Source organism: Falco biarmicus, chromosome 4 (genome assembly GCF_023638135.1).
Source record: "Falco biarmicus isolate bFalBia1 chromosome 4, bFalBia1.pri, whole genome shotgun sequence".
Classification (NCBI taxonomy): Eukaryota; Metazoa; Chordata; class Aves; order Falconiformes; family Falconidae; genus Falco; species Falco biarmicus.
Genome location: NC_079291.1, coordinates 66,633,565 through 66,906,483, shown reverse-complemented (window position 1 = coordinate 66,906,483; position 272,919 = coordinate 66,633,565). Strand labels below are relative to the sequence as shown.

At 49.7% G+C, this 272,919-nt stretch overlaps 17 protein-coding genes, 3 long non-coding RNA genes and 2 other non-coding genes across 47 annotated transcripts in view; 10 read left to right on the top strand and 12 right to left on the bottom strand.

Moving 5' to 3' along the window:
* Nucleotides 1-2,272, bottom strand: part of TLE5 (TLE family member 5, transcriptional modulator) — a 9,570-nt gene extending 7,298 nt beyond the window's left edge. The window contains exons 1-3 of one of the 3 annotated variants that reach the window (XM_056337498.1): nucleotides 2,047-2,272; nucleotides 1,549-1,646; nucleotides 111-174 (exon numbers count right to left, since the gene is read on the bottom strand). In XM_056337498.1, coding sequence (XP_056193473.1) covers nucleotides 111-174; nucleotides 1,549-1,646; nucleotides 2,047-2,073 — 189 coding nt within the window. In that variant the 5' untranslated portion in view covers nucleotides 2,074-2,272. The remainder of the gene's footprint in view (nucleotides 1-110; nucleotides 175-1,548; nucleotides 1,647-2,046) is intronic. The other 2 variants (XM_056337499.1, XM_056337497.1) reach the window with 2 other exon arrangements.
* Nucleotides 2,273-20,313: 18,041 nt separating this feature from the next.
* GNA11 (G protein subunit alpha 11) lies at nucleotides 20,314-36,530 on the top strand. The gene is made up of 7 exons (XM_056336538.1): nucleotides 20,314-20,503; nucleotides 24,898-25,082; nucleotides 26,720-26,874; nucleotides 27,889-28,017; nucleotides 29,434-29,563; nucleotides 30,329-30,482; nucleotides 32,189-36,530. The coding sequence occupies exons 1-7, from the start codon at nucleotides 20,368-20,370 to the stop codon at nucleotides 32,377-32,379; spliced, it is 1,080 nt and encodes a 359-aa protein (XP_056192513.1). The 5' UTR covers nucleotides 20,314-20,367; the 3' UTR covers nucleotides 32,380-36,530.
* Nucleotides 36,531-43,278: 6,748 nt separating this feature from the next.
* Nucleotides 43,279-47,775, bottom strand: LOC130149202 (granzyme E-like). Its single transcript, XM_056338561.1, has 5 exons — nucleotides 46,671-47,775; nucleotides 46,409-46,556; nucleotides 44,969-45,110; nucleotides 44,611-44,847; nucleotides 43,279-44,088 (listed from the first exon to the last, which is right to left on the bottom strand). Exons 1-5 carry the CDS (start codon nucleotides 46,855-46,857, stop codon nucleotides 43,951-43,953), a joined length of 852 nt encoding a protein of 283 aa, XP_056194536.1. The 5' UTR covers nucleotides 46,858-47,775; the 3' UTR covers nucleotides 43,279-43,950.
* Nucleotides 47,776-49,741: 1,966 nt separating this feature from the next.
* Nucleotides 49,742-51,793, bottom strand: LOC130149092 (mast cell protease 1A-like). Its single transcript, XM_056338374.1, has 5 exons — nucleotides 51,680-51,793; nucleotides 51,445-51,589; nucleotides 51,139-51,274; nucleotides 50,562-50,813; nucleotides 49,742-50,220 (listed from the first exon to the last, which is right to left on the bottom strand). Exons 1-5 carry the CDS (start codon nucleotides 51,762-51,764, stop codon nucleotides 50,086-50,088), a joined length of 753 nt encoding a protein of 250 aa, XP_056194349.1. The 5' UTR covers nucleotides 51,765-51,793; the 3' UTR covers nucleotides 49,742-50,085.
* A 4,365-nt stretch (nucleotides 51,794-56,158) lies between these two features.
* On the bottom strand, nucleotides 56,159-58,234 carry LOC130147880 (uncharacterized). Its single transcript, XR_008821417.1, has 2 exons — nucleotides 58,140-58,234; nucleotides 56,159-57,354 (listed from the first exon to the last, which is right to left on the bottom strand). It is a non-coding gene; the product is annotated as an uncharacterized LOC130147880 (long non-coding RNA).
* A 419-nt stretch (nucleotides 58,235-58,653) lies between these two features.
* On the top strand, nucleotides 58,654-63,902 carry S1PR4 (sphingosine-1-phosphate receptor 4). Its single transcript, XM_056335685.1, has 3 exons — nucleotides 58,654-58,837; nucleotides 58,947-59,082; nucleotides 60,187-63,902. Exon 3 carries the CDS (start codon nucleotides 60,340-60,342, stop codon nucleotides 61,558-61,560), a length of 1,221 nt encoding a protein of 406 aa, XP_056191660.1. The 5' UTR covers nucleotides 58,654-58,837; nucleotides 58,947-59,082; nucleotides 60,187-60,339; the 3' UTR covers nucleotides 61,561-63,902.
* Nucleotides 63,903-64,368: 466 nt separating this feature from the next.
* On the top strand, nucleotides 64,369-78,619 carry NCLN (nicalin). 4 transcript variants are annotated; one of them, XM_056335683.1, is made up of 16 exons: nucleotides 64,369-64,620; nucleotides 67,504-67,694; nucleotides 67,904-68,048; nucleotides 68,627-68,721; nucleotides 68,982-69,062; nucleotides 69,265-69,368; nucleotides 69,807-69,895; nucleotides 70,070-70,209; nucleotides 70,639-70,817; nucleotides 71,030-71,117; nucleotides 71,218-71,256; nucleotides 71,373-71,536; nucleotides 72,204-72,257; nucleotides 72,348-72,426; nucleotides 73,806-73,905; nucleotides 78,448-78,619. In XM_056335683.1, the coding sequence occupies exons 1-15, from the start codon at nucleotides 64,440-64,442 to the stop codon at nucleotides 73,863-73,865; spliced, it is 1,689 nt and encodes a 562-aa protein (XP_056191658.1). In that variant the 5' UTR covers nucleotides 64,369-64,439; the 3' UTR covers nucleotides 73,866-73,905; nucleotides 78,448-78,619. The 4 variants fall into 4 exon arrangements, with proteins under 4 accessions (XP_056191658.1, XP_056191657.1, XP_056191659.1 ...); XM_056335682.1 differs by lacking the exon at nucleotides 78,448-78,619 and adding an exon at nucleotides 75,905-78,214; XM_056335684.1 differs by lacking the exon at nucleotides 78,448-78,619 and having other exon boundaries at nucleotides 71,376-71,536; nucleotides 73,806-78,214.
* A 908-nt stretch (nucleotides 78,620-79,527) lies between these two features.
* On the top strand, nucleotides 79,528-82,900 carry LOC130148725 (activated RNA polymerase II transcriptional coactivator p15-like). Its single transcript, XM_056337625.1, has 5 exons — nucleotides 79,528-79,576; nucleotides 79,664-79,730; nucleotides 79,906-80,022; nucleotides 80,274-80,382; nucleotides 82,235-82,900. Exons 2-5 carry the CDS (start codon nucleotides 79,665-79,667, stop codon nucleotides 82,312-82,314), a joined length of 372 nt encoding a protein of 123 aa, XP_056193600.1. The 5' UTR covers nucleotides 79,528-79,576; nucleotide 79,664; the 3' UTR covers nucleotides 82,315-82,900.
* A 5,066-nt stretch (nucleotides 82,901-87,966) lies between these two features.
* Nucleotides 87,967-130,625, top strand: CELF5 (CUGBP Elav-like family member 5). Of its 6 annotated transcripts, XR_008821643.1 has the most exons (14): nucleotides 87,967-88,310; nucleotides 96,499-96,581; nucleotides 109,946-109,997; nucleotides 117,502-117,630; nucleotides 118,224-118,303; nucleotides 119,285-119,431; nucleotides 124,621-124,765; nucleotides 125,418-125,564; nucleotides 125,779-125,841; nucleotides 125,931-126,014; nucleotides 127,077-127,220; nucleotides 127,333-127,497; nucleotides 128,524-128,850; nucleotides 128,976-130,625. XR_008821643.1 is itself a non-coding variant. In XM_056337623.1 (13 exons), the coding sequence occupies exons 1-12, from the start codon at nucleotides 88,043-88,045 to the stop codon at nucleotides 127,458-127,460; spliced, it is 1,467 nt and encodes a 488-aa protein (XP_056193598.1). In that variant the 5' UTR covers nucleotides 87,967-88,042; the 3' UTR covers nucleotides 127,461-127,497; nucleotides 128,524-130,625. The 6 variants fall into 6 exon arrangements, 5 of the variants coding, with proteins under 5 accessions (XP_056193598.1, XP_056193597.1, XP_056193596.1 ...); XM_056337623.1 differs by having other exon boundaries at nucleotides 109,946-109,994; nucleotides 128,524-130,625; XM_056337622.1 differs by having other exon boundaries at nucleotides 128,706-130,625.
* A 1,660-nt stretch (nucleotides 130,626-132,285) lies between these two features.
* Nucleotides 132,286-143,907, bottom strand: HSD11B1L (hydroxysteroid 11-beta dehydrogenase 1 like). 2 transcript variants are annotated; one of them, XM_056336667.1, is made up of 9 exons: nucleotides 143,295-143,907; nucleotides 141,888-141,935; nucleotides 141,050-141,226; nucleotides 139,684-139,814; nucleotides 138,195-138,306; nucleotides 135,939-136,030; nucleotides 134,795-134,888; nucleotides 133,779-133,944; nucleotides 132,286-133,478 (listed from the first exon to the last, which is right to left on the bottom strand). In XM_056336667.1, the coding sequence occupies exons 3-9, from the start codon at nucleotides 141,132-141,134 to the stop codon at nucleotides 133,298-133,300; spliced, it is 861 nt and encodes a 286-aa protein (XP_056192642.1). In that variant the 5' UTR covers nucleotides 141,135-141,226; nucleotides 141,888-141,935; nucleotides 143,295-143,907; the 3' UTR covers nucleotides 132,286-133,297. The 2 variants fall into 2 exon arrangements, with proteins under 2 accessions (XP_056192642.1, XP_056192643.1); XM_056336668.1 differs by lacking the exon at nucleotides 143,295-143,907 and adding an exon at nucleotides 142,434-142,622.
* Nucleotides 142,645-165,472, top strand: MICOS13 (mitochondrial contact site and cristae organizing system subunit 13). 4 transcript variants are annotated; one of them, XM_056336669.1, is made up of 5 exons: nucleotides 142,645-142,791; nucleotides 143,914-144,070; nucleotides 152,722-152,785; nucleotides 156,603-156,678; nucleotides 165,136-165,472. In XM_056336669.1, exons 1-5 carry the CDS (start codon nucleotides 142,763-142,765, stop codon nucleotides 165,194-165,196), a joined length of 387 nt encoding a protein of 128 aa, XP_056192644.1. In that variant the 5' UTR covers nucleotides 142,645-142,762; the 3' UTR covers nucleotides 165,197-165,472. The 4 variants fall into 4 exon arrangements, with proteins under 4 accessions (XP_056192644.1, XP_056192646.1, XP_056192647.1 ...); XM_056336671.1 differs by lacking the exons at nucleotides 156,603-156,678; nucleotides 165,136-165,472 and adding an exon at nucleotides 156,053-156,181; XM_056336672.1 differs by lacking the exons at nucleotides 156,603-156,678; nucleotides 165,136-165,472 and adding an exon at nucleotides 144,860-144,911 and having other exon boundaries at nucleotides 152,722-153,105.
* LOC130148244 (scaffold attachment factor B1-like) lies at nucleotides 155,281-175,287 on the bottom strand. The gene is made up of 21 exons (XM_056336665.1): nucleotides 174,948-175,287; nucleotides 173,401-173,488; nucleotides 172,148-172,212; nucleotides 171,852-172,058; nucleotides 170,471-170,533; nucleotides 169,904-169,931; nucleotides 168,504-169,002; nucleotides 168,024-168,073; nucleotides 164,917-165,017; nucleotides 162,997-163,146; nucleotides 162,825-162,901; nucleotides 161,751-161,890; nucleotides 161,345-161,436; nucleotides 160,851-160,957; nucleotides 159,381-159,674; nucleotides 158,963-159,100; nucleotides 158,425-158,467; nucleotides 156,926-157,047; nucleotides 156,086-156,198; nucleotides 155,910-155,961; nucleotides 155,281-155,650 (listed from the first exon to the last, which is right to left on the bottom strand). Exons 1-21 carry the CDS (start codon nucleotides 175,134-175,136, stop codon nucleotides 155,521-155,523), a joined length of 2,748 nt encoding a protein of 915 aa, XP_056192640.1. The 5' UTR covers nucleotides 175,137-175,287; the 3' UTR covers nucleotides 155,281-155,520.
* Nucleotides 175,288-175,363: 76 nt separating this feature from the next.
* On the top strand, nucleotides 175,364-194,006 carry LOC130148243 (scaffold attachment factor B1-like). 6 transcript variants are annotated; one of them, XM_056336662.1, is made up of 22 exons: nucleotides 175,756-175,894; nucleotides 176,172-176,277; nucleotides 176,783-176,870; nucleotides 178,611-178,675; nucleotides 178,764-179,042; nucleotides 180,199-180,261; nucleotides 181,075-181,102; nucleotides 182,117-182,615; nucleotides 183,043-183,092; nucleotides 183,871-183,971; nucleotides 185,424-185,573; nucleotides 185,672-185,772; nucleotides 186,725-186,870; nucleotides 187,665-187,753; nucleotides 188,293-188,429; nucleotides 188,932-189,225; nucleotides 189,758-189,895; nucleotides 190,675-190,714; nucleotides 192,129-192,241; nucleotides 193,018-193,130; nucleotides 193,336-193,402; nucleotides 193,620-194,006. In XM_056336662.1, the coding sequence occupies exons 2-22, from the start codon at nucleotides 176,227-176,229 to the stop codon at nucleotides 193,744-193,746; spliced, it is 2,739 nt and encodes a 912-aa protein (XP_056192637.1). In that variant the 5' UTR covers nucleotides 175,756-175,894; nucleotides 176,172-176,226; the 3' UTR covers nucleotides 193,747-194,006. The 6 variants fall into 6 exon arrangements, 5 of the variants coding, with proteins under 5 accessions (XP_056192636.1, XP_056192635.1, XP_056192639.1 ...); XM_056336661.1 differs by lacking the exon at nucleotides 176,172-176,277 and having other exon boundaries at nucleotides 175,364-175,894; nucleotides 190,678-190,714; XM_056336660.1 differs by lacking the exon at nucleotides 176,172-176,277 and having other exon boundaries at nucleotides 175,364-175,894.
* On the bottom strand, nucleotides 193,989-198,451 carry LOC130148247 (uncharacterized). The gene is made up of 2 exons (XR_008821502.1): nucleotides 198,307-198,451; nucleotides 193,989-197,774 (listed from the first exon to the last, which is right to left on the bottom strand). It is a non-coding gene; the product is annotated as an uncharacterized LOC130148247 (long non-coding RNA).
* Nucleotides 198,452-202,027: 3,576 nt separating this feature from the next.
* On the bottom strand, nucleotides 202,028-228,735 carry DAZAP1 (DAZ associated protein 1). Of its 4 annotated transcripts, none has more exons than XM_056336849.1 (12): nucleotides 228,603-228,735; nucleotides 222,465-222,505; nucleotides 221,833-221,999; nucleotides 221,460-221,525; nucleotides 220,719-220,829; nucleotides 218,572-218,620; nucleotides 213,905-213,987; nucleotides 210,404-210,557; nucleotides 208,915-208,944; nucleotides 208,348-208,488; nucleotides 207,284-207,466; nucleotides 202,028-203,044 (listed from the first exon to the last, which is right to left on the bottom strand). In XM_056336849.1, the coding sequence occupies exons 1-12, from the start codon at nucleotides 228,632-228,634 to the stop codon at nucleotides 202,872-202,874; spliced, it is 1,230 nt and encodes a 409-aa protein (XP_056192824.1). In that variant the 5' UTR covers nucleotides 228,635-228,735; the 3' UTR covers nucleotides 202,028-202,871. The 4 variants fall into 4 exon arrangements, with proteins under 4 accessions (XP_056192824.1, XP_056192825.1, XP_056192827.1 ...); XM_056336850.1 differs by having other exon boundaries at nucleotides 220,719-220,826; XM_056336852.1 differs by lacking the exons at nucleotides 213,905-213,987; nucleotides 221,460-221,525; nucleotides 221,833-221,999; nucleotides 222,465-222,505; nucleotides 228,603-228,735 and having other exon boundaries at nucleotides 220,719-220,832.
* On the top strand, nucleotides 228,591-233,837 carry GAMT (guanidinoacetate N-methyltransferase). The gene is made up of 7 exons (XM_056336855.1): nucleotides 228,591-228,706; nucleotides 230,601-230,797; nucleotides 231,391-231,536; nucleotides 231,617-231,680; nucleotides 232,078-232,145; nucleotides 232,577-232,687; nucleotides 233,032-233,837. Exons 1-7 carry the CDS (start codon nucleotides 228,633-228,635, stop codon nucleotides 233,170-233,172), a joined length of 801 nt encoding a protein of 266 aa, XP_056192830.1. The 5' UTR covers nucleotides 228,591-228,632; the 3' UTR covers nucleotides 233,173-233,837.
* A 462-nt stretch (nucleotides 233,838-234,299) lies between these two features.
* Nucleotides 234,300-238,704, bottom strand: NDUFS7 (NADH:ubiquinone oxidoreductase core subunit S7). Its single transcript, XM_056336856.1, has 8 exons — nucleotides 238,582-238,704; nucleotides 237,965-238,001; nucleotides 237,570-237,638; nucleotides 237,058-237,175; nucleotides 236,154-236,333; nucleotides 236,023-236,069; nucleotides 235,101-235,189; nucleotides 234,300-234,600 (listed from the first exon to the last, which is right to left on the bottom strand). Exons 1-8 carry the CDS (start codon nucleotides 238,595-238,597, stop codon nucleotides 234,503-234,505), a joined length of 654 nt encoding a protein of 217 aa, XP_056192831.1. The 5' UTR covers nucleotides 238,598-238,704; the 3' UTR covers nucleotides 234,300-234,502.
* Nucleotides 238,705-238,830: 126 nt separating this feature from the next.
* TRNAN-GUU (transfer RNA asparagine (anticodon GUU)) lies at nucleotides 238,831-238,904 on the bottom strand. Its single transcript has one exon. It is a non-coding gene; the product is annotated as a tRNA-Asn (tRNA).
* Nucleotides 238,905-239,101: 197 nt separating this feature from the next.
* TRNAF-GAA (transfer RNA phenylalanine (anticodon GAA)) lies at nucleotides 239,102-239,174 on the top strand. The gene has a single exon. It is a non-coding gene; the product is annotated as a tRNA-Phe (tRNA).
* Nucleotides 239,175-239,216: 42 nt separating this feature from the next.
* Nucleotides 239,217-249,527, bottom strand: PWWP3A (PWWP domain containing 3A, DNA repair factor). Of its 4 annotated transcripts, none has more exons than XM_056336845.1 (15): nucleotides 249,460-249,527; nucleotides 248,985-249,033; nucleotides 248,413-248,508; nucleotides 248,060-248,148; nucleotides 247,613-247,683; nucleotides 246,203-247,201; nucleotides 245,528-245,647; nucleotides 245,011-245,081; nucleotides 244,447-244,523; nucleotides 243,886-243,946; nucleotides 243,263-243,338; nucleotides 243,085-243,135; nucleotides 242,251-242,681; nucleotides 241,268-241,356; nucleotides 239,217-241,022 (listed from the first exon to the last, which is right to left on the bottom strand). In XM_056336845.1, exons 3-15 carry the CDS (start codon nucleotides 248,467-248,469, stop codon nucleotides 240,944-240,946), a joined length of 2,271 nt encoding a protein of 756 aa, XP_056192820.1. In that variant the 5' UTR covers nucleotides 248,470-248,508; nucleotides 248,985-249,033; nucleotides 249,460-249,527; the 3' UTR covers nucleotides 239,217-240,943. The 4 variants fall into 4 exon arrangements, with proteins under 4 accessions (XP_056192820.1, XP_056192823.1, XP_056192821.1 ...); XM_056336848.1 differs by having other exon boundaries at nucleotides 246,287-247,201; XM_056336846.1 differs by having other exon boundaries at nucleotides 249,471-249,512.
* A 449-nt stretch (nucleotides 249,528-249,976) lies between these two features.
* On the top strand, nucleotides 249,977-251,364 carry LOC130148374 (uncharacterized). Its single transcript, XR_008821546.1, has 2 exons — nucleotides 249,977-250,085; nucleotides 250,631-251,364. It is a non-coding gene; the product is annotated as an uncharacterized LOC130148374 (long non-coding RNA).
* Nucleotides 251,365-251,512: 148 nt separating this feature from the next.
* On the bottom strand, nucleotides 251,513-263,342 carry LOC130148371 (calcium/calmodulin-dependent protein kinase type IV-like). The gene is made up of 12 exons (XM_056336854.1): nucleotides 262,527-263,342; nucleotides 261,902-262,029; nucleotides 258,188-258,266; nucleotides 257,787-257,849; nucleotides 255,285-255,367; nucleotides 255,029-255,101; nucleotides 254,330-254,420; nucleotides 254,155-254,229; nucleotides 253,868-253,943; nucleotides 253,586-253,712; nucleotides 253,317-253,469; nucleotides 251,513-252,932 (listed from the first exon to the last, which is right to left on the bottom strand). Exons 1-12 carry the CDS (start codon nucleotides 262,527-262,529, stop codon nucleotides 252,708-252,710), a joined length of 1,176 nt encoding a protein of 391 aa, XP_056192829.1. The 5' UTR covers nucleotides 262,530-263,342; the 3' UTR covers nucleotides 251,513-252,707.
* Nucleotides 263,343-272,919: the final 9,577 nt, after the last annotated feature.

Sequence of the window (272,919 nt, the reverse complement as noted above, 5' to 3'; positions counted from 1 at the left end):
CCCGGGCGAAGGCTCCCTGCCAGGCAAAACCCAGGCACAGGCACCTGCTCGCCGCTGCAGTCCCCACCGACGCCACCCACGCACCCTCGGCTGCCGGGGCTGGTCCTTACCATGACGTAGTGACGCTGCATCTCCGATTTCTCACTGGCTAGTTTGTCACATTCCAACTTCAAGCTGAAAAGCCAGAAAACAGTAAGAAAACCACAAACAGGAGGTGAGAGAGTTGATCGCCACAGAGCAGCTGCTTCCTGCACGGGCCCCATCCTGGCCAGGCTGCCGTCTTGGACGCCACCATCCAGGCTCCTGGGCCACGCTGCACTGGCACGGCGGCAACTGTGGCAGAGCCAGCAGCGAAGGTGGGAGTAGGAGTCCCACCAACACACGTTGGGGCACAAGGCTACCCGCCAGCTGGACACCAAACTCCCCCGGGGAAATCCTTTTGGCGGGCAGCAGAAAGCTGGGCAGAAGCAGAGGTGGCTGCCCAGGGAGGCATTTGCTTTTCCTCAACTGATGGCTGGCAGCTGAAGACAGCTTCTGGCACGGGCAAAAAGATGCTCCAAAACAACTTCAAAACCAAAAGCATTTCGGGATGGTGGGGGGGTAGGCCCAAGTGCAGCACATCCCTGCAGAAGAAAGGATTTTTTTTCTCTCCCCTAGGTTCTTCACACCCTTCAGAGAAAGTGCCGCTGCTCCCAGTGTTTTATGAGACTCCAGCTCACCAGCCGAGCAACTGCAGCCAGCATGTGCTGCGGTTTTATGTTTCAAACAAGAAACAGCTTCACCTACACAAAACCTGCTTCTTCTCCAGCAGATGAAGTCCAAGGGGGTGGAGTGGGGTGGGGGGATAGCCTCCCCACCAGCGGGCACAGCTCTGGGGCTCCCCTACTCCCTTGCCAGCAGTGCCCAGAGACATGGGGACACCAGGAAAATGGCCATTTCTCAGCAGCTTTGCCGCCTGCTCCTGCCAGAAGGACCGTGCCACAGGCCTGCAGCCCAGCAGAGCCTGGGCCAGGGGGAAGGCGGCTGGGGAAGCCACGGCACCCGGTGCCAAGGCGCACGCCAGCACCCTGTGGCTCATGGCACCGTGCATCACCCCGTCCATCGAACCCAAGAGCTCACGTTTATTTCTGCCACTGACATACACAAAGCAACAGATCATCAGTGGCCAGCTCTCGGGTCAGCAGCGTTTCCACAACCCCCCCGCAAGAACAGCGGAAGCTTTTGCATTTAAGTGCTCCCTGCAGCATTTGCCGGCCAGGAATGGCAGCCAGCGAGGAGAACCGAGGGAGGACTCCCGGTGGGAGGCCTGGCAAGCCCCGACAGGGCCCTGGCTGAGGGGTGTGCGGGGGAAGGACCTGGGGGCTCCCCTCGACGGCACGGTTGACCCCCGGCCCTGCGCCCACCGAAGGTGACCCAAGCGGGGGACCCATGTCCCCCTCGGTGCTCCTGCCGGTCCGCGCAGCCAAGCAGCGATGCGGGAAGAACCGGGGCGATCCCGGCGCCGCCGTGCAGCGCCCGCGGGGCAGCGCCGGGCCCAGTGGCACGTACCTGTGGTACTGGGCCTGCAGGAGCTGGAACTCGTCCTTGATGCGGTCGCAGGAGTCGGAGGTCGTGAACTTCAGCTGCTGCGGCAGGTGAGAGGAGCCCTTGAACAACAGGAGACAGCGCTGGGCGCCGGGACAGGCGGCCTGCCCGCCCCGTCCCGTCCCGCCGCCCGGCTCAGCCCCGGCAGCGGCGCCGCCGGGGCCCGGCGCGCTCAGGCCCGGGACGCGCCCAAGGTCACCCGCGGGGCCGCCGCCGCCCGGGCCCTTCCCCGGGCGCTGCCTCCGGCCCCGGCTGTGGCGGCCCCGCCGGCGCCGTGCCCGACCGCGGGGGAGCGGCCTCTCCCCTCCCCCCCGCCCCTCTCGCTGCCGGCGGCGGGTGGCGCTCGGTCACCTCGGCCCCGCCACAGGGAGCCCGGGCGGCCCCCGCCGCCCCCCCCTCCGGTGCCCGGCCCCGCCCCGCGGCCCCGCCGCCGCCGCCGCCCCGGCCCCGGCCGCGCCGTACCGAGTGCCGGCTTTGTGGAAACATCATGTCAGGCTGCGGCTCGGCCCCCGCACGCAGCGGCCCGCTGCTGCTGCCGCCGCCCGCCCCCGCGCCCGCCGCGGCTCCCCGCGCCGCCGCCGCCTTTGTCCGCGCCGGGCCCGGCCGCCGCGGCCGCCCCGCCCCGGCCGCGCCGCTCGCCCCGCGCCGCTCCCGCCGCCCCGCCGCCGGCGCCTATTGTCTAATGGCGGCTGCGGCTCCGGCTCCGTCCTGCGGCTGCTCGGCACCACCTGCCGCCGCCGCCTCCCCGGGCCGGGCGGGCCCACGGCCGCCCCCGCCCCCGCCGGTCCCCGCCCCCGCCGCGCGGCCCCGCCGTCCGTGGGCCCCGGCCCGGCCCGGGCTGGCTGCGGGCTGTGGGCTGCGGGTCGCGGCCCGGGCTGGATGCGGGCAGGGGGCTGCGGGCTGGGGGTCCTGGCCCGGGCTGGCTGCGGGCTGTGGGCTGGCTGCGGGCCGGGGGCTGCGGGTGGTGGGCTGGGGGCCGTTGGTCCCGGTACTGGGGGCTGGGGGCTACGGGCTGTGGGTCCTGGCCCTGGCCTGGCATGGGGGCTGTGTCTCCAGGCCCAGCCCGGGCTGGCGGTGGGTGGGGGGCTGGGGGCTGGGGGCTATTGGTCCCTGTCCATGCTGGCTGGGGGCTGTGGGATGGGGGCTGGGGGCCGTGGCTCCCGGTAGTGTGGGCTGGGGGCTATAGGCTGGGGGTCATGGCCCTGGCCTCGTGTCGGGGCTGTGTCCCCGGGCCCGGCCCGGGCTGGCTGCGGGCGGGGGGCTGCGGGCTGTGGGTCCCGGCCTCGGCTGGCTGGGGGCCAGGGCCTGGCTGTGGGCGGGGGGCTGCGGGCTGCAGGCGGTGGGCTGGTTGCGGGCAGTGGGCTGGGGGCTGCGGGTCCCAGCCAGGGCTGGCTGGGGGCTGCAGGACAGGTGCTGGGGGCTGTGGTTCCCAGTAGTGTGGGCTGGGGGCTACGGGCTGGGGGTCCTGGCCCTGGCCTGGCATGGGGGCTGTGTCCCCACGGGCTGGCTGGGGGCTGGGGGGCTGCGGGTGGCATGGGAGCCAAACGGGGGTCCTGGGCTGGGTCTGGTGCAGCCACTCGGCTCCCCCTGGTCCACTGCCAGGCATGGTGGTCCCGAGGCCATCCTGGGCCTTTCCCCACTGGTGCCCCCTCCCCACTGGTGCCCTCTCCCTGCACCCCCTCCCCATGCCCCAGCTCCCCTGGGGCAGCAGCCTGTGGGGCCTTGCTCCCCGTTCCCTTGCACCGATGCTGGGCAGGAGCCCAGGTCATGGCTGACTGTGGCGAGGGTGTGGGGGGCACGGGCAGCCCCATGGGGGCCTGGTGGGGCTTGCCAGGCAGACCCAGGCCCCCACAGCGGGATGGCTGGGCCAGGTCAGGTGTTGTGCCCGTTGCAGCTCTCGCCTGCCCCGGGCTGATAATTCTCGTGGCTCCTGGCATTGTGTCTTTCTGGCATGGTGTTGGAGGGAAGGGGAAGCTTCGCTCTTAATGAAGCCGCTGCTCCAGCTTCTTACAGGTTCTTAAACCCGTTGTGAGACCACAGGATTCAAACCGTGCTGGCGATGCTGGGAACAGGTTCGCGATGCTTTGGTGCTGTCTTTGCTGAGTGTGAGGCAACAGCAAGGAGTTCACCAGCACCGGGCCCCAGCAAGCCTCCCATCTCCAAACAATGGAAAATTCTGCTCTGGATGCAAACTTTGGTCCTAAACCTGCTGCCTGAGGAGCAGATCCCGCGGATCGTGTCCCGGGGGGATCGATGGCATCCCCATGGAGAGCAGGGAGGTGGGGAATTTAGCCACAGACTTTATTGCTGGAAGGACTTTGCTAACCATGGGGCCTCTTGCAAGCCACACACAGACGTGCCCGAACTGAGGCAGGATCAGGCCCTTGGAAGCCAGCCGGAGAATAACAGGCAGGAATATGGTTGGAGTGTGTGAGCACACAGGGAGCTTTCATCAATTTCAGATGCTGCTCTGCGTCTGTCTTTAAAAATCAGTACATTTTCTGATTAAAAATAAAACCCCGCACGTCATAACTCCAGCAATGCGGGCTGGGCTGTTGTGGTATTTATTTTTAAAGAGAACAATATAGCAGCTGAGTTATTGTGACACCTCCTGCATATTGTGCAGTAGCTTTTTCACTTCGACATCTCCGTATTAGTGAAAACTGTGACAGCTTCATGCCAAGGATTATTAATAGTGCAGGCAGGCTTTACGTCCCTGCAGAATAAGGACTGGAAAACAGGGTAGACGGTCTCCTCACATCTGAGCAGCATCCTGGTCCCCTTTTTACATGCAGAGACACTGAGCCACCCTTGGGCTTTGTATGAGGGCAGTGAGATGCAGTTTGTAACGGGTGCACGGGAGACCCGAGCAGGTCACTGCTGTCCCCTTGCAGAGCGGAGCCCTGCCGCTCTGCCTGCGATGGGAGGCATCGGGACAAGTCTGGAGCATCTTGTGTTCCCTGCCAGGCTTGTCACCTTGCTGCCATGGCGGGGGAAGGAAGGGACAATGGGATGCAGAAGGGTTTGTCCCTCAGCTACGTGATGATTCAGGTACGTGATGCCTGGATTGAGAGCTTTACCATCCCTGGCCCCCAGCACAGAACAGACTGGCCTTGCAGGTAATAGTCCCCACTCCATTATGGGAATTAGGTATCTATTAGAGATGATGATGTTAAGTGCAGAAGAAATGTGCAGAATGCAAATGCTGTGCTTTGAATCACATGTTCAAAATTGGGGGCTGTGGCTCTCTCCTGCGCTCTGCAGCGTTGGTGCAGGTGCAGGGGCTGGACCGTGAACCTGTGTGTGTGGCCACTGAGGTGATTCTGGGCTGGGCCAGCTCTCCCCAGGGGGGGCACCCAGAGCTGGGGACCCTCTTGCACGGCTGCTGCCTGCAGGGTTTGCACTGTTCAGGCTGCTCCTGCTTCATTTGCAGACGGGCTCCCGTGTTGTTCCTGAGAAGTTATTTCTTTTATTTGAAAAAACCCTTTGAGCCTATGTGTGAGGCAGGAGGCTGAACATTTGGAAGAACAGCTTACATGTGCTCCGGCGGCAGCGAGAGACCACAATGCCAACCACCCCATGCAACACGTGCAGGCGCCTAAGAAGTGCCCCTGAATGCACGCAGATTGTTCTCCCATTTTACAGGCTTTCATCTGTGGAGCGGTTGCTGTCTGCTAGTGTTTTCCCACCCGGGATATTGCAGGAGTTGGTCCTAATGCAGGGCAGGACAAACTTTGAGATGACATCTCCAGAGGATGTCTTGCCTTATCCAGCCCCTCAGGTAAGACAGGAGGACGGCTGGGGCCAAAGGCGCATTCTTTACCTGGCGGTGGCCGCCTTTTAGCACAGCTATGTCTGTGAGATGCTCAGGAATAGCTGTCTGCCTGCCAAGCCAGGCAGCGTCTCCGCTCTCCTTTTCCAGCTCTCCCCTTCATTGCTGATCTAGATATTACAATTTCTCCTTTAGCTTGAATGAACTTTTTTTTCCAGTTGAGAGAAAGCAGCAAAGTTGCCAAGTAGCAACCTGAAATAACAGGTACTCCTAGTGATGGTACTGCCAAAGCTGTGAAGCCTTTGCCCTTCCTACAAACAGGACCAGGCTCTTCCTGTGGTTGATGGACTTTTTTAAACAACAATAATTACAAGAGCAGACCGAGCTTCCCAGAAGATGATGCAGAGGCACTCTTCCCAGGCCCTGGGCTGCCAGCATGAAGCTCCCCTGGGCTCAGCAGCACACACGCTCCACGGCTCTGCCACGCGGTGCCCCAGCTCAGACCCCCACCTCTGGAAAGGGCTCGTGATGCCTCCCCGAGACCTGGGTTGGGGGAACAGCCAGGCAGCCGCCCTGGCAGCTGGCTGGCATCTTTGGCCCCAGGTGGGCTCCCCAGCCATGGGGGCAACAGGAACGTGCACCTCTAGTCTTTCCTTGTCACAGTGGAAGCACAGGAGCCCTGCTCAGGCTGCCCTGTGCTGCCTTCCCCTCTCTTTGCGGCAGCTTGCAGTTGCTCCCTTCCAAGTGGGAAATGAAATGTTCCTTTATTGGCTTTTATGTTGGCCACAAAATGTTCCATTTTATCTTTTTTTTTTCCCCCCCTCTCCTTACTTTCTTCCAGGAAACGCACTAATTTATGGTCTAATCTTGGCAAATCCTGATCCAGGGGAACACAAATTTGCTTGTGCCTAGTAAATGACTCTTTAATGGGCCTGTCTCCAGCCAGGCGATGTATCTGCATCTGAAGAAAGGAGAATTATAACCTTACCTAAGCAGTGGGTCTGCATGTGTCAGCAGGGGGGAGTGTGGCCTGGGCACGGTAGCAAAACAGTGCATGGAGGAGCCTTAAACACACCCTGGTAAAAGTTGGGGGGGGGGGGGGGGGATTCCCACAGCCCACCTCAGCCCTGGCTCAGGAAACGCGGGTTTTGGGGAGCTCTGAGTGAGGGTGTAGGAGCTGTCCAAGCAAACCGACGTTTGCCTGCTGCGTGGCTGTTTTGTGGCAATGTTGGAAAGCTGCAGGTGAAGCAGATGGACCCCCCGCTCCCCAAACACCTCGGCCCAAGCAAGGGCATGCCAGGCTCTCACTGGGGCTGGGCTGGGAGTTGGGGCTGGGCTGAGCTCGCAGGTGGGTGTCCAGGGAGCATGTCTGCTCCTAGGGCAGCCAGGCTATCCTTGGAAGCGGCCAGAGGGTAGCCGGGGACTTGGCTGCTGACATGGACAGCTTGGTCAAGGGCCTGACACTGCCTGCTGGCTTGGTGTGGGAGGCTGGCTGAGGGGGTCTCTGGGATCGGGCGACCAGGACGTGGAGGTTGGAGGAGCTGCTTCCACCTCTCCCGTGGCACCCTGCTCGCCGTCAGCCCTCTGGGTGCCGCGCCTGCCTTTAGCATCGCAGTCAGGCACAGCAGCACGCATGCTGATCTCGTGACGCAGGCTGATCTCACGGCACCTGCCCCAAGCCATGCGCCCTTGGGTTGGACCACACCGTGTCCCCTGAGCTTTGCCTTTCGCTGTGTCCTGAGCTTGACCAAGCCTGTGGGCTCACCTGGCTGGAGAGCTGGCGCGGGACTGGACTTCTTCCCTGCCTTCATGTTGATCTCCAGCCTGCAAGGCTGGAGGGGGGATTCTGCTGCTGCTGCCACTTCCCACGACGTGCACGCCTGTCTAGGGACATCCTCATCCTCGTGTCTAGGGACATCCTCATCCTCGCTTGCCAGGTCACCTGGCCACTGTCGCTGGAGCCTGGTTACCAGAGGACCCCTGGAGTTTGTATTTAGCTAATGGGGCAATAAGCTGTCCCAGTCCCCTGCCCCAGCAGGAAGGGTTCGTACAGGGATGTCCTAATGAGACCAGCGCAACCTCCTATTCATTCCTAAAAGGAGGAGTCTAACAAAGCTGCCAAAAATAAATCTGTTTAATGAAGAGCCTTTGTAAATTATTCAGATGTTATATCCCACTCCAGCACTGGTTCAAGGAGAGAGGCTGTGCAGAGACTTTCTTCTCTGAAGCTCTGGACACAAGGTGAAAGTCATGCTGTCATTGCAATGGAAATGTAGGCTCTAAGATCCTGCTTTTACCCTGAGAATACTGTCTCTTTTACCTGGAATTAAAAAAGAAGAAATAAAAAAGGCACAGCAGCAATTCAGGCCCTGAGACTAGGAAGGTTTTTTTCTTTCCCCCCCGCCCCCTGCTGCCCGCCTCAGGACCACTCTCGAGTCCCAGCACCGAAGGCTGACCACATACAGGAGTGTTTTCTGGCATCGAGTCTGAGAAACTCGGGCTTCCCTGGGCACTGCACGCCTCAGCACGGCGTGGCCAGGACCTTACTGGCAGTGGCATGGTTAGGCAGCAGCTTCTCCTTCGCTTCTCAGCTGTGGTTTGAATGCTGTGGTCTCTTCCCAGTAGAAACAGAGCTGAGACCCACCAAACTCATTAAACTTCAGCTGCCATCCATAGAGTTGCTGCTAACAAATCCTGGTCCCTCCCCAGGATGTAAAGCGTGGCTTCGCAGAGTGCGATCCCCCCCACCACCACCCTGTATTCAGACATCTGTGAGGCATTTTACAAGGCACAGTGGTTGGCACCTTGTGGGCTGTTAGTCACAGCCTGCCCCGTGCCACGTTGCTGGTGCTCGCAGGCTTCTCCCCTTCCACCCTCCCGGTTCTCCCAGCTCATCCTCACCCAGCCCTGCAGCTTGGCTGGGGCTGGAGCTGGGCAAAGGAGCCGCCTGCTTCTGCTTGCCAGCCGCCCTGCCAGGCACGTGCCCAACCTTAATGGCTTGTGCACGGTGGCAAAACTCTTGTGCAAAGTTTCCCCCCGACTTTCATGGGGGACCACGTGGTTGCCAGTGCTTTAAAGCTGCAGGGGTTAATTCCGTGTTTTGCTTCAGCCTCTCAAGACTGCATTTAGGTTTCTCTTTCTGTGGTTCCTTGAACCCTGCCATCAGCAGGGGCTGTATGTGGGAAGGGGCAGCATCCCTTGGGGCACAAGGAGGGGTGCTTGGGGCAAGGGAGGTGTTCTCACGGGCATGTCTTGGCCAGGATCCCTTGGGTGGGTTGCCTGCATGCCATTCCCACACATCCCCTGATGCAGCCCTGCTGCCCCAGAGCAAAGGTCACTTTCTTCCCTCTCCACACTCTGCTGTGATGGGCTGCACATAGCCTCATTGCCTGCGACACAGGCCAGGCCCCTGCGGGGACATTAGGGGCCTGCAGGACCCCAGCAGCATCCCTGAGGGCCAGAGCAGAGGCTGGAAGGGGGCTGGCATTTGGGTAACAGGTTCCCACATTGCTGAGCTGTCTGACAGGCTCTCACTGCCCCTGCTCCTGCCCTCTCCCAGGAGTCACTGCCATGCAGCAGCTCAGATGTGATGCAGCTGCTCGGACATGATGCAGCAGCTTGGACGTGATGCAGTGGCTTGGACGTGGTGCAGCGGCTTGGACATGATGCAGCCACTCAGGTGTGATGAGCAGCTTGGACATGATGCAGCGACTTGGATGTGATGCAGTGGGTCGGATGTGAATGCAGCGGCTCAGACGTGGTGCAGTGGCTCAGACGTGAATGAGTGGCTCGGACATGGTGCAGCAGCTTGAACATGATGCAGTGGCTTGGATGTGGTGCAGTGGCACAGACGTGATGCAGCGGCTTAGATGTGATGCAGTGCCTTGGACATGGTGCAGTGGCTCGGATGTGATGCAGCAGCTCAGACGTGGTGCAGTGGCTTGGACATGATGCAGTGGCTCGGACGTGGTGCAGCGGCTCAGACGTGATGCAGCAGCTCGGACGTGGTGCAGTGGCTCAGACGTGATGCAGTGGCTCGGATGTGATGCAGTGGCTCGGATGTATTGCAGTGGCTTGGATGTGATGCAGCACCTCGGACATGATGCAGTGGCTCGGACGTGATGCAGTGGCTTAGACATGATGCAGTGGCTTGGACGTGATGCAGCAGCTCGGACATGGTGCAATGGCTTGGACGTGATGCAGTGGCTTGGACATGATGTAGTGGCTCGGATGTGGTGCAGCAGCTCAGATGTGGTGCAGTGGCTCGGATGTGATGCAGTGGCTTGGATGTGGTGCGGTGGCTTGGATGTGATGCAGCGCCTTGGACGTGATGCAGTGGCTTGGACGTGGTGCAGGGGCTTGGACGTGGTGCAGCGTGGTGGCTGCCTGCAGGGACAAGCGCTCACGGCTGCCTGGCTTTGAGCACTCACAGCTCGGGTGGAGGCAAATCTCACAGCTGAGGGCCCCAGGACCGGGCTGTTGTGCGGCACTAACGCAGTCCCCCCTGTACCACCCACCCACCCACCCAGCTCCCTGCCCGGCCAGAGCCAGCGTTGCCCTGGGGGGCAAGAACGGGGTGGTCATGGTGCCAGGCATGGTGGGAGGCTGGGTGCCGGGCCCCTGCTCCCCGCCACATCCAGGCCAGCTCCTGTGGGACCTAAGGCCACGCTGTCCCTTATCACCCCTCTTATCACAGGGATTATTGGCTTTTTATATTAAACTTTCTCCAGATAGCATAATGCAATCTACCAGACGCCTGGCGAGGGCTTGGCAGGCCCAGGAGTGATTTATAAGCAATCTATCTCTGCCTCTGCGGTCTCTTTTGCATACGAGCTGTTTCCTCCTCTCCCTCACCACCCCCCGACCTCCCCCCTGCGCCGCTGTTGGCAGCTCTGCAAACCTCCCTGCTGCAGTGGAGGGCTGGAGCAGGCAGTGGGGCTGCCCCATGGAGAATGGCCCCCCACCCCCCGCCACAGCCATTGGCCACCCTGACACCTCCTGGGCTGCGGGCACAGGGTCTCCGGACCCTGCCACATCCAGGCGGGTGGCCCCGGGGCGGGGGACAGCAGTGCCGTGCCCACAGGGCCAGGTGGCTGAAGCCCACGGGGTGCAGCTGCGTCCCCTGGCACGTGACCCCCTTGTCCATTATCACATTTCTCATGTCTTCCTTTGGAAGGGCTGCTGCTGGCCTCTGTCAGGGAGCCTTGGAGTCACCGTGGCCTCTCCCAGGGAGCTATGGAGCCACAGCCTCCACCGAGGAGCCACAGAGCCACAGCTGTGGCCTTCGTCAGGGAACTATGGAGCCACAGCCATGGCCTCCATCAGGGAGCCATGGAGCCACAGCCACGGCCTCTGTCAGGGAACTATGGAGCCACAGCCACAGCCTCCATCAGGGAGCCATGGAGCCACAGCCACGGCCTCCGTCAGGGAACTATGGAGCCACAGCCACGGCCTCCATCAGGGAGCTATGGAGCCACAGCCACGGCCTCCGTCAGGGAACTATGGAGCCACAGCCACGGCCTCCATCAGGGAGCTATGGAGCCACAGCCACGGCCTCCGTCAGGGAACTATGGAGCCACAGCCACGGCCTCCGTCAGGGAACTATGGAGCCACAGCCACGGCCTCCATCAGGGAGCTATGGAGCCACAGCCATGGCCTGGTCCTGCCCTCTGCAGACACCCACAGCCTGCTCTGCTCTGTCAGGCGGGGGGCCAGCCGCAGCAGCACCCTCCAGCACCCCTCCATTCCTGCTGCTGGCTTAAGCTGCCCTGGGAATTGCCATGAGGGTGCAGTGCTTGGGCAGCAAACACAAGGCAGGCTCCCGATGGAGGTGCGGATGCTGTCTCTGGACTCCGGAGCCGGGCTGGTTCCTGCAGTTGGTAGCACTGCTGAGCTCAGCCTGGAGTGCAGGGCCCCGGTGCAACAGCTGCTCTGGCCGCAGCATCCCTTGTTGGATTTCACTGCTCATTGCCCAGTTCCCCCCAGCAAACCGGAGCCCTGTGCCTGGCAGAGGGGCCAGAGCTGGAGCTCAGCACCCAGGGCCGGTGCTGGCTCCCAAAGGCACTCATCTGGCCCATGTCAATGGCAGTGACCCAGGGCCGGGGTCCTGCACAGGGTGGGCTCACAGGGAGGTGAGGAAGACCCACAGCAGCGTGGCACTGCTCGCCCCATGAACACAGCCTTGGCAGTGCACGCAGCAGATGCTGTCCTGCAGCGCTGTCCCTGGCCCCAGCACCATCCCCTGGGACACCCCAGTGCTCCTGGTGGGATGCAGCAAGGTCCCAGAAGCTCAGCTCCCACACGGGGCACCAGACAAAGCACTTGCTCAGCACCACATACCCGTTTTACTGTGCTCTTTGCCTTGGGAAACAGTCTTGCTGCTTGCCCTTGGAGGAAAAAATTACCCCCAGCCCGAATTCCCCACCTATACCAAGGAGAAAAATGAGAAACCGCCCCATGGATGTGCACAGGTTGGGAAGGACAGGGACAGCCTGTGGGCAGAAAGGGGCTTTCTCCAGGGAAGAGCCTTGGTCCCCACAGGCTTTTTACAGCTGGTGAAACATTTCCACCCTCTTTGATCCCATTTTATCAGTGACTTGGAATAATTGGGTTCCATTCCTCGTGGTGGCTGCCCCTCCCTGCTTCTGCTGTGGCTTGTGTTTTTGCTGCTAGGGGTAATTATCACCCTTTTTACCAGCCAAAGTGCAAGGAACAGTTCACAGTCCTTGCAGGATGCAGGAAAGGGATTTTGCAGCTGAGACGTGATGAGGAAGCACATGGCAAGGATGCCCGAGACCAGGGCTGGGACAGCATCAAGCTCCCGAGGGCTCAGCTCCGGGTGGTGTCTCTGAGACACTTGGTGGGAGATAAACGGGAGGTTTGAAGCTATAACAGGGCCAGGAGGTGCAGGGGGATCCACTGACCCTTTCGACCCTGAGCAGGCTCCTGGGCCCATTAGTTTCATGACGCAGCATTTGAACCCCGCTGCCTATGAAACAGAGACTGATCCTGACGGTGGGAGTGATCAGCGGGGGCTGGAACGGGCCAGAGGGGGGCTTCCAGACCAGGCTGTTGTGTGTCATGGACATGGCAAGGACTCTTACCTCTCTCCTTCTCTGTTTCCCTTGCCGGACAAAGGGAGTAATGAGATACCAATTTTAAGGTCAAAGGGATCATCCAAGCTTTCCTCCTGCCTGATGTGAGGCGGATAATCTCTCCGGAGGACCCCGCATCACATTCCTCTCACCTCTGTGCAGGATTGGTGCTCTCATCTACTGCATGGGAGCTCCATCAAATGAATATTTGCAGCAATTTCTGAGATTTGCACAGGGAAGACAGATTACTACACCCTTAAGTGTCTTCCTGTACGCAGCTAGTTTAGCAGCGCTGCATTCCAGGTGGGAAGAACATTTCTTCCTGACCTCAATTTATGACAAAACACTGAAGCATGAGGCTGGATTGATTGCACAAGGAGATTGTGTCTTAGTAACCCCTGTGAATGCTGCAGCAGCTGTGCTAATTCATCATTCCTTTATTTATGAAATCTATGTGCAGGTTGAGTGCAATTAAATGATGTGCTTTGGGATCCTAGGGGATGAAAGGATCACGGTAAATGTGGGTTTGTTATCCTGATTTACCGTGCACCGAGCCCACCTACAACAGCCATGACAAACCGGATGCAAAACATAAGGTTTAAAAAACTGTAATCCCACAATTGCTGTCACAGGCTGCGCTCAGCAGCGTGTTTGATCTGGGTGCCTTTCCCTCTCTTTTCAGAGGACTCACATCTCTGTGTGGCATCTTCCTGTGACCGGCAATTGAATAGCTTGTAAAAATAATTTTGGGGCGGGCTAAAAACATTTGACACTTGCTCTGCAGTAAGAACCCTTGCCAGGCTCAGGCTTTAGGAAGAGATTTCATGCACCTTGCCGGTACTTAGTAAATACCTCGTGTCCTCCTGGGCAGCACTTACAGACTGGGACCTGCAGCACGGGGAAGGAGCTGATGGGGAGGGAGTCCCAGCTTATGCAAGGTTGGTGCTACTACTGTGATTTTACTGTAGAAAGGTGCTTTCACGTATCAAATGATACATTGCTTTCCTTTTCCTTACTGTAAGAGCTGAACTGGCGTAGGATGGGAACTGCTGACGATGCACTGGCCGGGAGGGGGTTAAAGAGTGGCAGGGGCCCGATCCTGACCTGAAACACCTGGGTCAGGAGGGGTTGAAGGGGTGCAGCTGGCTGGAGGTGGGCTGGTGGCATCCCTGCGGGCCCGTGGCTTGCTGGTGCCCTCCTGTGGGTGGTGAGGCTGGCGTGGGCACCCTGTGCAGTGTGCAGGGCTAGTGGGCCTGCACTGAGGTAGTCACATGCCCAGGGCTGGAAGCGGTGCTGGGGGGAGCAGGGTAAGGCAGTTGCAGGGTGCTGCAGGCAAAGGGCTGTGCTCAGGATGAGGTGCTGTGAGATGAGCCTAGCGGGGACCTGTTGGTGTGGGCTGAGCTCAGCCAGTTTGCCCTGGGCTCTTGGTGGGCAGCACTGGGCCACCCTCTGGCTGCAGGTCCCACTGACTCCTTCCCTGCTGGAAAATGTGCCCTGGTCTCTGTTCATCCCTGGCTTCTACTTCTCTGTGATGCTCTGCCTCTGTCCTCCTTGGATCAGAAAGCCCTCTCAGCGCCAGAGTTGTGCTCTCAGGAGTGACAGTTCTGGCACGACCTCAGAACGTGCCACTGATGCACAAACGGGTCCTCGGCATCACGGCCGTGATGCAAAACCCCTGATGTTCTCGAATGCAGCCTGGCTGCTGTGGCCTGCCCCAGTGAGCACTGGGCACGCCGCTCCATCCCGGAGGAGCCTGCATCTCAGCTCAAGGGAGCGATGGCAGGGAGCCTGGGGAGGGAGGGATGCCCTTGCCTCCCCATGTGCTCCGAATGCCGTTACAGGTTAAGCAGGGAGGGTGTTTGACACAGCAACATCGTGCTGCTTCATCCTGCCCAAAGGGAAGGGCTGAACGCTGGAGCAACTCCTGTCCCGTGACAGTGGGAACGTGCTGTTGCACCTTCAAGGACTGGGGCAGCTCCCGGGGTCCTGGCAAGGGATGGGGGTGAAGGGCAGACAGGCCAACGAGGAATTGGGGTGGATGGCAAAAGCAGGCAGAGGGGAAGCCCAAGGAGCAGTGATGAACCTCTGCAAGGAGGGGGGAACTCAGGGTGGGAGTCATAGGCCCGGTGATTACAGCTGGGGAGGGAACGGGCTTGTTTTTTTTTTAAAAAAAACTTATTCTTGGCCAGGAACTGAAATGGTGTAGGTGACCCTGTTACCTCAAAGCCTGCAGGTTATGGTCAGTGGGGCTCTAGGTTGGATGGAAAGCGTGCTCTGGCCCTTCATTGTGAGCTCACTTTAAAACCATAGAAATCAGAGATAGCTCAAGTCTCTTCCCCAGCACCTGGGCAGGAGTTGTTTCACCTTGTTTTGTTCCTGAAGCACCTGTGTGCACCAGGAATTCAACCCTCCCTGCAGAGTCCTCCCCAGGTGGTTTGGTGGCTGGTCTGCCTGGCCCTGGGGACCAAGCAGGCTGGTGCCCCAGCTTTGCTGCATGCATCAGGGATGCTCCCAGGGCTGCTACAATCCCTTCTCCTTGTTCTGTTTCAGAGACTACTTCGGTGATCCCAGTGGTCCTGGCCACTCGTTAGTGCTGATGAGAACTCAGGGTAGTGTCTAATTGATGCCACCCCTTCTGAAGTCGGTGTGAGGGGAATGCTGCTGCTGCAGGTGTAGGCAGGAAGGCTCGAAAGGGATGAAAACAGAGGGGAGCAGGTGTGAGGCTACAGAAACACTTGGGAAGGGCTTTCAAGTGTGTTCGTGATTATTTTTTTTTTAAATGGAAAATGGTGAGCAGCATGAAGACCAGATCAAAGAGGGGTGTATGGCATCCTGTCCTGTTCCTCCCACCACCCAGCTTTAACCAGAGCCTTACATCCTAGCACAGGGCCCAGTGGGCAGCAGAGCTCTGCTGTGCAATTCAGAAGGTATTTTTGCCTCTCAGACCTGCAGCGTGAGGCTGGAGGCAGCTTGTTGCACTGCTCTGGCTGCCTGGATGCTGGGTCTGTGGCAGGGGTGAGCTGCACTGGCTCTGGAGGGCTGTGGGCAGAGCATGGGGCTGGCTGGGGTACCCCGGTCCCCAGTCCCTGCCAGTACCCACAGAGGGGCAGGTGATGCCTGACCCAGGGGAAACGGTCCTGGGCTGACTGAGATGCAGTTGGTCCAATTTGATTCCCACACATGCCTCTGGCTGCTGCTGGACCCCTTTTCTGGACGGGCTGGGGGTGCACAGGGGTGGGGAGAGAAGGAGCTTTGCTGCTGAGCTGACCCCAAAACCAGGCGCCTGCAGCAAAAATGGGTGCCTGGTGGGCTGCTCCTGGCAAAGACTTTGTGACAGTAACACACCAGTTGTCTTCACTTTCTGTTGCTCATCTCCCTCAGACCATCTCTCTGCTTTCTCCTCCTCCCTGGTGATGTTCCCTGCTTTGTTTCGATCTTGTGGCATACCCTGAGCCATTCACCTTTCCTTCAGGCTACTAGGAGACAGCAACCAGGCCCTGCTTGTCACCCTCCTGCGCTGCCGTCCTGCTCCTCAGAAAGGGTTAGCCATCGCTCACCAGACACCTCCAAACCTGGGAAATTAGATTCTACTTCAGCTCCATGGGATTATCAGTTCCTGAAGAGAGACTGAGAAGTGAAGCTCCACGCTGCGTTCTTCCAACAGCTAAAAGGTATAAAAAGTTGACTGGCAGTGGGGCACTTCCAGTCAGCAAAGTGTCACACCAAAGTTGTTGGGGGGATCTATAACCCTGTGCCACCTCTGCTGCTGCAAGCTCATTCAGGAGGTGAATTGTAGTAACTGGTTCTTTCCAACAGCTGAAGGAAATGCTTGTTCAACTTACAAAATAAATGCAAAGCAGAAGATGTAATCACGGTCCTGATTCAGCAAAGTATGTGGCTGAAAGGGGCATGTGCTTGGCTTCTGGAACATCCCCGTGTGTATGTGTGCAGCTGAACTGGGGATCCTGTGTTCAGAGCACCTGGCTTCTGTATTAAGATGGGATCAGTTCTCACTGTATGGTTGCAAGCGGCTTTTTCCCTCAATTAAATTGTTCCAGCAGCTGCAGCAAAATGCAGCTGGGCTGTCCCTGCTCCCCTCTGCTCTCAAGCACCTGGAACTTGAAAGCATCTAATGGGGCTGGAATGGGACTTTGAAATGTCTGCAATGCTATCTAGCAAGGTGGGCTTGCATCCTGCTGGGCCCAGTGACCGAACACCCTTTACGGGGGCTGGGACCATCCTCTCCATAAATGAATGGGGGTCATCTTTGTGCTTTATTAACTGCTGCAAATGTGTGCCATGAAAGTAGTTGCTCTGAAGTGGCCTGACATGTAGAGGATCATCTTTCTGGGGGACGCTGCTTATTAAGTCCTTCATGCAGAACTTGGGAAGCCATAAAAAACCACAAGGATTCCCCCCCCCCCCCCCCCCCCCCCCGCCCCCTCCCAGCCTCTTGCCAGCCTGCTGGAGAAGAGCGGTGGGGTTAGATTTGGCAGGAACTCCCGTGCTTAGGCAAGCAGCTGCAGATCAGAGCAAGTACTGCTGGAGTGTGCAGCAGTAGGGGACTGGGGAGGATGCCTGGAAGTCAGTGACATCTGCTGACAGCAGCAGTTGCGAGAGGCTGTGAGGGGCGAGGAATGTTAGGACTGCAGATGCAGCAGCCCTGGTGAGGCAGGGACGTGGGGACTGGGGCTTAGGGAGTTGCACAGCACACTGGTGACAAAGCCGAGGGAAACCCTGGGTGTCCCGTTTTCTAGGTGAGCCCTCTTAGCACTGGAACACTTCTGTTAGGACAGAAAGGGAAGGAGTGGGCAGACTATTGTTGCTTGGAGACCAGCAGCTCTGTCATTCTTAAATCAATAGTTTGGTCGGGATTCATCAGCCATGATGTCTGTCAGCAGGAACCAAGCAAGTGGTTCAGAGGGTGGATGCAAATTCTGTTACTCTTTTTCTTTTGACAAGCTATGAAAGTTTCTTCAGGATCTTCTGGCCTTTAGATTTTGATCCTGCCCAGGGGAAGGTAACCAAAACAATAGCCTCTAGCATATAGCACCTTGTGGTTCAAAGCAGCCTAGCAATCCTAACTAGATAATCTTTAGCACTCTCCAGAGACACTGTGTCTATCTTGCACTCACAGCCTGAGGACATGCAAAGAGGTTGTGACTTGCCTAAAGTCAGAGCAGTGTTGCAGGGGTTATAAGAACTTAAGTCTTTCTGCCTCCTTAAGCACCATCCATAGATAAGAATTCCAAAGGGCAGAAGGTTGAACTAAGCAGCCCACTGTGACTTTGATTCTGGACGTGCTGAGCACCTCTGTAGAATAATTTTTGGCTGCCAAAGCAAAATGACTACACCTCTTTCACCAGAGATCAGTAATGAGAATGTAACAGCCCTCTCTCAGCTGTGGAGCATATGGAAGGGAAAGTAAGAGAACAAACACAAGAATGTGAGATGAGTATTGATGCTGCGAAAGGTCAAACTATGGAGACACCACTGGGAACAAAGTTAGAATCTCCTTTTCATTGAGGCCAAGAGCTCACAGGAATAGCACGGGTATAAGAGGAACAGGTGGAATTTAAGGGGAAAACAGAACCTGGTTTTTGTGAGTATCTTGTGCTTCTGTCTCAGCCAGACTGCCATAAGCTAGGGACTGGCAAGCCATGGCACAAGCCAGGCAGGTAACAAGGAAGACAGGTATGTGACAGCTCAATCATGCTTTTTTGGACCTTCTGAAAGACCGGTTACACACAGACCTCCAGGCAGAACAGACTGGGGAAGGTGAGTGAGCCCAGCCCAGGAGCTGTGTGAACACACTACAAGCAGACAGAATGGGCAGTGTTGTAGCTGGGTGTCCGTAAGCTCTAAAACACCTGCAGAAGCACCTGCAACAAGAGTAAAAGACTGAGTAAACCGAGTGGTTAAGGAAGTGGGAAGTGAGGCAAAGAAACAACACCAGATGGAGCAAGAGAAAGCAAGACAAGCAGGGGGAGAGGAAGGTGGGAAGGGACAACTTTGGAAAGTTAAGTGTGCATCTATTTACCTTGCCACGTGGAAAATGCAGAGGTCTTGCTTTGCCTACTCCCCTCCTTCTGGGAGGAGAGATGTGAAATGAGGCATGTACTAAAGCACTTGCAGATCCATAGGGCTGAGGTGGGGGAGGCCCTGCTGAATCAGGATACATGGTCATCCTGGTACGGCTGGTAACAGCTGGAGCCCCAGCATCCATCTGAGAGGAAGGCTGGCGCTGCGGCATGTGGGTTTTGGCAGCATCTGCTGCTGCATGATTTGGCCACGGTAAAAGAGAACCTCTGAATTTCCATAATTCTATCTTTCTTTCTGTATGGAGGGCAATGGGGAGAGCGTGTGGCTGCCTGGGGCACCCTGGCACCGGGTCCCCAGTCTCTGTCAGTGCTTGCTGCTCTGTGGGTAATGCCTGACCCAAGGAAAATGGGCCTGGGGTGACTGGGATGCAGGGATGGGATTTGGTCAGTCTGATTTGATCCCCTTGCCACCTCCAGCTGCTACCACCCCTCTGCTGGAAGGGCTGGGGATGAAGTGAGTCTGGGAAACTAACACCACAGGTGGAGAAGTGGAGCTGGGGGGTCCTGGGCAGCCATGCAGGGCGGTGGGCATGTTGCCACAAGTGCTTGTAAGTGGGGTGTGTGTGTGCATGGGGAGTCCAGGCAGCAGGTCTGCTGGGGGCAGGTTCCTGAGGGGCACGGTGGGGTTGCTTAGGAATATAAAGCTCCACGGATAGCAAAGGAATGAACCCGTGGCTGTGGCTTGGATGCATCAGGCTGCTGGGTACCTGTTCCAGGGCATGGGGAACCTCAGAAGCAATGGGGAAGCTGGCGTTGGAGGCAGCTTTGAGGCTCCTGTCTGGGGAGATGCAGAGCCAGGGAGGGCTCCAAGGTGGCCCAGCAGCTTGGCTGGCAGGCTGGCTCCCCGGCTCGGCTCTGCTGGCTTGTAGCTGGGAGGTGGCAGTAGCCGGAGCCTGGGAGCACTGGGCTGGCACTTCTGTGCCTCGGGTTTTTTGGTGTATTTTTTTTTTCTTGGTTTTTTTTTTTTTTTTTTTTTAGGGTTTTTTTTTTCCCTTTTCTCTCTCCACTGCATCGAGGACTGCCGCAGCCGTGGGCGGCTGAGGGAGGCCGGGCTGGCTGGGTCTGCGGGCCTACAGCTGCGGCGGGCCCTCCCCCAGCAGGGCCAGGCCTGGCCGGCTCCGCCGAGGCGGCGCGGGGCACCCCCGGATGGCGGCTAGGCCACGGCGAGTGCCGCAACACCCAGGCTCGCCCGGCGCCGCCGCCCTACCGGCCCGGTGGCGAGCGGGGGTAGCGAGCAGGGCCTGGCCCAGCAGACCTCCGGCCCAGCCCTGCGCCGGCCGCCCCCTCGGCCCTCCCCGCCATGGGCGCCCCAGTCCGCCACCGTCCCATAATGCCCAGCGGTTCCGCCCCGCTCTGGGAACGCGCGTCCGAGCGCCTCCCCCCCCCACCGGTCAACCAAACTTGCGCTCCGGTTGGCCGCCGCGCCCCGCCCCGCCGGCCTGGGCCCGCCCCACCGCGCGCCGCGCTCTCCCATTGGCGCAGACGCCTGTCAGTCAGCACTTGTTTTCGGCGGCAGCGGGTTGGGTTGCGCCGGCTCGTCGCTGGCTCGGCGGGGCTGTGTGAGGAGGGAGCGGCGGGCGGCGCAGCCGGGCGAGGGCAGCGCGCTGAGGGGGGCGGCGGCGGCGCTAGGCCCGGCCGCAGGAGTCGGGGCCGAGGCCGGGGCCGGGCCGGGCCGGCGCCGCGGAGGGAGGGAGGGAGGGTGGGGTGGGGAGGGAAGGGGGGGCCGGGCCGGGCCGTGCTCCCGGCCGTGCGGAGGCCGGTGGTCGGTGCCGGGGGGGTGGGGGGTGGGCGGGGGCGTCCCGGCCGTGGCGCGACCATGACTTTGGAGTCCATGATGGCCTGTTGCCTGAGCGACGAGGTGAAGGAGTCGAAGCGCATCAACGCCGAGATCGAGAAGCAGCTGCGGAGGGACAAGCGCGACGCCCGCCGCGAGCTGAAGCTGCTGCTGCTGGGTGAGGAGCGCCGGGGCCCGGCCCGGCCCGCGGGGCCGCCGCTCACGCCGCGGGGCCTGGCCCGCCCGCCCTGCCCGGGGCCGGCGGCCGCCGCGGGGCTTGACAGGTCCGGGTGGCCGCGCCCGGGCGTGGTGGGGAAGCGGCGGGAGCCACCAGCGATCCCCGCCTCCGAGCCTGGCGCTCGGGGGGGCCTGCCGGGCCGGGCCGGCCGCCCCAGCGGCCGCCCTTTGTCTGGGTTTTACGGTGCGTTGGCTGTCAGAGCGGATTTTGACATAAGCAGGAACTGTGAAGCTGAAATTGCTGCCGCTTTATAAATGCGGGCACGCACACGCGCGTGAAAATCGTCTGGAGGAGACGCTTCCCCGGACGCGCTGGCCTTTGTCAGCCCGTGGGGATTCACGGGTGGAGTTGATGATTTTCGGTGTCGCCAGTGAACTTCTGGCCCTCGAGTGAACGTCTGTGGAAAACCCGACCTCCGGCTCCTCAGTTCCCCTTGCCCGGTCCTGGGAGGGCCGGCGGGGTCAGGAACTCTGTGTAGGGAATCCGAAGGGAGACGGAGCAGTAAGAACACACACGCCGTGTTTCTGAGGAGGAAATGGTTGTAGTTTTTCGCGTTACCCTCCGAGGTAGAGATCACCTGTGCAGCAATAAGGATGTAGGTGTTCAGATGGAAATGTAGTGGTGTTCTGTGGTTGTGCGGACAGATAATTATTCTGTGTTTAGATAAGGTTTATAGGAATGGGTAATCAGTTACAAGAGCAGCCAGCTAAGATTTTCAGGCATTTATATCCTTCTTCAGCAGGGAGTTTGACGTTCGTGTCCAGGTAGCCCTCAAATTTAAACTTAAGTTACAGTTTTTGTGGGTACTGTGATTTATTATTGCTTGTGTTTGAAACCTGTTTTGTGTCTTAAATACTGTGTCATCTCAAGTGGGAATTTGAAGCAGATCTGATGGACCAAGCTTATCCCTTGGGGTCTCTCATTAGTTGGCAAGCCATTAAGGTACAGGTGAAAAATTAGGATGATCCTTGTGAAAACGAATGTAGAACTTCACACAAGGGAAGTGAGGCCGTGTCTGCCCAGTCCTTTGGAGGCCTCCAGTACTGGCATTGTTGCATAGTGGTAATTTTTAAGTGAGGGCCAGGGCTTTCCTTCTCACTGTGGATCCTTGGTGGTTAACATGTTGCTGTTCTTCAGGTGAAAGGTAGAATCGAGGGCTTGACGTTTGCACTTTTTGAAGGCGCGGTGTCAGTTTCTGTAAGGCTTCCTGTAGATTGGGGAACTTGTCTCTCATGCTTCCCTAAAGCAGTCCCACAGAAGCAGCTGTTTCAAAATAGGTTGGCACTGTAGGATAGATCTGGGTTAAGAAGATCCCCCTGGATCCGAACATTTCACTTCAGAAATAATTCAAATTGCTGAAGAATCTTTTCTGCTTTTCTACAAGATACAGTTAAGTAAAATTCAGCATTAGATCTTTTTTTTTTTTTGTAAAAAAATCTATATAGGGTGGTTAATATTGGATAAGCAGCCTTCCTAGTTTTAGGATGTGTTTGCTGGATGCTGTTCACTGGATACAGCCAACCTTAAGTTGTGGCAGGTAACGTGTGTTCTCTCCTTGACGTTAGCTGCTGCTTGCAGGGATTTTTTCTGTCTTGCCTCTGTTATGTGGAGTTCTTACACTCACAAGCATTAGTGAGAGGGCTTTCCCAAATCTTGAAAAGAGTGCATGTGTGGAGGGAGTTTCTGCCTTGTAGAAGCTCTGCTAATTTTCTTGTCACTACCTCTAGTGACAGTTTGTTGAAGCCTGAAATGGAAAATTGGGGTGAAGAATAACAGTGCTAATCAATGGTGAACCTGATAATAAGAAACTTGATTTCAGGGTGTTGGATATTGCCCACTGGTATAAGGTAGTCACTAATCTTTTTACTGGGTGGGGAGGAGGGCGAATATTTTATACAAAAATTACTTGTGATTAAGCATGGGATACTGTTGACTGAGTAGTGTATTTACAAGTGCCTGTCAGGTACTTGGGGGTCATTAGTAACTTATTGTAAACTCTGATGCTGTCACAGGTTTACAGAGCAAATGGTGAATTCAGATAATCTCCTCCTTTCAATGTTGTCATATTAAAAAGAGGTTATTGTGCTCTTATAGATGCAGGACACCATACCCACCAGAGCTTATGATGTTCTGGAGTACTGCTGTTCTGTATTGTTGATGGCCTAGGTAAAAACAAGAGGTGTCTCTTTTTTTTTTTTTTTTTTTAAAAAAAAACAAACCCAACCAACAAAACCAAACCAAAAAAACCCCAAACCAAAAAAGGGTGGTGATGGAGTGACAGGAGGAATCTGTGTTTGAGCTCTTAAGTTCTGAAATAAGTGAATAGCTGGTGCTGAGGTTTCTCTTATGTTTTCATTATTGGAATGCTTTGAAGCACCACATTTTTTTTTTTTCCTTCTCAGTTTTGGTTACTGTGGTAAAAGACAAGGAAGTATTTCTCACCACAGTGAGAGAAACCACAAAAGATTTCGGTTTCCAGTTTTCCCCCTCATTTATGGTTTAGCTTTCTGTTTGAGATGATTTGCTGCATATTAGTGGTGTTTATAACGTTAATTTCTAACTACACTGACACAATTTCTGTCAGTTCTTGGATATGGGGAGAGTGTTTATTTTAAACATGCTCCTTCTAGTTACATGCTTGCTGCTCTTGCTGCTTTTATTTGAGCGTATTTATTTGTTTGCCTTTTAGCCTGGTGCTATAAACATGAGTAATTGAGAATCTACATGTGAGTAGCAGTTGTGTATTGTGATGAAAGAGATCCTGTCTTAATATATCTATACCCTCCTGTGAGGAGTACCTGGTGGTTCCTATGGTGAAAGCCAGGGCTCTGCCAGCACGCTTATTTGTAACTGCAGATCAAAAGGATTTGTCACTTGGGTGATATATCTTAGTTTTTACTGTCGGTAGTCAAGTGAGCTGGGCCACTGTATTAAAAAGAGCTGTATTTTTTTTATTTTTACATATGTTCTGCTTGTTGATAGCAGATTTTAGAAGATTGAACAAAAGTACTCAACAGAAGCATCAATGGTATAGTATGTGCTTAGGCTGTTGCTTGTGGGGTGAAGTGGGGAGGTATGCTAATCACATGCAAGACTTGACCCATATTTTACCTTCACAAAAGGTACGGTGTACGTATAGAATGGAAGCTGCTGGGTACTTCCCATAATACCAGTTGAACTATGAATTTAACAAGGCAGTGGAACAGCATGGATACTTCGATGATGTTTTTCTCTCATGCTTACTGCGTTAATAAGTTTGAAAGTTCCCATGTCTTCTTATATCATCTGTTGCCCTTCATATGTTTAAATGACGCTTTTCTGGGGCTGTCAGTGTAGGAGTGGGAGGACCTGCCCGACGGACTGTGCAGGAAGCAGGCACTGAGAGGGCTGGACCGCTTCACGTGCTGTGTGAGTGTGAGAGGCATGGGTGTGAGTGTGCCTTGCCCTCCCAGCTGCCCTGAGACCTGCCTTCTCTGGGGCAGAAAACCTGTGTGATAAGGAACTGCTGGCCTTGCTGAGGAGCCTGCAGGGATCAAGGCAGAGCACAGATCCTACTCTGTTCTCCCCGTCAGTCGCTATTTTTAAGTCTATAATATCCAGAGGCTGCAAGTGATGTTAAGGTATCTTGCCACAAGGATGATTATCGTTTCAGTCCTTAAGAGCAATACATTATGTTGACACAGTCGTTTGGGGTACGAGGCAGATGTGCTGACTGGATTGTTCATGTCAGACGGATAAGCAGGTATTTCTTGAGCTCCATTCTCCTTTAAAGTTGATTATTCTGTTGTGCTCCGTTCTTTTTTATGAAAAGACACCTAGTCTGTAAGGTAAAGAGCGTTTTGTGCCAAAGCACACCGAAAGAAAATTCACTTCTTACTGTGCGAATGGGTTTCGCCGGCCCACTCACTGTCATCTCGGTTTGCAGTACCAACCTGAGAGCACGTCCGGGCCCTTCCGACCGGTGCTGCGATTGTAGCATCTTGCGGAGTATCTGGGAATAGGTCAGGTGTGACGGACAAGGGCCTTTTGACGCAGAACATGTGGGAGTGGCTGTAATGTGAGATTTGGAATAAGTACCAGAGCTGCTTTTGAAGGCTGTTGTAAAGGACAAGATGTCTTCCATCTATGCTGTTAAGTTCGTAGTGGGGATGAGGAGGACCATCCAGACTGTCTTAATATTCTGGGAAGCGGCTAAAAAAGTGGTTGGAAGTAGCGTGTACTTGAGTATAGTGATAGAAACCTTGAGTTGTGATGTGACTGGTGTTAGCTTGCTTTCTTCCGTAGCAAGCCTTGCTTGTGATGGCTCCTAACTCTCTCTCTCTCACATTCTGTAGGCACTGGGGAGAGTGGAAAAAGCACGTTCATTAAGCAAATGCGTATAATTCATGGCTCAGGCTACTCTGAAGAGGACAAAAAAGGCTTCACCAAGCTGGTGTACCAAAACATCTTCACTGCCATGCAGTCTATGATCAGGGCCATGGAAACCCTGAAGATTCTGTACAAATATGAACAGAACAAGGTAAGTTTCTTACGGTTTTTGCATGTGTCTTTAGGCAATGGGGATTGTAGGGTTTGACTCCTAAGTTCCTGTTTGTGTCCTTCTGCATTGCAATCTCAACCTCCCTGAACTCTTTCCCATAAATGTGTTGTGCTTAAGGACCTCTTTTTATGACATTTTTATGATATCTGACTCCATTTACTTGATTGTGTTAAGGGATAGAACAACTTTCTTGGGACAGTTTGTGCCCTGGTCTGTGTAGCGGGTGGTGGGAGCAAGGAATTGGGATATGGTGTAGGAGAGATGTTCTTTTCAAGGATTCATTATAATTAAATGTGTTGGGCTTTTCGTTGCTATTCACGTTGGAACTTGAAGCTGACAAAAATACATGCAGGACTCAAAAGACACCTCTACTGGTAGTCATCTCTGTTACTGCAGTCAGCCGCTTTTTCTGATAGGTACTGACTGAAGATACAAACCTTTCTTGAAGGGTTTTGGTCTCAGCCACAGAAATGTGATTTGAGCTGAAGTCTCACTTGCTGATTTTGGGTCCAGGAATATTTTTTTCAGCCAGAGCTGGTCTAAATTACTTTAGCTTTTTGGGGGGAGGAGGGGGAGGGTGTGCCAGGAGATTTTTTTTTTTATATATATATATATATTTTTTTTTTTAGTGTGTTTTGCTTCTTTAGAGCTTAGTACCTACTATTTTTAAACAAAATTGTATTTTATTTGCTCTGTCATGCAGTGACTTGGAGCTGATTTTGAATAACTGTTCATAGGGACTGGATGATGCACCAGGAGTTCTTGAGTCTGAACACCTTTTTTACCTTCAGAGAGGTTCTGCAGTCTCCGTGATGAGTATAGGCAGGGTGTGAGGAAACTTGCCTTGCCTGTGCTTTACCTGGGCATTGGTGGTGGTGTTTTGATGGGTAGAATCTGCCAACTTGTACTTAAGAGAATATGTGCAGAACTTGGCTTTGGTTTTTATTTTTCCTGGTACAGGTGGTATGGGCAAAAGCCCCTTCCTGCAGCAAGTGTACCAAAGATTTCAGAAAGCAGTTTGGTGTGGATAATAACCTCACAGATGCCACAGGCTGTTGTAATGACTGTAGTCCTTCCTTTGCTTGTCAGTTGTAGGGTGGTCACTTTTATTTTCTCTTTCAAAAGGGATCCTGATTGACGTACACTGAAACAATGTATCTATTATTATTCAAAATGTAGTTTTATTTAATTTTTTGGGGGGTAAGAAACCTGAGGTAGCAACTTGGTATCCAGCTGCAGTTTAACCTTCTCAGAACTTGGGCAGGCTGTGGTTCTTCACAGTGAATGCTCTGCCTTGCAAACCACTGTGTTTCAGGACACCTGGTGATCTCATGATGGGTGAAATCTGCAGCTGTTTGACAGCTCATTCTGTGAAGGAGCACATGATGCTTTGGTGGGAGAATTTTGGTGATGTCTGCTATGACTTAGATGTGTAGTCTACCCATTGTCCCTCTGGTCTTAGCAACCTGATCCACAACCAGCATATGGATCCTTGAAGTCATAATGTAAAGATTTAGTTCACCTGAGAATTTTTTGCCTGCTGGTGATTGTGCCCCCTGCTTCTGACCCCTCCCATCTTTTTTTTTTTTCCTCTTCCCCCACCCCCCAATCTCCAGGCCAATGCAGTGCTGATCCGGGAAGTGGATGTAGAAAAGGTCATGACATTTGAGCAGCCATATGTAAGTGCAATTAAAACATTGTGGAACGACCCTGGAATACAAGAGTGTTATGACAGGAGAAGAGAATATCAGCTTTCTGACTCAGCTAAATAGTAAGTATATAATCACTGGCAGGCACCGGTACATGATAGCAATGGTCTAACAAATAATACCTGTCCATTTTTTTTATTGAAGTCTGGAGTTTGTTTCAAAGAGCAGGAACACTGCTGTAGATTTCACTGTGTAGTTTGTTTAAAGTACCTTTTATCTGTTTCATTGAGGCAGATGAGTCTTGCTAGTGTTTTGGACAAGCTGTACAGTCTGCTGGCTACATGTATTGGGATAAAAATTATAGGCATATGAGAAAGGCACTTTGCTTCATCAGCCAGAAGGATCCTTCGGAAAAGTTAAGATGAAAGAGCTGTGGGAGCAGGCAACTGGTAACTTGTTTGAATCTGGCTCCAGAAAGGGAAGGAGCTTTGCTGGAGATGGGGGAAAGCTGTGTTTGTTTGGGGATAGATTTAGATCTGGAAATTCCTTACCATTTGCTACTTTTCATGAGGGTATGAGGTGTTCTGGTGGGACGATAAAGACACTTGTTCACCCATCTGCTTCTGGATATACCTGAGGCTAGAATCTCTGCCTTACGCCGTCTATGTTGATCCTGGCTCTTAGGCAGCAGCAGTGTTGCTCGTTGTCTTCAGGTTTGTCCTTTGGCCTACAGGTGTACATGGATGAGTAACTTAATGGTTTTGTTATTAATAAAATCTAAGACTGGGAACATAGGTTCATCTATAAATAGAATCATGTCTCTCTGATGTTTTCTGAAATATAAGCATCCACTGTACTTGAACTTTCTTTGTAGTAAAGATTGTCTTCCACACTCTTACACAGACTTGATAAAGTTGTCCTTAATGTATCTGTTTATCTTCAAAAGGGGAGGGCTGGTGAATTACTGTTCCCGAAAGGTGTATTCTGTTATTTTTCCATGTCATATTTTAAACAGTTCAGGTGACTTCTGACTTTCTTCTTATGCTAGGGAAAGACTAAATGTAGCAGTGTTTAAATCTGTGTATTTATGTGCTGCAGCCTAAGGTGTTTTTTTTTTTCCATTGTGCTTCTTGTAGCTATCTTAGCGATGTGGATCGTATCGCTACCCCAGGATATCTACCAACTCAGCAAGATGTGCTACGGGTTAGAGTTCCTACAACCGGTATCATAGAGTACCCCTTTGACCTAGAGAATATTATCTTCAGGTACGCAAAGTGTATTCATGTTACAGCTGAACTGAGAGAGTGATGTGGTTTCAGGAAGGATGTGTTCTGCATTGCGTTATAATGTCCAGGTGCTTCCTTGAGAGGCTTGAGTGGGGCTGTATGTCCTGTGACGTTATGAAGTATCTGCTGACAGGCGCTCCTGTCACGTGGATGGTGTAACATGTTACTCTGATTAAGGGAGAACTCCAAGCTGAAGCACTGATTGTCAGAAAACAACGTGCTTTTGAATCAGTGACACTTAAAGCCCAAAAAACCATCTTGCAGGAAGTGGTGACTAGTGTCTTTCCCAGGAAGGATCGTGCTGCTGGCATCTGAGGCTGAAGTGGTGGCTTGTGAGGCAACTGAGTGACCTGTTGGTAGCTTAAGCCACCAAAGGGGAGAGGGGGAAGCTTGGTCTGGGCAGTGCTTGACATGAATGTATTTCCATCTAAGAATTTAACAAAGCTCAAGCCGCTTTGACCATTTATTTCTCCTTCAGGAGACCCACTTTTTGTGCAGGAACATTTCCTTGCGTGTGGTACCTATAATCTCCCTTCAAAGATGGTTTGCTGTGCCTGCCTTGTGCTCTCAGGATGACACCAAAAGTGGCTGCCTATGCTGCTGCAGCAGCAGATGGTATTTGGAGGCTTAAGCCAGCAATGGAGTGTGGCATAAAGGGCACAATGACATGCCTGTCTACTGCAAAGCAATTTTCTCCCTACCTCTCTGGTACTTACGTGCTCCCTCCCCTTCTTTACCACTGTTGGCATTACAAGAGAGGGATAAAGAAGCCTGCATCATCTCTCTTAAACTGTTTAGTAACAGAAAGTTACTCTTTCTGGTTTGCTGACCTGTGAAATAGGTGTGGGGTTTTTTAAAAGATGGACCCACTTGTGTTGTGCTTTAGGCGAGTGACAAAATGATTTTAGCGTTGCTGCACAGGTGGGACTTGAAACTGAGGAGCTGAAGTGTGTAACTGTTAAACAGCACATTCTAAGAGAAGTTTAATAACTAAAGAAAGCCCTCTGTGTGAGGGAAGTTTTGAGGCAAGCAGGTGCTTTAATAAAAAATAAAATCGGCTTGCTCATTTGACAGAGTAGAGTTTTGAAGGACTTGTCTTTTCAGACTCAGAACTGTTACTTAGCAAACCGGAGCAGAATGCAACTAAAAATAGTAATGCTGATATTTGGGATTTGGATCTGGATCACTTGCCTGTGGCCATCCTTCCCAGTATTCTGGAGCGGGATATTGCATAAACTTGATGGTTTTGTTAGCAAGCACGTTTTATTACATCCCTGTGCCAGGTTCACTTGGATGGTAGAGAGCCACGTTCGTTCTTGTCGTGTGCTGATCCTTTGCATTCAGATAGAGAGCTGCAGCTACTTCTGTGATCCTGTATGTATTTCTCTTCCTTAGAATGGTGGATGTTGGAGGTCAAAGATCAGAACGAAGGAAGTGGATCCATTGCTTTGAAAATGTGACTTCCATCATGTTTTTAGTAGCACTTAGTGAATATGACCAAGTTCTGGTGGAGTCTGATAATGAGGTAAGCCAAAGAATGGGAACTCTGCAGGAGGGTGGAAGGAAAGGAGGAATGTCTTTCTAGCTTCTTGGAGGTTGGTACCAAAGTACTTGGTGCCAAGTTGGATTAGCAAGTATTGTTGGTTTTGGCCTTCGGTTCTTCCTATTGCAAAGGGAACATGAGCCTTAATGGGTCATGATGTCCCTGAGAATGGAAAATGCAGAGTGCATCCAAATTATCTGTACTTCTCAAGTAATACTGAAATACTCTGAAATTGCTTAGTTCTGCGTGCCTTGCGAGGTACTGTGCAATGTGAAGGCATGCTCTTCAAAATTGCCCATTCCTCTTTTCTGCACTGAATTAACTTTGTACTGTGACTGCTGTCTTGTTAGATAGCGACTGATCTATTTGAAGGTGCAATACTGAATTTTTGCACTCGCTAATGGGTTAAAAAAATGCCATTTGGTAACAGTAGTTTTTCCTTTTCTACTAGACAAAACATGAAGTATCGTGGCTAGTCTTCTCACTGTGACTGTCAAAGCATAAAATGACTTTAAAGCCTTTTGATATCAATAGCTTCCAATCAAATGAATCTTTTGAGTCCATCAGATTTTGCATTTCCTTTCCATTTACCAGCACAGCTTGAGCCAGAACTTACCTGGGGCCCAAAATATTCTGTGTACGGTATCTGAGATGCTGTATCGATACAGATCCGAGGATGTGTGCGGGTAGCCGAAAGGCATCTTAGTGCTCATTTGTGAAAACAAGGCTTTCTTTTTCTTATTTCAGAACCGGATGGAAGAGAGTAAAGCTCTCTTTCGAACCATTATCACTTATCCATGGTTCCAAAACTCTTCTGTTATCCTCTTTCTCAACAAGAAAGATCTGTTGGAAGACAAGATCCTATATTCCCACCTTGTTGACTATTTCCCAGAGTTTGATGGTGAGTGGTTTTTAAGGAGGAACACTTGTGTATCTAGAAGGAGGGCTAGAGGTGGTTTGGTTTGAATTTTTTTTGCTTTTTGAAGAAGGCTATGATTTAGAGATGGGGAGAACATCTTAATTTGAGAAGAAATACCTACAACAATGAGAAAATGCCACAAAAAATGTGTTAATCATATGTAGGTAACTGGAATCTGATCAGGTGATCTAATAATGAACCTCTCCTAGATGAGGAATTACACACGCACGCACACACACCCACCCCTTAAATATGCACTTCGAAGTATTAAATAACGGATGTCTTAATTTCCCTACCTGTATGCTTGTGTGTAAAACCCGTTTCATAAACATGTGACAATTTGCCGATATACTGGGCATTTTAACCCTCCAGTGAAGAGGTGACTTGAGTCCTTGTTTTGAGAAATCAACTGGTCAAATACCCAAGTGGTTCAAATGATGGCATTGGAAAATTTCAGGTAGCGTGAAATTCTTATTGGCGTGCCATTTGCAGCTGTGGAAAACGAATACGCGTGTGAAACAGAGAAATCCCCGTCTGAAACAAAATTCCTTAGCCAAAATAGCATTTCAGGCTCTTCAGTTGAGTGCATTTAAAGTTGGCTGGTAACACATCTCTACACTGCTGAAAATAAATAAAAGTAGTGACGAATGAGACCAGGCAACGCACTTCTTGCCATACTGTCATGTATAAACTGTCATTATGTGCTTTAAAAATACAAGGTAAGGGAAGAATTGCCATTTTGCAAAAAGCTTTCGTCTTTTTAAACGACTAATGAAATTGCTCCTTATTAGTTGTCCTCCTGCTTCTGGCGTTCCATGCCCCCTGCTGTCTGAAAGCACAGACACTCTGGAATTGTCAGTGCTGGAAAACAACCCGTTTTTACAGCAGGCTGGGAATGGCTGGTGAGCTTATCTGTTAAGTAGTGCCTACTTCTAACATAACTAACAGCTGGAGAGGAGATGGCAACATCAGGAAACGTCATATACTTTCAGTTTGTTGGGATCAGTGTTTACTGTAGCTCCTCCAGGGATGCTGCACTGCTTGGGAGTGGGAGGGAGCCCATCAGACCACCTCTCAAGAGATGGTCCTTGCCGTGGAGAGCGTGGCAATGCCAATACTGTAAAAGAAAATCAGTGGGTAGCTTTTTTCTGAGGAGTTGTCAGCAATATGAAGTAAATACTGGCAAAAATTCCAGTTTTTAGCTCCTGTGAGTTGACCGGCCAGTTAGGACAGGCTGCAGTTTGGACTGAAGATGCCCCTTGTTTGCAGAGTGTATGCTTGTATCCTTCAAGACGTAACATCTATCTATATATTAGGAAGAAATGTATATCCCCTCTCCAGAGGAGAGCGTTGCATTATGTATATCCAGCATCTGTCACTGTTACCGGGTGAACACAGCGCATACATGGTTATTCCAAATGCTGTATTTCAGAGCATGGTCTGAAACAACGCCTTGGTGTCTGCCAAAACCCTCAGCCTTGGAAAACTGCTTTTTGTAGGGTATGGTGAGATAACTGAAAAGCATAAGACAGTTCAGCTCCTGGGACTTCTGTGCAATAAATGATCTTAATTTCTTCTTTATAGCTCTGTAACGCGTAAGAGAAAGTATGCTAGCAATTAGTCTGATGGCTCAAACCAGGGGATGCACTTAGAAACCAGTTAATGTATTTATTCTTTGTTTGCTGCAGGCCCACAGAGGGATGCACAGGCAGCCCGTGAGTTCATTCTCAAGATGTTTGTGGATTTAAATCCTGACAGCGATAAAATCATCTATTCTCACTTCACATGTGCCACAGACACAGAAAACATCCGTTTCGTCTTTGCAGCTGTCAAGGACACCATCCTACAGCTCAACCTGAAGGAGTATAACCTGGTTTGACCTGCTCTGCTCTTGGCCCCTTGAGAGGCTTCATTGTGAAGAAAAGACAAAAAAAGAAATTTTAAATATGACAGGAAAAAAAGTTTTAATTTTTGATGATGTAATGATTGCAAATTGTCTGATCTGTGGAGTGGCAAGTGCTCAGTGTTATCCTGGAGTCTCATGTCTCTGTCCACAGAGTAGTTGATTTCATATTTTTAACAGATTGCTTTTATTTCACAGTTAACGGGGATATGCCTCATTTCTTCAGCACCTTGCTTACTTCTTAATTTTTGCCAAACAGCTAAGGCAGTCTCATCTTGAGCTTTCCTTTGTTGCTTAGCCACTTTTTTTTTTTTCCCCCTTTTTGTTCCCATGGTATATATATAGAAAAAAAATAACTTTCCAGCTGAGATAGTGAATTCACTGGACTGTGGGAGTGCAGAATGCTACTGGTCCCTTTGCCTTGTGCTATAGGGTGCCTCTGGTGTAATTTGCTAATTCTGCTTGTCTTCCCCGCCCCACCCCCCAGCACCCCCTTCTTTCCCTTCCCTTCCCCAGGACACGCTCCATGGTTCACTGTGATGAAATGTTGGGGAGGAGCGATTGCTCTCCAACTCGTGCAAAAAAAAGAAAAAGGCATAACAAAAAAAGAAGCCATCACTTTTCCATTCTTTATATGTTCTAGTTCTGAGTTATTTTTTCTTATCAATTATAAAAGGTATGGAGACTGTGATTATTTTTTTTTTTTAAATTATTGATGTTCTATACATAGTTTGCTACATGTTGCTGTATTTTGTTCATGGACTACAAATGATGGAAGCTCTTGGAGCAATAGCTGCTGAGCCTGGGGAAGTGCCTGACTGTAATTGTTCTTTTTTATTTTATTTTGTTTTTATTTTTTTCACACACATACACACATCCCCGCCCACACCACAAGCGCATGTGTGCGTGCGCACAAGGCTTAATTTGCAGAATGAAACTTAACGTTTTGTTGAGTAGAGGATATGACATCAAGTGAGCAACTTCTCTATGCAGCAGATATCAAAAGCACACTGAGTAATTGTGGCATTTAAACATCAGACTTTGGCTGGATTGAAAAATCTTAGTCTTGTGCCACCCTCTAGTTCTTTTCTTGCTGCTAGTAGCAAACAAGCCTTGTTTATTTCTTTTTGTGCCAGTGTGTTGAATGACTTCGTAAGAATTCCTCGGTCTTGTCCGGCTTGCAGGTTTTTAGAAAGGACCAGAGTTGGTGGGTGACAGACTTTGAGACATAGGTAGGATTCTTACTTGAAAAGATTGAGGATAGCTCTTGGAGGGAGCAGCGGTTCTCTCTCCCTCTCCTGTTCATGCATTCCCCTGAGGCACATGCTGCTGTGTTTCTCTTTAGAGGAGCGTGGATCCTCTTTGGAAGACTTGCACACATACTTGCTCCAGGGTGCACGTGATAATCGAGTTACAGTAGTCATGGCTGGAGCACGCGGCTGCTGTGGAATCCAGAAAGCCCTGCTGTGGTCACACTTCTGTCTAGCGGGAGAGTAGAGGCAGAGGCAGCAGGGTTTGCTGGTGCAGGTGGAAGGTAGAGTGGAAGTAGTTCTGGATTCTAGGTGCCAAATGAAACTCCACAAAGCAGAAGGATATGAAGCCTTTGCACGTTAAGAGAGCTTTTTCCAGGAGCTGAGGCAAGTGAACAAATGTGCCGAAGACCTGTTGCTGGCCTGGAAGATAACTGCCGTGGCGAGGCAAGGAGTGAGTAGGAAACAGGGAAATCTGACCCACCTCTGGACGTGTGTTGTTTGGCCATCACTAATGCTTCTGTTTCAATTCCAACAAGCAGCATTGGGTCCAAATTCTCTGGATCGACCAGATTGCCCCCTTGAAGGCTAGCAGGCTGCCAGTAGATAAAAGACGAAACGAGCTGCACTGTTGAAGGGGGCTGTTGATATTTTGTCTCTTTTGTAGACAGAGCACTACATCAGTGTTTTGCACAACATGTAAGAGTAAATCTTAACTGTCTGAGATGCTTAAGATGCTTTGATCTAGAACACTAAAATATGGAGGGACATAATTTTGAGGAATTCTGTTTATAGGTCCCTCTTGTTTTCCAGAAGAGCTGAGGGAAGCCTCTGTATGTCTCAGAGCACTACAGAAGAAAGCAAGCTCTGCTGAGAGCGATTAGAGAGCTCAAGCTGGAACAGTAGCCATGGGACCAACAGTTGAAGAGCCAGTTACGGCTGAGTGGCGATGCTGAGGGAAACAGCGTCTCTTTAGATTAGCCATGCTCTGGACTGCATTTAACACTTGGGAGGAATGAGAGGGATTCCCATGTGTCAGACAGCTTTGCATCAGTTTTACTGCTTTTTTTTTTTTTTTTTGTCTTTATGCCAAAATGATCCATTTTGTAGAAACTGTCCTATAAAGAGGAATTTATAATCATCTTCGTGTATTCTAAGGGCTGTTCATCTGAAGCAGATGGCAGCACCAGCCTCTTCCGCTTCTGTGATCCTCTTGTAAATGGTTCACACTACAACTATTGCCAGCAATGAACCTGGCGCTGAGATATACAAGTTCTTGGAAATAACTTCCCAGAAGGTTGTTTGGGTTTTTTTTTTTTTATTTCCAAGGTGAATGATGGTGGTACTTCCACTTGAATCAGAAACTTTGTTTTGTTTTGTATCCTCCCCTTCTTTAAGAGCTGCTGCCCTGGCACAGGAGGAGGGATCTTGGCTTCTTTCTCCTGCAGATCGGACCCACGTTGTTGTGCGGGACTGTGGGCACGAGGGTTTAGGCATGTGCTCTACCTTCCTGAGCAACTTTGGTGTAGCTGTTGGGCTAAGAACTGACTTGGTGTGACGGTCGTGGTGAAGGGGAGAACGTTACACAATGGCTGTCTCGTGAGTTCCTGAAACCTCATTCTGAGTTAGGGGAGGAATGGGTCAGACTTGTACACGTAACCTGGAATTGTCTGTGGACTATATTATGTGTGAGAAGATAACCAGTGTTAGCACGTGCTTTTCTTAGCAAGCAGTAGCTTGTGTGCCTCCAGCTTGGCCAGCGAAGCATTCCTGCAGAACTGGTTCATGTCTCTTGTTGGCTGGCCCTTTGGCAGATACCTGCCCTAGCAAAAGTGCCAAACCTTAAACCAAATTTGCCTATATAATCTTTTCTGAAAGTGAGGCTGGTCAGAATTTTCTGCAGGTTGAGACAACAGATTGACCTTCAGAAAAGAGGTGGAATTGGGTTCTTGGAGAGAATCTAGAACCTCAAAGTCTGAGGAAGTGGTCTCTTGGCTAACCTCTGCTCCTTGTGCACTTTTTATCTTTGCTCTGCTGAAGAAACCAACATCCTTTGAACCAGTTTGAAACTTGAAAGTCAGTGAGGAGAGGACCATTCCATTTCTTTGCACCATTCTGTGTGGATTGGCTGCCTGGTGAGCAACAGCCCCTTCCTGCTTCAGCGTGTCAGATAGCTCCTGCCCCTTCTGCCTGTCTCCCCTTCTCCTGGAGTTGGATTCTTTGGTCTCTTGTTGTTGCTTCCTAGCAATGTTGGCCTTGCGTTCAACTATGGGTTTTCTTCATGTGTTTTATTGGTTTAAAAAAAAAAAAAAGTAAAAAAAAAAAAAGTACTTCCGGAGTGTGCTGACCATTGTATTGTACTGTACAGAGCCCAGGTTGTTAGAGTCCAGCAGAGATAAAGTGTGTTATGCAGCACCCAGTTTTTTAAGAGTATGGTTTGTGCCAATGCCCCTTCTTTAGTAGTGCCAGAGACTCTTTACAAGTGCCAATGTGGTGGAAATTATTTGGTTATACTTGTATATTATAGGATCCTGATTTAAGACAATTTAAACATCCTATTTAAAAAGATACTATATAAAATGCTGTTTTTAAACCTTGTCATTTGCAATGCATGTATTGTTGTGCGTGTTGGGGTGGGGGGAGGGAAGAGGGTAGGGTAAAGGAGTTTCTGAATAAGATGCCCAGTGTCAGGATCTATTCAGGCTCCAAACTGTCTCATTCCAGTCCAGGGGTGTGATTGTTTCTTGGAATGATCCCACTCTGACTGCTGGGCAACAACCCTTATTACAGAAATATCTGATGGAAATTGATTTTCATATCTTTCTCCTAAAATAAATTCTCTGTTTGAAATTGGAATAAATTTTGTTCCTAAAAGCCGTGGTGATCATGCATGTGTTTCTTCACTCCTGTCCCTCCTCTCCCCATCCTGGCTGGCTTAACAGTACCTCGTGGGACCTGCGTATGGTGGAAGCACTCTCTGCCCTCCCAGCTGTTGTCCCTGCTCGGAAAATTCAGATTCTGAGGCACAGAAACCAAATGTGGTTTGGTAAATATAAGGTACAATATGCAATAACTATATATAACACACCGCAGTAATAATTCCGAAGCGTTGAATGGTGGCTGGCTGGGGTTTTAGGCTGTGGGGATGCAATGGTGGCATCCTGACTTAAAATTTTACAGGATTTTTGAGGAGAATTGCGAAGTGAAGTTGTCGATACCGCCTGCTGCCTCTGGCTGTAGTGTCAGTCCATTTTCGGGCACGTTTCTTGCCGGGTGTACATTGCCGGTAACAGAAACGGTGAGCACAGACCTGCTTCCAGTCTTGGGTGTTAGCAACACGGGCTGCTTGAATTTATCCCTTTCGGAGTCCAGGGATGGATGATTGTGAAAGGGATTTCCTGAGATGGACTTCCTAGGATTTAACTCTCCTTCCCTAGGATTGTTCGCCAGGAATTTCAGATGAAATCAGCTGGGAGAGGGTAGAGTTGGCTGGTGTCCTCTGTCAGCTTCCCTGCATTTCCAGGGTGTTCTGCTCCCTGGGGCATCATTCCATGCGCAGGTGGAGCTGCAGGGACAGGACAGCCTGAGGTGCTGTTTGGCTTGAACCAGGAAGGTCCTTCCATGATGCTGGCGGTGTTTGTGTCATTGCTGGTTTCTAATCAGGGGGGAACGTGCGTTGCTTTTCTCGGCAGCTCTGTGTTCTCGCCAGCTGCAAAGCATGAAATAATAGCTGAAAGAGGGGTGTGTTGAGGTTGTTTCCTCCGTGTGGGTCATGTGTTGTGCTGTTCTTTGCAAGGAGGGTATAATATGTTTAAATAAAGCAAAAGTGACAGATTCAGACTCCAAGGAAGACAGTGAAGTCTTCAAACCAGTGCCCCACGTTCCCAGCTGACTGCAAGGGCTTTGTGTTCCTTGTGTCCCGGACTCCAGCAGCTTCTGCCGTGGTACGTGTGCAGGTTGCCCGGGTTGCCCAGCTTGCCACGGGCACGCGGTGCCGGTGCTGTCAGAAGCACCGCAGCTTATTCGGGCGCTCGAGTCCCTGCCTGCCTTGGAGCAGCCCAGGGAAAGAGGCAGCTGGGAGCAGCAGCCGATCTAGTGATCCACTCAGCTTGCTCGCAGTTGCCGTCTTTCCCAAGGGCTCCTCAAACACAAACGGAGTCAGAGTCGACTGTTCCCACCAAGGCGGTGTGCTCCGCTTGGCAGCTGGGGCTGAGTCCTCATCCCGTGCCGGAGGCACCCCATCCCCCAGGAGAAGGCTTGGAATGCCGGAGGGACGGTGGCGTGGAGCAGCCTTGTTGCTGCCTGGACAATCCAGTCCCTTCCACCTGCAGCCGGCTCCCGAGGGAGCCGTGGGGAAGGAGGGCAGTCCCAGCTGGGCTGTGGGCTGGGGTTTCCCAGTTGGATGTGCTGGCACAGGGACTGGGATTCTCTTAGTGCCGCAAGTCACTTCCAGCCTGGCCGTTGAGACGTCACTGCCAGCACAGAACAGGTCCTTGGGATTGTGCACGTAGCTGGACCCAGACGTTAAGGAAATACATTTCCATCTTTTTCATATTAAAAAATCCCATGCAGGCTAAGAGGGTAAAGAAGAATTTGGGATTTGCCTTGTCCTTGGACAGCCGTTGTCCTCATAGCAGGAGAAAGCTCTTCTCTTTGAGCATCACGCTTGTTCCCTTGGGAAAGCTAGGGAAGCACCTGCCTAGCGTGAGAAGGATAAAATGTCGTATGAAACTTGTAAAGCAGGAATAGAACGCCTCCCTCCTTTTACTTCAGCGTTTTGTCCCACGTCTAACCTGACCCCAGGTTCCGCAGGACCCTCCAGGTGGGTCGCAGGCACGGCACCAGCTTGGCCATGGGAATGGCAGCCCTCGGTGCAACGTCACTGTCACCAGGAGTGACTGCCTGCACCCCAGGCTTGGCAAGGGGCATCCATCTAGCGCTTGGGGCTTCTAATTTCTATTTTTGTTTCCCTGTGCAGCACATCTGTCCTCTGAAGGCTGCCGGGTCCTGCCTGCTGTCCCATCGCCTCCTCTCACCGCACCGAGCGGTCGCTGCCGTAAGCGCCGGAGAGCTCAAGGGTGGAACATGGGAATTGTGGGTCCCTCCATTGCAGAAACCACTTTCTTCTGGCGTGAAGGCACCTGAAGAAATGCTGCGATTCCCAGTTTTTGAAGGTAGCGCTGTGGAATGCAGGCAGTGAGGAAGATTTATTTATTTATTTTTAATAATACAGCATGTCCGTGTCCCTGCCAAACAAAAGCAATAAGAAGTGATGGGAAATAATCAGGATGGAAATGAAGGTTTCCAGAAACTACCTTGGACAAAATCTTCTTTCATCTTTCTCTCTGGTTTATTTAACCAGATTGATTATTTATTTAATGGTTTATTTATTTATTTGAAAATAAATTGTACGTGTGGACTCCTGTCCGTGATATCTCGGTAGCTTCCCAGTGAGCTGTCGGCTGCGTACTCTTCCCAGGTATAGTTGTCTTTGAGCCGTTTTATCTTCTGGGATGCAGTCCGACCAGGAATTCAAGCCTCTCCAAGCAATTTTTGTAACATCTGGATCACCTTGGGTTGAGAACTCGCGGCTTCTGAAGAGGCTTTGTGGTTCCCATGCTGGACCGTGTGACGAGGCTCAGCGCTGGGGCTGTGCAGACACGCTGGGATGCGGCTCCGCAGGGGCTGCAGCTGCAGCCTTGGGGGGGGCTGTTCTGCGTGTCCCATCGGGTGCTATGACCTGTTGTCACCTGCCGCTCCTCTGCGTGCTCCCAGAATTGCTCCTGGCATCATCTCAGGTGTGGATCCGTAGCTCCTGGCCATGGAAATAGGTGGTGGTTGGTGTGAAGCATCCAAAAAGTCTCCCCCGCTGTGCTGGTTGGCATGCAGGGCTCGGTTTCTAATACTGCAAACAGCTGACAGCTTCGGTGAGGCTCTTTGCAAAGTAGGGGTGAGGTGGGATGAGAACATCCTTGGAATTATTCTGGAAAGTACTCAGCAAGGCTGACACTTTGCAACTTCGGAGCAGATTAAATGTTGCAAAGAATCCTAGGGGAAGGAGGTGCCTTTCTCAGCTTAGCCACGAATTTACTGCCGAATTGCAACCTTTATGCTCTGTCAAAAAAGGGGTTTTTTAGAGGTAAGTTTTCGGGATGAATTTGGAAGTTGTTCAGACAAAACCTTGAAGAACGGGTGCTGTTGCTAACCCAAAGAGGGCACTGTGTGCATGTAAAACCCACAGCACAAATGCACGCTCTGTGCAACATCATTATCCGCAGCAAAAATCACCAATAACTTTGTTCAGTTAGAGCTTTTCTTCGTCACGTGAATGACCTGGGGGGCTTTTGTGGAAAAAAACCCACTTCACTCTTGTTTTCCAGTATAACCAGGCACAAAAATCTCTTGCATCTTTGAGTACGGTTTCTTTCTGGACACACTGATCTTGGGGTTGAGTCTGTGGGGTTTGTGCCTCAATGACACGGTGGTTGGATGTTCTCACAAGCTACGGGGTCCTGTGGGAAGAGATGGCGTGGTTAAAGCATGGGGACAGGGGTAGCATCCCAGTTCTGTTTCCTTTATTGCTACTTTGACTTCACCCTTTTAGGGACCGGCAGAGATCTGAGATAAAACGGCGTGTAGCAGTGGTGCCTTCCAGCCTGGCCACGGTCTGGGCTGTTGTCACCTTTCTTTCTTACAGCGAGGGTCAGTGTTCTGGCTGCCCACATGGTCTGTGGCTTGGACCAGGGCCAAAGCCTTTGCTTCTAAGCCAGTTGGTGCAGCTGACTTGTGTCCGAGCTCCTGGTGGATATCGCCTTCTGGAACGGACTGGTTGCATCCACGTGCACACCAACGGGTCTAGATCTCTTTGGCACCCCATGTCACCCGCGGTCAGAAAACACACAGGGCTTTGACTTCAGCAATATTTTTTTCTTCTTCTGTTGAAATCTGCAAGGAAGAAGGAAACGTGGTGTCGTAGCCCTTAGTTACACTGTGACATCCAGTGTATGCCTGCTTTGGGAGGTGGTGTAAAGATGCACGCGAAGGGGGGCAGCTTAATGCACGAATAATAAATAACATTTATTTTTAAAATAATAAATTTATTTTAAATAATTTTAAAATAATTTATATAATTTACATTATATAAATATAAGAAATATATTCTATAAATACAGTAATAAAAATGAATATAATAATAAAAATAAAATTTAAAAAGTATTTATTTTTAAAAAATAGAAAATAAATAGAAAATAAAAACATGATGCTTGCCAGACAGCTCCAACACTGGCTACAGGCAGAGAAAGTCAAGTTTGGCGCTACCTTCCTCCACGCTGTCCATCTGGGAATGCACTTGCCTCGCTGGAGGAACCTGGCTGGCTGACTCAGCAGAGAACTGAAGATGAGCTAGCATGCGCGCTGCGGAGGATGAGTGGAACGTGGCTTGAGAAGGAGCCAAACACGATGCAGACACGTGGCACAGCCCTGCGGGCAAAGGGACAGGCTGCTGCTTTGCACCGGGGCTCCCCGAGGTTTTCGGTCCGATCCAGAGTTGGCAGCTGAGGGCTCTTACATTGCCAGTGCTCAGGATGTGCTGCAGAGCCCGATGCCTACAGGTGACAAGGAACACCGCTTCTCAGTGCCGAATGGGGCAGTGGGGTGAAGCTCCCATAAAGCTTTGAGCCCTTGGAGCACGGCAAGTGCGTGGGATTCCCCTTCTCCCAAACAAACAACCGTCCCGCACCCCGCACCCTGCCTCTCCCTTCCGCACCGAGCCCTTGGGGGCTCTTGGCTGCCCCTTGGAAATAGGGCAGCACCCACCATAGCATCCTCTGCTTCTGCTTGGGCTGGGAGCTGCTGCGGTTATCAGAAGCAGGCCCTTTGCCCTCTGTGCCTTCTGTGACTCGAGTGCTTGAATTTCAGGTAGCTGAGCTCCAGCTGGCTCTGGTATTCCCTCTTCTTGTGCGCTGCCCCAGGGCCGGCTTCTGCTCCTGTGCTCTTGGCAGGCGGGGTGCATTCGAGATGGCGTTTAGTAGCTCACTTGCTAGCTGGTAACCTGTTGAGATGTGGCAGCACAGCCCTGGGGGGCTCTGCATCCACGATCCCTGCCTGAGCCGTGGTCCCAGGCACTGCCTGCCCAAAGGGACGGACACCACGTCCCTGCCTCTGGCCGACCCTCTGTCCCAGCAGCATCACGGACATGGGTGGGCATCGGTCGGAGCAGAGCAAATAGATCTGCTGCTCCGAGAGCGTGATTGCTCTCATCTCTCTGCCCCCCGCAGTGGCCGTGACCGCTGCCTGGAAGCCAACAGTGAGGAGGTCCCAGCCTGTGCCAGGAGGTGCTGGTGAAGGGGCTCGTCTGCCGGTTGGGGCAGGTGGGTGAGTGCCAGCGAGGAGCGCGGGCCATGCCTGCCATCAGCGCTCTGCCGCAGGGCTGGGAGCCTGGCAGAGCGCTCTCGGAGGATGGAGAGCTGGGTGGCTGCCCGGGGGGGACAGCAGCCTCTGCATGTGCCCTGCTCTGGCTCTGGAGGACTTCAGGGACCCCCTTTCTGAGCAAACCAAACCTCCTGGAGGACACGATCGCTGCCTGAGACACAGCCCAGCGCTTCTCCTGTGGTAACGCTCTCCTCCGGGCAGCAGCGGGGCCGGAGCAGCCAAAGGTCTGAGCCATCAGCACGAGGTGCTGCTCCCCGGGGTGCCTGGCAGCCCGAGCCAGATGGGCACAGCCTGGTGACAACCTTGTGGCACACACAGCCTGGTGGCACAGCCTGGTGAAAGCCTGCTGACAGCCTGGTGGCACAGCCTGGTGGCACAGCCTGGTGACAGCCTGGTGGCACAACCTGGTGAAAGCCTGGTCACAGCCTGGTGACACAGCCTGGTGACAAAACCTGGTGACAGCCTGATGGTACAGCCTAGTGGCACAGCCTGGTGACACACACAGCCTGGTGGCACAGCCTAGTGGCGGTCTGGTGGCACAGCCTGGTGACACAGCCTGGTGAAAGCCTGCTGACAGCCTGGTGGCACAGCCTGGTGACAGCCTGGTGGCAGCCTGGTGATACATACAGCCTGGTGATGCACACAGCCTGGTGGCAGCCTGGTGACACACACAGCCTGGTGGCACAGCCTGGTGACACACACAGCCTGGTGGCACAGCCTGTCTCCTGGAGCACTCGGGCATCACTGGTCTGTGCCACACCAGCGTGTGCCCTGCTTCACCGCGCGCTGTGGCCAGGCTGCCCCTCGGTGGGGTGGCTCGTTCTAGCCCCGTGTAACACCAGCGGGCACACCTAGCCCTGGGGACCTCTGTGCTCAGTGCCCCCTCCCCTCTGTACTTTTATTTTCCTGCCTGATGACACTGCGGCGTGCCGGGGGGAGATGATTTCCTACCAGACAACTGAAGACCACCATCTGCAGTTCCACCTGAGCATTCCACGCTGGGGAGAGGAGGCCAGGAGGCTTCCCCTGCCCTGAGAACCAGGCTTGGCACCTCTTCTGGGGGTTGAGGTGGGACCTACCACTGCTTGGGGTAGAAACTTCCAGGCTGGGATTCGGCTGTTTGAGCAGTGACTTTCTTCTGAGCAGTTCAGGACTGTGACCGAGAGAAATCCAAATCACAGAAGGAAAAAGGCTGTCCAGTGCGGATGCGATTTATTTGGTTTAGGTATTCGTACAACACCGGAGCTACAGCAAGAGGAAAGGAGGCAGCAGGTTTCAGAGGTAGGGGACAGCAGCAACAGTAGTGAAGCAGGAGCTGAAAGGATCCTCCTTGGAGCTGGGGCAACCCTCTAACCCTGGGGCTTGGGCAAAGGACAGCAGGCATCTGACGCCACAAACCCAAGGGGCAAGGAGAAGCTGCTCTTTGGTTGCCCCCACCTGATCGTGTTGCCTTCCCCAGCGGGCAGCACACATCCCAACAGCTACCGTCACCTCCCGCAGGGCTGTCCTGCTGCTCCTCTCTGCAGCTGTAGCCACAAGCAGCTTGACGAAGGGGGTAAAATCAGAGCAACAAAGTCTGGCGGCACGCACAGTGCAAAAGGCACACACGGTGCAAACGGCACACACGGTGCGAACGGCACACACTGTGCAAACGGCACTCCGCGGCTGGCCTAGGGAGCAAACGCAGTCAAGATGCGACCTCTGCGCTGAGCCCCGCGCCGCTGTTTGGCTTTGCCACAGAGAAGTCCTTGCCATGTCCGTGAGCATCAGTGGAAGACGTTTCCCAGGGAGAAAGGAAGAAAAAGCAAGTGGGCAGGGGGCCCTGAAGCATGAGCTTTGCAGGGCAGCAGCTGCGGGGAGGGGCGGGTCACGCTGACTTCATGACGCTGTTGACCCAGGGAAGGAAAGGAGCGATGTGCGTGTAGAAACCCGGCCAATTGTCATGCCTATAGGAGAAGATGCCGTAGGCTTTGTTGTTGCAGACGAGTGGATCCCCAGCATCGCCCTGTAAAATGGAGGAGGAGAATGGGTCAGTGCTGGTTTCTCTGGTGTCCCCAGGAAAAAGGTGTGTTTGCAAAGAGCAGGGAGGCTGCAAAAATCAGCCCGGGGGCTGCCCTGGGAGAAGTTTGGCCTCGCAGTGGATGGGGATGGCTCTGGCTCCAAAATGGGCAGTTTTGCCTGGGATAGCACAAGGTCCAGCACAACTACATCGGGAAAAATGCTGAAGCTGAAGGTACCGCTTCATTTCTGCCCTTCTGCTGGCTGCAGGGCACTGCAAAGTGCACCCAGACCAGCTACCAGATTTAGGGCAACCCCCTCTGGCCAAGCTGTTCAAGCAAGAGGGAGGGATGCTGGTGAGGAAGCGTGGACTGGGGGTGGGGTGGGGGGGAAGAGAGGAGAGTGAGGGGACAACAAGAAGCAATTTTAGTCCCTTTTCAGCAAAGTTTTTTAGCCCAGATCAGGTTTGTGCCCAGCACCTGTCTGCAACCTCCCCCACTGCCTTCTAATCCCAAAGTCGGAGACTGACCTTCTCAGGTGCCCCAGCAGATCCACTGCTGTGGCCACAAATCAAGTTTTCAGCAAGCCCAGGGTAGCGGTTGAGGCAGTCCCTTTGTTTGATGATGGTGACAGTGGCTTCGCGTAACGTGGCAGCGGGTGTTTTGTAGCCCCAGCCGGCTATGCTGCACGCAGTCCCACCGCGGACTCTGGATTTTTCAAAGGGAATGGTCCTGACGTAGCTGTTGCTGGTGGCATTACCTTTCAGCTGGGCAAGGGGACAGAAAACACAAAAAGTGATGCTTGGTCTGTAAATGCTCCGTGACGAAGGGTGTTCCCTCCCGCTCCAGGGCTGCAGCCCAGCAGGACCACGCAGATGCTCTGGTTACCTTCAGGAGGAGGATGTCGTTTCCTTTCTTCGGGCTCATGAAGTCGGGGTGACAGTGATACTCTTGGACTTCAAATGTTTGCCAGCTTTCTTCTCGCTTCTGGATGGTGTGGGCTCCAAGGATGACAGTCAGGGGTTTGTGTCTGGTAAAATGAAGCACAGCGAGTGTCATCAGCTTTCTCCTATCTTCTCTGGGGCACATCTCCCGGAGGCACGGCTGGGATTTAAAGAGGAACGGTGGGAGCAAGGAGCTCCACCGGTGAATCTACCCAGTAGAGCAAATTCCCATCTGGCAGACCAGAGTGCTGCAAGGGTTACGTTACCTCTGGATCCCAAGCCCAGCAGATTCAGGCTGCTGCTGCTGCTGCTGCTGCTGTGTACCATGGTATGTGGACTGGTCTGGGCTTCACAGACACATGGAGATCCATGGCACCAGGGAGGGGGTCCTACAACAAGACCCTGCTCCAGGCCAATGTACGTTTACTGGCCTCTGCATCATCTGCAGAAGGGGCTGCCTTAGGGAAACTGGGAGGGACCCTGGCTGTGGGTGGGAGTCCCTCTCCATCTAGCAGGTGGGACCTGGGCATCCAGGCTCCTGGGTGCTGCTGACCCTCCTTTCTGCTGCTCCGGTGTGGGGCTGGCCCTTAGCCGGGGTTACTGGCACCAGGGCAGAGCCACCAGCCCCAAGGAGTGGAGTAGCTACACCCAGTTGTATGTATCTAAAACGCCCTCTTGCCTGTCCATGCCCCAGTTTCTCCAGCTGCAGGGGTGGAAGAGACCTGGGCAAGAAGAGATCATCAATTCTGATAACAGTCTTAGAGGTCTTTAGTGGTGGCAGAAAGGGCAAAAACTGACACCAACGGTCCCTGCTATGCCAGCAGGTCAGTGACAGCAAGGGAAGAAGCCGGTCTGATTTCTTGCTGTTGACATCCAGGAAGAATAAAAAGAGGCATGGAGGGGGAATAAAAAAATAAAGAGAAGTATCTGAACATGGGCTGGGGCGGAGATGGGGAAGGATGGCTCACGGGAGCCATCAGACGCAGCCTGGCTCCTCCAGTGCTGTCCCCACAGCCCTGCCCTGTCCCAGCCTGCGCTCCCTGCTAGGGAAAGACTTTGGCCACAGCCATGAAGGAGTTGACTCAAACCTGTCAGTCCTCCCATCTAGAAGATGTCACCTGGATCCTCCCATCTAGGAGATGTTACCGGGATCCTCCCATCTAGGAGATGTCACCTGGATCCTCATCCCATCTAGGAGACGTTACCCGGATCCTCACATCTAGGAGATGTTGCCCAGATCCTCCTCCCATCTAGGAGATGTCACATGGATCCTCCCATCTAGGAGATGTTACCCGGATCCTCCCATCTAGGAGATGTCACCTCGATCACAGCAGTGTGACAATCTTGTTGCGCCAGGTGCTGTACAAACATAGCGAAAACTTACTCGAAGCACTGAGCCGCTGTCATCACCCAGTTTGGGGCCACTAGGAAGCCTCCACAGAAACGGTTGTTGGTTCCTTGCAGATAGGCCATGTAGGGGGTGGAGTGAGCCTTGGCTTCACCTCCTCCCTCCATCCGATTCCAGGAATTACCTGCAATGGATGGGATTGAGGATGAGGGGATCAGAGGACACGGGGCACAGGACGTGCTGGCTGGGATTTCTTCCTTCCCCAGCCCTATCTGCGCCTCCCGGCAGCTCGACTTACTGGTTTTAGCTGGGGGACACGCCATCAGCAGGAGGGAGAGCAGGAGTTTCTGCTGGTGCTTCATCATCGTGTTCTCTGCCTCAGTGGATCCCTTAGAGGTGAGGCTGCAGCTGGGGTCTCTTCCTGCTCCCAGCAAGGTTTTATAGCCCGAGACTGAACTCCAGGAAACCGCAGCAGCCAGACTCATCTGATTATCTATTTGCAAATTGCACGCCTCAGCGATCTGAGAGGGGAATTCAGTCAGCCTGAGCCTCCAGCATCAACCCACCTTCAGTTTGGGCCTGATCTGGGGTATCTGATGTCATTCGAGACCCAGAGGCAATTTTAACCCCTCGCCTTCCAGCCGGGAGCTGCAGGGAGCGAAGTGACCCACCTTCACCGCTTTGCCCTCGGAGCTCGGATTTGTTGTGCACTTGCAGGCTCTCTCGCTTTTTATCCCCAGCCCTGCAAGACCCCCCTTTCTCACTCAATATACAAGTTCCCAAGACCATGTGGTGGCAGCTGAGGACCTTCCTCTCCTCCTCAGGAGGGGTGGTGCTGGCTAATAGAGCAAAATCGGTGTGATTTATCACGTCACACCGGTCACGGCTGTGAGAGGGCAAGAAGGCGGCAGGGCACTAAGCCTGCGGCCACAGGGTCTCTGTTCTGCACCAGCTGCTGCCTCGGGGCTCTGCTTTGTACAGCAAACTGTATTTTAAATGTTTCTTTCCAGATGTCATGGCTCGCTGGTAAATTGTGGAGTTCGCTGTTCCCTCGCCAGCCGGTGTGAGGGGGGACAGGAGGATGCTCCCCTGGCCCTGGGCTGGGGGCTCGTGTTCCCTCTGGTGTGTTGAGGGTGGATGGACACGGGGATGCAAGCGTGGGTCTCTGCCCCTCCACTGGCGAGAGCTAACCCGATGAGACGTCTCCCTGCAGCTGGTCTTGTTCCTCCGGGACGGGTCCCATCCCAGCGTGTCCCAGCCAGCCGCCCCCCTGGCCAGCAGGGATTTTTCTGCAGCGGACGGCTGGCGGGGATCTGTCTTCCTTGGACCAAGCCCTGTGGCAGCTGCACCTCCTTCTCCTCCAGCCCACGGTGAGAGGGACTGCGCTGGAGGAAAGGCTGGTGGCAAACCAGTGAACCCGCTCCCCCCACCCCCAGGATGTCCCCTTGGCCCCCCCAGTGGCACCAGTGCACAGGCTCCAGCAAAAGGTGGGAGACGGGCAGGTCCGCGCGCTCGGCCCAGCAGCAGTTCCTTCCTTTGGCTGCGATGAAATGGGGTCGACGTGTCCTCGCTGCCCCCACCGACTGCCTGCCCGTAAACCTGCTTTCCTGCCTGCCCCCAGTTTCGCTGGGCAAACCCCATGATGAAGTGAGAAGCCGCCATTCTCGTGCAAAGCCTGCAGCAGCTGGAGCTTCAAGGAAAACCCTGACGTGACAAAGATTTGTGCGACGCCGATAAGCAGCTGCAGCCTTCCCGCTTGCAGATCTCCTCGCTGATAGCAGCTGTGAGCAGAAGCCCAAACCATGGAGCCTTCTCAGTTTCCCCAGGGTGGCGTGGGGGGTGTAGGCAAAAGTGGCAGAGTTTCCTATTCCTTCTTCATCCCGAGGAAGAACACGGAGTGAGGGCAGACACCCAGGGCCAGACTGGAGGCTGCCTCCTCCCTCTGATGGTGGTGGGAGCCTTGGTAAGACCATGAGAACATGGAGAACATCCCTTTCCCTTAAATTGCACATGGTTTCTGAATGTTTAAAATTCCCCCCTGGGTTTCCCCCATTACAAAGCTTTCTGGTTTCTTGAACTTGCACAGTTGTCTGCCAGCCTGCCCCAGGGAGTTCTGCAGCTCGGTTATTTACTGATGCACCATCTCTTCCCCTTGTCATTGCCTCCAGGAAGGTGCCTAGTGGCTCTCCTGTCTGTATACCATCAGAAACGAGCTGGAACAAGGGAGACCAGGGCTCAGAGTGTTAGGCAAGTCGCTTTACACCCAGTGTAGGTTGTGGAAGGAGGGGCTGGTGCAATTTACTCAGAGTCTAGTGCAGGGGCTGTCTGAAAATGGTGCTAGAGCATCCTTCGTGGGGAGGAGAAGCTCACCTCTGAGCATCACCCGGCTGCGGGAAGCATCGCAAGCTCTTTTGGTTTTGTGCTACTGCCAGAACAGTGTGCTGGTGATGCACCGCTGGGGCTGGGCTTGCCTTCCGGAGAGGGACAGAGACGTGCCACCAAGCTCCAAGGCAGAGAGCCCCCAGCTACAGCTCTCCCTTGCCTTCTCCAGGGGAAGAGTTGGGCTCTCCCGCGACGGCTGGCATGGGAGGAAAGGAGGAGGTGGCATGGGGCCAGGCGCTTTTGGGGCCCCAGGTCCCTTGTCAAGCCTTTCAGTACAGCCCTTTCAGAGACTGCACCAATGTCTCTACCCAGGACACCACGTGGCTGTTTGGGAGATGGAGGATTGTAGCTGCTGGGGGATGGCAGAGGCAAAGACACAGAGCACCGGTGTGGAACAGCTTTGAGTATGTCTCCTCTCTGGGATCCCAAAGCCCTGCCCCTGGCATCTCAGCTGCCACCCAACCTGTGCCCAAGGCGGGACAGAAACAGCACAGTCCACCAAAAGTCCAGCTCCCTTCACCTGCTGGAGACTCTTACAGCTGGAAAGATTAGCCTTGGTTCCCCCCGTGACCCAGCCTGTTGTCTTGGCTGCCAGATGTCCTAGGGTGCAACATCACCCAGGCACGAGGTCCCTGCAGAGGGGACAGTCACTGCTTTACAGGGGATGGCAGCTTTTGACCCTGGTACCTGCTGACACACGCATCCCAGCTGACAGCTGTTCCCAGGCGTATGGTGACATTGCTGAATGCCGTGTGTAAGCATCACTTTTCCCAGCCCGTTTCTACCTGGGCTGTTTCCCTCCCTGCCGCACACTCACCCCCCCTGACCCCCCCAAGGGTGACTGTAGCTCTCGTCTTTCAAGTCTGCCAGCAACGCAGTGGTCGCAGAGCTACGACCGTGTCCCAACAGGCTGGGCACCCACTTCCACCAGCCCGACTCTCCCTCCCTTCTCCCCGGGGGCAAGGCAGGAGGAAGGAGACAAGCTGGGAAATGCAGCTCTGGGTTTACTGTGGGTGGGGGAACGTGCAGCGAGGTTCAAGCAGGGACAGGGCTGTTTCTGAAGGCAGCAGGGTCTGTTGTAGCACAGGCTCTTTCTGGGGCCGGCTGGGATGATCTCTGCTTCTGCCAGAGAGGTTGGACATGGCCCTGACCTGCTGCCTGCAGCAGGCAGGGAATGGGACAGCCGGCAGCCTTGGAACGGAAAGAACGGGACCCCTGTGCCCCCGATCGGGACCCTCGGGTTCCCAAGGAGAGAGAAGGGGGTCAGGCCTTCAGTAGGGGCAGGAAGGAAACCAGCGCAGTCTCCAGTGCTGGAGCGAGTGCTGCTGCTGCTACTTCTTCAGGGTTCTTCTGATCCAGGGCAGGTAGCTGGAGATGTGGGTGTAGACCCCAGGCGGGCTGTTGTACCCGAAGGAAACGATGCCTTGTGCCACGTTCTTGCACACCAGGGGCCCCCCAGAATCTCCCTGAGGACAGGGGAGAGGTTGGGTTTAGAGACCTCTTCCCTGCGGGAACAGGTTTCACCTTGGTCCCCCCCTGCCCAGGCACTGCTAGCAGGGCTGTGGTTCTGCCCCTGCCCCACGGCTCTGCCCCTGCCCCCCGCCCAGCTGGAGGAGCCATCCAGAGCAGGTGAGCTGGGGCTCTGCCCCCAGGACTGTGCATGGACCGTGGTGTCAGGGCATCCAGAAGAGCTAGTCCACATGGGAGCTACAAATCGAACACTTGTCACCTCTCCTGGGGACCAGCCGAGCCTGTGCCAGCAGCAGCCCCTGCCACCAGAGACCCCCAGGCTGCCAGCAGCCCCTACCTGGCTGGAATCGCTGAGCTGGTGGAAGCTGCCGGCACAGACCATGCCTCTGTTGAGATGTGGATAGAAGCGGATGCATTTCCTGCGGCTGTAGATGGAGACTTTGGTTTCAAAGAGCTTGTTGGTCACCTGGTCATCATCGATCAGCCCCCAGCCAGCTATGCTGCACTTGGTGCCCGTGGGGAGGTCGCTGCTGGTCTTGGGCAGTGGAATGGTCTTGACGTAGTCATTGAGAGTGGCCTTCGCTGTCAGCTGGGAGAAGGCAAGGGGTTTGGAGAAGGCTGGGAGTGGAGTAGCCAAAGGACACCGTGCGCAGAGGTAGGGGAGGTCTAGCAGGACATAACAGCACCGCAAGCTCTGGTGAGCTGATGTGAATGGGGCATGTGGCTCCAAGCTCTGCTCACGGTTCCCTCCCGAGTGCTTCCCGTTCCTGCCTGCCTCCGGCACTCCTGGGCAGAACCAGCTGACAGTTCGCAGAAGGAGCCAACAGCAAAAAGCCACCGTGCCCAGGACTTGCTAGACCCACAGCCCCACGCTACCCTCTGCCCCCCCACCCGCAGCTGCAGGACTGCCTTGCCTTGAGCAGCATGATGTCGTTAGACACGGTCTTAGGGTCATATTCTGGGTGCCGGTGGTATCTGAGAACTCCCCGGGTCTGCTGGGTCCTTTCGGGTTCGTGGATGTTGTGAGCCCCCAGGATGACCGTGGCGTTTCTGGCCATGGCAAGAGAGGGGAGAAGAGGGAAAAACAGGTTGGGTCTGACCCATGTCCCTCCCCAGCTGCTCAGCACAGGAGGAAGAACCTACTCCAAAACTGCTCCAGGGATGGACCTCGCAGGTTAGGGGAGGAAGAAGGGGATAAAGCCCCTGGGTGAGGTACTCACCCCTTGCAGTGCGCGGCCGTCATCACCCAGTCGGGGGCCACCAGGAAGCCTCCGCAGGCTGACATCCCTAGCTTCAGGTATGCCATGTAAGGGTGGGAGTGGGGCTGAGCCTCGTGGCCCCCCACGATCTCACCCCGTAGAGCACCTAAAAGACACCCCACCGCAAGATGAGCCGCTGGCTGCTGAGGTCAGAGCCCACACCAGCCGCCTTGCTCACGGCATCCTCCCAGCTTACCGGTGTTGGCCCACGGGCAGGAAAGCAGGAGCAGCAGGGCCAGCAGTGCCAGCAGTGCCAGGGGTTGGGGCTGGAGCTGGCACATCTCTTCCCACAGCTGGACACTCCTTCCAAGACGTGTGGGAGTCTGTCTCCTAGTGCCCAAGGGCTGGTTTTATACCCTGGGACCAGCTGTACCCAGCAGCCAGGAAACCATGTGTGATGGCCTGATTGTGCTAATCTGGGCCAGTGCAGCATCCCTGCAAATCTATCTGCATCTCTGCTGCCCAGGCCTGCTCACACGCCCCACGTGCCCTGAGGCTGTGATTGAGGAATGATAGAGGGGGACAGAAGGGCCAGGGCAGAGGGACTGTGATGTGCCATGGTCCCAAAGCCTCAGGGTTGCTGCCCAGGAGAGGTGTCCTAGGGGATTTTTGAGATGTGATTCAGCATTTCTCCGGCAGTTTGGCTGCAGGAAAAATCACGTTCGCTGCTTCAAAGTGTGGTGTCTTCAAGGTCCAGCAATCAGGCTGCCTCATGCCGTACTTTCAGGAGCTCGTGCCGCTTGCTCCTGGGGGCGGTCGGGTCACTTCACACTTTCTTGGCAAGCACGATGACTGCAGATGCTCCTTTCCCTCGAGGGTTTGCCCTCTGCAGCTGGTCTGGCCACTGATACATCTGTTCAAATGACACCAGGGGAAGTCTTCTGGCTTCCCTGAGCCTACCCATCACCGAGCCTACCCATCACTGAGCCTACCCATCACTGAGGGTACCCATCACCGAGCCTACCCATCACTGAGCCTACCCATCACTGAGCCTACCCATCACCGAGCCTACCCATCACTGAACGTACCCATCACCGAGCCTACCCTGCTCTGGATTCTCTGCTCTCTCTCCCTTCCCTGACCTGAAACTGCCTGCAAACCACCCCGCAATTGCTGTCTTCACCTTGCCCCTAGCAAAGTGGGATTTGCTTAAATGCTAAACTGAGCACCCATCCTGCTGCATTTGTCCCTTCCTGGCCTTGTGGTGACCCTGTTTCAAAGAGATGACCAAATCTTTGTGGCAAGGGCATGCACCTGGGGCTTAGGACCCTATTCCTGGCTCTCACGCTGCCTTAGCTGGTGGCTGTCCCCACTTCCCTTCCAGCTTTGGGTCTCCGATTGCCTCGGTAGGTCCTGCACCGGCAGCCGAGACCGTCCTTGGTGTGAAAAGCCACCCGACTCTCAGGCTGCAAGCTCAGAGGGAGCTGTGCCGTACAGCCCTGTGTTGTTCAAAGTTGTTTTTCCTGCTTGCACTTCCCAGCCCTTACCCACCTTCCTTTTCCCCACTGCCAGGCTGTCCCAGTTTGCTCCCTGGGGCTTGTCTGGGCAGTTGGGCGCCCACAGCAAAGCATCCATCTGTCAGGGTTAATGCTGTGCCAAGTGGCTCTGCTCTGCTCAGAAGGGCTTGCACGCTGCAGACGGAAGGACATCTTTTCCACACTCACGGGCTTTCAACAGCTTTTAACTCTGCTCCAGCGCAAGAGCACCCCAGGGGCTGGGGACAGCAGAGAGGGGACACAGGTGAGGTGGCAGGGTGCCATGCCGGAGCCATGAGCCTCTCTGCTGCCCGAAGGACAAAAGCTGCCACGCCAGCACAGCCGGGTTCTGCGCTCCTCCTGCACCCAGCCTCATCCTTCCTTCTGTGAGCGTTGGTCAGGATGAAACCTTCCCTCAGATGCTTTCCAGAAGTTTCCTCTGAGCCTCAAGTCCAGCCCTTTCCCTTGCTTTGCCACATCAGCACCAAAGTCTGGCCGAGGGGCAAACCAGCAGCACTGCCTGGCCACAGCCACTGCTCATCCCCAGAGGTTGTGCTTGTGTGACAAGAGGGACAGAGCCCAAAAGCCTGGAAGTGCCACTGGCTTGTGCGAGCAGCAGGTCCCTGGCCAGCATGCCAGTTGCTAAAGCTGGGGCAGTCAGCAGAGCTCTCCTCTCCTCTCCTGCCCCATGAAGCTGTGGGCAAAGCAGCTACCCCAAACCATCTTCCTTTACTGTGAACAATTTGCTGGTGAAAGGATGGGGAGAGGTGGGGAGGGAAGGGTTGATGCTGCCTTTTAAGCCCTGCAGTACTTTGAGTCTGGTTCCCCTGGGCAGGAATCCTCCCAGAAGCTCCGGCTGAGGTCACTGCAGCTTCTCTGCAGGCATTTTGTTTAAATAAGCTAACTGGGGCTTGTAACTGTGGCCAGGATGGTGAGAAAAAACCGCAGACAAAAGCAATAGAGCAATTAGTACTCTGAGGCTTCAACGCTGTTCCCTTCCTCACCCGCTCCCCTCAAATCCCCGAATCCTTGGTCCTGCTTTGGGAGATTTTTCGAACCAAAGACCCTGTCTGCGTGCCCGTTCCCTGGGACACTTTTCTGCCAAAACTCTTTGGGGGCCTGCACAGCACTTGAAGAAAATGAAGCTTGCTTTAATCCGAAATCGCCGCCTCTGGAGCAGTCTTTGCTTCCCAGCCCTGGTGCAGCTCTGTGGGAAGTTTACACTCAGTGTAAAAAGGGGATCAGGAGGAAAACCTGTCCTAAACCACCCTTTGGTACCAGTGATGGTCCTGCTTGGTGGCAGATGTGCTCTGCTGCCGCTGCCTCTGCCCGCAGTGTGCCCGGCAAGCTGGTCCTGGGTTGATTTTGCCATCTCGGGGAAGTCACCCACTGGCACCCAGCTCACAGGTCAGGGTGGCACCTTCCTCCCCTGTTTGCTGGGGGCAGCTCTCGTTGTTTCCAGCCAGGGCTTGAAGCTAGGAAAGTCTGGGCAAGCTGGGGGCACATGGGCAAGTAGCCCAGGAGGGCACTGGGGAGACAGCGGGGCTGATCTGCCAGTCAGCTGGGAGGAGGGTGTTTGAGGGCGAGCTGTAGTATGAGAATGGAAAAGCCCCAGAACAGTTCCTGGAAATAAAATCAGAGTATGTGTGTAGGTAAAAACAAACAAACAGATAAATATCATTCTCTCGCTGCCCAGAGCGGTCTCCAGCGCATCAGCAGAGCCACTGGGCTGCACTAAATCAGGCAGGGAGGTCTGGGACCATGGGCTGTCCTGCATCCTAGTCCTTGGGCATCAGGGCTTTTGTTTGATTAAAAACTTACTCAAATACAGGGTTGCCACTGTGCTCTGATCCCTGGTTTCTCTCTGTGAGCAGCAGCTCTCTCCGTGAGTCTGTACCCTGCAGTAACCTGGTGCAAAGGTGTTGCTTTCTCCTTGATCCTGGGTGGTGCTGAGCTGAAGCCCCGAGCTCGGATGCCCAGGGTTTTTGGGTTTTTGGGTTTACCTGCTGCTCCGTGACGTGGCTCAGCAGTACCAGGGGTGGGTCGGGTCGTGCTGCTGACAATAGAAACCAGACAGCAGTTCTCTGCCCCAAACTGCTTCGTATTCTTATGTATAAGGGGAAAACAAACCCAGCAGGTGGAGGAGGTGATGCACAGGATGGTAAGCAGCCCAGTTTGAGATAAATTTATGCTCTCCAGACACGATGGTAGCACTAGTCCTGCTGCCAGTAAACACATCGCCCCTACCCCAGCCAGGCAGCACTAACCACAGGAGGATGCTCGTCGTTCCTCTGCAGGGCTCAGGCTGGGTTTCAAACCAGCCCGATTTCCTCTGTGTGGTGCTGGCACCACCACACCCCTGCCAGCTCCCCCATCTGCCTGCACCCCCTGCCGCCGCGTCTGCTGAGCCCTCCCTGGCCCGTGCCCTGGAGGAGGACTGGTTCCCCCCTGCCATCCCCACCAGAACTTGGGAAGAAAGAGCTCTCAGCTGTGAGGCTGTGGGGACGAGTCTGGCATGGAGCTGGGTCCAGCCCCAGATGGTGCAAAGCCGCATCAATGAGCTCACATAGGGGGTGTTATGGGTCCTGCACAGGGGACCCCAGGCCAGAGGCTCCAGCCAGCTCTCCGGAGCAGCATCACGGCCCTGGTGATGCCACGCTGACCATGGCTGGCCATGCCATGCTGAGTGGGGGTGGCAGGGGTATCGTGCAGCTCCTTCCCTGCTGGGGACAGGTCTGCTCACCAGAGACATGGTCCCAAGGCAGAAGATGCTAGGGGAAAGCTGAGCTTGTCCCAGGCACCAGTGCTGGGCATGGCGTGTGGAGACCAGGGACTGAACTGGTCCAGCTTTACCAGCCCCGCGGAGCTACCCAGGCCAAACTCCAGACAGAGGGAAGGAGGGATCCTTCCTTGGCAATTGCCGGTGGCTCTTAGGAGCCGCACAAAACGCCACGCTCGAAAGACGAAGCAAGACTCAAGAGTTTGCATTTGTGGCGTGCTCACTCCGGAGGGGTGCTGAGGGAGGAACGCCTCCAGAGCTCCTGTCCTAGAGGTGCTGAGCGCGGGCAGTGCCCGGTGTCTTTCGCTGCACATCAGCCTAAAGGTCAAAATCTCAAACTTGTCGCAAAGGAGGGAAAGGTGTGACACCATCGGAGACAGGGTCTGGGCTGGCCCACTGGTGATGTGTTTGATATTATCTGTGGGGCTTTTTTGGGGGGGACACAAGGCATTTTATAAAGCTGTTTGCTTTCTGTTTAATGTTTTTGCATTGAGGAAATGCGAGTTTCCAAAGAAAAGCCACTTGAAGAAAAAAAAAAAACCAAAACATTGCCATTTAAGGTCATTAATGTGGTCTAAAGGAGACGATAATGAGACTCTCTTCTTGTTTTTCTTCAAATCCAGAGATGCACTGCCAACTTCCTAGAGACCCACCACCACCACCACTCCATTTCAATGAACTGACTACCCAGGCACACCAACTGTGCCTGGGACAATCCTCTGAGCACTGCGAAAGGCCAGGTCCCCAGGCTCTGGTGTCAGCCAGCGGGGTTTTGCTGGCTCTTCCCAGCTCCTCTGGGGCCAGAAGCATCCTACCACGCTGGGGATCAGGATGTCCCACTGGACAGATGCCTGCTTGCTGCTCCGCAGTGGGAGAGACCAAAGCTAGCAAATGCAACCAAGGAACGACCAGGAGCGATCAGTCATTTTTAAACCAGCACAACTCCACCCTTCCTGGAGCAGAAAAACACCTGTGGGCGAAAGGATGCTTTGGCTGATGCTGGGGCCACACAGCTGGGGCAGGATGGGTGGGTGCAGGGGTGGGGAAGGAGTCTTGCAGGGCAGAGATGGGGATGCCAGCTGCCCAGGAGCCAGCCTGCGGGTTGCCTGGCCAGGCTCACCAGAGCTCTCCACAGAGCTTCACCCAGGGACTTTTTTTTAATCAGAATGTCTGAAAATACAAGTATTAATCAGGACTGTGCAGCAGCACAGCAGGAAAACCTCAACAGAAAGCATTGATATTTTATCTCGCATTTGTAGCTTGCTGTCTTTCCCCTGCAGCTGCTTGTGGCCCCCCACCGTCTGGAGCTGGGTGCTCCGCCAGGAGCGGGTAGTCCCGAGGCAGGAGTGACTGGCCGTGCCAGCGGCTGCCTCTGCCCTGCTCCTCTCTGGGCACCCCCTGCTGCAGCCGAACCCTTCCCCCTGGGGCCAAGGTGCTTTTGCCTTCCTGGAGGAGGGTTCCAGGGCTTCTGCTGCTAAGGCGCCTCATCCCAGCACCTGAGGACACCTGCGATGGGCACGGCTCTGGCAGAGGGTTCAGGGGGTGCAGCTCCCCTGGTCCACCCAAGCCCAGCAGCCATCAGTGATGATGCAGCTTCAAGCAGATTGTGGTCTTGATCTGAAGGAAAGAGATGAGAAACGTTGCAGGATGGGGTGTCCCTCCCCTACCCCCCTTCATTTCAAAGAAAGTACATCTGAACTGAAACGACAGCAAAGGAGAAGTACCAAGATAAAGCTCAGCCTGAGTTTGAGCAGATAGCAATGGGGAGCTGCTGCAGAACAACAGGAACTTCTCGTGTGGGCTGAGGGGGAGCCCTGCTTGCCCCCCGCCACCGAGCTGGGGACCCCCTGCCTGGGCTCTGGGGTGACACGGGGCTGCCAGCCAGAGTCCCCCTGGCTGCGGGCACAGCCGTGAGATGGGAGCAGGGTTTGAGGTGTACGGTTGCCACGTGGCGGGGAGCTCAGCAGGGTGCTGGGGGCAGAGGGGAGAGGGTGCTGGAAGGGCAGCAGCATAGCTTGGGACACAGACACAGCTCAGGCAGCTTCCCAGAGCCGAGCCCCCCCCCGCAATGTCCTGCAGCGGGCCTCAGAGGTACCCCCCAGTCCTCTCCGCTATGGAAAGGCCAAACACGCAGGGTGCTAGGACAGAGCAAGGAACAAGGTTTTGTCTCACTGGAGCAGCTCTTGGTGAAATAATCAGGCCTGCCTTTCAGGTAGCACCTGATGTGCTTGTGGAACGGGCTTTAGGAAGAGCCTCTGATATTTTACTGGTCCCCCATGGGTGAGCGTGTTGAGCTGGCCCAGTTGCTCATCGGCCTCAAGCCCTCCTGCCGCGCAGCCTCTGCAGATCTCCCTGACAAAGAGCTTGTCCCTCTCACCTCTGTCTTTCCTGACACTACTCACATGCTGCCAGCTATTGGAGAAACCACTTAGGGCCCCTGACAAGGCAAGTTTCTTCAACCTCTGATCTTTTCGGGACACCCCACCAGCTCTGAGTAGACACATCAGCTGGAGGCTCATCCCAAAGCAAGGATAACACAGGGGTGATGTGCAAGAATCGCGTTGACTTTTGATTCCAGTGCTCTGCCAGGAGCATCTGCCCAGCCCACTTGGGTGTGCGCTTTCTGTGCTGAATGTGCAGCCTTGCACTCATCTCCAGGCTGAGCTGCACTCACGGCCCAGCCTTCCTGCTGATTTCTACTCCTTCAGTCTTGGGGTCATCTGCTGACTTTATCAGCATGAGCGTCTTTCCACTCTGCTGATAGAAAAGCTCAAACCGCCACCCGAAAAGGGGTGAATGGGGAGGATGGAGCCCTCAGCTTGTGATGAGAACCACTCTGGCTTGCACGTGGCTTCCTGCAGCTAGAACTTCCTTGGCATTTTTCACTTGCCTGTGCTGCCATCCAGCCTGGGTTCTCTCCACTCATCAAGCAGGGGATGGACTCCCAGCACAGCTCCCTGCTTGCCGCGCTGACAGAAGAAATCACAGCTCTTTGCTCTCAACCTGGTGACTTCTCCATGCCTTTGTGCCAGCCTGGAGCGAGCACACAGGTGAAAGCAGAAAGCAGGGCACAGCTTCTGCTCTGATCCTGAGTTAAAAGGTGCTCTGTCTTTCTTCTCTCTGGGCCTCTTTGCAAGCTGTTTTGGGTGGGGTCCATCCTGCATAGAAATGTGGTTGATGTTGTAACTTCCCTTTTTCCACGTTGGTAGGTAGAAGTCTCACTTGTTTTGCACAAGGAGCCCTCCCCACTACCTACTGTGTGCTTGGCCACAGACGAGCAGTGGGAGAGCACTGGTGGCTGCCAAACGCCCTCCAGCAGCAGGAGCCTCGGACCACTCGTGACAGGTGAGTCAGAAACCAAATTCCACAGTGGTGGGTGGGAATGGCACCTTGCAAGACTTTCTCCCCAGTCGTTTTGCAGACACAGGGTATTCCCCTGTCAATGACAGATGTGAACATTGCAATTGCATTAGGATTCCCAGTGTCTGGCCCCGGTGCAGCCCCTTGCGCTTTCTGCAATGCCAGGCGAGAGGCAGAAGCTTCGTTCCTCTGTTTCCCTGTCTGTGACCTAGACGCTGGGAAGGTCCTGAGCGGTCCCTGGCAGGGGCGGGGAGAGCTGTAGGTGGAGGGGCATGTGCAGGGCTCTGACCAGCTGGTTTCCTTCAAACTGGGTAGAGCTGAGCCCCAGATTCCAGTGCTTGCTGCCTTCACCTGCGCGCTCGCTCCAGGCTGGCACAAAGGCATGGAGAGGTCGCCAGGTTGAGAGCAAAGAGCTGTGATTTCTTCTGTCAGCGCGGCAAGCAGGGAGCTGTGCTGGGAGTCCATCCCCTGCATGATGAGTGGAGAGATCCCAGGCTGGATGGCAGCACAGGCAAGTGAAAAATGCCAAGGAAGATCCAGCCCCCAGGGTGCCTGGACGTGCTGCATGGACAGGGCAGGGCTTGAATGGATGTGTCCTGAAAGCCTGGCAGGAGCTGGGCCCAGAGGGGTGACAGCATGGAATTTCCTCCTGGAGAAGGATGTATTTGGGCACAGGTAGTGCGCAGGGCAGCTGATGAAGAGGCAGTTGCTCTCTGCCAGGCTCAGGGGTGAATTTCACGCCACAAAAGGCCAAGCACTTCAGTGGCTCAGGCTGTCTGGGTGCTCCTGACTAGCGCTTGGCTTTGTCCAGCCCAACAAACCCTACCCATCAAGGTGGGAGATGTTACCCCATTCGACTCAGGCTGCCCTGACTCAAAGGGGGGCCTGACATTATTTCATTCATGTCCCACCTTCACAACCACAAGAAAGTTGAGAATAGCCAAGCCCCTTACTGAGAAATGCTGACAGCTGCTAGAAACGATGTCAATGCTCTAGCTCACAACAGGAAACTTTAGTAAACAACAGGAAGCCCATGCTCATATGTGGACTTACAAAACGCCTCACCCTCCTCTACCCTTGCTCTTTCAGTGCCGTAGGGCTGGCAGACACGGCTCTAACTCTCATCTCCACACTGGGTGGAGCTGCTCCAGTGGAGCACACACACAGCTGCTCCAGCCCTCAGAGGGTCTGCTCTGCTCCAACCCCCACCTCAACCCTTGGCTGCTGACCTAGGCTCAGAAGATGGATGGTCCAGACCTGAGCTGGCTGGTGAATCGCTCCCTTCCACTGGGCTCTGCTCAATACCCTGAGCTCAGACTCGACCTGCTCGACAGGAAACTTTCCTGCCTGCAGCTGGCTGCCATGAGGAATACGAACATCATCCTGCAGCACTACAACTTCACAGGCAAGCTGACCAACCGGCAGTCTGGGGATGAAGGCATGGGTCTTATCCGCACAACCTTTGCCATCATCAGCTGCGTCATCATCCTGGAGAACCTGCTTGTGCTGCTGGCCATCTTGCGGTGTCTGCGAGCCCGCCGCTGGGTCTACTCCTGCATTGCCAGCATCACTGTGAGCGACCTGCTCGCAGGAATTGCCTACCTTTCTAATCTCTGCCTCTCGGGCAAGAAGACCTTCCAGCTTTCACCTCAGCTCTGGTTCCTGCGGGAAGGCATCCTCTTTATTGCACTGGCTGCCTCCACCTTCAGCTTGCTTGTGACTGCCATCGAGCGCTACAGTGCCATGGTAAGGCCGATTGCTGAGAATGAAGCCAGCAAGACGCTGCGCTTGCGCAGCTTGATCGTCTCCTGTTGGCTGCTGGCCTTCGTCATTGGACTGCTTCCACTGCTGGGCTGGAACTGCTTGTGTGACTTCAATGCCTGCTCTGTCCTCCTTCCTCTCTACTCCAAGAACTACATCCTCTTCTCTGTAGTCATGTTCAGCATCATCCTCCTGGGGATCATCGGCCTCTACATCTCCATCTTCCAGCTGGTCCAGGCCAGTTCTAAGCAAACCACATCTCGGCACAGCCGCAAACGGTCCCTGCGCTTGCTCAAGACTGTGTTGATGATCCTGGGTGCCTTCATCATCTGCTGGAGCCCCCTCTTTGTCCTGTTGCTCTTTGATGTCTTCTGTGAGACTCAGACCTGCAAGCACCTCCACAGCTTGGACTGGACCTTGGCTCTGGCCATGGTTAACTCAGGTGTTAACCCCATCATTTACTCCCTCCGGAGCGTGGAGGTGCGCCGTGCCGTGGGAAGCCTGCTGTGCTGCTGCTGTGTCAGGGTCGGGCTTTGCAAGCCTGGGAACTGCTTGGTCATCACAGACATCAACTCCGGATCATCCACCGAGAGCTCACTGCACTACCGGGAGAGCTTCCGCAGCTCTGCAGTGCTGAACAGCCGGCCCAGAGCACCACTCTCCAGCAACTCCAGCATGATGAGCAATCTCCCCAGCTTCTGAGAGGCCATGGGGAGAGCAAGAGATGCCAGACAGACCACCAGGACCTCATGCTGCTGGTCCTGGCCTGGCAAAACTGTAGCCCACATGCAGCTCAAGCTGACCAGGTGCAGTCCCACCCTAGTTGTCAACCGTGGCCAGGCTCTCCAGTCCCTTCAGACTGGGATGTTGCTTCAGCACAGGGACAGACATTGCTCCTAGGGTGGGAGTGAAGGATACGAGCACACGATGGGACTGATGCTCTGCTGAGACAACTGCTGTGCCTGGGTTATATGTGGTCCCTGCTCTGTGTGTGCATGTATATAGATGCTGTACCTGCCTAGATGAGGGTATTGTGTCCCAGGGCACAGTGACAAACAGGGTAGATATCCCCAGCCAGACCGCCCCTCAAACCCTTGGAATCAGGCTGGGCTGGCAGTGCTGCCACTGCATGTCATGCAGGGCTAGAGGCTGTCCTTGAGTCTTCTCCTGCAGCTGCAGCCTTCTGGAACTGCTGCGATGGGCACAGCTGGTGGGAAAAGATGCAGGCTTGATGTCTTGCCAGGGAGTCAAGAACAACTGGGTTTGCAAGTACAAGTGTGTGCAGCTGTGGGGCAACTCAGAGGCCCCTGGCCAGGAACTGAGTGCCCCCCTTAGTGCAGCACAAACCAGCCGCAGGAAGGCAGAAGGCTGCAGCAACAGCCCAACCCCTCACTGGAGCACAGAAGCTGGGCACCGTGCCTGGGCAAATGCTGTGACAGTGCTTACAGCCTGGCAGCAAGAAGTAAGAGCACTGCTGTGCTTCAGGGCATGGGGCTGCACCTGCAGTGACAGCCCTAGCACCACCACGGGCAGAAGGAGGGACCCACAGTGACCGCAGAGGCTGGTGCCACCCTGCACGGCAGAGCTACCTGCTCCCATCTGGCTGAACCCTGCAGGTAACATGCCTGTACAGCAGAGGGTTCACAGCGCTGGGGCCTGTCAGAGAGGTGGGTCACGCTCCAGCAAATCTGCCCTGTTCTAAGGTCCCCACACAGGGGGTGACACCCAATGTGGTGGGCACTGAAAGGCTGAGCAGCAGCCTGTAGATGGCTTTGCATTCTATTGTCTCTGGTGGGGTTTGGCTCACACCTGAACAGATGCAGCAGAAATTTTTTGTTTCCTCTTCCTCTTTGGGACAAAAAGGGTGAATCCTTCCAGAAACCTTCCCCAAAACACTGTTTGCAACAGAACAGATTTGCAAGAATCACTTAAATGGTCTGGAACAGTCAGCACCTGGAGGCAGGAGCAGGGTGGAGCCTGCCCCAAGCCCTTCTGAAGTTCAGCACAGCTGAGGAACAGGAGCAGAATGGAGGTCTGATCCTAAGGTCTGAAAGAAAGGTCTGGTCCTAGCATATGCTCTAAGTGCTACCACATCTGAAGAAGAGGGTTGCCCGTGCTCAGCCAGGGAAATGTTCTGAGGGTCTCCACCTCCCTGTGAGCTGCACAGCATCAACAGCCGAGAAGGTACCCGAGGACCCCCGGAGCCCTGGGCTCACAGCACTCATACAGATTCTCTCTGCTGCCCCAGGGCTGAGCACTGCTGCCCTGACCTCTCCAAATGCCATCATGCCTTCTTTCCCCTGAGCTTGCAGGCCAGTAACTGCCTGGCTGCAGCCTCTGGCCCTGTTAGTTTGCTGTCTGTTTTCTGTGAAGTAGTGGAGAGATCCCAAGTTGCTGCAACTTCACAGGCAGGAAGCTTAAGAGGCTGCCAAGTTGTGCTTGGACGCAGCTGGCAGCAGAAATGGATGTTTCTATGGGCAGGCAGATAGATGTGCTGCCTGAGGTTGGTGGGGGGACCCCCCCCTGGGGCAAGGCTGGCTGGGGACAGTGAGGGCTTTTGCAGGGCTTGGAGACCTTTGCACCAGGGCCGGGGCCATGACAGAGGCCAGGCTGCACCAGCAGCTCCCAAGGACCCAACAGAAAATGCAGGATGCCTGCTGGCACAGGGAAGGGGAGGCGGGGGGCACAGTGACACCCACATGCCAGGCCTGCAGGCTGCAGAAGCTCATCAGGGCCAGGCTTCAGCCCTGCTACCGAGAGGACTGTTCTGTCCTCACCACAGCCCCGTTGCTGCCTGGCTCTGAGACCCAGTGGGGCTCACGGGGCACTGCCAGCTTTGGCCTCAGAGTCCTGCTCTTCCATTGCCCAACCACGGGAAAAATCGCAGCAGCACCCGAGTGCCTCCTCTCACCACCCAAGGAGGCCAAAGCCACCGTGGCAGCGGGGAGAAGCTCCCACTGACAGAACCTGCTGGTGCGGCCGCTCCGCCGGAGGCGCTGAGCTCCTGGCCCATTTGTTTTGCAATAAACCCAGGCGATACGGGAGCCGCCGGCTCATGTGGTACGATTTGATCTTCTTGGCTGGTGGGTCCCACGCTCTGCTGCCACCCAGGGACAGGCCGCCCGGGTCCTGGCCACTGCCTGCCCCCTACCCGGGCGGCCTGCACACACTCCCTGCAAGCCCAGGGCAGCGGGAGCCCCACGCTCCGCCTCGGCCCGGGGAGGTGCTGTGCTCTGCCTTGCACACGCACCGGCACCAGGCATCTCCGCCGCCTAGGCCACATGTGTGAGGTGGCTCCGCCGGGCCCCATCCGCAGTGCCCGGGCACAGGAAGGCCGCCGGCTCGACGGGTGCGGCACAGGCCCGGCCCGGCAGCAGCAGCCGGGCGGCGCAGCGCCCCCAGCAGGCCAGGCCGCGACTACAGCTCCCAGCGCCCCTTGCGGCGGCGTCCGCACTACAGCTCCCAGCGCCCCTTGCGGCGGCGTCCGCACTACAGCTCCCGGCGGCCCGCGGGCGGTGCGCGCCGCGCGTGCCGTGCGTGCCGGTGGAGCAGGCCGCAGCGGCGGGGCCGGGGCCGCGGCGATGCTGGAGGAGGCGGGCGAGGTGTTGGAGTCGGTGCTGAAGGCCTCATGCCTGCCGCTCAGCTTCCTGCTCTTCGTGCCCGCCGTGCTGCTGCTCCTGGGCCCGCCGCCCGCCGCCGAGGCCGCTCACGAGTTCACGGTCTACCGCATGCAGCAGTACGAGCTGGGCGGGCAGCCCTACGGTGAGAGACTGCGCGGCCCGGCCGGGCTCGGCTCGGCCACCGGCCTGCACCAGGCCTCGGCCCTCCGGGAGGGCGAACCCCTTCGGAGGGGTGGTGGGGGCCTGGGGAGAGCCCCGGCTCCGGGCGGGAGCCCCGGGTAGGCCGCAAAGCTGCGGGCTGCCCGGGAAGGGCGAGCCGGCCCAGGGGAGGCTGCGGTAGGGCCCGGGGAGGCTGCAGCCGGGCCCAGACCTAAGGGAGGCCGCGACGGGCCCCCTCCGCTGGGTATTACTGCCCAGCCTCGGCACGAGCAGGAGGGTGCCGAGGGCTCCCCCGTGCTGACTTAGAGGTGGCCAAGGACCCTACTGTGTCCTTGCAAGCTCCTGTCAGTGGGCTGAGCTCCCAGTGGCTCAAGGAGCCTGGCTGCAGCTCTCTTGCGTACAGGGGAACTTGGTCGTGAGCTCAGTTTTGTTCTTCTGCCTTTGACTCCTCTGTTGACAGGTTGATTCTTCTTCGCTCTTCAGCATCGTTGGTTTCAGTTACAGTGGCTGTTGCTCCAGTGTCTCCATTTGGGAGTCCTTTCTGTTATGTTACGACTGACCTCCTGTTCTTCTCTTCTGTTCTTCCAGGCTGCTGATTGTGCAACACCTTTCTTTGAGTCAGAAAAACAACCTGTTCTGCAAATCATTGAAGTGTTGTAAACCTTAGCCTCCACCACCCCCCTGTACTCGCTAACGCAAAATCAAGAGCTGTTTCAGAGCCCTCCATGAATATGTTATTGCAGATCAGGGCATGTGTTCTGTCCGCAAGTGACTCTTGCTGCTGTTTTGTGGCCTGAGTTTCAGGCTTATATGAACAGTCTGGCATTACAGCCCCACACTGATGCAGTACTGTCCATAAGACTCCATCTCTAGATCTTTCAGATCTTCATAAGACCAAGCATCACTAGAAGTTATGAAATGCCAGCTACGCCAGCACGCTTTGTAAATACTACGGGTGCTACTGGTGGCTTCTGAATATCTGAGGTTATTTCTGGGTTCCTTCCATTACAGTTTCTCAAAATGTGTCTGCAGCTTGAGACCTCTGTGTTGAGAACCTGACTAGATCCGAGGTGGGCTATCTTATGGGGGTATTAAGCTCTCTCTTTTCTCATGTAGTGATAAATCTCTGTTGGCAGGCTAAATGGGGGCAGCAGGCATGTATTTCAGCTGGCTTTGACTTTGATTGCCTGAGTGTTCTCTCTAGCCAAGTGCTCGCAACATATTTTGGAGTATTCTGTGAACTCTGGAAAACCACACATTGTTTTTTAAGATGCTTGCAATTAACTTTTCATGCTGTTTCTTTTTCTGGAGCCTTTTAGTATGGTGGATTGTGTGTTTTCTTTGTTCCTTGCCCAGCCCCTTTGGGTAGCTGATGTTCCTGTTCCATATGTGTTCTGAGACCAGATGTCCTTCAAGATAAAAGCTGTTTGTTGTTCCAGTTTCTCATATTCTTTCCCAAAAAGACCAAATAGCAATTGCTGCTGAGCCTTTTCTGGCCATGGGTTGAAGAGTTTTTTTGTCAACCTCAGTCACAGAGCAATTTAAGAATAAATTTGGACTTCCTCCAATATTGTTAGAATAGAGTTCTTTAGATTGTAAATGAATGATTATTAAACAGTTTTCTGTAGAGAAACTACAGAAAATCAACTTGTCTTGCTGTGCTGTCGGAGAAGGGTCTGATCTGCTTAGATGTCAGAGGGCTGTGCTGGGAGCAGAATTTTGAATCCACGCTGTGCTATGTTTACACATAATTGTTTTGGGAATAGTGGAGAGATTATCCTCCTTATGGATTGTTCTCAGATTGGGGGGCGGCCTGCTGTTAATATTATTTTGTTACACAGTGTAGGAGCTTTACGTGGATAATTTAGGTCATGCCTTAACTCCATGGATGAGTGTATGACCATCGCTTACACTATGTAGTGGAAGTTTTCTTTAGGTGATTTGACCTTTGGCGAGACCAGACTGATGTCAGAGTTAAGCCAGGTTTAAATCTGACCTTTAGCAACACTCCTATCTGGCATAGGCTGAGATGCCTTCTGGAGCACCGTGCTCCTTCCCTGGCTGCATGGGGACCCAGTGTGACGAGCTCTTCAATGTAGGTGCCATAGTTACAGAAGAAGAAATTGGATTTGGAGCATTGCAAATTGCAAGGTGGATTTGAATGTCTCTGTTTATAAAAGATGTCCTTGTGGTCCTCTCTTAGAGAATGCTGAAGCTGCTGGCAAGTCTCCAGACTGCTGTTCTCCCAAAGAATTGCATTTTCATGTGGGGGATTTGATATGCAGCAACTGAGAGCAGGAGAGAGCAGCAGTTAGAAGCAGCCTGCTCATTTGTAATTTTCTCAGCCACAGAAATATCCCAGTGGGTGAGCTAGAACAGACCTTTGGATGGACATGGAGTAGCCTTGTGTCCTTTCACAAAGTGGTTCTGCACAGCTTGCATCTTCTGCTTGTGGACATGCTCCTGCAGCTGGAGGCTGCGGTAGGCTGCACAGCAAGGGGCCCCACTTTCTCCAGATGTATTTCTGTCTGCAGGTGCTGGTGCAGGTGAGCAAACAGGTAGCCTGCGTGGTTGTGGTGGGGAGGAAGACGGGAAGATGGTCAAAGCTGTGTAGTGCTGGAGTAAGAGGACTCTGGCAGGACATGACTGCACAGATGTTGCTCTGATGGATGCAAGGAAAAACGACAGACCTCTCTTCCTTGTTGGATGAGGGAGAAGAGATGAACTTAGTTTTCTGCAGGTCCTGGCTGCTCTGAAGTTCCTCAGACTGTCACCAAGACTGTTCTGAGAAGGAGCTAAGCTCAAACAAAGGGGATACGATGAAATCACTTACAAAAAAAACCCTCTTGCTGCTCTCTCCTCACAGGCACCAGGAGCGCAGTGCTTAACACAGAAGCCCGCACTGTAGAAGCAGATGTCCTGAGCCGCCGCTGCGTCATGATGCGGCTGGTGGATTTCTCCTATGAGCAGTACCAGAAGGCTCTCCGCCAGTCAGCTGGTGCTGTGGTCATCATCTTGCCGCGGTCTATCTCTTCTGTCCCACAGGATGTTGTAAGGGTAAAGAAAAAGTTCCCTTTCTCTTCTGATGGGAGATGTAATTGAGAGGGAGAGAGGAGCTGCAGGACTGAAAGCTCCTGTCATAATGCACAATAAATCAGATTCTATTTTTAAAACTTACCTTTTTATCTCTGCTTTGATTGTTAATTTTTGTCTACACGCTTGCATGTTTAACAGAGGCTAAGTTTGTCTCTCACTTAAATCCTCAGCAATTTATGGAGATAGAGCCAGAAATGCTTGCTATGGAAACCATTGTGCCAGTCTACTTTGCAGTGGAAGATGAAGAGCTGCTGTCTATCTATGAACAAACAAGGGCTGCTTCTGCATCACAGGGTTCTGCCTCAGCTGCAGAAGGTGAGTTCTAACAAGTTGAGGAAAGGTTTAGAGGAAGACAGGCCCTGTCCTCCATCTGTGAGCAGTCTGCTGTGTCTCAGGCATCACTTTGTTAAAGTGGTTTGAGATTTAATGGAAGAAAAACATAATATAAAAGAGAGTATTACTTGACTATATTTGGAAATACAGTTGCATGGAGTTGAGTTCTCAGCTTCACACTGTTGCAAGTAAGATAGAAAGCAAAATTCAGGTTAAAAACAACACTGAAGATGTTAAGTGACTACACTGTGTTGGTAGAAGCTGAAGCTTTCTGTCTAACTCCAAGTCTGTCCAGTGCTTCCATGTATTCCCCTGTAAATAACTTTACTATCTGACTGAGCTGGCTGTTGGAGAAAAGCTTCTGGTTTAGCCAGCTCAAAATACTGGGATTTTAGGATAGAAAGAAAATGCATGGTCACCAGGATTCCATGTCAATGCATAAACACAAGTGACAAGTGAGAGGGCTTAATTGGTTTAAAGCTGGTCTCTCCAAGCTCAGTTAGCAAGGGAAATACAGGGATAAAGCTTTCCCAGGTATACTTATTCTTTTCCGATTCTAGTTCTGCTGCACACGGCAACTGCCAACGGCTTCCAGATGGTGACCAGTGGGGCTCAAAGCAAAGCTATCAATGACTGGCTCATACCCAGCGTGGAGGTGAGTTGTATATGGATTCAAACTGGTGAGTTGTATGTGGAATCAAACTGGCAGCACTGATGGGATGCTTTCTTTAATTGGGACCTCATCAGACATTTGGACTGATAGGGTAAGTTGAGGGAGGCCCAGCTAGGTAAGTATCTAAGTCCTCAGAGCTGAGAGCACTGCAGGCTCAGTTGGCATGTAGAAGTCAGGCTGCCTTTGCACAGGCACACAAGAGGCCACGCAGAGTGACACTGATTTTTTTTTTTTCTCTGCAGGGAAGGCTAACAGGGCTGGGTGGAGAAGACCTGCCCACTGTTGTGATAGTTGCCCACTATGATTCTTTTGGAGTGGCTCCAGTGAGTATTCTGGCTTCCTGCAGCTCTCTATTCCTGTCTTTTTCTCCCATGTGGCCTCTGCTCCAATGGGTTTTTTTGGCCTTAAAGACGTGGGACAGTCATAAGCGGAGGAGCATGGTGGTGTGCCGTCTTGAAGGCTGTTCTGGTATGTGAGAGTAAGTGTAGGGCTGTCATCTTGTCTCTGTCCCACTTCATTCCACAGTGGCTGTCGCACGGTGCTGACTCCAATGGCAGTGGTATCTCAGTGCTACTGGAACTAGCTAGGCTGTTCTCCCGCCTCTACACCTACAGACGTACCCATGCCGGGTAAGAAACTGCCCTGTTCTTGGTTGAATATGTGTAGCTGAGATCAGATAAGAAGGGCTTTTGCTCCAGACCTGTAGAATGTTACAAGCAGCCCTTTACATTTTTTGCTCTGTTTGTTTCCCTCCAAGTACAGCTGCTGTTAATGGCCAAGCTCCTTTCTTTGGTTTCTTTGCCAGAGCTCTGCTCAAGCTTGGGGACAAGTGAAGGGAATGATGTGGAAAGTAGATTCCATCCTCAAGCACTGGGAACTCCCCCTTTTACCCCGTCCTCCCATCACCTTAGTTTGTGGCACATAAAAAGTGTTTGTTGATGGACAGTTTGCCTTGAACGTCAGGTGCTAGCTGTTGTGATTCCACCGCACCTCCACCGCTGAGTAACGGAGTTCTGTAGCCATGGGTTGCAGCATGCTAACACTTCTCTGTCTTCTTTGATGGGCAGGTATAACTTGCTGTTCTTTGCATCTGGAGGTGGCAAGTTTAATTATCAAGGAACCAAGCGGTGGCTGGAAGACAATTTGGACCACACTGGTGAGTAAGGGGCTGCCGTTCTAGCATGTTCTGTGGCAAAGCCTCTGTTAAATACAAGAGACACTTAACTGTATCAGCCCTCCTGTGAGAATCTCCTTGTGTGGGCCTTGCTTTTCTGGCATGGAAATACCAGCGCAAAATATAGCAATATAGGTTTGGATTTTTCTCTTTCAGATTCCAGCCTGCTGCAGGACAATGTAGCGTTTGTTCTCTGCCTTGATACCCTGGGCCGAGGCAATAGCCTTCATCTCCATGTCTCAAAGCCTCCCAAGGAGGGGACCTTGCAGCACGCGTTTCTGAGGGAACTGGAAATGGTAATGAAAAGTGGTTTAGGTGGAAGGGAACTTGGGACTTAGTATGGGGGAGCTGCAGCTCTCCAAGAGAGGAAGGAAGGAAGATGTGAAGAAAGGGTGTGTCATTGAAATACTTAATGTGGTGTTTATGGTCACTTGATTTGCAGTGCAGGCAAATCCTCGTGCCGCAGTCCCAAATGAAGCAGACTAGATCTGTTGCATTTTCCACTGCACTTCCTTATGGCTTATTGCTTGCAACAGCTGTCCTGTAGTGATGTTAAAACATCTCTTTTTGACATTAAAACAGCTTTTTAATGGCAGAAACTTCACCTTACAGGTGGAAGTATATTTACTTTCTGGAACACAAAAAAATTGGGTCTAGGTGGACTGGGTAGGTGGGTCTATGCAGTGGGCAGCGTGACACCCTGGATGGCTTGTCCTTTCCCTCAGGTTGTTGCCAGCCAGTTCCCAGAGGTGAAGTTTTCCATGGTGCACAAGAAGATAAACTTGGCTGAGGACATGCTGGCATGGGAGCACGAGCGTTTTGCAATCCGACGCTTGCCAGCCTTCACAATCTCACACCTGGAGAGCCACCGGGACAGCCTACGCAACAGCATCATGGATAGGAGGTTAGAGGCCTTAGGCTGCAGCTGAAATCCAGCCCGTAAACACAAATTGGCCTCATGACTGGTTATGCTGTTCTGATGGTCAGAGGATGAATGAAGAGATGCTGGGAGCTGGGCTCTGGATTCAGGCTTATGCTGGCTGCAATGAAAAAGGGTGGTTTCTGGAGGAAGCTGATATTCCATTGACAAGTCCATAATCCTCTCTTTTGCTTTAGGGCACGAATAGACACTAAGGCACTAACCAGGAATACTAGGATCATTGCTGAGGCTTTGACGAGGGTCATCTACAACCTAACAGACAAGGTAAGAGCTGCCTGTTACGCAGTGCTAGCCAGATTTGTCCTGCCCATCCAAGCTTGCTCTCACTAGTAGCCTGGGTTGTTTTTTTTTTTTTCCCTTGCAGGGAGCACCTGCAGATCTGCAGATCTTCACGGATCAGATGGTGAGCACAGTGCATTTTTGTAACTTGTGGGAAGAAGGAATCAAGAGTCTGGGAGAGAGGTCTGGTCTCAGCATATGTGTGGTTGACTCCTTTGCTTTGGTGATATTTTTCTGCAGCAGATCCAGCAGGAGCAACTAGAATCAGTGATGGATTGGCTGAGCAGTCAGCCCAGGGCTGCCCAGCTGATTGATAAAGACAGCACCTTCCTCAGCACCTTAGAATATTATATGGGTCGCTACCTGAAGGATGTCAAACAGCATCACGTAAAGGCAGACAAACGGTAAGAAGAGAGATGCAGAAACCAGCCAGGGCATGCAAACTGGCGCTCCCCCCTCCGATGGCTTTTGTCTCGTGAGCTGCAGCTTTTCTGGCTTCTTGGCGTGTAGCTGGAAGTGATTGCTCTTTTTTTCTTTCTTTTTTTTTTTTTTTTTTTCCCTCTCCTGTTAGTTTTGGTTCATGCTCTCTGTTCTCCCAGAGAAAGCTCTTTATCATTCCTCACAGCACAGTAACAAGTCTCAACGGCTCCCTCTGTCTGAAGAGCTTCTTTTTTCACTGTTTTGATTCCACCCTTCCCACTCCAAGTGCTGCTTCTCTCTGAAATGCAGGAAAAAACTACAGTCTCCTAGAAAGCTTTCATTAATTGCAAAAAGGCAGTTCCGTCCCATCTAACCTGCTTCTGTTGAGGCAGTTTAATGAACCCAGTGACTTGTCTTTCATCTGCCTCCTCTGAGACCACTGAGCAGCATGTGTTCTGAATTGTATCCTTAAGCTCCTGAATGTAGGAAAAGACAGACTTTGACAGTTAAATCTGTTCAAAACCTGTATGCGAGATGGCCATGCTTACCTGTCTCTGGCTGGATGAACTCTTTGGGAGTAGAGGTCTGGGCTGTCCTTTACTGCAGTGTCAAGAAGTGTAATACAACCTGAAGAATTTCTTTTTTTCACAGGGACCCCGAGTTTGTTTTCTATGACCAGCTGAAACAGGTGATGAATGCGTACAGGTATGGAATTCCCTTGGACGTGTTGGGCTATTGTCTCACCCTGTAGCACTATCTGCTGTAGCAATTTCATGTGCTCTTTCTTTATGGCAGGGTCAAGCCAGCGATCTTTGACCTGCTTCTGGCTGTCTGTATCGCAGCCTACCTTGGTGTTGCCTATGTTGCAGTGCAGGTAAGAGTAGAGAAGCAGGAGTCGTATCGTTTCCCTTAGAAATCACGTTAGCTTGCAGTAACTGGTACTCACACAGTCCCAGCGCCAAAGCTGGAATGATAATGCCACCCCGCTCTAAAAGTAGTAATCCAAAATTTTGGCCGTTTTGATGTGTATGTTTTGGAGTATCTCACTTGGCTGTGCTGAAGGCACTCTCTCGCCATTCTAGTGCAAAACTATTTTACAGAGCTCCTTCTCTTTGTCAAGGACTCGTGCAACTCACTTTTTAAACTATTTTGGCGCTGTAACAGCTTCAGACTGAAATTTCTCAAGGTGACTAAAATCTGCCATAATGTTAAAGCTTTGCAGCTTGTTAGGAGTGTTAGGAGATCCTTCCAGTGTCTGAACCTGGGATGCAGCTTAGAAATGCATCTTCAGGGGGTTGGTTTGATTTTTTTTTTTTTTTTTTTTTTTCTTTTTCCACAAACCATAAATTCCACCCTGTGTCCATGCTCCTGGAAATGGGATACTCCATGCCTTGGCCAGCCAGCTTAAATTTAGTGGGTTTGTTTAAATGCTAACAAAGCCACTGCAAGCTAGGCTTCTAATCCTGGTGGGGTTCTCCGAAGAACATGAATGAAAGGGAAGTGTTTTAGGTAAATCTGGATTTTGATCTTTTAATGTTATTTGTATTTATTATTTGTTTGGTGAAACAAGCATTTAAAAATCCAATGTAACAACGTAAACAGGAGGGAAAACATATTTTTTATTTCTGTCAGATACCTTCATTACGTTTGTTATTACAAATTATCTGAAGCCTGGATGTTGTTAGATCTGTCAAATATCTGAAGTTGCTGTTATCAAATCAAAATACTATTAATCAAAGTAGAATCAAGAGAGGAATTAAGTGAATTTCTAGGTCTCTGGTGAAACAGTAAAATAGAATTCCAGTGAAAGGATAGTGAACTACTGGGAATCTCTGTGTTTACCTGGTTAATTTTTACATTCCTGAAACTGCTAGCAAGAGTGTTTATGTAGTGACCAGTATCATGCAGGTGCTGAAATCTGAAGCTTTCTCTTCCCCTTCAGAAGAAACAGAATTGCATCAGAAAATGTAAAATCTTTAACAAGTGTTTGCATCTTCACAATGGGAGGCCTGCACAAACACTTTTGTAAGCTGTAACCTTCTGTACAACTTCAAGTGACTAGCTTCATTATGATAATTCCTCCTAATTCACCAAGTCCCACTCACTCTGTCTTCAGGATGAGAGTGTTGGTGATTGATCCAAACAAGGTATTGCATTTGCATGTTAGCATTGTTTTGAGCCTTCTAGTAAGTTTTCTCTCTGTGTAGAACACAGTCACGGACTTGTGGTTACTTATTTTCCTTCTGTTTCCAGCACTTTGGTCTGCTTTACAAGATGATACAGAGATTATCCCTTAAAAACAAGCAGCAGTGAAGCAGCGACTCGTCACCCACACAGCAGCACTGAGCCATCGGTGAGCCCATCAGGAACCTTCTGCCTTCCATTGAATCCTGCTGTTTCTCTTCCTCTGTCTCCCCTTTGATACTCTATAGAGGGGAAGAAGGCAGAAAGAAAATGAAATTTTAATTATTGTGCACCTTTTAAGTGCTTTTCTTCACCTTCTTCCCCTGACTTGCACCGTGTCTGCTTTCCTTTGCTTTTTGGTGAGGGAAAGGCTCAGAGACTTCAGTAGTTCCTGCAGGTTGTTTAAACACTGAACGGCTGATTCTGAGCAGCTTCTATGAGTGTAAAACCAAGTCCAGCACCTCCATGGACGTGTGCCATTCAGCCAACTTGGAAACTGAAACTACAAAAGTAGAACGTTGTGCTATCTCTACCCAGCAAACAAGGACTCGGAGCAGTTGTTTAAAAGAAACAAAAAAAAGTGCACATGCAAATTAAAGAGAATACTATTAGCATGTTTTCTTATGGCACCTCTTCCTTAAGTTCACTGCCTAGCTGTAGGAGGCTGTGTTGAGCAAGCAGTGTCTGCAGCAAGCATCTTGTGCATTTTGTTTAGACTGTGCAATAACTCATTCCCTTTTAGGAGGTGCACTGTAAATGGGCTCAACTGTCCTTGACAGAATGAGGAAAGATTGATAAAACGGGTACTTTGCTAATTAGGGTTCTTGCCAGGTCAGGTTCTCTCCTGTCTCTATCAGGGGATTTGTTCTGCTGTGGACTTGATTTCTCTTTACGGTTTATGGTCCTTGGGACAGTTCACGGCTGCCACCACTCTGTGCTAAATTCTTGCTTGGTTTTTAAAGGGTGTTCTACAGCCCCAGCTGCTGCAGAATCGTGTTCTGTGCTGTTCCATGTTATTTAAATGAACTGGTTACATTAATAGCAAGAGCAGCCCAGCTCCTGCTAAGCTCTGGTCTGTAATCCCTTCCATCTTCATTCCTCAGTTTTCACTTCCAGATGGGTTCTGGATTTTGGGGTGTTTTCCCACGTTCACCTGCATCTCAGGGTCTCATTTCACATTTTTCAGCTCTGCTATATCTGAAACACTGTTCCTGGCCTGCACATACGAGAAATTCCCAAAGTGCTTGTTGCTGTCCTTTCATGCACTGCCCCCATTATGTATGAAGGGAGGCAGGTCATGTAGCCATTAAAAAGCAAAACAAAACAAAAAAATGAAGTTTTATGAATGTCATTTTAAACATGGCTGTTTCTAGAACTGTACCTAAGAGAGTGTATCTTGAAACACGTTCTCTTTGTTAGTTTTATCCTTGAGTAAGCCTTATTTTTAGTTTGCTGATGTTTCTGGCTGGAAAGAGCTGTGTATTTGCCCAGAATAGTTGCCAGTGCTGTGCAAACATTGGGAGGGCCAGGTAACCAGTTGCTCAAGCATCGTCCTCATCTTAAATCTTTCCTGAATTGCACCATCCGAGGTAAGCAGGATTACTTGTCACCACTTTCTGGTGAGAGCTGAGTGCCCATTCTGGGCCCGTTTGCCCTCAAGTTCTTCTGGAAAATACATCAAGATACTGACTACAAGTCCTAGGCTAGTTGTAGTTCTAGAAGATGTCCTGATTGAATACTACTGTCCTGCCACTCAACGATGTTAGAGTCCTTTCTGTAATTTGCTCGAAGCGCATGAGGTCTCTTCACAGGCCATGGTGACTACCTTTTTTTTTAAAATGACTACTTGTATTTGAAATAGCATCTTCTACAGAGGCTGAAAAGCTCCTGTGGATTTGAATGAAAGCATCCCCCTTTTTCTGTAGGCAAAGAAAATTCAAGCTCTGCATCCTTGTCCTCGCCCCAGCTGGTGTGTGTGCACATGTTAAAAAAGGGATTGTGGCCAGTCGCGGTCCTTGTCCTTTGGATGGGGACCACAGCGCTGATTTCCATTCATCTTTCTTTGTTTCACTGTAGTCTCCTTCTTGGAGTACCCTTACCCCGTGATGTGTGCTTTCTGCTACTTTAAATGTGTAGCAACTTGTTCTTTGAAGGGTCTTATTTTCCAGGAAAGCATGCTGATGTCAGTGGATTGCTGTAATATCGGCAGGTGGCACAGTACCAAGCACTCCCGAAGTATCAGCCCTATAGGGAAACTTGCTGCCTTCTGATCTTTCCAGCGCTTCTTTAAAATACGTGTCTCTGCATGCATTAAGTGTTTGTGACACTCCTCTGCCAAATGAGTTTAGAATTACTTCAGAAATTGCCGGAGCGGCTGGAAGATGAGCCTTGGTTGTTTTCTACTGGCTTTTTATGCTCTGGCCTTCGAGGCTACGTGTGTTGTGCTGTGGGAAGGTGCACGCTCTGGATTTGTGGGTTCAGAACATGCACAGTACAGTGGCTCTCTGAAGAACTTCTCTGTAGGTTCTGGATACCTGGAGGTAGTTTCAGAGGACTCCAGCTGCATCATACATTTCTAGTGTGTTATACTTGGAGCAGGGGGGGTGTTCCCTCCCATCCAGCCGGTTACTTAACCAGTCTTAATGAAATTCCATTACTGAGCAAAATAGAAGAAACAAAATTATTAGTAATCTGCTGCAGCTTGACTTGATGCATATAAAAATCTACAAGTAGTGGGCAAGGGAGAACAGAACAGGCTCAGAGCGTTCTTCCTTGCAGTAGAGACTGTCAGCCTTTGGTCTTCCTGCTTGGAGTCAAAAACTTCCACCGAGACCACCCAGTGTGGTTGCAGCTATGTCTCTGTCAAGGTTGTAGCATCAAAGCAAACACTTCAGCTCTTTGTGGTCTCAACAATAAGCTGTTAACGCTCCCTGAAGGAAGAAAGGTAGATTAGAGGTAAATGAGGAGAGTGCCTAAACCTGAAGAGCAGTTGGGATAGTACCTCCATCTCTCCCACACCAAGGTAATTTGTCTTATCTGATGAGATGCTTTTTGTGTTCCTTTAGCTGGCTGCCACAGAAAGTAGTTTTTACTACAGATCAGGGTTTATGCATTTGATCAAAGTGTATGTGCACTGAAACATCATCTATTCAAATCTGAGATAGTAAAATTCCAACTTTCTCATAGCTGGAGCAGAGTGCCCGTCCTGGGAGTGAACTTAGTTCCCACATTGCTGTTTTTGGGAAGCTGACAGAGAAGCTTGTAAATAGATCCTGCTATTTTGAAAAAAACCCAAGAAAAATGGTGCTGATCCGTACTGCAGTGTATCTGAGCAATTCTGTCACCAATACAACACGCAAAAGCAGAAACCCAGCAGCTGTTCTGGTAAAATAAGTTCTCCACAACACTGCAGAAGAGTTCTGCAGAGCTCATTCTTGTTGCCCCTGTGGTTTTACCTGTCCTTTTTATCAGGAGTTTGCCTGACCTGGAAGGAAGATGCATGGAAAGCGTATGTCCGCATATACACAAATGGCTAGCAGCTGATGCTTCTGGCCATAAAACAATTTTCTTGGTTATCTGTCTGCCTTTATCTGTTGTCCTGGTTGCTGTTGAAGTCTGCAGCTCCCAAAAACCTGGTTTTCCAACAGGGTTTAAGCACTGAAGCTGTTCATTCCTTCTGTCCACTCCCACCCACACAGGCACTAATGGGGATTGTATGTGAGGAGTGTGGACTGTTGTAGGTGATCTCCCAAAGAAGAGAAAATTACATTATAAAATAGGTTACAAAATCAGTACTACTGTGCAATATGAACTCCACCCTGGTGTACTCAGCGCTAAGAGGAAAGACCCTGAAGCCAAAATGGAACTAGGTACCCCACCGTCTGTGGCTGGAGGAGGCACCACAATCTATTCCGATGCTTAAAACCACAGGTGCCCAGAATTGTGGGGCTTGGTTTTGGGCTGTTTGTTTGAAATCATGTGGCTTTCTTGTTCATAGCACAAGACAAAATGCCGGGCTTCTGCGCCCTGTGGCTAAGCTGGGTTTTGCATTTAAGAATCGTGATTTACTGCTCTGAAATGATGAGGATGCTACTGTATCTCTCAGTAAATTGGGCCTCTGGGTACTCAAGCGTAGGCTCCTGCTCGCTCACTTCGATCTGTTTAGTTTCCATTTGTAGTTATTGGACAGCAACTTCAAAGTTATAATCTGGAATGTTTGCAGCTCAGGAAAAAAAAAAAAGAGTTGATTTATCTAGTGATGTTAACTCAATTATTTATCTCTTGTGTGTCCTAAAGAACAAATGTATATTGAGGTGAATATTTAAAAGCTAATAGAAAATTCAATGCAGTTGATTTACATATTTTTCTGACTATAAATGTAATAATATTTAAGTATTTTAACATTTTTCATTTCGTTATTTGTTTATCCCTTTTTCCCTTGGAAAAAATAAACCGAGTGAGTAGGTTTGATGAACAGATTTGTTGGAAAACTGTTTGCTGCTGGAAGCTCAAAACCCCTTGGAATCCTCTTACATTATTTGAAGGAATAGACACACACACACACACACAAAAAGGGAGAAAATGCAGGTGTTGAAGAGCTTACATCATCCCTTCCATAGAATCAAAAGTAAAATAGTATGACAGAAAACAGTGACAGGCCCTGAGCAAGATTCCAGCACCTCGAGGTGAGCAAATTCCCATTTATTTGCAGGCTTTGTGCCGATTTGAAGCAATTAAAAGTTTCTATGCAAGGCATCTTCAGTCCTGTGAAAAACCAGCTGCCGGAGAAGCCAGCCCGGTGTATGCTGGTGGTAGATCGTTGTGCCTCTGTCGTGACCAAATGACTTTTTGAACACTCATAAACTATTTATTCAAATCGTAAACATTGCGAGAGGTCTGTGCCCCGAGCATGAGGCGAGGCGGGAACTGGGGTGGGTGCGGAGCGGGGATGGACGCGGGGCTTCCCCGCTGCCCGGTGGGGAGCGGTTCGGTGGGGTGGGCAGGGCGAGCCCGGGTCCGGCAGGGCCAAGCAGAGGCCAGGCCTGGTGGGGAGCCCCCCCGGGACCCCGGTGCTCCCCCCCCTCCCCCCTCGGAACCGTAGTGCTGCCGCCCGGCCGGGGGGCGCTGCCGGGCTCGGGGCGGGGCGGCTGGAGCGGGCTCTGGTGCTGCCTCCCGTGCTCCAGCCCGGGTGCCCTCCCCCGGCTCGGTGCGGGCTCCGGCTGCGGGTCCCTCCCCCCCGGCTCGGTGCGGGCTCTGGCTGCGGGTCCCTCCCCCCGGCTCGGTGCGGACTGGGGCAGCGGGTCGTTCCCCCCGGCTCGGGGCGGGTTCCAGCTGCGGGTCTCCCCCCCCGGGCTCAGTGCGGGCTCCGGCAGCGGGTCCCTCTCCCCCGGCTCGGGGCGGGCACCGACTGCGGGTCCCGCCCCCTGGGCTCGGTGCGGGCTCTGGTTGCGGGTCTCCCCGGTTCGGTGCGGGCTCCAGCAACGGGTCCCTCTCCCCCGGCTCGGGGCGGGCACCGACTGCGGATCGCCCCCCCCGGGCTCCGTGCGGGCTCTGGCTGCGGGTCTCCCCGGCTCGGTGCGGACATGGGATGCGGGTCCCCCCGGTTCGGTGCCGGCTCCGGCAGCGGGTCCCTCCCCCCGGGCTCGGTGCGGGCTGGGGCAGCGCGTGCCCCCCCCGGGCCGCACGAGGCGGAGAGCGCCGCAGCCATTGGCCGGCTGGCGGGGGCGCTGCCGCTGCGAGGAGCGCAGAGAGCCGCGTGATTGGCTAGAGCGCGGGGCGGGGGCGGGGCTTGGCTCTTTGAGCGGGACCGCGGGCCGGCGGTGGGCGCTGCGCTCGGTCAGGTACGGGCGGCCCCGGCTCCGGCCCCTCCGCTCCCCGTCCGCTCCCGGGCCGGGCTGAGCGGTGGTGACGCGCGGCTCTTCCCGTAGGATGCCCAAGGCCGGGGAGCTGGCGGAAGCGAGCGGTTCGGAGAGCGGCCTGGAGGAGGATGAGAAGGTACTGCCGCCCTGCGGGGAGGGGGGAGCGGCGGCAGAGCCCCCTGGGCTCAGGGGCAGGGAACAGGCCGGGCCTGCCTGCAGCGCGGGGCGGGGGTGCCACGGGGCCCCGGCCCACCCCAGGAGAAGGGTTGCGGCTCCTCAAACCAGGCTGTTCAACCTGGCGATCTCTCCAGAAAAGAAAGAATGAAGAGTCTTCCAAGTCAGAGAAAAGGCTGAAAACTGAGGCCAAACCTTCAAGGGTGATAGAAAAACCTGTGGGACAAGGCAGTGAAGAGGAGGGCATGTTCCAGGTACGGCGGGCAGGGACCTGCTCCAGGCGCCCACTGTCTTCCTCCCCTTTGTACAGGCCTCCCCTCCGCTCCTCTCCTTGCAGTTGGGTGGCTGAGCCACCTACCTGGGGTGCTAGCTGCTCCCCACCAGCCCTGGGGCACACTGACTGCCCCTCCAGGCCCCACAAGGCACCTCTGGCCCCACAAGGCCCCTCAGGCCCGAGGCGACTTGCCGCAGGGCCGGGTTTAACGCAGGCTCCGTGTTGCCCTAGATCGGGAAGATGCGTTATGTCCGAGTGTCCTGCTTCAGGGGGAAGGCCCTCGTGGACATCAGGGAGTTCTACACTGACAAGGACGGCAGCATGAAACCGGGGAGGAAAGGTACAGCCATGCTCGCAAGCCAGGGCCTGTGGCCTCCCCACCATGGCACCAGGACCCGGGTGCCACACTGAGGGACTGGGCAGTGCGGCAAAGCACATGGCGGGGTTTAGCGCTTTCTCAGCCTGGGTGGCAATGACTAAGAAGAGCACAAAGGGTTGAGGGAGCGTGAGCCTCTAGTGAGGCGTGAGGCTCGGCAGGACCGCTAAGAGCAGTGCAGGAGGCTGCTGTGCAGGGCTCTGGTTCCACCTCTGGTCACCAGCCCTTTCTCTAGCTGTAGGAGGGGAGGCTGAAAACCCTGGCTCCAGTGTTGCTGTCTTGTATCCTGCTGCTAGCTGATAAACTACTGTTTGGGTGCTGGTGATGGCTAGGGCAAAAAAACCCATGTTTTGTGTGTTTGCCCCTAATCTGTAATGGTGGAGTTGTACTTGGCAGGGGGAGCCTCCCAGAAGTAAATCCACCCTTCCCTATCTAGGTGGGGACAGGAAGGTTAAGGCCTTTCTGGATCCCTACCAAGACACTCTAATGCTGCTGTGTTAGGTGTTCCTTATTCTTTTGGCAAGGTGTCTGATGATGTGATACGATGGCACAACTTGGGCAGCCCATTGCGGCAGCACTACCTGAGCAGGTGATGCAAGCAAAGGCAGCTAGAGATAGCAAGACACATTTTTCTCCAGAGTTCCTCGACCAATGCGTCAATGCTCAGCTTAGGCCTTTTTTTTTTTTTTTTGCATTTGGACTTTGACAGTGACTTGCTAGCTTGCCTCGTAGTTCACAGGCCCTGGACTCTTTTCACCATCCCTGTGTGTTGTGCCCAGCAAATATTTGGTTAATGGGGGGTTTCTTGAGGAACCTTTTGGTCCTTGCTATAGATTTTTGCGTCAGGGCATACAAATTTGTTTCAGCTTGGTTTGCTTCATAACCACTAAGCATAGTTTTCCTTCCAGAAATTAATTTTCTTCAGGGAAGTTACAAGTCTAAATTACTCACTTGGAGGGAACTGTGTACCCTGTAATGAACATGGGAAGCAAAGCCCTCAAGCTTTTCTGTGCCATTGGGAGCAGAGAGGGAAAGGAGCATTGTGGACTCCTTCCAGGCTGGAAAAAGCACACCCACAATGTTAAGACAGAAGATCTGTCAGTTAAAGCAGAGATCATGAAGAAATGTTTTTTTCATTTAAATACTGCCTCTGCTGTTTTTCTCAGGAGTTCTTGGCCCCTGATCTTTATCTAGAGAATTTAATAAAGCTTGGGCCCTAGTTCTTTAATGTGATTCTTGTCAACTTGTTCCTTTTGGCTTTGTTAACATCTGGCTGGAATCCACGCAGCAATTCCACTACCATGTTTGTTTTCTAAGGGAGAAGGACAGGACACCAAGACCTTATCTCTGCTGGATCTAAAAAGAAGCCAGTTCTTTTCCAGTGTTTAAGCCACACTAGTGATTTCTTGTTAGCAGCATTTAATAGAGCTACAGTTCGCATTATTTCCTTTGGGCAGTTAAAAGGATGCTGTCCTAACTGCTGTGTGGAGTAAGGTTCTCCTAGAATTTCTTTCCAGCTCATGTGGGTGGGAATTTGTACTAGGGAATGGGCTATAAGGGGCTGTGGGACTCTTGAAAGGCAATTTGAGCTTATATTCTCATATGGTGCTTCTGTGATAGCATTGAGCACTTCTTGATATGGATGCTGAAGTGCTGCCACAACTGTCGTGCTTAGTAGGCTGCTTCTGTTTCTGGTTTGAGCCTCTGCCTCAGATTCAGCTTCCCCTTCTGTAGCTAGTCTGAAGGAGCCAATCTGGTGTGCTACTTGATGCTTACCCCTTGCCTCCTCCGAAACCTCTCCTTCTGCTGTTTCTAGGGATTGCCCTGTCTGCAGAACAGTGGAACCAGCTGAAGGAGATCGTTCCTGAGATTGATGATGCAGTCAAGAAATTATAAGATGAAGAATCTTGGACACCTTCAGTCTGTTTCCTTTCCCTTAAGTGCATTGACAACTATAAGGCCAGTGATTCTTGTCTGGAGCCTTCCCCTCACCTTGCTGGGGTTTCCTCACTGAGGTGGTGGTCACGCTGAAGAAACCAGAGACCCTTCTATTTTCAGGAAGTAGCTTGTAATGAGCAGCTGGAACTAGAGCCAGCACTGTGAAGCGAGACCTCAGCATCTGTGGTCTCAAGCACTTCTGAGGTCTGTGCTGGTGAGGGACATCACCTCAACCTGTCTTTCTAGGGGTGGATGGCTTTGGTCTACCTTGTGGAGTGCTTTAACTGCTCTGCATGGGTTACTGTCATCCACTTAGTTGACAGTTGAGTAAGATGGTTTGCATACCTCATGTTGGCACCCACTGTGTTTCCTCCACATGTCCATTCCGGCTCTTTCAAGTCCTTTCTGTGTTGGTGAGGGTTGTTTGGTGGTTTTGGGGTGGCTGTTTTTCTGAGTGAAGAAAGGGATTATTTTACTTTAGCAACTGGTTTGTCTGTAAAGGGTGAATATGCACAATAAAGGTGTTTGCATTATAAAAAGCAGAGGCATAGTGTTCCACAGGCTGGCACCTCGACTCTTTGTTTCAGGCACCCTTCTTTGTAGGTTGCTGTTGGATTTCCCTTTCAGAAGGAGAGTGCTCTGTAGTGTTTATTCTCGTGATAGGTTCCCAATAATCCTGCTCCACAGAAGCAGTCAGGCAGCACTCTGCTCCAGGTCATGGGAAGGGCAAGCTAGAATGTGAATCATTCAAAGGAACTGGTAATTAGGAGGCCTAATAAATAGAGAGAAAATTAAAGGCCTAAGGAGGATAAAGAATATTCCTTTCCCTGTGGCAGAGAAAAATGACAAGCTCTGGAAAGAGCGGAGAGGGGATGTTTTATGCTTGAGCTCTAAACGGATCCCACTCTGGGATCAGCTGCAGCAAGCACAGCCTTCCCCAGCAAGACTTTTCCAGACTTTCAACAGCTTGTGTCTTCCATCTATTTTTGGTTTTTCTCTTGCCCTGGTTTCCATAGTATCTGAATGCTTCAAGCTCTTAAATGTATCTGACACTTGCAACACCTTGGTGAAGTAGGAGGTACTAAGGCCCTTGCTCTGTAGAGGTGCTGGGGCTGTTGGAGCTCAGGGTTGTGTGGAAGATGTGGGGTGGAGCACTGAATTGAAACTAGGCTCTCCTAAATGCTAAATTTTAAAACTGCTGGATTAGCCTTTCACTAGGGGTAGCAGGAGGGGCGGGAGGAAATATCTATCTTCATAAAACTGTCCCTTAAAATTTTTTGAAGGGTCTAGTGCTGTAGCTGCGTGGAGCAGGGGCAGAGATAGGTAGCCTTGATGACTGAGGTTTTCTTTTCTCATCCTGTGTTCAGCTAATTCTCTAGTCAAGTGCCACATTTCTTTCTCTCAAGTAAGTGAGAGAGAGCATGAGGACACTAGACAGTGTCCCAAAGCCAGGTTGCTCTCCCTGTCAGCTCATTCCCATGGAATATTTATATCATAATGTCTTAATACAGTGTTCCGAGACTAAAGGTGATGGCTAGATAAAGAAGTTACAAAAAAAAGAAAGAAGCTGATGGTGTAGGTATGAGCCCAAGATGTTAGGGATGCTCAGTCCTTTCATTTTGTCCCAGCCCTGGGGTAGGGAGACTAGAGCATGTGACAGAACCAACCATCTCTGTGCATAGTGCCTGCTCCAGGAGTGTTTGGGCGGCAGAGGGAGAAGCCAGATCAAATCAGCAGAGTGTAATATCTTTGCTGATTAAAACCAGGTCCAAGCTGAACTTGATCAGCTCAATTGAATATTGCATGGTTCTAGAGCTGATGAGTGGCCTCCCCCTAACTGGGGAAGGAGGGCCATGTTCCATTGTTTTCTGACTACTTTTCTTTCAAGCTTTGGAACAAACAGTTTGCAAACAACACAAACTATTTGTGTAACAGGCAACAAGGTGCTTTTTTTTTCTTCTTTTTTTTAAAATGCTCAAAGAATAGCTGCTCTTGATCAGAAAGATAATTTGGAATCTTTGATGTTAATTTCCAATCTACCCCCTGTTAGGGACAACTTCCAGTCATAAAATCCACAAGCCTTAAAAATTAGTTAATTTTTTGCTTTGTTGCAAAGTTAAAATATAAAAAACCCCTAATCTTAAAATGGTTGGGATAACAGATATCCCAAAAGTATGAAAGGTAAACAGTAAGGTCTCGGTAAACAAGAGGATGAAAGCTTATGGCAAGTTGTACTCTTTTACACAGGGAGGGTGTTTTTCTCTTGAGCTGTTGATCTGGCTGCCTTGGAGCAGTTTTCTCTGCAGAACCTTTTGCTCCAGACCAGAAACAATCATGTTACAGGAATGAACTCTTATCTTTTTGAGATACCGTATTGTTGCTTGGGTATTTTCTGCCAGCACCCTCTTGACTAGTCCTTCGGCTTTCCTGCCTAGGGAGCAAATAGGTAAGGGAAGGCAGATTGTTTTGAAGGATATCTTTTTTTTTTCTTTTTTTTTTTTCTCTTTCCTCCCCCTCTCTTTTCTGGGCTGTTGTGAGGATTTCCTGCCTCAAGTGCTGTCTCCTAGGTGATGTGGAAATTCAGAGCTGGAGCTTGTATTTTCTCCATTCCTCCATGCCTTGAAAAGCTGGAAGGAAAGGGCAGGCACTCCTAATGCAAAGTATATCTTGCTGTTCCTGCATCTTTTGAGCCCTTCTCAAATTTGGCCCACTGGACTGGACCTCTTTACCTTTTATCTTAAGCTAAAATCCAGACACTCATATGCCACAAGAAGCCAGGAAAGTATAGATGTGTTTAAAGAAAACACATTACGTTTTTTCACTAGCAAATGTCTCTGCAGAAGACAAACTTCCTGGGCACACAATGTAGTTTTCTTGTAATGGTTCTTTTTTGAAGCGGTGTCTCACATTTGGGCAGAATCTGTTCCTTCATCCTCTGGGAATCATGCACCTGAGCTCTGCTGTGCCCCTGCTAGCTCTCCCTTGCAGCCTCCTCAGTGATAAATGCAACATGTTTCTTCCTCATTGGTGAAGGTGACCTGTCATTTCCCTTTTTCACTCTCTCTTGGTGCTATCGCTATCTTTTATCTACCCCTTAATCCTGTTACTGTGATATATAATTCTCTGTGTGGCTCTGTAAACCCTTTCCAGGTGCTGATTGACAGCTGTTCTATTTTTCATTTACCAGCAGTATTTTCATGTCTGTTCTTCTCTTTACTGCAGTTGGGGTGATTATAATATGTCCATTCATGGACTCCAAAAGATACTGGATATCTCTTTCCTTCTAAACAGATATTTTCTACCTGAGGCACTGGGTCCCTCGAGCTGTAACGTAAGTCTACAGCAGCTTGTGCTACAGCAGCTGGCATGGAAAAGCAGGCTAGGCATGGAAAGGTGCTTGAAAACATTACTTGCTTAGGCATGATTCATCCAAGGTGAGGTTTGCTGCTGTTGGGATACAGGTTTCTTGTTTTTAAGATGGCCCTGTTTGCAGCTGTTAACAGGGAGAACAGCTTGACTTGTCATAGGCTTCCCAGCTGATGGATCTGTGGCTTCCAAATAGATGGCAGAACCCTGGCAGTCTCTGCAAGAGATGTAAACAGAATGTTTGACCGCTGTGGGGAGTTCTGGGGTTTTAGGGTGAATTTTAGGAATGGTACCACCCTCAAACACAAGGCAGCTCTACAGGAGACTTGAGACACCTTGCAATGGCCCCTGGGCTCAGGCCACACTACAAAAAGCTGAGGGCCTTTGTGAGGCCGTTTCAGTGAAAAGCCTGGATGCAAATTCCAGGTTCTTGCACCTGCTGGCCCTGCGTAAGTGTTCTGGCAGCTCCCCATGCAGGTGGGGGCAATAGCTGTGGCTGGAGAAAGAAGGGTGCAGAACTGGGGCTTGGGGAAAGGTTGAGATTTTCAGCTGGGCACAAGGGAGGAGAGGAATGAAGCCACAGTGCTTTCCTGCTGAGGGCCAGCACGTGAGAGGCATTGCTGTGACTTTAGCCTGGGAGTCAGGTGGGTGCACACACACGAGCAGTACTCTTAGTTCCTCCCCTAGGATTGGGACCCTTCTTCTTCCCCTGATAAACACCTCCCCCCCCCCCCCCCCCCTTTTTCCTAACCTTTCCCGCACAGATACGAGCACTGAACTTGCTGCAAATATCTCCTGTTGCAGGGCTTGGCGTCAGCCCTCTCCCTTCTCGGGTAAAACCAAGCGCCACGGATCTGGGTGCTGTTTGAGCCGGTGCTCTTGGGGGGGTGAGCTGTGTGTACCGGTACTGGGGCACCGTGGGGAGAGGGCAGCGAGGAGGATGGGGCTGGCGGAGGCAGGCAGGAGGGCAGCCTGCTGGACCGGGCTGCGTGGGAGCGTGGGGCTGTTGTCGCGCTGGGGCTGTGCATGCTGGATAGCAGGGTCCCCTCCTCCGCTCGCTGCCGCTTCCATCTGCAGGATCCAGGGCAGGAGTAGCAGGAGATGGCAGAAAGCTCCTAGCGAAGAGGCTAAGGAAGGGGAAGAGAGGCAGGGTCGTGCCTGCACCACAGTCCTTTGTAAAGGCTCAGGCCTGGTGTGCTCAGCAGAGCTGAGCACCTGGCTCAGCCAAAGCTATCGCTGCAAACAACCCAGCAACCCCCCCTCCCTCCTCCCAGCACGAGGGCGCAGGAGTCCATTCATCTTCAGGGACACTGGGGCAGGATGACAGGCGAAAATGTATGGTGTGACGCCAAGAGCTGTGCATGCTGCAGAGGAGATGCCCGGTGGGATACGCAGGCGGTGTGTGCTGCGGGCGGTGGGGCTGGGCTGCATCCCCGCTCCCCATCCCTGGGCGAAGGGAGATGAGGGGGTCTGGGCCACCCGGGCTGTGCTGCTCGGGGCGCTGACATCCCCGCTCGCCTGCCAGGACTGGGGAGGCTGGGGGGGAGCAACCCACGGCCTCACACCAGGGTCGGGGCTGACCCTGGCAGCAGTGATGGCTGCTCCGGTGGGGATGTGTGACCAGCTTTCCACCATCCAGCACAGCCCGAGCAGGACCTAGCTGGGAACGCCGCAGTTCAGGGGGGAGCTGAGCCTCTCCAAAGACTGGGGGGCTTTGCACACCAGGGCCTGGGACAGGGAGACCCGGCCGGGGCTGGGGCCACCTTTGCTTCCCATTGCAGCTGAGCCGCCCCTCGCTCCTGCTGGCAGCTCCCTGGCCTCGGGGGGAGGCTGTGCTGGAACACTTGCTGCTTTAAATCATTTCTTTTCCTCCACCCCCTGGTGCCGAGACGGCGACAACAAGGGGCTAAACGCCGCTCCCTGCCCCGGGTGGTGGCGGGGGGGGGGGGGGCGGGGGGTGGTGCGGAGAGCGAGTGCTGATTCTGGAAGAAGCGCTAATGCCCGATCCCTGACGGGGGACGGGCTGCTACCAGCTGCGACAAACACCGGGTCCAAGCGTACAGGGTTTGGCTGGGGGGGACCCCTGAGCTGCGACTCCCCCCTCCAAGCACCGGCGTGGCGGGGCTGCTCGGCCCTGGGGGCGCGGGCGCAGCTGCCCCCTGCCCCTGGTGGGGCCCCTCCCGCGGCGCCGCCCGCGGCCGGCAGGGGGCGCTGCGGCGCGGCCCTTTGTGGCGCGGCGGCGGCGGCGCTGGCGGCGGGGCCGATCCAGCCGCGCTGCCGCCCCCGCCCGCCCGCCCGCCCGCACCGCCGGGCGCGGGGCATGGCCAGGCTCAGCGAGGGCCAGGCGAGGCAGCCGCCGCTCCCGCCAGCGCCGCAGCCGCCGCGCCGAGCCTCCCCCATGAGCAGCAGCGGCGGCGCGGAGCCCCCCGCGCAGCCCGACAGCATGAAGGACCTGGACGCCATCAAGCTCTTCGTGGGGCAGATCCCGCGCAACCTGGAGGAGAAGGACCTCAAGCCGCTCTTCGAGCAGTTCGGCAAGATCTACGAGCTCACCGTGCTCAAGGACCGCTACACCGGCATGCACAAGGGTGAGCGCGGCCCCGCACGCACGGCCCGCTCCCCGGGGGCGCGCACAAAGGGCGCCGGGGCCCCCCACCCCCACCGCGCCCCCCCCGGGGCGGTCCACGCGTGACCCACCGCGATGCGCTGCCGCCGCTCCCCCCACCCCGGTGTCGCGACCCCCGTTTCCCCCCACCCGGGAAAGGCTCTGCCCCCCACCCCTGCCCTGCCCACGGGTGGGGTCCGGTGTCCCCGCGGAGCCTTCCCGGGGGCTGGACGGGAGCCCCTCGGGGGGGCAGCCCCCCTCCCCCCCGACCTCGGACCCCCGCCCGGGTGCCCACATGCTGCTACCGTCACCAGATCCGCCTAACAAAGGCGATTGGCCCCAAATCTGCGCTGCCAGCGGCGTTCGGGATAGCAGGGGGGCCTTGGTGGGAGACGGGGGCAACTGGAGGGTCTTCCCTGGCTGAAAGACCTTGAGTGGATGCTAAAAAGTTTGAGGCAGCTTGGGTTTAGCTGCGCTTATTGTTGTATTTTTAAGCGGTGCTTTGAAAAGCCGTGGGGTTCGGGATGTTGGCGGCTCCAGCCCATCCCAGCAGGTGTTTGGGATCTTGTGATCACCACGGCTCCAGCCATGAGTGGGAACTCGGGAGCCCGTTTGCTGGGAGATCGAGAGCGGGATCACAGCACCACTGCCGGGCACGTGTAGAGCAAACCTGCAGGGAACCCACCGTAAGGACCTTGAAAGCTGCCAGTGCTCAGCCCGGGCCCCAGCACCCTAAAGTGCTGGGTGATGCGGTCGGTGTTGGGGCGTACCGGAGGGACCATGAGATGCGTTTGGCCCTGATGCCTCTGTTTTCAGATTTAGGAGGAAAGGTAAGAAAAACTGTGAGTGCTGCGGTGACTCGAACCGTTCTAGACTGCACGAAGGAAAGGGACAACAGAAAAATAAGTTTCTCTTCAAACAAAAGACCAAATCGAACCCAAAGGCAGAAGGAAGATGCTTCCCCGGTGAAGCTTGTGGGAGCTGGGCTGGCTCGAGGTTCGCTGGAGAAGCGTGTCTGGTTGGGACTTCAAAACCAAAATGCCACGTGCTTGTGTGTCTGTGTGTGCGAGGGGCTGAGTCCAAACCTGCCACCATCTGACAGCGTGTGGCCAGGTTTCAAACCCAGTGAGGGAGAGAATGGGAGTGAGGCAAGACACAATTGCACATTGCATTTCCGTTGACATATTAAATATAGACTGCGTGGTCTGAGGTCAGGTTCCAGGCAGGAGACAGATTCTAGGGATCTGCCACTTAGACATGCAAATTAGAGGGGGCAGCACTGGTATTAGCCAGATGTGTGATATTAACTTGCCGCTAAATGCAGGATTCCTGCAGCAAAATAAATATATCCCTTTGGTTTTGACGTTTTTCAGCAGATGCAGGTGTTGGGCAGGGGTTGCCGGTGCTGTGTTCTGTCCAGAAAAGCCCACTGGGATGTGTGTGTTCTGCTGGTGGCAATCATTCCCGCGCGCCTGCAGCTCCCTCTGCCCCCTGCCCTCTTTGCACAAAGCGAAAGGTTGGGATTCCTTTCCCAGTGGCGTGGGTTTACACGTAGACCTGGGTTGGGAATAGGCAATATACCTCTCCAAAGAAGTCATTCCTCTGTAAGGATGTTGGGGGGGGGGGGGGCTTAGCAAAGAAATTAGACCCACAGCCCAGCCAACCCTGACCCTCACCATCCCATCCCACCTTCCCAGGTCTGGCTGCCTTGGCTTAGGCTCCATGCGTGGTGGCCGACCTGGTGAGCAGCCGCTGCTCCCATTGGCATTGGGGACAGGCTTTGGCAAATCTGGCTAACTACGTGCTCATTCCTGCGCCGTGCAGAAGCCATAATCTTTCTGGGGCAGTTGTAACAGCAGATTCCATTTTTTCTCCCCCTGTTCCCTGATCTGCAGCACGATCCAATTGACAGCTCACACGCGGCTTCCATCTGCTTTTTTCCTTTTCTTTCCCTTAAACGGGGAGAAGCGGTCGTGTGAGAAGCCCAGCAGCTCCTCTTGCGATCCCTCGCAGCTTGACGTGGAGCTGAGCAGCTGCCTCTGCCCGCAGGGAGGAAGGAAAAGGGGGAAAGGTCCGCTGGGGCTGCGGATCCAGGAGCCCAGGAGCTGGCTCGAATTGTCCTGTAGAGGTGCTGAGGACTGATGAAGTCACTGGAGGCAGAGGAGGATCTTAAGCCCTGCTAGAAACATGAGCATCGTTACGAAATGGTTTTGTTCGTGCCTGACGCTATTCATGTCTCAGCAACCTGACTCCTGGTAGTCGATAGCGTTCCAGCTTCCTAATATTATTCATGAGGCAGTTTTTCTATTTATGTTAATCACAGATACATTTGCATCTTAATGGCAGTGTTTGTCTTAAAGCTAATATTTTCCTGGGAAGAGCAGGGAGGCATTTGAACAGGCTTTTGGAATGGGCCAGAGGAGGGAGAATCAAGTGGACATTTTTGGATTTGTGTGCCAGAATTGGGCAGAAGGTAGATCCTCTGCGAGGGTCAACCGTGTTCTCCTGGCTGGGTTTCCTAGCGGTGCCTGCAGTGGGGAAAGCGGGGAGGTTCTGGGGTGTGGGGTATGGGGAGGTTCTGGGGTGTGGGGTACCGAATGGAGCTGGAGCAGAGCAGCAGGGATGGGAGCAGCCCTCGCAGGGCACAGTGTGTGGACAGACAAGCGGCTCTTCCAAAGGGCACGGGGGAAAATAACAACCTCAGCCCAACTTGCCTCCCTGAGTTTTGACTCAGCTTCTGCAGGCTTGTAGATAAGCTCCTCGCTGACTCCATGCTTCCCCTGCTGAAGTATTTGGTGTCATTTTGGATGCTAAGCTGAACCTGGAGCCCCCTCTCCTCTGCAAACTGACAGCCTTTTCTTGCTTAAGGCTTTAGGCTGCTGATGTCTGGAGTAATGTTTAGGATCTGAAGGGACTGTAAAGCCCAGAGTCCGTGCGGTTCATAGGGAGGATCAGGCACAGAATATCTGGGGTTTTGCTGCAGTCTCTTGCAAGTGGAACTAGGCTGAGTTCTGCTTACAGGGAGCTGGAAACCCTCCTGGAGCCATTGGGAGCAGGGTGGTGGACGCACGGGTTCTTTCAGGGATCCTTGGCAGAACGATGATGGTGCTACATCATAGTTACGCTTAAAGCTTTATTTTCTTAACAGAATTTTACGGTTAGTATAGCAGAGAATGGATGATGAGAATAGCACAGGATTTCTACAAGCAGAATCACAACAGTATGATCTATAAGTAGCATAATACCGAATTTATAACTTAATTTACCTGGACCCCCTGCAGATCAGGTCAGATTTGAATACATGGGTTGCTGTATCAATATAACAAATACAGTCTAGGCTTAGAAAAGAAGACAAGTGAGTGCTGGGCGGAGCGGATGACGGATGACGATGGTGTCCCTGGCTACCGGGGCTTGTGGCTTTTGCTGTCCAGCAGCAGCTCCAGTCCTGTTTTCCTCATTTAGGACTCGTACCAGCTTGATTATAGACAGTGCTCAGGGCGCTGTTACGCTTCCCTGTTCCGTGATGGGGTGTCAGTACCACCCGGGTGGCCTGGCACCTTCAAGGCTGGCACTTTCTAACACCCTGAGTGCTTTTTAACACAGTGTCCCATGTCTCAGCAGGTGTAACTGACGTGGTGGCAGAGGTGCCCGAAGAGGCATAAGGCTGTTGACCTGAGTTTGCTGTTAACTAAAGCAGGAGATGTGGAAGTGAGAAAACCTAGTGAGAGTGATGGGCCCATTTGCACCTCTGTGGATGTCTCCTCCCTGTTGGGTGGATCTCTGGGTGACTCTGTCAGGCTCAGAGTTCTAGGATCTTGAACCTGTGAAAGATGCAGTAAGCAGGGTCCTGTCACAGCATGGAAACCCTTCCTAGCTGGGAAAATGTGGCTTTCCTTGAGCTTCTGGTGCTTCTGCAAGCTTTAGACACCTGGGTGAAGGCAGGGGGTAAGGGGATGCTGTGGAAAATGCCTGGTGAAGCATCCTAAGAAGCAGCTGAAGCGTTTGTTTGCAAGAGATAGTGTCTCTTCAAGAGGGAAGATTCTTTTCCCCAAATATTTGTTTACACAATTAGGCTTGGACTGTAGTGTTTCTGCAAACCCCCTTTCTGTATTTTTTACCAGGACTTTGCAGCGACACAATTCTAGACTCCTGCATCCTACCTCCAAAACGTTCGGCTGCGCAGGACAGTCGTCATGTTTTCCAGAGGACACAGCTGACCTCTTTAGCTCCCTCCTTTCCATGGCCAGTACAGCTCCCAGATCCTTGCCACTTTGGAAGCAGGAATGAGATTAAACGAATGAACTGAATGTCTGGAAATCTTGGCGACACGGAGCGCTCAGGGATGGAGCGGTAGACAGGGCTGTCCTGTGCCCACAGGCTTGCTTGTCCCAGTGCAGCCCAGGCGCAGCTGGGATTCTCCTGAGACAAGGATGGTGTCTTCATTGCACGTGGACGTGGTACCCCCATCATTAGGGGTTGTTCAAGTGCCGTTTCATGCTTGAGTGAAGGGCAGGAGTACAACCTGGCTCCTGTTGAGCAAAAATATCACGCCTTTGAGAAGCAGAGTAGCAGCAAGGGTTGCCCTAGGAATGAAGTGGGAGGTTCGAGTGAGGCATCTTTGGGCTCCGTAGGTGCAGAATGCTTCTCTCTCCAGAGGCTGCTGCCTCTTGGTTCAGATACCTGAGCACCTAAAAGACGAACGGTATTTTGGGCTGCCTTTGTTGTAGGGAAGAGAAGGACTGGAGGGCTCTGGGGAGGGGATTCATGGCGCTTTTTTTGGACAGGTGCTGGTGGATGTAGGTCTTCCTGGGCTTTGCAAATCTCTGATCTGAGATGATGACAGTACCTTGCAAAACAGCTACCCCTGTGTGAGTAGTGTCCCTCCTGTGTCCCCACTAAGTGGTGTGCCTTTGTCCAATCCTTATTTTATCCTCATCCTCCCGTGGGCTGAGGTTTTTGGGCCTGCCAGTGTGTATTACCTCAGTTTTGATGTTGCTGAGCACTGGAATTGGGACTCAGGTACTGGGTTTGAGTGCTTAACTCTGCAGGTAGCTTCATGTAGACTTATTCCTCTCCTATCCTTCGTTTTCTTAGGTTTGATGGCTAATTCTCCTGAGACAAGGATGGTGTCTTCATTGCATGTGGACATGGTACCAATGCATTGAAGCTTTCAGTGGAACAAATTGCTTATTCCCAGCTCCTGACTTCGGAGTTTTGTGTGCTAAACTGACCCAAATTCTCTTAGAATGGGTCTCATGTAACTTGCAAAGTAGCAGACTGGAGCAGCAGGTGGAAATGGACAAGTATCTGTGGTTGGGACTTTGGTCACCAGGCCTTCTAATCTGTTAGGAATAGAATCGTTAGGTTGGAAAAGACCTTTGAGATCATCAAGTCCAACTGTTAACCCAGCAGTGCCAAGCCCATCACTAAACCTCATCCCTGAGCACCGCATCTACATGTTCTTTAAATATCCCCAGGGATGGTGATTCCACCACCTCCCTGGGCAGCCTGTGCCAATGCTTGACCACCCTTCCCATGAAGAAATTTTTCCTAATATCCAGTCTAAAACTCCTCTGGCACAACCTGAGGCTGTTTCCTCTTGTCCTGTTGCTGGTTATTTGGGAGAAGAGACTGGCACCCCCCTCCCTACAGCCCCCTGCCAGGCAGCTGCAGAGAGTGAGAAGGTCCCCCCTGAGCCCCCTCTTCCCCAGGCTGAGCACCCCCCAGTCCCTCAGCTGGTCCCCCTCAGACTTGTGCCCCAGCCCCTTCCCCAGCTCCGTTGCCCAGCTCTGGACATGCTCCAGCACCTCAAAGTCTTCCTTGCAGAACTGAGCACAGGATTTGTGATGCGACCCCACCAGTGCCGAGGACAGGGGGACGGTCACTGCCCTGGCCCTGCTGGCCACGCTGTTTCAGACACAAGCCAGGATTCCCTTGGCTTTCTTGGCCACCTGGGCTCCTGGCCACCTGGATGAGTTGCTGGTTCATCTCCAGCCGGCTGTCGACCAGCACCCCCAGTCCCCTTCCCACCGGGCAGCTTCCCAAGCCCGCAGCGCTGTGTGGGGCTGGTGTGACCCCAGCGCAGGACCCGGCACGGAGCCGTGTTGAACCTCATCCAGTGGCCTCAGGCCAGACCCCCCTGCAGAGCCCCCTGCCCCCCAGATCAGCACCCCCCACAGCTTGGTGTCATCTGCAAACTGAGTGAGGGGGCACTCGACCCCCTCGCCCAGATCACTGATCTGGAGACCCCCTCTAGCCCAGCCCTGGGAGCACCCTGTGTGCCCAGCACCAGCAGGATGTGACTCCATCCACCACCATGCCTTGGGCTCAGCCATCCAGCTGGCTTTTTACTCAGCACAGAGCGCATCCAGGGTTTAGGGTTTGGGCTCTCTGGTTATACTGGTGCTTTTGAGGCTTTTCCTGATGCTTGAGAGCACAGCAGTCTCTGAGGGTAGAGTGAAAGCAAAGGGGTGCTTTGCCCCCCACCCCACCATAGAGCTAGCTGCGTTTGTCGTGAGAAGTGAAGGTTACCTGCATGCTTATTGCCTTACTGCATTTGTTAAACTATCTGGTGATCCCACGTCTGGCCTTGATGCGGCATCCTTGGTTTAAAACCTAGGCGATAAGGAGCTGTATTTGCCTATTGAAGGTATCTAATACCCGTGTGCTGTTTGTGGAGGGTTTTTTTCTCCTAGCAAGAGCTGTGAGAACAGATGTGATTTGTTTAGCTGCAGCAATTTATCGGAATTGGGATGGAAGAACAGCCTACTCCTGTTGCCATGGGTTGGGGTTGTCCTGAGCAGCTGGCTTCCGTGGGGGCTAGAAGTGTCGTGTACCACAGAGACACTCTGGGGCGGAGGGGAGAGATCCAGGAGGTCCCTGTCCTGCATCCATGGAGAGCTGAAGCGGGAGTCCCCCAAGCCAGGCACAAAAAAGTGGGGGCAAAAGACCCATCCTCTCTCTTTGGGCCATAACAATGCCATCTGCAGCCCCAGCACAACAATACAGATGTGGACATTTAGCAACAAGCTGCAGGGCTGTGTCCTGCCTTTGCTTGGGATGTGAAATGCCACTGCGAATAGCAGGGGGTTGAGTGAGGGGGTCAGAGGCACGCTAGCATTTGAGTCTATTCTCCAGTGCTTTGCCCATCCTCATCTGAGACAACTCAAGTGACGGAGCTCCAGGCACTTCCCTGGGGAGATTGTTCCACAGACTAATAAATCTCTCTCTGCTAGGAAATGTTTCTTGATAACCAGCCAAATTTTGCTTTTGCTTAGTTTCATTTGATTATTCTTAGCATCAGAGCACCCAAAGATGATCCCTCCTCTTCCTGGAGGGGCTACAATTCCTCCCCTCCTCCCTTGGCTCCACTATTAGGCTCAGATGTTGAGTCAGATCTTGACAAAGAATGTCAGGATGTGGCCTTTGCCGTGTGCTTTTCATCTTGCTTCTTAAGCTGCCCCTTGCAGAAAGCGTTATGCTCTGCTGCTCTCTGTGTTTCCCTCGTCATGCATGTGTGTATTTGGGGTGTGTGTGTGTGTGCACGTTGTGCGTACGGCACAGAACGCCAGGCTTCTCCTTCTGTAGCTTTCCATGATTCTGTGAATCTGGATCATGGAGCTTTCATGAGAGTCTAAAATCCCAGATGCTTTTCCTCTTTCCTTGCTGCTTTTTTTTTTGTTTTATTTTTTTGTATCAGTCATCATTCCGGTCCTTGCATCTCCTCTGATCCTTGTGCTCAGGGCTGTTCCTCCCACAGGCAGTGTTACCCCGTGTGTTGCTCTCCAGTCGTTTCTCACCTTGTTCACCGCCTGTTTCAAACCTGGTTGATTTACTGGGACCCTTTTCCATCACTTCAACAGACCTTGGATGGGGCCCACAAACCTTTTAATATCGTTTCTTTGTCTTTTTCCCTACAGTCTTTGACGCATCCACATTAAGTAACATTTGCACCTTTAATTAGCAAACCTCCCGCTCTGCCCCTGCTTCCCCTTCGCTGGGAAAGGAGTGGATTCTGGCGCAGGGGCCATCCTCTGTACTGCTGGGATGGAGGATGGGAACAGGGCAGCGTCTGCAGTTCTTGGGTCACCCGCTGTTAGCAAAGAGGAGCGTCGTCTCGACGCGCGTCTGCAATTGCATGTCTAACTTGACACGTGCTGTGTTCACTGCAGGTTGCGCGTTCCTCACGTACTGTGCCAGAGACTCTGCCATCAAAGCCCAGACGGCGTTGCATGAACAGAAGACTTTGCCAGGGGTAAGTCCCGGTGAATCGTGCCTGGAGCTCATGCCACGGGCAGGCGAACGGGGGATTGTCAGGGGAGCGAGGGAGGGTGAGAAGCGGTTTAGATTCATTTTCCTCCTTGTGAAAGAGGAGCGTGGTTCGGGGGTTGGAACGCGGATGTGGGAGCCAAAGCACAGTGACGCGCTTTGCAGAGCTGCTGCTCTCTTCTCCACCTTGCCAGGGCTGCCCCACGTAGCTCCAGCCAAGCCTGACTGTGCTGCTCTGAGGTGTGATGTGACATCTTCAGCGACCTGTCCCCATCCCTAGGGAGATGTGGGCTTTGGGGTGGAGTGCTGCCCTGTGGTGTGATGTGACATCTTCAGCAACCTGTCCCCATCCCTAGGGAGCTGTGGGCTTTGGGGTGGAGTGCTGCCCTGTGGTGTGATGTGACATCTTCAACGACCTGTCCGCATCCCTAGGGAACTGTGGGCTTTGGGGTGAAGTGCATGGGTCCACCCTGCACGATGGGCATGCTGGAAGGCTGAGGGGAGACAAGACAAGGTACCAGACCCTTCTCTTCCAGGTGTGCAGAACTTGTGGTGCATCTGCTCCTAGTCTGCTGTTGCCCTGCGGGTGGCTGGACGATTTGTGCTCTGTGCAGGATCCAAAACGACTCGTAGTGCAGTGGCTGAGTTGGATCAGCTTCTCAGAAGGAAAAAAAATAATAATACACTTGCCACATCCCATTGTTTGGAAGAGAAATGGGTTACGTAGGTGAGACCCAGGCTGCTGAACTAGTGTGTCTGTCCTGGATGCTGGGAGCAAAGGGCAGGAGGGATCGCAGGGAGCAGGTGGAACGGGTCCATCCTTGCAGGAATGTCTTCTGCCTCCCTGGCTCCCACTGGGAAGCTGAAAGGAGTCCTGAATGGTTGCCATTCCCAGTTTGGTAGGATGTGAGCGCTTTGCCTGGGCACTGCGCTGGCTGAGCTGAGGGGGTTGATCAAGCACGTTGGAAGGATTCCTTCGGAGGTGAGTAGGCGGAGGAGTTGGGTACTTATAGACAGAAGCTCACAGGAGGCCCTGAGCGCTCAAGGCAACAGAATAATTAATGTAAACCAGGGGTCTCTGGAGAGGGGTTAGGAATTCTTAACCATAATGTTTCCTCTTTAACCCGTATGGGTCCAAATAGCTTCCCCCACCTCTCCCAGCTCCCCATAAGACTTCCACACACACGCATCCTTTTCCATGTTTCTTTACCCGTGCTCCCTTTTTGCACGGCTCTGTATTGTTGTTTGAGGGCTGGGAAAATCCACGTAACTTATTTACCACGTAGCAGGGTCTTCAGTGCTTCAGGTTGCGTCAGGGCAGCGAGGGGGGAGAGTGCAGCTAACCAGGTGCCCAAATACTGTTTTGAGTTCGTTTGGATGAGGGGAAAACTTCCAGGCTAAGGCAGCGTGAGCCGTGTGCGTCGGTCCAGGGCAGGACTGACGGCGGCTGTAACGACGATGAGCTGAAGGATGGAGGAGCAGGAGGAGCAGCGGTGATGAGTCACGGTACGGCGCTGCTAACACAGCGCAGGAGGCAGCCACGTCTCCAGCTCGTACCTGTAGAGGGACTGGGAAAGGTTTTTGTGTGAGGCTCGGTGGAGTCAAGGCGGTCTCGGTTTTGCTGCACCAGGAATCTGTTCCGTGTTTTGCTGTGTTCTGTACCGTTTGTGCGCTCAGTGGCTATAGTGTGCTGCGTGGAGCAGTATTTAAAGCAGCAATCTGTCTGTGATGTGGTCTTCTGAAGGCTTTTTACGTTAAGGGAGGTGTAAGAAACTGCTTGGGAACAGTAAGAAGTCTGTGCTAGCCGAGTACTTTCAAACATGTTTGTCTGGAGACAGTTAATGAGCAATGTGGTGTCATTAAGATGAAGATGAGCTGTGCTGCATTTGGAGCTATTTTCAGGCTGGCAATACACCGCTTCATTACATTTCGTTTGTCTTTTGGTATGTCCCTCAGTGACCAGGAAGGCAGGATTCTCTTCAGGCATTTTAGTGGTCATTTAGGGATGGTTGCTACCAGAATGGACCAGATCTCCGTCCTGATGTGCGTAGAGTCAGTCTTGGTGTGGGCTGGGTGACCTGAGGAAGCTTTCAGCCCTGTTTTCTTAGCCTGGTTTGCTTGTGCCTGTGTAGCATCACCCTTCCCTCTGACCCAGGTGGTCACAGAGGATGCTCTGGAAGTGAATCACAGGCAGGAGTGCTGGGTAACGGATTGTTTCCCTCTTTTGGGAACGTGGCTGTGAAATTTCATCTCTACGTTCACATCAGGATCACCTTCTGATGAACTCTGTGGCAAAGCCTCTGACGAGAAATACAGTGAGGACCATAGCATAGGACAGAGAACAGAATGTACCGGACCACGCCGCTGGGGTTTCAGCAAATGGGCCGTAGTCTGGTAAATGAGTGATTTCTTGTTCATTTTACCCATTTACCATCTCCTTATTGCACACAGCAGTAGCAGGAAAAAAGTTTAAGAGTGTGTGACATCACTGTAGGGTGCCACAAACTGTCATCTGAACACACGACTAAGCATCAGCATGTTTAGAGACCGCAAGGGATCAGACTGGCACAGAAGGGATCTTGCGGGTGATCCTACGCTTGGCATTGAATGGCAGAGCCACCACAGAGCCACCAGTACCCACGTACCTTCCTTTGCTGGTCTCCAGGCAGAGACCGGTGGTTGATCTCAGCAGCTGGTGAAGCTGAATGGAGACAAAATGCTTAGTCTAGCCCAGGGATTTGGTAAGGACAGACTTAGGGAAATTTGATGTGGTTTCTGCTGAGTCCTTAGGCTGTGATGAGGCAGCTGGAGCAGGTCTTCTGGGTTCTCTTCCAGCTCTGTCACTGGGTGGACCTGTGCCCACGGAGGTATTGCTTAGACCTTCCAGGTCTGATGCTAGCCATGTCAGCCCATCTAAGGGTGCTGCCACATTGTTCCTGCAGTGTAGTTTTTCCGAGGTTTTATATTTATACTAAGTTTTCCACATAAGTCAGTCGGAATCACCATGGTCTCTATTTGCTTTTATGGCATTTCTGGCAAGTTCTCCTTTTGGGAGATCAAAATTATTGTTTATTTTTCAGTTGAAGGCTGCTGGATGTATGGTAGCTAGACAGAATTTTAACTCAAAAAAGCTTTATTTTTTGACAGTAAGGCTTAGCGCCTTTTTCCAAAGGTAGACAGAGTTTTGGCTTTCACCCCCTTTTGTAAGGGCTAGTGTGCTCAGCGTGTAAAGCAAGATGACTGTCAGCTGTATATTGTGTTATCTGAAACACCTGTGTTGCCTTCAGAGCTGGCGAATTGCTATCGCTGCTGTCTGGAAGTAACAAATGCACAAATCTCCCTTTGGGAAAGGAAGAATGGAGCTTCCTAGAACAGAGAGGTGAAGTGCATCCTCGGTGAATTAGCAGAAGTGTCTGATCACCCAGGCTTGCTAAGCAGCTTAAAGGGAGGCCAAGTATCCCTGCCCTTGCTGTCAGCGGGGGTAAGCAGGAAGAATGCCCTGCCTTGGGGCTGTGTGGGCAAGGAATCCGTTTCCCTACACTGTGGTGGTGGGCAGCAGCCCGTGAACCTGGGCGCAGCCAAAGGGCTGGCACACAGTGAGGTGGGCTTGCCCATCACCTGGGCCAGCACACGCGATGAGTGGGGAAGCGCATCACACCTTGCTGGCAGTGACTGGGGCCAGCGCCAGCATTGGGGCTGTTCTCTGCCCAGCATCACTGACACACTCCTCCTCCCTGCCCTTCGCAGCGCTTTCAGCATCCTGCACATGCCGAGATCCTGTTTCGTGTTCCTCGGTTTCGCTCCCTGAGGACAGGCTGGGCAACTGCACAATTAAGTCTGACTCAGCCCCAATAATGCAGTTTGATGGGCTCCAAAGGCTCAACAGGGATGGGGATGGATCTGCCTGAGGAACAAAATAGAAACCAGCTCCCTTTGTGGCCTGAGTCCACAGGGCTTGGGGAAAGACATGCAACCCATGGAGGCTGAACAGAGGGAAAATCTTTGGATCTGAAAAGCACAGAGAGGGAATCCAGCCCTTACGCTTCTTCCTAAATCTCGTGTCCTCTTCATCTGCCCGCCAGCCCAGCGGTGCGACATTTCACCTTCTTCCCACTCCCTGGCACACTCCTTCTTGGCTTGGTGAAACGATACTATATCTCAATAACCCGTGCGTTTGATTCGTGATTGTGCCTTCACTTTGCTGAGTTCTGAAAGGAATTGGAGAGGTTATTAGTGACATGCAGTGATCACACACCAAGTTAAAGCCTCTCGCTAAGTGAAATTTGAGGGAAAAGCAGCCAGCTTTTCAATATTTCACAGAAACGCTTTGTGTCTCTTTTCATTTGCAGCCAGACAGTTGCAAATTACATAAAATTGCTCCTGAAGAAGAAGGGGAAGAATAGAGGGAGGATGTGGAAGGGGGGAGGTTTAAAAAAGTAATTCTTCTAGCTAGGTACAGTTAGTTTTATTTCTATGCAGAACAAAGAAGGGCTTGCTGAAAGGTAGGCAAGTAAGTGGCAGAAATTGGTATCGATCCAAGCTGGGAATATGGGCAGTTTAAGAGCGGTGTTGGGGGTACCAAAATGTGGCTACATCAGGGGGAGAACTCATGGATGCAGTGGCGGCTTGGGAGCGCAGGGACACAGGAATGGAAAATTACAGAGAGCAGCAGCATTAGAGCAGAGAGAGACTCTGGGAATGCACCAGGGGTTGAGATGCTGCAGCACAAACTCAGATGGCTGGGCATCAGGATTAATGCAGAGACCCAGCGGAGCCCGAGCGGCGCACATCCCTGTGGGCAGGCTGTCTCCTGTGCCGTCGGGAGCAAGGGCTCACCGTGGGCCATCTGTCAGGATCCACAGGCCATGATGATGTAAGGGGCCGCAGGGGACTGGAGGGGTTTGGTAGAGAGGTCAAAGCATCTCCTCCTTCCCTTCGCTCTCTTTTGTACAAGTCGGGGGGTGAAGCCAGCCTGGACCAGTATTTCTGAAAGTTTCTTCGTGTGAAGACTCTAGGATATTGCTGCTGGCAAAACCGGGAGACGTGCCAAGGAGTGGAGCTGGGGGCTGAAGCTGGACTCCAGTTGTTAATCGTTGAGATGGCCTCTGCGGTTCGAACCTTTGTGCAGGGCAGGGTAGAGACGTTTTTCTCGAGTCCATCCCACGGGTTTGGTGGACAACAGCAACACATTCATGAGAGCCGCGTGACGTTCCCAGTAGAAGGCAGCGATCCAGAGAGCGCGTCAAGGCGGTCTCGTTGAAATGGCAGCACCAGGTTGAAATGGCAGCACCAGGACATGAAGGTATGGGGCTAAAGCGGCCCCTGGGCGAGGAGCAGCAGAAGCGCCTGTTCACTGCAGAAAGAACTGCAAATGTTTGTGCTGCTGGGGGTTTGGCTTGAAGGTGCTGAGAGCCAGCAGTGAGGCAAGGCAGCGGCCCTACGAAGTGTGTACCCTGAAGAGATGGGGGGAGAAAGCTGCCAAGGCAAACGTTGGCTCCTGCTGCCTTACAGAGTTGGAAGGATGATGAAATTAAAGATCATCACCCGTTCCTGCATGCTGCCCAAATGCACACGTGCAGGCTTGGTCCTGTGCACACGAGGTCTCTCTCCCCTTCTCCCTAGAAATCGCTGCCCTTTGCACAACCAGGCACTCTCATCTCCTTGTAGCACAGAGCTTGGACTTCTGTCTTCCAGGGCTGGCCTGTTCTTTGGTGAGCTCACCTCTGCTCGTGAACACACACGCACGCGTGCACCTGCGCAGTAGCCCACACAGACCTTCAGCTTTGCAAAGGCGCCCACGTCCTGAGTGTGGCTCTGCACCCCTGTCTCCTCGAGGTCATTTGGGGTGTGTGCATGTGGTTGCATGCAGGTGGTTGTGGACCTGGCCATAGAATCCAGAATAATTTATGCTGGAAGAGACCTCTGGGATCTTTGGTCAAACCCCACCCAAAGCACAGCTACCACAGATGGCTGAGGACCTTCTCCAGCTGAGTTTTGAGTATCCCCAATGAGATCCCGTGGCTGCCCTGGGCCTCTCTTCCAGGCTGTGAGCATCCCTGAAGTGAAGAGCTGATCTAATACCAGCCATAGCTTTTGATGTTCAGACAAGACAAGAAATGGCTCAGGGGGTGGTGGTGGTGTTACGGTGGCGCTGGTGCTTGCAGGAAAATCCACCAAAAATGGGTGTGTTAACCCTCCAGCACATCACCAGGGGGCCGTGGACCTGGCTGTGTCTGTCACCTAGTCCTGGAGGAACTGGTGTTCTTACCGGCCAAGGATATTGTCCACGTGTGGATGACAGGTTCGAGATCCAGCAGAAAAGGATAAACTGAACGGAGAGGGCAGCGGAAGAGTGGGAAAGACAAAACGAGTTCTCTTCCTTGTGGTGGAGTCGGTTGACTTCATGGCTACCAACCCTGACTCGGTTAAACGAATTATTTGTAACAGTTATAGCCACGGTTGTTACATGTCTTTTTTGCTGGATGGTGATCCAACGTCTACCTTTAATCATGTCCTGTTATACCCAATCGTGTGTACCTACCTTGTGCATCCAGCGCTGTAGATGAAGAGGACGCTTGCTTCTTCATGCTGCACTGGCGGTCGGAGGTTTACTCCTGATTTTGGCTTCCCGTGCCCCTCGCTCTGCCCTTTCCCAGTTTGCTGAGGTCCCTGGAAGCTCCCGCTGATGCACGAAGCATCCGAGCGTGTTCACTGGGGCAGGGTGCCGTGGGTGGTGGGCGCTGGATGTCTTCTCCAAGCAGCCTGAAGGGTCAAAGCCAGGTGAGTGTGGCGGTGCCCCCAGCTTTCCCTCCTGCAGCTCGCTTTCTCTTGCTCAGAGCAGCTTGGTGACCCATCTCGTAGCATCTTAGTCCTGCTTTTTTTGTGGGCCTCCTAAGCACTTTCCACCTTCCTTTGAGCTGGGGGTGGCTCCCGTGAGTGTGACCTCCTTAGGCAGCCTGGGACGGCGAGACCCTGTCTCTGCCAAGGCAGGACCCTGCAGTTGACACAGGACTGTGGGCCTGAGCACCAGCTTGTGCCTGGGTCCTCAGGCTGGTGGCTTTCTGGTGGCCAGAGTTCAACCTTTTGGGGTCTTGATGAAGTTGCTAGAGGAGCTTTTGGGGTTTTGAGTTCCTTTAGCCTTGTCTTGCAAGAGTGGGGAGGAGCAGGAGGAAGCTTGTGGCCGAATTTGCACTGCTGAAAGGTCCACTTGAAAGTAGAAAGGTACTGAATTTGGCCCAGGATTTGTCTTCTTGATGACTCTGGGGGAAACTTGTCCTAGCACCTGTAGAAAAGGATCTGAGAAAGTTGGCACTTCCCTATTCTCACCTAAAAGCTCCTTTGACCTTCAGTGGCACCAATCACAAGTGATGAGATCAGGGCAATGGAGAAGATCATCTAATGTCCTCCTTGATGCAGTGTCCTGGAACATCAAGGCAGGAGCCCCACGAGGACAGACTGACCACAGAGCCCTGAGAGACGGCACTTAAACGTGTCTGCCGAGCGGTGACGTACATGATAGGGGCTGTAATTGCTGGGCTGGTCTCCCTGCTGCTTCTCTGATGTTAATTCACAGTAACGGTGCTGTCGCTTCCATAGAGATACCAGGGAGATCCAAAGCCTTTCTGAGTCACGGCGATAAGTTGCTTGCCTTCTTCCCAGAGCACCACTAGCTACAGTGGGGACAGGGATGTCTGACTGCGTTAAGGGAGAAGGAACACAGCGCAGCAGAGAGTCCAAGAGACAGAGCAGCCAGTCCGTGCGTCTTGCAGCTGATGTGCTGCTCAGGTGGCTGCTTGCTGATGCCTGCACGCGCTCAGTTTTTTTTTGGGGGGGGGGGGGGGGGGAGGGAGGGAATGGGGGATGACCTCCCTGCTTTGCACCCTGTGCTAGGGGTAGGGAAAATACCTCCAAGGAAATCTGTGAGAGGAGTTGGAGTTGGTGAGTTCTCAGGGACAGCAGAGCAGTTGGGTGAAGTCCTCCAACAATTTTCCTTGCTCGTGCAAAAAGAGACAGCCTTAGCTTGTGAAGGCAGGAGCTGTGTGGTTTGGACTCCGGACTTTGCATCCTGCTTCTGCCACAGGCTTCCCACATGACCTTCATCATCACGTGCCTTGATCCCTCCGCCTGGAACGCAGTACTCATAATTATCCTCATCTCCTTCATAATGGGATTGGATGGGACAAATTCATAAGCAGCCTTTAGAGCCGGAGTGGTGCTTGGTGCTAACGTTGCTCGTGTTTCTGTGCGAGACGACTCCCCTTTCTCAGGGACGGATGGGGCTGAGGTACACTGCGACATCGGTGGAAAGATGTAAGCAGGAGACTCGAGGGCTGAGAATGGCACTGATCCATCATTGCTTGCATTCCCCACCAGAAACAGAATCTAAATGAGCAAATCGGCGTTTAGATTTATGTGCTCTGCACAGCCAGAAGTGGTTGTGATCATTCAGGCAGGGCATTTTTAACTGGCCAGAAGAGGACCGGCCCCCAGTTTGCAAAGCCTAAGAGCCCAGGACCAATTCTGCCAATGGCCTTGGATGCCTTTTGGTTCCTTGAGGTCCCAGAGGACCCAGCCTGCATTGTGTGTTTCATGCTCTCTGCCTCTGATCCTCTTATCGCTATGAGGTTCCCCTGCATTGCACCTGAGGGGCTATTTTACATCACTTACTCCTAATTAATAGAGGGGGTTGCCCTGCTGTCCCAGGGGGCTTTCTCCCTCCATCTATCTTCTGCAGTTTGAAAGCTGAGGAAGCGAGAGATGGGGGGTCACTGCTGCTCCTTGGAGAACAGGTTGTGGAGGTGACAGCTCACACTGGGCATCAGTGTAAATGTAGGGAGCCAGTTCATCTCCAGAATGATTTTTTTTTTGGGGGTGTTGTGAGAAAACGGTGCATTTTGGTCTTGGTGAAACCAGTAGCAAAGCTTCCTCTGACTTGAGCAGGGCCAGGAATTTTCCTCAGATCCTTGATCCCAGCAGGGTTGGGGAGCATCTCCTTGAAAGCCAACAGGGCATGGTTCCCTGTTTTTCTGGGCTCACCAGACCGGCCAGTTGCTTCCCACCAGTAACCCCAAAGCACGCAAGCTGATGAAGGATGGTTGCTTGCGAGGAGGGGAGCGGTGCAGGCAGAGAAATACCATCTGGGAGAGCTGTGGAGGGTGAACATGGCTCTGTTGGGAAAGGGAAAGTGTCCAGCCAGGAGGGCAAATGAGGGGAAAGCTGAAGGGGGGCAGTGGGAGCTTTGCCCCCCACCATGCGCTGCCCACCTGGTGTCCATTGCTGTCTGTGGTTCCAGAAGGTTTCTCGAGTCTGGTGGGTGATGGAGCTGGCAGCTCTTCGGCTGTCATTAGCAGCAGGTTGGAAGGACCATGAAGTGCAGGGGCTGGGGACGTGGGGAGGGGGCTCTTGGCCCATGGTGGTCCCATGACAGCATGTGCTAAATGCTAACGTGCTGCTCCTCTTCAGAAATGAAGAAGAATCATGCTCAACTGAATAATTTAATGAGGAAAAGAAAGCTTAGCTAGTGAGGCAGGCACAAGGCTCAGAAACCATTTGCTTGAGTTCCTGCCATGTGTGTGTTCATGTATGTTTTGTGCTCTTGTGTGATAAAGGCATGGATAGACTGCATGCACGTGTGCCTGCTTGGCACTGGGAATTTACTGTTGGACACTGGGCCCAGCTGGGCACGCGCGGAGGCGGCTTTCTTGGACTCAGGTGTGTTCTCCAAGTCCTGTGAAGCTCGAGGGGACGACTGGAGGCCAGAAGAATTTGTGCTTCCAGGCTTTGCGGTGCCAGCCAGCAGCGTGTCCTCCCTGCCCTCCTGTGCCCCTTCTCCCCGGGTGGAGGGGGTGAAGCCTGACCACCCTTGCTGTGCGCTGAGTCCCTGTGGGGGATGGAGCTCTTCTGAGACCTGTATGCCACGTTGGGGACCTCACGGGGACGGTTTCCGAGGCATTGCCACCTCTGTTAGCAAGTGAAAGCAGCAGCGCGTCCTCCTTGCATTTGTGCGCTCACACCTCTGCTCGAGAGGCCTTTGGTATTTTGTTCTCTGTAGCACCACGGGACTTTGGAGACTTAAAAGTGTTGGTGGAAGCTTCTGGATGGCCAGGTCTCTGCAAGGAGGACGATGGCTGCCTCTGCCTGGGCTGGGAGAGCTCCTGTGTTAGGAAGCAGCAGGCAGAGAATCCCGCTGCTCTTCTCCAAGCCTTGGCATCTGGACTAATTTCTGGTTATCGTGTTTTTCTTCTCTTTCCCCACATCTCGCAGAGCAGACGAAGCCCAGCCCTCGGTGTTGCTGGTGGCTCTCAGAGCCACTGGAGCTGGCTGGAAATGGGCAGCCCTTGACCTGAGGGCTCGGTCTGATGTTGGCAGAGGGTGAGGCTGCCCACCTCCTGCCCAGACGCCACGTCAGGTGGGCGAGAGAGAAGCTGCGGCCCCAGCCGTGGGGTGCAGAGCAGCCCACACGCCTCCTCTCGTGCCAGGCAGCCCTTCTTGTCACCCCAGCCAGACGCTGCTTCTAGACTTGCACCAGCGCTACCCCCGCGTCGCTCGCTGCCGTCGGCACCGCCGCCTCTACTGCCGTCTCGCAGGCCTTGTGCCATGGCCCTGCTGTGGCCGTGTCACCTGGCTGTGGGGCTGTGACCCTGTGGGGTGCTCCCCCACGGCGAGCAGGTTCAGGAGGGCCGGCCAGGGGCAGGTCCTGCAGCGCATCCTTGGCTGCGTGGCGGTCCCTGGGATGGGGGGAAGGAGAGGGGTGGACAGATGGGTAGAGGGGGCCCCCTCCCCAGAGATCATATCAAAATGTCTCTTTTGTGCAAAGCAGAGGGAATGCCCCCAAGAGCTGGTTTCCATGGCAACCACAAATGTCAGGTTCCATGTGGTGAATAACCGTTTCCATGACAACACCTCCTTTATCCTAGGAGTGACAGCCCTGTTGGGGGAGGGGACAGGGAGATGTCCTCAGGTACTTCACCCCCCTCCCTCACCTCCCCACATCCTTCCCGACTCCTTGCCCCAAGCCCTCAGCCCCAGCATCCCCCAGTGGGGCTGTGCTCACGTGGGGGTGTGATGCTCTCCGTGGGGGTGTGATGCTCTCCGTGGGGGTGTGATGCTCTCCGTTTCCACGGCATCCCTTCCTCCCTCCCTTCCCCCAGATGGATTTGCTCCTCCTAGAAGCTGAGATCTGAGTCTGTCCCTCCATCTCCCTCCCCATCTGTTTAGCTTAATCCTGGTTTTGCATCCTTGGTAGAAACAAAGCTATTTCTCAGCGCCGTGGGAGCAGTGGGGAGCGAGGTGGCCAGCTGCCCCTCTTGGCTCCACACCGAGCCCTCTCTTCGTCGCACACATCTGGACCACCTGCCCTCTCCCACCCACCCTGCTGCCAAAACACCCCCAGCCTTGGCTTGCACACGCATATTGCCAGAGGCTGTGAGCGGTAAGGGGAGCCACTGCCTCTCAGAGAGGAATTCTGAAGCTTTCTGGAACAATATCTGACCGCATCCTTCTGAACCCCTGCCCCACATCCCATTCGGCTCATGGGCTGAGAGAGATGCTTGGTCCTCAGCCAGCTCCTGGGGGGAGCAGCAGCCCAGAGGCTGGCGAGTGGCAGTGCTGCACATGCTGGGGCCACATGGCAGCACAGCGGGCTGGTCGGAGCTCTGCAAATCCCTGCAGCTGGTTGAGGGTAGGAAAGGGGCCCTCAGCCTTTCTCTCTCCCCCCGATGACACAGCAAGTCCTGGGAGATGGCGGTGGCACTCCTGCCTACCAAGGTGCAGCACGGCGGCAGCTTGTCCTTCCTTTGGGAAGCTGCCAGCCCGTCTCTGGCTCTGCCAAGCAGCCCCGTATCACTCCTTGAGGCAGGGATGCTATCACTTGGGGCTGGTCCCAGCATCCTGTCCGAGATCCACCAGCCCGTGGAAGCCAGCTGACAGCCTCCAGCTGCCATGAGCACATGCCCAGTGGTCAGGCTTTGGCAGGGGTGTGTTGTGCCACGGCAGCCTGACACGTTCTGGTTGGCACCTCTGTCCTGCGAGCTGCAAAGTTACTTCACGGGTTTCCTCCAGCTGCAGTGAACGTGGGGCTCTGCCTCTGGATTCTGGCTCAGCCACTCCTTGGAGGCTGACAGCAGTCTGCATTGTGCATGCTGGCTTCTAAACACGTTCCAGCTGGTGACTTCCATGGCTTGATTTCATTTTCTGTTCTGTTGTTGCTGCTGCTTTTCCTGAGGGTGTTTCCTAAGAGAGGGGACAGGTTATGCCTGGACCTACAACTTGGGTGCGGGTCTTACCTGTAATATTCAAATCGGGGTTTATTGCGAATGTCACCGATTCAAGTCACTGGCAGCCTCTGAGCGATGCTGAGAGACATGGAGGGAGAAGTGCTGTGGATGTGGAAATCTGCCTTGTTCACCATTCCTCAGAGGAGATCCTGGCTCTGATGGATCCTGCTGGTCTGGGAAGGAGGCTCCAGCTTGTCGGTTGCCTTTTGGGCAGCGTAGGACACCCCCACCCCCCCTTCCAGCAGATGAGAGTTTTGCCCTGCTTTGCAAATCAGACTGTGTAGAAGCTGCAGGTTGCTTAATGTAGCTACTCTAGGGTGAAAGCGTTCTTCTGTCTTACCTGGAGAGACCCTGTATCGTGTGAGCCAGGTTGTATTATCGCTGACGCCACTCATGGCTGCAAGAGAGGTAAACCACTTGCCCCCACAGCCAAGCAAAAGGAATTTTGTCACTTCCAACTGGAGCATTCCCATGGGGACAGGAGACACGGCTGGAGAGCATTGCTGCCTGTCCTTAGAGCTGCTGTGGCTGCAGGAGGGCTGGGGAAGGGGAAACATGACATGCCTGCTTGCTGTACTGCTCCTAGCGAAGCTCAGGGGCAGTCTTCCTCCCTCCTGCAAGCAGAGTAGCTCAGTTAGGTGAGGTGACCATGCCTGCGCTGAGTCAGGGCAGGCACGGGAAGAGCTTCCAGGCATAGTCTCCCCTTAGGCCACCCTGACCACTGCTCTGGCTCCAGTCTCGTGGTGATGAGTTGCTTCCTTGGAGTCCTGTCTTTGCCACTTACTGTGTCTGAGGAGGCGGAGGTTTATGCACGCTGGGCATTTCCAGGAGAGCTGTTCCCTGCAGGCAAGCAGCTGAGCAGGGAAAAGCACCAGGTTTCCTTCTGAGAAGCCTGAAATCCATGTGGTCCCCTCTCCGAGGGTTCTGGTTGCCATCATGATGTCTTGGTTCCCTTCTGCCACTCTCCTGCTCTGCGCAGCAGGCAGAAAGGGGCACCCTGGTGCCACTGCCGGCAGCACCGTGTGCCAGGCAGATGGGCCAAGCTCTAACCCTCTGCATTTTTCTTTCATTGCAGATGGCGCGCCCGATTCAAGTGAAACCCGCAGACAGCGAGAGCCGTGGAGGTAGTTGTCATCTCTCCTTGTTTCTCCTTTGGCGGCTTCGGGCTTGTGAGGGGGAACCAAGCCAAGAGACAGGGTCCTGACCTGGCCTTCCTCTCCCTGCAGTCTGTCTGGAGGGATGTGTGTGTCTGACAGGGATTTGGGGGAGGCGGGAGGAGAGTCTAGCTTTGATAGGGAGCCTGCAGCTTGGCACAGCGGGCAGCTGAGAGTCCCAGGGGTCATAACGTGGCTGCCCACTCCCCTCTTTGCCAGCCTCCTGAGGGTGCTGTTAGCCCGATGCCTGCCCCAGGAGGTTACTGAAGCAGGCGTGCACGTTGGTGGCTGGCACCAGGGGTCCTGCAGGGTGTAAGCAGTTGGGAAGAGGGTTTTTTTCGTTCTTACACCTTATCAGCCCGATACAAGCCAGCTCTGTGCAGCAGCAGGGGCTTTTTAACCTGGTCAGCTTGCTGCTCCTGTCTGCAGCTTACTCCTCTGCCTCCCCATCACTGTCCCAGTCGCTCCGCTCTGGTCCTGCAGCAGCCCCCAGTGCTGTTGCCTGTGATGGGGAAATAGTGGCTAAAGGGCTCCGAGCTGAGACGGAGGTGCTGTCACCTACGGGGGACCAGCTTGGTTAGAGCAGCATGTACTGAGTAGTTCAGAGCTGGAAGACTGGGAATAGAAGAGTGTGTTAATTTAACGGGGAGCTCACAGCAGCTCCAATGCCTCCTCTGGGGGGAGAAGGTTTGCAACGCCAGCCCTTTCCAAATTCATGAACTCCTTTTGCTGCTTTTCCTTGTCTTACCGATACGTTTGTTTTCCTCTTCTCTCCATTCCCACATCTGCCTCTCCATGCCTTGTGCTGTTGGTGCTGCCTCTGAAACCAGTTTAGTACTGGGGAGGGGAGAATGTGTGCCTGTGTGTCCTGAGGGCAGCGGATCCCGCATGCTGTGTTTCAGTTTGGGAGGCTTTTGTTTTAAATGTTAAGGGGTCACTTCCAAGCAGTTTGTAGCGACTTTCAATGATTGCACTGGCAGGAACATGAGATATATTTAATATTTTATAGGAATGAATGTATTTATGGTTGTGTGAGCCTCCTTTTTTTTAAAAAAAAAAAAGTTTTATCTGTTTAAGTCAGATCATTTTCCCAAATAGAATCTGTGACAGTTCATTTTTTACTTAAGGGGTAAGACACCCGACTTTTACTGAAGTCTGGGCATTTTTATTCCATCGGGCTATACTGAGAATCCCAGACATGCCCCTTTTGAAAAGAACCATGGCTTAAACCTCCAAAGAAACTAGTATGCCTAAATGATGTAGGACTGGATTAATCTCACCATGGGTCCAGGGTTGCATTTAAGGTCCTTGTCCGTGCTACAGACAGGAAAAAGAGACCAGTGCCTTCAGGGTGATTCACTGTCTCATTAACACCAATTAATGGAGTGGATGAGCTGCCTTTTAGAGGTGTCTGCAGTGGGGACAGAGGAAGCTGACTGCTCACTGACACCTCCTATTGCCACTAGATACAGCCGTTAGGGGGTCATCCTTTCCCCACCACGATGATTTTAAAGATTTGCACCCCAGATTTCTAATTGGGTAATTGTATCTGAGGTTATTCCTAATGAGTCTGGGGAAAAAAAAAAAAAAAAAAAAAAAAAAAGCATCGTAGGAGACGAGAAGAGCCTTTGCCAGTTGTACCAACAACTCAACATCACAAACCATTACATGTACAGCCCGGCACACCCCGTACACTCGCGGGCTGTAAGACGTGACACAGGCAGATGTACCTACGGACGGCTACAGTGTGTGTGCTGCTTTGCAAATACATACATGTGCCCACTTGACACACATGTTCATGCGTGCATTTACCGTCACCGGTGCCACCCATGCCCAGCTGGTGCCCCTGCCATAAGCCCTCGCAGCACAGCAGTACCAGCAGGCCAGGCAGACCCTTCAGGCTGTGAACAGACCAAGTGCTGCAGCTTCGTTTTCTTAACACTTTGTGTCTCTGATGAGAGCAACTCTGGAACCTCTGGTGCCTAAATCTAAGTTGAGGTCGTTTCTGCAGTCTTGCTTTTGCTGGTGGGGCACTAACAGGGACTGTCTTCTCTGCACAGGCACTTAGTATCACAAAATGTGTTGGGAATTAACATCTTTGATGCCTCAGCTCCTCTGTCAAATTGAGCTGAAATAGCCCAACAGGTTCAAACCCAGGATGTTGATTTAGGGGCAAGCTTTCGGTCAAGGCACTGGACTCGGAGATCTCTAAGCTTATGAAAAGTGCTATAATATCTAACGAATGCAAACATCAGGGCATCGACTCTGCTTCCCATGGAGAAGGTCATAGAGAAAAGCAGCCTTTGGAGTGTGAACACCTGCCCCCCTCCAGCCCATGTGCCTTCCAGCTCCAGTGCAGAGCTCAGGAACAAGTAGCTCTCACAGGATCCATGACAAACTGGAATTTTTCCTGAGGCAGAAGCAGCGTCAAGACAGCACCCTGTATTTGTCTGAATCAGGTTGCTCTTTCCAAAGGTTTCTGTCGTGGCGCTTCACTTGTCAGAGGAGTGGATGAGCAAGTCTGCAGATGCGGGAAGAGCCATTCCATACAGCAACAACCCCACACTGGCAGGAGGTAAAAGAAAGATTTGGGGCAGGGCAGAACTGCTTGGACTAGGAATTTATCAAGGGAACAGCTGCATGCATCAGCGAGGCTCTGCTCTGCATTATCCTTGAAAGGGAACCTCCTTTATCCTCTCCAGGGACTGACAGCTCTCAAATTAAGCACCCTGCATTAAGTACATGAAGTTAGAGCACCAGAATTTGTCTCCTGGTCTGAGATGCTGATTTTTGTGCCAAAGGCACAAGTTCTGGCCAAGCCCTGCAGGGGCTCTATGGGGATATCTGGATGCTCGGTGTTGCTGCACGCCGCAGAAGGAATTCACTAGTAAAAAGATGATGCCTGCATTAGTTCTGAGGGGGACCTGTGGTTCTGGCGAGGGCTTTGTCAGCTCTTCCCTCTTTTCCCTCACGCCTCTGACGTGAGCCTGGGAGTGCCAGGAGGAGATGGAGTGAGGGGGCAGAGGAGCTTGTCTGTGCTTCTTGCGAGACCTGGAGCGCGCTGCTGCACTGATGCGATACGACAGCTAGCCCAAGCCCATTAGCACTGCCTGAGAGACGAGGAAGCTCGCTGCCTACCCAAGGAGATCTGCCGCGTCCCATCCACAGCCAACTGCTGGAGTGGGCGTCCTCCCTCTCCCTGATCCTCCCTGCTGACAGCTGCTGGCCAGATGACCTAAATCCACTGGGTTTAAAGAGGAGCAGCATACAGTGCTTGTGGGCTCTGCTCTCTCTTGTGGCCAGAGCATTCAGCTTTAACCCCTCAGTTGTTCCTGTGGTATCTTCATCAGCGACCTGCTCTGCTGCCCTCCTCCTGCTGCCTGGCTGGCTGACTGTGCCCAGAGCATGTTTCCATGGGAACTCAACAGTCAGAGACCAGAGACAAATTTTCCTGGTTGCTGGACAGCATGGGAAATTGCCAATCAGAGGGTGAAAAACAAGAGCTGGAGAGAAAGCGATGGAAGAATGGCAGGAGGGGGTGTGTGCTGTTGCAAGTCGAGGAGAGATGATCTTCCAGCACTGCAGAAGTCCCTGCTGGGGAGCCGAAGGAGCCAGTGACCCCCAACAGTGGCCTGAGGATGCCAGCTGATTTGGGGTTGATGCTTTAAGAGCGGTGACAGCAGACATCAGGTGAACGAGCTTGCAGAATTTGGTTGTGGAGAGATGAGGCAGCTTGGTTATTGGGAGGGGAATGCCCCTATTCAGAAGCTGCCTGAAGCGAGAGGGCACTAGATCATGGATTGGGCTCCAACACATGGATCAGGCTCCAACACATGGAGAGGGAGAGGTCAGCAGCAGAGGAGCCCTCTCACAGGTCCCGTCTTGCTGCAGAGGCATCCTAGGGGAACAAGCCTGGATCCTTTTCCTACATGCAGCCTTGGGAACTGGGCTCTATGAAATGAAAATAACAATGAAAAAATCTTTCTCTTATGTTGTCAGTAACTCTACCGCCTTGTAATATTGCCATTCTGGGCATTCAGAAAAGATCCAAAACCAATAGGTGTGTTTCTTTCTATCTGCCTTTAGAGCTCGTGTCCCTAAGCTATCACAATTTTAACTTGTTCTGCATAGCCAGGAAGGGTGGCATTTTTGTCTTCCAAATTCAGAAGAGAAAAGCTGAGATTCCCACGTGAACACAGGACTTCCAAGATGTTCTGTTGGTGAGCCTTGTCAGACGACAGAAGACCTGCAGTAAAACTGCAGGAATGGAGATGAGCATCCACTGTTTCCATGGACCTGTCCCAAAGTGCAGCATAAAGGAAAATGCTTTTGATCCATCAGAAATTCTATGGGGATGAAACCACAAGAATTATCCAGGAAATTTCAGGGCCTTCTGGAGGAGAAAACAACTAGTAACTCAGAGTTTAATGTCGATTTGATTGCAAGTTGACATGGTTCCTTTTTGTTTAGTGCCTCCGTTGCAAAGTTGTGGCCTCTTGCATCCATTAGCTTGTTGCTTGGCAGAGATTTAAGCTTCAAATTAACCATCAGGTCTTTGCACTGAATCAGTCATCAACCAAAACTGGAACCACTTATCCCACGCTCCGCTGGTTACCCACTATTCTTCCACAAAAACCTCGCTTTATGCAGAACCAGATCCAGAAGCAAAAGACCAGGGTCACAAATATAACATTATGTCGGTGTAGCTCTATGTTCCCCCCTACCTAGAGTTCCAGCTTTGTAAATTTCTGATATAACTGACTTTCCCAGTTGTCTTGACACCCCCCTGCCATCCTGAGCCAGCCAGCCTGCTGGGGTTCCTAAAGAGCAAAGACCATCAAGTGCATTTCTGGCTGTTAAGTCTTAGTCTGCAATTATTTGCTTGTTAATAAAAGAACGGAGGATTATTTTACAGCATCTAAAGTCAGTACAAATATTTCCCAGTGTGTTTCTCCCCTTTGTGGATGTGTTTTTTGAGGAACTCCTGCTGTGCTTGCAATCTAAAGGCGGCAGCGTGGTGCACTTGCAGTATAGAGTCAGGGCAGAGGGAGGGGGGAACACTGCAGAGCTCCATTGTCCCCTCCCATAGCCAAACTGGGATAACATATGGCACCAGGTGATGCTATTGGGAGCACAGAGCCACTGCTCCTTGAGTTTCCATTTTCTTCTCCACCTCCCAGTACAGATGTTCCTGACCAGTCCCATTTTTTTTTCTACTGCCAGTCAGATTTTTCTGTGTGCTGTTTTTTGGCTGGTTTGCCCACCAGCATTTCTGAGCTGGCCATCGGGACGGGGGCAGATGCTGTCTTCCTGCTAAGAAGGCAGCTGTACAGCACCTGGTTTATTAGGTCCTGTGCCTTGGCCAGGGATTGTTGGGCATTGCCAGAGTGCTAAATTTTGGATGAACTCATTCAGCTGCAATAGTGTCTCCAAACTGCCACCATTGTCATGCAGGTGCCGGGAGAAATGTAGAAAGAATCGCAAGGGAAATGGAAGGGGATGAAATTTCCCCAGTTTAGTTACGCTGGGAATCATGAAAATGGGGAAGCTGGGAAATTTGGCCTTCAAAAAGTACACAAGGCCATCTATTTCAGCTGCTTCCAGTGATAGAAATCAGGAGCATCCGTTTGGGGCTGGCTAAGAGCCTTAGGGGCAGCAGCTTTAATGCTTTATCTGCGGTGGATGAAAGTGGCATCTGTGTTGCATGTCCACCTAGTGCCTGCATGAGCTTGGATTTGGGCTTTGGGGCGGGGGGGGGGGGTGTGGAGCCACAGAAAGTGGCTCCATGTGGTGCCTGCATGCTGGAAGGGTGCATCTACCTGCACATCCCTCTTGTTCACTGGGCAAATGTGTTTCTGAAGGCGCCTCGCTGGGGCTGGACCCATGTGCAAGCATCTTCCCATGCATGCCTGAGCTTCTGTGCTTGACCATTAACACTGTGTGTGCGCATCTGCTTTTCTGCAAGGCACCAGTGGCACGTATCGATATTTCTGCGTATGTTCCCCAAATCCTGTGTTGTCTGCATGTGGCAGAGCAGCCGGGGCGGGGGGAGAGGCAGCTTGACCTGGGTGGGAGCCATCCTCTGAGCCAAGGGGAGCGAGGAAGGGGCTGGGGGGGGGGGGGGGGGGGGCTTTGCCAGCAGTGTGAATGTGTAACGTGTCATCCATTCCTGCCATACTCTCACACCCCACCACCCCTGCAGCCTGCTCTGCTGCTGTAGCTCCAAGACCTGTTGTTTTTCAGGTCACTGCACTCTCAAACAGATAGCAGCTTCCTTGCTATTTTCCCTGACATGCATCACATTACATTGGTTTTATTGGAAGCCAGCTCCTCTGATCCGGTCGCTAACAATAAGGAATCCTTTCTCACTGCTCCTCCCAAGCCACATCCTGACACGCTCCTATGGGTCACGTCTCCCCATGCATGTTTGGGGCAGCAGGGGAGGTTAACTCTGTAGCTGGCACAGCTGTCTCCTTGCAGAAAGGGAGACAGGGCTGGCACGTGGGGTTTTAATGTGCTTTTTTCATAGCTGTTCACAGCAACCTGTGGACAACCTTGCCCCAGCCACTGCTGTGTTTGTGCTTGACTGAATGGCATCAGGCTGTGTGATGGGCCCCTGTGTGTACTGGTGGGGGTGGAGAGGGGGAGAAGGCACCGTGCATCTTTGTTCCCACCTCCACACTCAGCCATCCCAACAAAACTGTAATCCTCGCTTCTCCCTTCTGATGGAGAAACCCAGAAGGACCCCCAGTCAAAGTCCTGGATGTGTTGGCCAGCTTTCCAGCCCCCCACCAGTGTGACATGGATACAAAATGCCCTGGGAGATGGGGGAGTGGGGACCACGGAGCTGTTTGTTGCCCCTCACCCAACTGTCTTGCATGTCAGTGATCCTGTGGTGAGGCACACGAGGACCCAGGATCCCAGGCTTTATTCCAGGCCTTGGAGGACGGTTCAGCAGACATACTAGTCAGACTGGGGTAGGGAAGGGCAGGTTGAAACCAAAGTGCTTGGTTATGTAGCAGCTGTGGAAACAGTGTTCTCAGAGAGAAGGAAAAGGAAGCAGAGCCAAGAGTCCTGGAATTTATTCACCCTGCCTGAATATACCTGCTGTATTTCCGAAGGTATCTCTTGGACTTCACATAATTGTTCAACAAGGGTATAATTGCCCAGGCAGTTTTTCTTACTGCCAGTCGTGTTGGATCGTTCAAAGGAAAGGGCTAATGAATAGAAAGAAATTATTAATCTTTTGTTTTCCTTTGGGGAGGGTAGGACAGGGGAAGCCACAAAAACCTTTGCAGGTGTGAGGAGCTTGGGAGGACCCTGCATACTCCCCCCTGGAAGCATTGCAGCCAACAGCAAATCATTTCCATGCCAGGCACGTTTTCAACACTAGGTTGTTTTGTGCTTAAGTGTCCCTGTCCTCCTGCTTTGGACTGTAAACCTCATAGAAGGTTGATGTTTCTGTGTTTGCCCCTAGGGGACAGGAAGCTCTTTGTGGGCATGTTAAATAAGCAGCAATCTGAGGATGACGTGCTCCGGCTCTTTGAACCATTTGGGGTCATTGATGAATGTACGGTGCTCCGTGGACCGGATGGTAACAGCAAAGGTGTGAACCCTTCTGCGTGTCATGCCCTTTCTCCCTGCTCTTCAGGTAGCACTCACCTGCCTCACCACCTCTGCCTCCTTTCCATGGGGGCACTTCTTCCCCCCCCCCCCCCATCTTTATGGGACCCCGGATCACAGCCAGGCGTAGGGAGCAGGGCAGGAAGGGTCAGTTGTCTGGGGAAGACAGGCAGAGACTGAGATGAAAGGAGGGGAGACGGAGCGTGCCGAGTAGCTGTTATCAGGGTTACTACTAGTGAGCCTCTCGGCTCAGTCTGGGTCTGCAATTTGAAGTGTTAGTACCCACAATTAGGAGTACATAGACAATCTGGGGAAGGAAGAGGTCACCAGGGGCAAGGGTGGAGATGGTGACATCATCTATAGAGTATATCGTGGAAGTAACAGTTTGAGACCCTTCCTGTTTTTTCCAGGACAGAGGACTTGGGATGGTCGTCTTTTTTGTTCTGTGCTTTCTTGGGGTGGCTTTCCTTTGCCCTGCCTGAGTTTCAGATGCTGTCTTTTGCGTGATGACGCAAGGGGCACTTCCACAGCAGTCCTGTCACTGCAATCTCCTGTGCTCTTTCTGTCCCTCTCCAGGCTGTGCTTTTGTAAAGTTCTCATCTCACACAGAGGCTCAGGCAGCAATCCACGCACTCCATGGCAGCCAGACAATGCCCGTGAGTATAAGGCCAGGGTACCTGCCCTCTTCCTCATCCTCTTCCCATCACCCTGTTGCAGGGACCTCCCCTCGCTGTCCAAAACCATGACAGGTTCGGATGCAGTTTCCAGCTCGTGGGGGTGCGTGGGGTGTGTGTGTGTGCACATCTGTGCTCTTCGTCTTTGGGAACCATCCTGTCTCCTGGGGCTGGTGTTGTATCTGTGTCTGTCCAGGCTGGTAGTGACAGCACTTTCAGCTGTACAGGCTAAATGAAAGAGAGCCAAGAACCTGTGCTCGAGACAGCTACCTGTAGTAGTTCAAAACTGAGCAGGATGCAAGCCAACAATTCAGCAACGTGAGCCGTCAGGACTCCCTCCCGTGTCTGAGCACACTGCCCACCTTCCCTTACGTAGGCAGTAGAGGTCTCTGGGGCAGGCGGGGTGTGGGTGGGAATGCTTTGTGCATTGCGGTGGGTTGCGTGGCTGCAGCTGTGCTGCCTTGTGCAAGCGGAGCTGCAGTCGTGATCTCGTCTCTCACCATCTCGAACCTGGGTCAGGGCAGCTTGTGGGCAGGATGGTGGCGGCAGCAGGGGTATTTCCAGCTGCCGGGAACCGCGCTGCCTGTGCAGCCAAGCTCAGGGTGAAGGAAAGATGGTGCTCATGGCTGACAACGTCCTGGCTGTTCCTGGCTGCACCATTACCTGGTGAACACAGCTAGGGATGTGTGCACGCACTTGTGCAGCGGTACAAGGCCCCGGGGTGTGAGGGGAAGGGTGGGAGAGGGAAGGGTCAGATAGACAGATGGATGGGGAAGGGCACAGCCCAGGTTCCAGGCAGCTCCCGAGCACTTTCACGCCAATATTTGCTCTTCTGCTCCTCTTCCCACTCCTCTCTGCTGCCTGTTCCACCCCATCCCACCTTGCCTGACTGCTGCCTCTCTGGCTGTCCCACGGCCTCTTCTCCCCCTGCCTCCTCTCTCTGTCTCCTCTCTCTGTGCCTAGGGCGCCTCTTCCAGTCTAGTGGTGAAGTTTGCTGACACAGATAAGGAGAGGACCCTCCGTCGTATGCAGCAAATGGTGGGGCAGCTGGGGATATTCACTCCATCTCTCACCTTGCCGTTCAGCCCATACAGCGCCTATGCGCAGGCTGTGAGTATCGCGCGTGTGGGTGTGGGGAGAGGCTGCCTGCCCTCTTGGCTGTGGGGCAACACCGGACCTGGGCCGGGAGACCTCAAACGAGTCTCTCTAAGAGTGCGTGGAAGCTTCCTGGCACCTGGGAGTTGCTCCCGGCTTTGGTTTCTCCAGTCAGCAGCCTAGGCTTGGTGCACGTCTCTCCTTGGAAGGGGTGACAGGAGAGAGCTGGATTTCTCTGATGTGGTGTAGACTGGCGGAGGCGTCTGGGAACAGGTCAAGCATGACCCGGTAGCTTTCGGTCTTGTTTTGAGGACAGCTCAGAGCCCTGATTCTTGGGTGATGTCTGCCAGACGTGGCAGTCTGCCAACTTGTGAACTCTTCCGCTGGGTCTGTGGCACAAATATGTGTCTCTGGTTCTGGAGCACCATGAGAGCCCTGGGACCAGCTTCATGTGTTTTATTTCTCTGCTGAAATTCTCAGGAGGGCCCTGATCCCCCCAGTGCTGTCCTTGGCTCCCAGGGTTTTCTTTCTTGGCTAGCGTGACCGTGGGGTTTGCAGGATGCTGGAAAAGGAGCAGTGGGTAGCAGAGGGTCGGAGGTGTTTCAGCAGTCTGACCTCCTCTGGTTAATGCTCTGGATTTTAGTGAGAGAACCTCGTTGCCTTGGAGCGATGGTGATGCTTGCCATTGATATTTCAGGTAGGTCCCAAACTCAACAAGTCCCTGCTCAGCTGTGGTGGAGCATGTTTTGGGTCTTCTTGGTGACTGTCACTTTCAGGTTTCTGCCACCAAGTATAAAGCCCATGGGAGGAAGCTCAGAAATTGCTCAAGGCATGAGAGATGCTTGTGTCAAACAACTCAAAAGTTAAGTTACTGACAGTAATATTTTGGGGGAGCGGGGTGCAGATAAACCTGTTGTTCTCATGCATGTGGACACCTTTTTCACCTCTGGCTTCAGCAGCTACTTAGTGTGTCTCCCAGGTACATGACAGAGAAGGAACTGTTTCTCAGTTGTTGGTCATTTCCTCCCAAAGAATCCCGAGAAACTGCCAAATGCCATTTAAGTGTGTGGCGAGAGCATGGAGTAGCAAAAGAAAAGAGGCAATACGTATTGGGCTCCGTACCGCTGGGGAATTTGGGGAACCAGATGCAGAATTTGTCCAACGCAGATTATTTGATTCTTCTTATGTCGTGAGGCTGAGAATAGCTATACCGTGCCAAGCGCCAAGGCTTCCAGCAGAAGCACTGTTTAGAGGGAGAACCCTTTCTGACCAAACACCAGTATCTCTTGCCAGGACCAATCTTCTCTGTCCAGCCCTGTGATCCACGAGCCAGCTGTACCTGAGGTCTGAGGCTGTAGCGTAGCTTAGCTGTGAGTCACCTATGAGATGATCATTCCGGTGTATCTTCTGTCATGGAGGTGGTGCTAACCTGGGCATGGTGTGATGGTGAAGGAGTCAGGAATGGACCACAGTGAGGTAACGATGGCAGAAAGTACTTCATTAGCTTATTGTCCAGGATGTGTAAGGCAGGAGAGCAGCGCAACCTCCTAGATGCAGTCTTTTAAGTGCTCTTCAGAAACTCCTGCTGGTGACAAGAAGCCACTCAAGCCTAGCCTGTGATCCTTGCTTATCTGCACCTTCCTTCTCCCCAGCTGTGTCTGTAAATTTGTTGTTTTGTCTCTGATTCTTCACTGGCCTTCCTGCTCTGTGACTTGATTTTGGCTTTCCCCCTGACTCAAGACTCGGCCTGTCTCCCACTCTTTCAGGTTTTTTCCTCCTTTTCCTTTCTGCTGGTTTTGGTTCTCTCTCTTTCCTTCTGAGGCACTGACCTCAGACTTGATTGTTTCTTCTCTTGTGTCATCCCAATCTTTGGTCTCCCTTCTCCTGGAGGAGCAATCCTAGCCAGTTCTCATATGTGTCCCCATCAGAGGGAGAGGGTATCAGCCCTCTGAAATGCCATCCAGCATCTCTGGAAGTGGGGACAGAAGGGAGGGATTTCCTCGCTGAATCTCCTTACAGCCCCTCCAGAACTCCTGCCATGGGCAGCTCTTGGGAGCTGGGACCTCTGGTAAAGCAGGGCTGAAGGGAACCCCGACATAGTTCATGCTTGCAGGGTGCAGGGCTTGGAGCAATAGATACAGCCCCAGGAGATGCAGCCCACCCTTAGGTATGTGGCTGAATCAGACTGAGAGGAGCGAGTGCTACTGGGACGAACTGGTGCATCATAGACATTGATTCTTACATTTATATTTAATACGCCAACAACCTTCTCTCCCTCTCCTGGTGGGATGTGCTGCGTCACCAAGCCAAAGCAGTCCTCAGAGTCCCCTGCCTAGGAAGAAGCAGTTTGGAGCCCGAGTTGTTTGGGTTTTGGTTGGTTGGTTGGGTTTTTTTTCCTTTCAGTTGGATGTTTTAAATTTATATTAATTGCATTTTCCTTTAAAAACTATCTCAAATTAAACATGAAATAACCACAAACCATATGAGGTCTAAAGTTACTCTGATCTATTCAAATATGCAAAATAAGATATTAAAAATAGTCAAAACAGTACATGTTAGGTGATACAGTTTGTAAGAAAAAATCTCATACTTATCTGGGAAATATGACTGGAGAAGCATCTGGAAGCAGTTTATTTAAGTGTTTAAACCAGGTTTTGATCCCAGGTGCCTCTTTGGCAAGTGAAAAATGAGTATTTCCTTCAGTTTATTCCACAAGTTGAATTTCAGTGATTAGTTCAGATGGAATCAGGGAACTGATCTGGAGCTGAAAAAATAATTATCAATACAGAAGAGGCCTGAAGACTTGAAAAAGCAGCCAGTGTAATTTACTAACTGCTTATAATGCTTGAATATTTCTTGTATTTCCTAAATCAGTTCTAAACACAAAACAGTTTGTTCACTCATTCCCCCCTCCCACCCCTTTATTTCTGCTCTTATGGTTCATTATGGTAATTTTAAGTAACGACAACAATTTCAGAATGCTGCTTTGGTGCATGTGCAGTCAGATGCAGGTCTTGTTCCAGCCGGAGCCTGGCACAGAACAGGCATTAATGAGAAAAAAAGAAAATCAATATTCATCTAGTAAATAAGAAATGCATTGATTCCTGCATCCTTAAACGGGGACGGTGTGAAGACAGGACTAGGGCTGTGTGCAGACTGCTTGCCATCGGGACACCTTCTCCTTAGCAGGTTTTGTGCCCTCAGGAGGACCACGTTTTGCTGAAATCCAGGCTCGGGGTGCGCGGTTCCCTGGAACGCGTGAGTCCTGCTTCAGGGGAATCACTCCAAAGGCAACGTGGCAAATAGATGAGATGATTTCAGGGCATTTGCTTTCCGGAGTCAAGCGGTAGCGAAACCCCTTTGCTGTCAGTCCCGCCTGCCTGCGGAGACCCCACGTCGTGGTGGTGTGTCACCCCTCTGCCCCCAAAGGGCTCTCCGGCAGAGTCACTTCTACCTGCGATGCCATGAAATTAGGCAATTCCTTTTCTTCTTACACAAGAGCGATAACCAGCTGCTGTGTGGAGGGAATTAAACAGATTTAACTAGCCATGAACTTATCAGGGTTACCAGATTCTCCAGCTGAGACCTGGGCCAAACTGACGACCTGGCTCACTGGTTTGTGGATGAGGCAGGTCACTGAAGCGACGTGTATTTATGCTTCAACACAGACACTGAGGTCCGGCTGTAGTTAATATAAGGAGGATCGGTGGTTTTCTTGGATTTTGCCATGTGCCACCCCCAGCTCCTCCTGAGGAACCGTACGGTTTCCAGAGAGCCGTGCCTGTGCCTCCGCTGCTCTTCTTGCTTGATGGTGAAGCTCATAAAGGTGCTAGGTAATTCTACATCCAGAACCGGGCTTTGTTGCCACCGCACTCTGAGTGCAGTCTGATTGAATCTTATGCTCCAAAGCACCAGCTGATGGCCAGATAGGACCAGAAGGATTTTTCTTCTTCTTCTTCTTCCTCCTAACCCTGCTCCTGACCTGGCATCCCACCCCTCCTCTCCCCGTCTTTGTGCGCTGGGTTGGGGGTGTTATGGGAGGCGAGGAGCCACCGTCCCCTGGCCTGGGGACAGCAGGGGCCAGGGCACAGGCTGTGGGGACAGCAGGGGCCAGGGGACAGCAGGGGCCAGGGCACAGGCCGTGGGGACAGCAAGGAGCCACTGCCCCCCGGCCACAGTACAGGCTGTGGGGACAGCAAGGAGCTGCCTGCCCTGGCCAGGGGGCACAGGCTGTGGGGACAGCAGGAGACAGGGGACAGCAGGGGCCAGGGCCCAGGCCATGGGGACAGCAAGGAGCTGCCTGCCCTGGCCCGGGGGCACTGGCCATGGGGACAGCAGGGGCCACAGCCCCCCAGCCGGGGCACAGGCCGTGGGGACAGCAAGGAGGCGGCGCCCCCCGGCCGGGGCACAGGCCGCTGCCCAGGAGGGGCCGAGCCGGGCGGCCGCGGCGCAGCGCTGGGCGAGGGGAGCCCCTGGAGCCGGGGCGGGCTGCGGGCTGCGCCCCGTGTGCCGGCCGGCAGCGCGGTGTCCTTGCTGAGGCCGGGCAGAAGCAGAGGGATGTGGGCTCCGTTCCTTCGGGCACGGCTGTTATTTACCTGGCGCCGTCCCGGGAGAAGCGGCGGGAGGGGCCGCGCCGGGAGGACACGGCGCGCTGTGCCCGCCTGTGGCGGGGGGTGCCGAGCGCGGGGGCCGCGGCCCTTCACCTGCGCCCCCCCGGGGCTCTCTGGGGGGAGCGGCCCGGCCATGTGCGGGGAGCGGGGACCCCCGGGCCTGCGGCGCTGGGTGCCGGGTGAGCGGGGACCCCCCGAAGGCGGCGGGGCTGCCGAGAGGGGGAGGGCGGCCGGGGGCGCCCGGCCGCGGCCCTGCCTTGGCGGAGGAGCCGCGTCCCCCCGCCGGCGGGGCGGGCAGCTCTGCCGAGCCCTGGGCGGCTGCGGCGCACGGCGGGGCCCGGCCCGGCCGCCTGGGCAGGGGCAGCACCCGGGGCGGGTGCAGGCGGCTCCGGGGCGGGAGCGCGGCGGCCCCCAGCGGCGGCTGAGGGAGATGGCGGGGAAAGGCGGGGACCGGGCCGGCCGGTGCGGCCTTCCCCGCGCTCCGCCCGCCGCTGGGGGCCCCGGCAGCGCCCGGCCCGGGGGCGCGGAGGAGCCGCTGGGCCCTGCGAGACCCTGGGCAGCGCGGGGCCCTGACCGCCCGGTCCTGCCTTGCAGCTGATGCAGCAGCAGACAACGGTTCTCTCCACCTCCCACGGCAGCTACCTGAGCCCGGGCGTCACCTTTTCCCCTTGCCACATCCAGCAGATCGGTGCCGTCAGTCTCAACGGGCTGCCAGCCGCTCCGGTGGCGCCGGCATCAGGTGAGGGCCCGGTGTGCGCCGGGGCACGGCCAGCCCGGCAGGCCAGCCACCTCCTGGCACCGCGCTGCTCGTAGGGGTAAAACACTTCCCGCATCCCTCCGGGCTCAGCATCAGGATTAGGCCGCTCTTTGTTAACAGTGCAGCCCCCCAGGACAGCAGTCCCCGGTTCTGCGCAGATTTCTGCCGTCTCCCCGACACCCTCCCGTCTGACTCGCGTTCCCTTGCCCTGCTGCCGTTCCCCTGGTGCAGTTTTCCCCTTTTGATATAGTAAAGAAGGACCACGTTCCCAGGGTGGCACCTGAGTACCATTACCCTCATCCCACAGTAATTGTATCGGCAATAATGCCTATCGGGTTTGAATGCCCGTCAAGAACAGGGCTGTATCCTGCTAGGTGCTGTACAAACCTGGCTTCAAAATGGTCCGTCCCAGAGCTCTGATGGCAGCCAGGACTAGCAGTGCTGCGCACCATCTTCCACCAGTGGTACTTCTAATTTTGAGAAAGCTCCAGCACTAGTCTGTCACCTCCGTGTGCCAACTAGAAGAGATAATAGCTTCAAACGCAGCAGTCTGACCAGGCAGATGGAAAGAGGGAGCACGGGCTTTGCGGGACCTTGGCTCTCATGGGATGTCCTCTCTCTCCTTGCTCTACAGGGCTACATTCGCCGCCTCTCCTGGGAACAGCAGCCATGCCGGGGCTGGTGGCACCCATTTCAAATGGATTCACTGGAGTGGTGCCATTCCCAAATGGGCATCCAACCTTGGAAACAGTTTACACCAATGGCCTTGTGCCATACTCAGGTACAGAGGGCAGGAAAAAAGAAACATCCAGACACCTCAGGAACTGCACTTAGCTCCTCTTTTCTGGATTCCCCACAGAGAACACTTTTTCTAGCTCCCTATCTGCCAGGCACTGAAACTCACTGGGCAGAGGGGTAGGGGTGAGGGGGGAGAGACAGAATGCAATGCATAGTAGTTCCTTTTTCTGTGCTTCTGATTATGTTCTTCCCTGCAGCCCAGAGCCCGTCAGTAGCAGAGACTTTGCACCCAGCCTTCACGGGAGTTCAGCAGTATGCAGGTACCAGCTTAACCCTTGTCTCCCTCAGGCCCTTGTGTGGCTGACCAGATCCTTAGGTAAACAGTTTGTTCTGTCTCCTTGGACTACAGCTGTGTATCCAACCACCACCATCACCCCCATTGCTCAGAGCATCCCTCAGCCCCCTCCCATCCTGCAGCAGCAGCAACGAGAAGGTGAGAGTCAGGGTGAGAGCGTGTGTCTGGGGAGGGTGGGGGGGCGGTGGGATTTGTGTAGCTCATCTGCTGCAGCCCAGAATCAATGGAGAGGAGATAGCACTGATCTTTGTCCACTCTAATTGTTAATATTGAAGCTGGGTTACAGAGCCAACCATGGCTCTGCAGTGAGTGGACTGGAAGTGTTCAGAGGATGCTTGTCATGTAAACTGAGTGCATCCCTGGCCAGATGCTGCCAAAGGTGACAGCAAGCACTAGAACACCAAGGTTTGACACCAGAGGGTACAGAGCCAGCACCTTCCCTACTCAGGCAGAGGAAAAGAGCACTTCCTCCCCATCTTTACTGATGCCAGAACCACACTGTCCTCGCTCTTCAGCCTTCCTAGCCTCATGATTTTATTTTTCAGCTTATTTCAAAATTGGTCTGGACAGAATTTGGAGGCAAAGGCATTCTCTTGTCTGCTCCTGCTTCATACAGCAGGTGTCAGAGAGGGAACAGCAACTTGTGCTCATCAGGCTTGCAGGAATGAAGGGAAGGAGTGGGCAGGACCAGGTCAGCCCACAAATCAGATGTGTGGCAATCCAGGACATTTCTTAGGACATTTCTTACTGGGGCTGTGGGTTACAGGCTGAAGGCAACCACTGCATAGCTGTGGGCAGGGAACACTAAAGCCGCAGCTTTCACATCGCAGTGTCTGCTGCTCTCCTAGGCCTGGGAGAGTGAACAGGGAGCTGTCACCTCAGCTAATTTTCTTCCAGCAAAACAGCACCCAGACACAGAGTTGTTGCGTCCACCTCCCCACATGGGAACTGGGCAAGCTGTGAAAATGAATCTGCTCTCCAGAAACTCTTAACTCTGCATATTGCCTCCCAGCTGCTTAGAGAGCCCTCAGAACCCTTTGTGGGCCAGTGACTGAGAGAGACAAGCAAGGGGAGGTCGAGACAGAAGGAGGCAGTGCTGGGGTTCTTCTCCAGTGCTGTGCTCTGAGTTGAGCCCATTTCTCTTCCCCTTCCCTTTGGGGGCTCTTTGTTTCATCCCTCCCCATTCCCCTATGCCTGCAGGTCCTGAAGGCTGCAATCTCTTCATCTACCATCTCCCTCAGGAGTTTGGAGACAATGAGTTGATGCAGATGTTCCTGCCCTTTGGCAATATAATTTCCTCCAAGGTATTCATGGATCGTGCCACCAACCAGAGCAAGTGTTTTGGTGAGTGCTGACGCTAGCGGGCAGGGGAAGCATGATGGATACAAGGACATGCATGCACTGGGCATGGCACCAACAGTGCCATTATTATCCATGCCTGTGTCCTGTCCTTCAGGTTTTGTAAGCTTTGACAACCCATCCAGTGCACAGACTGCTATCCAGGCCATGAATGGCTTCCAGATCGGCATGAAACGTTTGAAGGTCCAGTTAAAACGACCCAAGGATGCTAACCATCCCTACTGACAGCAGTGAGCAAGCAGGAATCGCTTCTGCAGTACAGGTAAAGCTGGCACTGTCGCAGCACAGTTCCCACACCGTGCTGGCCAGTGTCGGGGGGCAGCAAGGTCTGGCTGCTCCCTGCGGGGTGGGAAGGCAGGAGCTGGATGCAGTAACACAGGCAGCTGGATAGCGGCCTCGCCTGCCAGGGTCCGGCCCCAGCACCTGAGCGAGGTGACCAAGGCAGGTCTGGAGGTGATGGCCAGGGTCAACCCAAGAGTCTGGATCATCGGGCAAGTTTGTGGCAGTAAGGCCAGGCCAGGTCAAGATTAGGATTGGGTCAGGTCAAGGTAAACAGGGGCAGACGTAGTCCAGTGATTGCCAGGCAGGTTTATAGTGAGAATAATAAACTGATCTGATGTCAGAGTGGGAAGACAATCCAAGGGTTGAAGTCTAGATCGTGAGATCCATGAAGAGGACAGATCCATGGACAGGTGTAGACCGGCACTTCTGCGATGTAGGTCAGACAAAGCCTGGAGGAGCAGGTTGGAGCTGACTCCTGGGCTGATGGGCAGTGCGGGGGTAGAAGCTGCAGGTGAGGCTGGTCAAGGCCATTAAGGCCCATTAGCGCACTCAGGGCCCTGACGGGCAGGTGACTTCAAATGACCTGCCTGTGATCTAAGCAAAATTTCAGTCTATTTTCTGACCGCTCCCCAAAAGCATTCATTGTCCTAGAAAGTTTTAAAAACCCAGTAGTTGTGTTTTCACTTGTTACGTGTGCCCTGAAATTAGTCTGCAGAGAATGCTTCCCAGGGTAAGAGGGGACAATCCCGTGATTCTCAAGGATCGCAGAAAAGCAGCGAAAAGGTGAGACCCTGAAGGGCCACAGAAGAGCTGCCTGACACGAGACCTGGCTGTGGAGGAGCTCGCTCCTACCAGCCAGCAGACAGGGAGCGAGGGAGGGCTGATCTTGGTCCCATCTCATTGGGGTCACCTTCCTCCACATTTAAGCAACAGCAGCTCGAAGCTTGAGGTTTGCATAGATGTCCTCCTAATCTCCCAATTCCCTCCCTCCTCCCTTTCTATTCAGGTGAAGGGAAAGTCCAGAGGAAGAATTTCTGCTTCAGGTTGATTTACAGAGAGGCCAGTAAATTTATCAACTCTTTTGAAACCACCCCTTTCCTTCCTCTGCTCCCCACCTGCCCACCCCATCCTCCTCCTGCCCTCCTCCCCAAAACAAGCAATTAAAGAGAAGGCTCAATATCTGCCCAGCAGGAAGATTCTTGCCACGATGGACTCGTATGTTTGCTGCTAATGTGGTGCATAGCAAAGGGACCAGAAAACCAGCAGCCCCTGGGGACCCGAAGCGCTTTGTCTTGGGGTATGCCTGGAGTACATGGACCAAGAAAACCCACTGGTGTGTCTCTAGGTTACTGCAGTGATGTACGGCAACTTAGCTCCGTCCCTCCCTCCCTCCTGCCCTGTCTCCTGGCCCTTTCATAGATAAATATATATATATACAGTCTCTATTTTTTTTTAAAGTGGCTCATGGGACCAAACTTTTCCATTCAGAGACTGACTCCTTGCAAGAGGGATTGGAAGTTAAGGGTTTACCTTTGCAACAGTGTCTTCTCAGCAAGCACTGCAGATAGGCCTGAACATTTTGAGAGGATGTTTGGATGGACAGAGAGCAAGAGAGAGCAAGCGAGCACATCTCTCTGCTCAACATTAGCAAGAAGCAAGGAGAAAGAGAACTACATACCTCCAGGATTAGGGCACAACCAGCTGCTCAGCTCGAGTCACTCATCCACTGACCTTAGCGCCAGCCTGGGTAAGGATCTCAAGAGCTCTCAGTCTTAACCTTTCCAAAGGCTTCTGCAGACAAAGCTCCTGGAATTTGGTGCCAAAGCCTATCCTGAGCACTCCTCGGTCAGGCTGGAAGCACAGGAAACCAATCCCTTTACCTACAGGAACCGTACTGCCTCCTCATACCGTGGCACAGATCCGGGTTTCATAGCTCTCCATGGTAACGGAGCATTTTCTTGATCAAGGCAGTCTCCAAAAGAGTGACAGAAGCCTCCTGGGACTACACACTGCCTCCCCGTGTCAGAAATCATGCTGGTTAAGGGGCAGTTCTGATTCCCAGACGTAACGGGACATTTTCTCCAACTGAATTTAGCAAGAGGACTCGCCTCCTGCACTCTCTGCAAAGCTTCCCAAGCAGACGTAAGGATAGTGTGATGGAAGAGGGTTGCCATTCCGTTTTTTTCCCCACTACCCCCCCCAACAAGGGACAGATTATGCAGCATCTATAGATACAGCTATATACACATACACTTAAGCACAGAACATAGTTCAGAGCTCGATTTAATAAAGATCTCCTGGGGGTGTGGGGTGTGTCATACTGACCAGGCATATCCCTTTAACAGCTTCCAACAGTCTCTTTCAGTTTCTACCAAAATAAGGAAAGAAAAACAAAAGCAACCAACCAACCCCACAAACCTGAATGATTAGTTTCAATATTCCAGAATTTGATAAGGTACCAAGAACATTCGCACGTGTGTGTGTGTGTGTGCGTGTGCGTGCGCGCGTGTGTCTCCGTGCAAACATGAACAGAGGTGGAGAAAGGTTCATGCTATTGATACGGAAGCAAGATAAGGGGATTTCAGAGAACCTCAGCCATTTCTCCTCCTCCAGTTTCCCTTTGTTCAGATGTCTGTGGCACAGTTCTTTAAGTACCTTCACATCTCCTCAAACACCCCTCTGTATCTGATACTGAGAACTGGTGAGAGGTGGATGAACCTGTGCGAGTCTTGTGTGTTTCTATAGTCCATGTTTACTTACTGTAAATACCATTTTTATACTTAACATCTATTATGTATGTGATTTGTATAATGTACTTTATTTCTGCTACAAGTAATTTCATGAAGTTTAAACTTAATCTAATTTTGAACAAAACAAAAAAACAAACAAAAAAAAAAAGACCAAGAAATGCAAAAATAGGAAAAAAGGGACTTTGGAAATTCTAGGTCAAGCTGGTTTAAAACAAGCATTTACAGTTTCTTCCATCAGTTACTGATGTGACTGTACAATGTTACAGGTGCGATACAAGCTTCATCAATGTCAAATTCCTCACTCTGGTGAAAAATAAAATCTTAAATTTATTTAATAAAAGGTTTACTTGCTAAGTAACTGGGGTTTTACTTCACGTGCTAGTTGTTGCACCTGCGTTGAGGTAATGCTCACGCTTGAAGACACCCACCAAAGGCCTGGGGTGAGGAAAGTCTGTTTCCATTCAGCAAATCATCTGGGCACGCAGATAAAAAGTATTTCTCAAGGGCACGAATGACAGAGCCCGAGTCCTGCAGAATACAACCTTACTCTGAACACCACACAGTGTCCCTGTGTCTCTAAGAAGGCTGCCTGTGGGGTTTTATTCCAGTCTCCAGTGTACGATCCCCCAAACGCAAATTTGCTACGTTGGCCCCATTTACAACGCATGAGTTGAGCAGCCAAGCTCCAGCGGAGCTAAACGCAAACCAGTCGTGGCTCGTGTGTGCAGATACCAGACATCTTTTAGGAACTCCTGTGTGCTCTGCTCACACCTGAGGGAACAAAACCGGTTCTCTCAACAGCACTTTGATGGAAATCAATGAATCAATCGAGAGCCAGAGCCTAGCCCCATCTGGTGCTATGTACAGAACCAGGAAAAGGGAAAGCAAACGCACAGACTCCTCATCTCTGCCCTGAAGGTGAGGAACATGCTTGGGGTTGGTAGAGAACCAAATCCATTTGCCGAGCCCGTGGTTCAGCCCCTTCTAGAAGAGTTTCCCTGGGATTTTCTTCTGCTTTGAAACCCTATTTGATGCTGCTGGAGGGCAGACTAGAAGCAGAGAATGCAGTCTAGGACTACCTCCATTTTTGATGCCTCCTTGCCCCCACACCAACACAATTCTGCAGCGACGGAGCACAGGTGTATACTACAAACTGTCAGGAAAAGCAAGCAGGTGTGTAATCTAGAAGGGGCAAGTTCAAACTCCAGAGTCTAGGAATTGTGGTGAGTTCTTATATCCGCATAGCTCTACAGAAAGCTTTGTCATGTCAAAATCCAGTCAATGGCAGAGAGGAAGGAAAACACTCAGCTGGCATCTGTTCCTAGGATGTGAATAAAATGTACTTGCAACTAGAAGTGCCACACACCATTTCCAGAAACAAGAATAAGAACTCAGGCTGCGGTGATGTCACTTGCAGGCACCCAAGTTTTATATTTAGCTCAGAACAAGAGTGCACTTCGTCTAGCACCCTGCTGTCCACAGAGCAAAGGAGGAGGGGGACACGCGGTGACCTCAGGAAGCCACCTCTCACTGCCTAGACTGTACCCCTCAACCTGTTGGGGTTTTTTCTCCCTGGAGAAGCCCAGCTATGAGGGAAGAAAGTTTGCGGTTGGCAAGGCTCTGCACACTCCATTTTAGTTCTGTATCCCCTAGACCAGCCTGTTTTTTAGCAATACCTGGCTGTTCCAGTAAACACCAAAGCCGTTAACCAGCTTCTACAAAACAGTCAGCTTTCAAAGCTACTAAATACTGCTTCAGGATTCGTGCACTGCAGACAGGAACGCTCCACGCAATAACCAGCCTCTCAGACACCAAGGAGCCCACACAGGATATTTTATCCATCCACAGCCCGGCAGGATTTAAGCAGAGACTGCTTTTTCTTAGCTGCTAGAACTTACAACCCACGACACATATCCAGAGCAATGCGTGTGGTGCCCACCAAACCGCTCTATCACTCCCTTCCTCAGCAGAAGGTGGGGGGAGAAAATAAGACAGAAAAAAAAAAAAAACCTTGTGGGTCAAGATAAAGGCACTTTAATGAAGCAATAGCAAAAGTTGTACATGTGGAAGTGAAGGAAAACAAAAGATGTTCTCTACTTCCCATCGGCGGGCGATGTCTGGCCACTTCCCAGGAAGCAGGGCCGCAGCGCAGAGTGGTTACTCCAAAAGACAAACATGGTAAATAAGGAACATCCCCGCTTCCTCCTCCTTCCTCTTAGCTTTTATATCTGAGCAGACGCCACGTGGTGTGGAATACCCTGTTGGTCACTTTGGGTCACCTGTCCTGACTATGTCCCCTCCCAAGATCTTGTCCACCCCAGCCTCCTGGTGATGGGGGGGAGGTTGGAGAGACAGCCCTGGGGGCTCAGCCAGACCCAATACAAGGTGTCAGGGAAGAATTCCCTCCACATTCTTTCTCTTGCTCAGTGCAGGAATTATCAACCCGTCTTGGCATTTACAGCAAGGAAGAGCTGATTTAACGGGTCCTGTGCAGTCAGCAAACACGCACCAACAGGCCTGTGCTCACAGAGGTCAGGTCACCAGCCTTCCTTCACAGAGGAAGCATCGACAAGTAACACCAACACATTAAAAAAAATAGTTTTAATTAAAACGGAGATTAAAATTCTACTCATAGGAAGCAAGAAGGATCACATAGCCTACAAAACAATGAAGCAGTGGAGCAGGGTGTCCCAGGAATGTACAGATATTCCAGGACATCCCATACAGACCGAGGTTAAAGCTGGAGCTGGGAGAACACTGGAGGCAGTGCAAGCAGGTCGGTGAGGCTGAAGGAGGGAAGATGGGTGGAGGGCTAAGGCAGAGGGGACCGTGGGAAAGGTCTCTGATGGACGGGCAAAAAGATCAGAACTGCGGCTGAAGCGGGATGAGAGGGAGACCAAGAACAGTCTTCTGAAAAGAGCTAAGGTTACTTGGCCACCACTGCTGCCCTGCTCAGGCACGACACCACTGCTTGAGTGGGACGAGGGTGATAACAAAGGATGCAGGATGGGAGAGGAGACTGGGCATCCCTCAAGGACTGCTGTAGTTATAGTAACTCTGTAAAATCTGGTTATTGGGGAACAAAACCCAGAGGCAGCACACGTGCTGCAGCCACCATGGGTAGAAAACCTCCTGTACCCGCATGGCACCCCCCCGGATGATGGCGAGTGCAGCTTCAGGAGCAGGAGAAGCAGTCAGGTGCACTTTGCCCCTGGAAGGAAACAGTCAGAGGATCACTCAAAGCCAGCCAACCCTTGGTGTGTTTTTAACTGTGCAGACTGCCTGCCTACAGAGTTCTGCATGCTCCTCTTCCATGCTTGGGTGGACGTACACAACCCCCATGATGTTCCCAAGGTGACACACTCTTCCCATTAGTTTTCTTGCACACCCAAACAGATGCACACGCTATCTTAAACATAGTTATGGTGCATTTTTGCATGCTTTCAAGAAGAGACATGTTCCTGCAGACACACTCCCTCCCAGACTCCTACGTCATCCTCCAAATACACACCTGGTATTCTCTAATGCTGTATCAGTATCAATCAGGCCCAGGATGCACAGTGTGATAGAGATGTTTCTCTTCTGCATGATGAGTTCGTGACGCAGTGAGCTGAAGAATCCGTCCAGTGCAAACTTGGTGGCAGAATAAGAAGTGGTGAAGGGAGTGGGTATTTTCCCTGGAAAGGGAGAGAATGGAAAACACCAGGAAAGTGGCTGTAAGGAGGATGGTGCCATGGAGAGGAAACCTCAGCGAAGACAGAGGCTTTGCCACGTCGCATCAACCCATGTTCTGTTCAGGTGAGTTTCCCTCTATTTCTAGTCACACACACTTAGAAAATTATGCCGCTTCGTGTGAGCACACTCCAGCACAACAGCCACCACGTACGTGGATAAGGGAAGGAAATTTCTTTTAACTTACACAGTAACCAGGTCATATGCTGGGCTAAAAAGCCCAGTGTGCTGCTCTACCCGCAGCTCCCCTCCCCCATCACATGCAAACACATGGATAGGGTCACATGCTGGTGCATCTGGCCATGACATTTTGCTGGCACCAAAGCACCTGATGTCACAAGGCAGGGATAAGCCATACTCTATAAACTTGTATATAGTGATGCAGCTCCCTTGAGCACACACCGAAGACTTTCTCCTGCCTTTCCACCCTGTAGAGTAGGTGTAGCTACTCAGCAGCCTGCTAATTCAGGCTGGCCAAAGCCAGAGGGCCTTGAAGTGGCAGGATGGTCTTAATGCTGTGTCAGAAATGCAGGAGAGATGGGCCTGGCTGTGAGGGACAGGAGCCAAAGCAGCAGATCTGGCCACATGATGAACAAAGTTCCAAGGGAATGCAAAATGCTGCAACACAGAAAGCTCTTCCAGAAAACAAGAAGGCCAGCCAGCACCATCCTGCTTGCTACTGTAAAAGGCACAGCTTGAAAACGTGTTGAAGGGTCGAAGGACACAGAGAAACACGATGTGCTGGGAATCCTTGTTTTCATAAGGCCAGCGCTTACACCAGTCTAAGACACTAACCTGTGAGGGAAGAAACTACCACCAGAGAGCCTTCATTTTTCTCCAGGGTGGGAAGAGCTGCTGTTGCAAGTGCTGCGTAACTGAAGAAATTCACCTGGAATGATAAAAGTAGACACGGAAGAAGCAAGAAGGTTTGGAGGGAAGGCCAGCATGAGGCAAAAAAGCCAATACAGTGGTCACATAGAAAGGAGCGTGGCTTGAATTTGCGTTTTCAAGCATCAAGTGAAAAGAATCATCTCTATGAAGATGGGGACAAACATTGCATCCATGAGTCTTTCAGATTCCAGAAAAAGCAATGGAGAAAAGTCAGAGCAAAGGTTATTCCTGGGCTTTAACATACAGATTTCTTGAGAAGAAACAGTTAGCTGTCCCTGATTTCTCTATATGCTATTCTTGACTCTGCAATCCCTATCCAGCAACAAGGACACCAGTAGCGTCTCAATTTGCTCTCCTTTTGAGTTTCTCTTGACTGAGCTCAGACAATGACAAAGCATAATATTCAGCATCTCTTCTGAGCTTGACTGCTCTCTAACTTGTAAGAAATCTCTTACCTGTGATCCCAAGTTCCCTTCTCTCCAGCAAACAGGCTCCTTCCAACATGAAACAGAATGAATATGACTCACCTGACCTAAGAAGACTGAATCAAGAAAACAGCTCTTCATGGTTCCAAAATCTGGTACCAAAGTGATTCTATAAGAAAACTCTGAATCTGAGAGCAGACTCAAACAGCAAACACCATTTCAAACAGCCTTATTGTGTTCTGCAATGACATGTGCACTTGCTATAGACTCGTAGGAAGTGCTTGCTCCCCACCTGTTGGCCCTCATAAGCTAGACATACCTTGCAGAGCTGCCCCTAGCTATCCATCAATCCCTAACAGTCCCGCTTTAAGGGGAGATAACAAGGACAGAAGGAAGAAGTGAAGTTCTTCCCAGACATTCCTCTGCGCACATACACAACTGAGCTAAACACCTGTCTAGCAACAAAGCTTCCAAACCGTTTGGCTTGGAACACCAGTGAAGTAAAACATTTGTTCTTACCCATTGACATAGACTTGAATGTGCCTCTGAGCCTCCCAAAGCTGTCCCAGGAGAAGCCAGACTCACCCCATCCCAGCTGAGCTCTTCCTGCTGGGAAACCTCACCTGCATGAGCCAGCGGGTGTATTCCACATCTCCAGCCCACATTTGGAAACGGGTCACGCCAATGTGGTTCAATACCAGGTAATCCAGTCCCCCTGCGGGACAGGAGAAAAAGCAGTGAAACAAGGGGCCATCCCCGACCCAGGAACCAAGGAACCCAGCAGAAATGCCAGCAGGAGGGCTGAACGAACCAGCTGTTCCCTCAGGCAGCTAGAAAGCACTTATCCATGAAGATACACAAAATGTGTCCACCTGGGAGCAGCTTTGCCTTCTTCTCGAGGGTAGAATTGGAAGGAAAGATGTTCTTCTTTGACAGCAGCTCTCTGAAACGATGTTTCAGGGTAATGCAGACTTGGAACATACTTCTGGTGGTAAACTATTTTCAAAGTTATAAGTATACAAATTTGTAACAGAAAAATTACAATTAGTATGGGAATGTATCAGCAGAAACAGCAGAAGATTTAAAAGAAAAGTTATTAATTGATAGCCCCTGGACTGGCAGGTCATCCAGACCACAGCATATTTACACACAATTTCTTAAGACACCCACATCAGTAAAACCAAGAGCATAATGAAGTAATTGAGACACTCAAAAAAAATGGACAAAAGGGTAGTGAATATAACAGAAAATGCTGCCTAATGACAGTCTGACCCAAATGAGACAAGATAGAGAGGCAAAGCATCATAATCACTCAACTCCTACAGGGCACAAAAGATAATTGTCCTGGTTTCAGCTGGGATGGAGTTCATTACCTTCTTGGGAGCTAGTACGGTGCTATGTCTTGGCTTTGAGGCGAGAACAATGTTTATAACGCACTGATGTTTTTAGTTGCTGCTAAGTAATTGTAGAGGAATGAAGCTGAGTTAATTAGCATTGATAAATATACAACTGTGGGCTGGCTTCAGGGGCGGTGGGTTGGCTGATGTAGATAAGGTGCAGCTGTGGCTGGTTCTGTTAAGAGGTTAGGCAGCCAAGGAAGAGAGGGTAGGAAGAATCAAAGAGAAGAGAGAGTGAGCATGTGTGCCCTGGGTGAGGAGAGACTAGGAGAAGGCAGCAGAGGGACTGGCATGAAGAGTGTGTTGGTATGAGATGGTAAAAGACCTTGTTGTAGCTGGCTAGTTTGGGGAGTGCTGTGACAAGTAATGTTTACACTAAGCCAAGGACTTTTCAGTTTCTCAGGCCTCGCTAGTGAAAAGGCTGGAGGGACACAGCCAGGCCAGCTGATCCCAACTAGCCGAAGAGGTATTCCATACCATGGGATGTCATGCCTGGTGTATCTACCTGGGGGGTTGGTGGGGCAGGCAGATTGTTGCCTGGGGACTAGCTGGGCATCGGTCAGTGGGTGGTGAGCAATCACATTGTGCACCACATGTTTCTTTCTTCCCTTCCCTCTGGATTTTATTCTGTCCCTCTCCCTTTTAATTATAACTGTTACATTGTTATTATTGTTCTTTCATTTTTATTCTATTTCAATTATTACATTGTTCTTATCTCAACCCTCAAGTTTTACAATCCTTTCCAACTCTCCTCCCCATCCCTCTGGGTGAGGGGGGGATTGAGTGAGCGGCTGCATGCTACTTAATTACCAGCTAGGCTTAAACCACAACAACAATCAAAAAGCAGCACATGGTTGCCAATCAAGAACCCGGAAAACACGATGAGGACCCGACAGTGGGCATCCCTTGTCCTTTGTACCACCACAGGTAAGCTTGGCCAGGGTACTGGGTCATAAACATCGTGTTGCTTGCGTGAATGAGTGAATGCAAAAGCATGAGAGTGGGAGTAGTGTGAATCAGTCCTGGTTTAAATTGGACTACCTTCCCCTTCCATACAGTCTCAGACTGAGCTTTGCTCCAGAGGCAGGTCACTGCTTTCAGACCTCCCAGTTTCTGCCTGTCTCAACACAAGGCGCTGTGTTCAGGGTCGGGGGTGTGCAGGGGTCCCCACTCACATACGACAAATGTGTGTATATGTGGTACCCTGTGACAGGTGAGGTACTGCAGCCGTTGCGGTGTGGTTTTAGTGAAGTGCTGTGAGCAAGTGCTCCCTGCATACTTTTCTCCTCTAGCAAAAGACATGCCCTCCCCATGAAAGGCAGCTAAAAAGATGACCACATCCAGACTGGTATTTGCAAACCCCACACCCTTCTGTCCTAAACATCCTCCTCGGTAAGGATCTTGGAGAAGATCTAGGAGCTTCCTGCTGGAATGAGAACTGTCTATACACCTGAAAGCCAAAAAGATGCCCAAGATGCTTACCCAGCTTTTGGACAGCAAACTGAACCACCCTTTCAGGCTCTGAAGGGGAAGACATATCTGCAGGAATATAAAATACTTTCTTTGCTCCAAGCGTCAGGCATTTCTCCACCACCTTTAAAAAAGAACACACACACACGAAAATTAAACAATATGGATTGGGGGGAAAAGAATAGAAATAAGGGCACTGTAAGGCACTTTTTCCCCCACACTACAGTCAGTGACAGGCAATTCTGGACAGAGACACTTTAATTTTAGATCTACTGCTATTCAGCCCACAGAGAGCTTACTTTGCGTCCAGACTCAGTTTAACCAGACAGTTACATAGAGGTAACTCTCAGCAAGATGCAGATTCAATCTACCTTGGAAAAGGGTCAAGATTGACCTGACAGTCTTCTTCAGGAGAACTCTTCCAGAATAAGTGTGATACTTAAGTAGCTGGTAAGGCTCTAGCAGTATTCATCTTTCATAGCTCCTTTGCTATGTTGAGTATGTGAAGGTGCTCAGCGATGATACGCAGTTTAGCTATTTGCTGAAATAATGCCTTCCAGGCATTAAGAACTATTTTTAAGCTCACTGTCCCCAGCTCTCCTTTTGCACCACTGCATAGTGAGGAACTTCCCTTGCAAGTCACCTGTCCCTGCAGTTTATAAGATACCTTCCCTAAATATTGTCCCATGTTATAAACTACAAATGAAGGAGTCTCATCTATTCAAGCTGGTAAATAATTATTTAACTTACAAAAAGGTTTGAGTCTTTAAACAGAACTGTTTGGATTCTGAAAAGCTGCAAAATATCACACAGGAATTGTAGTTCATACAATCACAGAATATCTCATGTTGGAAGGAACCCATAAGGAACACTGAGTCCCACTCTCTGCTCCTTGCAGGACTACCTAAAACTAAACCATATGACTAAGAGCATCATCCAGATGCTCCTTGAACTCTGACAGGCTTGGTGCTGTGACCGCTGCTCCTTGGGGAGCCTGTTCCAATGTCTGACCACCCTCTCAGTGAAGAATCTTTTCCTAACATCCAATCTGAACTTCCACAGACACAGCTTTGTACCCTTTCCTCGTGTAAACGTTCAGGCAGTAAAAAGTTCAGGCCGTGTATATGCATCTTCCTGTACAGGCCAACCTCCCTTCTGGGTTACACCTCCCAGTATGCAGTGTTACTGCCTTCTGGCAAGAAAAAACTGGCACATTGCAGCAGGCACTGGTCTGTGGCAACACAAAGCAGTCCATCCAGGAGATCAGTTACAGAGAAGAATGGCACAGGACACTGCCAGCAAATCAGGCTCAAAACACATCACTGGCATGTTCCATCTTTCTGCATAAGTGGAAAGAATTTCGAAAATAACTAAGCTGGTTTTGCTTAACAACAGTTCTGAAAGAAAATTTATCATGCTGACAATTAATTTGTTGTTGCAGTTGCTTTTTTGGTAAAAGTCCAAATCTCTTATGTCTTCCCTGATACAAGGAGCTTCTTACCTTCTGCAGCACAGCTTCCCTCCTAGCAGTCAAAACAATTTCAGCACCAAATCTGGCATAATGATATGCCATCTGCTCTCCAATCCCAGCACTGGCTCCAGTCAGCAGAACACGGGCACCAGATAAGCTCTCTTATTTATGGGAAAGAGAAGAAAAGATATATAAGAATGTGAAGGAAGTAGCAGAGGAGCTGCCCTTAACTATTGACAGAGCTCTAAAGCAGAAACGTGTGTGCAGGTACTCAGAAGTCCTGATGCTTCTTCAAAACTAGAAGAGGCAGGACCAACCTGAAGAAGCCATGAGATTAACAATACCTTCCAATTCTTGCTAGACTGAAAATAATCAAAAATCACCTAATCTTCGAACGATGAGCGACTTTTCTGTTCTGACAGGTGCCTACAACAAAAGTTTGTCATCAGCCACCTTGCGTCAAGTTGCCAGCCACACTGATCTGGTTTGGCCTGGGTCACAGTGAAGCTTGGCTAGCTCAACAAGCTCCAGCACGTAGCACGCAGGTCGGCCTAGCTCCGCTAACATGCAACAGACAGTTCCCTCCTCCATCCTGACAGCCCCCAGGTCCATACTTCTGTCATGGAGCAGGAGGCTCAGCCTGACCCACTTCACTCAGCAGCTGGTAGGTGAGAAACCGAACAGCCAAGCCTGGCTTCACCATCGCCATCCCTCCTCCCCAGCTCAGCATTCTTCCATGGAGTTGGATAATGGATAAAAATGGGCAGCCAGCATGGCTCAGTTGCCATGGAACAATCCCCAGGCCCAACTGCCCAAGAGGTGTGTTTTATTACTGTGTTTGTTGAGGACATTATGCCTAGGCTATCACTGATAGGGAATAACGATAAAATTATGCAAGCTACCTGTGTCACGTGCCCTTTGCCTGGGTTACCAGACCAATACGTTTCATGGATGAAGTCAGTTTTCACATTATAAAAAAACGTACAACATAAACCAGGCTCTGGGCCTCCTGCCTTCTGCATATCATTTATTCTTTGCCATCAGTCTGGAGACATGTCAGCCCTCTTCTGCCAGGCACTGCACATCTATAGACATGGTTCTGAACCCCAAGGAGTTTGCAATCAAAACAAGAAAAAAGAAAGGCAATGGCAAAGGTCCATGTCATTTTTTTCCCCACATAAGACAGCAGGATCCCTTGTAAGTGCTGTTAGACCATTTTGTCCTCCTCTTTGTTTCAAGCTTCTCTTTGTTGCTGGGAATGAAGCATTGCTTTGGGGGCACCATCTCTGGTAAGACCATAGGCAGGAATGAGACCACCAGTCAGAGCTTGGAAATTCAACCTCTTCTCTTATGCAACTTAAATTCTAGTTTGGAATGAACGCCCTGGTAAACCTACCTGCGTTAAAAGGGTCTTTCCAGAAGAAAGCTAGAAGCCCAGCTACAATCCCTGTAGCACAAAGCACTTTCCCGACTGGCTTCATATCCCTCCGAGTTGTGAAGAATAAAGCGAAGTCTTGAAGCTGAGCACTCCAGCCAAAATACCGTGATCCTTCCTCTGATCCTGGAAGCCAACCTGCAAGAGGCATGTAAAGTCCTCTTCTGTCCTGTGTATGAGAGGTGCTGTGTAGAACTGAGACTCCACCTGAGAAATCTCTCCACTGGGAGCCGGTCACTTTTGTCAAGAATGAAAGATAGCGAGGACACGGACAATCAACACTTTGGTAAGAAGCTGCAAAGAAGTTACTCCTTCCCTGTTGAAGGGAGGGAACACCACAGCCCTGGGACTGGTTTGCACTTGCCCAAGAAATGCTGTGCCAAGCAGGAGAAGTAACCTTGGCAGGATGAAAAACAGAAAGCTGCAGGCCTGAAGACAATGAAACCCGCTCTCATACAAGAGGAAGGGATCCAAAGAGGACAGCAAACAGGTCTGGAGAAAGCTCGAGAAACTGTCTGTCTTCCTGCCTTGCTCAATTACAGTTTTCTTGGCCTTTCATTTGCCCCAGGACAACCAGTCTGGCATTCAGTCTTAAACAAAGTGGACTGGGGGAATACTTTTTAAAATGTCTGTCCCTAATGAGCATTCCATAGGAACTTGTGGAGTCAGCACTCATTCCTCATTCCTCACTCCTAAAATGTTTAACAGTACCTTTTTTTTTTTTTTTTTTTGGGGGGGGGGGGATGGCTTATCAGGGTATGGCTAACGCTTAGTGAGATAATGAAATCAACAGTCTTACCCAGGGCACAGAGATGGTCACTGACAGGGGTCTTCGCAGGACTGGGGCCTGGAGAAGATAAGAGGGAAAATGGGAACATGTATCAACTCCAGTAGCTGGAAGGTTCTGAGAGAGTATTGTGGATATTTTTGAAGCTGAGAAGTCCGCGGGGAGATTTGGAAGTCAAGGGGTTTAAGTTAAAAGCCTAATGTGATTTGCCAACACAGCACGTGTTTACTATTTTTATTTCTATTTCTATTCATTGCATCTAATTCTACTCCCCTACTACAAACAAGGGATCCCGGTCACCAGAGTATCGGCAATTCAGGCCATGTAATATTTGCTTAAAGGTAAGTAAGACAGCAAACACATTCTGGTTTGAACCTGTCTGGGGTTTTTATTAGCATCAAGAAAAAAATACGGAGAGGTGTATGCTGGCACGGAGAGCTGCGGTGCTTCCCAAACGCAAGAGGCAGCCTTGCCTCGGCCAAATTTCACATAAGCCCGTCGAGCAAAAGGTTGGGAGCTCTATTAATTAAAAATTAAAGAGAGAGAGACAAAACGGACCAAGCGAATACAGCTGCGCCGAAGCAAAGGATCTTCCCGCGGCAGGGCGGGAGGCCCCGCTCGGGCCAGGCCGCGGCGCGGGGTAGCCGGCACCTCCCTCGCAGGGGCCCGGGGTGCCGCCTGGTCACGAACAACGGGCCCGAAGCCCCGGGCCCGCTGCCGTACGGACGCCGCGTCGCGACACAGCGCGACAGGCCGGTGCAGGGCAGCGAGGGGCGCGCCTGGAGGGGGTTGCTGTGGCAACCGCGGAGGCGGGGCCGTCCGACCACGTGACCAGTTCCCGAAGGCCCCCGCGGGGCGGGGAGGCGCGCGCTGCCCCCGCCGCAGTCATGGCCGCCAGGCTCGTGCCCGCCGTCAAGTGAGTCCCCGCGCCCGCGCTGCCCGGCCCGGGGAGCCCGCCCGGCGCCCTGCCCGCCCCCCTCCATCCCCCGCGGGGGGCGCCGGCCCCATCGGTCCTCCCGCAGGCCCCGGCCGGCCCGGCCCCGCCGCGTCCTTGGCCTCGCCTGCCCAGGACCGACGGCTGCCCCCGGGGCCTGGCCGGTTTCTCGGGGCCAGGGCGAATCGGTGCAGTGAGGCGGGGGTCTCCGGGCCGGGGGTGCCGGCCGGGGGCTGCGGGCGGGGGGCGGCAGCCGGCAGGGAGGCGCTGCCAGGGCCCGAGGTACCCGCAAGCCGGGGGCTGCGGCCGCGATCGCTCCTCTGGCGGCCCTGGGCGGTTGCTGCTCCCGGGCGAGCCCTTGTCTGGGTGGGTGGGTGGGTTTCCTCAAGGTGTGCAATAGCTTTTTCGTTTTGTTTTCTTTTCCCAAGGGGAAACAGTTCCCCACCCTGTGAATTTGAAAAAGTCGGTCTCCCCAGATCTCTTACCTATAATGAAAACGTAAATGAAGGTCAAATATTATCTTCCTGTCTTCTGTTTTTGCAGGTTGCTACTACAGTTGTAAAACTAGTGTTTGCACACTGTGCAGTCTACTGAGAAACTTTAAAAGCCCAGGCAGTGCAGGAACAGGCATGGCCAGGTGTTAACCAGACTCTAAGGAGCTTAACAAGATATTGGTGTCTGTCAGATTAATCAGATTACTTATTAACAAGATGGCAAGAACTGCATAATAAGCATGGATGTCTGACCCATTGCAATATCCTTAGTTCCTTTTATCCCAGGTATATGCCAGTGATTCTCAGATTTAATAAGTGGCGCATACGCTGAGGTATTTGACACCCTCTCATTTTTTCTTGAAAACTACTGATAAAATGTGGATGGGTGTTGTTTCAAGGGGCTGACAGGGAATATTTGGCCTAGGAAGAAAAGGAAGGTAGCTAGATACTTTTCTGCTGTTTTTTGTCTGGGGTAAGACATGACAGTGGCGTATTTGTGACCCTCACGTTGCTTTATTGATACCCTCCCTTTGATGGGCACAACCTACCGAGAGAGACGCATTGAGAGTCATAACCTGGACTGAACTGTTGTTGCTTTTGATTCTTTCAGGTTTGTCATCAAAGGAGGCCTGGCTGGAGCTGCAGTTTATGTGGCGTATGATCAGGGGCTTCTGGGCAGTAGCACACAAGGTGCTGAAGCCCTCAAAAAGGCTCAAGCAGCGCTGCCTCCAGCTATCCAAGAGTGGACAAGTTACATAGGCTGGGAGGTAAGGACTGTGCATATGAACACAGTCGGCAAAACAAATGCATTCTCTGAATGAGAAGAAACCATTGGGGTGATATTCTGGTTCCAGTGATGCTGACAGGAGTTCTGCTGTTGAAGCTGGATTTCGTATTGAGAATAGTTTGGAGAGCGCTGAAATGGAAGGAGGGTAAAATTTTAAATTTAGGGGAGAGATACTGATCACAGATGTTACTTCAAAGGAGAAGGGGTAACTAGCCCATGCAGGGTCAAGGAGGGGATTGCAGGCATGCTCTGGGAGACATTTCACTACGTAGTGAAATGAATTCCTAAGCTACTTCTGAAGGTTCCGACGTTTTTGAAAAAATTAATGAAAAGATTCTCCTGCCAATTTCTCAAGCTGCTAACAGTTCATCAAGTTGAATTTAAATTGCCTGAAGAGGCTCTTCTCTTCAAGCGATTTGTAGTTTTTAAAATCCTCAGACCAGGAGAAGCCTTTGCTGAAAGTCTGAAAAACATTTTTCATGTTAGAGACTATTCTAAACTAACAGATTAACTGTAAGGAGATAGCTATGGAGGTAATTTTTAGGAGCATCCAAATGATAAGTGCTACCTTCTGCCCTGACTTTATACTGGGGGAAAGAGCAAAGTCCAGACTTTAAGCTTCACTTCTGATCCCTTTTGAGATTTATGGAGAGTAGGCATCTTAAGTAGCTTTAAGATCTGAGGTCAAAAGGCTTCTCCAAGGTGATATGAATCCTGTTATAAGTGAAACCCCTCAAAGCGCTGATTTTTGGTCTCTTTCTCTTTCTAGCTCCCACCCACTCCAAAATTTGACTTTTCCCCCTCTGATTCCTGGAATAAAGGTAAAATAACTTCTCACCAAATAGTGAAAGGAGCAAAGGGCCAAGAGTGATGTAGCTTGTACCAATCTGGTTTCAGTACTGTCCTCCTAAATTGCATGGTGGACAAGGAGGCAGTAGATGTTACAGTCTGGTGGAAGGAGCATTGGGAGTGGGACTATGGAAGCGTATTCTGCTCCAGGTTTTACCACTAGCACACTGAGTGACTTTGGACTTAATTTCTTGTTGTTCCAAGTCTGAAATAAGGAGGATGTGTGCCCATCAACCTGTCTGCCTTTTCTAACCAGAGGAGCTGGTGTTTCTTTTACCTAGAAAGCTTGCTGCCCTGCTGTGCCCCAAGACAGGCATGCCTATGCCACCCTAGAATCTAAGATTGAATGTTTCAGTGAAGTGTTTGGGGAGGCCTGTGGCCCCCACAATAAATAGATAGAGTTTATGCACCGGTGAGTTCATCAGCACTGGTAGTGACCAGGGGAACTAGAACATAAAACTAAATGAGGACTTATTCTTAAGGAAGGTTTACCTTTCTTAAGATTGGTTCAAGGTTGAAGAGTTTTATAAACTCTTCAGATGCTACTATGTCTGAATTCAGCTTCTGAATTTTCAGAAGGAATGAGCATTCCCATTATTATTAGAATTTTAGAGATCTTGTTTGAAGGCCAAAACATACTATAAATACCTAGTGGGTTAATTTATGGGTTTTATGGTGTAGCAAAACGTCTTCGTGTAATTGTGGGGAAACATGGTCCACAAATACTGTGATAGGTCCAACATCACCCATGGAGTCTGTGACAAGGCCAGAAGTAAAATGCAACTTAAGTCAATTCTTTGTTTCAGTTTTGCAATTGTTTATCCCTTAAATTGATCCTGAAGTTGGAATTTTTGTCACAAACGCTACCGAGACAGTAAAGCTGTACTTGAACCAAGGATCATTCATGCCTCAGTGTGTTTGAAAGCTGCTGAGATGGAGCTAGATTTTTCTCTCTGTGTTTAGAGAGATCTGCAATGCTAGAATAACATTAGGAAATTTGGCTTGAATAATGCTCTTCTTGGGATAATTCTTCTCTGCTTTCCTTGCAGGAGTGCAGACAGTCATGTCTGCCTTGTCTGTAGCTCCCACCAGGGCCTCTGAATACACTGTGGAAGGCTGGAAGTATGTGAAGGATCTTATCAAATGAACACGTTCTTCAGGGTTCATCATTCTCTCCATCCTGCGTTGTCTTTGGGATGGTGCATAGGCCATCCCTCTCGAGGGCAGCTCAGCCATGCAAGGGCTGCAATAAAAGACTTTGGAACTTCCAGTTGTATTTGGGTTGGTTTTAGCACACAGGCTGGAATAATTGCTATCTGTCTTACCGGTGATCAGAGGCTTCAGCAGAGATCGTGGATGAGTTGTAATGAAGTGATGGCCACACGCTGAGGTATAGCCCCTGTTCTAAAGCTGCCAAGCTTGCTAACGAAACAGATTATTCTGAAGTTGAATTAGTCTTGAAGGTGAATGGCATCTAAAAACAAGCCAACGGTAGTTAAAAAAAAATATATATAAAAAACATATCTAAGGTAACAGTAAAAGATGTCATTCCAAAGATAAAGGACTTGTCTTCAAGCTGGCTGAGGAAGGAGTGCGTCTGTTGGACAGGGAGCACGTTACGCCGTGAAAGCTGCTCCAGGTGGTCTGTGGCTTGTCACACAAGTGGGAGTAGCTGACACTAGTCACAATACTTGTTGTTGGTGACATGGTGCAATAGAAGGGGAGTTTATAAGTGCCTTATACAAAAGTCTAGCAAGTCATAGGAAGCTTGCAACATCCTCTTCCAGGCTATTTGGCCTGTGGGCATTGCTATACCTAGTACCTGAGCTTGAGCAGCAAAATCACGTGGTTGTTTAACTGTAAATTTTCCAGCTGACCCAAATACGCCCTCGGATGCATAGTCAGTGACCTGTAGTGCGGTCAAATTTACACCTGGTTCTGAATTCTCAGCTCCACAGCATAGGTTATTTGGAGGCAAGGGTTTAGATTTCAGATTTTACCAGCAGTTGGCTAAAATTAAGTGGATTCAGTTTGTCTCTTGGCTTGAAAAAGTGTTCTGTCTGCTGGCTGCTTTAAATGCCTGTAAAATGGGGCTGGAATTACCTTTAAGATCCTGGCACCTCTGAGTAAAGCTTTTGGGCAATTGAGCAAGAGAGAAAATGGGAACAGGAAGGGTCTCCAGTCACAGCGGAGGTCCCCATGGAAGGGAGAATGAGGCTGAGGGCTTTCCTACTTTATTTAAAACTAGTGCCCACGTGAAGAATTGAGCAGAGGTGACTGAGGAACAGAGCCCATCGACTGCAACTGTGTCTTTGTGTATTGTCAGGTCTTTGCAAAGGGACAGTGCTGGTCTGCAGCTGAGCTGTGAACGCATACATGAACGTGAGCTAAACTCAAAACTAGCCATTGAGTAACTAGATGGATGTTTTTCTCCTTTCCTTATTATTTTTTTTATGCCTAGAGACTCCAAGCTTTGTTTTCCTACCGGACTTACTTCTAGTTTTTGCGTGAATAAAACCAGAAATTAGTTTGTTTTTTATTTTTTAACCAGAAACCTTGTTTGCTGATAAGAAGCAATACAAAATGGGAGATGGGAAGGGAGCTTCCTGGAAAGCGAGAGAACTCTTGCTTTCCATCTCTTCTTCCATAGGAGACTGATAGCTCCTCTGAAGGGGAGGAGGAACAAAGATTACAGTGCTCTTCTTGGTTCCCTGCCAAAATGTAAGTAGCTGTGGAAGAAGCTGAAAGTAACAACTAGCTGTTAAATCACCACAAGAAACAGGGTGAATTTCACTCTGGCAAGAACTGTCGTGAACATGGAACTGTGTATCGGGGACATACAGAGAAGAACCCGTTAGCCGCAAGAAAATCATTTGCTGGTGGTAGATATCTGTGGAACAGGCAGTCAATGCTGCTTTTTTTTTTTTTTTTTTTTTTTTTTTTTTTTTTTTTGTTGAAATGTGAAATGTACAGTTAAATTAAGGCCTGGGCAGAAAGTGGGTTCCTGGCAACTCATTCCTGCTGTCAGTTTTGTGAGGATTTTTTTTTTTCACGTAAGCAAAATGAATGTCTGTATCGTGATGGGTTAGGTACGAACATTTTGTTCTCACGGTGGCAATGCTAGTAGGCAATCCCAGGAGGCAATCCCAGGGATGAAGGTTGCTGTAAAAGCTAAACAGATGTTTTATCGCAGTGGTGTTTCTAGGGATGGAGGACAAGAATGTAGCATGGTAGATTTAGAAGTCACAGTAGCTCATTAGCAGGACATCGACAGTAATTCATTCCAAAATCCTTTTGATGCATGCATTCGGTCTTGCCACCCATTCCCCCTCAAGGCATTAACGAAGTAGCTGGGAAGTGATTTCCACGGCTCCTGCGACGTTTTCTGCATTGCGAGCTGTTCGCTTTCCCTAGAACAGGCCATAAAACTGCATCTGCACTAACAGCATGTCACTTTTTAACCCCTCCAGCTACGTCCAGGACACAAAAAGGCAGGAATCGGAAGCGGCTCATACGTTACCTGCAGTTGTCTCTCGCCTTTGCTAGGAAGGGTTCTTGCAAAAGGAAGATGGTACCGGTTGCTGCAAAGTAAAGACTCTCAAGTGCAACCCACCAACAGTTCTGGAGGACAAAAAAACCTAAAAAGGCCAAAACTAAAGGTCAGTTCTCTGCAGGCTGGACTCCAGAGGGAGTTCAGGGGTCACCTAGCTTGGACCTTACAGGTCTTGAAGGTCCCTTTCAAATGCTGCGTACTTTGTCATAGACATTTGAAGCTGCCCTCCTGTAGATACCCGCTGCTGATGGAACATCTCTGGGTGATTAGATACCTAATAAGATTTTTCCTGAATCAAAGTTGAAGCAAGGGGAACTAGACCAGGAGGTGGTTTGCCAGACTCCTACAGTTCAGCAGCAGCAGCACTGTAGCCAAGCTGTGAATCCGCACCCCCACCATGCTTCAGTTTCTCCTTCCTACTGGCACTTCGGAAGCTGGTCTGAGGTGGAGAAGCAAAACCCTTCACTGATGCTCCCCTTCAAACTGGGAGCGTCTTCCAGCTCGATATGATCTAAACTGGAGTCGCTCATTCTTGCTTTGGGTCTGTCTTCATCCACATGCTGGCAGATGTGAAACATTTCACGTTTGGCCACCAGACTGTGCCGAGGGAAGCTGGTGTCTGCAGGAAGTGTGTGGCATTGTAGTAACGTGCTAGTAGAGGAACAGGTGGATGGGCTGGCACACGTGCTTGCCTGAGAGGGTTATACAAGTACAGGGAAAGTACTTGAGCCAAGTGTATCGGCGTGAAACGTTTTGCTAGGCCGCAGTATGCTTCAGTTTGTGGATCTTGCGTGTTTTAGTGTTAATGCTGATGAAAACTTCCCAGAGGTTAGTTTTCAGTCACAGCCGAGGCATCTCTAAAGAGCACTGGAGGGCTTTTGTAAGGTGGAGTTACAGATTTATTCTGTGTTTTTAACCCTTGGCAATGGGATTGTGGCATGAGGTTGCAGAAGCTGTTACGACGTGGTGTAGCATCAGTATGAATCTGTTCCCTTTTCACAGGAGGAAGCATCCGTGCGTATATCAGATGGGCTGTTGTCACTACACAGCTTGTAACCTCTGTGTCCTTGGGTCTCTGTCCCAGAGCTGCTGCTCATGCTTCCAAAACTAGGGACAGAGGTTGTCCTCGCTGCTGGAAGCAGGGGCAGCGTTTCTGTCACACAGGTGTGCTAACGCAGTCACACTGGTTCAGTCTGCTAGTTATAGAACGAGCCGGGACCCAGCTAGGGGTAGGCAGGGAGAATTGGCTGAGTGCTTACTCAGCTTAGGAAGCAGATTGAAAACACAAAAAGGAAGAAGGATTTGCCGGGGTTTTACTTCCTTTTTTAACAAATAGTTATTATCTATGATGAAACTTACTGTCAAGAGATTTCAGAGGATTTGGCTAAGGTATAAATAGCTTTAAAAAGCGCTTAAGTTAATTCCTGGAGAATGGGTCCATCAGTGGCTCTTAAGCCTAATGAAGCAGCTGGAAGCTGCAGCTCATTAAACCCTGGAGTGCCAGACGTGGGGATTTTTTATCACCTGACGAACAGTTGCTCAATGTCCACCTTGTTCTGACATACTTTTCTTTATGCACCTGCCTCTAAAAGTGAAAGAATAGTGAGTGGGAAGGACTTTCTCATCTGACCCAGTACGTCTGCTCTCCTCTTATTACATCTCGATGGCAATGTCTACATTCAGTAAGGGACTGATCCTCTCATACAGTTGCTGGATTTAAGTCAAATGCTTTGCCAAGTTTAGTTTGTGGCCCACACAAATAATTGTAGGTAAGATAGGGTGCTAATCAGATTCCTTTGCTGAGCAAAGTGGCTCTGTAAAAATTGACTTGTTAATAATGAGAGTACCTGTGCTGCAACTCACAGAATTATATATAATATAATATAGAATAACTGGACCAGGTTAACGAGGACTCTTGCACACTCCACAGCATCTCTGGATGACCTATACCACTGTTTGACTGCCCTCACAGCAAAAAAAAAAGTGTTTTCTTTTGTTCAGCTCACCAGAATCTTTTTCTGAACATGGTGACACTGGATGCTGCCAGAGTGGCCTGGTGGCACTATATGAGACAGTTCTGGAATACCTTCCTCACAAAAGAGTTGGCACTAGCAGGTGGGTCTAAAAACTCCCCAGTGCATTTTGTAGTTGTGCGTAAACATCCAGCACTGCTTTCCAGTGTTCAGCTTTTTGCCTCACAGGTATTTTGTAATAATGACTTTCACAGTCATTATTTTTCATTCTACCTTTTTCTGTCACCGGTTATCAAGCACTCTGGCTGTCCCTGGTGAACCTGTCCTGCAAAAGGATAAAAAGTTTACATCTGGCAGCACTGTGGCATGAAGCAGGATTATTATGGGATGCTCCCCCTGGTATCTTTTTACTCCCTTGTTTGCAGTGCTTCTAGAGGAGGCTTTGCTTGTTCAATCAGTTCTTGAAACTGATTATTTGAAGGTTCATCATTTTAAGGTTCAGTCAGAGAACAACCCCTCCTGTTTCTGGAACACGGGACAGTGTCAAAGTCTCTAGGCTTAATTTTTCACAAAAAGACATTGCAATATTTGGCTGTGTAAGGCAGAACAGGGCATAAGGCTCATCCTTCGGGCAGTAGCAGCAGGGAATTGGGTCCTCTAGATTCTACTCCCAGATTCTGGTAGAGAATAAAATGCAAGGCAAGACGGGTCACTGTTTTGTGCCCATCTTTTGGTCATTTACTTCTCTTTTGCCAAGTTCCCCCAAGGTGAAACTGTACATTGTAATAAACAACGGCAAGAGTCCTAGTTGAAGCTTTCAAAGTTATAATGGCTTGAGGGCAGTGGATAAACAGCATGCCTGAATCACAAAAGAAGAGAGGAACGAGCCTTCCTTCAGTGCAAAGTATTGTTTTCTTTCAGCCAGATAATTTCAACACAGTGGCAGAGAACCAGAGATTTACCTGTGTCACTTTCATGGTGGAAAAAAAAAAAAAAAGTAACTGGGAGAATTAACTGTCCTTGCTACTGAATCCTCCATCCTACCATCCTTAGTGCCATTAAATCCTTCAAAAGAATCACTTGTAATGGAGCTGTGGCAGGATGGTCTAGGCTCATCTGATTGTGGAGGACGTGTAAGGGGAAAAAAAAATAATTTGCAGTGGATACAAGAGGGGGAAACAAACGCACACTGCCTTTGCCAGCAGTGGATGTAGTGTTGAATGATACAATTCAGCTTCTGTCTGCGCTAGGTAGGATGGGCAAGCACATCAGAATCATGGGGTACGATGCAAATAGCAAGAGTAAGGTGTGACAACAGCGGTGGGGAGCTCCCAGCCTCGTGACATGGAACTGCATCCCACGTAGTGCTTGCTTCACCGGTGAGGGGACGGAGGGAGGGAAAGGCACAGGGGGAGAAGAAGGGGGATTAGGTCCTAGTTAGCTTACGCTCCACTGCAATAACATTTTGCCTCCATCACTTCCAGTGCCACAGGCTTCCCGTGGCTGTATAGGCACATCACACATTGACTTGGGAATTCGGTCAGTATCCTCTTGCAAGGGATGAGAAATCATTTGTTTCCTTCTTGGTTGTGAGCTCTTCCCTACAGACCTACGAGAAGTCTCATTTTAGCTTTAGCCCTTTCTTTAGCAGCACCCCCTCCGACTCTTCTGCCTGTTGCGCAGGTGCCAGATGCTTTTCTTCATGCTAGAACCTCGATAATCTCTATCAATGCCCCCAGTTCTTCCTTGGATTCCCACTGGCAGCTGCCCTTGAAGCAGCACGGCTTTTCCCGCGGGAGTTTCTGTCGCAGTTCCCCACGCACACACCAGATCCCGGAGCTGCGAGGTTTTTGTGCAGGGCTGCTGCTCGGCAGGCTGGCTCCTGGGCATGCTGGCAATTAACAGTACGTAATGAAATTAACTCCATCTGCAAGACAGGAGCTGTCTGCCATTTTCCAGGCCTTGTGTAACAAGCTTGCTGTAGCTTAGGCAGCTGACTTTGGAAAGCAGCACATCTCACGGAAGGAACAGCTGAGCTAGGATGCACTAGGAACATGGATTTACTGGGTTCCCTTCTCTCCCGCTGGAATAAGGGTCGGTCTGCATGGGAAGCTCAGCCTACCGTTGGGCTACACCTTTACTACTCCTTTGTAAGACGGAGGACTTAATTTTCCAGAGCAGTGTTTAATGTTTATTAAAATCATATTTTTAATCATCATCATCATAAGTAATAAAATAATTCTCTTCTATCTCCAGGATGGCTTCTGTGCTTATTTGCAAGCCTTTTCTGAAAACACCTTCAGCTTGAATGTCCCAGGAGGTAAGGGGAGAGGCAGAGTGAGGTTTAGGACTCGGTGAATGGTTCCATGTCTACTCCCCCATCCCACCAGGCCAAACCTCCCACTAAGAAAGTTCTGGCACTGTCATCAAGAGAATCTTCATCTCTTTAGCTTCTGCTACAAACAAAATGTAATCACTAAGAACAAACCATGGTCTTGGTTCACGTACACATGCTACGTACAAATAGGTGGACTACTGTGCCCCTGGTGTGCTTGGAAGTTCTCTGTGCTTTTTGTTATCTTCTGTACCACTGTTTTGGCCTTGAATGATTGCTTTCTAAAGGTTCTTCATTGTAATAAGCTTTCTCGATGGTATTTTATGATTGATCTTAAGTAATTCTAAAAACAAGAGGAACGTATGTACAAGTGAATACAGTTCTCTTGCACGTGAGCACTTTAAGCATCCTAGTTGGGCTTGCACAGATGCTTCGGTTGCCTTCTCAGGGCAGGAGGGTTGATCTGAGGTCACCTTCTCAACCTCACACCTCCCACAGTTACTCTAATTGTTATTAGCACAGTTCCCAGGAAGCACAGACGACACCCTGCACCGCCTGCCTCTTCAGTATGGTTATCAATTAAACAGGAATTGTGGAGGATTTATGCCATTTACCTGTGGCAGCAGATTTAATTACAGACTTCCCAAGTCGGTGAAAGGCTCTGAAACAGGCACAACGCCTCTCCGCTGATCAAGGGAGGCTGGGCTTCGACTTTGAAGAGCTGGGTGCTGCGAGCGTTCCGCGAGCGTTCCTCCACGCTGAGGATCACTCCTGAGTTATGCACCACCAGGTCAACCTTGAAATTTGCAGGTTTTGGGGGTGTTTTTCCCTCTTTGGCCCAGAGCTACTGGGGGACTGAATCAGCCACCCCCAGTGGAGCCTGTCTGTCTTTGCAAAACAAGCAGCAGCTGAGATAGCAAGAGGTCCGCTTCACATCGCTATAGCTTTCCGAGATCAGACAAACATAAGCAAAAACTTTACCTGAACTAACATCAGAGATCAGACAAACATAAGCAAAAACTCTCTTACCTGATCTAACAACTTGGGAGGCCATGACAACAACACTGAAAAACCACAAAACCAAAATGCTGGGGGACAAACGCAGCAGGGCAAGCAGCTCGCTCTGCTGCACTGTGGAAACCAGATCTTTCCTTGGGGGCGTTGTTAAATAGGAACGAGGCAGGTGCTCAGGATCCTTCTTGCACACTCGTTAGCATCATTCTCCATCTGCAGGCCAGGTAACGGGTTTTGTGTGTGAGCTTGAAATTGCTGGGAGATTACCATTAGCTGTAGTGCCTTGAATGCTAAAACACACCTTGCTTTTCCTTCTCCGTAGGATTGTTCCTTTGAATGCAGTTACTTTTCTCATCACAAAGGTCACATGCTTCACTTGGTTTCATTTTAAGGACCAGAAGGGTTGGGACTGCTCTGGAAGTTGTCCTTCCGTTGCTGACACTCCCAACAGGTTTGCAGAGTCAGTAAGGTTAATGAGTAAGGCAGTATTAAAATAACTTTTTGGTTTGGTTGGTTTTGATTAATTTAACAGACATTTATTTTTTTTTTAAACACTTGAATGATCTTTTTAATGTTCATTACAACTACCTTCAGGTCTCCAGCCTGCAAAAGCTCAATAACTGAGGATTTTTTAAAATTGGGGAACCCACATGTGGTGTTTGAAAAAAAATGCCCTATGCAAACCCGATTTCTGTCCTATGCAAACCTAAATTAACCACTATATTTATGTTTTACTGTGTGCTTTGCTTTTTACAGCAGTAATTAACCACCAGACACAATCTGCTTGCACCAGTAGCGGACATTCTGAGGTTCTGCTAAAGTTGGGTCACGTTTCCTCTATCCTGAGTTTATCTGGAAGTGGGGAATAGAAGGCAGCTCTTTAGCTTTGTCTCCACCTTCACTATGTGGATTATTTTTTTATTTTTTTTTATAGCCCAATAGAAATCTTTGTACCAGGCAAAAACCAGACCAAACTGAACCAAAAAAACTCACAACCCCAAAACCAGAGTTTACCTGATTGTTTCTGTGCACTGGATTTAACAGAGACTGGACAGCTGCCAGTCAGGGACTGGCTGTCAAGGTCTGTCTGGGTGCTGGGCTGTCATGCCGGGAACGTGAAGGTGGTCTGTGTGGCCACTTGGTGGAATTGGGAGAGAAATGCAGTTCAGCTAAACACCTGGTGAGAAATAAAAGCCTTCATCCTAAAGTATGATTTTTTAGATGCAATAACCATCACCATGAGATAGTAAAAGCCTCCAGTTCAATTGGTTGGTGCTTTTTTCCCCCCTCCCATGGTGGTCAAAAATGTCCTTTTATTAGAATAATTGTCTCCTCAGGCGATAAAATACTATTCTTTCAGTGTCACTCTGTGTAGGTTGTTGATGCAATGGTCTGGATCATAAGCGTGACTTACAATCACAAGTGACCCCAGGTTCCCAGTTCCAGGGACTGCTGAAACAAAACGATTAACTGTAAACTGGCTTTTATTTATGGAAAATGGAATGCTTCATTAACAAACATTTTAAATGGGATATGAACAACACATTACAAAACAAATGAGTTCACATTGGATTGAGTGATATAATATGGCAGCAGCTTAAAAAAAAAAAAATTACACTTACAGTAGCCCATAAGTTACAATTAATGGTAACCCTGGGTAACAGATTCAATTCGGTTGCCACCTTGCATTAAAAATTAAAACACATTCAGTAGCGACGGTTGAAACGAGGATCATTAGGTCTGTTTGTTCTCTCCTGGCCAGCAAATCCTTCTCCTTGCATTCCTCCTCCATGCATCATCTGACTTTGGTTGCCCCCTTGCATGAAACCTCCACGCCTAGAAAGCGATCAAGACATTTTGATTTTCTCTTGTGACTCTGGGAGTCTGGCTGATATAATGGGTGTTCTGGGGTGATTTTTTTTCACTTTTCAAGAAGATGCACTACATAAAACCCATGGGAATGTTTTGTTATTCCTTGACATTTAAATAAGGAACCAGATAACTTACACTCCCATAAAATGCTTCTTTCACAAATTTTGAAAGAAGAGATACCCCTTAAGAGGGAAACAAAGTTAACGCTTTTTAAAGTTCTTACCCTGACATGCCTCCACGATGCATCACATGACCAGGTCTGCCTCTACCTCCACCTAAAAAGTTCAAATGCTTCCTTTACATTCACAGTAATAATTTTACTTCATCTCCAAGGATTATAATGCTTGTATTTTCTGCTTTACATAGCACAACTAATGAGCTGTTGTGCAAGAAGCATACCTTGCCATCTCTCATGATCCCGTCCTATCATTCCTCCATCCACGCTGCTCTGCCATGAACGATCTTGATGTCCTTCAAACTTTCGACCGTGATCTCCCCAGTCACGTCCATCCCTGCAAAAGGGTGAAATTCGTACCTTCTCACACGAGCCAGAGCACACGAAATAGATTAAAGTAAAACAACTACTCAAATGCTTTACCAAGGTACATACAAATCTTGTATTTATATTGCTATCTGTTAAGTCAAATCTCAGTAATAAGCCTTCTGTCCAATGCAACTAATATGACAAATAACAAGATTTTCTTAATCTGGTTGATGCTATACTGATGTACCAGGTTGCTCTGAAAATCCATCCTAGCTTGTTGTTTTGACCAGTCAATTTATTTTTGGTGTTTTTCTGTAGGCTGGCTTACTCATGGGCCTTATTAAAAAATAAAAACCACGACACAAAACCTCAAAACACACCCCACACAACCCCAATCTGTAAGCATTTTTTTGACTTGCTTTCCTTTCAAAGGGCTGGTGCTTCCAACAACTACAAACTGGGGAAGAACTGCTATCCTGAAAATGCCAAGCTTTGGAAGTAATGTTAGGTAAGTTTAATTGAAAACAGAAAGACTTTCAGTGTGAAAGGAAATAAAAATCATGCCAAGATGCATGTTTTGACGCACAAAGCAAGCTGAAAAAAGCTACTCATCTGTACTCTATCCAACGGAGAACAGACTCCCAGGTGAAAGTTGGCAAAAAAGAATCTTACTTCTAAAAACTGCATCCCACTTTCACAAAAGAAAATATTCCTTAGGTGCACAAGAAAAAAAATTTTCAGTTAAATACACTAACCGTGACTGCGGGGGCATCCCTCTACTTTCACTCATTCTTCTGTCAGATCCATAGCTACCCCAACTTTCCCGAGAGTCTCGTGAATGACGGTCTGGTCCTCCATGGCGCTCATCTGGATAATGCTAAAAGGCAAAGAATATTTACAGGACTGCCCAAAACGGACTCTTATTTAATTGTTAAAGTTGCTCAACTGTAACTACTCAATCTCAGAATCATTTAGGATGGAAGGGACGTCCTGAGATCATCTAGTCCAACCACCCTACTCAAGCAGGGTCAGCCAGGGCAGGCTGTCCAGAACAGTCTCCCATCAGGTTTTGAGTATCTTCACAGCTGGAGAGTTCACAACTTCCCCATGGAACGTGTTCCAGTGTTTGACTAGCTTCAGGGTTTTTTTAAACAAAACAAAACAGAAAAAAAAAAAAAAAAGTGATTTGTTTTGTCTCCAGATGTGTTCCAGTGTGTCTGCTCATTGACTCTTGTGCTGTTGGTGGGCACTACTGAACAAGACCTGGCTTCATGTTCTCTGTACCCTCCCTCCCATGAGCTATTAACACATGTTGATAAAATAACCCCTGAGCTTTCTCTTCTCCAAGCTGAATGGTCCTAACTCTCTTGCCCTCTCCTCGTGCAAAAGATGTTCCAGGCCCTTAATCATCTTTATGGCTCTGGGCTGCACTTCTTCCAGTAAGCTCTTAGCTTGTACTGGGGAAATCCAGCACTGGACACAGTACACCAGACGGGTGCAGAGTAAAGAGCAAGGATCGCCTCCCCTGACCTGGCACCAATGCTCTTCCTCATGCAGCCGAGGCCATTACTGACCTTTCCCAGGAGGGTGCAATGCTGACTCATGGTCAGCTTGTTGTCCAGCACGACTCCAAGATCCTTCTCTGCAGAAGTCCTTGTCACCTGGTTGGTCCCAGGCACATACTGCTGCACAGGGTTATTCCTCCCCAGGGGCAGGACTCTGCCTTTCCCATTCTTGAATAAATAATATTCCCTCTGCCCAATTCTCCAGCCTATCCGGGTCCCTCTCAGTCTCACAGCTTAACCGTCAGTAAAGGGCACTCGAGGATTCCTTGACTCCACAAAATTAGTCTCTCATTGCTTGAACGTGCCCTGAAGGTCTTTTCCCCGGCCTTCAAAAACGTACAAACATCTCTACTAGTTTTGCTGTTATTTCCATGCAACCTCAGAAGAGGGAATTTTAGGCGTACTTTGTAAATTTGCCTTTTCTACACCATCTTTTGGAATACTCTACCTTTTTGACACAATTCACTGGTTTTGTTTGATTTCTATCAGAATAACTGTATCTAACTTTTATGATAAACAAGCCTGAACTAAATTGCATGTTACTGAGGAAAAGACAACAATCTAGTCATTGATACATATTCTGGGATAAGGAATTTAACTCTTAACTACTGAAATTTAATCTGACACACAGTATAGAAAACCAGAGATTGTAAGAAGTTAAGATTCTCTAGCTTTATAAAGCAACTCACTTGTCCATCCCGATCTCCCATAATTGTCCTCGATCCATCTCTCCTACAAACAGACAATTAAAATCAGATTGTGGTAGTAAAACATACAGCAGTCTATAAAAATCCATCTCCATAACGATGTGGATGAAAAATCCTGCTTCCATGGAGTGCCAACATTATAAAGGGCACACAGCTGGAACATATGGAAACCATGACACATTCTAGATTCCTGGAAAACTCAAGTTAGTCCTAAGGTATAAACCAGAATATTCTTGTTAAGATGCTAGGAGCCTACAATATTATTTAGAATTTTTTCTGAATCCTACAAATGTGTGAAACAGCATTGCAAGCAGAACACTGAACAAGGCCTGGCAGAAGGCTGAACTCATGGCACAGTGCAGATCTCTTCACGGTTATGTAAGAAAAAGTCCACAGCCACTAAGCCACACTTAAAAAAAACAAAATGCAAAGCAAACACACCGCAGAGGCAGCAAAACGTGACATTAAATACAGGCCTGTCTTTTGATTTCAGGCAACACACTGGAGGTATGACACCAACCTGTCTATTGAATGGTCTTGGTAACGGCCACGATCCCTGTGATCAAAATCATGGAAGCGATCCTGGCGACTGAAATCTGAATGGTACCGATCATTCATTGCCATTCGTTTTGCCTCTGGCCAGTACGGATCATCTCTCCTGAAAGAACGAACATACTCATTTCAGTCAAGATAATGACTTTTGATATTGTTCCTTCCTTCCAAACCAGAAGAAAGGTAATTAAGTTCAGAAGGGAGCTGAAAAACCTTAGAGAGGATCGTTTGACTGGGGGTATTAAACATGATCATCTCAATGCAATCAACAGCTGCCGATTAAATGAAGCTGAGAACACACGGATAGATTTTTATAGCACAGGCTGGTGAGACAGAACCTGGCAGCAATGTTTTCCATTTGCATCATTGGTATTTGCTGTATTTACCTGCCATCTATGTCATATGGTCTTCTCATGGCAGACCGACGTTCTTGTTCATAGCGCAGCTGCTCATGCTGGCGTCGCAGCTCTTCTCTTTCTCGCTGAATGCGATCTTGTTCTCTTCTCCTTTCGTGCTCTATGTGCATTCGTTCTCTTTCCAGTCTTTCTCTTTCCATCCGTTCTCGTTCAAGACGCTGCCTTTCAATTTCTAGTCTCTCACGAGCAATCTCAAGTCTCTCCCTTTCTTCTCGTTCCCGGATAGTCTGCAGGTGCTGCTGCCTCTCCCGACGCTCACGTGTGCTATTTTAACAGAAACAGAAGGTTACACATCTAATACCTCAACAAATAAAGGAAGGTAAAAAGGAAAAAAAAAAAAGAAAAAAAAGAAAAAAAGAGGAAGAAGTATTAAAAATTAAAGCCACAGTGACTGCAAATTTGTGGCATCTCCTTGAAATTATACCTGAGGATGGAGTGGCAGGGAGGGCACGGAGGGAAGACACTCAGCATACATATGAACTGCTTGGGAGACTGATCATATTACTCTCACAAAACCCACCTGTGGGGGCAAATAATCCTGTATGGTCAGGAGAATTTGAATCCAAATGCCCCAGGCTCATTCCTTCTACTCAAATAAAATATCCAACTCTGAAGCAGCCAGAATGGTATACTGCATAATGTAACTCCACTAAGGCTCAGAAATCTACCTGTGAGGGAGGAACTTTCTTCCTCTCCAGTAAGACTCGTGAAAACATTTCCCCCCTGTCCAATTCAACTTACTTTAGGCAAGTAATGAAGTTTTGTAATGTGTGGAAATTGTTTTAATGTGGAATTCAGGTCAGAGTTTTAGCAAGGAATCTGAAGCATGGCTACTACCACATTTATCCTGTATTAAACATCATGAAAACAGAAATAAACCCCTACCCAATACCTGAATTAGGTTCTTAAAAGATACAGTGTGGAAACTTTGCTGGGTTGCTGGAAAATCCCCTTCTCTACAGACACAATGTATTTACATACAGAAATAATCATCTTGTTTTATTTCAAACAATATGGTGACTTTGAATGCTATGACAAGACAAGATCTCATTCTGAGAAAGAAACTTTTCTCCTGATCTTTCCCTGTATATTTGTGTGTGGCAAGTTTAGAATCATCATTTCACCTCTACGGTAATACTTAGCTAAGGAAAGCAGCACACTTCAATCAATCTAAACCATAAAATCTACAAAATGGAACAAGAACAAAAACCAAACTGCAACATTTTCCCCCCCAAACACAATTTCAAGCTTAGTTCTAGAAGTCAGTAATTGGAGCTTTCCCCATTCAAAAGATATGTGACCCACAAATGTGTAACAAATTACAAGTACAAAGACAAATTAACCCCCCTTTTATTTCTATATTGATTTTAATAAAGTTATATTCATTCTAGAAAATTTATTATTATTTTTTTCCCAAAAAAAATTCACTGTTGCTCTTACCGGCGCTGCTCTGCCTCCCTCATTTTTCGCTGGGCTTTAATTTTGTCAAATGGCACAATGCCTTGTCTCTCTCTGCTCTCCGATTTGCGATCCTGGCTCTTAATGCTCTGTATTTAATATTGAAGTAGAGAAACTTAATGGAGCACATTTATAAAACAAGAACTATCACAAACAATACTCAAAGCAACATTTCCATTCATACACATTATGTCTCAAAGCTTGGTCCCTGAATTTTTCAAAAATACTCTTCTTTTTTAACATTACAGATACACCATGTATTAACACGGTAATACTTAGCGTCCTGCATTTGTTTGGCAGGATTTAATTGCTGAATATGGTATCATCATTAAAAAAGGCATTTTAATAATTTAGATCTACATCCACATTATAGAAACTCTAACTGGACCGACTGGTGGGCTACATATAGCTTGGCAGAATCCCCTATTTGTTTCTAAGGACAACTGACATGCCTCCCATGCAGAAACATTACTTACTCTGTCTTTTGACGTAGTTGATGTTTTCACACTAATAACAGGTTCTCCTTTGGATTTATCCATTACTACTGTTCTTTCTGTTCCTTTACTTCCTAAATAAATCACAGATTGAGGGGAAAGAGAGATGGAAAAAAACAATCAAACTACATAACCGACACCATTCATCACCATGCCACAACTTACGTTTCTAAAATGTGAATATGGGCATTTAACCCTCTCTTCAAAAAACCTTATTTTCACTAAACCTATTCCAGGTGCTTCTGTTAAGGATGACACAACATCACTCTCCCTCCCACCTCTTTATACTTTCTGGATTTCCAGCTAAGAACTGGAAATAATTCTAGAACGCTGTAATTAATTATTCATACTTCATATCTTTAACTGAAAAAAAGAATAGCCAAATTACCTGACTTTATAGTTTTAGGTTGATCTGATGAACCAGACTTCAGTTCATCTTTATCTTTTTTTTCCTTTTCATCTTTGTCTTCTGTCTTTTTAGGATCATCTTTTTGGTCAGATTTCTCATCTCTTTTAACACTGCCAGGTCTATATATAGATAATGACATAGATTAGACTAATACAGAGTAAGAGAAAAGAAAACTAAAGGAGACTGCTAGCAACACAGTAACGAAGTAGAATTCTGATGTGGTAAGACAGTCATAAATAGATTTCGTAAGATTTTTCTTCTACAACTTCCTATGCCATAACATGGCAATCAGTCCATGCCGTGCAGTTGTCATAAAAACTTGGCCATGATTCAGATATCTGAACTTGAGGCGAAAGAAAAAATTCACCCCCCCATGTGCTCAACATCGACAAAGTTTCTTACACAACATGACAATTATGAAGGGCCAATGTGAACCACTCTTCTCGCTCAACTAGGTGAAATAAAGGCAAAAAACTTCTCAGCAAATAGCATTTAATAGGAGTTCTGGCTCAAGAAGATAATTAAAGCAAAGGACATACTGTCTTATTCATACTCCTAGTGTCTTTTCCAGGTACTTTTAGTAATGCTAGAGTGAAAAAGTATAGCGCTGAAGAGGAACATGTTCTAGAAACAGGATCTTGGACAACTGATCTTTAACTGTCCATGACCACCAGCACCTGAGAAAGCCCTATTCCAATGAGAGAAAAATTTAATGGAGAAACAGTGACATACTGATCAAAATTCTTAAAATGGCCTTTCCTATAGATTTATGACATGAAAGCACTGGAATCTTTACTAAACCTCAAAAATAGCTAAGTTAAAAGGTATGCTTGAAAATGCAGCTTTCCAGTGCCTGCCTTGGAGCTAATAACAGAAATGAGTTAAGTTACACACTGAATATCAATAGATCTTGTAGTAAAAGATGGAAAAATGCATGTCACTCTTTTTGAATATCTGTCACAGAAATTCTTACTGTTACTTTGTTTTTCCTGACAAATCAGCATAGAGTGAAGAGCAAAACACCTTTGGATAAGAGATTTTTTAGAACCGTACCTCTCGCTGACTGTTTCTTTCTTGGCTTCATTCTCTTTTTTGTCACTTGGCTTCTTCCCAGCTGGTTCATTTTTTGCCTGAAATTTATTTTGCACATCATCAGCTGAGAATGTGGTCTCGATCATTTGTACAATCTGATGGTAACGGGGTATCTTTGTGGATGACTACTCACTTTTTCTACAGAAATTATTTTTCCATGTAACTCTGTTTTGTGGAGGTGAGTAATACACTTTGTCGCTTCCTCGGCTGTAGACATTGTAACAAAGCCGTAACAGCGAGCACCAGGACTGCGAGCATTGGTGACCACTTTTGCACCTACCACCTGTCCAAAATAAAGTCCAAAATAAAGAGGTATTACACTCGGTGTAACAACTGCCTGCGACTTAACAGGAAGAAGTACAAGCTCCATTTCTGCTCTGTTTTATTCCTGTCCATCATCATTCAGGAAACTTCTGTTTTTAAGAGATTAACAAATACGGAAGGAACATTGCTTGGAGCTAATGATACTTCTATTGCCAAGCAATGCTGCAAAAGCTGAATCAATAGATGGGAGCCAAAGACTGAATTCTGTTCTGAAGAAAGCCCTTAAAATAAAATAAAGAAACAACAACAAAAAAAGAAAGGCTAACTTCACATCATTTTGCTTAATTATAAAGGAGTAAAAACCTAATAAAAATTTGTAAGCCAATTTCCACCCATGCTAATGCTCCACTAAGTCCCATCACCCCTCAAAAAATATTTTCATGTCACTGCCAAGAGGCAGACCCACAACATTATCTACAATCCTGTTTAAGAAGCAGGAAGTTTCCCCAAAAAGTGTAATTCGAAAAGACCACATAAACCACCCGTTTTCATAAATGGTGCTTACTTATGCTCTCACGTATTCAATACAGCTCCCTTTGTATTACAGAAATCAATGCTATTTCACAGAGTTGTCATATCATAAAGTACAGCTGAACAAAGAACATATATTTGAGCATCTGATTTATTGCAGATGTACATCTACTTCTAGGAAGCTTTACACCTGCTAATACTTCAAAGAAAATAACAGTAATTTTATTTAAACAACTAAACATTACTATGGCATCTAAATAGAAGCAAATACTAGGTTGGCTGTCACACCGTTTTTAATTACGTTTAAAATTTTGCGGTACATCTCTGTGATCTATATTCCAGGTTACTAGATGGATTCTGAACAAATAAATGGAAGGAAAGTACTGCATTTCTATTGTTACAAGGAATGTTAAAAAGATTTTACTAGTCTCATGACTCTCAAACAAACTCAGAGCTGTACTATGCTTAATCCATTTTTGTACCTATTTGTATAGTCACATTTAAATTCTGGAATATTTTCATTAGTTAAACATTCAATAGCAGACTGCTGGCACATACAGTTTTCTTTTACTACAATCTGCTGACAGTCATCTTTAAATAGGCTTCAAAAGTTTAACAAAAATCCTTACTGATGTCTCTGACATCAGTCTTCTATTAAACTAGCTCTTTCAATTTCCCAACTGACAGGGAGATTTAACTTGCCATTTTATCTATCGTTAAAAACAAGTGCAGGACACACCACTCACCTCCCACCCCCTGCAAACCAAACCAAACAAAAACCCACCCAAAACTACCCGAACAAGTGCTTTTTAAAGCAACTGCTAACTCTAGACAAAAATAAAACTTCAGGTACCATGGCAATTCTCAAGATATTCCCCAATAATTATGTTTCAACATACAACCTATGTTTTACTTAGTCCTAAAGAAATATTTAACAAACAACACTAAATTCACTGTTGACTGTGAATTCCCAGTGGGTGAAAATACTATACTACAGCCCAGGAGGCAGAAGTATATGTAAACAGTCACTGACTGTTTCAAATAAAGGACAGTCAATGGAATTTTATACCTGTTTGGAAGTGAGCAACAGAATAAAAAAAGCAGCTGTTCAGTGTTTGGCAATTTTCTCCTTGATATCCCACAATATTTTTGATAATTTGATTCCTTTCACTAGTATTTTCTGTGACAGGAGCTTAAGAAGTCTTATTAAGACAATTTCAAATTAAACCAAACCAAAATAAAATTTAAAACCCCTTACCTTCCCGTATTTGCTAAACAGATTCTTCAAATCTGTAGCTCTGGTAGTGGAAGCCAGTCCACTCACCCAAAAGTTTCTACCAGAACCGCTAGCAGTGCGACCTAATAAGGAAAACAAACAAAACTAAAACATACCCAAAATCCTCATTATTTTAGCAACTACTTCTGCATTAAAAAAGGAGCAGTTCCACAAGTCTTTTATTTTCTTTTTAAATCACAGAGCAAGTGAAATGCAACGCATAACATTCTCCCCCATGATTCACATTCCGGAAGGCAAGTAGTATTACAAGTCCAAAAACTTTAAATTTCAAGCTTTGATACATGCAACTGAAGTATATTATGTCATTCTTCAAGACACTGGACTAGAGCATCTCTAAAGTAACTGGTTCCTTAGAATGTGCCTGGATAGATCCCAGTAACTCTGCACTTACAGGAAAAGACAAGACCTGCCGGCGTTGTGGGAATGGTGTTAGTACCCACGTACGCTCACGCCTTGCCCTCCTTACCCCCTTGACTCCAAAGGAATGATGATGGGATGCAGATTCCCTGTGCCTCTCAAGGAAAGACACGCACCATAAAGAAAGCAAGAAAACTTCTCTTTCTGCCTACAGACATTCCACAGTTGGGGTATGAAGCCTGTGACTTCAAGTTACAGGAGTCAGAGAAGACCTAGCTTGCTTTAACTATGCAAGAACTACAGAACACCATCCAATCTGGCATCTAAACTAGAAAGGTAATTTTAGAAATGGCTATGTACTTGTAATGTCTGAAAACCCAATGTCTAGTGATTAAAAAGTGTTTGAACTGAACTCCAGGTTTTAGTGTCTGCATTTCAGCAGGAAGCACTTGGGGAAGGATACTGTTTCCAATCTCCTCTGAAATGCCTTTTCTGTCCTTTTATCAGACTTGGTAGTGTTCAGTTCCACAGCTTCAGTGAATGGAGTGAAGCAGGTTTCAGTCCAGCTACCTGATTGCAAATCATCTGCCTTTTTTTTTTTTTTTTTTTTTGTGATATACAGAATTTCTCAGAACTGCTGTCACTGAGGGCAGACGTTTCTTCCGGAACCTTTCTAAAATGCTTTTATTTGGGTGTCTTTCCATCTCTTACTTCCTGATAATTTTTGTCCTTGTCTCAACCGTGACCTTAGCACTGAGAACACTGTTGTTAATATTTATACAAGTTCCCTAGGAAAGTATGCAATCGTCTGTGTCAATCTCTTTAAAAAACAAAACAAAACCAAAAAAAAGAGAGGCCTTTTGTATAAAGGAGACTAATTCTACACCTGCCATCTTCCAGCCTCAAGAACTGCATGGACAGAGGTGTGCAAACACATGGGAGATACGTTCTCTTGTTGTTTCAAAAAGCTGAGCTGTACACTTTGATGCTTCTACTCCACACGCTTCCTGTAGTATTTTAAAACTGCCACCTGCAGTTATGCTGCCATCCTGGAGAAAGAGAAAAATGAGCACTTTCTTCTTACTGATGATTTTTTAGTACCTTAATGTCCTTTGTAAGCAAACTTCAACTAGTCTTAACATACCCAGGTTTTGCCTTCCCATAAGACTTAAAGAGGTGTTCCTGCAATGGCACTGCACTTCCAAGACAGACAGGAACTGTAAAATCTTCTCTAACTTAGAAACTAGAACGATGTGGATATTGGGAGCCAACCCTCACCACTGAAGACATCTTTCAGATATGTGTAAATCTACTGACAAGTCCACCAGACTTATGAGCTCATAAATTTCTTTTTCTACACTCTTATTAAATACAGGTCTCATAATGAACGCATGGAAAATAGAAAACTCGTCCTAAATAAAATCCTTTCATACTGGTGTGGAAATAGCAATATATGAGTCAGAACTGACTTGTACATAGTTCTGTACCTTTCTTCCAGCTCAACTGCTTTGCTCTGCATGCAGAGTTACACGATCAAGTAGCTACCTCTCCCCAGTGCTGTTTTCTAAGCCAGAAAATGATATAAACAAATGTTACGGAACACAGCACATCCTTTGGAGAAAGGTATGCAGGGGCAAGGTAGTTTGCAGACACCCAAGTCCCTGAAGGCTGTTTTAAATGCATACCTCAAGAAGAGTTTTCCCAGTTCACAAAAAAACACATGCTGAAGTCCTTGGCTAAATGACAGCATCCACAAAGCACTAAATATTCCGAAGTAAGAGAACACGAGATTACAGACTGTGAGCAAGAGGTAAATCCTAATGGAGCTGACTGTGAGGTCCAGTAGCTTGCACAAACAGGTATAACCTCAGATCTTGGAAAAAGTAGCTGACAACAAACTCAGTCTGTGTTGTAAAACCCAATTAACACCAAACAAATTCTTCCTGTTCAGTCAGTAGACAGATCTCATCATGAGTTACATGCCTATTATAGGAACTGCTGGAACTTGCATGCTTAAGAGTGCTGAACTACCTGCCTGCAGTATATATGTTAAAATTCAGTTTGAAAATCTGCACTGGTCAGACAGGAGAGAACAGAGAGGTGGGGTGAGCTGCAAAGACTCAGCAGCTTGATGTATAAAAAGGAAGAACTGGATGAGAAGAAGGAGCAGGCACTTGACACTGTTGAACAACAAATTTTCATCTTGCTTATGACACATTTGCACTGTAAATAGGATCTGCACGGACAAAGATTTAATAACATCAATCTAACTTGAAGACAACGTTATGCTGTAAGTTTTGGGTGGCATTTAAATACATGAATACTAGATTCCAAATTATTTCAGAACAGAAGACAGTATGAAGACCCATAAGCGTCTAGTAAAGCAAACACAATTGCGACAGGCTCTCGACTCCCTAACAGCTGTTGGTAAGCATCTTCAGCACAATGAAGGACATATTTGCCATGAATTAATGTCTACCTTTGAAGATCAAGATACAAACAAAAGGGTACGACACAGATAACCTATAGAAAAATGCATAAAAAGAAAATAGTTTTTGGCCTAGATTAAAAAAAAAATATCCAGAAAGAGGTGAATAATTTACGGTATTTGACAACCGCACACATTCCAACCCTTCTCTACTGAAATTCCCCATCCAATACAAAACCAGTTTCTCCAAGCAATCATTATTTTTTTTTTATAAGAAACATACCTTTCTCATCCTTTGAGATTATCTTTGTATCTCTGTCCTCCTCAACAGGGCTAAAGACAAAACACCACATTATTCAAGTCAGAAATAAAAGTGACTAACTATAAATTATGAAAAATGCTAAAATTAAATACCTACCAGAAAATATGTTGCAAATGAAAACATACCTTTGTATACTTGATTTAAGAAATCTGACAAGAAATAATGCAGTCAGATCCTTAAACAGACATATTAGGAAGACGTTTACAAATAAGAGCAATTTAAGGAAACAACCTTTGAAGGTTGAGGAAGGAAAGAAATCAAACCCTCTGTGTTTAAAAAAAAAAAAAAATACCTGCACATGGAGAAACAAAACAGACTCTTTAGGAACAGGCTACAATTTCATCAGTCTCGGTGGCCAATTGAAGGAAACAGCTTATGCGCATCACTTAACGACCAATGAAAAAAAGATAGCATCTGGTCTATAACGGAGAAAAAACAAACCTCTTTTTCTGATCACCGCCCTCACTGGTTGAGGACTCTTTAGTGGCAGGGGATTCCTCAGAATTAGCTTTCTCTTCTGTTTTCTTGGCATCTTCTTTGCTATCTTTGGCTTCGGGACCTGGGCCTTTTTCCGCTGTTTCCCCACTAGAGGCTTCCAGGCCTTGGGAGCGTTTGCTACTCTGATCGCTTAGGGTCTCTACTACTAAACATTCAGAGTCCGCGTTCTCTTCCTCTATTGTCTGTTCACTTGTCTCCCCTTTTGCTACAACTAAACGCTTTGCTTCCTTCCTTGCCATAGCTTGTGCCGATTTGCTGTCCAAATCTAAAGCATCTTCCTCCAACTGAGTGGCAGCAAGAGCGTCCTCTTCCTCTGCTAGCCTCTTGCCTGGCACCACGTTACTTGCTTCCTGTGCATGTGGCCGCTCCGCTTCGGAAGTTTCTTCGTTAAGGAGCTCAGATTTACAAGTTTCCCCCAAAATGTCGAGTATTTTCTCATTTTCTACGGATTTAACAGGAATAGAATGGCACAAGATTTAATCACCAGGGAAATACAGCAATCACAAATGTGGAACTGGCATGGCTGCCACACTAACACCAAGAGAACTTCTAAGCTACACAGAGATTGGAAAACCCTAGTGTACACAGTGTTAAAAGTACTACGCTAACTGCTCTCTGACAAACTACCACATCAGCCCTAAAGTGTTAACAGGGAAGAAAAATGCCCCCACAGATTTAACAAAAACCTTCTGGCTGATCCTTGATATTCTTCACGAAATCATTCAGCTCTGTTTCTTCTCTAGTTAGCTTCCAGAGTCCGAGATGCTTAACTGAACGTATCAAGGCACTGAGGGTTCAATTTTTAAATTTCTGTGAAATTCTTTTAGCAGACAGTCCAACATGAGAACTGGGCATCTTCTGATGGTGCATGAGTGTGTTTGCAGTCCAGAAAGTGAAAAGTATCTGTATGAAATTCCCATGAAGAAACTCTCTTCTTTCTTCTGTATCCAGTAACTAATCTTTACATTATAATGCCCTACAATATCTTTTTACTGCTTTTACTGCTCTCTACTTAGTAAGAGTTAAGGTATGTGCGATATCACAAGATCTGTTTACAAGTAGAATCTTTAGCTTTTAAACTGTGATTAACTTCTCTAAATCCATTTATGTAGCTTAACAGGTTTTTAAACCATTTCATTTCACTGAAAATATTTCAAAGATGACAAGCATCACTTCACAGATCTGGGGATATGATTGGGTTTCCAATCTCTATGACCCTGCATGATCTGGATTGTCCATCATAAAAATAATGCAAATTATGTTTGTTTGCTTCTTTTTTTAATAGTTAATGGTTTAAAAAGTATTAGTTGAAAAGACAGGAATATGTTTTTCTTTAACAGTACCTGGCTCCAAGTGCAGCTTCTCCATTTTCTGTTTGGGAAAATAAACACAGAATGAGGATTTTATAAAATGTATTTCATAACACAGAACAGCAGCCCCCCGCCCAATCCCAAGACTGAAAACCACACAAATTCACCTACTACGTTAAACACTTTTTTTCACCAGCCACTGGAACTCAGTATTTTATACCGGTAACTTTTCTAGCACGTTAAAGCCAAATCAAAGTATCAGCCGCAACTGCATTCTCATACCTAACTTGGAATGTTAAAGAGACCAATAAAGTATCTTTGTGAACTGCATCAATGGCAGAGTATAAAAAACACCCAGCTACTACTTGATATAATCAGCAAGAGAAATTTGCCACAAAATTGGAAGTCTTGATAGCTGACTGAAAAGTAGGGAAAAACCACAGGACGTTCTCATTTGACAGACTGTATTCCAAGCAAGATCACGTCTGTCTTGGATTCTGTTACAATTTCACATTACTATCACATTTTCTTTTTTGTAGCATGAGCATAGAGTGAAAACTGATAATAACGATCTGAAATACAGCTACATTTTCAATTTACCTTCATTTCAATTAAATCTGAAGAAGAGGCATCTAAACTGTTTTCAATTTCATCATAATCTCCCTAAAAGAGTAAAAAAGGAATTATAGCATTTCTTACAAAAAGTAACATTAGCTTACGGAGAAGTACAACTGTATTCCATTTTCCCTAGCAATAATATGAGAAGTATTTTTTTATTTGACACATTTCAATTGATTGTGACCCAAGAATGAGGAGCAACATTAGAATATTCTTGATAATTAAATACCTTTCTCCAGTTACCTTTCATTTTAATTTCAACACAACATTGTCTATTTCAAAGCTACTCTTATTTAGAGAGGAAATGTATTTCACATTTCTGTGGTTACTGTACATAACACGTTTTTCCATTTCTTTACTACTTTAGTTTCTAACTGAAAAAAGAAATTAGAAAGGCAACTGACTTAGGTTTCTACCCTTCCAAAAACAAAACATGTCCCCAAAATCTTCCTTCCTCAAGAGCTGATGGTAAGACTCAACCAAAGATCACTGGTTACATGATTCACAACAGCACTAATTTACAGAGCACCACAAAATCGTGTTTCAGGTTAACTGGATGTTGTTGCAATGACCCTCTTTTCAGAAGGTAAATGATAAAAAAGTTCAGACAGACAACACAGGCCTAAAATAAACAAACAAACAAACAAAAAACCATAAGGAGGCATGGAAGGACAGTATGTTCCATTTTCGGAGTGAACAGCCTAAAATGAAAAAAAAAACCCACAAGGATCCAAGGAAGTGTAATATTTGGGCAGTGAATGTAACATATAGAATATATACTGTTCATTCAGCAGCAGGAGACTGTGCTGTCTGTAAAAGACATTGCAAGCTGCTCTCAAAACGAAGTAAAAAACCTGGCAATGTCAGAACAGGGCAATACAAAATACATTAAGATCTTCTTATTTTATTAATCTTTTGAGAAAACTGTACAAGAGAAATTCTTTAAACCAGAGCGTTATTTCTGCAGAAAAGATTTCCAAATTATCCGTGAGCTGAAAACTTATTTCTCTCTCTCTCCATATATATATAAATACCTAGACGGCTGGGTGTATGCATATATACACTTAAACACATTAAAGGTAAGAGGGAACACCAAAACTAATGAATTACTTTCAATTCCAAGTTTCTTCCACTGCAAGCAAAGATGTAACTGCAAGGCAAAGAAGGCAGTCTACTGTGAATATTTCAAGCCTCTGCTAGGTCCAAGAATATTCAACACTTAAGAGAGCAGGACATGAGAGCTGTTAATGTGAAATAGAACCCATATCACCTTCATGTCCCTATATTCTATTACACTGAAATAACTTGTGCATGTTCTGCTTACTAATACCTTCTGAAAATTCAGAGACCTTTACTCACTTACCTCGTTTTCTGTTAGCTGATCTGGAAGTTCTTTCATTTCTGCTTCAACATTATCTTTATTATCAGACAGAGAATCAAGAATATTATCAGGACTATAGTCTTCTCCACAGTCTACAGCACTGCCGTTATCTATTTCAGCTTCATCTAACACACTAATATCCATCATGTCAATATCTTGCAAGGTATCCAGACTTGCTTCGATATCCTCCTACAGAAAGACAAAGGGTAGACGTGCATTTATTGTGGGTTAAGTGATGCATATTCTCAGTAATTATCAGCAATCATGATTTCACTTACCTGCCCATCCCTAGAGTTTTCTTCTAGTCCGTTGTCTTCAACACCTTCTTCTTCTGGTTTTCTTCCTAACAACAGTATAACTTAAGTAAGATATAGCACTAAATTTCATAACGTGTAGTCTTTGCTGAATTATCTATTCAACATTGAGTCCGTTTCAACAAATAATCATGGAGACCCTGGATTCAGAAGTCCAGGTCTGTCTGGGTATAATGAAGGATGACTTCCCACTCCATACAAGCGAACAGTGTGAGCATGAACTAGTAGTAGCACAGCTACATTTTTCAGCAGCTACAGTCCTCTCATTCTACAACACTTCAATACCTAGAAAGACAACACTGTCCAGGAAGGTGTTCCAGTTAAAAGAAATACCCTATCACTGTTACAAAAAGCCTCCCTTCTACCATTTAAATAATTAAACTGATTTAGAATCAGTCTTCAGTTTGAAGATCTTGGACATGCTTAGGCACACCTGTCACCATCAAACTTGTATCACTACCCAAAAACAACTGCTCTTTCTGTTTCTACCCTATTATCTTAAAGGAAACAGCTTAAAAATGTAAGTTTCAGACAGTATCTTTAAAGAATTGGTTATGAGCAATTCAAATAAACCACACATACCATGTCCTGCACAGTATTTAAAGTTTTTGAAGCAAAATATACTTAAATCACTAACGAGCTATTTTGGAACAGTTTATTTTCAAAACAACGTGGTTATAGAATGAAATATGACAGTAACAAAAGTAATATGCATTTGTTATTTGTGCAACAATAGCTCTAATTATTCCCACTGTAATTTCTCACATGTAAAAACATATCCCAATGGTGATGGAGGTTCAAGGGCTTCTATGAAAAAAGGAAAACATATATAGTTATGGCAAGGAAATTACAACCCAGGGTGTTGTGGAGACACCTTAATATACCTTAGCAGAGCTTTCCACAGGAGCTTATGCTGCAGCTGCTTGCTTTGTACCTGACACAATTCTACTCACAGTCACAAGTACAGAAACACCTGCAACTTATGGTCTCATCAACAGATTTCAAGATTTGCTGCTAACAGAAGCATTGGTAGGCATCATATTATCATTTAAAACCTGTCATTGCTCACTAATGCAACAGAGTTTTACTGTTTTCCATAAGGGAGAAAGAGAAAGCATTTCCCCCCAAGTTAAACTAATGAAACAAAGAAATCAACATTGTATGTGCACTTCTAGCTACACTGAAACAGAGATACTGTAATTGTTCAGGTTCCATACCTTTGCTAGTTCTTTTTGGCATTCTCTTGTTGGTCAGTTCTGAAGCCACAGGGATTTCATCAGGATCTCCTCCTTCGTCCTCAATGGCCTATCGGAGACAGCAGTATGACACCTCTTGTATTGCTCATTCATGTGCATTTGTACTTGCTTTGGATGAGATATAAATTTCTTCACAGTAGCTTGTATGGAGTTATGTTTTGGATTTGTTCAGAGAAGTGTTGATAACACATGGATGTGCCAGTTACTGCTGACCAGTGCTTGCACAGCATCAAGGCCTTTTCTCCTTCTCACGCTGCCCTGCCAGCGAGCAGGCTAGGTGTGTACAACAAGCTGGGAGGGTACACAGCTGGGACAGCTGACCCCAACTGACCGAAGGGATATTCCATACCATATAATGTTGTGCTCACCAATAAAACCAGTGTGGGTGTTTAGTGAGACTGCCATTACTTGGGGAATGGCTCAGAATTGGTGAGCATTTTCTTTTATATCACTTGCTTTTCCTCTTTTTCCTCTGGGTTGGTTTTTTTTTTTTCCTTCCATTTTTTAAAATTATTAAACTGTCTTTATCACAATCGATGAGTTTTCTCTCACTTTTACCCTTCAAATTCTCCTCCCCATCCTGCTGGGGAACGAGTGAGCAGCCATGTAGTGCATAGCCGCCTACTAGGGTTAAACCACGACAGTATTTTTAAGGATTTGTTAGATGGAAACATCAGTGCCTCACCCTAGCTCAGGTCATACAGCCAGGCAGCCGTATCAGCCCTTAGAAAGGCTGAACATTAAGGTGGTGTAACACAACCCACAGCCAAATCAAGCTATGGTTGAGGAGCAAAGTCGCCCTCATCTGTAAACAAGGCTCCCTGTTGGCAGATAAGCACTTCAATGGTATAAAGCGGAGTGACTGCTACAGGAACTCCAGCACATCTGACAGGATTTTTTTTCTCAAAGTGCAAGTTTATTAGAACCCATAAAAGGGCCAGGATCGACTATGCTGTTCTGGCCTTGTACAAGTCTGTGAAAATAAATTCCGGAGAGAGGGAGTCAGGTGGCGCATGTGAAGAGAAAGCAAGAGAAAGCGGGGGATAGGGAGCGCGGGTGCGCTGGGGGAATGGGAGAGGGGAGCGGGGAAGGCCGCGTGCGGCAGGGCCGAGGAGCGAGGGAAGGGCCGGGCCCCGCGGAGCGGAGCGGGCCGGAGGCAGGCCGAGGGGCGGGCGGGGCCCGCAGGCCGCAGCCGGTCCACGCTGGGTCTTCGGAGCGCTAGCAAGAAGCGGCGCAGCGGCGGGGCTGCCGGCGGCCCCCGCAAGGGCAACGGCTCGACAGCGGGCCCAGGAGAGGGGTACGGTGGCGTTACAGGTCACCCCGCGGCTGCTCGGGGCCGGCACCGCCGCCCGCCACCCCCGCTCCCCTCAGGGCCCCTCGGCGCGGCAGCCCGGGGCGCCGGGCCAGGCCCCGAGCGCGCATGCGCCGGGCGCCCCAGGCCGGGGACAAAGGACCCGGATGACACCTCCCCCTCCGCCGCCCCCTCTCCCGCCGGGTTCGCGCCTCACCTTCCTCAGCCGCTCCATCAGCACGCTCTTGTTGCCGCTGCTGTCGAGGTTACGGCGTTTGAGCTCGGCGCGCAGGTCGATGACTCGCAGCTCGCTCAGCCGCCGCGTTTCGGGTTCCGAGCCGAGAGCCGCGGCCCCACCAAGGGATGTGAAGTCCCCCAGCCCGGCCGCTGACTGACTCTCCGCCATCAAGGCTCCTTCGGTATTCCGCCTCGAGCCCGAACGCACGGAAGAATATGGCACAATCAAGCAGCTAACCTTGCGATCACGGCACAAAATGGTGGGGAGGCCAGGACGCGCCGAGGGGAGGGGGAGGGAGCCCGCTCCGCGCAGGCTCGGAGCGAAGGGCGCCGGCCGGCCGGGGGCGGGGGGGGGGCGTGGCCTGGCGGAACGCGACGGCGGCGGCTTGTGCGCAGGCGCAGGCGGCGGCGACTCGGCCGAAGGGCGGCCCGCGCGCCCCGGCGCATGCGGCCCCGGAGCGCGGCTGCGCACTGCGGCGCTGGGGGCGGGGCCGGCGCTGCTGCGCGCGCGCGCCTGTCACCGCCTGCGCCAGAGCGGCGGCAGCTCCCTCCGCGCACGCGCGCGGTCCGCCGGCTCCTGTCAGCCGCGCGTGCGGGCTGCGGTCCCTTCCCTCCCCTCCCCCTTTCTCTTCAGCGCGTCTCGGTTTTGCCACCATTTTGTGCCGCAACTGTGGCTTTTCGCCGTTGTTTTGATCCCGCCTTGCTCCCTGCGTGCGAGTCGAAACGACGGCCCCCATGGCGGAGAGTCAGTCAGCGGCCGGGCACGGAGAACCCGCGTCCCTGGGCGGCTCTGGAGTCTCCGGTGCCGAGTCCGAGAGTCGGCGGCGGCTGAGCGAGCTGCGCGTAATCGACCTGCGGGCTGAACTGAAGCGCCGCAATTTGGACAGCGGCGGCAACAAGAGCGTTCTGACGGAGCGCCTGAGGAAGGTGAGCGGGGGGACGCGCCGGGGCGGGGTGGGAGTCGCAGGCGCCTGCGCGGCCCCAGCCCGCCGGGCGCCGCTGAGGAAAATGGCGCCAAACGGCCTCGGAGCGGAGGGAGCGGGGCGGCGGGGAGCCTGCGGGGCCCTGTGTGCGCCGGGAGTGTGGCCCCTGTCGGGCTGTCCCAGATGAGACCACCGGTCTCATGTGGTAGCGGGGGGGGCGGGGGTACGCGCCCGTCTGGCGTTGCCCTCCCCTCAGCGAGCCCCCCCCTCCGGTTCCCCAGCGCCGCAGAGCACAGCGAGGTAGCCGTGGCGCTCGGCCCGAGTGTTTCTGGCCTCATGCATCGCTGGGTTTTCCGCCCTGCATTGAGCTCCTGGATTTACAGTTCTGTACGCTGTCTACCAGGTTTTTCCCTGCCTACTCTTCCCCACCCCCACCTCGGCTTTCTAGCTCGCAGCCTGTACAGCGTAGCCTCATCAGAATGTTTGGTATGTTAGTCTAGCATGTGGACCGCCTTCACTGAACTGATGCTTGCTGTCTCCTGGAGCCAAATTTGTTGTTGCAATATTTGTTGTTGCAAAGACTCTGTTGCAATGCCTCCGGGTATCTCTGCACTGCTGCAAACGCTGCAGGACTGACTTATTTTGTTTATAGGTTATACCACTGACAGCTTTCCAGAAACTTTACACCAACATGTTACTGTTTCCTGTGTACTTCTTGCTTTGATCTGATGGTCTTTGGTTTGCATATCCAAGCTGCTGCTAATTCAAAGTGCTGGATTCTTGTTTGGGTATTTTTCTGCCTCTGGTGTCCAGCTTTTGAACTCAGCAGAAATGCACAAATGGAATTTTTACGTCTGTCGTGATATCTGTCTTTGTCTTTTCCCCTTAATAGGCTATTGAGGAGGAAGGGGGGAATCCTGATGAAATTCCAGTGGTTTCAGAAAATATCATGAAGAAAACTCCAAAAAGAAGCAGCAAAGGTACAGGGCAGTTAGGGAGGATCTCCACCCCGTCCCCCTTGAGTTTTCTAGCAACTTTTACTCATGAAATGGAACCTTGCTAATCTGTTTTCTGAAGTCTGGTTTTCCTTTTGGGGAAGGGCTTGGCTTAAATTTGGCACTGTCGCTGAATGTTTTGCAATCACAAAACTACAGCTAACATTACTTGCTTGAGCCAGGTTTTGGTAATACTGGTTTTCTGCAGGAAATTAAGAACAGTTGAGTCTTCTGTTCCTTGATTCTGTCCTTTAATGACATAAGTTACTGGTATTCTTCTCTATATTTGTGCTCAGGTTTCCAGGGATGGATAGTATGGTATTAAACGTAATTTATTCACAGGACTTCATGTAGTTTATTAGGGAAGGATTTGGTCCACTCAAAGGGTCTGTTGGCTTGTTCTCAGAGTTCCCTGAAATTTGTAGCAGGAGTTACTGAGTAATACTGAAGCAGTGTCAGTGTTTTTAAAATAGATAATTGGTGGTTTTATGTGACCGTACCTTCACTTTTGAGAAATGCAAGGGGTTTTTTTGAGTTAGAAATGCAGTTTCTAGCAATTTCAATATTCAAAAAAGTTCTATGTAGTGTGTTATGCTTATGTTTCATAGATAATAAGTCTCATTTTTCTCCCCAGAAGACTAGTTTTTAATCAAAATCTGAAATTGGATATGTTTTTAAGGCTTCTTCTATGCATGATTTTTCTGGTGGTGAGACATAGTCTTACATAATCCTTATTTTAAAAAATAATTGCTGTTTTTCTAAAACTAGTCAGTTAGCCGTTTGATCTTACTTTGTAACCAGATAATGTTGAAACTTAACTTTTTGTGTTCGAGCTGAGCAGAATAACTAGTTTAGAGGAAGAATTTTAATCAAATTACTGATACTGATGTAAATGTGAATTTGTGAGATGAAGCTTTGATTGTTTTGCCAACTGATTTGTTTGACCTGGATTTTTGTTGCGTCCAATTTGGAGTAATGACATTTGTTTGCAAACTAAAATGTGAAATTTTAAATGGATGGAGAACAAATGTCACAACTGTATGTAAAAGCAGAGACATCTTTGGTAGTCATGATCATTGTCAGGTCTGAGAAAAATACTTAATGTACATTATAGCACTTAATGTTGGGATGGAAACAGATGAGATGTTCCTCTTAGCTCTAAAACCCCTTTCCCCCTTTTTTTTTTTATTGTAATGTGCTTACAGTTTTTTGAGGAAAATAACATTCATGAAAGATGAAACTGCTCTGAATTTGAGGAGTTCCTATTTGGTGCTGTTGAAACTAGCCGACTGTTTTCAGTAACATTAGTTCTGATGTTATGTGTCCAGCTGGTGAACAGAGCACTGCAGTAATGCTTACGCATAGAGGGGGGGGGGGGCGGGGTTTTCATTGTTTTGTGTTGGGTTCTTTGTTTGGTTGCTTTTTTCTTTTTTTTCTTCTAGTAAATGTCTGTCAAGACACGTTAAGATAAATTACTGCGGTCTCAGCTGAGCCAAATGTTCTGAGCGTAGTGCACAGTGGTGCTTCTTGAACTCGTGATAGACCTTGGACTGTAGCATGTTTGTCAGTTACTGAACTGGGATGGTATAGGAACACTCAGTTGTGGAAAATAAGGAAAAAGTAGATAGCTAAACTGGATGGAATACCAACTCTGATGAAAAAAACAAAACTTGAAGGATGCATGTTGTTACCTTCTTTTTATTCTAACGATCGTAATATTGTTAGGACGTAGACCAGATGAAGAGGGAGTAGAAGATAATGGCCTGGAAGAGGATTCGGGAGATGGACAGGTATGTGAGGCTCTGTTTGAAGCAAAGTAATGATAGCATCACTTTCAAATTACAATGACTACTATATATACTTTTTTTCTTTTTACAGGAGGATATTGAAGCAAGTTTGGATAACTTGCAGGATATTGACATGATGGATATTAGTGTGTTAGATGAAGCTGAAATAGATAATGGCAATGCGGTAGATTGCGGAGAGGATTACAGTGCTGATAATATTCTTGACTCACTGTCTGATAGTAAAGAAAATGCTGATGCAGAAGTGAAAGAACTTCCAGATCAGCCTACAGAATATACTGTAGGTAACTTGGAGGCATCCCCACAATTTTCAGAAATTAAAGAAGAATCAAGAGAAATACCAGTAGTGATGGTATGCATCTCTCATGTGTGTGGAATCAGATTCTTTTTTTCCTTTTTTTTTTTTTTTATTTTTTTTTCTTTTGAATTGAACAGTAAAACAGTAGCTAAAGAGTATTTGAAACCATCTGGGGCTCTACCAGTTCTCATGGTCATTGCTTTTTCTTTTACGTTTTTGTGGAAATAGCATTTTTAATTTTAAAATGCTTAGATTTTGTTTGTACACATATGACTGTACAAATCGGTAGTAATCCAAAAAGCATTTGTTTTAATCATGCTTTGAACTCTGTACTTCGCCTTATGTTTATGTTCCCATTTTCATATCTTTGCTTCATTTAGGAGGACCTGGGTGGCATACAAATACTGTAGCCTTATTCACTTCAGCTGAACAGCAACATTCTGGGAACTATATTCTAGATATTTTTTTTTGTTGAGATAGCTGTTGAAATTATTTTTACATTGGCTTTCTGTGTTTGGCTGTTGCACTGCTTGTATGGCATTGTCCATCCTAGCTAGAAGATAATGTTTTTCCCCAAAGTCAAGTGTTTATCTCCTGAAGTGTACAACAAAACATTTTGAAGAAAGTCATTTCTGTCCCATCTAATAGGGAAGTATTGCTCTTTGTTGTGTGTGCACATTGTGTCATCTGAGATCCTAAAGTTGGGTTGTTCCTTGCCCCCCAAATTTGAAAGTTGCAGAAATAAGCTTAACCCTTATTCCCAAGCATATCCCTGCCTCACACAAGTCATATAGAAATACCCAGAAAGTAGGTTTATTCAGAGACTAAACTGCCAGACTCCAGGTCAGCTCCTGCGGTCTTCTTTTATCAGTGAAGAAAACAGTTATTGAGTCCAGTAGACTTTTTTGGCTCTATGTTGTCGCTGTAAATAAGAAAAAAAGTCTAAGAGAAAGCTTGCTGTTGATATCTCCGTCCTTAAAGGATTTTTGTGAGACAACCAACATATTTGAGAGGTAATGAGAAGGCTTATTCAGTTGGTGGGGATTGGGAAGAGGTATGGGGGTCACTGGTCAGTTTTTACCCTTGGATCCTAGATAGGTTTGCTTAATCAGTTGTTAGTGGAAATAAAGTCTTCAATTTCTCATTCAGGTTTCATTCACAATACCATTCCTTTATAGATAACAAAATGTCTTCTGTTTACATTTTAAAGGTAGAGGTTGAAGATGTTGGGAACAGTTTAGATGCTGCTTCAGCTGATTTAACCGTAATAAAGGTAAATGGTAACTGATTTTTCTTTACAAGCAAAAAGGCATAATACATGCCATATAAACTGTATGCTGAAACAGTACACGTACAGGTAGTACACAGTGAGTGCATTCTTATTCTGCAAAGAATAGGACCTCTAGGAATGAGAAATACCTTTCTAATTTAATCATGTGGACGAAGATACATGTATGTATCTTATCAGGTCATAAATATATGATGTATATATTATACTGAGTTTGGGTAGTAGACTGGATTCTTTTTATCTGTTGTATAAACTGACTCGGTGCCTTGTGTTATGTCTAAGTTCCATTTAAAATGTATGTATCCCACGTTGACAAGAAAGCTGACACTGATCTGTTCGTGAAATACTGGCCTTGTTTCCAGATCACTTGTGGTAGGTTAAGGACACTTGTAGCTCCAGGTGAAGCTGGTGTTTCTATGAATCCTGTTTTCAGAAAGCAGAATCCATACAGTGGACTTTAGAGAAGGATAACACAAAGATAGCTTTGCTTTATGCTGCTTACATTTGTTGATTTATTTACCCATGTGAATGTGTACTATGTGTTCAATGGGTGTCTGAATTTGAGAAATACAGATATTTTCACACATTTCATAAAACTGGAAGATGTAAAAAAGTAATGTTAAACCTTGTGGAGAATTTAATTAAAGTTAAACATTTTCAAAGCTGAAATAGGCTAAATTTTAGTAAGCTCGCCAAATTGTCTCCTTTCTTGGAGGGGTGAGAGGTGTCATTCAGAGTAACATCTGGACTTCTTATGAATAGTGATATTTCTCCTTTTTTTAATCTCTTTCACTACAGGAACTTGAAGAGTTACCTTTGGAGCCAGGTACTGGTTTTTGTTTTCTTGTATGGTTTTGTTTTTTGTTTAGTTTTTTGTTTTGTTTAAATTAAAAAAAAAAGTTCTGGGCATTGAAACAGTTTCATTCTTCATTAATTCTTTTTATGTCCCTGGTTGTTTGGTTTTTTGTTTTTTTTTTTTTTTTTTCTTGTTTTTTTCTTTTTTTTTTTTTTTTTTTGGTTTGGTTTTTAAATGCATTACTGTAGTGTACGTTATTATGGTGGACAATCCAGGTCATACAGGGTCATAGAGATTGGAAACCCAGTCATATCACCAGATCTGTGAATAACCACTTTTTGAAAATATGTATTTAATGTGATGAAACGGTTCCATAGAACTGTTACCTACAGTGGAGTTAAGGAATGAGCCTTAAATATGCAAAGGTTCTAAAAACAGATCTTGTGATATCACGTTGTACTGCAGTTCTTTGAATATAAATACAGGAGTGTAGGTAATTCAGAGCTTTGGTACAGAACAGAAATTAAAGAATGACTGGACTTCAGAAGAAGGAATACACTGTCATCACAGGAATTTTCTACAGATCCTATTCGCTTTCTGGACTGCAAACACACTCATGCACCATCAGAAGATGCCCAGTTCTCATGTTGGACTGTCTGCTAAAAGAATTTCACGGAAATTTGGAAATTGAACTCTCAGTACCTTGATACGTTCAGTTAAGCATCTCGGACTCTGGAAGCTAACTAGAGAAGAAACAGAGCTGAATGATTTCGTGAAGAATATCAAGGATCAGCCAGAAGGTTTTTGTTAAATCTGTGGGGGCATTTTTCTTCCCTGTTAACACTTTAGGGCTGATGTGGTAGTTTGTCAGAGAGCAGTTAGCGTAGTACTTTTAACACTGTGTACACTAGGGTTTTCCAATCTCTGTGTAGCTTAGAAGTTCTCTTGGTGTTAGTGTGGCAGCCATGCCAGTTCCACATTTGTGATTGCTGTATTTCCCTGGTGATTAAATCTTGTGCCATTCTATTCCTGTTAAATCCGTAGAAAATGAGAAAATACTCGACATTTTGGGGGAAACTTGTAAATCTGAGCTCCTTAACGAAGAAACTTCCGAAGCGGAGCGGCCACATGCACAGGAAGCAAGTAACGTGGTGCCAGGCAAGAGGCTAGCAGAGGAAGAGGACGCTCTTGCTGCCACTCAGTTGGAGGAAGATGCTTTAGATTTGGACAGCAAATCGGCACAAGCTATGGCAAGGAAGGAAGCAAAGCGTTTAGTTGTAGCAAAAGGGGAGACAAGTGAACAGACAATAGAGGAAGAGAACGCGGACTCTGAATGTTTAGTAGTAGAGACCCTAAGCGATCAGAGTAGCAAACGCTCCCAAGGCCTGGAAGCCTCTAGTGGGGAAACAGCGGAAAAAGGCCCAGGTCCCGAAGCCAAAGATAGCAAAGAAGATGCCAAGAAAACAGAAGAGAAAGCTAATTCTGAGGAATCCCCTGCCACTAAAGAGTCCTCAACCAGTGAGGGCGGTGATCAGAAAAAGAGGTTTGTTTTTTCTCCGTTATAGACCAGATGCTATCTTTTTTTCATTGGTCGTTAAGTGATGCGCATAAGCTGTTTCCTTCAATTGGCCACCGAGACTGATGAAATTGTAGCCTGTTCCTAAAGAGTCTGTTTTGTTTCTCCATGTGCAGGTATTTTTTTTTTTTTTAAACACAGAGGGTTTGATTTCTTTCCTTCCTCAACCTTCAAAGGTTGTTTCCTTAAATTGCTCTTATTTCTGTCATCTGCAAAGCAGAATTGTCCGTTTAAGGATATGAATTCGTATTTCCTGTCACTCTTGTATAAATTTGCAGAGATAGTTTTAATTTCAGAACTAATTTTCTGGTAGGTATCCAGTTTTAGTGCACAATCTAGAATTAACTTCCTTTTGGCATATGAACAGTTGAATAACACGGTGTTTTGTCTTTAGCCCTGTTGAGGAGGACAAAGAATCAAAGATAATCTCAAAGGACGAGAAAGGTATGTTTTGGTTGTTTGTTTTTTTCGTTGTTTTGTGGGGTTTTTTTAAGTACAGATGGCTTGAAAAAAAATGTTATGGGGTCACATCTAACCATTATTTGTGAAGTAAACAAAGGAGTGAATGGAGTAATAGTTCTACTTGCTTTTTGACTTGCCTTTTTTGCATTGCTTATTTTTTGTGTTTTGTTAATTCCCTAAGCGTGTGTATATCTTGACTGTAATAGCTATATTGGAGTTCCGCTAGCTGTGTGAATGGTGGTATATACCAACAAAACCAGGATTTGTCTTGGAAAATCTCAACAGATGACTAAATTGATAGTGTTATACACTCTGTGTAGCGATTCTGGTGAGGACTGGTGTTAATTTGGTGAACCCGCAATGCAGTTGTAACATGGGCTTTCAAAGCATGAATTGTAAATTTCAGTTTATGTAATTTCTGTGAACTTACAAACTGACGAAATTTTAATAAAAGTGTCTTGTGAATTGACATTTAGTAATTGGTAATTCTCGGGAAAGTGATTGAAGTGTAGAAAGACAATATGTAGATGAAACCTCATTAAGACTATTCAAATGCACATCAAGTCTGGAGTTAGAAGTTCATTGTTGCAGGCTGCAGTGTGTCTATTGATTTTAAGATTGATTGGAAGAGCTAGAAGCAAAATTGCATTTGAAGAGGTTTATGAACAAAAAAATGGGAATTTGTAGGGCAGTTACTGTTTCGCTGTTGTGTTCTTGTGCTACATGTTCTTCTATGTTTGGCTTTTTTTATTTACTTTAGGCCGTGTGGGTACTGGTTCTGGCAGAAATTTGTGGGTTAGTGGACTTTCATCATCTACTAGAGCTACAGACTTGAAGAATCTTTTCAGCAAGTATGGAAAGGTATGTAGTAGATAGGTAAATTAACAAGCCATTGTATCATTTTAAAAGGATGACCTGAAATTTAGTTTTTACTTAGCTTTCTTGTGTTCTTTTGAAACTCTGTATCAGAAAGTAGCATACTTCATAAAGAAGTTTGTCTGAAATGGGGGGGAGGCAGCCAGAAATCCAGGTTTCAAAGAACCTCTATGCAGATAACCTGTAAAAAGGAGGCAGTTCTTGACAGGAGACATTAGTGGGTCATCATCTAGGGTGCTTTATAGTCTAATTATACTTCTTGCATGTCCAGCAATAGTTAATACTGCTTTAAACTGTTGCATTTCAAGGGCCACTCCTTTGAGACATCTAGTCGCAAGGGCAGGCTTCCATTTGTTATTCAGTGCCAGCTGGGATACGAGAGAAGTTGTGAAAGGGAATTCTTTCCCTGACTATCTCCACTTCCTCCTAATACATTTCTGAATGTGATGTTAAATGTTTGTTTCACCTAAGCACGTGCCTCTGCGCTGTCAGAGATTGTCATCTGTTTAAAGAAGCTAGCAGAGGTGTTCTGTAAGAAAATACAAAATGGTCATAGGTTGCTTTTTTATTATTTTTATTATTGCATCCCTACTCTCACCTACGTGTATGTATATATGTCTTCCTTAAGTTACTGACCTGCTCAGCAACTTGAAGATTAATTTTCTGAGCTGATTATTATGGCGGTCTCTTTTTCTGCAGAGCTGTATGAACAATTTATTCTGCAGTCAGATTTATCTGTTTCGTAGAATTTTGTGTTTGTTTTATACTTTTTTCAGAACAGATGTGGAATAATCTGAAGTTTGAACCTTTTCAGCTGTACTTGTTTTGCTGTTGCCATGGGTGTAAACGCTGTTCACATATTCTGTGAAGTAGTCTTTAGTGAGGCACTTCTAGAAGATGGTTGGCCCGACTGTATAGAGATCGACTGAAAACGATAACTTTGCTGTCTGTCAAACAAACCTAGCAACATTGTAGTCTGAGAATGCTGATGGAATGTTGGGTGCTGAGCGGATTTCCTCCCTGTTGAAAGTGGATAGTGCTATAAGGTTTGGAACTGGCAGACAGCTGCTGAAAGATGGGGACAGCCATTTCAGTAGGGCCTGTAGCAATAGGACAATGATTTTAAAGTAGAAGAGGATACAGACTAGATACAAGAAAAAAATGTTTGTGGTGATGAGGGTGGTGAAACACTGGAACAGGTTGCTCAGGGAAATTGTAGATGCCCCATCCCGGCAAACATTCAAGGTCAGGTGTGATGGGGCTCTGGGCAACATGGTATAGTTGAAGATGTCCCTGCATATGGCAGGGGGGGTGGTCTAGATGACCTTTAAAGGTCCCTTCCAACCCAAACTGGTTTATGATTCCACAAAATGGTGATTAAGTTAGAATTTATTTGGAGACAGATCTGCAAACACAAAATAATTTTTTTTCCCAAAGGTGGTGGGTGCGAAAGTAGTAACAAATGCTCGCAGTCCTGGTGCTCGCTGTTACGGCTTTGTTACAATGTCAACATCTGAAGAAGCCACTAAGTGCATTAATCATCTCCACAGAACAGAGCTGCATGGAAAAATGATTTCTGTGGAAAGGGTAAGTGGTAGCTATTCCATGACAGCGTAATGAAGATAAAGGTGTCCAAGTTCAATATCTGTCTGCTAATATAAAAATATTTCTGGCTAAAATTCTAGGCAAAAAATGAACCAGCTGGGAAAAAGCCTTCAGACAAAAAGGAAGGTGAAACAAGGAAGGAGAAGGACAGGCACCATTCTGCAGAGTCCAAATCTGAGAAGTAAAGTGTTTTTTGGTATTTTTCTGTGTTTAAAGGCCACTCATTTGAAATGCAGCCACATGACCGAAGTGAAGAGTAGGTGTAATAAATCTTGATTTGCTGCTTCGTACTGCATCTGAAATAGGAGGAATACTTGAAAAATTGAAATTGGTGTTCTGCAGCAGTAAGCACGTCTTAATTGGCCCTCTGATCAGAAATACGGTGCTCTTCAGGGTTTAGTGTCAAGACGCGTCAGTTATATCAGGAGATACTCAACCAACTTGTTTATAGATAAACCCTTATTTTTATTAGAATCATTCATCCTCTGATCTGACTCTAGCTTGGTCTGCTCTTCTAACTGACAAATATTTCCAGGATTTAGTCTGTCTTTTTTGATAGATTGTTCACATGGTTAGCAAGTGGTACTTCAATATTTGTTTTTCATGTGATCTGTTGCTTTTGAAAGGGGCATTTTGCTTTACTACTTTTTGTTCTCTCACTACATTTTAAAAGATTTGGCAAAGGATATGTTTTGGCAGGCTGGTCTGCTTGTATCGGGTGTTTAAGGTATTTGTTGACAAAAGCTCTGCTGGTGGAGCTTGGCCTCTTCCTGGGTGGACCCTCTTCCCCTTACACTAAACATGAACTTTACTTATAGGCAGAACATAAGACTTGTAGCACTCAAGGTCTCCAAATATTCAGGATTATCCCTTGTTTCTCACTTTTAGTCGGCTTTAGCTTAGTATTGGTTGCTGCTCTTAATCATGCATACAAGTATCCATTGGTTTCAGCACATGGAAGGTATTTGGAGTGGGCTTTTTGGGAGGGGTTTTGTGTTGAGCTTTTTTTGGGTTGGGTGTGGGATTTTTGGGGCGTTTGGGGTTTGGGGTTTTTTTTGACATCTCTGGCTTGATTGGATTGGTTATATTGCACTTTTTGTTAGGTTCTCTATTAAAGCAAAGTTTACCTATAGGTCCATTGGTATTAAGAAGGAGGAGAAGACAGACAAAAAAGATGATGTGAAGAAATCAGAGAAAGATGGAAAAGACGAAAAAGAAGGAAAAGAGAAAGATGACCAAAAGGCTGGATCCTCTGATAGATCTAGGGCAAGCAAATCAGGTAATTCTATCTGCCTTTCAGAAATTTTTTCAAGGATACTTGTTTTAAAAAAACTAATTAAAAAAACTGGTACAAAGAATATAAGCGACTGTGACAGAGCTTCTGCTTTGCATCCAAAATAAAATTTCCTGCATCAGCTAAGAAGGAAATGGAAGAACAAGCATAAGCATTTAGAATTGTGGCTGATTAGAAGACTTCATCTTCTGCAGACCTCAGTGTTCTTGTTAGATGTGATTCATAATTCAGTAAAAAAGCCATAAAGTGTACTTAGTAATACTGAAGTTTTGCTGGTGAACAAAAACCACCAGAAAATACCTTGAAATGTTTTTTTTACTTTTTTTTTTTTTTTTTTGCTAGTAACTTAGCAACTAAATTTTCATAATTACTGGGCTTTATAAATAGTCAAAGTAGCAAGCCATGAATTTTATGGACTATTACTGGGTTTAGATCTGACACAGTTTGTGGTTCTGTGTGCTTTTTTTATTTTATTTTTTTTTAAACTATGGCAAAGGGATGTATTTTGCAGACAGAAGAATTAAACTAAATTTGCTTTCTCTTAACTGTCATCCCTACCAGAAAAGACTACTGTAATTTTGTGATAGCTTTACTACCCCCATCCCCAACTTGGCCAAATCTTGGTCAGCTATTTAAATCATAAACATATTCTTCTGTATGTTATTTAAAACCTCAATAAAATAACATTTTACTGTTCAGTGTCTGTATGGTTGTAAATCTCACAGGAATTTTTGCATGTCTTGCATATTATTTAGTCTCAGATATATTTTGTTTTCTAGCAAGTCGAGGAACTGAAAGGACAGTGGTAATGGATAAATCTAAAGGAGAACCAGTTATTAGTGTGAAAACTTCAACATCAAAAGAGAGGGTAAGTACAACTTCCAGAGAAGCCTTTGTGTAAAAGTAGGTGTCATACAGCTTTACGTGCATATAATTGAAGGGTTTTTTTGCCTTGCACCTTGGGAACATGTCGCTTGTCTAAACAGCATTAGGGTGTTAATGGTGCTGCAAAGGTAAATGCTTAAGCTTCACCTTCTTTGTAGTTTTTGTCACTGTTGGCCTAGTTGAAGAAGTAGAGTTGCAATATGAAAATGGTGTTAAGATCATGTGTTTTCCAAGTGTGGAGTGTGGTGGCAGGTGACCTTTAAAGCAGTGTATTGTTTGCTACCGATGCAAGTCAGATCATGTGCTCATAGTATTAATATATATCAAAACTTCTTAGAAGTTCTAGCCAAATTTGGGGTACTTCTCCCCAGCCTACTTTTCCATGAAATTCTAACATTATTTACCTCTGGGATGGCATGATAGTCTGTTATGTTCAGATTGGCATAAAGTAGGCCTTTTGCCTGGAAATTTTACCTCAAAATGCACTGTGTTCAGCTAGTGTATTGTTTTGATCTAATTCAGAGTACCAAAAGCCAGGATCGCAAATCAGAGAGCAAAGAAAAGCAAGATATTTTATCGTTTGATAAAATCAAAGAACAGCGAGAACGTGAACGTCAGAGACAGAGGGAGCGAGAAATCAGGGAAACAGAAAGACGCCGGTGAGTTTTGCCATTCAAAGTTTAGAGCTAAACTGGTATTTGTTTTTACTTCCCTTATCTGTATTTTGAACTGGCTGCAAAATAGTGTCCTGCTGGCCCTCCATCACTAGTATCACAGATTGATTTGATGCTAATCTGTTGATAGAACAGACGTAATGCCAGGTTATAAAGGATTTTACTACTGAAAGTGATCTTCTCTATGTCTTTCAGAAGACTCTTGTTGAGTAACAACTTTGGTAGGTGCTTTCAGGTCTTGCATTCACCATTATCACGTTTGAATTTCCATGCTTGGTTTTTCCTTGGAAGTTTGTAAATACTTTCTGTTTGTCAGACTTTTGTCTTGGACACGCTGTGCTCTATGAAAGCTTTTTCAGAGCTGACTTAGAGTAGATGCTGTGTTACTCATGCAGAATGCTTAACCTTGCTTCTTTCGTTCATATGGACTTAAAAACTTGGACTTAAAGATTCTCAATTCAAAACAAAATATATCTCTGTTGATTAGAGAGAGGGAGAGGCGAGAACGAGAACAACGTCTTCAAGCTATTCATGAGCGGGATGAAAGACAGAGGCTCCAGAGAGAGCGAGAACGACTTGAATTTCAAAGGCAGCGTCTTGACAGAGAGCGCTTGGAGAGGGAGAGACTGGAGAGAGAAAGAATGCACATAGAGCAGGAGAGGAGGCGAGAACAGGAACGAATCCAGAGAGAGAGGGAAGAGCTGCGACGTCAGCAGGAACAGCTACGCTACGAACAAGAACGGCGATCTGCCATGAGAAGGCCTTACGATCCTGACGGCAGGTAGTAACTGCAGTGAGAATCCAGACTTTTCGACCACAGCCAGTTACAGATAGAACGTTCTAGAGCCTGTGTAAATTGTGATTACTCTTGCTAAACCAGTCATGGGAGCTCACAACTGAAAGACCATTTAGAAGTTTTATCTTCAGAAAGAGAAAATGTCATACTTGTATATCTGTAAGCACAATTTTATTACAGCAGGTTTTAAATTCTTAATTCCCGAAGAGAAGTGACAGAGAATAGAAACTGTGTGTATTGACTGTGTAGCAGTCTGTGTAGTAGACTGTGTGTAGCTAGTGGAACAGATGCTCATTCTCTTCTCATGTCAGCAGAACCTGAGATGAAGCTTTTTGTATGGTGTCGGTACACCTAGCTTCCTCTGAAACCAAAATGTGATGCCAGCTTAACACACAAAGGGTTTTGATGATAAATCAAAATAATTGTTTGGGTAATTGGATTGAATGAGGTTTGTTATCAAGAGAACAAGAAAGGAAGATTGTTTGGAGATTACTATTAATTGTGACCACCTTTGCAGGCGAGATGACCCATACTGGCCAGAAGCAAAGCGAATGGCAATGGATGATCGGTATCATTCTGAATTTAGTCGTCAAGACCGCTTCCACGACTTTGACCACAGGGATCGTGGCCGATACCAAGATCATTGTTTGGACAGGTTGGCAAGGCAGTGCTTTTCTTCTTACAGCTTTATGGAAATTGGGTGTCTTGTTGTGGCTTACTGATGGTTTGGAGGGAGCCAAAAGAGCAAAACAAATGACCCTTGTGCATTTCTCATGTCTAATTTTATACGTGTTGCAATCCTATGTTTCCATCAGTCATGGACATACTGGAAAGAGGCTGCATAAAGATTATAAACTAAGTCCTAATGTAGTGTGCTACGATGCTGAGGGAGATCTTGTAGTTCCTCTGGAGACATATGGAAACCTGGTTTAGTAATCCCCGTTCATTAGTCGAAGGTTTAGCCATTTGCTTTTGCTTTAAAACTTCCCCTACTTTAATCTCTGCAGCCTGACACAGATTTTTAGTTCCACAAAATGCTACAATACTTTCTGCACAGGGCTGTTGAGACTTCTGTTTTGCTCTCCAAGGACCTTTGGCAAAAACCGTACTGCTTTGCTTTTGCTCGTAACTGATTTCTGATACTGGTAGGTTGACTCAGTATTCTCCCTTGGTGCCGCCAAGTACCTGACTGGTGCTCAGTAATGCGTTGCTTACCCGTACTACAGTAGTAGGTGTTACTTTGATCTCTTTCTGTGTGATGAAACAAGAACCCATTTGAGTATCTTGCCACTAAACAAACACTGGTGTTCAGCTTTACAGCTTAAAGACAAATTTTCCCATGCTATTTCATACAGATGTTGAAATTAATGATGACTGTGTTAATTGAACTGGAACTTCTTTTTTTTCTTTTTTTTTTTTTTTTGTGTGTTCCAGAAGAGATGGTTCGAGAGGAATACCAGATCGAGATGGGCAGGTAGGTTATACCCAAAAAAACACTTCAGTTAAACAGCCAAAAAGATGACCCCAAAACTGAAAGAACACAGTGTGCGTGCTGTCTGCTGCTTAAACACAACCACTGCTGGGTTTAAACTGAGCGGATGTCAAGCAGCAAATGGTTTTTTTTGCACACTAATGTGCAGAACGCAAGTTATCTGCTTGGTAGGGCAGTAGCCACAGGTTGGGGCAGGGGCGAACCTTGAAGTGATGGGAGCTACTGTACGGCATCTTTCCAGGCTGGTATGTTGCGATATAACTTTTCTGGTTAACGATCTTAGGTGTCTGTATTGCATTAAAATGGAGTTACTGTAGTGTCTTATCCTTAGCTGGCGAGGGGCCCTTTCTCTGACGTTTATCTAAATGGTTTATAGAAAATAACTGGTGTCATAATGGAAGAAGGCAGATGACTGTAAAAGGACAGGTGCGAAAACCACACCGGTATACAAAACTTTTCATTTCTGAAGATGTCTCACAAACAGAGGCTGTTACCCAGTGCGCAGCACCAATTCACACACCAGGTCGAGGTTATTTGTTTATTGCATGTCTGCGCAGAGATGGGTGCTAGGTGGTAAATCCACAAAGCTAGCCCGCCTCTTAACACACCGTCAAACACTTTATACGCTTGGAACAATTGTTTACAGTTACATTTAGTCGCACTTCATTCTCAGTGGTTCTTCCAAGCCATGTCTCCATTTAAAGGTCCAGCTTTCTTTTTTTTTTTCACTGCACATGTTCTGTGGAGGGGGCTTTGTTAGTAGGGGGCTTCCTTTGCTCAGGGTGGATCTTTTAGTATGCCAATTAAGATAGTTCACACATAATTAAGTAATTTATGTTCAGTCTCATTAACCATTTTGTTTTCTTTGCGCTTATCTTATTATACCCCAGCTTGATTTATTTATGGTGTCTATCCCTTATCCCAAGGCCATGCCCCACCAACTGTCTGTAACGTCCTCTGTTTTTCAAACTCTCTCCTGTTCTTCCCTATAGATATTCACATATTTTATCTAAATTTCAAGTTAAATGATGGACTGGCCTTCTATTAGTCATGGCCCTGCGAGCTGGTCAACTACAAAGAGAGGCAGGAAGAAGGTAGATACTCTGTGTAAAAATTAAAAATCTGGAGCTGGAATATAAGCCTTAAAAAAAACCCACCCTGCCAAACAAAAAGCCTTCTCCCACCAGTGAGCAGAGCGGAATCTGTGCCATGAAACAAAATAAACACCTAGAGTGAACTGCACATGGTAGCAACAATGGAACCAGTAAAAACTGAGACAGCTGCTGGTTTCTTTTCTGACTATAGAAAGGCTATCTCTGAGGAGCTGGATTTTTGCAGTCCTAAAAGGAAACCTGGATTGAGTCTTAAGCGTAACTCTGTACCGTTTACCTTCCAGCATTACCCAGATGAACGCCACGGAGGGCCTGACCGTCACTCCCGGGATAGTTGGGGTGGCTATGGGTCCGACAGAAGAATGAGTGAAGGGAGAGGGATACCTCCACAAACCCGGTTAGTGCATATGAAACAAAGGGAGTATATTCTGTTGTTTTCTTTAAATCTTAACACTCGGTGAACCTTTGAAGGGGGACAGCAGAAGCAATCTGACAAGTGTGAGTCCTCTCTCCAGATGGTTTCTTCAAGCATCTGGAGAAGCAAGGAATTTACACATGTAGCTCCCCCGTGCATCAAGAGGATGGAGTGTGGCAGTGAGTAAAGAAGTGCTGCTCAGTGCATAACGATATTTTGCTTGTAAATAACTTTCTTTTCTACAGGTGAATGTCAGTCCTGTACCAGATGCTCCAGTAACGCCTACAAAAGTCTCGTTTGTGGCTAGTGGTCAGGTTTTAAGGAAATCGAGTCAGAATCTCTGCAGTGGTGGGAGTGGGGAACTGAGACTCAATCTGGAATCATAGCGGTTTCTCTTTAAAGCAGCTAATCAAACTAGGCATATTCCAGCTGCATAGTGCAGTTCTACATCAATATACCAGACAGAGGAATGGCAGTCGATTACTTGTTCCATATTTAAGTATCTTAGTACATTGTGATACTAATTATGTCTCTGCAGATTAAAAAAAGATGAGCTTTCCTGTGCGAAGGGCGCTGTTCAGGAAGTTTCTTGTCATTTCTCTTTGACCAGTTTTTATTGCGATGATTTGGGTGGCTATAGATACAAGCTTAATTAACAATTTAATACACTTCTTGTATGGGGTACAGTGTTTGGCTTTACCCTATGCTGCTAAATGGATAAGGGACACATCTAGAAGATGTTCTTTTATTTTTTTAAGAGATGGACGTGACTGGGGAGATCATGGTCGAAAGTTAGAGGGGCATCAAGATCGTTCATGGCAGGGAAATGTGGATGGAGGAATGATGGGACGGGATCATGAGAGATGGCAAGGTACACTTGCTGCTTACCAGTGTGATCGTGGTTTTTTCTATTAATTACTGCCGCTGAAATTCTAGCGATAGTTAAAATTCCTATGGAGCTTTAACAGCATTACCGAGAAAGCAAATAAAATTCTGGGAACGAGGTGGCTTTTTTATTGTGAAAACACAAAAGTCTGTCTTTTATTTTCTTCTCTTTTTTTTCTTTTTTAAATTAGGTGGTGATAGAAGCATGCCTGGTCAGTCAGGACCAGGCCATGTGATGAATCGAGGAGGGATGTCGGGGTAAGAAGCTTTGTTAGAGTGCTTATAATATTTTTATAATTACTTAACTGATCTGTATAAAAGAAGAAATTCCTGTGTCATTTGTGAAAAATAGTACTTCCAGCTTCTACTTTACTATGGACTGGCAAGCAGAAAAAAAATAAGCAAACATCTTCTCTGAGTCACAGCAGTATTAACTTTTCTGGCTGATTTTAGATTTGTCTGGTCTCGCTTTCAGGCGCGGAGGCTTCACGCAAGTTGGAAATCAGAGCCAGATGATGCAGAGTAGTGGAATACAAGGAGTGTTTGCAGGCCAGGAGCGGACAAACAGACTGACCGAACCCCGTTTTACCCGTCGCTACTGAAAGCACTATATTATATACATATATTTTTGTTTTGTTTTTTAATGCCAGATGACAGTGGTGGTGAATTTTATTAACCAGGGTCACCTTGACTTTGTGATTACAAAAAGCAAGACTGCTGTTGCATTGTAGCCAAATATGTCAACTTGTCGGTTTGGTTTTTCTTTTTTGTAATAAACGTGTTCTTGGTCAAACTTCACTTAAAAGTTTCTGTTAGTGAAACATTCCATTTTTCAAAAATAAAATCAGTTTATGGCTACTAATTTATTGCTTCTAGAGTCTGTTAAAAGGCAGTAAGCAAAAGAGGCAATCCACTGTCAAGGCTGAGATTCTAAGGGATGCAACAACTCTGGGAGGGGGTGGATGTCTGTTCTTCGCTGCTTTTGGGAGAGGGGGAAGGGGTCAGTGGCTTTTCTGATTTTTCTTCTGATATTTCTTCCCCAGTTGTTATGCCATAAATGAGGATGAGTAGGAAGTACCACCAGCTAAAGCCAGAGGTGCTGGCACAAGGCCTTACACCATCGTTAAGTTCCCGTTTAACCACGTAGGTGTCCTGTGTTCATCTGTGAAGCTCAGTCTAGATGCTTCTCCGTCTTCTTGCCGCTCCCTCTCTGCTGCTCTCCATCACTTTTTCAGTCCTCTTGCTCCTTCTTTCTCTTCCCATCCTCCTGAGCAGCCCCCTGTGTCTTCACATGCTGCCGATCCCTCTTTGTCCTGCAAGGCCTGGGGCAGTGGTAACCCCTGTGCCCCTGCAAGGCCTGGGAGGACCCTCACGCCTCTTTCGTCTCTGTCCCTCCCACCCCACCCCAGACCCTTCTGTTCCCATCATGTCTCCTCAAGCCTTTCTTGTGCCCCAGAGCTTTTTTTCACGGTGGGTTTGGTTTGGGTTTTTTTGTCCTTTATGCCATCTCAGGTCCTCTGGTCAGGCTCTGGTCCCCTTGAGGACATCTGTACTCTGCTCACGTCCCCTCCCAAGTTCCTCACCATACCCCCAAGCCTTTTGTCACTCTGCCTGAGAACTGCTCTGCTCCTTGTCCCGATTATCATGGGGCCACCCAGGTTCCCCTCAGGACACTTGATGTTCTCCAGCACGTTTTGGACCCATTTTGCTCCTTCAGAACCTCCTACAGGCAGCTTCGTGCCCAAGGAACATGCTTTTTTTTTCCCCCCCTCTGTGCCATCTGGGATGCCTCTGTTCAGGCCCCTGCTCGGGTCACCTCCTGGGGCTCTCCCGTGCCCTCTCCACCCCTCTCCTCCCACCGAAGCCTCCCTGGAGCTCCTCTGTGCCCTGCAGGTCCCCGTTAACTCTGCGATGCCCCTCAGCCCTTGTGCCCCCCAACACCGCCCCTGCGGTGCTCCCCAGGCTCCTGACGGGACCGGCCAAAGAGTCGCTCGCTGCTGCCGCCTGCTACCCACCACATTCCTTTTCTCCTTGATCCATCTCTTGGTCCTCTCACTCTCTCTAATGTTTCTGTCTCCATCTCTGCTCTGCTCCCTGTCCCCCATCCTCCCCCCCTTTTTGTCTGTACCTCTGTCCTGCTGCCTGGCTCATGGTTTCTCGTTGTGTCCCTTGGCTCAGCTCACTGTCCCGGGCCAAAACGCCCCACAGAACCACGCCGGCACAGCTCCCCTGGAGAAGGTGCCAGGAAGGAATTCACTTGGTTTTCCTCACACTACGCTGGTGGCCACCGGAGTGACATCTCCAAAGCACAGCTACCTCCTTTCCGTGGTGAGAAGCTTAAGTGCTCGCTTTTGCACTCACACAGACTCAAATGCTCCATGGACCATCCAGCCACAGGTCCCCAGGAGAAGGTGCCATGAAGAACTTCTCTTGGTGGGTCTCACCCTGCCCTGGTAGCCACGTGAAGCACACCACAAAAGTTCTGCTACCTGCTTGCCATGCTGTAGAAAAGTAACCGCTCACTCAAAACACTCCATGGCACCACCCATGCACAGCTCCACCAGAGAAGGTGCCAGGAAGGACTTCTGTTGGTGGCTCTCACTTTGCTCACGATACTCATTCACATGCTCTGGCAGCCATGTGAAGGACACCACAAAAGTTCTGCTCCCTGCTTTCTGGGGTGAGAAAAGGAACTGCTCGCTTTTCAGAAGCACCTACACACCACAAGGATATACCTGGATTGCAACAGGAGTGCCGGGGCTTCCTTCTGCCTTCGAGCCACTCCTCAGTTGTGATGAGAAAACTAGAACCAAACGCAAATACCAAAATCCCGGCAGCTGTGCTCGGCTATTGGCTGAAATGGGAGCAACAGTGCTGAGAGGCTCATTGGTACCAGAGGTGGTTTCATCAGAGATCACCCTGTTCCTCTTTCGCCGCTGCTGTAGGGCAGGAGTGTCCCTGCCAGAGCCTGCAGCACGCAGAGCTCGTACAAGGGACATTACAGATGCCCCCTGAAAGGGACAAGGATGCCTGGGGGGCCTCCACGAGAACCGAGATCAGTTCTCCTCGGGGAACTCTGCCTTAACTTCTCCCTGCCTTTTCTTCCTTCGACAGGTCCCCGTGCCCAGAGGCAGCAGATGTCCAACGGCAGCTCCATCACCCAGTTCCTCCTCCTGGCATCTGCAGATGCAGCTTTTGCACTTCTGGCTCTTCCTGGGCATCTACGTGGCTGCCCTCACGGGCAACAGCACCATCAGCACCGCCTTAGCCTGGGCCACCACCTCCACACCCCCAGGTACTTCTTCCTCCTCAGCCTGTCCCTTCTTGACCTGGGCTCCATCTCCACCACGCTCCCCAAAGCCATGGCCAATTCCCGGTGGGACACCAGGGCCATCTCCTGTGCTGGACATGCTGCACAGCTCTTTCTATTGATCTTTTTCATCATAGCAGAGTATTGTATTCTCACCCTCGTGGCCTACGACTGCTTTGTTGCCATGTGCAAAGCCCCGCACTACGGCACGTGGTCCACATGGCAGCAGCTGCCTGGGGCAGTGGGTTTCTCTACTCCGTGCTTCACGCAGCCAACACATTTTCTGTACCACTGCAAGGGCAATGCCATGGACCAGTTCTTCCCTGAACTTCCCCAGCTGCTCAAGCTCTCCTGCTCACACGCCTGCCTCAGGGAATTCCAACTTCTCATCTTCAGTGCTTTCATCTTTTTGGGGTGTTTTATCGTGCTGTCCTATGTGCAGATCTTCAGGGCTGTGCTGAGGATCCCCTCTGAGCAGGGACACCACAAAGCCTTTTCCACGTCCGTCCCTCCCTCCCTCCCCTGGCCGTGCTCTCCCCGTTTGTCACCACGGCCACGTTTGCCTACCTGAAGCCCATCCCTGGACCTGGCGGTGTCGGTTCTGTACTCGGTGGTGCCTCCAGCACTGAACCCCCTCATCTACAGCAGGAGGAACCAGCTCAGTGGTGCATGTTGAGGAATTATAGAGGAATGAAGGCAGGTTAATTAACGTTGATAATATACGGCGGTGGGCTGGCTGGTGGGGATAATGTGCAGCTGTGGCTGGTTCCTGCTGAGTAGTTAGGACTGTGTGAAGAGGAGCACTGGATGGAGGAGAGATACCGGGAGAAGCAGGGAGCCCAGATGAGGAGAGGCCGGCTGGCAGGGGAGCCGGGAGAAGGAAGAATCCAGGCGCAGCAGAGGCAAGAAGCAGGGTGGGCTGGCCTGAAGGGGATGGAGAAACAGCGCGGGCAGGAGATGAACCTTTGAAACCTCGCGGGGGCTGGTGGCCGTGCAAGGGGTAGGAGCTACTTACTGGAGTTAACCAGGCATGGGGGGGAAAAGCCTTGTTGCAGCCGGCGAGTTGGGACAGTGCTGCGACACATGCACTGTGGAAGCTGATAACCGTTTTCCAGGTACTATAGCGTGTCCGTCTTTGTCAACGTGTGACTCCTACCGTAACTCGTTAGTGGCGCAGCATTTCTTAATTAGATTTTGTGGTCATCATTCTTGCTCGTTTGGTTTTTCCTTTTCTTGCTTTCTTTCCTTGTGACAATGGTGCCCACAATGTAAGATGAGCGCTCTGCTTCTGGTTCGTTCTTTGCCTCGCTAAGGGCAACTCTGTAAGGAAGGAGCGATACTCATTCTCTAATTAACCAAAATAAACATCCTCCCATTGACCTGCCTGGCTGGGACCCGTGGGAGTAGAAGCAAAACAAATGATTTTCCTTGTTGGTTCCCCACCAGGTTAGAGGGGAAAAGAAGGACCTAAAACCTCCCTTGGAGAAAGGCCAAGGGGGGGATGCTGCAGCGGGGGGCTCGGGGGGCTCTGGGGAGGTGGCCGGTGCCTGGGGGGTGGTGTCCTTCCCCCCCCGGCCCTCCCTCCCTGGCCCCTCTCCTCAGCCCCCGGCTCCCGGGCGGCTGAAGCTTCCCGTGCCGCCCCCTCCCCCCAAGCCCCCGGTGGGCAGGACCACCCCCGCCGCAGGGGCTCGCTCGCCTCCCCCGCGCTCCCGGCACCACCGTCCGTCCCCCCCCGCCCCCGGCGCGCCGCCATGCTGCTCCTGCAGCGCTGCCCGCGAAGGCCGGGCTGCGGTTCTGCGGGCCGAGCGCCCGTCGGCGCCGCGCTCGGGGGGCGGCAGCGGCGGCTCCTTACCGGGAGGCAGCAGCGAGCGCCCCGCAGGACGCGCGGGACCGCGGTGCCGGTAACGGCGGCCGGCAGCACGCGGTGGAGGGGGGGCGTGGCTTACGACCCATGCGCGAAGCGTGTCGCCGCTGAGAGGCGGGGTTTGCCGCCTCGTAGGGGCGGGGCTTGGGACGCATGCGCGGAGGGTATCGCCGTGGATGGGGCGGGGCTTACAACCCAGGCGTGGAGCGTGCCGCTGCGGAGGGGCGGGGCTTAGGAGGGCCGGCAGCGCCGCGCATGTGCGACCCCCTGGCCGCAAGCAACAGCCGTTATTCGCCAGTTGCCAGCGGGGGTGGGGGGGGGGACGACGGCGGTCAGCCACGACAGTAGAGGTACAGACAAGGCAGCAGATACAGGCTTTTGGTTTCAAACCCTTTTCTCTTTGTAGAAAAGAGTCTTTTTCAATAGATACAAAACCGAGAGGGGGGTTTTCTTATTTAACCCACGCCACCACTATTGGCAGCTTTTCGTCTGCTTTAAAACCCTTCCCAATCCACCGTCAGGCACTCGGGACACAGAGAAGGAGACGGGAAAAGCAGCTCTGGGCTGCAGGCCGGGGACGGGACACAGGGGAACGGCAGAGCGAGCCAGGCACGGGACCAAAGGGAGAAAGGGTGGGAGAGGCAGCAACGCAGGGAGCCGCAGGCTCCAAGTTAGGGGGGGTTGGAGAACAAAGAGAATAAGAGAAAAGAGAGAGGGAGCAGAGCAGCGATCGAGGGATGGATCAGGGAGAGGAGGAGAGTGACAGGACAGAGGCAGAGTAATGGAGAAAGAAAGAAAAAAAAACCAGCCCTGGGTAGCAAGGCCAGAGGGACACGGAAAGACAAAGCAATGTAGAGGAACGGGGAGCTGGAACATGGGATGCTGTAAAAGAAAGAGGGACAGGGTGCAGGACACTGGGAGAGAGCGAAGGAGAGCAACAGAGAGATGGAGCATGGGAGAAAAGTGGGACAGAGCCGGAGCAACAAATACCAGGGACAAGGAGCAACAAATACCAGGGACAAGGAGCAGCAGAAGGTCAGGGATGAACAGGAAGGGGGACGGGGATAATAAGATACAGAACGGAGAAAAAGTAGTGACAGGGAGCAAGGCAAAGGGCTGGAGAAAGTAAATAAGGAAGGGGAGAGAGATGAAGGCAGGGACACAAAGTGACATGTACAGGTGCAGGGAGAAAAAGACCACCAGGGACACCAGGCCAGAGAAATTGGGGGCAAGAAAGAAAAAAAAAAAAAAAAAAGAGACAGGTACAGATCAGGACAGAGATGTAAAGGGGAAAAGAGCAATGGGCCACAGGACAGAGATGGAGGATGAAGAGAAGGTGGCAGAGGGAGCAGGACAAAAGCAGAGAGAGTAAAAGCAAAGGGAGCAGCAGAACGAGATGTAACAGGGAGACTGGAAGAGGGAGCAGGACAGAACAGAGGAGAGGTACAGGGAAGCAAAATGTGTCGGGTTTGCGTGGCAAGGTTTTGGTAGCTGGGCAGCTACAGGAGTGGCTTCTGTGAGAAGCTTCTAGCAGCTTCTCCCACATCCAACAGAGCCAATTCCAGCCAGCTCCAAAACAGCTGGCCAAAGCTGAGCCTGTTACTGACAGTGGCAGCGCATCTGTGGTCACGTATTTAAGAAGGGGGAAAAGTTACTGCACAATGTCAATTGCAGCTGGACAGAGGAGAGATCATACATAAGACAAACAGCCCTGCAGACACCAAGGTCAGTGAAGAAGAGGGAGGAGGTGCTCCGGGAGCAGAGTCCCCTGCAGCCCGCGGTGAAGCCCACGGTGACAGGCTGTCCATCCCCCATGGAGGTTAGCGGTGGAACAGACACAGGTACGCCTGCAGTTCAGGAACCCCACGCCAGAGCAGGTGGGTGCCCCGAGCCTATAGATATATGTCCCTTAGACACCAACTGAACAATCCCTTCTGGCTTTTCAGGGTCCAGATCAGTGTATCTCTGGGCAGTGACTTTTAACCGCGCTGCGAAGGCAGACTGGGATTCATCTTGTTCCTGTTTAACCCCGTATCATTTGGGCCAACCAACTTTAGGGATGGAGCGGCAGCAACTGGAAGGAATTTAGGGACAGACCGGCAGGGTCAAGGGGAAGGCTTTGAGGCACCGAGCTATGGGGGAGGGGGAAGGATTTAGGGATGTCACCCAGCCCTGCTTGGCAGCAGCCTTCATCTTTCCACAACGGATCTTCACACCTGCTGCTGCCTTCCCGCACGAGCCAGGCAGCTTTTCCACCTGGGGCTGTCAGCAGAGGTTTGAAGCGAGGACAGATGTTCCAAGGACAGATGTTACGTGGCCGGGCAGCAGAACAATGACCAAGCCAGCACACAGCTGTCGGACAAGGTGTCTCCTCCCTGCTGCCACCACAGCGCTGCTCTCCATCAGCCCCCGACCCCATCCTGCTCGGCGGGCGCTGAGCTGAGGTGTGACAGACCAGTGGCAGCTCATCTCACACCAGAGGTCGGTGAGGAGTTTCAAGCGGGTGTTAACAGCCTACACTAACCTGGAAGAGCCAATTCTGTGCAGGTCTCTTGTCTCCAAGACAAGCTTGAAAGGTGGCACAGCAGCAAGGTCTCCTTCCGTCTTTGAAGTGCCACGGCTTTGCATCGTACCATTTTCCACAGAGCGATAAATGACAAAGCAAACCTCAACGAGGAAGTCAAAGCGGTCACACCCCGTGGAAGGCAGAGCATGGAAGTTACACCTGGGTGCACGCACACAGAAGGAGCAGCTCCCATCTGTGCTCATGGAAGAAACTGCGTGAGGAGCAGAGCCAAGCCAAGAGGACTCGCCGCAAGCAGAACCGGTACGATCCAGACAAGTCACCAAAAAACAACCAACGCTGAACTGAACAAAGTCCTTCTGAGAGCAACCTGGTGACCTCTAGCACCATGGATACAGCCCAACACAGCCTGAATTTCAAATCCAGCCAACGTCACATCTGCTCTTGCAAAAAAGTCTTTTAAACTTGCAGCAGTGCGCTAGCCACTCCTGAAGAGTTAAGCCCTATTAATAGCGATTAACAAGAGCAGAGACGAGGACCCAGCAGTACACAGCCCCTGGGAGAAGGTTCCTTGGAGAAGATTTGGGTTTGACACAGCAGCTCGATGTGTCATTGGGCTTAACCCCACATTTAAATGAGACAAACACTGAAGCAGTGTAGAAGACTCAGATGAAATAGTTACGGACACTAACTACACACTTTTTGCCTTTTTTTTTTCCCCTCTACAATGCCTTGAAGCCTCAAGGTCAGATGAAAAGCAGCATTCAAAGCCACCGCCATCAACGTGCAAATGACCCAGCACACAGACCCACCTGCAGCTCTGGCAACAAGCACACCAGCAGGTTTAGGTCACGCCAGCAGGTTTAGGGCACTTGGTGCAAGAGCCCTTCACCAGGTCAGAGCCAACAACGGCTGTGACAGCTCCCCAGCCTCTTACCCAGCAAATCCAGCCCGGACCCCTCCCCAGCACAGTGGCTTCTCTTAGGAAGAGGGCAAGAGTTGAATAGGCATGGAGAACTGCTGACTTAATTCCACTGCTAGTAGTGTAACAGCCCATTGAGGCACAGCGTAAGCCTGTATGCTGATGTTAAGAGATGATTTTCAAGGCTGCCAATTGATTTCTCATGAAAAGACAAATTCACAAGAAACTTTTTTGTCAAAAGAAAAAGAAAAATGGAGACAGGCTTGTGTTTCTAATCCAAATGTACTTCTCTTTATTCAAACCAGGGGTAATCACTGGTTAGTGCAAAATGCACCTAAACCTTTTGCCTGAGGGAAATCTACATCTTAACAAGGCCTCCGTTAACCCCTAATGAAATCCACAGAGGATTTGAAAGCATTTGAAGCGCAGCTCTAACACCATGCTTCATAAGTGACTCTGTGCGTCAACAAGTCTGCACCTGCCTTGTTACCAGTTCTATACCATCAGGTAACAAAAGCAAAATACACTCAGTAGATTTCTTTTAACTCCCAGAGTTTCTGAACCATCCACCCCACCACTAATGTCAGGAGTAAGGGGTCACAGCTTACCCTCACTTCCAACAGTGCTAACGGAAACCCTGTTTTAAATTAAAAAATAAGCCAGCATACATAGTAGAAAATTTCTCTTAAAAATTTCACAATCTGTAAATGTATATATTTTTTTTCTTTTAAACATAAAAGTTTACAATATATGGTAAAACAAAGGCTCAGGAAAAATAATTTCAAAAAAAAGAAACCTGAAGTTTTGAATTAAAGCTGAAGACATTTTTAAAACCCTGTAGTTTGAACCAGTGACATTTTCTTTATTTGTGCTGATGGGTAAGAGAAAGGAAAATATTTAAAAACTGCAGTCCAAACACCCACAGCTTTGCCTTCAGAAGCCATCTTCCCCCACCCCACCCCCAAAAAAAAAAAAAAAAAAAAAATGTTGTTAGGTTTTTCTTCCATCAAGTATGTGATTGTCACAAGTTCAGAAGTCTGGGATTCCTGGGTTCGGCTGGTACCAGACATCCCTGTGTGGACAGAATTCCCTGATTGCCAGCCCACGTTAGCGCCTGTAAGGGTGAAATCCTTGCACGTTATGGTTCTGTCCTCGTCCAAACCCACTTCCTCCTGCAGGTGGGCCACTTGATGGTTGCACCGAGGGGCCTCCATAGGGAGGGGGCTGCTGGCTGGGATCAGAGAAACCTTGTCCAAAACCACTCAAGTCTTGTCCATACCCTGGGGAGAAAGGGAAAAAGGCAGCAGAGTCAGCTTCCAGATCACCCACACGCACAACAGAGGCGAAAATTCAAAACCTGGTGCTGCTCCCCTCCCTCCATGCCCAGCCTCAGGAACACACATGTTACGATGAGCAGCAGCTTCCAGTTCTCGCAACTGACCTTACAAATCACCTTCTCTACACAGAACCGAACAGGTAAGCAGGAACAGCATGAATTTTGCCTTCTGAGATAACCCTACCCAGACTGGCAGCGACACTATCACATTACGGCTGTTCAGAAGCTTGAAGTGGCTTGCAGGTTTGCTGTCAGCTCATTCCAAATATTATTTTTCATTTCTTTGGGTTGGGTTATTAGCTAAAAACTAGCACTGTCAGGCTCAGCAGAGATGCAGTAGCAAGGAATTTTTTCCTGAGACCTCACAGCTATTACACTGCAGCACCTCAGGCTGACTGCACAGAGTTACTGGACTGGCACTGCACAGTCAGCTTCACCGTCTTCCCTGGACAGTCAAAAAGCTTCCTTCGCTGAAAAGACACACTGGAGAAGACAATCTTAAATTCCCTTTCAAAAAACCCAGAGTACTTCTGTCCAAACATTTTATTAACTAATCAGCCTTTTTTTCCAAGGAACACTCAATTCAAAAAACATAAATTGAAACACGAGGGGGCAAAGTTGGCAAAGCAGAATCCAAAAGGCTGAAACTACCGCACCCGTCATAGTTTAGAGCAGAGCCCTTGGCCCAAAGCTGCCCCTGGGAAGACCCAACATCTTCCCCCAAAACTCACTGCACAGACAGGCCGAAACGTATTTGTTGCAAGTTCAAAAAAACGAACGCTCCGTTTCAGAAGCTGACACCCTGTTGCTACCGCAGATGGTGGCCAACACTCCCAACCCAGCTACAGAGAAGCAGCAGTCAGTAAGCAACCGTAAAGCCCTTCTCCTACGTCCCCTATGACACCAACTGCATCCCAGCCCAGTTAATTTTAAGCCTGAAGAGGTACCGCACCTCAACTGAAGTTTTTATGCTAATGCATGCTGCAAGTTAACATTTATCTTGTTCTTTCTCAATCTGAGGAACTAAATGCTCCTTGTCTCCTGCCATGTTGTCCTTCTGCCTACTCAGCAAAGCTGCAGCCACCGCTCTGCAACGTAATCCGTGCCAAAGACCGGATTCGGAATAGGTTTAGAGTAAGGAGAATTTGGTGATGGGGAGAAAGGGTGAAGGACTGAAGACTTGCTGGAATTCTTGCTGCCAACACAAAAAGACAACTAGATGTAAATTAAGAACACTGAGAAATTTAATGAAAGTTCCCATAATTAAATACAACTCTTAATCATAATAGTGGCATCGGTGCAAGCCTCTGCTAAGAAAGATGGTATTAAGAATCCTAATTACTAAGCACATTTCCGCAGTTCTGCTTCTCTCTATGCAGGCTTAAAGCAGGTTTAACTCTCTTAATCCAAAACAAAGTCTCTTAGCATGTCTCCAGTATTTCAATTTCAAGCTCTGCCTGTCTCTCAGGACTTGCTACCACTAATGAGCATTAAAACGCATCTATCACAGGCGTCTATTAGCTTAAAATGCTAATCCAGTTATTTTTTCAGACAGAGATAAGCAGGCAACCAAAAATACAATTTAATTGTTTGCCAAGGGGTGGAGCTCAGAGCAGGAAAAAAACCCCAAGTTATTCTCACCCTACGCTGCAGTGTTACAACATTAAGTGGTGGAAACAACAGCTCTCAATTTGTTTATCACAAATGAAACCTACAACATAAACCTGAACGGCCAGACATTTAAGTACATACTGTCTTTGCCCTGCTTTCTTAATTACTGCTGCAGCTCTCAGCTTGCACCAGCGCCTCTGTTCTCTAAGCGAGCCGTGCCAACCATTAGGGTTTTACTCTCCTCGCTTAAAACCTGAGCTCAGTTCAATTACACACAGGAAAAAACCTCACCAACGCAGCAGCTTGGGAAGCGAAGAGCAGCGTCATTCGTACCTCAGCTGTGAGTTTTCACTTCAGCCAGCTAATGAACAGAAAGAACTGTATTGCCCTTAACTCACGAAAGTAAACATTTGAGTCACATCGCTTCCCCCACCACCACCCTCTTAACAGAGACCCTGCAAGAAACACAAGTTAATTTCCCAAACGCAGATACATCAAGAGCATTGGTTGTAAAGAGGCACCACCTACCTAGGCTTCTCACTGCTCAGCCTGACCATAAGAGTGTAAACAAAGTATTGGCGCGTAGCCTGAAGGGTCTTGAGAATAGGAACCCAGCCCTAGTAAGAAATGAGGAGACCAGGGTGACGAACCCCAAGAGAGCCCTGTACAGAGATAATTTTTCAGGGTGAGGGAGACACACCCATGTTAGTATTTCATTTACTTGTGTTTACATTCACCCTAGCTGCAAACATAGCAGCATTTAAGATGCTGTCAAGCCAGGACAAATCTTAAAATGCCATAATGATTAGATAACTCAGTGCCTCTTTAAAGCCCCTAAGCTTTATACATTTATGTAAAGACATGCAGGTCACCCAGACTGCCTATCGTACAGCAACGCTGCTAACAAATTTGCAATCACATGAAGTGCAGAAGCTCCTTTAAAAAGTTTAAAAGATTTTACACATAGCTTTATGAACAGGTGAATGATTCCTTGGTACTGTGGCATATTAAATACCTCCACCCCTGTCAGCACTTGTAACAGCTTTCTACACACTGAGGTGGGAGACTAACTACAGTTGTGGTGTAAACAACTAACCTTCTTAGCCTTCTTCCTCAAAATGCAGAACTACACACCTCTTCCTCCCCCCTACCCAGCACTCTTAAGAGACTAAGAATACCTGAAGTATTTCACTGGCAAAGAGGTTTCCTGGAATATACAAGAGGCAAGTGGTTCCATCCACACCAAATACTGGGATGCCCCCTCCCCAGTTTTTCACAATGTTGGATGGCAGATTCTTCCTAAACTTCCAACACATCACAAATATCTCCCCACAGAATATAAATGATTGTACATGGACCTATACTTTATTTAGTAGGGTCAACCCCTCTTCAAAAAAGAGTCTGCAATGAGACAAGTTTTGGCAAGATGAGAGAAACTTCCTCTTGAGTCACAAGGGCAAAGCTCGCTATGAAAGCAACTCTGTTTATAACAAACAAATCTAAAAACATTTCAAATTCATCAACATGAGATCATATGCTTGCTTTATAAAGACATCTAAAAGACTGATCTTCCTTCCGAGTCTGTTTTACATTTTTGGAACTTTGAAGAGTATCTATTTAAATAACTTTATGAAGTGTTCATTTTGAAAGAGTTTCTGTAGGCTTCAGAATGAAGACTTCAAATGAAGCAGGCAGGCACTAACACACATGGAGAATGTGTTCAGGTAGGAACAGTCTTAATCCACGGGCCTACTGCATGCAAAAGTGACACTTCAGAAGTAAAAAATGACCAATTACAATCCCTGAAAAAAAGGCAGTATGCCACAGAGAGCTCTTTGGAGAACACTGGTCAAAAACAGGGCCGAGGGGAAGAACAAGATGAGAATTCCCTCGCAGGTTCCACAGGGAGGAACAGACATTTTACACAGGAGCAAAAGCACCTGTCTTAGCAACTTTAGGGTTGGGTTGGGGTTTTTTTGGTAGTGCTGCCTGCCTGCCTTGAAAATTTTACATCAATGTATTCTATTGGCTATCTGAAACAGTTATCTATATAGCATAATTAAGTTTTACACGCTTCTGACAGAACTGTAACTTGAAATAGACAGGAAAGGAATGGGGGGAAGGGAGGAAAAGGCATGCAGCTTGGATTCTTGTACCCTGTACTGCTTGTCTCTCCATGCTCTTCTTTCTCTTGAAGTCTATTCTCTAACCTGATCAAAGTCAGTTACACAAAGTTGACTACAAGCTCTGTGAAGCTTTTGGAGAAAAAAAAAAGTTTTAACTACAGATTCAGGAAGAGCACAAATCAGTAACTTATCCTACCAGTGCACAAATCTCTGAAGACTATTTCACAGCATATGAGCAATGGTTTAGAGTTAAGAAAATACCCTCTGGCTAGAACACTGCATGACTTAAGGATCGCTTGAAAGCTGGTGGTTGGCATTCCCATCCTGGAGAAAGTGCCTTCAGCATTAGCAAACTGTTTCTGAACACCGACTTTCTACCCCAGTATGAAAAAAAAGCAAGAAGGGAAGAAAGATCAAGCTGAGTTTATTTTATATAAGTTACTTACCAAACTGACTATAAGGGAATTCTGGCTGAGCAGTTGGGGGTTTGCTCATGTCCTGAGTTGCCTGAGATGGTGGTGGTGGTGGTGGAAAAGCTAGTGGTGCTGCCCCTGGAGTGGCAGGCGGAGGGGGTACTCCAGGTGGGGCAAACTGGTCAGGTGGAGGAGGTGGAGCACCATAACCAAAACCTGAAACAAGGAAAACACAAAACATGTGAAAAGGCACAGGTAAACACCACCCTGACTTCCTGCTTGACTTTTGAGTACAATACAATTTTTTAGACACTTACAAGTCTATTAAAACAAAAGTGTTTGTTATCTACAGCTGACCATACGTTTACTCTCACACTCTGGCAACCACTGTGCCTAAAAGACCCCATTAACACACCTTCTGACGTGAAAAATCTCACCCCATAGGAAGAGTGCAGCCACATGAGCAGCCAGCAAAGCGAAAGTGATAAAGTAGAAGTAGGGACCAAACTATGTGCTCACAGACATGAGGAGGAAGCCGTATTATTCAACATCTTAGGAGGAAAAAAAAGATATCCCAAACAGTTTCTTTGTAGCAGAACAAGTAGCTCTAGATAACTGGGTGCTATTTTCCGCCTTCTCTTTTAAGCCAGGTTTGTGACCAGACTTTTCAAAAGGTGGCCTGACGGAGTAGGTGCTAAAATCCTGCTTACATTTCCAGTGCCAGTGGTGACCTTAAGTCCTTAAGCTTCTCTGAAAATCCCAGCCTGTCTCTAGCCCAGGTCATCATGCAGTAGTCTCTAACTTCTCTCTCAGATGCCATAAAAGGGGTTTACAATAAATGTAGATTTGTTTAGCAACACAGATTTGAACTAGAGAGTGTAAAGCATTACCACACCCAAGACAAAAAATAACCCAACTCACTGACAAAAATACTTACATAGTTTATTATAGCCCAGAATATAGGTTCTAGGCAAAACCTCTAAAGATAGATAAAATGGGGAGGACGGACATGGAAAATCCACATCCACAGAAAGGTGAGCAAAAGCTGAAAACTGGATTTGGTGAAGGACTATACTCAAATCCTGTAGGTCACTTACTAAATGGTGGAGGGGTGCCATAGCCCTGTGGAAATCCTTGTGGAGGTGGGAATCCTCCTGGAGGTGTAGAGACTATGTATGAGGTAAAAGGTGGTGGTGGTGGAGGGGCTCCTCTTCCTGGAGGAGGTGGTCCATATCCACCTAGAAAATGAAAAGAAACCAAGAACCAAAGCGCCTTTAATAACAAGAAGTTGCTGCTTAAGTCAGCATCCTCTAGATGGGGTAAAGCTGTTTTGACAGATTTCAGACGCAGTCTCAGCTTTCTATGAATTCTTACTTTGAGAAATACTACTCCTCCAAGTATCCCTACTGTAAATAATTGCAGTTTAGAATGTAATTCCTTGATAACAAATTAGTGTGGCTGGCAACAGCAGGATGTATGTCAGCTTTCATTACTGATTTGTTAAGAATACACTACCTTTTGTTCTTTCAGGACAAATTCAATCAAGCTTTTAAATGTAAGTTCAATACCACAGAAATGCACAAATCACTGTGAATTCTTAAAGAAACCACACCCTCTCTCAGTAGGATTTTTCTTTTAAAATCGGTCCCATATAATGTACTTACCAATTGCCTGTCCAGCTGGCACCCACATCCCTAAAACAGAACAAAAAAGCGACTTATACAGGCATTAAAGCTTTATGCTATGAAACAGGAATGATTTAAAGGAAGGTTGATCTTGCTCTGGGCTCTGGAATAGGCTGGATATCCACCCAGTGTCTCTTAAGAGATTTATTTTTATAGTCCAAGGAACAGTCTTGGTCTATTTCTGAATATGCACTTCTTGAAAGACTCCGAATCATTCAGCAAATAACGCACAGAAGAGACAGAGGTCCCCAAACTCCAATCAGATGGAGCGTTTAAGAGTTGCAAGCATACCAAGTACAAAAACTCTAGTATAAAGAGTAAAAACACAGCACACTACATATCCAAAGCATTTTTGATATACTACCTGGTTTATCCTAGTTACTTTTGAAGTTTTTAAACCATAACATCATTATAATCTCAATCTTAATGCTACAATGAATGCAAAGATAAATGCATTTATGTTTTACATTAATCTTTCCAGTAGATCAGATATCATTTTCTCTACAAATAACCACATTGAAAATCATCTAGTTTCTCAATGTGCACAGACGCAGATTAGCACATCTATGCAGTGTGTCAAAACCTCAGCTGCAGCCTTCAAGTTAATAAGCACCACAGGGAAACAAACAATCCTTCCACTGAGGTATCGTCAGCAGTAGCAACAGATGAAGCAGTGACACTCCTTTTAGCCCCCCAAGGTGAAAATTTCTCATATCAGAACAAGTAAGTTCTGTTATGTCAAACACAACTCATATACCACCATACTTCTCTGTAAGTTATCAAAACTGTCTTCGGAGGAACTCAGCGCATTTATCCCATCTCCAAAACCTTGTGTGAATTAGAGCCACCAAACCAAAACATGCGGCTGCTTCTTTCAGCCCTGAAGGGTTCAAGCTAAATCAAGAAAATTATACGCAGTAAGTGCTCCCCTGCACCACTGCTACCCCATAGCCACTTGTTATCTTTCCAGGCTACATTAAGCAATAAAATCCAAAGAGAAGACCATCTGTTTTCCTCTCATCCCTTTTAAATGTTACTTAGAACTTCCTCTGAAACTGCCTCATCCTTGAAAACCTGTATTCCGACAAAAATCTTCATTAGGGTCTCATGCAAGCCACAATCCCGCAGTTGGAGCCATAACTTGAGCCATTGAGCTTGCTCAACACCTTCTCCACGTTACCAAAAAATGTGCCAGAACCAAACCAAACGGGTAAAGCACCACCTGGGACACATGCCAGATTCGGCATAACCCACTGACTTGTGCCCTGTGAAACCAGGTTTTTTGGGAAAAGAAGTGAAGGAACAATCTCAGCAGACTTGGGAAGGTCTGACACGTGGAATTTTAGTTCTGCTCTCAGGAATCCAGCAGGGCAACAGCATTGATAAGCCTGGGAATACCATCATTTGCCAGAAAGCCAAATTACCAGTAAGCTGCAAAGGAGACACCGTGAGACAACTGAAGCTGTACCTTGCGGGCCGTATCCTTGTTGCCAGGTCGGAGGGGGCTGCCCTGCCCAACCGTTGGCAGCACTTGGCATGATCCTGCTTCCCCACTGACTGGCACCAGGCGGCCCTGGAGTTTGGCTTTTACTATCCCGAGGTTCTGCACGTTTCACCTCCACCTAAACAAACAGAGTCACCATTTAGGAGAGATGGTGTGGGTTAATATACCCCCCTTCCCTTCACACACACCCTTAATTACACTTAAGACTACACTTAGCATCTTATGACTTATGTCTAAATACTTAAATAATTATTAAACTTAAGGCCAGTAATTTAAAATGTTTCTCAGGTACAATATACTTGATGGTAAGATGTTACAAGTCCTACTATTGAGGTATTTCAAGAAAAACATATCCTACAAATCACTTCTGTTTCGTCATAGTACAGTTTTCATCGGCTTTAATCTTAAAACAGCAGTACCCTCTTACAACGGCTCTTCACTTAAAACAAGGATAATCTTTTAAATTACTTATATACTAATTTAACACTTAAGGCAGGAGGTACAAAGATGACATTTGCCATTTAAAAAGAACTTTGAGTAAAGAGTACGCTCTGAAAAAGGGTACTAATGCTTTAACCATACAAACATGTTTGGGGTTCATTTGAAAGTTACAGTTTAAACCCACCCCATCTAACTGCAATTTCAGCTCTGCTCATACCTGAGAAACACACATTTGTTTGGTTGATTTTTTTTTTGTTTGTTTGTTTGTTTTTAAACTTAAGATTTTATTTAAATGTCTAATGGAAGATAAAGACTTACCTTCCCCAGGCTAACGCTTAAAGAATCTCAATTAACTCAAACAATGTCAGAGGGAATGGATGTGATAAGAGAATCTTACATTACATCTAACAAAAAAGTAAACAAACATGCAAGTAATAAAAATGGACAGTTGAGTCAATAAGAAGCAAATCTTCATACTGTGTTAAGTCAGTGACAAAAGCCCTCCTGGTTTTAAAATTAGTAAGCCACAGTGCTTAACTTATTTTATTCAAAGATAAAATGTCCTAGTGTTCCAAGCCATCAAATAAGTGCATTTGACCTACTTAAAATAAGCTGCACATTCAATATAAATCTCTCTCTCAAAAAAAAATCCAGATTCTGATTTAATGAAACACTCTCAGCACTCATGCATGCTGAATTAAAGTCTTTTTTATTTTATGATTAATTTTAATGGGTGCCAGAGTACAAAGAAAATAAATCTCAATCATCGATGGGCCTGAGTAGTATGGAAAATAAAGTACTCAGAATTCTTCCTGCCATGTCTTAAAAACCATTCATGTCAGAGAACAAACAGGAAACAGGCACAAGGCAAGGACAAAGCCCCCCACCCCCACCCCACTGCAGATGCCCCAAGGACATTAGACATGACAGTAACCAAATCTCTGTCAGCTGAAGGCCCTTCCAGAGAGGAATCAAGGGAATTTTTCAAAGGACTCAAATTAATGAGTCTTAACACATTTGCCTTGAGGGAATTCAGTTATTGCTAACAAAAGCAGAGTCCTTCTTGCAATTTTAATTTTTTTCCCCTTTCAACAACATATGGATTCATTTCAGCAATACCTTTTTAACTGCAAAAAAAAAAAAAAAAGAGAGATACCATTTTTTAAAGTAGGCATTATTAGTCAATGAAAGAAAGCGGAGTATCTGGAGTTCATTAAGCTATGTGGAAGAATTCCCATTAATTTTTCAGTGCACATTTAGAAGCTGTGAAATGCCAAACTGAGGACTGAAAAATCCCCCTGCAATATTCTTAGTGCTGAGGTTAAAATTCTACACCTGTCTGAAGCCCAGCTTACACCAAGAAATGAGGCATCTCTGTTGCTCCTAGCTAATAAAACACTGCATATTTCTGCTTTTTATGTCATTGAAAGGAAAAAAAAAAAACGGCAAAAATAGATTATTTCATTTTGGAACTGAGATTGTTTGGGAAACAACAAAGAACTCTGAATTAGCACTACCATATTCTGAAAGCAGACAGTAAGAGGTGACATTTCCAAGGCTCACACACAGCTCTCCACACTTTTCCAGCACTGTCCTTTGTTCCTATTTATATCTAGCATGCTGCTTTGTGATACGACCTCTCATTTCAGTGGTTCGCCTAAGTACAAGGCAATTCCAAGGAAAGAGCCCAGGATGTATGTAGGATATAGGTAATTCATACACATACCAATGTAAATTTACTGCTGTCAGTACACCTGCTCAGAAATGGGAATGCTCAGCAGCTCACAAGAGGAAAATACTAGTAATCAAGAACATATGCTAATGTTCTTGATTACGCAAGCACGTTTCTTCATTTCCATCATTAGGAAGTCAGCCCACCCCTCAACCCCAAAACAAGTTCACAGAAATAAAAAGCATTATATTCTGCATAATTAACCAAAATTCCACTAACATGCAAGAATGTATCCCCTGCTAGCTAAATAAATGCTTGTGAAGTATCAGTACATAGAGACTTCAAAATATAATGCAAAATTATACAGCACAATAATTTAAGGAAAGTGACTGTTCTCACGTTGCCTTAAAATCTATTCACTCTAAGGTCAGCAGTTTTAATGCTTATTTTAAAAACTGTGGATATACTGGAAAGCTGCTAGGACTTTAGATTTACCAGAACTTCCTCTGGTTAATTTTTCTTTAAGAAGTTATTATTCTCTCTGTATAAGACTTGGGTGTCCTGCAACAATTTACTTTGCTTTTAGTGTTTTTCCACAGGTAGAAGCAGGTTCCTTACCCAGTAACATCAAAGCTAGCCTAAAAAATGCCTCCCTATCAAACATCCATTTGCTGACAACACAGTATGAAGATGAAACAACCAGAGGTCACTTAACTGCATTGTGGTTAAATACTATATAGAGTACGTGGGTTTGTATCAAAGTTTCACAGTAAGTGACCCAATTTTTTTAAAAAACCAATCCTTCATGATGTTTTTTTTTTTTCTTTTCAAGTTTAAGATTACATAAAGGAGATCGTCTCACACCACCTCAAAATTTGAGTATCAAATACACATCTGAAGGAGTGGTATCTTAAACCAAGCCTTGAACAACTCTGATTTCATTGGGATTCTGATTTTCAAACAGCTCCGAACAACTAACTTCCATCCTTGCAAAACAAAAAAAAGTGCTCAAAACAAAGGCAATCACCATCAATTCACTGGTAAGCTACACTCAGGCAGAGCAACCCCCCAGGTCTGTAAGCACAAGGCCTTACCCAAAACAAAACAGCCCACAGCCTAAGTTCTCAGGCTTTCAAGATCTCTCTCCTCTACGGGCTACAACACAAGCTAACTGCCTCCCTCACCCACTTAAGCAAACTCAGAAGACTTTCCCCACCTTCATGGATAAAGCCTCGAATTTGGACTTACGTGCTCTCCAGCCTATAAATTTTGAAGTTTTATTCACCAGTGAAATTGCTAGTTGCCCAAGACTTGGTTCTTTCTTAAGGTAAAATAAAACTACAACTACACACTTTTTTGCCCATGATGTCGTGAAAATGCATGTTGACAGCCTGGTCCACTGATTGTTCGTCCTCGAAAGTAATAAATCCAAAACCTAGCCAACGACGAAGAGTGAATCAAGGTAGCAGGGTGTTGTGACACAAAACAGGATGATGAACAGTATTAGGGGCGGACCAAGGGTTCAAGCAGGGGTTTCAGATAACCGAGGCTTGTGTTAAATTTTCAAAGAAAGTCAATCTGAGAAAATTGCAATTTACTTCGTGTAATTAGGCAATTAATGCCCCATCTTGGTTTCACACATGCAACTTTACAAACTCAGCTTGTTAACTATCTTTTAATTTGATTTTATTCCTAACCTACCTACCAGGAAATGGGGAAAAAAAAAAGTACTCAGTTATAAATCTAACTGTGCCACAATTAAAAACAAAATACTTGTGGGACAGTGGATTAAAGTCAAGTTGCTGCTCCTATCTTTGATTCAGACTAGGTTCCCAAGGAAAACCTATTATGTCCCTGTTCCCCAAAGCTGCAAAGCAACTTCCTCCCATCCCTTCTCCCACCTTCCAATTAGGGAATATTTCCCATGGAAAATAAGAACGTCGTCTTTGAAATGTAGCTGTTAAAAGCATGAAAAATTTTACCACTCCATGGATGAATGAGAAGCTTCAGAAACTAACAACCTAGATCAGAGGTTCTCAAGTTTTCCACACCTTAGAAAAAGCACAACAGACATTACTCCTTCCACACACAACAGCCCCTGCCAACTAAAGAAGTGTTGCTTATACAGAATGCAGTTAACTTGCCATCAAATCCCTTAATCTGTTTTATTTCTTATATTTCCTGCTGGTTTTCTCTTGAAAAATCTATGCAACACTTTTGAGTCCCTCTTTTTGCCCAAGACATTGCTACTAACTGCTCCAGATCCCCAAGGGTGGCTCATTCCCTTCTATCTGACCACAGCCCTCAGTGGTGGTGGCTCAGCTGAATCCAGCAGCTTTTTAAAAGGTTGCAGGGGAGTGTCTGATATCTGTAGAAGACACTGGAATAAAAAGGAGAAAGAAAAAAAAAAAAAAAAAAGAGGAAAAAAAAAGAGGCAAAGCCCCAGGACTAAATCACTTTCTGAGGTTACACTTTGAGAACCCCTGCACTTAGGTTGTAGCTGCTGATACTGCCGAGAGAGTGGCAAAATAGTGGTTAATCTCACAGAACGCAGAGGCTGGTTCATGCCATCAACCACTCACTGCTGGTGTTACAACCAAATCCCAGGAAAGGTAAGAACACATGCAGTACATAAATTGTGCCATTCTTTATATTAGCTAACGGTAGAGCAATAAAAATTAGAAAGAAAAAACGAGGTGCGGCATCAAAAGCATATGGAACATGGATGCATTTCTGCTTTTCTGAAACCCAAGATTTCCCCCTTGGTTTGCATTTTGCTTTGCAGCTAGTGCTGACAGCAGCCATATATTGCTCTAAAGCGTTAAACAGAAATACAGTATCTATAACAGTTAATGTCTCTCTAAGCTTATCCAACTCGGTTGGGTAAGCCCAAAGAGGCCTATTGTAGAGAAAGTTTATATATAAAAAAATACACAAAGATACAGGCCAAAATAGATTGCAGCAGGTCAAATTCTGCTGTCAGCAACAAGAGCAAAAGACATCACTAAAATAAACTTAAAATAAAAAGGAAAAAACTTAGCATTTCCCACACACAAGAGACTGGCAGTATAAACGAAGTTTTGTTGACCTGTGATGAAAGCAGCCTCAAAACTGAGAGCAGCATTTCATCACAATATATTTGTCTGACGTTAACTAGAAATCTAAGTATTAGAGCCAAAAGAAAGGTATTTGTATTTAAATCACACATTTAGTATTACAGCCTTTATCTAAAAAGACATGGGGAAGAAAAACAACTGATTCCATCTACATAGGAAGGTTGCTCGTTTAACTCAATTCCAAGAAGAATGAAGGAGAGGAATAGATTGTGGTAAGGGGATGGGGGTTGGAGGGGGAGAAGGAAGGAGGATAAGAGGTCATTGAGGAAGCCAGTAAAGGGAAAATAAATAAAAAAAGGGGGGGGGGGCAGTTAAAAGGGTCAAACACCACAAGATAAGGAACAGTGAAGAAATCAGAGTACAATACAAAGCAAAATTCCCAACAACATGAAATTTTAAATACAGTAGAAGTGATGAAGTCTATCATCCAGTAGCTTTATTTTTTGGAGGACACGACTTTACTGAAGACTAGAGAAACTAATTGCATTTAGCAGGAATCCAAGTGGACTACTAAACACAACAATGACGCTGGTTTGCAGCCAAGGGGGAGAGGAGAACAAACACAGCAAGAACCTGTAAATTACTTCACAGTTGTTGGTTTAGCCAAGAATAGAACGCATGAGAAGCAGAGGCTCCACAGCCACTTTTTCTTTTAAGATGTAACAAGGTTGGCTGCATTTATACTTGGGACTGTGAGAAGAATTCTGATGAAAGCACTGCTTGCAGGAGAGCTAACAAAAGTAGGTAGGGACTTTGCGAGTAAGCAAAGACAACTCGGGTACTCGAAGACACAGAGCCAGCTCCTCAAGGGCATCGCTGTAGATCTGACACTAACCGATAATCTGGTTCCCAGCGTTCTTGTGAGAAGCTGAAGGTAGACGAAGGCTGCAGGGATTAGTAACAGGTATAGTTTTTCCCTCCTCCTACCAGCAAGCTAGTAAAATGACATGCGGTTCAAAAATGCAAGGATGGTAACGTTAACGGAAGAATGCAAAATTCAGAACAGTGTGAGTAGAGGATGGCAGTGAACTGGCCTTTTAAATTTTATAAATATACAGTCATTTAGGTATCATGTTAGAAGGGCAAGTGTATAGATTGAGTAGCACTCTCTGCAACAGAATACAGAGCAGAAAGAGAAAGCAAGAGAAAATGTGTTCTGGGATGCATGACCAGGAGTACCAAATCCAAACTACGAGGAATTTTTCCTAGCACACCCCCAGGGACTAGGCAAGGCCATTTTTGGAGATGACTGTTAGTTACCACGCTACATGAAAGAATGTAACAGAACAAAAATGAAAGCCAGAGCATCAGGATTCAAGAACCCTGTTTAGGAAGTCAGATGAATTAAGGGAGAAAGTATTCTGCAGGACATCTGCACACAGGATGGAGACAGATACAGCTTTTCAAACCTGTTGCACATCTGTCACTTCTGCTGTAAGCTACCAGCTATTAAGTGGACCCAAAGCCCTCTTTATTAACTTTTTTTTTTTTAATAGCTTTAAGCAGAGAAGCCATTAATTGTGACTAGGATTAACCCAAACCAGGCATGATGGTTTTAGTACCTTTTGTTCAGAGGCTGTAAGGCTGGGATATTACAAAGATCTAGATGATACAATAATTACTGAAATACTTCAGAACTTCGGCCACAAATTATATTCCGTTATCTTTGTCTCCACTGCCTCCTCTAGTTAAAAATCAGATGCTCTAGAGCATTTCAACAGATGAATTTAAGTTCTGCTTAAATAAAAGGTGTCTACTGAAAGACAGTTAAGATAGCTCAAGCAAGAAAACAAAAAAACAAATATATTGAAACTTCGTTTACACTCCAATATAAGACAAAGCCCGTCCCTCCTCTGACTGTGGAACTGGCCTGTACCTCTGTGATAAATTATCACCTAGAGAGAAGAAATCTAAAGAGATATCGTTAATCACAGTCAAACAATTCACAGAGAGAAAATTAAAAAAAAAAAAAAAAAAGAACTTACTTAACATTACCATACTTTACTATGAAACACTTAAATATGTCACTAAATGTATGTCTAAATTAAAAATAAAACTAAGACTTAACAGCTTAATAAATATGAAATGAAGAATATATTTCTTAATAATGAGTCAGAAGAGAAATGAAAGTTCAGATGGCAAACTATTCTCTAGCATGTAGAACATGCTACAAGGTGGTCAGTGCAACTAAGCTTCACGTATTTAAAATATTGCCTCTTAATTGTCAAACAGATGACAGATGCAATGGAAGGTGGATGACATGAAACTTGCTTCATATTTTGACCAAAGGTTACCAACTTGATTAAATAGTCTAGTGAAACTCCCAGTTCTTTTTTTTTTCCTCCCCTTTTAGAAAGTAGCCTAGCATACAGGGATTATATGTCCCAATCAAAAAATATATACATATATTTCAGAATTATTTTATGTAGTTTTTATTTAATTTTAAGTGAAGCCATTTAAACAAAACAAAAAGCATATAGTGGATGGATTCTGCTCTAGTCTCATGTTCAGAAGTCCTCTGGAGTATCCCCCCCATGCAATTACAGACATCAACATACCTTTCATGTGGAATAGGAGGGAAGTCTGCTCATTTTTTTTCCCCTCCTTAAGCACCTTAAGCCACAGGAGCGGCTTGAGAATCAAATTTCATTCAACTAAAAAAACTAGGAAAAAAACCCATAAATGAACATGAAACATCTGATGTTTAAATGCACAGATATCAACTAAAGCTGTAGGTGAAGAGTCTAGAGCTGAAGTGATATTTGCCCAGTGAACTATTCTTTTTCCTGAGGCAACGTAGAAAAAAAAAAAAAGTCTACCTTTTCTGATGGTGTGAAATAGTTTGCCATCTGACTATAGGAGAGCATGAAGAAATTTCAAGGACAAACTAGATCAGCCTTTACCTCGGGGCCTCTGTTTCTCTGCGTCATAGATCATTACAACTTCAGTGACCTGGAAGAGAGAAGGGAAATTCTACTAACTGTGCTACCAGGGGAGTGTTATAAACAGTTACTACAGGCTGGTTTCCCGCACTCTATCCACAAAGCACAATTAAATGCTCAATGTAGCCATTAATATCAGACTGTCCTAGCACAGTGTAAACAAATTGGGAATATTGATCTTTACAGGAGTTTTAAGAAAAGCCCGAGTTCATCTGTTCTGAAAAGTTGCTACACTGTGGCTTTTTAAGGTCTCATCACACTTAAATTTTTAAATGTAGCATTAAGGTCACTACACTGTTTATACCCACACTATAGCCTACAAAAAAAAAAGTTTTCTGTTTTTCAACATACTATTCATCAGTGTAGCTTCTTAAAAAATTACTTTTTCCATTTTTAAACATTTTCACTATCATGAAAAGCAGCTTTAACCCCAAACACATTTAAGAATTTGCACAGCTTCTCTGAATTACTTACTTGAATATCAGTGTGGCACAGAGTACAAGTTATAAATTCATGCTTTATGTAGCATTACAAACAATATTGTAAGTTATGGATAACCAGTATCACTGTGATTCTAACTTAAAAAAAAAAACACACACACACAAAAAAAACACAACAGAAAAGGCACTGTTTGAGGGCTTCAAGATTTTTTTCAGAATAAGCACCAGTTTGAGCTACAATTTAAACAAAACCAGAGACGTAACATTTATGTCAAAGGCAATATTAAAACAGTCGAAAGAACTACCTTTAAATGTCTTGGTGCAGAAAAGTGGTCACAAAATGTGTATGACCTCATGGCATCACATCTTCACCTTCAAGTCAATCTTCAGATATTTTTTACTAGAATCTCCTGAATTAGCTTAAAATCTGACACAAATTCGCCTTTTACTTACAGCTAGAAAACGTAATATAGACTCTCCAATCTCTATACTATTGTTAAAGTTCTACTACTTACTTTTAAAGGCACCTCACTTAATGGCTGCTGCCTTCTACACTTGGTGGAACATAACCCTGTATCTCTCCAGCCATCCAGAGGTCAGAATTGGAAAGCCAAAAGTCTGTGAGGAACAGCCTTTAGAAATTATGCTCCACAGCTGTGGAACATGCTCCCTCATTTTTATTTACAAATCTACCACAGCCTTTCAAACTAATGAAACAGTTGTTAGCCACTGCCTTTTATATTTTAAAAAAATTATCTGAATCCAAATTTAAATACAGTACTGTTACAAACTTAGCCACTGGAGAAAGAATCAGCAAATCCTTTACTGCCACTAAGAAGATATTTTAGAGAAAGGTGATTAAAAAAAAGTATCAGAATAACACGCTAAATGCCACTCAAAGATGGCATGTTCACATCCACTGGCACAGTCTTGAAGTTTCTCACAGTTACTCACAGCTGAATTCACTAATTTAGTTCAATAGTTTACCATCTTAAAGAGGCAATGATAGTTGTGATAAATGGGTATTAAAATTAAACCGAAAAAAAATCAGAAAATATAGTCATTTCAGTCTAAGGTTACAAACTGAATTAAAAACAGGTGCATAACATGAGTAGTAGTTTGTCTCTAGAACAGAGGTTCTAGGGACAAAAGAACTCATTTGATTCCAGATGATGACTCAAAAGCAACTACTGTTACCAAAATAATGGCAAGAGACTGCAGAAATTAACCTATCTGTACAGGTAGTCAAAGACTAGGATCTTGGAACATACTCGCTGTTCCCAAAAGATAAAAATTCAACAACAATTTTTTAATCACCAAGCTGTAAGTTATCAATTGAAAAAGAGAAAAAATTATTCTTAAGCCAACTCAGCTCAGGTGTTTTTGCAAGATGGGACAGAATAATGCATCAGGTAGACTTAAACAAGAGGAGACAGAAGCAGCAAAGTCAGTTATGTATCGAAGCAACAGGTTTTTGACAAACGCAAGATACATTTCGAGACGATGAATGTTTACTACACTTTATCACAAAATGCTTCAGTATGTCCTTACAGCAGTTTGTCTAAATTAATCCAAAATTTGAAAGCTTGACAAAATCTGAGAAAAGGCAGCGGGGAAGGAAAGCATCTTGCAACCAACTGATAACTGCCATCATGCTGAATGACTCACCACTCCGAATTTCTTGAAGTATTCCCTGAGCTCTGTCTCACCACAGTTATGAGGAATCCCACCAACAAAAATTTTATTTGATTTATTGTTATCACTCCTGGATCCTTTCTGCTAAATCAAGGAGGAAAAAAATTCAGTCAGAAGGACAATAAAGTTGACTACTTCTATCATTTAACACTTAAACATCAACAATAGTCTCTTGCAAGTTGAGGGGGAGCCATGTCCAGGCTCGAAGTCTCCCAGTCATTAAAACGAACCAACTGCATGTTGAGAGCTCAGAAATCTAGTGTTTGCAGTTTTAACCCTGTCTCAGTTTCCTGATCTTCTGGAGAACAATGGGCTGTGTTCTGATGTCATTTACTGATTTAATAATGAAATCATATTAACCTGCAGGGTGTGAAGTAGGCTGGAAGAAAGCATCAGTCCTGCGAGTGTACTTCCACTTGTTTCAAGATCTGAGGAACTCAACTAAAAACACTGCTAAGAGCTTAAGAAAATACCACACCCACAAACCAAGTCTGACACAAACACAAAATGTTTGTGAACACTGTATTGTACATGGAGTCTTACCATGGAAATCTAAGTAAAAGACAATTTTCAGAAATAAAATTTACACTCGAGGCCTGCATACCAACTCCTGATCTTAAAGCATGGATATAATCCAAGGGAGTTCAATTAAGCTGCTAGGAGGTAAGCCGAAACTTGGAAAACAGGCAGGATACACCAAGTATCTTTCCTTACCCATCCTTCCTTCGGTCGTGTCCTTTCTGGTTGCATCCCCCTAGGTGTACATGGCTTTGGATCAATCTGGAAGAAGTTCCAGTTTGGTCAGATCTCAGTGTGCAGAATATGGTTCTAAAACAATGGCAGCTGACACAGCACTGCTGAAATCCAGCTCCTCAGATCAAAGCTACTGTCAATATATCACTTCTACAACGTGACACAAATAATTGAGTTAAAGCTGTCTTACAATAAATAATTAAAACAAACAACCACGTAACTTGTACACTATCCAGTCTGCAAATAAGCAGCCAGAATTTAAAACAGATCTCTAAAGCAGTCTGGAGCAGAAAGTTCTGAAGCAGAAAAAATAAAAACCACAAAAGCAACTTACATTTCGGCCATCTAACGTATGAGGTCTACTGGCCAGTACTGTTCCCACACAGTTGGGATCTTTAAATTTGACAAATCCAAATCCTCGAGACTGGTTTGTTGTTTTGTCTTTCATTATTACACAGTCTACAACTTCTCCATATTGGGAGAAGTAGCTACGAAGAGTTTCTGTTAAAAAACAAAAAGCATGTATTAAACAGAACCAGATAAGAACTTTAGGCTGTGTTTGCAATTATGAGGCAAAAGATAAGCCAACAGCTAAACAAATTCAAACTCATCTTCTGAAAACTATTACATTTTACTTCCTCTAAACAAATGGTATATAATGGTTTATTTCTACCCATGCAGAAGGAAAGCAGTATCGTAGGCAAAGCAACGATCAAAAATTGTCATCTTCCGAGGATTGACAAAAACTTCAGTACCAAACACTGATTGAAAATATAAACCCAAAAGTGATGAACACATATTTGAACTCTCTCCACAGAAAATATTATGCATTAATAGAAGAAGGCGGCAGTACAACCTCATGCAAACCTTCCTACCACAGTACTGTCTGTTGAAAAGCTATGTGTCTGTACATTGTTTTGCTGCTCACAAAGGCCTGGCTCAATGACTGTAGAATACATAGCTTACCTTGCGTCGTACTCCAGTCCAAGCCACCCACAAACAGTTTTCTGCAAATGAAGCATACAGCAGTTTTAGGATGCTACACAACAGATGCTTCCATCTTATTTAAGACAGATGTCAGCTAATTCTGAAGAGGTCTGGCAGTACTGAGGCCTCCAAAAGATACTACAAAGTCCGTTCCTCACCAGTATCCACTATTCTTTGTGACAGCTACTTTCCGTTTCACGAAGATTCACATAAAACTGAAGCATCTGTTCTGTGTCCCACAAGCATGAACAGAGATTGTAAGCTTACTACAGGAACACATTTTATTATTTTATGCAAAGAGAGGACAAAAATATCAGAAAAGCCCAGGTTCCTCCAAACTTCTTATCTCCAGATACTTGAGAAGGGAGCATTGCTTTGAGAAATCATTACAATGGCCAGAAGGCAAAAAACCAACACAGAACATAACAGTAAGTACATTTACCTGCTCTTTTGGGGCAGAAAGGAGTTCTAGCATGGAACACCTCATAGTTCAGGAAAGTATTTGGAATTTGAAAAGTTATCCAAGAACACAGTTATAAAGTCATTCTACCTGGTTAACCCCCACCCTCGAAGTTAAAAGGGGATGTTTGGACTCCTGTCAAGGACTGGATCATCAGCTCTATGTTACTTACAGAACTCTGAGAACCAGAAGAAAACAGCTGCAGGGTCCGTGTAGTTCCAATTTAAGGATGAAAACAAAATCCAAAACTTCTGAGATAAAGCAAACTGACAGAAAGCCAGACATCCTAGTTTAAATACCCAAGCCTGTTCCATCAACTGCTCTAATCCCAGACCAAGGATCAAGAGATGTATATAGTCTTGCATTAGGCCTCCAAAACCAAGACAGAAGAACAGCTGGGCTCTCCTACATCCATTTGCTACCTAACACTGAATGTTACCAGAAAGATAACTGACATTCAAAATTAGTTTAAAAAGTTTTCTATAAAAATACACTCGCAACACAGCTGCTGCAGCTCTTTCTAACACATACTGTAGCAAAAGTAACACCAGACTGAAGTTTGCACACTTCATGTTACTATCCCCTACATCAACAGATACTACCAAATGAAAAAGAATGCCAGCAGTTCAAGTTATTTAATACTGACTTACAAATAAGCAGCAACATAAGTGCGCCTGTCCTGGGATGATGTGGCTAACTTTCACATGCCAGAAAGTCAAAGCCCAATGGGAACCGCAGCTAAAAGAAACAGACTCCACGGGAGGGAACGTTGAACTACATGCAATGGTCGGATTCAGGCATCACTTGAAATTTCTGTACTTGTTCTCTAGCTGCATAATTGGGTAAAACAGAAAGCGGATCAAAAAAGCTTAAGTCAGCCCTCAGGGTTCCTTGTGTTCTCAAAGTACTGTCCTGGTAAAGAAAAGTCCTTAAACTGCTGATTAAAACAAACATAAAACCTTCATCCATTCCTTTTATGTGCTACTCCCTTGCTCACCTAGAAAGATGAGTCAGAATCGCTTTTGTCTACCATTATCTTCTAGTTCAGTGAAAGCAAAAGTAGAACTACCAGGTTCAAGTCTAAGATAGAAGGCAAACTCATAGGGCAAGAACTAAATAACAGAGGAGCACTAATTCAGCAATTAGTTGTGAAATCATTTTACAATCTAGTTTAGAGATATCTCCAAATAGATGAGAAAGTCATGGCTAAAACCCAAACTAAACTCCATGCTTAAAACCGAAGACAAGTCCGAATCAACTCATCTTCTAGAAGAGCATCCAAATCCGTACCATTTCGTGTTAGAGCACACCGAAGTAGCTGGGTAAGTGCACAAAGAGGAGCAGGGAGATGAGACAGACTGCCTGCTTTGCAACTCTTTATCAATGTTATTGTGTTACAAAACTTCCATGCAAAGTAATTTACTCTGTAATTAAAGGTTAGTTCAAAGCCACCTCAACATTTGGCCCTTTTCAGCAAGAAGCACCAACTCAAAAGGTCTTCTGTTAATAGTTTTATGGGTCTGCACAGACAAGTGCTGGGAATAGTGTAGCTTTGGAGGATGCCCTCTGTTTCTCTTATCAGTCCCTGAAGAGAGGAACCATACTCTGTTTTGTCTTCTACTCGCCCTCAGACATATCCTAATACAGCTGAGCTGAGGCTGGGAATTGGTGCACCTTCACTTCAACGGGGAAAGTTGAAATTCTCCTTAAAAAAAAATAAACTAAAACTTCCTTTCACCCGCTTTTTTCAGGAGCAGCTAACTGCAGTAAGAAAACCGCCCCATCACCACTACCACCTCCCCAGTCAGTAAGCTGTGCTAGCACACAGGGAGCATCAGTGAAAGGAAAGCCTCGCAACAAGAAGGTCCTGCACAGCAGGACAGCTTGCAGATGCAACCAGCAGTCCCTTCCCGATTCATTTCTCTGTGATATGGCACCATGTCCTGTCCCTTATACAACAGCCAACAGTGACTAAACCAATCCCAAGAGTGCAGGTGTACTACATGTGAAAACAAGGGGTGACTAAATTCAGTATTACACAGCACCTACAAGTCTTGTTCCATCCAGGCAAATTTTATTCCTAAATCACTAGTTGAGAGGTGATATAAGCTTTGACTTTAAGAAAAAAGACCAACTGTTAAGCACAGATCAAAGCATCTTCTTCAGCAGGCTAGAAAATAACTGAACTGGTAATAGGCAAAGAAAGTACAGCCCTCACAGTACTGCAGAAGACAGCGGTTGCATCTGTTCTTGCATTATGATAATGCATCTGATAATAGCACAAGCAGGACATTACATCCATTATCAAACCTCTCTGAAAGCAGGCCTGTTTTCTACTTGCATGTTTCATGATGATGAAGTTTTTCTCAAGGGTAGGAAAACCCCCACCTCCCTCCGCTGGCCAAGAGCTCACTCCCAGCAGCAGTTCAAGGAGCTTATTCAACACCAGCCAGTTTTTAGCAACAGGTCATTTTCCAGTAACAGCCAAATTTCACCCAACAGTTGTCAGCACACTCAGACTCCCTGGTAGCTTCCACAACTGTTGCTTTACATTGCGCCTCCACACGAATCTGTGTGCTCTTACTTTTCCTAAAAATAACAGCACAAGAAAGTTCTGTAAGGAAGTGACTTTATTTCCTAATAGCAAAGAAAAAAATAACTGATCTAATGTTATATTCCAATTAAAAGTTTTGATGTAGCCCGTGACTGTGTGTTAGCTACATTTTCTAGGCCAACCACATTTAGGATTGTTTTATTTTATTTTTTAACTAAATTTGATAGAGTGGTATGTAAGATCAATCTATGTAAGATCAATCTAAAATACTAGCTGCATTCTGACAAAACATCAAGTTGTCTGCAGGGACAGAGGACTCCCCACAGTTAAGGTCATTGAAACCTTCCAGTGCCATCATTAATTATTTGTAGTCACCCTACATACATTTAAACCAAAAAAAAGTTGGGTTGCCTAAGGTCAACTACAGCAGCTGTATGTAAATACATGGCTCCTATTTATATGCACTCTATAGAATGCCAAAAGCCAGGACTACCCTGCCTTTAACTCCTCCAGGGACTGGTTTGAACACACTGAGCAAATGCAAGAATTAACTATTCCCTACCTAACACAAAAATCTAGATGCAGCATTGTACTGGACGAGCAGCTGTCAGATGCAAAACAGCTGTATGAAGTAACACGAGGTGAGTGTTCATTTCCCTGCACACAACTTGCATCATCAGCCCGCTGGTAAGGTCTTACATATGTTGCCTCCCAGAAGTTTTTGTTCCAACAGTTTATGGGCTGGTGGTTATTAAAATCATGCTATCAGTTTCAGCCTGCTGAGATCACTGTCCTCATACCTATTTGCACCACCCTCAAAAATGCACACCTCAAAAAAGCTAGGTATTTATAGACCATAGTGTTAGAAGGATGCTGTAGTCCACACCCAACAGAATGTAAAGCAATTCCCCAGCACAAGCCTGGTGAAAACACAAAACACTGGCCCGTTTCTTTCGGCAAGTCTGTCTTTCCACCGCGAGCTGTGCAACGGTGTGCACAGTACACCAGCCTGTGAAAGGCATCAGCAGACAGAGCACACCTGAGGCAGCAGCAGCAGTATTCCTCACAGCGCTTGGATCAGGAGTGGGAAGCAGAATAATGACTCTTCAGAAGCTGCAGTACGTATAAGTTTTAACCAAGTTTCACGAAGCCACATGTTCCACTTCAGCTATTTCCTGACGAAATTTCACTTGCTAATTTACTCTTTTCTCCCATAAATGTTATCCATCACTGAAGCAGATAATCCCAGAATTAGTAAAAAAGCATGCACAGGTATTTTAAAAGTGCTGAAACTCAACAAAAGCACAAACTCTTTGCCTACATAAAATAATCCGGCAGTTTGATTAGCATCTATCATTTCTCTTAGTGCAGTCCCAGTCATCTACATGCTGCTGGACAGAAGGATCTCAAGCTCAGCACCTCTCCTTCACCCAAAATAGTCCCAAGTCCTAATTACAGCAAATAACACTCGCAAAGCCCTACCTACTCATACCAACACGACTGCAAGGCCTATGGCCTTTGTATTTTTTTCTTCACTTAAAATCTGTCTAGAAAAGCGGTTAAATTTCTAACTTCCTATTAACACTTGCATCTCACAACAGCTTTCAAAACAGAACTTCCTTCACCCAACCATAGGCGGCTGCTGACCAAAACAGAGTTCATTCTGTGCTTTCACCTTTCCATTCGAGCACTTTTGGAGGAGGAAAAAAAAGCAAATTACTGTTTCTGATTAAAATCCAAGCCTTTCAGATCCGGTTAAACCTCAGAAGGATCAGTCTGCAACTGGGACAGTGCCCTGTGACAGCCAGTCCTGTTCAGCATGAAAGCTGACAATATTTCCCTAAGTCACTTGCAGCCTGCAAGAACAGCAGCACACAGAAGTCTGCTCATCAGGTCTTTCCTAAGGCACTAGACAGTGACTAAGGCCCAGGACCAAATAAAAACACTTTCAGAGCAAATCCCACATATTTAAACATGCCTTGTGCAATATGTGTGTTCATAGCAGCATGTCCTGTTCAAAACAGTTACCCTGCCTCTCCTATTTTTAAGACTGTACAAATTAAGAATGCGCACAGTCAATAAGCGGCTTACTACACGCTGGAGACAGGACAAGAACGATGACTGGTTCACATCTGCTCTAGTTTCCAAAAAGGTGATCAGTTATGACGTGCATATTCGATGCCAAAACTTGTAGCGGAAGCGGAGCAGACAACCTTTTTATTTTATTTTTGCCGTTTTCAGGTCTAACGTGCCAAGCCTGCAGTCTCCTAATTGAAATGCCACTGGGCACTGAAGTATTATGTACTTCAGTGCCCAGTAGATAATGTGCAGAAGAAATCTGTAATACTGAACACATCTCCGAAGGATTAGAGCCATCAGTTTGAAGAAGCCAAAAAAAAAAAAAAAATCTCTGGAGAGGCTCTGGAAAACCCGACTGAAGCGCAGCTTGCAGCTAGCGGGTGGCATCCGCCAGCAGAGGAGAAGTTTGGAGGGCAGCTACCCGCAGCGCAAGGGCTCCCCTGCAGCACGGGGGAGGGAGGCGAGGGGTGAGCGGTGGCCCCCGGCTGCCGCCTTTGTCCTGCCGCCCCCCCGCCCATCCGTCTCCCCCCCCCCCCCCACCTCGCCAGGAGCCCCAGCCCCACCGGGGACACGCGGGGCAGCACCGATGAGCCCCCGGTACAAAGTCCCCGGGGGTTCACCACCCCTTCCCGTCGTTAACCAGGGGAGAAGGGGCGGGGCGGGGGGGGGGGGGGGGTGCCTGTGCACCCCCCCGGCGCGGGGCGGCGGGCTCCCGGGAGCGCGCGGGAAGCGCCGCGGGTGACCTTGGGCCGTGCGCACCTGCCGCCGCAGCCCGGCGCGGGCCGGTCACGTGACGGGGGGGGCAGCCTCCCGGCCCGCAGGGGCCCAGCATGGCGGACGGGCCCGGCGGCGGACACCGGCCAGGACGGGACTTCCTCCACACACACACACCCCCCACCACCTCTCCCCGCACGGCGGGAGCCCCGGCGCGACCCGCGCCTCAGGGTGCAGGGAAGGGGGGGAGGGGCCGGACCCCTGCCGCTCCCCCGGCCCGGCGCCTCCTCAGGCGGCCGCCCCCCCTTACCCGATCTCGTCGGCGCCTCCCACGCTGTTCATGGCGGCGGCTCCTCGGCGGTATCCGGGGCCGCGCCCGGCTCCTCTCTCCGGCGGCGGCGGCACCAGCGGCAGGTCGTGAGGCTGCGGGCGGACTCTCCTCGCCGGTCCGACAGTCCCCCGTTCCCCCCCCCCCCCCCCACGCTCCCGAGCTGCGCAACGGCCGCCCCCGGCCCGGCCCCCCCGCCGCGCGCTCGCGCTCCCTCAGCGCCGCCAACCGCCGCTGCGCGCGCACCTGCCCTCGCTACGGGGTCTCCGGGGCCGCGCCCAGGGAGGGGCGGGGGCGGGGCGGCGCGCGGGGGCCGACGGGAAGGGCAGTCCTCCCGCAGCACGTGCGGCCGCCGTGCCTGGCGCCGCGCGGGTGGGGGGCGGGGCCCACGGCCACGGCACGGCCCCCCCGGCACGGATCGGTGCCTGGCCCAGCGCCCCGGCAGCCCCCCGGTGCCCGCCCTGCCCCCCCGCAGCGCAGCCCCGTGCGCGGGGGGGGAAGGATGGAGCACGGCGCTGTGCGTGGCCTGGTGCGTGGCGCAGCGCGGAGCTTGGCGCTGTGCGGAGCCCGGAGTGGGGCACAGCACCCCGAGCAGCCCTGCAGCACGGCACGGCGTGGGGCACAGCACCGGGCGCGGCCCTAGTGCATGGCACGGCGTGGGGCACAGCACGGCGTGGGGCACAGCACAGTGCATGGCCTTAGTGCATGGCATGGTGTGGGCACAGCACCATGCACGGCCCTAGTGCACAGCACAGCATGGGCCAGAGCCCTGTGCATGGCCCTGGAGCACAGCACAGCCCCAGTGTGCATGGCCCTGGAGCACAGCACAGCCCCAGTGTGCATGGCCCTGGAGCGCAGCACGGCCCCAATGTGCATGGCCCTGGAGCGCAGCACAGCCCCAGTGTGCATGGCCCTGGAGCGCAGCACAGCCCCAATGTGCATGGTCCTGGAGCGCAGCACAGCCCCAGTGTGCATGGCCCTGGAGCGCAGCACGGCCCCAATGTGCATGGTCCTGGAGCGCAGCACGGCCCCAGTGTGCATGGCCCTGGAGCGCAGCACGGCCCCAGTGTGCATGGTCCTGGAGCGCAGCACAGCCCCAGTGTGCATGGCCCTGGAGCGCAGCACGGCCCCAATGTGCATGGTCCTGGAGCGCAGCACAGCCCCAGTGTGCATGGCCCTGGAGCGCAGCACGGCCCCAATGTGCGTGGCCCTGGAGCGCAGCACGGCCCCAGTGCACGGCCCTGGAGCGCAGCACAGCCCCAGTGTGCATGGCCCTGGAGCACAGCATGGCCCCAGTGCATGGCTCTGGTGTGCAGCACAGCACAAGTGCATGGCCCTGGCATGCAGCATGGCCCCATTGCATGGCCCAGGAGCGCAGCACAGCCACAGTGTATGTCCCTGGAGCACAGCACAGCCACAGTGCATGGCCCTGGAGCACAGCACAGCCCCAGTGCATGGCCCTGGAGCGCAGCATGGCCCCAGTGCACAGCACTGCGACAGTGCATGGCTCTGGAGCACAGCACCAGTTGGGGCACAGCACAGTGCGTAGCCCTCAGGGCAAAGCCCTTGACCAGTGTCGCACTGATCCAGCCCAGCTCCACCATGCAATGCTGCTCATTCCTGCCCCGAGCACGCGCAGCACGGCACACGGTGCCACCAGGAGCAGGGCTTTTACCCCCCCACACCCCACACACACACCCCCGCCCCCCCAGTTTAGCCCCATCGCGTCGTGGGGCACCAGCCACTCCTGCCTGGCCATGCCTACAGAGACAGCTGTGCTGGTGGCTGCGCAGGCCTGGCAGCCCCTACCCCACCCCCCCTGCTCCTGCTAAGGGATCCCCTCCCCACCAAGGGCCCCAGCCTGCCCTGCACACTCAGCACTTTCCCAGTCCTGGCTATTTAAAGCCAGCCAAGCCTCCAGTGCCCTTTCCCTCCCCCGGCACCGCTGAGCCCAAGGGTGGACTTTCCCCCCTGCAGCAGCAGTGGCATGGCCATGAGCACCCAGGCGGCAGCGGGACGGATCTTTGCGGAGGGCGAGGATTGCCGGGCAGCCTGGCGGGAGGCAGCAGCCACCTACGATGGGCCTGACACCCACCTGGAGATCCTGGGGAAGCCGGTGATGGAGCGCTGGGAGACCCCCTACATGCACTCGCTGGCAGCCGTGGCTGCGTCGAGGGGTAACGGGGACCCCGCGGGCTCAGGGCTGTGCCATGGGGTGTAACTGAGTTGTGGGGGGAGGGCAGCTTTCCCACCAGTGAACAAAGTCGGGGATAATGTTGCTGCCAGGGGACGCTGCTGCATGCACCCCACTCACCACCAGTGTTCCCCACGCAGTGATGGTGGCAGTGGGGCCGCAGTGGCACTTAGGCTCGTGTGTCGGGGTGACACGTTCCCCAGCTGCTGCTTTTCGGGCTCCATTTCCCGCATGCGGGCGAGGGAGGGTTTGCACGGCTGGGAGCAGTGGCTTGTTCCCGCTGCAGCTGTCCAGGGAGGGGGGCGGTGGTGGCAAAGGGCTGCTGCAGGGTGCACCAGGGAGGTGGTGGGTGATGGGGACACGGGGCTGCTCCCACCTTCTCACTGCGGTGTGGGCAGTGCCACGCTTTCCCATCCTGTGCTAAAAAAAAACCCAATTCATGGAAAGAGAGGGGTGGCATTTGGGGCTGAGGCACAGAAAAAACAGAGATCTGCATTTGCTGGGCTTGCACTGGCCGCCTGGCATCTCTGGGGAGGCACAGCCCCCCACCCCCCCCAGCTGCCCTCTTGTCCCCAGGTGGCCGTGTGCTGGAGGTGGGCTTTGGCATGGCCATCGCCGCCACCAAGGTGGAGGAGTTTGACATCGAGGAGCACTGGATCATTGAGTGCAATGAGGGAGTTTTCCAGCGGCTGGAGGAATGGGCCAAGACGCAGCCGCACAAGGTGCGGGGAGGGCTGTGCCGGTGCCCAGCGCCCGCGGGCACATGCCGCTGGGGCTCACCGCTCTGCCCTCCTGCCTGCAGGTCGTGCCCCTCAAGGGGCTGTGGGAGGAGGTGGTGCCAACGCTGCCAGACGGGCACTTCATGGGTGAGCTGAGCCCAGCGGGACTGGGAACGGGGCAGTGGGGTGGGAGCCCCCACAGCAGAGCTTGGGGTGCAGGCGCCCCAGGGAAGAAAGGTCCTGGCATGTCCCTGCACCGTGGGAGCTGGGGGGGATGCAACTCAGCCAGGGTGCAGGTGAGCACCCGGCCCAGCTCCCTCCCACAGCAGTGGGGATGTGGATGGGCTGCAGCTGGGGGCCCCCGGGAGCAGCATCTCGTCCTGGGGAGCAGCACATCGCTGCCTTCTGAGGTTCAGTGACATGGGGTGCAAACTGAAATAAGAAAAAAATAGTTACAGGCCATGAAGGGGCATCTCACCCCCGGCACGTGAGCCCCACTGGTGCCTCAGTGGTCGCTCGCAGCTAACGAATGGTTCCCGGGCAGGGATCCTGTATGACACTTACCCGCTGTCAGAGGAGACCTGGCACACGCATCAGTTCAACTTCATCAAGGTAGTATGCCGGGGTGCAGCACCCACACCTCCCCCTGCCCTTTGCAAGGGGTCACAGCCCCCACTCGGGTGGGTTTGGGGGCACACAGGGCAGGGAGGAGAATTTGGGACCTCAGGAGTCAAAGCTGGAGCTGAGCGTTGCTCTGCAGCCCTCGCCGTCCCCAGCACCCTCCCTGCCACCCGGGATTTAGTGGCCTCTGGAACAACCCAATGTCCCCATTGATGTCCCCAGCGCAACAGTGGCATTGGCAGCACCTTTGGTCTGCACGGTCACAGCCGTCTGGAGGGGAGCAGTGGGAGGGCACAGAGGGCTGGGGCAACATCCAGCTCTGCAGGGACAAGCGAGAGCTTGAAGGGGGGTGAGGCAGAGACTGGGTGCTGTGCACAAGGGTGCTGGGTGCTGAGCCAGCTCCCCCTCAATTCCCATTGCAGGACCATGCCTTCCGCTTGCTGCAGCCCGGGGGGATCCTCACCTACTGCAACCTGACCTCCTGGGGGGAGCTGCTGAAGACCAAGTACACCGACATCGAGCAGATGTTTGAGGTGAGCGTCGTTCCCTGGGCTGGGGGACGGGGGCTGGCACCCCCAGCCCAAGCTGGAGTTCCCAGACTCACCACATCAGCCTGCACACATTCGTCCGACACCATGGCCACAGAGCAGCACGAGCCAGACGACTCCGTGGCTGTTTTAACTCCCCCGTCACGCTGGGGCTCAGCCTTTCAGGGAAGGTCAGAGGGTTTTTGCCCACAGCAGCCCGAGACGGGGGTCCCTGCAGCTGGCTGCTTGCACTGTCCTGTGTACCTGCAGGCTGGGGCTCCACAGTATCTCCACTCGCATCCAGGCAGCTCAAACTATTGCTGCTCCTTTCCCTCCCTCCTCTCTTATAGGAGACCCAGGTAGAGCACCTGGTGGAAGCCGGGTTCAAGAAGGAGAACATCAGCCTGAAGGTGATGGACCTGGTCTCCCCCAAGGACTGCAGGTACTACTCCTTCCACAAGATGGTCACCCCCATCATCATGAAGCACTGAGGGTGCTGGCAGCCTGGCACCATCCCTTGGGGCTGCCCCAAAGCCACAGGAAGCAAACACTAAAGGAGGAGAGGCTAGTATGTGCACTGCAAGGAGGAGAAAAGCTCTCGTCTCCTTTGATGCTAATAAGAGAAGATTGGAGCTGATTTATCTGGAGGCAGGAGATGGCTGGAAGCTTGGGATGGAAGTGCTGGGTCTCCAGGGACCTCTGGACAAAAGGACTCCCTGCCCCACCTCGGATGTCACCCACAGCTCCCCACCCTGGCAGGGTGTCTGCTGGGCTCTGTGGGGGAGGGTCCCACCCTGCGTCTGTCCCCGAGGCCAAGTTTCCACTCAAGACTTGCCCTCGTCTCCAAATACCTCAATTAAGCTGCAATTCCAGAGCATGGCTCAGAGCCTTTAGCCAAAGGGGTTCGAGGACGGAGACCTTTCCTCTAAACACTGGATCATGTTTAGAAATCATGGGGTGGCTTTCCACACACAAGCCAAATAATCTAAACCAGCATTTCGGCTGCTCCTGCAGCAACTCCCCTGTGAAGTTTCCCAACGCTTTTGGCTAGTTCTGATCCCAATAACCTCCTTGCAGTTCAACAGCACATAAATGACATTTCTTCTGTCTACCCTGAGCAGATAAAATCCATTAAAAAAAAGAATGAAATACACAACTTCTGTTTTAGAGCGCTTCATTTGTCTTTCAAAAGTGCATGTGTGATTCTGCCATGACTGTTCCTCGTCCCAGGCTGCTGGGAGAACACCACACCAGGCTCCTGGGACACATTCAGCACCAAAACGCGCTGCTTTACACCTACTGCATTAAGGAGTTCTGCAGCGTTCCTTTTTATTAGTTGTATTTTGATTTTGGGCATTAATATTTTACTTACAGAACTATAACTAATTTCTGGCTGCTGTGCACATAGATAGAAAGGACTTATTAGATCCTTTGCAGGAATTATAAGCAAAATGCAGGGAGGCCTCGGGGCTCACCTGGATGTGTGTCGGTCTCAAAACTTCCTAACAAAGCCAAAGAGCAAGTCCCAGGTTTCTAGCAAGGCATTTATGTCACGATAGGTAACTTCAAATATTCTCCTTCCCTTGCAGGCTATTGAGACCAGAAACCACACTGAACATTATCAAATTCAACTTGTCCTTTTTAATTCAGCTTTTAAACGAGTTAAAACATTTCAGGTACGAGGGATATTTTAAAGACAGAAGAGGATCTTAACCAGGTAGAGGTTTTTTGGAGGACTTGTGAGAACACAGATTTATTGTGCGTATGAGTGCAAGCAGATGCCCCAGGCAGGCAATAAGTGGGTAGGTCATAAATAAGAGGCTATTTCCTGTACCAGATCTGAATCTTCTTCTCTCGTTTGATTTTCTTCTGAAGCTGCAGGATTCCGTACAGCAAAGCTTCAGCAGTAGGTGGGCAACCTGAGAGAGAGAAAAAGGAAGCCCATGGGGCTGCTAGCTGCACTGAAACGTAGCTGACAAAGAGAACAGACAAGCCACAGGCTTTACGCTGAAGCAGGTGTGATTTCACTCTGGCTTTGTACGTGTCACAGGCTGTAGGGTTCTTAAAAGCAAGAGGCCTTCTTTAGTTTAAAGAAACAAAAGCGGTGGTGTTTGATAAAAAGGTCTTTATAAAATGCTTTGCTTTTAAGCAAGGTGGTATCTCACAGCAGAGCATGTGGTTGACTGAATTACAGCCCACACTTTACACAACAGTTACTGGTGAGTAACATCACCAGAACTAAACTCGCTTACTGAAAGCCCCAGGCAGATCTTGCTGAAGCATCTGCAGCTTTAACAATACAGTTCGAAACAAGAAGATCTTTAAAAATGACACCAAGCGCTGTCCGAATGTACAAAGTTAACTTCACTCCCATCCTGCTCTGAGTTAGCACCGTGGCCCACAGAGCTGTCTTTCCTACCTGGCACATAGATGTCCACCGGCACAATGCGGTCACAGCCCCTCACCACAGAGTAGGAGTAGTGGTAGTAACCCCCGCCGTTGGCACAGCTGTAAGAGGAATGAAATATATTCAGGAGTCAGGCAGGTTTCAGCGCTTTCTTAAAGACGGTTCAGCAGCCCACAGGGGAAGATAAGCAGGAGACAAAGGAGAAGGTGAGCCTGGCACCCAAGTGCTGCAAGGCAAGGAGCCACCCGACAGCATTTACAGTAAGGGATGGAGTGGATGCCAAGGTTTACGCTGTGGTCATTCAGCCTCGTCACCAGCCCTGGCTGGAAGGCAGAGGCTACACCTGCAAGCTGTTACATTTCAAGCCGAATCAAACCAAACCAAGCGGTTTCCATTACTCTTACAAAGTACAAAATACTCAGGCAGTCCTTCCTCTCTACTGCGAAACTTTTTATTTTGCCACACCAGCACAAAGCATTTCTAGAACTCTTTCTGTCCCCTCCAGGCCCTGGTGAAGCGGCTGCCTTTGGCCCCAGCAGCTCCGGGTGACAAACAAGTTGTCAGTTCCGCCATGCCAGAGCTCCACGGAGCTCAGATTTCATGCTACACAGCAGAAGCATTTTGAAACCTTTTGCCTAAATGCAAACTCTGAGATTCTGGACATACACAAGTCCCTGGACACTGACAGCTGCAAAAACGCCACAATCTTTCACTGAGAAGACTTTGCAGTTCACACTGACTTGACAGACATCATTCTCCTCACCCTCAAAGGGAGTCTTTATGTTTTGTTTGTAACAAGGCCTCTTTATATAATTTAAGGGGTTGGAAATACAAACAAGAAATGGGTTCTCCTTCCTTCAACTCCCCTCTGTCGAGCAGAGACAGCAGATTTCTCCCACAGAGTATAAGGCGGTAAGGATGTCCCAGCACTTACCTCCCCATGGAGACCACGTAGCGAGGCTCTGGCATCTGGTCATAGACCTGCAGAACACAGACATTTCAGACCACTTTCTGCTCGCGTACAGCACACGCAGCCGTGCATGAGGCATCCACCACAGGCTGTACCTTTCGAAGAGCTGGAGCCATTTTGTTTGTCAGGGTGCCAGCCACAATCATGACATCAGCTTGCCGGGGACTAGCCCGAAACACCACCCCAAAGCGGTCCATGTCATAGCGAGGAGCAGCCATGTGCATCATCTCCACGGCACAGCACGCCAGGCCAAACGTCATTGGCCATAAGGAGCTCTGCAGCAGGAGAAACACGGGTTATGGGTAAGAACACTGAAAGCAGGAGCTGAGACCCTGTGTGGGTTGCTCACAGAACACGAGTTGATCAGGCAGAAAGAGAAATAAAACTAGAAAAGTTGCCACGTCTGTTTAGTCAGCGCATCATAAATGAAACCAGTGTTTGCCATTATGCAGGAGAGCGAAACCCACGGCTCCGGGGAAACAGATGTGTAGAGATCTATGCGTTTGCAGCCTCAGGGATGCTAAACGTGCTCAAAGGTGCAGACGTTCCTCTTTGCATCTCACACTGCTAAAGCAGCCACCTCAGAAGCCCTGCAGAGGGGCAGCAGTGACCAGAGAAGGCAAAACTCAGCTAAGCCAGAGCACACTGGATACAGGGCAGTGTCACTTGTGCAGCCTTCTCCATGGCACAGAGCAGCTGCTCATTACAAGGACTGCATAAAATCAGAAAACGGCTTTTGTTTGTTAACGACAGACCGCTTTGTTTAGACAGGCAGCCTGTGCCGCTTTGCACCACCCTCATATCAAGGATCTCTCTTCCGCTCTGACACAGTGCCCCGAATGTCAACCTCTGGCCAAGAAACGCGGCTATTTCCCTGCAGAGAATTCTGAATCTGGTTTTATCCTGAGGAGGGGATGGCTCAAATCCATTTCCCACCAGCACCTCAAAGCATTTGATACCATTTCTCCCTGAGCGAGCATGACACTTTTAGCGACTCACCCTTCGTGCCCAGTTGATCAGGTCATCGAGTTTGGTGACAATATATTCGCCCCTGCTAGCAGGGACATAGGATTTTTTCTGGACAACAGCTGAACTCTTTTGCTGGACTTGGAGAGAGCTGAAGACAAACGGTGCGGTAGTGTCAGTTTCCAATTATTTAGTGTAACTGTAGAATATAACCATTAGCCTCAAGGAGCTGCGATCCCATACAGAACCCAAGGCACATTGCTCATGGACAACCTCACACCCTCCGCTACTGCTGGAGACTGTGTTTATAGCAAGGGGGGTTTCCCCTGACTGTGGGGAGATCTGTGGAGTTTGTTGCTGAGCCAGAGCCCTTCTATTTGCTGTACCCCAATTACAGAGGGTGCCTGGCAGGCTCTTCTTCAGGGCTCACAGCAGCCTGCCAGACAGAGCGAACAGAAGGTTTCTTTCGCTGTACCACTTGGGACCCTCCCACCCGTGGAAGGAAGGACACAGCTGAGGAACCTGCCCTGCAGTGCCGCCGTTACCTGTCAGCACGGTCAGCCGCTGGCGTCTGATGGAGCAGCCGAGTGTGAACAGATGACACAGGACCAGGCCTGGGAAAAATAAAAACCATTGCACCTCCATGTGACACGGTGGCACAGCCCCACGCTGTCCAGCCTCGGCCCTGCAGGAGCACGCACTGGCACCGGTGCTCTCCCCACGGGGAGCAGAACGGCCCAGAAATGAGAAAAGCAAGTGCTCCGATCAAACCCCGCTGCCAAACACCCAACCCTTCCCACCCCCCCGACCCAGCTCACTTGGGGCTCCCTGGCACAGGGGCAGCCGCTGGCAGCCGCGGGGCTCAGGGGTGCCATTGCCCCCGCTCCCCCTGCACCAGCGCTTGCAGGGACACCCAGCACCCTCCAGCCCCGGCTCTCACCACCAGCCCAGCACGCCGCGCCGAGGGAGGCGAAGACCTGCAAGGAGAGCACAGGAGAGCTCAGCTCTGGCCATTGACCGTCACCGTGGGGAAAAGCCCGAACCCGGGAGAGAGCAAAACGTGGGACTCCCGCCCCGGGGCCCAGGGCTGCCCCGGAGGGACAGGGACACCCTGCGAACCCTGTCCGCTCCCGGGGCCCTCAGCCCCAAGGACGAGAGTCACCCCCGAGGACAGCAGCAGGCCCTGCCTCGGCCCGGAGCCCCCAGCGGGGCCCGGTGTCCCCTCTCAGGGCCCCGCAGTCCCCGGCCCGGTGTCCCCCCCAGAGCCCCGCAGCCCCCGGCCCGGTGACCCCCTCAGGGCCCCGCAGCCCCCGGCCCGGTGACCCCTCTCAGAGCCCCGCAGCCCGGTGACCCCCTCAGGGCCCCGCAGCCCCCGGCCCGGTGACCCCTCTCAGAGCCCCGCAGCCCGGTGACCCCCTCAGGGCCCCGCAGCCCCCGGCCCGGTGACCCCCTTAGAGCCCCGCAGCCCCCGGCCCGCTGACCCCCTCAGGCCTCCCTCCCGTCCCAGTCCCTCCGCAGAGGGCCGAGGCCTGGTCCCAGCCCCCCAGCCCCGCTCACAGCCCAGCGCCGCCATCTCGGCCGCAGCCCTTCAGACAACCTCTGGGCGCGGTGCACTCGCTAAGCGGCCCGGCGCGGACCCGGTGCGCCGCCTTAGCGCGCCGGCGGGGAACGCGGGGCGGCGCGGGGGGTTCCGCTGGCCCTCGCCGGGCCCTGCCCCGGCCCGCGGCAAAACGCGGAGAGAAAGCGGCAGGCGCGCCCCGGTGCCGCGGAGCCCCGGAGAGACAGCCGCGCTGGAAAAGAGAGGCCCGTCCCTGGGTGGGCTCGAACCACCAACCTTTCGGTTAACAGCCGAACGCGCTAACCGATTGCGCCACAGAGACTTCGCTGCCGCCGCCGCCGCCGCGCCCGCCGCTGTGGGGAGAAGGAGCGCGCCGCTGCTCCCCGCCCCGTGTCCCCTGTGTGTCCCCGGCCACAGCCGCGCGCTCCCGCCCCCAGCCCGGAGCTGCGCGCCCACCGCCGCCGGGCCCGACCCGAGCGAGAGGGCGTCACCGGCCGGCCGGGGCAGTGCTCCCGCGCCGCCGAAATAGCTCAGTTGGGAGAGCGTTAGACTGAAGATCTAAAGGTCCCTGGTTCGATCCCGGGTTTCGGCAGCTCCCTTTTTTCAGAAAGGAACGACAACAAGCCTTTGACCGTGTGTTTCACCCGACTTTTAATTAAGACCACATAATTCCAGACATCGCAAGATTGAGTTTGGTCTCGAGGTACAAATAGCGCTGCAAAGTAACCTTGAACACCTGAAGCAGTTTTTAAAGATTTTAAATTGTAAAGAGTCCTTCTTTAAAGTACTTCCTTAGGCAGAGGAACACAGGTGGATTTTTCAAGTGACAACATGCTGAATCAAACCACGACAGGATTAGCCAAAAGATATGAAGAGGAAGGACTGAGACAAAGGGCAGGTGTTCTGGGAGTTCTGCTTCTGGGCAGTGGTTTGAAGGACGAGCTTATCAGTACTTCAATGGAGAAGCACACCCATGATTCATGTTTTAAAGGAGGGGGAACCCGAGGATACCTGAATGTCCCCATCACTGCCAGGTTTATAGGGCAGGAAGGTTCTGCCTTCCAAATCTGCACGCAAACCCTGGCCCCTCTCCATTTGTAAGCACTGCTCACAGCTCCAGAGTCAACACTCTCAACTTGTCATCAGATTTATACTGTCACAGAAAATGCATTATCCCTTCTCACGACTGTTCGTGAAAAATAACCAACAATCCAGTTAAATACCTCTTGCATTTCTATAATTTACGTACTTGTGAATGTCCCTTTAATAACATGAATAAGGGTGCCAAACACATCTGAAACTCATTATAATTAAAAGCATAATTAAAATACATTCAGATTAATAATTATAGCCAGAACATACAACTGTATCCCAATTAACATTTAAAACTTCTTCATTAATTTCAAATCATCTTGGTTTCTATTGGACAAGCAAGTAGATCATATTTACATTAAAATACTGAAAAATATTAATCATTGGGGTTTTATCATTAATAGTTGTAACACCGCAAGTCTGTCAAAGGCCATTTGCAATATGCTACACTTGTAGCAAAAGCTTGGCAGGAAACTACATGATTCAATCTGGTATTTAAATCAGACAAAAACAATTAAAAGTGTTCCTAAAGTCACAGCCTTAAAACCAAATAAAACAGCATTCAAAATGGTTTCACTTGTAAGAGGAAAAGTGACTGGGTTTTTGTTTAAGCAAACACTTGATTCCTTTCCCACTGAATTTTACAGCTGTCCCATCAACAAAACCCTAGCCCTTGTTATTCAGATTGCATCGCTAGGTACCAATTTTATTTCCCACAGTTTGAGAGAAACGTAAAGCAAGAACAGTCACCACTGGAAATGTTTCCAGGTGGGAAACCTGCACACAGTCAGTAGCAGTGAAGTCATCAGGCAATATCTGGCTACATCATTTACCAGTACGCGTGCTTCTGAGGACAAAGCCCTTCCTTTGTCAGATAGTTGGCCAAAATAATTCATATAAAACTTAGTATTATATCAAGGAGGTCTGCAAAGCACTTAACGTAGAACTTTCAAAGGCTCCAAGTACACTGAATGGATGAGGACCGAGGCGGCCATGCACCCACGGCACTCCTCCACTGTTTGCGGTGGCTTTTATGGGCAGGTCAACACAGCAAAACCAGAGGAAGCATCGTGGAGCTCCCATCCGTGGAATCGAGAGCAAGAACTGAAGACACAACTGTATCTGACTTGACAGTAGTATCTCATTAGAATGGTTACATTTTTTTTGAAGATATGCACATAGATGCTAAAAATTACACATTTTATATAAATAACCACTTTGTTATATATAGTCAGTGCCAGTGTGACTTGGGAAAGTTTGTACCACCGTTCAGGTGCTGCCTGCAGATGCTGGTTTGGTCTTCCGCTTTTTTCTTCCTATAATTTCTTCATCAAATATTTCTCTCTCCCTGAAAAGAAACACGTTGAAGTTCTGTAGTAAAAATAATCTTAACATATTAAACAGTTCACAGCATGTTACAGTAACTTGGCAAGAATGCTTCCCACCTTTAATAATTTTGATACTTAGACAGTGAGAAAGCTTGCCATAACGAAGGGAGGATACTGAACTCTCCTGCCCTTATGCACAACACTTTTCTGTATAAACAGTAAACTAGTAAGAAAAATTCAGAGAATACTAAAAATAAAAAGATACCTCTTGCTCACAGATGGTCCTTTTATGTACTTCTCCTCTGCCTTCTTGTAATCAATGTCATCCACAACAGAAATTGCATAAATGATGGCCTATAAAAGTATTTATTTAAATTATACTTGTGAAACAAAAGATAAATTACAACCAGTGAATTGAAACTGTCTCAGCAGATGAGCACATTTTCAGAATAAGGTTCCTCAACCACTTAGAAAACTTGAAGTTACTTGTTGTTTACCTGAAGGTCTTAAATAAATAATAAAAATTGTCCTTTAGCATTCCCAGAGGAGTATTTTTATAACCAGATTAAACTATTCTTCATACTAATTTTGTTTCTACAGAAGTTACTAATGCTCTCCCAGGTGAGCTCCTAGGAAGAACAATAACTATCTAAAAGCACAACTGTTAAAACAAACAACCCACCCACCCCCCAACAAAGAACCCAAGAAAACCCAGAGATAACTTGCCAGATTAAAAAAAAAAACAGCCAAACAAACCACAACACAAAGCTTTGAAGCATTTTGGAAGTAATCAAAATACAGCACAAAGCAATCATTCTGCCTTTAAAAATATCACACTACCTAAAGACTCTCCATTCTGTGCTAACACACAGCATTTTGAATGACACTAGTTCACATCTCAGCCAAAACCCTGTCAGCCTACTAACATCCAAAGCACCCACAGGAAGTATGTAGCTATTAACCCTGGGGCTTTAGTTAGTTATTTACTCCAAGATGTAATGTAAACGTATTTGTTCTCCGATTACTAGCCAATGAACGTGGCTTAAGAGCTTCCTGTCCCAAGTTTAGTATTCTTCACCCAAGATACACACAGATCAGCACAGCTCCGTGGCCCTGGAGCAGAATGGACCATGACCCAAGTTGGTGGGCAGACCGGGGAACAGTCCGCAAGTCATTCACCTCAAATCACCCAAATCTAGTGTTATTTACTTAAACATGTACTTTTCTCAGTGTTTCGTGTTTACTTACTTCAGGCAAAAGGACGTCTGAAATAAATTTGATTCCATCTCCATTTATTTGATGCAGATTTTTACTGTGTGTTTCATGATATACTTCCTTCAAGTAGTTCACTACAAGGTCTAATTGTTCTTCATCCTCTAAATAAGTTTCAATGCAGGTCACATACTGACTTGAATTCAGGAATTCCTTGAGCCAGCGGGATTGTTTTCTGCTTTTCAAAATAGCCAAAAGATGCTCTTCAGCCCCCTTCATCTTCACTATAAACTCCACTATCTTTTTATTCGCTTTATCTCTAGCGGCTCTTGTTCTGTCAGGAAGAAGTTTCTTGGAGGGTTTCCGAGGTGAAGTTTCTTCAACATACTCCTCAATATGTTCATCTGCTATGTTTGGAAAGGTCATTTGGACTAAACCTTGATAACCTTCCTTTCTGACTGGGTAGCCTGAAAGAAAAGCCACAATCATTCTTACTTAAATACACAAAACAAGAAGCTCTCTTACATGTGTATTTACATACACAACTACAAAAAGGGATTTTCTTGATAAAGGAGTTGGTTTTCTTCCTCCCCTACCCCACCAAATATTGTCTTAAAAGACTAGGGAGTTGAAACTCTGACAGGAGTTCTGAAATTAACTCTCTACAACACAAAGTCACCAGTTACCTGACTGCCTTTAACAATCAACGTTTAACTGCTATTGTGGGACTGAAAAACCTTAGGGCGCAATAACTAGTAATTTTAACTGTACCCCCTCACTGGGTCCAATGCCTAACTCAAAACACACGTAAACATGAATGCTAAATTTAGTAGGTAAGAGGAGAATACAAAAGATCATATATTCACTTACTGATATCAGCAGCAAAATATTCCAAGAAGGATCCCGTAAAAGAGTGACAACCTAAAAAGCCCAAACCAGGGTTATTTATCAGTTCAATTAAGCCTATGAAACAAAGCTGACAGTTTTGGCATTATCTTTTTTCTGATGTACATCAGGACACATGACATTATCCAACTCATCTACTTACCTACTCTAATGCGATAATCAGAAATCAATCGAATACACCACTCAATTTCTTGGCGATAATCTTCCTTGGCTTGTTCCTACAAAAAAAAAAAACCAAAAAAAACCCAAACACAAAATAGCGCCATTTACAGTCCTAAAAAACCAAAACCAAAGTAGCCCATTGCACCTTTTAAGTCTAGGACACTAACCAGGCAACAGCTAACGATAATCAATCAAAGTTTACTTGTCATCTTCTGTATTCTCCTGAAATTCAACTTCTGCCATCACTTTGTCATGCAGCATGAGAGCTGCTTAGAAAACTCACAAGTGAGAACACAGCAAGAGTCCTCAGCAACGCCTGCCTCCCACATACAGCGGTATTCTGAGCAGCAGCCTCACCAAGGCAGAGAAAGGTGTCAGGGGATCCCCCTCCCATATTATTCTCCACCTTGTGCAGCATGAATTAACGTTTTTTTGGTTTTTTTTTTTTTTACTTTGTTGAATAGAGGGAGCGAGAACAGACAACTGTGGAAACACCCAGACCAGCCCACTGCACCACACTCCCTCCCCCCATCAGTTATACATTGTATATACAACTTGATTTTCCCAACACATGTATAACTTATAGTTACATGTAGTACTTACTATGAGGTGTTGCTTTTCTTTACAATCAAAGTGCTTCAGATTCTTAAGAGGTACCAAGAAACTTGATGAAACAAAGGAACATGTTTAGGGAAAAGAGGCAGTTCAGTTGCACCTCTCTATTTACTGCAATTCTACATCTCCCTGAAAACCAGATTTCATAAGGAATTCAGGAACACTGGTTTTACTAGTTTCAGTTTTCATAATAAGCTAAAGTTATGGAATCTTTTAACAAATGAGAAGTACCTGTTTTTTAAAATAAAACTCAAGGCAAGCCTTGAGTGTTTCCAGAAAGTTTAGGTACCGCATGTAAAACTCACTAGCTGGGTCCCCAGCCCTTTTTTTTCTTCCTGACATAAATGTCAGCTGTTCACAAAAATGCCAGCCTGTCCCAACTGGCAGCATTAAGCATACCTGCAAATCCCTACCTTACTTGGTCCCTCCTTCTGAGATCAACCTCAGTTTTCACTGACAGTGTAATTGCCCTGTACCAGGAAGAGAGTACAGGACACCACGTAAAAGAAACTGAATGTTCGGGACGTGATTAGAATCCACAGCACTTACCCTTTTGTCTTGTAATTTGTATTTCCTTCTATTAAGAGCACACATGCCTTTCTGTATTTCCGCTTCACATATTTAACCTTTTGAAAGGATAGCCTCATTAGCAACCCAGAATCCTAATACTCTTACAAAGCAGAAGCATTTTGCATAGATATTATACAATACACCCCATACTTAATTTTTCATATTTGTTTAACTTCCTTCAAGTTTGAAGTGGCAAGAATAGCAAGTTACCCAAATGAAGCATTTTTTGTTAGTGCACAAGGGCCCATCCTCCTCTGTTTGCTGGGTGCAACAACCCTACTTCACGATACAAGACACAAAAGCTCAGTAATAGTCCTCTGCTCCAATATAAACACATGTGAACTAACCACTTTTCATTTTTTACATGCTTTTGTCACATGCAAATTTATTTTTATTACCTTTGGAACACTTCTACTGGAAGATCTTTAACATTACCAGCTCTACACAAGTCAAGAAGGGCAAAAGATACTCAAGCACTCGGTAAGCTGCTCCTTATCAGACCCCTTGCAATATCACCCTAAGAAGGCAGTGAGCTGTTCTTACCACTGCTGGCCAATAAGGATACCTTCGCAATTTGCACCAGACCAAAATCCCTTCTTCAATTGATTGTGGTTCTATGATGAAAAAATAAAGTAATTCTTAAAAAACCCCAAAAAACAAACCAGCCAAGACAGTTGGCTCACCTTCTCTTGTCAGCCTCCTTCTAGGAGTTTCACTTCAATACTTTTACAGGTTTCGAGTAAGGTGACAGAACGCCCACCTCCACACCCCCCAAAACACAGCACAGGTAGCTCTGAACAATGGAACTCAGAAATGTCAACCCTAGGGCCTTGCCCAGTTTCACAACAATGTGCATTCCATTCTGTTTCAAAAAGCCTTTTTGGGGCATCCAGGAAATGCATTTTATTCCAAGCCTGAACAAAGTTGGATTCACTTTCTAGAAAGGTCAGGACTCATTACCATAGCTCATTGGCAAACTAGAAGCACACCCCCCCCTGAAAGAGCACACCAATCTTGGGTAAAGAAGTCTCACATAAGTACACAGATGTGTAAATCTCACCTTGATGTGATAAAACACTAGGAAGTTCCTCATCCTCCTCCTCTTCATCTACCAGAGCCGAGAGACAAAACAGACTCTCTGAGGGAAGTGCCTCTGAGGGCAGGTCAGACGATTCCATCCCTGTGAACAGCAACAAGCAGCAGCGTTCGTAAGGGTGGGATGGTAAGTATCAGCTTCAGACCAGGCGAAACACACAACTGTGGAAGTGATTCCACAGCAGCATGAGTCACTGTAACGCAAGGATCAGTCACACCATACACACTCTCAATTCTTTGCCTAGGTAAAAGCTTAATTATCTGAATTAAAAAGGGAAAGGAACAAGAACGGGCTTGTTTCAGAACTCTGTACCAGCCTGTTCCTTTACATAACATCATTTCATCTCAACACTAACCAGACAGCAGCACAGAAAAAAACCTAAGCGTGAAATTAGCAGGTCCTCTAGCAAAGGGTAACGATTACTGTTAATTACAGTTTTTCAATGCAAAACCCTGAACAACTCTGGACAACCTAAAAGCCACACTAACCTTTAGCCAGGACTAAAGCGATTGCATTTTTAAGTTCTCCAAAACCTAAACCAAAAGGAAATATTCACAAAAGCAATGCAACAGTCCAAGATGAGCAAGAGTGCTCGACTATCAGATGGGATGTTTTCCCTTCCCCCAGTGATCTGCCCACCTTCATCTTCCTCAAAGTCAGGCAGCTGAAACTGCTTCACTTTATTCATAACCATGTATAAAGTTTTCTTTTCCTCCTCCTTACACAGAGAGGGGAAGCTCTCAGAACACATCCCATGGCTCGAAGACCCAGGGCAATTCGTTTTTCTGTACGAGGACACAGTTGCACTGATCTGCTGATCTCCATCATTCCATTTTAAACTCACTGGCTTTTCACTTCTATTTAATGGCTTTGCTAGACTTTCACTGTCGTTATTGATGCTTTTTTCATAATCATCCAAGGCACTTTTACAAGAGGAATCCAGTAATGTCCTCCTAGGGTCCCCTCTGCTGTTTGCCCTGCGGACAGGTACCACCGTGCCAGATGTGCAGGGGACAGACAGCAGAGACCCTTCCTCAGCAAGCAGCTGTCCTTGATCCTCGGGGAAATCATTCCTACACGATATGGGTGATCCTGCACCTCTTTGTCCTTTTCTTCCTTGCTTACTTTTTTCCTCCTTTGGCACAAGGGAGACTTCATTACTCGTTTTGGACTTTTTCAGTGAGCTGGGTTTGGTTTTTTTCTGTCCTGGTAGTGATTCTGATATTTTGCAATTTTGACTATGTGACTTTGATGTATTGTTCAAGTCCCCAGCACCACATCTGGAAGGGTCTGTTCCACTTTCATGTGCTTTAGCGTTCTCCAAAATGACAGAACCTTTCTGGGTTTGTTCTTTTGTATCAGTCTTCAGGCTGGGGTTATTTTCTTGTTCCCTTTTCGTCATTCCAGAAGCCTTAGGCTTTGGCTTGTCTTTGGAGTGAAAAAGCGATCGACAGCTACGTAAGTGGGTAGATGAGAGAAATTCTGCATTGTTCTCCTGGGATAACTGAGTATTCGGTCCTTCTTCTGAAGGTGGTACTTGTTTGGCCGAGTCATTTTGATTCAAAATATCCAGGGCAATTTTAAGAGAACGGCGATATGTCAGTTCTTTGACAGCATCACTTGAATTATTGTTTTGATCTGATGAAGAAGAACATGCAATAAATGCAATGACCTTTACTTGTATATAAGAAAGAAATAAGTGCATCTTTTATTTAAGATGCAACTTAACACTTCAATCATCCATGATTCTTAGGCAAAATATATAGGGACACACAAAGCACAACCTCCCAATGCCCTGTTTTGATGGAAATACAAGTTTCTCCATTCCTTCCAACACATTACATAAAGGAAGAGCAAAAGTAGCTGTGATCCCATTTAGTCTATTTTCAAACTTTATGAACTGAATGGCAAGAGGGGAAAAGAAATGCAAAAAACACCCCCTTCATAAATACATAAGTGCAATATATAACTACTGCCCACCAGGCTAACTACTTGTGTGTATTTTACACAGAGAATATAAACAAGGCAGCAAATGGTTTGACATCTCACTTAAGTTAGAGGCGATGTTTTCTATACATTCTTTCTTCAGCGGTACAGCATCTGCACAGTTCACACTAATCCTGAAAATACAAGAACACGGACTGAAAACATCACACTATTAAACCCCACCAACAGCACGACACTGCCTTCATGTGGCAAGAAATTTGCAGTACTTTTCCCCCCCCACAAAACCTGTATTTGTTAACAGAAGAAAAAGAAAAAAAACCCACCCACATGAAGAATGCCTGAGCATTCCAAGATAAGCATGTTATTTATAGATGTTCCACAAGACAGTTCTATGACCAGCTCTAAAGAAGCAACGGGTTGTGGGTTAGCTACCTGATGCTTCTGTAAATCAATGATTTCATTTCACAGGTATCTTTGGATAAACAGATTACTTTTTCTTTTTTAAATGTCTAAGAGTGCAAACATACACCAGTAACAAGGATACTTAACTGTTCTGCCAAGCCAACTATTTCAACTTTAAAAGTCTCCTTTGCATTAGTAACAGATGTTTTCCCAGCAACTCCAGTTTTGCACAAAACCTACATTCAAGGGAAAAATATGCATTTAAAATCCTTGAACAAATCTCTTAGAATATAGGACAGGTCTGAGATAAAAATATTTTTAGTATGAGCAGCACAGAACAGACTGATATTCCATGGCATCTGAGTGCAGCATTAGGATCTCTACAGAGTAGCTCTTTTTAAAACTATGTATGTGTTTACTGGGAACACTTACTTACTACGCTGTTGACCCAGTATTAATTTATATCCAGAAACCTTTCCTCATTTGAAGATCTACTTTACCTTTGCTGGCCATAAATGCTCCTTCCACATGCAAAGAACATACTCTTGATCTGTCATGACTGTGTTTCAAGTAGAAAAGGAAAATTCCAGTGTGCTCTAAAGAAGAAGGGAAGAGTTACCCAACATTTAGTCCATTTTTGTCTCGCTTTTTTAAAAAGAAATGTAGAACTTGAACTGAAGACATTATTATCGTTATATATTGCTTTACCTTTGAGATCACTGGACTAATAGTCTGCACACATTCTCCAATATTTAAGTTCTAATAGAGTATCTTTCTATAGCCGTGCAACATAAGGTGGCTTTGCGGAATACGTAAGTGTAGAAAACACTGTCACAAACAAACAAAATACACTGCTGTGGGCTTGCACGTTCTGCAGCTCCCTGCTACCAAATCCTGCCAATAGACACCACTTGTCATATCCTACAAATGACACCATCCTGTGCCCATTGATACATGTAGTTTACAATCGTAAACCGAGTGAACCAGCTCCAGAACCCGTGCATGTTTCTTTAAGACATGAAAGGCTTTAAGAAAGGACCCATTAAGGAGAAGCAAATCTTCCCGTACTTACAAAGCCGATGGTTTAAGCTTGCCCGGCACACCGGAACGTGGTCCTGCCACTGAAACACAGGGAGAAGCAGATGTTACTACAGTGCTGAAGGCCAAGTCCCACGGGCTCGGGTAGGGACTAAACCCATGGCTGAGCGGCTCCGGGAAACCCCGACGCTCCTGCAGCTCCATCTCGGCCTGCTCCCCCTGCCCGGGCCGCCCCTGCCCCGGCCTCCCCGCGCTCAGCGCCGGGCCCAGCTCTGAGCGGCGCGGGCCGCGCCGCCGGGCCCCACCACCAGAGAAGGGCCGAAGCGTAGGGGAAGCGGGCCCGGCGCCCCCAGCCTGGGGGCTCCCACAGCGCTGAGGGGACGGGCCGCCCGCCCTCGCGTTTCGTCAGCCCCACGGCGAGGCGGCGAGGCGGCGAGGCGCCAAGCCGCCGCCGCCGCCGCCCCCCCCCTCCTCCCCCCTGCCGGTGCGAGGCCCCAGGCGGCCATTACCGTGCCCGAACCTAGCTCTGCGATGCCGCCCCTCCCACACCAGGCCACCGCCCTGGCCGGCTGTGCGCATGCGCCGTCCTCCCCGCCAAAGGCGACAGCCAATCAGTGACCCCCATTCGCGCTCAGAACGCTTCCTACCCGCCGCCAACCACACACGCTCCTACCAATCAAGACGTCCGCTCCTCCGATGGCTCCACCCCCTACTTCTACTATTGGAGGGTCGGGCCACACCCCGCCCCTCGGAGAGGCGGTCTTGCTCCTGGCGCCACTTCCTCTTCGTGACGCTGTGACGTCACGGCTCGCCTCGTTTGCGAGTCCTGGGCGGCTGGGGGGTGGAGGTGACGTAGTACGGCCCGCGCCGTGACGTCAGAGCGCGGCACGGAGCTCCCCCGGCCCAGGCCTCCCACCCCGGCAGCCCCCGAGAGGCCCGGGAGGCCCCGCGGCCTGGGAGGCCTCGGGCCGGAGCTGCTGAGGGGGGCGCGGTTCCTTTTCCCGCCTCCCCGGGTGGGAGCCAGCACCCCCCCGGGTGGGAGCCAGCACCCCCCCGCCTGTCCCTGGTGTGCTGCGTGCCCCGGGAACGGGCCCTGCAGCCGCCGTGCTCATCCCAGCACTTCCCTCGGTTAAAGGTCAGTTAAAGGCGCTTTTGTGGTTCGAGGTTCAATTACTTTGTAGGCCCCAGTGCCCCCAGTAGCATTGTCCCTGCTCCTGGTGTGTATTTACAACCAGATCTGTCAGCCCCACCATGCTCAGACAAACGGCTGTAGATTTAGTCACCCAGAGCCTGAAAATAAATTGTATGAAAAGGGGTTAAAAAAATCAGGGAAAAAAAAAACAGCCTTCAGCAAGCTGCTATTTGGCCCTGTCAGTATTTAACTCTTGTATTCCAAGAATTAACTGAAAACAGAGCCCACATTATGATGTTTGATATTTTATTAGTTGTCTATACTTCTTTATAAATACCTGCAATATCAGAAATGTCACCACTATACTGAAGTAGGAAGTTATTAAAACACATTCTGAAAACAGCGTACAGACCAAAATGGCATCTCCTATTAGTTTTACTCCCAGGAGTACATTTTTTTTCCCTACCTTTAAGTACCGATATTTGTGGAATAATGCTTTGTTGATATAAGAAGCAAACTCCTTTTTTTTTTCTTTTTTTTTCCTACAGTTTTCCCTCCAGTGCCTTCCATTGCTGACGACACTTTGTTACTCGCTGTTACCTCATTGATCCCGTATTTCCCATTATTCTGCAGAATTGGGAGTGGTCTGCAGGCAGGGCAACATTACTCAGCATTTCCCAGCATCAGTCCCTCCCTCAAGGGCTCTGAGTGTCCTCAGAACTCCGGCCTGGTCCTGCAAAGCGTTTAAGTAAGTATTTCATGTCAGAGGGTATAAAATAGTCTTTTAAGACCCAGGTTAGTAAACAACATGGTTAAAGATGTTCTGGCCCCACTGGAGAAAATGGGGACACATCATGGAGTGTGAAGGACAGGGTGTCACCGATAAAGACTGGCGTTCAGCACACTGCAAGGTTCAGCCCTCTATATTAAAAAAAGGAGAGAAAACAACTGCCCCTCCTGCAAAATGCAAAGAAAACCAGATAATTTTCCCGTCGCTGAAGCATTCTCCCATGTTACCAGTGCCTGCTTTCTCCAAAGCGGTATCTTGCTGTGCACCTGTTTCCCCACTGAAGGTATGACCACTAGTTAAAAAAAAGCAGTGCATTTCTGGTTGAAACATTTTTCCAATTAAAAAACCCTCTTGAACGTCCAGTCTCTCCTTTGCATTCAGCTTCACAAGCACCCTAAACATAAATGAGCTTCATACAGTATGGATCAGCCCTTATACATAGTCTTTATGATTTCTGCTTGTGCTGTAAATAAATATGAAAGTTGTGTTACATTTGCCTTCCTGCCACTCTGATTACAGCTCTGACCTGGTGACCCATGCTCTGTGCCAAGCTGGGTGTCTGTAATTGCAGCTTTCAGCTTCATCAAAATTTCGGTTTTTATTTGCCATCCCTCCTTGATCAACTGCTTGGTTCTGTGTCCCCATCCTGGAAAAATGAACCTCGTCTACAAATTTCATTCTTCTCCAGTTGAGATTTTTTGCCCAAACGCACTGTTATTAAGTGTCACGCCCAAACCGTGAGGGTTGTGGGTCATGGCCATTGCCCCAGGATAGCAAACCTCATGCTATCACCAGATCACACCAGCTGTGACTGCAGAGCAGCCGCCCGGCTTTCTGTAATCCTCCATGTGTAATATGGCTTTTCCTGTCTGATTACTTGTTCTGTATTAAAATCTGCAGATGCTTTTCCTGTGGCTTGGTAAATAACTGCCTAAAAAATTTCATTAGTCTTAAAAAACCGAAATATGTATAAACTCATTGTCCTCACTCAGGAAACAACAGCACCATTACAAAGGCTCACAATGTGCCGTAGAAAGAGTTGCATTGTTCTTCATCAAAACTCATGTAAATCCTAACCTGGAGTGCCGACGCAGAGGCCAGATGAGCCAGCATTCCTGGTTCGTGACAATTCTACCACCATCACATACCCACAGCAAGACCGAACATGGGCACAAATGAAATGGGAGTGGAGCAAAAGCATAAATCAAAGGTTGTCTACCATCAAGTGATACTAAAGGAACCACCGGCAAACACTTTTTCTCCGATAGGATCAAACAGCTGGATTCAAAGGCTCCTCCAAACTTTGTCTAATACAGCAGCAAACCTACAGCTGGCTCTGGTAACAGCGGCTGTAGTTGTAATGTCGATGGTCAGTGATAATCCAGATGCACCCTCTCCCCTAAGCAAATAAACCCTTGAGGACTATTTACAGGAACTTACAAAACTCCATCAGAAAGACAACTTACTGCCTTTGTAGGGAAGGTGAAAGAAATCCTTTTTCTGCTGTTTGCTCCTCGTTTTTTAAGCCACTTGGGACCTTTTCAAGCCACAGTGGCCCAAACTGTTAATTTGTTGGAAGACAGAGTCACCAGCCTTGTTTCCTCAGTTGAGTCCGTACAGACACACACTCACAGCAACCAGGTACGACTGTACTGGCAACAGGACACTAAACAAGGATGCTCCACATGACAGACCACAGGCTCCTGATGCACACCTACACTCAGGGCACTTCTGTGCCCCCCATCTTCCTCCACTTCTACCCCATGCCAGTGTCCAAGGGTCAACAGGGTATTGCTTGTTGAAGCCGTGGCAAGCCGGCAGCAGCGCCGAGCGCTTTAGCTCTCACAGCCGGCGCCATTCACAGAAACCTTGGACACGGCAGGGCAGTCACTCTGGAAGGCATCGAGGTCCTTGGTAGCAGTGGCTTCAGGGCTGGTGGTCCCTGTTCCCTGGGGTAGACAGGTGCCCTGGGGACCTCCCTGGCTGCGCCCGCTGCGAGAGCAATCATGGTGCCCGTGGTTGCCCAAGCGGCTGGAAGCCACCACAGCTTTCATGGCAGCCTGTTGCAAAGGCATAGCAGCATTAGCAGTTATTGGTGTGTTTAGCATGCTTCTCTGCTTCGATGATGTTCCCAAGGCGCTTGAGCCCCCAGAGTGTGCAGAAGGGGAGATGGAGCCTGCTCCTTCAGCCACATTGAGCTGGGAAGGCCAGCCCTTCACCTTGGGCCAGGCTTTTTCCCAGCTGCTGCTCCCTGGGGACACAGCTGCACAAGACACTGCTCCATCATCCTTCAGCCCCCTCCCTGAGCTGCCACACATCACTGAATGTTTATTTGCTTGGGGCAGGGGATCATTAAAACCTAGCTCTTGGTGGCCCCAGCTGTTCGTATGAGGGGATGCAAACACAAGCCACCCTGGGGGTCACCAGGACTTTTTTCACCTTACCTTCAGTTTCCGCCTGGCATTAAATTCCTGCAGTTTCTTCTGCGTGCTGTCCATGTGAGCAAATTTAGCGGCTTTCCCAGTGACCCAGGGATGCTCCAGAGCCTGGTAGACAGTCAGTCTCTTCTGGGGGTCCAAGACAATCAATTTTCTGACCTGTAACCAAGAAAAGTCTCCGTTCATCAAAAGCCTCTGGGTTTGTTATTTCACAAGCATTGATCTGAAGCCTTCACACTTGGCAGCCATGAGAGCCCCAGTGCTGGCTCACTCACCAAGTCCTTGGCGTTGAGGGAAACCTCATCCCACCATGGGGATACAAACTCGTAGTCGCAGGTGAGGATGCGGCTGTACATGTACTGGTCCCCTCGTGGGTCAAAGAAGGGCTCGAAGCCACAGAGCCTGCAAGCACAGGAGAGAGGAGCTACAAGCTGCCACCTGGGCCCTGCGGCGCAGCCGTGCCGGTGCTTCCCGGCTGCTCACGGTGAGCTACGGTGGAGCAAACCATTTCGCCATTGCGGTTTCACCACCCACAAGGCCCCAGCAGCGTTACTCACAGGATGTAGGTGATAACGCCCACGGACCACATATCCACTTCAGGGCCGTACGGGCACCCATGGAGGATTTCAGGGGCTGCAAGCAGAGTTTGGGGTTCAAATGCACGGGTGTGGGGAGCTCCTGGCAGCACAGCCACGGTGGGAACCTCACAGTTGAGGAAAGACCTCCTGGGCACCAGCAGTGTCTCCTGAGCCCAGCACAGCCATCTGCCATTCCTGCACTGAGCTGTGCATGGCCTCAAGCAGGGAGTCTCCCTCCCACCCTCCAGCTCTTCCCTCCTGCTCACCGCAGTACCCCGGTGTCCCGCAAATGGTTTTCATGGTGTCCTGTTCATCCACGATCTTGGAGAGCCCAAAGTCACCTTAGAGGGACACAGAGGGGAGCAGTGCTGCCGTCAGGGAGAGCCATCATTAACCCACCTCGTGCCACAACCCCCTGGCCAGGGCCCGCAGCAAACCCACCAATTTTAAGGGGTGCATCGGGGGACAGGTCTGCATAGAGCAGGTTCTCTGGCTTCAGGTCACGGTGGACGACTCCATTTTTGTGCAGATACTACAGAGAAAAAAAAGCAGGGATGCGGGAAGGAAGGGAAGGGGCAGGGGAAGGCTTGTCTGCCTCCAGCAGAATTCAGGAGGAGGCAGCAGCAACTGGGGACCCAGCACAGATACGGGACCAACTCACACCACTAGTCCTTTGGAAACACCCAACACTTGCAGTGCCAGAGCTGCTGGCGTGGCTGCGGGGGCACAGTAAGGACATTTCCCCTGATGAGCTCCCATTTTTAAACCCTCCCATTGCTATAGAAACCCCATCTCCAGCAGACCTGTGATGCAGAGCAGCGCTGACCTTCCTCCCTCCTCTCCTTCATCCCACTCCAAATGTGGATTGGAAGAGGCGTCTCCATCAGTGATGCCTTTGGAGGCCCAAGGGCAAGTGGGCAAATGCCTCTCCCCAGGGGTACCTGGGGTGGCTGCAGCTCTGGGTGCCTCTCCCCAGGGGTACCCAGGGTGGGTGCAGCTCTGGGTGCCTCTCCCCAGGGGTACCCGGGGTGGGTGCAACCCCTCCAGTGACAGCCCTGAACCACACATAGGACCTCCTTGCTGGACCACCCCGAGGGGCTGCTAGAGGGGGGGGGAGGAAGCACACTGGGGACATGTTACCGAAACAGCTTCCAGGATCTGCTTGACCACGTGGGCTGCATCCCGCTCGCTGTAGAAACCCCTCTCCACGATCCTGCAGTCACACAGGGTCAGCACCTTGCCCCATATGGCCCTCCCTCCCCCTCCCTCCCCCAACCATGGTGTGCATCAACCCTCTCCATCCTCATCTTCCCCCCCCCCGCCCCGCCCAGCCATTAGGGTGGGATACATCCCCCCTCGTTAGGAGCCAGTATGGGGATTGCAGGACCAGTTGTACCTGTCAAAGAGCTCTCCTCCTGTCACCAGCTCCAGGACGAGTGCGATCTCAGAGGGCGTCTCAAAAATCTCCTTCAGCTTGATCTGAAAGGGGCAACAGGAGGGATGCAGAGGCTGGGGGAAGCGTGTGGCCACCGGGCTGTCAGGGGTTTGTTGGGGCAGCCCCGTACCACAGCGTATTTCCCTTCTTGCCTTTGGATTTGTTTGAATGTGATCTTTTCTAACTGTTTGCAGCAGTCCACGATGCATTAAAGATGGTGCTGGGAACAAGAAGAGACAGGCACACGGTGCCTTTATCCTCTTCAAGCCTCCAAGCATGTTAGCCGGAGGAGGAACTCACCAAAAGCTTTTTAATTTTGCGGCTTCATCGGCTGTGCTAGCACCTCAGGTACATCCATCTAGCCCTGCGGTGTGGGAGCGACCCCCAAAAGCCCTGCCTTCATCCCTCCTGGGATGGATCCTGCTCATCTGCACTTGCAGGGATGCGGGAGAGATGCACAAAGCCCCAAGGGACTGGGACTGGGGCCCTCGGACCCCAACAGGTACTTTTGGAAATGTCCCTTTGACCATTTTGCAGCAAAGAGAAGTGTTTTTTTCCTGTTTTTTAGCTCCCACATGAGGTGAGGTTGTTTGCATGAGACCTTTGTGCCACTGCAGCAAATCTGGAATTAACAGGTCTCTCTTAAAACTATGTCAAAATGCAAATTTTTTTTTATTATTTTTTTAATGGAAAACTGAGAATTTCATGCTTCTTAAGACTTTTGTGACACTGCAAATTTCATGGGGCTTTAATCATTACCTTCATAGGCTGGGTGACAAGCCGTGATACCCCGCAGGGTGAGAGACACTATGTGGCAGCTTATTGCATTATAATAATACACGGAAGCACTATAATTTTCCTATTAACTTCAAAAGTTTACAATCCTATTATCATCTGCTGTTGAGGTTAGTGCTGAACGATAGCGAGCGCATAGACAGCACCAGCGTAAATAATGAAACAGAGCATCTCTTCTTCAAAAATAACTTGAACTTGGGAGTGAGCGGAACCCTACAGAAAACTCGGTGATTTAAATATTAAAACTGTCCAGCTGGTTCCTCCCCCGCGTCTCCGTGGTGCTGCTGCCTGGAGAGCAAAGGAGGAGGGAGGGCAGAAATTGAATTTTCTGTTGCATTTCTGATAACACATCAGAGAGGAGCCTCTCTCCATCCATGGTTGACAACATCTGAGCATCCTCCTGGGCTGCTCCAATCCCCATGCTGGCTGTTGTCCCTGCATCTGCCTAAATGTCCTGGGATAGGGAAAGCATCTTTGAGAAAAAGGCTGGAGCACCCAAGGCAGGTCCATGCTGAGCTGGCCAAGCAGCTTAGGGACAGCCCGGCTGTCATTGTCCCCGTTTTGAAGATGTTTTGGACTTCTCTTGCTTTCATCGCTTTGCATCAAGGCTTTTGACAGTGGCAGGTGGGCAGGACATTGCATCCACGGCGAGCAAAGCCCTGGTGCTCCAAGGCCAGTCGATGTGCACTGGGGTGGAAGCAGCCATGCCCAGGGTTTTGAGTGATGCTGGGGGTGGGGGTGGGCGGGTGGGGGGAAAAGGCAGCTTGGGCAGCAAGCAGCCAGCGGCGAGGTGATGTCCCAGTGATGTCCTGGCCGCAAAATCAATTGGAACGGGATCTGTCGCACCCCCGCAGAGCCAGCACTCAGCACCACAGCAGCAGCAGCTGCCAGGTGGCTTTTTGCGTTATTTCTTTAACTCAGGTTGTCTTCAAGATGCTTTTGCAATTTGCTGGCGGAATTAAGCAGCCAGGACTATAAGCCTTTTTGGCAGGTGGAGGGATGGGGGGCGCAGAGCCCCCGAGCTCCCTGCCACTGCAGCGGGTTTGACACGGCAGCCCCAGCTCTGCTGACACCAGTGGTGATTAGATCCGCTCCTGGGCGTTGCAAATCGTTCCAGCCGAGCTGCCGTTATCCCCCAAGCGCTGAGCAAGAGAAATGGTGGCTGGCCACACCAGGATGCTGCACCCAGCACCCGTGGCCCCATCCTCCCCTTTTATCTCCCCTTGCAGGATTCATTACAGATGGGCAATTTTCTATGGTATTCATTTGATCTCCTTGTTGGAAATTGCTTACCAAATGGAAATCTCAAGCCAGGGGATGGGGGGAGTGGGCCTGGCCCTCGATATCAGAGCTGGGAAGCTCAAAGGCACTGCAAGATCCGGGAGTTTCGTGCGGCAGCAAGCGGGGAGTCACCATGCCATGGCACGGACTGGGCATCTGGAGCCTGTCTGCGAGGCAGGGAGGGGATGTGGGATGCAGGGAGGGTTTCCCATGGGGTGGTGAGTTCATCCCACACCGAGACAGGACGAGGACAAGAACATCCCAGCCTTTCCCTTGGCAAAGTCAGGCTCCCCGGCTGCCCATGGGCAGAGTGAAGGGGAGAGCCACCCCCAGCAGCCACACCAACCCGACCCGAGCCGCGAGCTGCACCGTGAGGTTCCTACTTACGATATTGGGGTGCGAAAGCCGCAGCAAGACCCCAATCTCTGTCCTCACGATCTTTTTGTCGATCTAGAAAGCAAAGGCCACACAGAAGTGATGTTACCTGTGCTGCCAGGTCTGGGTCTTCCCACCCCTGCCATGCAGAGACCCCCCTGCCATCGCTCCCTGCAGGTTCCCGTGTCTGTCCCAGGGCCCATTTCCCCAGCAGCAGCAAAATACACCAAGAACCACCCCCCACTGCTGCACCCCCAGCCCAAACCCCAGCACTTTCATCCATCTGGGACCCTCGGACCACAGGAGCGATGCCTGGCTGACAGCGCCATGTCCATCCGAGTGCCAAGGTGCTTTGATGGTGGAGGAGACCCCCACCCCTAACCCTGCAGCCCCCCTGCCCTGCCAACACTCACCGTTTTTTTCAGTATCTTGGCAGCGTAGGGGGTGCCCGTGCCCTTCTCCTCGCAGCTGTACACCACCGAGGTGGCTCCCCTGCGGGAGGGCAGAGGGTTCGTGAGCCTGCCTGGGTGCAGCCAGGACAGAGGTGGGGGTCCTGGATCACCCCATGCTCCCCACCATGACCTTTGCCACTGCCAGGCCCTGGGAGCTCAGCCTGCGTCCCCCTCCCCACGTCACTTCCAGCTTCCCTGGGTAAAGCCATTTCAATTAAAACCAAGTCCTACAGGGGGGTTAAATCTTTAGGAGCCTCTCACCCAGAGGACAACCTCAGTGGGGTCTGCAGGGACACTGCCAGCATCCCCATCCTGACAAAGCCACAGCACATGGGGCGACCCCATGCCACTGGGAAACCTCCCAGGCAGGTTAAACCCCTCCAAGTTCCAAGAGGATCGTTCCCGTTAAACCCCCAGCAGTGCCCTCAGCTGCCGGGGATTTTTAGATCTAGTTAATAACGTTCTCTAACCACTGGACGGTGAAATCAACCCACGGCTTCAGGCCATTATGGGGCTTGTTTGCAATTTCCTCTTCACTGCCTGGCCCCTTGGAGCAGATTAATTTTTGCCCCCAAGTAATCGGCCACATTTTATTGCTCTTTGGCTTTGCTGTCTTCTGGGACTGAGTTCATACTCTGCCTTGAGGCATCCTCACCCGCTCGTGCCCTTGGCCCAGGCGAGCAGAGACACCAGAAGACCAGCCCCATGGCAGACACCATCTTCAGCACCAAAATCTCCCCCGAGACTGAGAGGGCTGCAAGCGACCTTTTGCTGCAGCCCCACACGCTGAATGCCCCAGCGCTGCCCGTGCTCCCCAGGGTGCACTTGTGAAAGAGGGATTTGCTTTCAAAATGAGAGCAGATTTTGCAACTCATCCAGCTGAACTTGGGAATCAGGTTCCCATGGCAACAGCAGAGCCAGCTACCAGGTACCATGGGGATGCGGCGGGGCCTGAGGATGCTGTGGAGTGAGTAAAACTGGGTAACGCTAGACTTTGGCCATTTTCAAAGCATTTTCTTCCTTTTGCTCAATGTTTTCTATGAAATTTTATTTTGCAAATGAAAAGCGATTTGGAAACAAACTGCTTAGGCTTGGAGGGGAGAGGTGGCCGTCACCTTCTTCTCCAGCTCAGAAAAATGGGCAGAAGGCTTCAATCTGAATCCAAAATGGCAACACTGCTGCTGTGACTGCAATGATAACGCACTTCCAGGGGGTGAAAAAGCCACAAGTGTCTCCCCTGGCTGCGGCAGCCAGGGCTCAGCCCACGGCAGGCACGGTTTAAACACACTGGAAGGTTTAAAGCAGCAGCACCCTGCCCTGCCGCTGCCTTTCTGCACGCAGCGGATGCCTGGGTATCCTAATTTTCCACCCAGCCTGGGTGTGGGTGCAAAGCCCCTCCTCGTCCCTCCACCCCCTTGTCACAGCTAAATCCCAGCCTGGACCTGGTGCCTCTCACCCTCCTGTAAGACTTTTCCACATGGACAATTTGCAGCCTGATTCCCGCTAACAGGATGGTTTGGAAGCCCCCAGCGTGGTGTTTCGGAGGTGCTGGGGTTGCTCCGTGGACATGGTGCAGCCTGCTGTGCCCACGGTGGGCTGCCAGCTGCCCCTCACACGTCCCCAGTTATGCCAGGGGCTGGATTCACACTGGCATTCGCTACACCCTGGTCCCTCACCCCACCACCCCCAGCAGCCGCCGCTGGCTGCTGCTTAAGGCCTCAAATAAATATCTGCAATCAACCTTGACTGTGACAGGAGATAATTGCATTTGCTTTACAGATGAACTGGAAAATGTCAAACAATGGGATTTGCCAAGAGAGCCTGGACTGGTGGCAGGGGCACGTGCAGGCTGCCAAGCCTGTGGTGGGGAGGATGGTATGAACCTGCAGCGAGGCAGGTACGGACCTGGAGCTGGATGCTGCTGCCCACAGCCACGAGCAGCCCCCAGCCTGCTCCATGTCACCCCTGGGGCACGGCAGGCCGGGTCCTCCCTGCTGGCACGGCAGCGCTGCCACCTCACGCTCCCTCCATCTATCCCTCGCTCCCTTGTGTGATGTCGGAGCAGGGTCTGACCTTGTGGTCCCTCACGGTGGCTCGGGCAGCATCAGCGCATCGTGGCAGAGAGGCACTAAGCAAAAGCCACGCACAGCAAGCAGGCGCCCACCCACCCCGGATCACGTGTGCCCAGCGCACTGGGCGTGCAGCTGGCTCCGAGACCAAGCCCAGTTTGATTTAAACCTGCACGCTAAAACTGGGTGGATAGAAGGATGGTTGAAAGGGGGTCCAGGAACTCAGCGCCTGTCCCTCTGTCCTACACCCATCTGTGCAGGGCCACATGCTGCCAAGCCCTGCGGTGACACTGGGCACACCTCGGTAAGAAGCTGTTAATACCTCCCTTGACCAAAGCTGCTGGTTTTTATGCTCAGAGGCTCCCCTACAGATGGCTGAGCCCACCACCACCAAATCCATCTGCTTCGGAACCAGGGCTCGGCAGCGGCACTGCCTCCTCCCTGCCGGCACAGCCCAGGGTCCCCTTCAAACTGGGCTGTCAAACTTTCCTCACAGAGGTTCCCAGCACGCCCTGGCACCCCCAGTGCCCTGGGGGCATTGGGATGCTCACTGCCCCTTGTCACCTGCCCTCCGGTTGGGACCGCTCCAAGCACAGGAGCTCCTCAATGCCAGCATTGCTGCTGGCCTGCGCAGGACACGGGAGCTGAGCCTGGGCATCTTTGGGATGCATTGTGGCCCCTGGGGCACTGGCAGCATCCCCACGGGCACTGGGCACCAGCCCTGGGCTCCCCCAGACGCTGCAGCCTGAGGGGGTGGGAGATAGCTGAGCTGCCATGGAAGACAGCAGCGCTTGGCACGGCATGTGCCAGTGGTGAAGGCAAACCCGCCGAGGAAGCAGAGATGGGTGCTGCCTTCAGCAGGATTCAAACACATGTCTCCTGCCAGTCCCAGGGAATGACACACAGCACCTGGGGGACCTGGCACACCAGCCCCACTGTCCCCTGCCCATGAGGATTTACAACAGAGCCTCTAATAAATAAATGACAAGAGCCTCCACCAAGAAGCCGTTGGCTGCTGGGGTGGCTCCCCTCTGAGCCACCACACACTGGGACACAGCCCAAACCCTCGGCAGGGCTTTCCAACCCAGGTGGGACAAAGCCAGATCTGGGAATAAATTCCCCCTGGGATTGTGTCCCTTTGCTGGGGCTTGCACTGCCTGTCCTTTGCAGGGGGCTGCTCTGGAGGGACCCACCATAGCTCCATGCCATGCCAGGTTCATCATCCACCTCCCCAAAGCCTTGGGCTGCTCGAAGTAAGACAGGTCTCACACAAGCCCACTCGCCACCACAGGGGTGAGAAACGTAGAGATCTATGCACACAGGGAACCTGGGCTCCATCCTACAAACCTTCAGTGAGTGCTGCCAAAACCACCGCTGCAGCACCGCAACACAACCCAAGCCCCAGCTGACACGTCAGGGAAGGGGGTCCCACAACCCACACCCTTGATCCATCACCCCCTGCATCCCTCCATCTGCCTTCATTCTTCCCTCCACAGCCCTCCATCCCTCCTTTCATCCCTCTCCCCACCAGGCCAGTCCCTGCCCGGATTAGGACACGTTCCCATGCAAGGGGGGGCTCCTGCCCGATGCTCCCAGCAGCCGGTACCGTCCCAGCTCAGGGCCCACGACGTAGAAATCTTCCAGGGCTGTCTTGCGGTGGGACCCATCGATCCAGTACTCACTGCTGGTCTTGGAAGAGGGCATGGTGGGCCGGGGGCGGTGAGCTCCCGCCAGCTGCTCGGAAAAGGAGACCCAGACATCGCCGCAGCCCCCCCCACCTCGCTGCCCCCACGCATGCAAGCATCCAGATGGCCCAGCAAAAAGCAGCACTCGGGATTATCAAGCATGATGAAGTTGCAGCCACAAATCTCCTTCCCACCAAGCACGTATGCTGCCTTTTCAGCGATAATACCTCACGCCTATGTTGTGTGTCGTGCCCCCCCTCCCATCCCGCCCCAGCTTTTCACACCAGGCCTCCCATGGTACCCCCTTTTCCCACCCCATCCCCACCTTTAGGGGCTACCTCAGCTTTTCAGAGCCCAGCAGGCCAGACGCTGCGCCCAGGCTGTGCCCCATGGAGTGGGATGTTGGGGGATCTGCCCACTGATTCCTGCCATCACCCCCCAAAATCACCCCGACACCAAGCATGCCCCCTTCCATGGGGCCCCACCGCCCCTTGCTTTTTACATCCCCATGAATATTTGGGTTGGATTTGGGGAGCCGGCACGTACCATTAGCTGCGGTGTCGCTGTGCAGTGGAGCTGTGTCCCCCTCGGTGGTCCCTCATCCCCAGAGCGGGGCGGCGGTGCAGAGGGTGGATGCTGGGTGCAGGGGCTGCTCAGCCCCCCCCACGCCTGGGTGCTGGCGCTGTGCCCGGCTGCAGCCCCCCCGGGCCCGTGCTGCCAACGGGCAGGCAGGGCCCCCCCTGCTGCTCCCCACAGCAGGGGGTGTTAGGGCGCCTGGGCGGTGCTCAGCAGCGTGGGGATGAAGGGATGCAGGGGTGGAGGAACGCAAGGATGAGAGGATGGAGGGATGGAAGGATGGAGGGATGGAAGGATGATGGAGGGATGGAAGGATGATGGAGGGATGCAGGGATGGAAGGACGCAGGGACGGAGGGATGCCGGGAAGCGGGGGCGCAGGGCTGCAGGGAGAGGGGAAGGAAGGTGGGGATGCGGGGACGGGAACCCTCCCAGGCAGCATCACCGTCTGGCGCCGGTTTCCCGGCCGGCTCGGCCGTGCCACCCCACGGCCCGGCGCCGCCACTGCACCGCGCCCCGCCAGCCCCCCGGGGCTCCAGGCTGGGCTCGGGGGGCGGCCCCACGCCCCCGCCCCTCGCTCAGCCGCTCCCCATCACTCGCAGCCCAGCGGCAGGATCGGGCCCACGGCGGGGCCAGGCAGCGGGGGCACCGCGCCGGATCCGGCCCCGAGCACCCCTCGGGGACCGAGGGACCGATCCTGCCTGCATCTCGGGCAGCACCCACAGCACCCACACCCGGGGAGGCTGGATCCTGCCCCGGCCCAGGGAGCACCCAGAGCCCGGCATCTGTCCCTGTCCTGGTCCCGGTCCCGGGGCGGACGCGGGCGCTGCCGGGCGCTGCCGCACGGTGACGCCGTCGCCCACCGGATGGGGGGGGTGGGGGGGGTGAAATAGGGGCGGGAGGGGGATGGGACTGTGGTGAGAGGGGGAAGGGGGCAGGGCGGAGCTGGCATTGGGGGGAAGGGGATGAGGGGGCATGGCAGGGGGCGGGAGCTGGGGGATAGCGGCTGGGGGGTCGGGGTGAGATGGGGCCAGGGATGGGGTGGAACTGGGATTGGGGCTGGCCTTGGGATGGGGCCGGGAACAGGATAGAGATGGAGATGGGATTTGGGATGGGGACAGGGTGGCACCAGGGATGGGGTGGGAATGGGGCCATGCAGGGGTCAAGGCGAACGAGCAGGAGGTGTGTGGGTGTGCTCCGTCCCCCCATCCCCCTCCCCATCAGCCCTGGCCGGCAATGGGGGCTGCCCTCACCCCCGGGTGAGAGGGGCTCCTTCTCAGCCCTGCTCCCTGAAAAGCCAGGAGCAGATTTTTATGTTTTCCTGTTAAAAACTGGAAACAGGAGAAACATCCCATGGGGCAGCGACCCTCTGCGTGGGAGTGATGGTGGGGCCCCAGGGATGCTGCATGGCCCCCCCACCGCCGCAGCTCGGGTGGGAGACCCACAGAAAAGGCCCCACATGAAACGTTCTCCTTGTAATGGGCTTCCCAAGTATTTATTAGAATATTTTATCATATCTGAGGGAGGCAAAGTCAGCCCTGCTTGATCTAGCCTGGTTGCAACTCTTTTTTTGAAAGGGATGTTCCTAAAGGGAGTGACCTGCCAAGTGGATAAACATGACCTGCCAAGTGGATAAACTGACCCTGGCTCCATTTCTCCCCATTACAGTAGGTTGTGGAGAAAAGGGTGGGCTGGAAGAGGCTAATTTGCATAACTGATATTTATCACTTCATCCAGAACAAGCACAGTCCCCCTGTTCGTTCCCAGCCCCCAAAGGGTTGGGGGGGGGGGGGCGGACGACTGCATTTGAAGAGGAGAGGCAGCCCCTTCCCTTCGGAAAGTTGGTCATTCACCTCTTTGCAAGGGGCTGCAATCCCACCGGCAGTGCCCACAGACACCCACTCTGTCACCCGTGGGTGGGCACTGGGTGGAGCGTGGGGCTGGATCCAGCCTGGGCAGTGGGAAGTGGGGATGGGGCTGTGACAGCAGCCAGGCAGCCCCAATCCCCTGCACATCCCACGAGCCAGCCCTGAGAGGAGGGGGCTGCCCTTTACAGCACCTTGTCCCCAGCTGGGGCACCTTCCTGGGGTGCAGACCTGACCCCCCAGCTTGCAGGAAAGGGCTGGGCTGCACCTCTGGGATCCGGCTGCCCATCCTCCCTTCGGCTCCCATCCTCCCTACGGCTCCGTGAGAGGATGGGGCTGGAGGAAAGCCTCTAGCCTTTTGTCTGCTGGAAAGGAATTAATTATTTTGTTCTCTCATTACACTGGAATAAAATCCATTCTAGAGTAGCATAAATTTAGATGCCTCAAGTTGCTTTTTTTAACATCCCGGGTAACATTTCTCTCCCTCTCTCACCTTTTTCCAAATCATTTCTGTCTCGTGCAACCATCAACGTTCGGGATGAAGTACAAGATGGAGGGGCATTAACCGAAGTACAGCGAAAGGCCTGCCTGGGGGTGTGGATCTTTCCCTGGGTGGAGGATGGGAAGGCAAGGCCAGAGCAGGGACCCCCGTGGTCTCCCTGGACCCCATAAGCCACCAGTGCTGGGCTGGGGGTCACCAGCAAACCACAGCCTGGGGCAGAGCGGTGGCTGGGAATGGTACCCATGCGAGGGGCCAGCCACTGCCTCCCACTGCTGAGTGATGCTCAATTGTTTGGAACATAAAATGGAAATTAATACATACGGTTAAACCCCACCAGCAGCAGCATCTCCCCCCCCTCCTCCCCAGCACTGCTTGCTTTGTTAATTGAATGGCATGAAGCAAATGAGGTCAGAGCTCACTTGAGCCAGACAAGGACACAGAAACACATTGCGCCGCCTGACAGCAAGGCAGGTCTGTCTACCTAGTGATGTTTAGCATTCCTGCCAGGAATCGCTCATTAAAAACCTAAAAGACAGCTTAAGCATCCCATTAGAGACTCTCGTGGTCTGTAGTTCCTTCCCTCACAGATACAGTTGCGGTGAGAGGCTGGTGTGCACAGGTAGCGGGGATCAGAGCCAGGCGGTGGGAGGGGAGGAGGGATGATGGGGTTTGCATGCCCTCTGCAGGGTCACATCCTTCCCCGGCAGCAACAGCTACAGCCCGTGGAGGTGCTGGGCCCTTCGGAGCGTGCGTGGGTCCCTCGTGCCGCAGAGACAGAGGGTAGGAGAGGCAGAGAGAGATGCAGCTGGCTGGGGTGCTGCTGGAGCAGAGCAAGTGTGGTGCCTGGCACAGGCATCTGCTGCTGCTGGTGATGCCCCACCTGGCCCCATCGCTTCCTCGTGCTTTCCCTCTCTCCCAAGAGATCCTCCTGGCCAGGCTTGTGGGAGCATTTCCCACACCGTGCCGCAGCTCCAGTATGGCAGCCCACCCTTGCACGAGGTTGCTGAACGCCCCCATTTCCAGGACGTCCCCAGGGATGTTCCCAGCTCTGTCTCAGGCATTGACTCCTGCTTTTGGGGGTCCACGCGTGCCGCTCCAGCGCTGCCCCACCAACTGCAGATGACCTTGCCATGGCTCACCGAGACTCTGGGCAGAGGTGGCATGTGGTGAAGCTGCTGTCCCGTAAATCCCTGCAGCACCCAGACACTCCCGGGCTCTGCTCCTGCAAGGCTTCACCCCAGCAAACCCCAGGGGCTCCGTGCCAGGACTGCGGGCACCCACCCCCACAGGATGCACCATGCCGGTGGCTCTGGCTGCCATCACCACAGCAGGCTGCCCTCAGTGCTGCACACTGAGGTGTGGGGTGGGGTCCCCACTCCCCACATCCCCCCCAGTGGGATCCCAGTGCAGGTGGGTGGCGGCACTGGGAGCCACCCTGGGGCTGCTCGATGCCCCAGCCATGAGCAAACACCTTTCGAGGCCTGGCTCAGGCAGGAGCACGTTTTACCGCTGCCTCGAGGCTTTGGCTGCCCCGGCCACCTTGTCCTTTGTCCTTTCCCCAGTGAGTACCAGGAGCTGGGGCAGAGCCCACCCAGCATCTCCATTCTCCCAGAGGAGGCTCAGGCATCCAGCATTTCCCTCTTTGAACAAAGGCAGCATGTCCCTGCACTGCCACATATCCCCCTCCTGCTCCTCTGCTTCCTCTTTTTTCCTTTCCTCCTCTCTTCCTTTTTTTTAAAAAAAAAAAAACAAAAACAAAAAACAGAAAAAAAACCCAAGAAATGAGTTGTCTTCCCGCAGATGTGACTAAAAGCACTCTGGAAATGTCAGCCACTGCTGGAAAGGGACCCAGATAACATTTAGCTTTAGGTAAGAGAGTAGATTTTCTCTGCACTAATTCATATTTATAAGCTCTCCTGTTCCTGGGGAGAGCGCAGCACTGATAGCACTTGCTGATTGCTAGCGAGCAGAGCAGGGAATTGTTTTCATATCTGAGATTAAAGAGTGGTTTCTGCTCCCAGTGGCACCAGTGTATTTACACTGGTCATTCTCAATTCATTCTTATAAGATTAAGACTGGAAATGGGAAATGGTTATATAGTGGTGAGCCCAGGAGAGGCCAGGGGCTGCAAGGGGACAGGGTAGCACTGGCTTGGTGGTCCCAGTGCATGGAAGCTCAAGGCAGGGGTAGCAGAGCCTGGACCCTGCGCTGGGGAACAGCCCAGTCCTTTACTGGGGACTCAGCACCTCTGCGGGGGCTTCTGGTGGAAACGCTTTACCCAGATGGAAACTCCACGGCCAGATCCCGTGGGACGGTCCCACCGCATGGCCCCAGCGGGGATGGACGGGTGATGGATGGCCAGAGCAGAGCGGGCAGCGGAGTGGACCCAAGTGCATGATAGATTAGGTGAAAGATTTATTCCTATTATTATTTTTCAACACATCCCAGTATTTGTGTCAACTGATTAAAAGCAAACAAGTAAAGCCCTTCTTCTCAGTGGCAGATCAAGGATTTGGGAACTTTTAGAGCTTTATTTAGTTTTTCTCACTTTTTTTTTTTAAATCATGTTTGCAAACTGGTTGAGCAGCTTCAGAGAGTCAGAACATAAACATGGGGGGAAAAGAAAAAAAATGGCTTGCATTAGGGATTGTAGGGTCTGGAATTAGGGGGAGGAAGGGGAAAAAAAAAGGGGGAGGTGGTGGCAGGGGGAGGCGGGAGGGGTTTGGGGTGGAAAGGGAAAAAGGCGAAAGGAGAAACAAGACAATGGCAGAAGGCACCCCGGGGACTTCCTGAGAGGTTTTAGAAATTCAAAATACGCCTTAGAGCCTCAAAGCTGTGTCAGTCACAGCCCTGGTGCAGGGATCACTAAGGCTGCGGCCAAACAATACCAGATTGTCTGAGGAAGGTGGGAAAATAGGGGGTCTCAGCGGCTCCCGCTCACACCAGCGGTTCCGCTCGTCAAGCACGCGTTCCACATGAATCAATTCTGGACAGAGTCTCGGCATAATCCCCGCCAGCCTTGCTATGACAACTTGAAGGAGAATTCGGCGTCTGAGTGACAGCAGACGGAGAACTGACAAGGCAGAAGACTGCAGGACTTTCCTTCACTTTTTTTTTTTTTTTTTACTTTTTTTCTTTTCCTTCCCCCCACCCCTCCTCGGCAACTTTTTTTTGCACCGCTCGTTTGGGCGCGCACGCGTCCGCACGTTTGTGCATCCACGCGTGTGTGCTCTGCGCACCGCTGGAGAGGGCAGAGGGGCTTTGCTCTCTCCTTGCAGCTGAAAAGACCCCTCAGATCTTGGCCCACTCCTGGGGACCCCCCAGCCCCTCCTGACAGTGGGGATACTGGGAGTCCGGCCACCTCTCCCACCCCATTGCTGCTGCCAGGCTGAGCTGACCATGCATTTTGGGGTGGGCATGGGGTGAACAGCAGCGAGTGCAAGCAGTGCCAGCAGTGGCTGTGCCAGGAGCCAGCAGAGGCAACAGCAGCAATCTGTGCAGGGCTTCGGTGAAGGATGCACCTTACCTGCACACTTCCCTGGAGCACCAGACAAGGCTCTCTTGGCTTTAGCACAGCATCTTGGGGGGGCACAGGGCAGCTGCTGGACCCCTCCAGAGCTGGGACCCCCACAAGGCTGTGAGGGTAGGGGGCTGGCAGGGGTTGGGTAGGGCACTGGCAGAACAGCAGAGCTCCCTGCAAGCCAGCCATTAAGGCTTTAATAACCCTGGGCTCGTTAGCAGGGGTGTGTGATTTGCAGTGTGGCTCTTTCAATTAGTCCTTGGCTGGTATCACCCACATGTGTTTCCCACTTGCCTTCAAGGGGCTCCCAATGGATGCCTTGATCCCAGGAGGATGCTGCTGGGCCCCAGCAGGGATGAGGATGTGGCTGAGTGGGGCCAGGGAAGCGATTGACAGAGCAGGGTTGTGTGGGGAGGTGTTTGTGGGGAGGGGGCCAGGCAGCGAGGCACTGCCCTGAGATATTTAAAGATTACGGTGGTTAAAGATGCTCCTCCAGCCCTGCAGCTGAAAGATGCACTAATCACCTCCCTGCGCCTGTTGCTGCTTATCCCTGTCCTCCTATGCTCCTGCCTCGTTAGGTAAACGGCGTGTATTATTAATGATCATATCAAGAATAAAAACTGCTTTTGTCACCTCTGGATCCCACTCCTTTTCGGGCTCCCCTGTTCCAGTTCCACATGCCTGCTCGGGGAGGCAAGAGGTATAAAGGAAACTAATTAAAAATTGCCAGTGTCTTATGTTGGAGCATTTGGGTGCGTTCAGTAGTGAAAGACAAGCGTCTTGTTGCAAGAAAATCAATTTTACAGTTACAGGAGCAGAATAAATAGAGGTGGTGCATTAAAGCAAGAGGATGAGCAGGGACTTTGAGGGTGCCAGCTTGGTGCCTGCCACAAGGATGCAGGACAAGTCTTGGGGATGCTCCAGGTACTCCCATGTCCGCACCCCGAGCCTGCCCCAGGGCCGTGGGTGCTGCAGAGCCACGGCCGCTCACCCCCAGCAGCAGGTTTTGCTCAGACCATGGCTTTTTCACCCAAAGCAGCTCCGCAAATCAGGCGCTGCACCCTCAGCTGGCCAGCTCCACCGGGCAGCTTCCAGGAAAGCCAGAACTGGTCCCCAAAAAGCACCGTGAGGTGCATGTGGTGCCGGGGGTCACCCCATCCTGACCCCCAGGCAGCCCCAGCATGTCCCCGCTCATGCCGTGAACCCGTTGCCCACCCCTGCTGCAAGAGTCCCTATCTGCATTTTATTTATATCGCCTCTCTCTCTGCAGGCATGTGGCTAAAATCTGTTGGTTTCGTGTGCAATTTCATTGTCTTTTTTGGGGTCAGGAAAATGGTAAACAAGGTAATTCTCTGTGGCGGAGGGAGTTAAACGCTGCTCGCCCTGCACAGCTCTCCCTCCGCAGCCGGTGGGTTTCCCTGATGATGCTCAGGGCAGTTACCAGCCCCCTGAAAACGAGGGAACAGCAGACAGGGGGCGCCGAACCAAAATGACTTTGATGCTAAACTGGGTGCACGGAAGCAGGGAGTGGGTGGGGAGCATGGCAGGAGCATGGGGGTCTGCTCCAGGACACCCCTTTGCCAGCACTCTGCTGCTTCTGGAGCCATCACTGCCGTGGTGACCCCTTCTGCTCTGCACCCCAGCTGGATGTGACATCCCCTTCCCAGCCCCAGCAGGAATTTCTTTTCCCTGCTTGTCACACCAGGACGGTGCCGATCCCTAATCCTCAGATCGTCCCTTGCCAGTGTTCCATACATCTCTAAGCTCCTCATAATAGATTAAAAAAAAAAAAAAATAAAGGAAGGAAATAAAAACCCCTCTGTGGGTGATTACAGGATATTTTTGTTTTAATTGAAAACTACTCTGAGCACAGAGAGCCAGATCCTCACCGGTGTAACCCAGTGCAGTCAGCACCACTTGGAGGGATGAGACCAATTTATACGGGTGCAGGATCTGGCCTGCCCAGCCAGAATCCACCCAGGCCTATGTCACCAGCATCCTTCAGCCCGACCAGGAGCTCAGCATCCCTGGGAAAGAGATTGAACCCAGACATGGAGCTCAGCATTCCTGGGAAAAGGATAGGGAACTGAGGGACTCCAGCAGGGCCAGCCTGGCAAGGGACCCCCCACCCCAGAAAAACACCCAAGGGGAGGTTGCAGCCTCGCACCCTCGTGGCATGGGAAAGGAGAGGTCAAGGATGCCCACACACGGAGGGGAGCATCCCCCTGCAAAGGCACCCCCCCACCCTGGGCCCCGCTCAGCCACCTGCCAAGGACAGTCATTAATTGCAGGGATGGGATGACTTTTTGGCCGAGCGGCGGCAAGAACCGGGCTGGCTTAGCTGGGATTGTCTCGTTTCTCTGCGCCAGATTGAAAATCGATACAGAGGAAAATTGAAAAATACATATTTGGGGGGATAGGGAGAGGGACGGAGGGCACCAGGTAAAGCTGGGGTGGTTCTCACGGGCCTCACATCCCGGCAGGTGGATAAATCACTGCCTGGTCTGATCCCTGGAAAAGAGGAGCCAGGAGCAGCGAGAAGCCGGGTTTGATCGGCTGGTTGTGGAAGGTAGGACGGGTGCTAATGAGCTGCTTTCCCTTCTTTAGCATCCATGCCACTCCTTTCCCTAACAACCCACCGTGGAAGCTTTTAAGCACCAGCTGGGCTGAGGGCTCTGCTCTTTCCCTGGGCAGCTCTGCACTCCCGGGCTCTGCACTGGGGGCTCTGGGGAGGGTCTGGTGTCCCCAGGTGGGGAACCAAGGCAGGCAAGGGGGGACAAGGCTGTCACCTGCAGCGTTACAGAGCCAAAAGCTCTGTCAAACAGGGGCCATGGCTGTGCTGGTGCTGCCTAAAGCCTGCGCGGGGCATGGCAGCGAGCAGCACAGGGCGGCAGTTTGCCTTCCTGCTGCTTCGGTGCCTCGAGGACGGGCATCCGCAGGGGTGCTGCAGCAATGCCACTGTGCATGCATGTGGATGGGCATCCGCAGGGGTGCTGCAGCGACGCCACTGTGAATGCACGTGGACGGGCATCCGCAGGGGTGCTGCAGCGACGCCACTGTGAATGCACGTGGACGGGCATCCGCAGGGGTGCTGCAGCAATGCCAGCGTGCATGCACGTACACGCATGCTGCAATGTGTGCATTTGTGCGTGTGTGTGTGTTCATCAACGTGTGTGCACATGCACCAGTGCATACCAGGCCCCTGCATGCAGGGGGATGCAGTCCTCTCCATGCCTGGCTGTTCACCTGCCGTAGGTCCCCACCACCCCTTTGCTGCTCCCCAGCCCCTGCAGGCAGCTCCTGCCCTGCACCCCACAAATGGTGTTTGCTGGGGCATCGCTGGTGCCAGGGCAGCCCGGCAGAGAGGAGCTGCTGCATGGCTAAACAAACTTAATTAAGTTGCTAAGATGATTTCTTGGACTTTCCTTGGCCAGGTTTGTTGGTGGTTTTTTTGGTTGGGGTTTTTTTTGAGAGAAGTTGCCTTGAAACCTCGGGTTCTCTGCGGTCTGGGGAGAGAGGAAGGTCTCCGGGTGAATTAGCATTTATATAGCTGTGCCTTGCATTTCAAAACCCCCTTTATCTCTATTAGCACCTAATAAAGACAGAGCTTTGCTCTAATTCATAATTATAGCACTGGATGGAAATATTTGTGTTTCTATTCCCTGGGAGTTTGCCTCCAAACCCCTCAGCCAATTTGGAGGGAAGGATGGCTGGTCTCCCCGCAGCCCTGCGCTGGGGATGCTCGGGTGCCTGCGTGTGGAGCAGAGCTGGGGTCACCCACACCCCAGGGACCACAACCACTTGATTGCACAAGGGCTGCTTGCACTACGCTTGCACAAGGGCTTGGCTGCCCGGAGCAGGGCCATCAGAGCCCCAGGACAGGCAGCGTGAGCAGACACTTCATGCACATCCTGCATGTCTCCTGTCCAGCTGGATGCAAGAGGACACAGTTGTGACCCTGGTGCTCACATGACCCTGCTCGGCATGGCCCTTTTTGGGGTCTGGAAGGCCCCTAGGCTCAAAGGGCCACCATAGCCCTGCTGGCTGCAGCCACCCAGGGCTGGATTTGGCCAGTAGCCGTGTGGGCAGCTGCCAGGCCGGTACCCACCGTGCTGCCCAGCCGCAGCTCTGGCTCAGCCGTGCAAGGAGCTCGTTGTGGATTCACGGCACTCCCCGGCACAAATGGGTTTAAACTACCTTAAGTGTTTCAGCAGGGAACTGGCGCTGGCGGTGTAACACTGTATTACCACAGCATTAGGAGTGAAGTATTGATCCTAATCCCCTGGTTCAAAAATAGGATTATCAGAAGAGGAGGGGAGGGAGGGGGTGCGGGTGGATGCCCTGGCCCCAGTCCCGGCCCCAGCCCCAGCAGACCTGGTCCCTTCGGTGGAGGAAGATGCTGGGGGACCACAGTGGTGGTATCTGGATGCCTCTCACCCCAGGGTGGCTGCAGCCCCCTCGCCCCACGTTGCCCCAGG

What these genes read in the sequence shown, in the direction of transcription:
- GNA11 (XM_056336538.1), top strand. Translation starts at nt 20,368, where the DNA reads ATGACTTTGGAGTCCATGATGGCCTGTTGCCTGAGCGACGAGGTGAAG. An exon ending in CTTTCTGACTCAGCTAAATA is followed by an intron (nt 26,875 to 27,888) that starts GTAAGTATATAA and finishes TGCTTCTTGTAG; the next exon opens with CTATCTTAGCGATGTGGATC. An exon ending in CTAGAGAATATTATCTTCAG is followed by an intron (nt 28,018 to 29,433) that starts GTACGCAAAGTG and finishes TCTCTTCCTTAG; the next exon opens with AATGGTGGATGTTGGAGGTC.
- LOC130149202 (XM_056338561.1), bottom strand. Translation starts at nt 46,857, where the DNA reads ATGAGTCTGGCTGCTGCGGTTTCCTGGAGTTCAGTCTCGGGCTATAAA. An exon ending in ACAGCGGCTCAGTGCTTCGA is followed by an intron (nt 45,111 to 46,408) that starts GTAAGTTTTCGC and finishes TCATTTTACCAG; the next exon opens with ACACAAACCCCTGACTGTCA. An exon ending in ACGACATCCTCCTCCTGAAG is followed by an intron (nt 44,848 to 44,968) that starts GTAACCAGAGCA and finishes CCCCTTGCCCAG; the next exon opens with CTGAAAGGTAATGCCACCAG.
- LOC130149092 (XM_056338374.1), bottom strand. Translation starts at nt 51,764, where the DNA reads ATGTGCCAGCTCCAGCCCCAACCCCTGGCACTGCTGGCACTGCTGGCC. An exon ending in CTGCCCGTGGGCCAACACCG is followed by an intron (nt 51,590 to 51,679) that starts GTAAGCTGGGAG and finishes GGTGTCTTTTAG; the next exon opens with GTGCTCTACGGGGTGAGATC. An exon ending in ACGACATCATGCTGCTCAAG is followed by an intron (nt 50,814 to 51,138) that starts GCAAGGCAGTCC and finishes GCCTTCTCCCAG; the next exon opens with CTGACAGCGAAGGCCACTCT.
- S1PR4 (XM_056335685.1), top strand. Translation starts at nt 60,340, where the DNA reads ATGGATGGTCCAGACCTGAGCTGGCTGGTGAATCGCTCCCTTCCACTG.
- NCLN (XM_056335683.1), top strand. Translation starts at nt 64,440, where the DNA reads ATGCTGGAGGAGGCGGGCGAGGTGTTGGAGTCGGTGCTGAAGGCCTCA. An exon ending in TTCTGCCTCAGCTGCAGAAG is followed by an intron (nt 68,049 to 68,626) that starts GTGAGTTCTAAC and finishes TTCCGATTCTAG; the next exon opens with TTCTGCTGCACACGGCAACT. An exon ending in AACAGCATCATGGATAGGAG is followed by an intron (nt 70,818 to 71,029) that starts GTTAGAGGCCTT and finishes CTTTTGCTTTAG; the next exon opens with GGCACGAATAGACACTAAGG.
- LOC130148725 (XM_056337625.1), top strand. Translation starts at nt 79,665, where the DNA reads ATGCCCAAGGCCGGGGAGCTGGCGGAAGCGAGCGGTTCGGAGAGCGGC. An exon ending in GCCTGGAGGAGGATGAGAAG is followed by an intron (nt 79,731 to 79,905) that starts GTACTGCCGCCC and finishes CGATCTCTCCAG; the next exon opens with AAAAGAAAGAATGAAGAGTC. An exon ending in AAGAGGAGGGCATGTTCCAG is followed by an intron (nt 80,023 to 80,273) that starts GTACGGCGGGCA and finishes GTGTTGCCCTAG; the next exon opens with ATCGGGAAGATGCGTTATGT.
- CELF5 (XM_056337622.1), top strand. Translation starts at nt 88,043, where the DNA reads ATGGCCAGGCTCAGCGAGGGCCAGGCGAGGCAGCCGCCGCTCCCGCCA. An exon ending in TCCGGTGGCGCCGGCATCAG is followed by an intron (nt 124,766 to 125,417) that starts GTGAGGGCCCGG and finishes CTTGCTCTACAG; the next exon opens with GGCTACATTCGCCGCCTCTC. An exon ending in TGGCCTTGTGCCATACTCAG is followed by an intron (nt 125,565 to 125,778) that starts GTACAGAGGGCA and finishes TCTTCCCTGCAG; the next exon opens with CCCAGAGCCCGTCAGTAGCA.
- HSD11B1L (XM_056336667.1), bottom strand. Translation starts at nt 141,134, where the DNA reads ATGAAGCCAGTCGGGAAAGTGCTTTGTGCTACAGGGATTGTAGCTGGG. An exon ending in GTTTGCTGTCCAAAAGCTGG is followed by an intron (nt 136,031 to 138,194) that starts GTAAGCATCTTG and finishes CCTGTCCCGCAG; the next exon opens with GGGGACTGGATTACCTGGTA. An exon ending in ACAGCATTAGAGAATACCAG is followed by an intron (nt 133,479 to 133,778) that starts GTGTGTATTTGG and finishes GTTTCCTTCCAG; the next exon opens with GGGCAAAGTGCACCTGACTG.
- MICOS13 (XM_056336669.1), top strand. Translation starts at nt 142,763, where the DNA reads ATGGCCGCCAGGCTCGTGCCCGCCGTCAA. An exon ending in CAGCTTGAATGTCCCAGGAG is followed by an intron (nt 152,786 to 156,602) that starts GTAAGGGGAGAG and finishes TTCCTTTCAAAG; the next exon opens with GGCTGGTGCTTCCAACAACT. An exon ending in AGCTTTGGAAGTAATGTTAG is followed by an intron (nt 156,679 to 165,135) that starts GTAAGTTTAATT and finishes TTTAAATCACAG; the next exon opens with AGCAAGTGAAATGCAACGCA.
- LOC130148244 (XM_056336665.1), bottom strand. Translation starts at nt 175,136, where the DNA reads ATGGCGGAGAGTCAGTCAGCGGCCGGGCTGGGGGACTTCACATCCCTT. An exon ending in AAAGAAACAGTCAGCGAGAG is followed by an intron (nt 161,891 to 162,824) that starts GTACGGTTCTAA and finishes ATCTATATATAG; the next exon opens with ACCTGGCAGTGTTAAAAGAG. An exon ending in CCATATGACATAGATGGCAG is followed by an intron (nt 159,101 to 159,380) that starts GTAAATACAGCA and finishes TCGTTCTTTCAG; the next exon opens with GAGAGATGATCCGTACTGGC.
- LOC130148243 (XM_056336660.1), top strand. Translation starts at nt 175,703, where the DNA reads ATGGCGGAGAGTCAGTCAGCGGCCGGGCACGGAGAACCCGCGTCCCTG. An exon ending in CTGATTTAACCGTAATAAAG is followed by an intron (nt 180,262 to 181,074) that starts GTAAATGGTAAC and finishes CTTTCACTACAG; the next exon opens with GAACTTGAAGAGTTACCTTT. An exon ending in GCAGAGTCCAAATCTGAGAA is followed by an intron (nt 185,773 to 186,724) that starts GTAAAGTGTTTT and finishes GTTTACCTATAG; the next exon opens with GTCCATTGGTATTAAGAAGG.
- GAMT (XM_056336855.1), top strand. Translation starts at nt 228,633, where the DNA reads ATGGCGGCGGCTCCTCGGCGGTATCCGGGGCCGCGCCCGGCTCCTCTC. An exon ending in GGCGGCGGCACCAGCGGCAG is followed by an intron (nt 228,707 to 230,600) that starts GTCGTGAGGCTG and finishes CCCCTGCAGCAG; the next exon opens with CAGTGGCATGGCCATGAGCA. An exon ending in GCCAGACGGGCACTTCATGG is followed by an intron (nt 231,681 to 232,077) that starts GTGAGCTGAGCC and finishes GTTCCCGGGCAG; the next exon opens with GGATCCTGTATGACACTTAC.
- DAZAP1 (XM_056336849.1), bottom strand. Translation starts at nt 228,634, where the DNA reads ATGAACAGCGTGGGAGGCGCCGACGAGATCGG. An exon ending in GGACTGGAGTACGACGCAAG is followed by an intron (nt 222,000 to 222,464) that starts GTAAGCTATGTA and finishes GTTTTTTAACAG; the next exon opens with AAACTCTTCGTAGCTACTTC. An exon ending in ACAAGGATACGGCCCGCAAG is followed by an intron (nt 208,945 to 210,403) that starts GTACAGCTTCAG and finishes GTTCTGTTTTAG; the next exon opens with GGATGTGGGTGCCAGCTGGA.
- NDUFS7 (XM_056336856.1), bottom strand. An exon ending in TGGCTCCAGCTCTTCGAAAG is followed by an intron (nt 236,070 to 236,153) that starts GTACAGCCTGTG and finishes TGTGTTCTGCAG; the next exon opens with GTCTATGACCAGATGCCAGA. An exon ending in TACGTGGTCTCCATGGGGAG is followed by an intron (nt 235,190 to 236,022) that starts GTAAGTGCTGGG and finishes TTCCTCTTACAG; the next exon opens with CTGTGCCAACGGCGGGGGTT.
- PWWP3A (XM_056336845.1), bottom strand. Translation starts at nt 248,469, where the DNA reads ATGACAGATCAAGAGTATGTTCTTTGCATGTGGAAGGAGCATTTATGG. An exon ending in AAACATCGCCTCTAACTTAA is followed by an intron (nt 247,202 to 247,612) that starts GTGAGATGTCAA and finishes CTTCTTCATCAG; the next exon opens with ATCAAAACAATAATTCAAGT. An exon ending in ATCCTTATTGGCCAGCAGTG is followed by an intron (nt 244,524 to 245,010) that starts GTAAGAACAGCT and finishes TCCTTTCAAAAG; the next exon opens with GTTAAATATGTGAAGCGGAA.
- LOC130148371 (XM_056336854.1), bottom strand. An exon ending in GGCTTTCGCACCCCAATATC is followed by an intron (nt 255,368 to 257,786) that starts GTAAGTAGGAAC and finishes TGCCCCTTTCAG; the next exon opens with ATCAAGCTGAAGGAGATTTT. An exon ending in AGATCCTGGAAGCTGTTTCG is followed by an intron (nt 254,421 to 255,028) that starts GTAACATGTCCC and finishes TTTTCTCTGTAG; the next exon opens with TATCTGCACAAAAATGGAGT.